Source organism: Ovis canadensis, chromosome 7, assembly GCF_042477335.2.
Source record: "Ovis canadensis isolate MfBH-ARS-UI-01 breed Bighorn chromosome 7, ARS-UI_OviCan_v2, whole genome shotgun sequence".
NCBI lineage: Eukaryota > Metazoa > Chordata > Mammalia > Artiodactyla > Bovidae > Ovis > Ovis canadensis.
The window spans coordinates 78,857,604-79,145,961 of NC_091251.1; the positions used below are offsets into that span (position 1 = coordinate 78,857,604).

Here is a 288,358-nt window from a genome sequence, read left to right on the forward strand (position 1 = left end):
ATGTAAGGTTGAAAACTTACAAACTGTATTGAAAACTAAAGCAGAGCTGTCTCGGCACTGGGGACATTTCAGTGAAGGGAAGAGGAGGGCAAACTCACACTCGTGGTGCTGGTGATAGGAGCAGGGACAGCCTCTCCTGGCTTTGAGGGAGGAGGCTTAGTGGGAGCAAAGCGGATGGGACTTAAAGACAAATGTCACCCTCCTTATGTTCTTTCCGAGGGCCTGGTGGTTGCTTCTGTGCTACATTCAGACAGCTGCATACTTGAGTCTTAGGTCTGGCCTGTTACGTAAATGTGACATGAGCTACACTGGTCTCCTTAGAGAACAAGCATGACTTTGAATCAGGTAGCCAACCCCTGCGGCCAACCCCTGTGGAATGATTATGAACGTATATCATTAAATTCTCAGGGGGCTTCCTCATTGTGATGAACCGATGAACAGGCGGATATGGATTCTCCAGGCTGTTGGGTAGATGCTCTCTATTAGCACTTCATTCTCACTACCTAATCCTGCTGAGAGCTGCAGCAAACATGTAGCATCTCTTAAACCAATAGTTCCCTTTTAAAAAATGTTATTGAAGTATAGTTGATTTACAATGCTGTGTTCATTTCTGCTGCACAGCAGAGTGATTCAGTTATACTTACATATCCATTCTTTTTCATATTCTGTTCCATTATGCTTTATCACAGGATAACCTGTGCTCTACAGTAGGACCTTATTATTCATCCATCCTATGTATTATAGTTTGTATCTGCTAATCCCAAACTCCCAATCCTCCCCTCCCTTTACTTCCCCTCTCCCTTGGCAACCGCAAATCTGTTCTCCATGTCTGTGAGTCTGTTTCTGTTTCACAGATATATGCCCTTGTGCCATATTTTAGATTCCACATCTAAGTGATATCATATGGTATTTGTCTTTTTCTGTCTGACTTACTTCACTTAGTATGATCATCTCTAGGCCCATCCTTGTTGTTGCAAATGACATTATTTTATTCTTTTTTATCACTGAGGAGTATTCTACTGTGTATGGTATATATATCAGCTCAGTTCAGTTGCACAGTCGTGTCTGACTCTTTGTGACCCATGGACTGCAGCACACCAGGCCTCCCTGTCCATCACCGACTCCCGGAGTCACTCATGTCCATTGAGTCGGTGATACCATCCAACCACCTCATCCTCTGTTGTCCCCTTCTCCTCCTGCCTTCAATCTTTCCCAGCATCAGGGTCTTTTCAAATGAGTCAGCTCTTTGCAGCAGGTGGCCAAAGTATTGAGTTTCAGCTTCAAGTCCTTGCAATGAACATTCAGGACTGATTTCCTTTAGGGTGGACTGGTTGGATCTCCTTGCAGTCCAAGGAACTCTCAAGAGTCTTCTCCAACACCACATATCACCTCCTCTTTGTCCATTTATGTGTTGATGGACATTTAGGTTGTTTTGATGCCCTGGCTATTATAAACAGTGCTTCTATGAATATAGAGGTACATGTATGTTTTTAATTTTAGTTTTGTCTTAAACCAGTAATTCTTGACCCCATTAGGGACCTTACCTTGGCAAAGTAAGGTAAGTCCTTACTTAATTGTCTCTAAGTCCCATTTCTACCTCTCTGCCAGCAGAGCCTTAGGTGATCTCAGGGTATTTTTATTGACTTCAACAATCTGCCTCTTCCTAGCACTCCTGGAATAACTGAATTCCAGAGGGCAGTTTAGGAAGAGCAATCTGGACTCTATAGCTCTTCCTTGTTCTAAAACCTGTGATATACACTCATTTATTCTAAATCACAGCTAAGATGCAATGAACATGCAGTTCCATCATAAACACTCTTTCACATGTTTATGTTGCATTATTTTCCTTTACTTCTTTAAAGAATCGTGCAAGATGGGTATATTATTGTCTCCACTTTCAAGGTCAAGAAACTGACAACCGGAGAATTTAATTAACTTGCCCAGCGTCATATAGGTGGTAGATGGAAGCTCCAGAAATCGAATTCAGATGCCTCTAACAGCAAACTATAACCCACAGCTCTGGGGGGTTCCTTTGGCAGCAATTTGCACAGTAGAAGGAACCAGGGAGGTGTCCAGACAAAAAGAAGTATCTCACAAGGAAGGAGAGCTCAAAGACCTAAGAAATGAAGCCGCATTTTCAGACGACGTGGCAGGTTCAGTTCCGTCACGGCTCAGCACCCTGGCCTTGTGTGTCCCCCGCTGTCGGCGTACAGCCTCCCACAGACACCGATGAGACAGAGCGGAGCTGCCTGCAAGAAGGCGGTGCAAGCTGACAGTATGGAAATATTTCAGGTCAGCTCTTACTAGACTTTCTGCTTTGAAATCAGGATAGCCTGGAAAAAAAAAAAGCAGGACAGAGGACAGATGGTTGTTCTCAGGAAAGCTTCCTTTAAGAAATGGGATTCCATGTCCTTATTTAACACAGAGCATACCCTGTCTTCGGGTGTCTTGGGTCTCTCCCTGGCCACAGTATTACAACTTTGGAATTGTAAGGCTGGAATCTTCATAGTGATGCTGGGAAGGGAGCAGCATAGCTGGCTAAGAACAATTCAAATACATGATAAATGTGAGTTGATCGAGACCCTTTCAAAAGTCACTGTGAATAATTCTGAATCTGAGACCGCTTGCTATTTAAAATGCGCAGTGATAATTGAATACAGCTGTTTGAACATTTCTAAATGATTTTTATTTCAGAGTTAGGAAACACCAGAGAGACTTTTGCTGCTCCAATTAAAAAAAAAAAAATTTCTTCTTGGAAACTCCAGTTCTAGAAAAATAATTTTATATGTATTGGAGAGGAAAACCATGTGAACTTTTTTGGCATGTAATTCATAAAAATGAGTCCCATGGCCTGCCCATCAACTCATAAAAGAAAAATATAATTTTCAACGTATATTCTATGTTACTCCCATGGCTTATTATAAAGAGGGCCATATTTTCTGTTAACCAAACAATTTTTTTTCACATGTTAACTCCGGAAAAGTTTAAAATAATGGAAATTTCTCCTTGAAAGAAAGTGTTCCAGTTACTACTGCTGCTGCATAATAAATTGCATCAAAATATAGCAGCTTAAAATAACAGCCATTTTTAATATGTTTATGGGTTTTGCTGGTCAGGAGTTTGTATAGGGCATAAAAGGAATGTGTTGATTCTGGTCTACAATGTCAGAGGTCTCAGCTAGGAAGTTTTAAAAGTTGGGGATGATTCAGAATTCTGGAGGCTGCTTTACTCCTGTATCTGGAGGCTGCTTTACTCCCGTATCTGGCACCTGGACTAAGATGACTTGAAGAGCAGGACTGCTGACCGGAGCACCTACAAGTGCTTGGCTTCCTCCCAGTCCACACGGTTTGACTTCCTCACAGCTTGGCGCCTCCAGGGCGCTATATGCAAGCATTCCACTAGACAAGGCAGACACTAAATCACTTGTTCTAACCCATAGCATCACACTCCACTGGCTAAAGCAATCCAAAGCCCAGATTCGAGGAGCAGTGGATGCCACCTGTTGATGGAGAAGGACAGGTCACTTTGTACAGGAGCATGTGAGATGGCAGCTGTTGTTGTAGTTGTCTTTGGAAAAATAGCATCTTCCACAAGAAGAAAAAAATTGCCAAAGTGATTCAAAATGTGCATTATTCAAAACATGAGTTGACAACTGGCAGGAAAAAACTTAGTTGAAATAAGCTCCTTATTTTAAGGAGGGATAAATATTTTATTCAGGTTACAGATAACAACAGTAGTAATAATGATAGTAATTAAATTTTATCATGTTCACTATGTGCCAGACACTGTTCCAAGTGTCTGTATTAATTCAGTTCATCCTCCGTGGAAACTGGGTTACAAAGAGGTTAAGTAATGAGTCCAAAGTTATAGAGCTAGCAATCAATAAAATCAGGCTTTGAGCCCTGGCTATTTAGCTTCACTTGCTGTGTGCTTTAACCACTACTCTGGATTACCTGTCCATTCCAATGGGAAAAATAGGTAAAGTACAATGAAAAGCATCATTCCTTCCAAAGAACACCCAGGACTGATGTCCTTTAGAATGGAATGATGCTAAAGCTGAAACTCCAGTACTTTGGCCACCTCATGCAAAGAGCTGACTCATTTGAAAAGACCCTGATGCTGGGAAAGATTGAAGGCAGGAGGAGAAGGGGATGACATAAGATGAGATGGTTGGATGGCATCACCAACTCAATGGACATGAGTTTGGGTAAGCCCTGGGATTGGTGATAGACAGGGAGGCCTGGCGTACTGCGGTTCATGGGATCGCAAAGGGTCAGACACGACTGAGCAACTGAAATGAACTGCACTGAACAATGAAAAGCAAACTGCAAATGGACGTTCATTTCTAGGCTGTACTAGAGAATAGGGACTGATTTTTATTGATTACCCACACTACATGCTAGCTATAATGCTCTGCATGTTACCTCTCTTAATTCTTACACTGACCCTATGAGGTAAGTGTTATTACTGCCATCTCTCAAAAGAGAAAACTGAGGTTCAGAGGTGTTCAATAACTTTCCCAAAGTCATAGAGCTGCCAAATAGTGGCCCTGGGATTCAAAACCAGATTAATCAATTTATTTGTTCAACTTTACCTGGTCTTTTCATTTTTCCATAGCTACAGTCTACCTACTCTTAGGGTTTTTGTGTAAGGACCCATTCAAAATAATTCACTATGGAGTCTTTTGCTTCTCAGTAGCATGGCATTTGGGGAACATAACTGAGTGATGCAGAGCAGCTAAAATGCTTTGGTTTGACTAAGGAGCTTTGGGGACTAATATTGCAACATTTGAGCTTGACTTTGCAAATTCCTTCTGGACATGCCCCATGATTTTATCTGGGTAATAAGCCTGAATTCTAGAAGGACTTTCCTCTCTCTCTAAGAAAATGACTTATTGAATACCTGACATTCTCAAGAATTTATCCTTTGTCCCATCAGACCATTAAGTGAGCAGTAACTGCTCTAAAAAAGTCTGCGCTTTCCTTGGTCCTCAGCTATAATTTGATAGGCACTCACCTGTAACATTATGATTATGAAGCACTAAGGGATGATGCTATCTGTAAGATGCTTTCTAAATGTTTTCTCATCTTGTGCTTCTCCCTTTTAGTCTCCAATTCCAACTCTGTTCAGGCTCTCAGTTGATTCTAAGTGAGTTCCATGAGCTGTCATGGGAGAAAGGGGTTATTTGATTTTAGGATCCAGAGATATTTATACACTCCTCTTTATTCCATTAATGCGACCGACGGCTTCAGCCCTTGTGCCAGATTGCTTTTTTGACTTGTTTCCTGTGCCAACAACTGGTGTTTTAGCTCACTTGTGATGTGTGGATTTAGAGGGTTATGTTGTCAGCCTTTTCCTTCCACAACAAAAATGGCCCCAAATATATCATTGCTTAAAGACTAACACCATGCTTAGTGGACTTTGCTAGACTTAATTCACAAGGTGAGTTGAGGGCTTTCAGCTATTAATGCTCTTATCAAGTTGTGATGACATTATTTGGAATCATATCTGTTTTTAATGGGATAGAATATAAACTAATGATAGGAGAAGAAGTCACAGAGGTCTTAGACAGTTACACAACCCACCAACACAACATCCAGGCATCAGTACAAAGAGGAATCTAGTGTATGGATGATATTTCTTATCAGGATATAAAAGCCATTTGGACCTGTTTAGCTTAGATCACTTTCTAGTACAAGGAGCTAAGCTCTTTTCATCTTAGTGTATGTTTAGTGCCCAGGACATAGTGCATTTTAAATAGAGGTCTACTGACTTGTTCTGGATTATCTCAGAAACCTGCTCACAGGACTTTGTTTAAATTTGTAATCCCTTGTCACAAAAACTCAAGCAAGAAAGGGCTGAATTTTTTTTTTTTTTAATGTGCGGTTCAAACCCCTCAAGTCTCCAGGCCAGTGCTCTCCATTCGAAATCATCCTCAGCTTTCAGTGGACTAAGGCATATTATATAATAACTGTGACTTACTCATGGTCCCACTGGAAACTTTATTTATAGCTCACCTAATCTCCTTGAGGGCTCCAGGACTGTTCATAGTACTTAGCAGATAGAGTGGACACTGAATATAATATGTTGAATGATTGCAATGCCTGAAGCATCCATTTTATTAGGAAAAGCTTTTCTATTAAGTTCCATTTCGGTCATAGAAGTTACTTATCAAGGTCCATCCTGGGTGAAACAACTGGTCTTTGCAAATACTTAAGATAAGTACACTTTGGTGTTTGCCTTCCGCTTTCTTTAGGGAGCACCAGTAGTGGAGACCATCCCTTCTGTCCCTTCTGTCATTCAAGGCATAGTAAATGCAGTTCATTCAGTTTTAAAATATACATACAAGAAACAGAATTATCTTAATCTCATCACAAAGAAAAGAAATACTCAAGCTAGTTGAAATAAAGAGGAATTTATTGTAAGAATCCTATGACTCTAATGATACAACTGGTGACTTATGAGAACTCTAACACCTTAAGGCAGATCATTTCTCATTTGTCTCAGAACATTGTCTTCTCTTCTCTTTGCATGTCAACTTCATCTTTCCTGTGGAAACCGACTTCTATAGACACTTTAGGGTCCACTTCCCCATAACTCTGCCTGTATCTAACTTTGCATTTAGCTATGTTTTAATTTTGGCCATAAAATCAATTCTATTACTAGTTCAGTATGACCTTGTGGCTCTGGGGGGCTTCCCTGGTGGTTCAGCAGGAAAATATCCGCCTGCTGATGCAAGAGACTTGGGTTTGATCCCTGGGTCAGGAGTATCCTCTAGAGTTCAGTTCAGTTCAGTCGCTCAGTTGTGTCTGACTCTTAGTGACCACATGAATCAGCATGCCAGGCCTCCCTGTCTATCCCCAACTCCCAGAGTTTACCCAAACTCATGTCCATTGAGTCCGTGATGCCATTCAACCATCTCATCCTCTGTCATCCCCTTCTTCTCCTGCCCTCAATCTTTCCCAGCATCAGGGTCTTTTCAAATGAGTCAGGTCTTCTCATCAGGTGGCCAAAGTATTGGAGTTTCAGCTTCAACATCAGTCCTTCCAATGTACACCCAGGACTGATCTCCTTTAGGATGGAGTGGTTGGATCTCCTTGTAGTCCAAGGGACTCTCAAGAGTCTTCTCCAACATCACAGTTCAAAAGCATTAATTATTCGATGCTCAGCTTTCTTAACAGTCCAACTCTCACATCCATACATGACCACTGGAAAAACCATAGCCTTGACTAGACGGACCTTTGTTGGCAAAGTAATGTCTCTGCTTTTGAATATGCTATCTAGGTTGGTTATAACTTTCCTTCCAAGCAGTAAACATCTTTTAATTTCATGGCTGCAGTCACCATCTGCAGTGATTTTGGAGCCCCCCAAAATGAAATCTGACACTGTTTCCACTGTTTCCCCATCTGTTTGCCATGAAGTGATGGGACCAGATGCCATGATCTTCGTTTTCTGGATGCTGAGCTTTAAGCCAACTTTTCCACTCTCCTCTTTCACTTTCATCAAGAGGCTTTTTAGTTCCTCTTCACTTTCTGCCATAGGGTAGTGTCATCTACATATCTGAGGTTATTGATATTTCTCCCACCAATCTTGATTCCAGCTTGTGTTTCTTCCAGCCCAGCGTTTCTCATGATGTACTCTGCATATAAGTTAAATAAAGTAGGGTGACAATATACAGCCTTGGCATACTCATTTTCCTATTTGGAACCAGTCTGTTGTTCCATGTCCAGTTCTAACTATTGCTTCCTGACCTGCATATAGGTTTCTCAAGGGGCACATCAGGTGCTCTGATATTCCCATTTCTTTCAGAATTTTCCACAGTTTATTGTGATCCACACAGTCAAAGGCTTTGACATAGTCAATAAAACAGAAATAGATGTTTTTCTGAAACTTTCTTGCTTTTTCAATGATCCAGCGGATGTTGGCAATTTGATCTCTGGTTCCTCTGCCTTTCTAAAACCAATTGAACATCTGGAAGTTCTCAGTGCACGTATTGCTGAAGCCTGGCTTGGAGAATTTTGAGCATTACTTTGCTAGCGTGTGAGATGAGTGCAACTGTGCAGTAATTTGAGCACTCTTTGACATTGTCTTTCTTGGGCATTGAAATGAAAACGGACCTTTTCTAGTCCTGTGGCCACTGCTGAGTTTTCCAAATTTGCTGGCATAGTGAATGCAGTACTTTCACAGCATCATCTTTCAGGATTTGAAATAGCTCAACTGGAATTCCATCACCTCCACTAGCTTTGTTTGTAGTGATGCTTTCTAAGGCCCATTTGACTTCACATTCCAGTATGTCTGGCTCTAGATGAGTGATCACATCATCATGATTATCTGCGTCTGTGTATTCTTACCACCTCTTCTTAATATCTTCTGCTTCTGTTAGGTCCATAACATTTCTGTCCTTTATTGAGCCCATCTTTACACAAAATGTTCCCTTGGTATCTCTAATTTTCTTGAAGAGATCTCTAGTCTTTCCTATTCTGTTGTTTTCCTCTATTTCTTTGCATTGATCACTGAGGAAGGCTTTCTTATCTCTCCTTGCTATTCTTTGGAACTCAGCATTCAGATGCTTATATCTTTCCTTTTCTCCTTTGCTTTTTGCTTATCTTTTTTTCACAGCTATTTGTAAGGCCTCCTCAGACAGCCAAGGTCAGGGGCAGCAAATGAGAGGAGCAACCCCACATCCAAGGAGTGGCAGCTTCGCAGGTGCAGGATGGCTGAGAGGAGCTACTCCTCATTCAAGGTCAGGAGGGGTGACTTGTCCAAAGTAAGGAGCTGCGGCTGTGCTTTGCTGGAGCAGCCGTGAAGAGATACCCCACGTCCAAGGTAAGAGAAACCCAAGTAAGACGGTAGGTGTTGCGAGAGGGCATCCAAGGGCAGACACGCTGAAACCATAATCACAGAAAACTAGCCAATCTGATCACACGGACCACAGCCTTGTCTAACTCAATGAAACTAAGCCATGCTGTGTGGGGCCACCTAAGACAGATGGGTCTGACAGAATGTGGTCCACTGGAGAAGGGAATGGCAAACCACTTCAGTATTCTTCTTGCCTTTAGAACCCCATGAACAGTATGAAAAGGCAAAATGATAGGATACTGAAAGAGAAACTCCCCAGGTCAGTAAGTGCCCAATGCTACTGGAGATCAATGGAGAAACAACTCCAGAAAGAATGAAGGGATGAAGACAAAGCAAAAACAATTCCCATTTATGGATGTGACTGGTGATAGAAGCAAGGTCCGATGCTATAAAGAGCAATATTACCTAGGAACCTGCAATGTTAGGTCCATGAATCAAGGCAAATTGGAAGTGGTCAAACAGGAGATGGCAAGAGTGAACGTCGACATTCTAGGAATCAGCGGACTAAAATGGACTGGAATGGGTGATTTTAACTCAGATGACCATTCTATCTACTACTGTGGGCAGGAATCCCTTAGAAGAAATGGAGTAGCCATCATGGTCAACAAAAGAGTCCAAAATGCAGTACTTGGATGCAATCTCAAAAACAACAGAATGATCTCTGTTCGTTTCCAAGGCATACCATTCAATATCACGGTGATCCAAGCCTATGCCCCAACCAGTGACGCTAAAGAAGCTGAAGTTGAATGGTTCTATGAAGACCTACAAGACCTTTTAGACTAACACCCCAAAAAGATGTCCTTTTCATTCTAGGGGACTGGAATGCAAAAGTAGGAAGTCAAGAAACACCTGGAGCAACAGGCCAATTTGGCCTTGGAGTATGGAATGAAGCAGGGCAAAGGCTAATAGAGGTTTGCCAAGAGAACGCACTGGTCATAGCAAACACCCTCTTCCAACAACACAAGAGAAGACTCTACACATGGACATCACCAGATGGTCAACACCAAAATCAGATTGATTATATTCTTTGCAGCCAAAGATGGAGAAGCTCTATACAGTCAGCAAAAGCAAGACCAGGAGCTGACTCTGGCTCAGATCATGAACTCCTTATTGCCAAATTCAAACTTAAATTGAAGAAAGTAGGAAAACCCCCTAGACCATTCAGGTATGACCTAAATCAAATCCCTTATGATTATACAGTGGAAGTGAGAAATAGATTTAAGGGACTAGATCTGATAGCCAGAGTGCTGATGAATTATGGACGGAGGTTCGTGACATTGTACAGGAGACAGGGATCAAGATCATCCCCTAGAGAAGGAAATGGTAATCTGCTCCAGCATTCCTGCCTGGAAAATCCCATGCTAGAAGAGCCTGGCAGGGTATAATGTGTGGGGTCACAAAGAGAGACACCACTGAGCTACTATACAAAGATGGCTCTGGAGCCTAAAGTGTCATTTAATTTAGTCCCTGTCTTTCAAATTCCAAAGTTCTTAGAAGAATTTGAGTGGCCTTGCCTGAGTCAATTGCCCACTCTTGGTTTAGTTACCATGGGGGCGGATCTTATGCTTTTAGGGCTGCTTAGCAAATATGTTCTCCAAAAGTGTGGTGTGGGCAAGAGAGAATGATGGATATACCGAGAATGTGAAGTTTCTAAAAATCTGATTTTGAAAGGAGAGACTTCTGTTTCAGTTAACTGTCATAAGAACATATAAAATAAAAATGATAAAAATTCATTCTCATCCTTTGTACCTAATACTACTTCATTTTTTTACTACTAAAACACATCTTTATCTCTGAATGTGCTATTTCTCCACCACAAATTATCTTTAGAGGATAATTTTGTGAACGCTGACCTTGTAGGTCCTAAGTTGGAAGCCAAATAACAAAGATAAATTCTTCAAACATTTCTCGTTGCTTCTGGTAGTTTCATTTGTAATGATCATTTGGCCTAAATTAAAGCGAAGTTAAAGATAGTGGAAATCAAACTCCAGGGAAAAGATCGAAAAAGCTAAGGATACTTTTTGAAGCTTAAGAAGATGAAAGAGATCGTAAGCAGTCTTGAACCTTTCTTTGATAATTTACTCATTTAAAAATCTGCTTTTTTCAAAAATAACACATGACTTTATTGAAGAATTAACTTTGAAAGTTGTGGATAATCTTACGTCTTAAAGATTAAAATAAAGACTGTCTAAAAATGACTGTAAATTTGAACAATAAAAAAAATCTTTAAATGGTGTTATTTTAATTTAATTGTATAAAATGTATAATGTTAATAGCCTCTTACCAAGAGCTTGGTTCAATTCAGCCTCAGAAAACCCATCTACGGGCTTCCCTAGTAGCTCAGCTGGTAAAAAATCTACCTGCAATGCAGGAGACCCTGGTTCAATTCCTGGGTCAGGAAGATCTGCTGGTGAAGAGATAAGCTACCTACTCCAGTATTCTTGGGTTTCCCTTGTGGCTCAGCTGGTAAAGAATCTGCCTGCAATGAGGGAGACTTGGGTTCAATCCGTGGGTCTGGAAAATCCCCTGGAGAAGGGATAGGCTACCCACTCCAGTATTCTTGGGCTTCCCTGGTGGCTCAGACACTAAAGAATCCACCTGCAATGCAGGAGACTTGGGTTCGATCCCTGGGACGAGAAGATCCCCTGGAGGAGGGCATGGCAACCTGGTCCAGTGTTCTTGCCTGGAGAATCCCCATGGATGGGGGATCCTGGTGAACTACAGTCCATGGGGTCACAAAGTATTGGATGAGATTGAGCAACTAAGCACACAGTACAGCCCATCTACACTAGACATATTTACAGTGGTTGCCAGCCCACAATAGCTTCTGGTGAAGCAACGTCTACTTAAAGGAGAGAAAGAAAGAGCCATTGGCTCTTTTTCCTACCATATGATTCGTCCTCATCATCACAACTTACTGGACCAGGGGAAAAGACCCAGCCTGAAACTGATCTGTGACTGAAGAGCCAATATTCAAAACATGTGTTGAGCTAATTGCATTCCTTCTCTTAGGAATGTGGACTAAAACATGCCAAGTGAAAGAATTCAGGAAGTATTAGAAGCAGAGGTTGAATCATTATAACATAGAGAGACTTCATTTCCAACGTGCTCTGCAAAAGTCATAGGAAAGAAAACATGACTCAGCAGAGAAAAACCACCTAGAGATAGAGAAAGAGGAAAACAGCAATACATCAGGCATCTTCTGGGGGATGGACAGCCCCTGGCCCCTAGACCTGCCCTACAGCCATTAAAAAAAAAAAAACAAAAAAACAAACAACTTTTAATTTTGTATTGGGGTATGGTCAGTTAACAGTGTTGTAATAGTTCCAGGTGAACAGTGAAGGGACTCAGCCATATGTATACATGTATCCATTCTCCCCAAACTCCTCTCCATCCAGGCTGCCACATAACATTGAGCAGAGTTCCCCCATGCTATATAGTAGGTCCTTTGTGGTTATTCATTTTAAATACAGCAGTGCGTACATTCCCATTGCCATTTTTAATCCATGTGGAGACTTGCAAAAAAACCTCCCTTTCCTAAAGTATCATGAGTGGCTTTCTATTCCTTGTAACTCAAAAGATCTCACGTCAACACTATCTTATCCTGGGTTCATATAAAATGGCCAAGGACTGCCAACTTACCTTAGACAATGAAACTTGATAATGATGTTCATGATGCTGACATTGATCCTTTTAATAATAAAATTTGAGAAAATTTGGGGTTGGCAGCAAAGCATCTGCAAGTTGGCCTGCTTTCCCAGAGCAGCGAGTTTGGAATCCCCCGTCCCCATCACAGGTTGATGTAGGCAAACTCAGCAGCTGGCTTAGGACTTAGGGACAGGTAACACATCCACAACAGAGAGATGACATGCTTGTGTTGCTCAGAGCTGTCTGGGCCCTTCCAGTCCAGGGTCTTTTAAGTGTAGATTGGGGGATGGACGGGATGCCTTTCCAGTCCCTGATCAAGCAGGGGGTCCCTCAGCAGAGCCATGAACACCTGTCCTCGGTGTGGGGCGTCAGGAGGGCACTGAAGCGAAGCAGGCCGTACTGTCCTCTGTCCCCTTGCGTGCAGTAGTCACTCTGCTAGCTTGAGCAGAAGTGATCAAGCAAAGGTAAATGTGCCAGTCCCTCTTTAAACATGAGACCCCGAGTGACCTGTGTGCCTGTGTGTGGTGCCGAGGCAGTAGAGGTGTAAGGAAGAATGAGGTTTTAATCACTGGCATCTCTCAGGAGAGAAATGACTTGGGGAGCATTCGAAGGGCCTCAGATGGTCTCAAGACCTTCGGCCAGGAGAGGTGATGGTTCCTCCACACAGTATATTGTGAAGAGGCCTCTCTGGTCCTGTGGTTTTAGTCATGGTGGGACAAGGAAATACGTCTGGTTAGTTAAATTGTCTTAAATGCTGGATATGTATATACGACAAAAACTGCTATTGTGAATAGATGTGTTAAAGGACATTCAGCCAAAATTGCCATAGGTATAAATTTTAATTTAAAAATGTAAAAGATTAAGAGACACCATAGCATGTGTATGGACTCTGGACCCAGATATTTTGGATCTAAAGTCCAGTTTCACTACTTTTTTTTTTAGAAGTTGCTCAGTCGTGTCCAACTCTTTGCGACCCCATGGACTATATAGTCCATGGAATTCTCTAGGCCAGAATACTGGAGTGGGTACCTTTCCTTTCTCCAGGGGATCTTCCCAACCCAGGGATCGAAACCAGGTCTCCCGCGTTGCAGGCTTACTAGCTGTTTAACCTTGGTCAAAGGACTTAAATTCCCTTTATGTCAATTTACTTATCTATGTAGTGGGGATGACAATCATAGTATCTATCTCATTTGGTTATCATGAAGATTAAATGCTTACTTGTGTAAAGCCTATACAACAGTGCCTGGCCCATAGTAAACGTATTAAGCCATAGAGAGAGACTTATTGAAAGCCATAATGAGCAAAACAAAGTTCCTGTTTGACACTGGTTCTTTAACACTAACATAAAACCAAACTTTGCATTTCTCATGCCTCTGAAAAGGAGATATAGGGGTATCCATACTTTAACCTCAATTATAGGTAAAGAAAACTAAAGAATAGTTTTAAAGGATGAAAAATGAAATTTTATTCTAAAGGTGATTCCCTCTCTAATTTGCTGTTTAAAAAAATTGTTCTGTGACTGAGCAGTTCGACTTCGCTGTCATTCTCTCTGTAATAACACACAGGAGTAGCTGCACAGGCAGCCCTCCAGCAGTGTGAACACTTCAGATGCTCTAGAACCGTATCATTAAAACAATCCCAGGATTCAGTGCAGAGGCTGGCACATAGCAGACGTTCACTTTCTATTTACTTTCTTTGCATGATTGAATGTCTATTTCAGTTCAGTTCAGTCGCTCAGTCATGTCCGACTCTTTGTGACCCCATGAATCGCAGCACACCAGGCCTCCCTGTCCATCACCAATTCCCGGAGTCCACCCAAACCCATGTGCATCGAGTCGGTGATGTCATTCAACCATCCCATCCTCTGTCGTCCCCTTCTCTTCCTGCCCCCAATCCCTCCCAGCATCAGAGTCTTTCAAATGAGTCAGCTCTTCTCATCAGGTGGCCAAAGTATTGGGGTTTCGGCTTCAACATCAGTCCCTCCAATGAACACCCAGGACTGATCTCCTTTAGGATGGACTGGTTGGATCTCCTTGCAGTCCAAGGAACCCTCAAGAGTCTTCTCCAACACCACAGTTCAAAAGCATCAATTCTTCAGTGCTCAGTTTTCTTTATAGTCTAACACTCACATCCATACATGACCACTGGAAAAACCATAGCCTTGACTAGATGGACCTTTGTTCGCAAAGTAATGTCTCTGCTTTATAATATGCTGTCTAGGTTGGTCATAACTTTCCTTCCAAGGAGCAAGCATCTTTTAATTCCATGGCTGCACTCACCATCTGCAGTGATTTTGGAGCCCAGAAAAATAAAGTCAATTTCCCTCCTGACATTTTTGACCTGATCACCAGCTGTCTCAAAATCTTCAGTAGGACTTCTCTTCAGGTTTAAATTATGCATCCTATATTTCAAATCTTTCAGGGATCTCACCTCTTCCTTATCTCCTGTTATTTATTTACTCTTCCCTGCTTGCTTCAGTTAATGTATCTTCTTTGGCTCTGTTCTACTTAATCATTCTTATCCCACACATAGTCTTAAGGATAATTTCTTCTACACTTTAACATTTTGTTTACACTCAAAGTTTGATGCTTTGTGGCCACCAGAATTATGATCGTAGACAATTTAGAGGTGTTTTCCCAGCCCATCTTCTGTCTTCTCTAAAATTTGCTCCCATAGCAGCTATGCTTGAACATCATGACGCTAACCCTTAACTGCCCAAGAGCGGTTTTTTGTTTTTAGCCACTAAATTTTGGGGTATTTTGTTTTACAGTAAAAGAGCTGATACATTATTCTTCTCAAAAGTTGCTTCATAAAATCTCTAATTGTGAGGTAAAAAAAATATGCTTTAGGGCCATAGTCCTTTGAACTTAATAGTCATATGCTTTTATTATAAAAAGATTATAGAGTGCAAGAAACTTCTCTGTTGAATATGATGTATCGTATAAAACATATGGTAAGTCTGTGATAAAAGCCAGAAAGATTATGATTTTTAAAATGCCTAGAGGAGGAGGGAGATGGCAAGGGATTTGATTTTTTAAGAATTTTCTTTTCTTGCTTTCAGCATCTGTTGTCCTGGTCGTGGAAGAGTATATAGATAACAAAACATTTAACATTTAATAAAATGTTTATAACTTCACGGAAGAAATTAATTTGGCTTGTTCAGTGAAGATTCTTTACATTCCTTGTGTTTGATCAACTGTTCATCTTTCTGTCATACTGACTTTAGCCAATAATGACACAGGGACTGAGCTAAAGAGGGGAAAGACCGCTCATATAATTGGCCAGTGAACAAGCAAAGAGAAAGGTTAACAGGAACTTCAATCGACCAGGCAGGAGAATGTTTTACAAATCAACAGTCTTTATTTTTGTGGATCTTAAAGTGTTTAATTCCCTCATTACTCTGATTAAGTTGCCACCATGTTTTAAAATCTTGCAAAAAGGAATGGAAAATGCTTTGCCTTATTATTTAGCTTAGTGGAGCAGTGATAACTTCTATTTGTTATCAGGTGCCCATTCCCCACTTCAGTGGTTGACTGTGGGAGTCAGTTCCATCTGTGCTGAGCTTGTCTATCAGCATGCCTTTGGAGTTTTTTGTGTGAACTGGCATGTGGTAATGGAGACTAGGTCGCTCTGCTTCATGTGCTGATTTTGCTGCTAAACGCGCCCAGTCACTGCACATGTGTGATTGTAATGACTGAAATTTAAAGATTTTGAAGAGGTAAGGAGAAAACAAATGCATTCAGAATAACTTACATTCAAATGGACATTCATAAGCAAGTTGGAGATGGATGAAACATCAGTTCAAAATGTTAGATTGAACTTCCTGATATCAGCTGATCTTTTAGCACCCCCTCTAATCATGGAGAAGGCAATGGCACCCCACTCCAGTACTCTTGCCTGGAAAATCCCATGGATGGAGGAGCCTGGTATGCTGCAGTCCATGGGGCTGCTAAGAGTCAGACACGACTGAGCGACTTCACTTTGACTTTTCACTTTCATGCATTGGAGAAGAAAATGGCAACCCACTCCAGTGTTCTTGCCTGGAGAATCCTAGGGACGAGGGAGCCTGGTGGGCTGCCATCTATGGGGTCACATAGAGTCGGACACAACTGAAGCGACTTAGCAGCAGCAGCAGTAACTAATTATGCTATTATATAGCACCTTACAGTTTGGAAAGCATTCTCATTTCGGTTCACTTCTTTATGTATTCCAATTTTCTAGCTGCTGCAACTGGAAAATTTCACAACCAGCAGAAAAGCTACAGATTGTGGAGACTCTGCCAACTGGAGTCCCACACCCTCCCTCACTGTCCCTCATCTGAGATAAGGATTTTACCTCCAAAGTATGAGCTCTTGGGACTCCCAGCTATATCTATTACAGTGCCTTAACATAATAGATCCTAAGTAAATATTTATCAAATTAACTTACTTACAGAGCTGCATAAAGCCAGTGCAGGAAGCTTTCAACACATATTTATTGATTCATTGTTATTTAATATTTCCATACCCCCATCCCACAATATTCTTCCTGCAGTTTTATTTAAAAATGACAATGCTAAATGTGTCCTCATACTTTGCGGTACATTAGTTACTGTCATCTACTTTATCTTATTGGATTTTCTCAAAAACCTTATGAGCTATATAGGCAGGAAATTATTTTTCCTGGTTCACAGATGGGCTAACTGGAAAGTGAAAGTGTTAGTCGCTCATCGTGTCCAACTCTTTGCTACCCCATGGACTGTACCCTGCCAGGCTCCTCTGTCCTTGGGATTCTCCAGGGAAGAACACTGGAGTGGGTTGTCATTCCCTTCTCCAAGGGATCTTCCCAATCCAGGGATTAAATCCAGGTCTTCTGCATTGTAGGTGGAATTTTTTGCCATATGAGCCGCTGCTGCTGCTTGCTGCTAAGTCGCTTCAGTCATGCCCAACTCTGTGCGACCCCATAGACGGCAGCCCACCAGGCTCCCCCGTCCCTGGGATTCTCCAGGCAAGAACACTGGAGTGGGTAGGGAAGCCCAAACTAAAGACATTAAGTGATGTAGAACTGAGGTCCCTGTCTTGTAAACTAGCCTGTTTTACTTTTTCCTGCCTCTGTTCAATCTGTTTCTTGGAGTCCCTGTCTCAGTGGTGAATGAGGGTAGGGAGACCTTTTTCCAGCACAATCTCATTGTTACAAGTGCCTTTCATTGTTTGCAATAACTCTGGTCCTAGGCTAAGAACATAAAACTGAATTCTTTATTCCAAAGTCATTTATCTGTATCTTCCAAAATGTGTATATTGATTTTGCATTTTTATGGTCTCGTGATGTCTATGTAGGTAAAATTGTTACAAGATTTTATTATTTATTGTTTCAACAATCCTGCTCAACTCTCCAGTGATTTCCAGTGTCAAAGAGAAGCAGTCATGATCCCGATGTCCTGTATGATCTGGCTCCTACCTACCTCTCCAGCTTTATCTTTTCTTTATTTATCTATCTATCTGTTTATTTTGGGCTACACTGGGTCTTTGTTATTGTGTGTAGGCTTTCTCTAGTTGAAGAGAGTAGGGGATTGGAGAAGGCAATGGTACCCCATTCCAGTAATCTTGCCTGGAAAATCCCATGGTCGGAGGAGCCTGGTAGGCTGCAGCCCATGGGGTCACGAAGAGCTGGACACGACTGAGAGACTTCACTTTGACTTTTCACTTTCATGCATTGGAGAAGGAAATGGCAACCCACTCCAGTGTTCTTGCCTGGAGAATCCCAGGGACGGGGGAGCCTGGTGGGCTTCCGTCTCTGGGGTCGCACGGAGTCGGACACGACTGAAGTGACTTGGCAGCAGCAGGGGTATTCTCTAGTTGTGGTGTGTGGACTTCTCATTGAGCTGCCTTCTCTTGTGGCACACAGGCTCTAGGTGCAAGGGCTCAGGAGGTGCAGCTCATGAGCCTAGTTGTCCCACGGCATGTGGAATCCTCCAGGACCAGAGACTGAACCCATGTCCCCTGCCTTGGCAGGTGGATTCTTATCCACTGTACTTCCATGGAAGTCCCCAGCTTTATCTGACACTCCTCTCCAGCTCACACAGTAAGCTCTGGCAACATGAAGTTCTTTCTCTTCCTAATATATGCTGAGCACAGTCCTACCTTAGGGCATTTGCACTTGCTGCACTTTGTGGATGGAATATTGTTTCCTCAAATCTTGCACAGGTGACTCTGTTCTACCATTCAGTCAACTGCTCAAAGCCTCCTGAAAGAGGACTTTACTGGTCTCCCTGTTAAGTGAAAAAAGTTAGGTATATAATAGTACATATAGTGCACTGCCATTTCTGTGTTTTTTTTAAAGATTATACAAACATACACAGAGCATAGTGCTGGGAAGATACACACACAAAAAAATGTGAACTGGTTTCCACTAGGGAGGAGAACCGCTGGATAAAAGTAAGATTAAAACATTTTTTACTCTTTTCTATTATTTGAATTATTTACTATCTGTATCTGTTACTTTTTGAAATAATTAAAGCCTCTTTAAAAGAATGAGAAAAAAAGAGCCCAGTTGATTGTCTAAACCTAACGAATTGGAAATAAAACAGGAATGAATATTTAATATTTTACTTAATAATTCAAGTGTACAGATCCTGGTGAGTTGGATTCTGCTTAAAAGCAGTTTGCCTGACAAAGACCTAAGATTTTGTTGATCACAAGCTCAACAGGACCCAACCACACGGCTGTTAAAGGATTGAATGCCACCACCCAACAGCGGCACAATACAGATTCTTCTCAAGTGCACATGGAACATTCTCCAGTATAGATTACATATTAGAGCACCAAACAAGTCTTAATGAATTAAAAGTGATTGAATTTATATCTAGTATCTTTTCTGATCACAATGGGCTAAAACTAGAAATCGATAGCAAATAAAGTCAGAAAGTTCACAAATATCTGGAAATTAAACAACACACTCTTGACCATCCAAGGAACAAAGAAGAAATCAAAAAGGAAATTAGAAAATATCTTGAAACAAATGAAAACAAATATACAAATACTGGGACCTCCCTGGTGGTTCAGTGGTTAAGAATCTACCTGCCATTGAAACATGTGTATTACCACATGTGAAATAGATCACCAGTCCAGCTTCATTGTGTGAGACACGGTGCTCAGGGCTGGTGCACTGGGACGACCCTGAGGGATGGGATGGGGAGGGATGTGGGAGGAGGTTTAGGATGGGGGACACATATACACCCATGGCTGATTCATGTCAATGTATGGCAAAAACCACTACAATATTGTAAAGTAATTAGCCTCCAAGTAAAATAAATTAATTAATTAAAAAATTAATTAACTGGGGAAAATTGACATCTTTATGATACTCAATGTTCTAATCCAGGTTTGTCATCTACTTCTTCCTTGATCTGCATTTTAACATTTTTCTCAGTTTTGTTTCACAATTTGCAGTGTAGCAATCTTCAAACATTTTCTCAAACTCATTTCTTAATAAAGTTTTCAAAGTATTTATTAAAAAATAGAAAGAATCTACTAGCCAATGTAGGGGACACAGGTTCAATTCCTGGTCAGGGAGGATCCCACATGTCAAGGGATAGCTAAGCCTGTGTGCCACGATTACTGAGCACACATGCCTAGAGCTCATACTCTGCAACGAGAGAAGCCACTGCAATGAGAAACCTGTGTACCACAATGAAGAGTATCCCCTGCTCGCCACACCTAGAGAAAGCCTGTGTGCAGCAACAAAGACCCAGTGTAGCCAAAAGTAAATAAACACATTTATTTTTAAAAATACAAATACCAAAACTTATGAGATGCAGCAAAAGCAGTACTAAGGGGCAACTTTATAGTGATAAATGCCTATATTAAAAATGAAGTAGGATCTCAAATATGAAACCTATTGCTATATATCAAGGAATTAGATAAAGAAGAGCATAAGGCTGAAGTTAGCAGAGGGAAAGCAATAAACATTAGAAAAGAAACAAAATAGAAAAACAGTAGAAAAAAATAATGAAACTAAGAGTTGGCTTTTTGAAAAGATTGGCAAAATCAACAAGTCTTTAACAAGACTAAGAAAAAAGAGAAAGACTCAAATAAAAAAATCAGAAATGAAAGAGGACCTTATTACCACTTCCATAGAAATAAAAAAATTACAAGAGTACTGTGAATAATTGTACACCAACAAATTGGATAACCTAAAAGCAATGGATAAATCTCTAGAAACATATAACATACCAAGACTGAATCATGGGAAAATAGAAAATCTGAAAAGGCCAATTACTTAGTAAGAATATTGAATCAGTAATTAACCTCCCAACTAAGGAAATTCCAGGATCGGATGTCTTCACTGGTGAATTCTACTCAACATTTAAAGAAGAATTAATACCAATCCTTTTCAAACTCTTCCACAGAATTAAAGAAGATGAGGTCAGTATCACCCTGATTTCACAGCCAGAAGATATTGCAAGAAAATAAAAGAAGATTACAAGTCATTGTTACTGATGAATATGGATGAAAAAGTCCTCAACAAAATACTAGAAAACTGAATCCAGCAGCACATAAAAAGTTTCATATTCTATGAACAAGTGAAATTTATCCCTGTGATGCAAGGATGGTTGAACATATGAAAATCAACCAATGTAAGACAGCATAACAGATGCAGAAGAAGCAATAGATAAAACCCAGTACCCTTTCTTGACCAAAAAAAAAAAAAAACAACAAGACTTAACAAACTAGGAATAAAAGGAAATTATCTCAAAATAATAATGGCCTTATACAAAAATATCAAAGCTAACACATACTCAATGAAAAACTGAAACATTTCTGCAAATACACAATGGGAAAGGAGGGTTTCTTCAGTACATGGTGTGGGGAAAATTGGATAACCACATGCAAAGGAATGAAATTGGACCCTTACCTACACCATGCACAAACATCAACTCACAATGGATTAAAGACTTAAGCAGAAAACGTGAAACTGTAAACTCTTGGAAGAAAGCTAAGACGGAAATCTTTGTGATATCAATTTTGGAAATGATTTCTTGGATATGATGCCAAAAAAGCATCAGCAACAAAAGCAAAAGTAGACAAGTGGAACTATATTAAGTAAAAGTAGGCACAGCACAGCAAAGGAAACAGGCAGGCTACAGAAAGGGAAAAAATATTTGCAAACCATATATCTGATAAAGGGTTAATATTCAAAACATGTAGAAGACTCATATAACTCAATAGAAAAACAATAAATAACCCAATTTCAAAATGGGCAGAGGTAATGAACAGACAGTACAGATGTCTTCCTTGACCTTGCAGTTGCCCTCCCAGTGCAGGGAGCACGCCAGCCTCCTTGCTTCCAAAGAAGATAAGCAAATACAACAGATATCTGAAAAGATATTGAACATCATTTTCATCAGGGAAATGTGAATCAAAATCACAATATGATACTACTTCACACTTGTTAAGATGTTCATTATCAAAAAAACAAAATAGCAAATGTTGACAAGGATGTAGAGACACTGGAACCCTTGTGTCCTGTTGATGTGAAATGGTGTTACCGAAGTAGAATGGCACTTCCTCAAAAAATTAAAACAGAACTACCATACAGTCCAGCAATCCTACTTCTGGATACTTATTCAAATAGTTAGAATCAGGATCTCAAAGACAGTTGCATTCTCATTTTCATCGCAACATTATTCACAATAGCCAAGAGGTTAAAGAACCTGAATATCCACTAAAGAATGACTTGATAAAAAATAAAAAAGTTATATATACATACAATGGAATATTATTCAGCCATAAAAAGGAATACCGTTATATGCCATGTGTGAAACCTGAGGACAATTTGCTAAAAAAATAAGCCAGTCACATAAGGATAAATACTGAATGATTAAACATGTATCTAAAATTGTTAAACTTCTGCAAGTAAAAAGTGCAATTTCTAGGAGAGGCAGGGAGGGAGAAATGGGATTTGCTGTTCAATGGGTATGAAGTTTCAGTCAGGCCAGGTGAAAAAGCTCTAGATATCTGTTGTACAGTATTGTGCTTATGGTTAACAGTACTATCAGTTCAGTTCAGTTTAGTCCCTCAGTTGTGTTGGACAATTCGTGACCCCATGGACTGCAGCACAAAAGGCCTCCCTGTCCATAACCAACTCTGGGAGCTTACTCAAACTCGTGTCCATTGAGTCAGTTATGCCATGCAACCATCTCATCCTCTGTTGTCCCCTTCTCCTACTTTCAATCTTTCCCAGCATCAGGGTCTTTTCTAATGAGTCAGCTCTTCGCATCAGGTGGCCAAAGTATTGGAGCTTCAACTTCAGCATCAGTCCTTCCAATGAATATTCAGGACTGATTTCCCTTAGGATGGACTGATTGGATCTCCTCGCTGTCCAAGGGACTCTCAAGAGTCTTCTCCAACACCACAGTTCAAAAGCATCAATTCTTTGGTGCTCAGCTTTCTTTACAGTCCAACTCTCAACATCCATACATGACTACTGGAAAAACCATAGCTTTGACTAGACAGACCTTTGTTGGTAAAGTTATGTCTCTGCTTTTTAATATGTTGTCTAGGTTGGTCATAACTTTTTCCCAGGGAGCAAATGTCTTAATTTCATGGCTGCAGTCACTGTCTGCAGTGATTTTGGAGCCCCTCAAAATAAAGTCTGTCACTGTTTCCTTTGTTTCCCCATCTATTTGCCATGAAGTGATGGGACTAGTTGCCATGATCTTAGTTTTCTGAATCTTGAGTTTTAAGCCAAACTTTTCACTCTCCTCTTTCATTTTCATTAAGAGGTTCCTTAGTTCTTCACTTTCTGCCATAAGTATGGTATCATCTGCATACCTGAGCTTATTGATATTTCTCCCAGCAATTTTGATTCCAACTTATGCTTCATCCAGTCTAGCATTTCTAGTGATGTATTCTGCATGTAAGTTAAATAAGGAGGGTGACAATATACAGCCAGCCTTGACATACTCCTTTCCCAATTTGGAACCAGTCTGTGGTTCCATGTCCAGTTCTAACTGTTGCTTCTTGACCTGCATGCAGATTTCTCAGGAGGCAGGTCAGGTGGTCTGGTATTCCCATCTCTTTAAGAATTTTCCAGTTTGTTGTGATCCACATAGTCAAGGGCTTTGGCATAGTCAATAAAGCAGAAATAGATGTTTTTTCTGGAACTCCTGTGCTTTTTTGATGATCCAACGGATGTTTGGATCTCTGTTTGCTCTGCCTTTTCTAAATCCAGTTTGAACATCTGGAAGTTCATGGTTCACGTACAACTGAAGCCTGACTTGAACAATTTTGAGCATTACTTTACTAGCGTGTAAGATGAGTGCAATTGTGCAGTAGTTTGAGCATTCTTTGGCATTGCCTTTCTTTGGGATTGGAAGGAAAACAGACTTTTTCTAGTCCTGTGGCCACTGCTGAGTTTTCCAAATTTGCTGGCATATTGAGTGCTACACTTTCACAGCATCATCTTGTAGGATTTGAAATAGCTCAACTGGAATTCCATCACCTCCACTAGCTTTGTTCGTCGTGTTGCTTCCTAAGGCCCACTTGACTTCACATTTCAGGATGTCTGTCTCTAGTGATCACACCATCGTGATTATCTGGGCTGTGAAGATCTTTTTAATATAGTTCTTCTGTGTATTCTTGCCACCTCTTTTTAATAACTTCTGCTTCTGTTAGGTCCACACCATTTCTGTCCTTCATTGTATCCATCTTTGCACAAAAATTTCCCTTGGTACCTCTAATTTTCTCAAAGAGATCTCTAGTCTTTTCCATTCTATTGTTTTCCTCTATTTCTTTGCACTGATCACTGAGGAAGGCTTTCCTATCTCTCCTTGCTATTCTTTGGAACTCTGCATTCAAATGGGTATATCTTTCCTTTTCTCCTTTACCTTTCACTTCTCTTGTTTTCATAGCTATTTATAAGGCCTCCTCAGACAGCCATTTTGCCTGTTTGCATTTCTTTTTCTTGGGGATGGTCTGATCACTGCCTCCTGTGGACTCTAAAAGTTTTGTTGAGGGTAGATCTCATTTAAAAATTGGTAGATCCCAATTTTTTAAAAAAGTGAGTGTACCTCACACTAGCAATCAAAGAAAGGCAAATAAAAATTATCACCTGTCATATTAGTGAGGGTTTAAAAATGCTAGTGAGAGTTCCCTGAGGCAGGCTCTCTCATTTACTGCTGGCTGCAGTATAACTTGGCAGGCATAATCATTTTGAAAAACGGTTTGGAAATATGCATCAAAGGGTCTTAAAAATGTTCATGTCCTTTGATGTAATAATTTTACTTGTAGGAAACTGTTCTCTTGCAGTAATAACTAATATAAATATGTTTATTATTTAGAAGACCAAAAGTTAGAAATCTTCCCAATGTTTCATAAGAGGAAGGGAGGGTAATAGATGTTGATACACATGAGAAAACAACAAAAATGAAGTTTTAGTGACAAGAAAAAAGCTGCTCACAATGTAATAATAAGTGGAAAAAAGGGGGTAAACTGTGTGAGAGGTGACTAGACACAGTATTATCACACCACAGAAAAACTTTAAAAAGGTGAAGGAAATACATAAAAATGTTACCCAGGGTTGTTTCTGGGTAATTAGCCTATGGATAGTTTAAATAAAATAAGATACAAACATATCCCCTTTTTAATGCTTTCCAAATTTCTGACAAGGAGCTCAAGTTACTTTCCCAATCAGGAAAAAAAATATATATGTATATATAAAATTTAATAACAAAAATGTGATCTAAGTTTTCATGAAATAATGATGTTTATCATAAAATATATTTTTGAATGTATCTTCTTACTCAGTCTTTGCAAACATAAACATCTAAGGTAGAATGGAGAATGACTAAAAATTAGACTATTCTAGAAATACTGGAAGTTATTGGATTGATTTTATTTATGGTATGGCTAAGGCAAACATAAACTTCTTCAGCAAACCTTTCATTCTAACTTAAAAGAGATAGGTATAACTGAGGCAGGGGTAATGTAAGAGGAAGTGTAACATTTTTTATTTTGAGGTTAACATATGGCCTTAGGTAGCCCAAGAAGCAGAATCAGCCCCCTGTAGGACACTGTGGGTGGGTCATTCTCTTCAGGAGAGTGGTTTAGGAGAGACACAAATGGAATGGCAAGCAGGGAGGGAAGGGGTGGGGGTCTGCCCTGGCAGCCAGGTCAGTCAAGCCCACCCTGGCTTTCAGTGGGTTGGCAGATGGCACAGCCAGATTGTCCCACCAGCCTAGAGCTACTAACTAAAACAATTACATTCAGAAAGAGAAAAATTTATGCTACAATCAGATTCCTAATGTTAGCAGGGAATGGTGAGGGTAATGCTCTAATTGGTTTAAGTTGTGAACAGAAAACTGTAATGAGGAATAGACAGGGAAAGGTGCAAACTGGTTTTTATGGGGACACAGCCACGGACGCTGAAAAAGATCAAGTTTGTGCCCCACCACTCTTTTCCCCTTGCAGCCTTGCCATTTGATTCCCCTTGAGAGGTGTTTTTGTTTTGTTTTTCTGTTTTTTTGTTTTATTTTTTTAAAACTTTCACTTATATATTTTCTTTAAACCAGACAAAAGCAAATTTGGGGAACTTGGGCCCAATCTAGAAAACAGACATGGTCTTGGTGGGTCTATGCTGTATTTAAAACCTAACAACAGAACTTGTATGAGTTGCCCACAAAAGTTAAAAGTTAGGAGATTTGGCATAAAACACAGGATTTGCACTTTAAAAGAAAGTCAAATATAGCAACTTTAATAAGTAAGCTATTATTGTCACATGGCAACAAGTAACTGGAGAAGAATGACTGATGCCCCTCTGAGATGGCACCAATTTGCCACAGTCCTCACTCGGCCCTTTCGCTCATTTGGATTTCCTTTCCTGGTCCCTGTATGCATTCCTGAGGTTTTCCAGTGTATGATTCCCCGAACTGGTTTGCCAGCCCTGAGTTGCCTAGGATAAAAAGCTTTCACTGCTACAAAAACTAGATTCAAAGCAACATTTCCTTTAAGTAACTCTGATAAGACCTGATGAAGAACTTTTAAACAAGCTCAAAGAAATGCAGGGAGAGCAAAAAGAGAGAGATGGCCTTCTGGAAGTCAGAGACGCTCTATAGGAAACTCTCCATTCTGGCAGACAGCTAGAAGGGAGGTCCTGCAAAGACTGGGCACTTTATGGGAAACTCTCAGCCTAGTGTTTGAAGCTTAGTAGGAGGTTAATAAATATTTGTTTCCATCTTCCTAAGAGCAGATGCAGAGCACAGCAAGGAGGAAATGGAGCCAGAACAGTGTAATGCAACACACAAAAGCACAGCATGCCAAGAGAGAAGGAGAGAGGGGGTAATTGTAGCCTAGAGAGCAGTAGCAGCAACAGAACAAGCCTAGAGAAGTTAGGATGACAAAGCCAGGTGCTATAATAACCGGAGACTTCATAACCACAGCATGATTCTGATAGATCTTTGCTAGTCACACATCTAAATGGTAAGTAGGAGCATAGAGTAGATAGATGAAGACTACATTAATTAGGCAGAGAAATTCAGACAGAAATTCACACCAAGACTCTAGTGATGAGAAAGCATTCAACCCTTTAGTGAAGGATTGTTGGTTAAAACTAATAATACACACACAGATGTGTTACAGAGGATATGTAAAATATGCAGGATAGCTGTGTGCAGTTGAAGTAAAGAAATTTTATACTTAGGTGAAGTTGTTTAAAATTTGTGTATGTGTGTGTGTGTTTTTACCAATGGTGTAGCTTTAGTTACTTTGAAACAATTTAATTCCAAAGCCCCAATTAAAAAAAAATTAGTCACTAACTGAAGTAAAATTTCCTGCAGATCATGTCACTGTAGCAATAACCTATCAGAGAATGTTAGACAAAGGCTACTGAACAGCACAATGAAAGGTTATCGCAATTGTGATGAAATTTTTTTTCCCTAGTCCTTTACTTAGGGTGATAGCCAACCAGTCAGTGTTTATACATAGGGTTTGCAATATGTATTTAAATATTTAACAATCTTGAGAGGCAGTGACTGACAATAACATGCAGTGTCCAGTATGAGTGCTTAATAAGTGGTAAAACAAAATACTGCATGATGAGAAACAGCAGTCAGTAAATCTATTATACTCTAAAATATTTCAAAGCCTAGTAACTATTTAGAAACGCATAAAAAAGCAAACATAATGTGTTGGCTAAATTAGGATAATAAAGGAAACTTTATATTCACTAAAAAGTTTACTCAGATAATTTTCTTTTAAATTGCTTAGGGGATTGAGAGAAGGTATGGGAAAGGGGAGAGCGTATGGATTAAAATCACACACACACACAACTTTTTTTTGAACCACGTGGAAGTCTGCTGACGACAGACCGGGATGTTACATCCTGTACAATGGAGGGGTGCTCCAAGCGCCTTCAAAACTCCCTCTAATTCAGTGCCAACTGGCAAAGCCCTCCAAATTTCTAGACTTCTTCAAGCTTTAAAGGACTGGGTTTCGGAAGAGGAGGCTCCTGGTGCGCGTGTGGAACACCTCCGAAAGTGTGCCGCGACACGGTGACACCGGGAAAGCTAATGCTCCCATATCCGGAGAGCAGGTTCTTTATTTACAGCTAGTTAACCCGAGGAAACTAAGTTAGGCTTGGGAACCTAAACCGCCGTGCTTCCGGGGACCCTGCGCAGCCTTCCGCCGCTGGAGAACTCGGCGACCAGGCTGAGGTGCCCGCGCCGTTAAGTTTGGGGAAGGAAGCGAGAGAGGAAAAAAAAAATAGAGCTGCTCCTTTAAGAACTTCCTTTCCCTTTTACTCTATGTTTACATAACACGGGGGCGAGCCGCCGCTGGGCCCGAGGGGGGCGGGGAGTGGACCCGGGCGGCCCCACGCGCCGGGGGAGGGGGCGCCGGGTGGGCGGAGGGCTGCGGGCGTCTCGCGGAGGGCGGGGCGGCTCCCACCTGCCCGCGCGCGGGCGGGGCGCCTCTGCGGCCGGCCCCCGCCCCTCCCCCGCCCGCTGCCCCCGCCCCTCCCGGGCTCGCTCGCTCCCTCCTTTCCTCCCTCCCGCGGGGCTTCGGCGGCGGCGGCGGCGGCTGCGGCGCTTCGCGCGGTGGGTCTCCCTGCTGCCCGGTCCCATTTGTTGCCGAGTCCAGCTCGGGGCAGCCGCGGCGCGCGGAGCTCTTAGAGAGCCCGGCAGGGCAGCCACGCAGCCACGACGGAGCAGCCGCGGGACTGGCCGCCCCGCGCCCCCTTCGCCGCCGTGCCCTTCCCCGGCGCGCTCACTCCCTTCTCGGGATGGGATTGTAGCGGCGGCGCGGACTCGGCGGGGATCGCGGCGGAGGCGGCGGCGGCGGCGGCGGCCGAGCAGGGCTCCATGTTTTCCCCCAGCCAGGAGGAGCACTGCGCCCCCAATAAGGAGCCCGTGAAATACGGGGAGCTGGTGGTACTGGGGTGAGTCCGGGGATCCCCGACCAGGGGAGCTTGGGGGCGGGCAGCAAGCGCTCCGGGTTGGGTGGCCGCCGCGCACCCACATCCCGGAGCAGGGCCATCGGGGTGGTTTGGGGGTTCTCTGGCCATCGGTAGGGCGCTTGGGCCGGTAGAGCGTCTCGGAGGGCTGGGACCGCGGGAGTGGGGGTGGGATGCCCCGATCCGCGCGCGCGGGTCGCTGCGGGCACAGGGATGCGCTATCCGCGCCGAGGACGGTGGCGAGGGAAGTGGCGGAGCGCGGTCAGCCCGGGGCGAAGGCAGCGGCGGGGACTGGGGCGACCTCGGAGCCCCGCGGGGCGTAGCGTTCGGGGGCTAAGTCCTTGGCATTACCGCGGGGGCAGAGGCTCGACTTCCCCGCGTGCCCCGGGCCGGGTGTCGGGGATAGGGACCAGGGTTGAAGCACAGCCGTCGTGGGCACCTCGCGGTGTCCGAGGACTACTCCTCCACCTTGGCGAAACTGAGAGGCCCCCAGGGTCCCTCTGCTCCCTCTTATTGTGAGCCCCGGGCCCGGAACTCCAGGCGCGGCACCGGCGGCTCTGCGCTGCGGGCAGTGGGATCCGAGCGAGGGGCGTCCGCGGGCAGCGCCTTGCATATTGTTATGGTGACCGCCGCAGCAGCCGCAGCCCCAGGGCAGTGAACTGTCTGCGACCCGGGCGGCCGGGCCGGCCCTCGGCTCTCTCCGCCGGGAGTGTCGTGGAGCCGGCAGGAAAGCCGCTGCACCCGCCCGGGCTCCGGGGCGCGCGGGGCTGCATCCTCTCTGTCCCTCGGTCCTGGGATTTGGCCTCGCAGATGTCCTCCCAGCGGCGGGGAGCTCGCCATCCTCGCTTGCCTCTGCTCCCTCTCGGCTTGTGAAAACCACATTCTGAAGATAGTAATTATCTACAATCTTTAAACGGCAGCAATTAGAGACTTCATCTACTTCCTGAGTTTCCTTGTGACATTTCTATTGTTTACCCTTAATAAGCCTGGAGAGAGGCTTCGCTGGGATTAAAGCAGGATAAAGTGGGCAGTGAAAGGGGAGCGGAATGGGGTGGGGAAGTGCGGTAAATTCGGGAAAAGGAGCAACTTGGGTTTAGCCTTGAAGGAGAAAAGAGAAAGGATTATTTTTCCCTTTGGATCTGTCACTCTCGGAAACCCGCGCTTTTGTCCTCCTCTCTTGAAAGACTTGTGTTCTGAACATTAGGGGTGCTGAAAGGTAGGCTTAGTACACGTGTGAAGAGTCATGGGTATGGAAGAACTCAGGGCACTCTGAAAAATGTGTTTTAATAACTGAATACCTTGAAGTAAGTGCCGGCTTAAAGATAATTTTAAAGCGAGGAATTTTTAAGAGAAGCTTCCAGACACAGCCCAGCTCAAAGTTGTCCAGTTTGGCGTACTTTGTAGCTACAGTGTTAGGTGGAGTATCATTGGAAAGCTCATTTACCTATTTGGAAGCTGTTTCAGATAAGCATTTTTCTCACCTGCATCTAATTGAACGTAAAAGACAAACATCAAGATTCAGTGGAAGGAGAGAGGACTGGCAGGCAAAAAGCTAGAGTTTAGCTTGTATTATGTAACCTCAGCCCAGCCTAATTTTGTGCAGTTTGGTTTTGTTTGTGTGGCTGGCTTCAAAGTATGTTTAACATTGTGAACCTGACACGAAAGATTAACTTAGGCCAGGACTTTATTTCATTATTTCCTTTTGAGGAAATAGTCCTTGAGATGTTTCATGAAAGCAGGGTGTGAGTGGGTCTGGAGAGGGTTTGTGTTCATAGCTGGAAGTGCAGGACATTCCAAAGCCCCGAAAAGGATTTTTACCCTGAATTGTCCTCCGATCAGGCTTATACTAAAGCAGGCTATGTAAATACTTTGCCAGTTGCATGTGCTCTGTTATTTACAGATGTTTTCCCAGGAGACACTTAGTATGATGGAATTGTTAGTTGCTCAGTCGTGCCGGACTCTTCGCAACCCCATGGACTGCAGCCCACCAGGCTCCTGTGTCCATGAGATTTTCCAGGCAAGGATACTGGAGTGGGTTGCCATTTCCTTCTCCAGGCGATCTTCCCAACCTAGGGATCAAACCCGGGTCTCCTGCACTGCAGGCAGATTCTTTAGAAACTGAGCTATAAGGGAAGTCCATGATGGAATTAGCACTTATATTAATATTTTAGGCCACTCAGCAGTTTGTGGGCACCTACTATGTGCCAGCACTGTTTAGGCATGGAAGATCCAGAAGTGCACAGGGAGCTATTTCATTGTAGTGTGGAGTGGCAGATATAAACAGAAGGAAACATGTAAACAAGTGAATAATAAATGGCAGTTTTGGGCACTGCCAAATTTTCAACAGAAATGGGTTAGCTTAGGAGACGTTTGCAATAGGCAGGTCTTGCCTTCTGTAGCTGGGAAGGCAGGGAAGGTTTCTCTGAGGAGGTGAAAGGTGAGTTGAGACCAGGCTCTGAGAAGATGCTAAGTTTGGTTTTTCAATACTTGAGAAGAATTGGGGCCATTTTCCGTTTTTGAGAGTAGTTCTCTGACTCTCTAACAATATTAACCACACTGAAGAACGTGGGGAAATAGTGAAAAGGTAGGTAGACTCTAAGACAACCCTTATTAATCATTATCCTTTGGACTTGAGGTAGCGTACCCTTTGGACTTGAGGTAGCGCCCTCCCTCTTAAATCACCAGTGATGATCAAATAAAAATTATTATCAGTGTTACACGTCTGATCATCTATAACATAATGTAAAAATTTCTATTAGATTTTTTATTGATGAAATTAATCTTGAAATCTAAAAATGCCCCATATTAGTATTCATAAAAAGCTTTTTGCTTATAAAATACAGTGCATTTTTTCATTAAAAACAAAACTGTTGTGTGATTGCCCTTTTTCTCTCTTCTAAATTTTGTAGCAAAATGTTGCTAAGAAATCCTGGAGTGCAGATTGAGGAGCTATATACCTACATGTATATATTCATACCCAAATACTTCTGCGTCTTTTCATGCATTACACAATGTTAAGAGAATCCCAGTTAGGATTTTAGTAGGGTCATCATTTTCTTAGCAGCTTGGTAGAATTTAATTTTTTCATGATTCCAGCCAGTGAATGCCTCAGAGCCACTACTTTTTGCTGCGTCCATTACATAATGAAAGATAGAGAAATGACTATCTACCTGTCAGGTCTTTTTTGCTGTTCATTTTAAACCTGACTAAAATGTTAAACTCAGGGAAGTGTGTCTGGATTTGAGAGGTAGTTCGATGTAGTTTGTTGGTAACAGTATGAATCAGCATTCAGAAGACCTGGACTGAATTTCTCCTTTCTTGCCCGCTGGCTTTGTGGTAGTGGCTTAGTCCTTCACTCTCTGGCTTCCCAGGTGTCCCAGTGGTAAAGAATCCGCCTGCCAATACAGGAGATGCTGCAGAGGCTGTTTGGGTCAGGAGGCTCCCCTGGAGTAGGAAACCTGCTCCAGTATTCTTGCCTGGAAAGTTCCACGGACAGAGGAGCCTGGTGGGCTACAGTCCATGGGATCACAAAGAATCGGACATGACTGAGTACATGCACCCAGCCCTCACTTTCTTCCTGTTTCTTTAGCAATAATGAAATATGATTGGATTGTGTAGTTGTCAAGAACCTTTCTGGTTTATACCTTGTAATGTTGGTCAGTGGCTCAAATGTGGAAAATGTAGTTAACATAATCTCAGTAATTCTGCATGTATTGATTTTGTGTATTCCTTGCTGGGAGAAACATTAATAACCTCAGATATGCAGATGACACCACCCTTATGGCAGAAAGTGAAGAGGAACTAAAAAGCCTCTTGATGAAAGTGGAAGAGGGGAGTGAAAAAGTTGGCTTAAAGCTCAACATTCAGAAAACGAAGATCATGGCATCTGGTCCCATCACTTCATGGGAAATAGATGGGGAAACAGTGGAAACAGTGTCAGACTTTATTTTTGGGGGCTCCAAAATCACTGCAGATGGTGATTGCAGCCATGAAATTAAAAGACCCTTACTCCTTGGAAGGAAAGTTATAACCAACCTAGATAGCATATTCAAAAGCAGAGACATTACTTTACCAACAAAGGTCCATCTAGTCAAGGCTATGGTTTTTCCAGTGGTCATGTATGGATGTGAGAGTTGGACTGTGAAGAAAGCTGAGCACTGAAGAATTGATGCTTTTGAACTGTGGTGTTGGAGAAGACTCTTGGGAGTCCCTTGGACTGCAAGGAGATCCAATCAGTCCATGCTAAAGGAGATCTGTTCTGTGTGTTCATTGGAAGGACTGATGCTGAAGCTGAAACTCCAGCACTTTGGCCACCTCATGCAAAGAGCTGACTCATTGGAAAAGACTCTGATGCTGGGAGAGATTAGGGCCAGGAGGAGAAGGGGATGACAGAGGATGAGATGGCTGGATGGCATCACCGACTCGATGGACGTGAGTTTGAGTGAACTCCGGGAGTTGGTGATGGACAGGGAGGCCTGGCGTGCTGCGATTCGTGGGGTCACAAAGAGTCAGACACGACTGAGCGACTGAACTGAACTGAAGGTGGTGGTGTTAGAATTTGAATGGGAACTGTGGTTTAATAGTGGAAAAGATTGATGCTGTGATAACTTTTTTGGAAGTTGGTGTGTGCAAAATAGGCATTTTTAAAAGTTGTAATGGTATACATATATCTGACACATTGGTGTTAGATTGTACATGAGGGTGTTCAAAATTTGATAAAACTTTCTGTTCCAGGTTTTAGGAGGGCAGTGATGTTTCAAAATTAAGCTCAGTAGGCTAAAATAACCAGCACAAGGAAGAGATAATCTGATGATGAAATTTTAGAACTGAAAGGGCCCTAAGAGGGCATGGTACATACTTCACTCTTTAATTTTACTGATGAGGAACGTGAGACTCCCAGAAAGAAGGAGGTTTGTCCAAGTTCATAGTTGAGCTGGATCACTGCACTGCCAGGTCACAGGTTCCCCACTTCAGGGCAGATTCCAGCAGTGCTGTCAGTTCCCCAAAGCTGCAGGTTTTTTGTAACCTGCATGAGGGAAGCTGAATCTCTTTCTGGATTCAATTTGAAGTATGCAGCTTTCTCTCTGACTAATGGCCCGTCATGATTTTTGGAAACATATTGCTTTACTCTTGGTTCCCCTCACCTCACTGCTGAATGGATAATGCCTTTTGCAAAGCTTTCTTTTTCATTTGATGCTTCACAAAAGGTATTTTTATTGGATCTCTCAACCAAAGGTTTTTAACCTCGAGTTCACAGATGGAATCCAGGGCGCCCTTGAACTGGGATGGCGGGAAAATATATCTTTGCTTTTACTGGATTCAAACTGAGATTTAATATTTTACTCCATTATGTGTATAGGCAAAAAATAGACCTGCTGCTGGATTTGTTATTTAATGCATTAATCCAGAAATGCATATATTATTGTATCACAACTTATCTTTGATAACCAAATGATTGACTTCATTTTTAAGCCTTTGTATTGTATTTTATACATGTAAAATTATTTTTCTTCAAAGGGCTCAGTATACTTTAAAGACTGCCAGAAGGATCCTTTGCACAAAAAAAAGGTTAAGAATTTCTGCAGATATGCCTCAAAAATAACATGTTGTAGTTGAAACTGCTCAAGATCTACAAAAGGGGGAAATCAGGGGGTACGTGTGATTTTTCCCTTTAGACTGTGCAGCATTTTATCAGGTAAGACAAAGAGGGCTGTTGCTAGGAGAGTTTATGGTCTTTATTTTTTGAAACAAGCAGCTCCAATTTCTAGATGCCAGTTTTGTCTTAACCTTGGCACTGTGCCTTGACCCCTCCCCTTGGTAGCAATAAGAAGCCTTAAAATATATCCTAACACTTTTCCTTTTCTTGTCCTCCTCTTTAATTTGGGCCCAAACATCAAATGCTAGTATCCTTTATAGACTGAAAGGTCTTTGAACTTAAAGCAAAACAAAAAAAATCTTTGCTATCTCTCAGCGTTTGTGGTGATCTGAAGAGCACAGATCTGTTTGTGTGGATGGAGTGTCTACTTATGTAGGCTATAAAGGGTTGTGATGCGACTGGCTTTGGGTTGCTATATTTTCCTTTACTAACTTTAGCCTTGTTTGGAGTATGTGGCTGTCTGTGTGGTTTCTTGTCTGGGTCTCTCAGATTTATTTGTTTCTCTCTTTAACACACCAAGCCTGAAACCTTCATTAGGACTTTTCATTTTCAGTTGTATTTCATCAGGTGATCCATATGGATGCTTTAGGTAAACAAAAGCAAAACCAGCTTGCTTCAGATTTTAGTAACTTTGCATGTGTGCATGCTAAGTCGCTTCAGTCCTGTCTGATTCTGTGTGACCTAATGGACTGTAGCCCTCCAGACTCCTCTATGAGATTCTCCAGGCAAGAATACTGAAGTGGGTTGCCATGCCCTTTTCCAGGGAATCTTTCCGACCCAGGGATCAAACCCACGTCTCTTAAGTCTCCTGCATTGGCAGTTGGATTCTTTACCACCTGGGAAGCCCTCCAGCAGCTTTACCAAAACATATCAGTAAAATTGGCAAAAGGATGAAACATATATACAGAAAAGACCAAAAACCCGAAAGCATGCCAGTTGCCGTATTTGAAGGAGACCACCCTTGTCATGTTGAGGCAATGGTTTTGTGTCTGCTATGCAGGAATCAGCAACATGGAGACATGGATTGGCTTTGAAACAGAGGCAGTGTAGCCCTTGATGGAGCTTCTTGGCGTGGGAGTAAAATAACTGAACAGGAATTTCTAACATCATCTGATTTAACTAAGGGTTTCTCCTAGGATGAGCAGAATCTATTTCATAAGAAGAAAATGGAAGGTAAGAATGATTCTGTTAATGGTTCTTATTGGGCTTACTGTTACCTTCATCTTCTGGAGAATAAAAATAAGGAGAGCAAAAAGTGCTTCATAGTGCTTAGCTTTGTCTAAATCAGCTGTTCTCAGCCACTGTCTCAGCCACCTTACATGTGATGATCAGTTTTGAGGTATGTGGCCAGTAATTTATGACATGTAATAAAGTATGGATCTTTCAAATGATTCCAAGATGTCTCGGTAATAATATGACTTTACCCACTTGCATTCTGCTGTGTTCTCCCAAGTGGGAGAGAAAGGGGTGGGGTTACATCAGGCAAGCCAGGAATTTATTCATTCAACAAATATTTAATGGGATTGTACTCTTCCAGGCATGGGGGATATAGCTAGGCAAGGCGGACATGTGAATTACTGTCTTATTCTTGTCACAACCCTTTAGGGAATGGCTATTACAAATATTCAGTTCATTTATTTATTCCACCAATATTTGAGCATCTGCTACACGTCAGATGCTGTCCTTGGCACTAAGGGATGCAGTGAACAAGACAGGTATCATCTCTGCTGCCGTGGAGCCTACAGAGAAAGCAGTTTAGAGCATAGGCTGTGATGGGGGAGCAATGGGTCACCTAGCCCTGTGCCGGGACAAGAAGAGGCTAGCCAGGCGGAGGTTAGAGGGAACAATTGCTCTAGGGGGACAGCCCACAGTATTCTAAGATCCAAAGATGAGTGCACATGCTCCTTTGAGGAATGGAGAAAAGTCCCAAATGGCTGGAGGGTTGAAATGCATCCTGAGCCAGGAGGGTGGGAGGGCAAGCCCCGCAGGACTGGGGACTTTATCCTACAGGCCTGGGAGACTGTAGCTGAGCTGTCAGCTCAGAAACTGGTAGCAGAGAAAGCACTTCTGCAGAGCAGGCTGCAGCAGCGGCGGGTGCAAGGAGATGCTCAGGCCGAGGCGTGTGGGAGCCAGGATCTGATTCCTGTCCCTCAAGACGTCCAGTCACACCACTGTCCCAGGTTGTGAGTGGGCTGCCGCTCGTTCACTGACTCAGAAATACTGACCGAGGAGCAGCGCTGCCCTGGGCACTGGGCTGCATACAGTAGGAGTGAGGTAGACAGCCCAGCAGAGAGCTCACCTTCCAGTGCAAGAGGTGGACGGTGCAGACAAGCCAGCACCTTGGTAGATACAGCTTTAATTCAGAGGGCCCCGGGAAATCTCACGCAGGACATGGGGCAAGAGAGTGCTTGGGTGGCAGGGCAGGGGGGACTAGTTGGGTCAAGTGCAAGGGATAAGGTAGTGGGGCCCTGGGAGATACAAAAATCAGGGGCACCATTTCTCAGAAATTAACTCTGTATCCTCTGAGAGCTCCCACCTTTTTCCAGTTTTTTCTTTACTTTCAATCCTGTCTAAGCCACACTGGGTGGGTTCCACTCTTATGGGCCAAAGGATTCTGAGTAGTCTATCAGTGTCACATGCTCAGGGTGGTAATTGCATTCTCTAGGGCTCCTTGATGGAGAAGGCAATGGCACCCCACTCTAGTACTCTTGCCTGGAAAATCCCATGGGCGGAGGAGCCTGGTCAGCTGCAGTCCATGGGGTTGCTAAGAGTCGGACATGACTGAGTGGCTTCACTTTCACTTTTCACTTTCATGCATTGGAGAAGAAAATGGCAAGCCGCTCCAGTGTTCTTGCCTGGAGAATCCCAGGGACGGGGGAGCCTGGTGGACTGCCGTCTATGGGGTCGCACAGAGTCGGACACGACTGAAGTGACTTAGCAGTAGCAGCAGCATCAGGGCTCCTTGAGACGATTTGCTCTTCCCTCCTAGAGGATAGGGTTCCTCCCTTAGGGTATGGGGTACACCTTTTCAGGTGCACAGGAGGTGGCATTTCTCTGGCACACTGCAGCACCCTGCTCAACTCAGCCTCATCTCTGGGGCTCAGGGACTGTTTCCTCGCTTGGGAAGGAACGCGGATTCCCGAACACAGCTGCAGTTTTGTAAACAGCCTTCCGCACCTGAAGAGCCCAAGTTAAAGGCTTCCTGCGATACTAAACATGTACTTCACTGACATCAGATACTCTTGTTTCAACTTTTGTTTGTTTTTCTTTTTGTCAGTCACCTAACAGTCATTTTGTCACCTGCAGAACGTTCTGCCTTGAAGGGAAGAAGGCCATCTGTTCCCGTTCCACCAGCTGCCGGAGCTGCACTGCGGTGCACAGGGGTGGTGCCCAAAGGCTGCGGTCATTAGTGCTGGCTAACGATGGCTGGGGTGCAAGCCTCCTCCTGGATGATAGACCTAATAAGTATGCATTGGGGGTATTTTCAGCAGCAGATTTAAGACTCCTGCAAGTCATTCTTGATTGAGGTTTTATGTCCAGCCATCTGCATAATGCTTCTCACTTGCAAACACTTAACTCCATTCATACCCTGCTTTTTCGCTCTGTGTTTAGGATAGGAATCTCTAGCCTTATGCTCCCATTCTAATTAGTACTGGTTTAGCAGAATCCAACCCAAGTGAGCAGTTGTGTGTTTGGCTTCCAGGCTGTTGGTATGGAACGGCTGTTTACTATTTCCAAGCACCTTCCAGGCGCCTTCAAAGCCTGCCTCCCCCCACCTCCTTCAGTTTGTACCTGGCCTTCTTGTGCCTTCTGCTGCAGGGTTGTGGGGCCTCTATCTATCTTCAGAACTTGTGATGGGTGAGCAAGGAGGGGTTTCTGGAGCGCTTGATTGATGAACTGATTACCTTGAGGAAATCCGGCCCTTTTTGCGCAAGGACCGCAAACACAAAGAAGTGTGCTTCTTGCCAGATCCCCAGAAACGTACAGACTGGGTCCTTGCTGTGGTACATGAGACTGCATTAGAGTTTGGGTGCTTTTATTATAACGTGCTCTCAGATAGAATGCAGAATGGAATCTGTCATTTTGCTGCATAGCTGTTTGTCTAAGGTATGCAGGATAGCTACTGGAGAGAACAGAGGACTGTACTGTGTATGCTTCTCAACAGGGTTTTTGCATTCTTGAACTATTTCCACATAATAAGCATTCAGTTGTTTGACTCTGTAAACCATTCAGTGAAAGAACTGTATTTAAAGGCCGTGTGTTGAGGTGGACATTACCCGACTTTCCCAGTAGGACTTGCAAGCAGTTGGAGATCAGATAAGAGAATTTGGGGCTTTAACTTAGACCCATGTATTTCCCCAAGTGTCTTCAAATCAGGCCTGCGTGCTGGACCTCTCTGAGGCGGCGACTCCCCTCCCCCTGCATGTTGGCTGGTTTTGTAATTTGCTCTGAACCATCTTTGTGACGGAGGTCTGTGACTTTTGGATGCTGCCTTAAGGGGTGTTCTAGCTTCCGTTTTTGTTCTCTATACTAATCTGCCAGGCTGCTCTATAACAAAACACCATAGGCTGGGTGGCTTAAACAGCAGAAACTTGCTCATAGTTTTGCAAGCTGGAAGCCCGAGATAAGGTGTCAGCAAGTCGGGTTTCTCCCGAGGCCTCCCTCCTTGGCTTGCAGGTGGCTGTCTCTTGCTGTGTCCTCATGTGACTTTTTCTTGTGTAGGTGCCCATCCTTGGTGGCCCTGTCCCTCATATGAGGACACCAGTCATGTTGGATTAGGGCCCACTTATGTGACCTAACTTAACCTTGATTTTAAACTCTTTAAAGGGGCTTCCCCAGTGCCTCAGTGGTAAAAAAAAAAGCCTGCAATGCAGGAGACATGGGTTCGATCCCTGGGTTGGGAATATCCCCTGGAAAAGGGCATGGCAACCCATTCCAATATTCTTGCCCAGAGAATCCCATGGACAGCAGAGCCTGGTGGACTCCAGTCCAGGGTCACAAAAAGTTGGACATGACTGAAGCAACTTAGCACACATGCACACACCTCTTTAAAGACCTTGTCTCCTAATACATTCACATTCTGAAGTGTACTGAGGCTGAGGACTTCAACATATAAATTCAGTCTACAGCGCCTTCTTAGAAGGCAGTCACCACGGAAAGAAGTCTTGACTGCCCTGCTGGAGAGGGTGGCCCTGGCAGGATTACAAAAGGAGAGAGGCCTGGCCAGCCCCCAGCCACTGCAACCACTCTGCTGAGGCAACTGACCTTGAGTAAAGCCATCTTGGCTCCTTGGGCCCATCACGCTGCCCAGGCCACACCACGTGGAGCAAAGATGAGCAATTTCCTTCTCATTCTGCCAAATCAATGAGTTCTGAGTGCTGGTTGTCCTTAAAGCTGTTGTGTTTGGGGGTGGTTTGTTACACAGCAGTAGACAACTGAAACACTGGTATTACACTGGCATGTGATTCCACTGTCACATCTGACGGACTAATGGGAATTAATTCACTGAGTTTTTGTTTCTTTCAGGTTACTGATTATTTTAACAAGCACAATTTCAGCCTTTTAGATGAGTTATTCCAAACATTAAGTACTGTATGGCCTGAAAAGCTTAGCTAACAAAAGCATTTGTGGAATAAGTTTATTATGTGTAAGTCATCTGTGAGTCTCTCTGCGTTCATTAATCTCCGTAATCAATATTATCTCCTGATATTCTTTGAGAGCAGGCAGTTGAAGAATGACCCAGCAGAGCTGAAAGCCATGCTTCTGGAAGATTGGGGCGTAAGCAGCTTTAACCCCAGGACAGCTAGTGGATGATGGACTTTCAGGCTTTTAAAGGCCACCCAAATGAAATAGCAGAACTAACAGAGATTTGAGGAGGTGGGGAGGTCATCTATACTAGCATCCTACAGGTACAGGGCAATGAAGAGCTCATTTGTATGAGTTGTACCTGTGACTGTCAGTGATACGAAGGAAGTACAGTTCCTGGGTCTCATTTTTCCCATGGGCTGTGTGCTGGCTTGGGGGCAAGCAACGTCAGAAGGTGGCCTGGCATGGTGCGGGGTGGGCTGGGCTAGTGTTCTCCCTTCAGAAGCGGACAGTGTGACAGCCGAGCTGTCAGCCGTGAACATAGTCCTCAGGATGGAGAGAAAGAGCTACAGGCACAGACTCTGCAAGTGACTGCCTTCCAAGTGAGCAAGCAGCTTGACATAAAAAGAGGAAAAAGGATTCGTGTAGTAGCTGAAATGAATGGAATATCTTAAAATTCCCCCAAATTCTGTTTAAAAAGTTTTAACATTTGTCATTTGTAATCAGAAGTACTGATACATATAAAATGAAAACTTTTGTGTTTAAAATTTATCAGCTAAGTGTAAAAGAAGTTTAAATAAATGCCCAAATGGTGTACTTTGTGGCTTTTATAATTTTGTAGATTGTAAAGCTTAAAACTACACTAAAGCGACTTCCCTAATGGTCCAGTGGTCAAGGATATGCCCCATGTAGGGGACATGGGTTCAATCCCTGGTAGGGGAACTAAGATCCCACATACGGCTGGGCAGCTAAGCCCAAGCACCGCAACTAGAGAATCTGTGGACTGCAGTGAAAGAGTCCGCACGAAGCAAGGAAGACCCCTAATGCCACAGCTCGGACCTGACGTGGCCAAATGAATACTAAAAAAAGAAGGAAAAAAACTATACTAAAACTACACTAAAACCTATACAAATGTATAGGTAGATATATTTTATATTTTATTGCACATGTATGGATTTATTGAATTAAATGTGGAATTCACTGAACATACTAGAAATTGGGCAGTATCTAAGCGTATGCAGTAAACATTACCCACTCTGTCTGTGTGAGGTGATGCTGTTATGGTTGCTGTTTTGGTGATGCTGATGATCTAACGTCTAGGAACCCACATAAGGAAATGCCCTCCAGGGGCCTACAATCTAAGGGCAAGACAAATAACTAAGCAATGAACTATACGTGGTGTCGAGGAGAGATGGATGGCGGGAGCCGTTATTTCAGGTGTGCTGTGTGCCAGATTCTTTTGTGTTTTTCTTAATCAGTCCCAGGAGTTAGATTGCATTATTTGGAACGTGAGGCTTCTGTTCAGGTAACTCACCTTATCAGTGGCAGGGCATGACTGGAAGGTAGGTTTGGATTACTGTGAGGCCTGATTCTCTCTACAGAGTGAAGGTTAAAGGCATGTGAATTGCTGGGAACTGGGGAAAAAATCCTGGAAAAGGCAGCCTTTGAGCAGAGTTTTGAAAATTGGCCTGGATTTTTATAAAGCAGTAATAGTAATGGTGTGGGGTTTAGGAACCTTGAAGGATTTGGCTGGAGATTGAAGTCCTTGGGGAAGGAAATAAGAGTTGGAGCATCATCAGTTGGTTGGCATCTTCTCACGCTGGGGATACAGGGGGTGATAACAGAGTGGTCCCTGCCTTCTTGGAGCTTATCGTCCATCAGGAAAGTGGGTCTTTAAGCAGATTAAGCCTGGGCTGGTGAAATCTTTCTTCTTTTTCCGTTGTTTGTGATGACTTAGGCTCACATGCGTATTTTGTTTACAGCTTGGAAAGGGAGCTTCAAGCCCTTCTCCTCTCTGCATTTGCCTGGATTCTCACGTCCCTGTGTATTGATATTTTTTTCCTTTTCTGTCTCTTGATCTTCCTGTTAGTATTGATTAAGGGGAAGAACCTCCCCACTCCCTCCATTGCCTCCCTGACGGTCCTCAGTACAACTTGTTATAGCAGCAGCACTGGTTTGCTGCTAAGTTGCTTGAGTCGTGTCCGACTCTGTGCGACCCCATGGACTGCAGCCTACCAGGCTCCTCCGTCCATGGGATTTTCCAGGCAAGAGTACTGGAGTGGGTTGCCATTGCCTTCTCCTAGCACTGGTTTAGCTAATCTGAAAAGCACAGGGCCAACAGTAGGCCAGGAAAGGGGTGGTGCCTTTTAATTGCTTATTCTAAGTGTGTTAACTTAGACCAGATGCCAGTGAAGACTTTGATGAAACTATTGACTTAGACCCTTCTGGAAGCTGGTGTGGCTTTATGCTGTTCAGTTTCAACCTTCCTGTGAGGGCAGTTAAGCCTTTTCCGTTACAGATGTGAGGTGCACATGACCCAGGATTTCTAAAAAAATACCCTTAACAAATAGACATCCTAAGATATCAGATGGTAAAATACTGAAGGACAAATATAGCCTGTTGATAAGCAATGTTAGATGTTGTATGGGTGAAAAGCAGAGACTTGGACGCTCTGCAGGGAAGTAATTAAATCAGGAGGTTCTGATAATGTAATAAAGGACACAAGGGCGAAACTTGAGTGGTTTACACACTAGAATGCCCTTCGATTGAATTATTGTCTTACAATAGTTGTCTGCCCAGGTACTACTGTTTTAAATATTAAACAATAGCACAACTCATGTTTTCCCCAGAGGGGAGAGAAAAGACACAAATCTTCATTACCTTAATAATTTGTGTGCCCTCCTTCTACCCACCACCTTCACCTCCCATGACTGTCAAAGCTCCTGTTTTGGGTTTACTAGTTGAGAAATGCTGTCCCTGATGATTAAGCATACAGCCTCCATGTTGGATAAGAAATAGCACTGCTCCTCTGAGTATGCTGGGAAAGTGCAGCCAGGGTGGTGAGCCTGCTGGCTTCTTGAGCTCCGACGGGATCCTCTGGAGGAGGAGTAGTTCTCCCCTTCACCCTATCTTCAGGGGCGGCTGCGTGGAGTGGCTTTTCTTTCTGTAGGGGGCATGGGGGTCCCAGCGGGGCTTTCCCTTTCCTGCCGTCTCTCAGCTGCTGTACCATCTACTGACTGCAGGGGGCAGCACTCCAGGTCCCTTGCACAGTGTGAGATGCCTGTTAGGGAGCCCCAGGCCCTGCTGCCAGCCAGGTGGTGCTGAGTTTCCTGGGCCCTCAGAGGAGGTGATGTCACCACCTCTATTGGAGAAATGGGGAAGCAGAGATGCCTGGAGATTGAGCTTCACCTAGGATCCTGCACAGTTATTAACAGTAAAGAATTGGAAGCTCAGGAAGTTGAATCTGGGTCTCAGATTCTCAGGCTTGCCCATATTGGGCTTCTCAAAACCTGTACATCTTATGTCATTATTGGTAATACCTTTTGTTTACGATCTGAAGGGTGAATGCTTCATGTTTGGCATTAGATTCTGAAGTTGTGATTATGACAGTAGAAAGGCAGGCGATTCCCCTCTGGACCAGCCAGGCTGGGGTACACAATGGTATGGGCGACAGCTCTGCGGGGAGCCGGCCCCTCCTCACAGTGTGACGGCTTGTCCTCTTACACTCCCTTTGTGTTCCTCTCCTTCAGGGCCATGAAAGGGTCAGAGGATGCCTGCCCCTGTTTTTCCTGTTGCCTCTGTTCAGATTAGATTCAGACAATAGAGCTTGCCCTCCCTCAGCAGATAGGTTCTCCTGTGGCCCTTTACTCTCAGCTGAAATGCATCTTTCTCTGATCTAATTGTGGTTTTTAAAAATCCACTTGACCACTCACCATGTTAGTTTACCATAAATTTTACCGTAAATCATATACTGTTCGATTTTGCCTGTGTACTTATTTCACCCCAGTTTCTCCCGGGGTTAAGCCAGTTTTAAGTTTGTGTCCAGTTCTTGTAACTTTTAGAGGTTAACACTAATCATTAATACTAATCATGTAGCTTTTCTCCACTGATAAATTCGTAAATGGATTTTTTTTTTGAGGCAGACCATTTATATTCAGATAATATGGAATTAGTTTTAGAAAGCTGTATGTTAAAAATATTGTATAGAGAATATTAATGACAGTTTTGGAAGAAGGAAGACAAATCATCCATGATGCTAATGTTATTTTCACTTTTTGCACATTCACTTGTAAAATTGTCTCTGCACAAAAATCTTTTATGTACTTCATTTTATACATGGTTTATGGGCTGTTTTTTGAAGTGTTAGTTAACTGACCCTGATTTTAAGAGAATTTGATTAATGTTAGAAAGACATTTAAAGTAAGCCAAATGTATATACATTTTTAAAGATGATCTAACACAAATTCTGCTTTTTTGTGGGGGAGCGGTTTGCAGAATCAGAATTGCCATGTGATTTCTAAGGTCTCTGTTCTAACAGAATATGTGGGAGGAGGAGAATTATTCAGGGTTATTCTAGCCACTGTTTGAAGACTTTAAAAGATCTCTGAAAGGTTACTGTGTATGCTAAAGGCATGATTTCGGAAAATACGTTTTTTAGGTACTTAGAGAAAAGGACTCTTTGAAGAATACTGAATTCTACACGAGAAACATCCAGTCAAGCGCAAGATAACATACTTCTTTGCCTTGGGGCCTACTCTCTGAGCCCCATTTTGCCCCCCATTATGTGTTCATGGAGAAGGAAATGGCAACCCACTCCAGTGTTCTTGCCTGGAGAAATTCATGGACAGAGGAGCCTGGCGGGCTGCAGTCCCTCGGATTGCAAAGTCAGACACGACTGAGTGACTAACACTAACTTCTAACTAACTATATGTTCATAGACTTTCTCCTCTTTTCTCAATTGCTTTCACACACACAGTTCTCTCTGCTTGCTACATCCTGCTCACCTGCTAAGATTGAACTCAGCTGTTATCTCCAGCAAGAGGCCCTTCCTGACTCCTCTTCCCTTTTCCTCCAGGCTAGAGCAGTTATTTCTCAAGAGCTCTCTGTGCCTTGTAAACGTCCTTCCTATGGATCCTGGACAGGGTAGGGCTGGAGGCTCCCTTTTCTGCACTCAGTTCCAGCGTTGTGCTACAACCTGGCACTTGGTGGATCAGTCAAGCATATGGGTGAGAAAGTGTGGTTCTGGAAATGTGAGCTTTAACGTGGATGGTCTCCTTTCCCATTTCTTCGCTCCCTGATCCAGCTTTTAAGGATGATTATTTACTATTCAGTAGGTATTTCATGCATTTATGTTTCTTTAATTAGCTTCCTAATTCTCCTGTTTGCATCTTCTAAGGTAAATTGAAGAGTTCTTCAGTACATGAACATGGTGAGCACTCGTTAGCAATTGTTTAGCCCTGAAATGATGGTGGGTTTAAAATTTTCCTTTTAAACGTAAAGATAAGGGGTTAAAGTCACTGAGTGCACAGATGTGGTCTGAAGCTGACAGGAATTTCAGCTTTCAGTTTTAAATGTAGTATTAAAAATCTCCCGAGAAAAGTCAACAGATCCAACCAAACACATTTCGATGGTGATAAATCTTTTTTTTTTACTTAAAATTAGTTGCTCTGGTTTCTTATCTTTCCACTCTGAAGTCACAGATAAATATTCTTTCCATTATTTCTTTACTGATATTTATCACAGCTGGTTTTTGTGTTTGCATGCTGGTTGGGTTGGTGTGTTTTCTCACTCTTTATCTCCTCCATTCCAACTCCTTTCTTTTGATTTTTAGAGAGCTTTATACTTATATGTATAGTGTTTGCTGTCCAGCCAGTTGCCCAGTGTATTCTTTTTTCATGTGCCTGCAAACATCCTTGCTGTTTGTTGACTTTTCCTCCATTCTGCCACGTTGGTTACAGCTCGTTATATATTTGAAGCAAGACAGCTGGGGTGCTCTGGAAATCAACTTGAGTTTATTTTTTCATTCCTTTCCTTTGTTTATTAAAAAAAAAAATCATTATCACGAGGAACCAGCAATCTTGTCATTAAACTCCGTTTCTTTTGCTGGGAGAGTTGTGTATAGCAGGGGGTACAAGCCATCTTTCTTCCCTGGTTTTCTTTTATTCTGCCCCTGTCCCACTCCAGTTTCCCATCCTGCCTGCTGTTTAGAAGTTAGAATTCTCCAATGAATATTTGTCTCCTTTCTCCATTCCAACTCCAGTTCTTAGCAGGACCATAATAGATAATGAAACGTCTAAAATTCAGGTTATTCATGAGATTTATAACAAATAAAAAGGGAAATGCAGTGATATTTTTTAAAAATTACCTACCCATTGGAGAGCAGCTTGGCGGTATACATTATTATTATTATCTGTATTAAGAACTTTTTTTGTGGTACCTCTGCAACCCCTGAGCTATATTCTAAGTATCAAACGTACACAAGCCTGGCTCTGTGAGCAGTGTGCTGACTCATGACTTCCTAGCAAGGAGAAAGGAAATGGTCTGCTGCTCAGCGTGTGCACACATCTTTGGCAGTAAGCTGCAGTCCGTATGATTTGTGAATTGTGGTTCTATAAAGTGGCTTAATGAATGTGTTCATTTAGTTTTGTTTGGGTTAGAACAAGAGACTGTTTTATGGTATTTGGCTTATTATTTTTGCCTTGTTGATTTTCTTTCTGCTCTATTATTTGGCACCTGCTCTCAATAAAACTATGATCTAAAAATTGCACGTGTTTTCTCAGAATGAGAAATGATGTTTACAGACAGTAGCTCAGTGGTTTTTGGTGAAATGCTGGTTGATGAGTCAGTTTATTACTGAAGGTCTGTTTCAAGTGCAGTTTCTCCAAGAGTTGACATTTTTGGCTTTGTGTTATAAATATATTAGCTATACATGGTCACTATTATTAAGTTGAAAACAGCCTTTATTTTTCCGATAGGATATATTTCAAAGGCTGGAACTCTTGTCACTTCTGTACCAGAAGTAACTGGCTTAAAAAACGACTAACAATATGCTGCATTTTCTGCTTATTAAGTAATTTTAACCGTGTAACCTCAGTCTTATACGGTACAGAGCTCAGTGAAATAGAATGCTTCAGGAGTGGCATACTTAAGGACCATTGAAGTTTTACATTAACTGATGATTAAGCAGAAGTCCCTGTAGAGGAAATTTTTAAAAAGTGATATCTAACTGACATGTATAACATAGTCGTTTCTGTCGTGCAACAGGATGATTTGATATTTGTATATACTGTGAAATGATCACTGTGGTAAATCTAGTTCACGTTCATCACTATACATAGTTACATTTTTTTCCTTGTGATGAGGACATTTAAGATTTGTAGAAGATGAAAAAAAAAAAAAACCAGTTCATGATGATGCTATTCCAAATCCAATATGAGTCTGCTTGAGTCTGTCTTTGATGAGTTAGGCTTGCCTTCTTAACATTAGCAATCACTGAATACACTGTAAATTTAAAAGGCAGAAAACTGTAACTCAGGGGAGTCCTCTGCAGTGCTTCTCAAACATTTTGTAAGTTAGATTTTTGAAATAAAAAAATGTTAAAGGTAACTGAGCTCTCTATAAAGACCTGACTGTAGGGACGGCATTTCTGTTGGCCAAGGGCTTCATGGTTGCTCTTACATTCTGCATATTTGGGTTTTCCAGCATCTCCCAGGAGGTGGGGTGGAGTGTTGAGGTCCTCAGCTTCTTTGATCAGAACCCTTAGGTTCTGGATTTAGATCTTGTGGCAACCAAATAAACACATTTGCTTCTGTAGAGCATATAATTTAGAAGCATCACTACTAACTGCCGGATTATATTTTTTACCTTTTAAACTGGTGGTTTCACTTAATCTGTTGGGTTGTTGAAGATGAGATTAAATCTGGGTTTCAACTGAGAAGGACTGGGACCAGCAAGGAAAGCTCGAGATATCATATGTGATAGATCATTCTCCAGGGCTGTTCAGTTAGAGGGATGCCTTTTGTTGAAACAAGAATAAAAATAATAATTGAGTACTCCAGCTCACTGACCTTGGTGATTGTGACATCCTCTGATGTAACTTATTGAGTGCCAAGTGTTTTTAATTGATGGATAAAGCGTGGCATTTGTATGGGATGCCTGCCAGTGGTCTCACTCTGAAGTTGAATGCCTGTCTTTCTTCTGCTCTTTCTTTATCTCTTCCCTTTCCTCCCCTCCTCCCCCTCTTTTCTTAGGTGTGCGCTCTGAGATCATTCTTTTCCAGGGAGACCTTGGCAGTTTGCCTTTGGCAACTTCCTCTGGGAGTCTCCTGTGAAGAGCCCTCCAGGGTAGTTAGTCTGTGTTCCAGCTCCCCCTTGAAAAGCCGATTTGCGCTTCCCTACCCTGTGAATAAAGGTGACGATGGTTTTGTGGGGCTGGTCCTACATCTGCTGGGAAGGTTTGGTTGGGTGATAACAAAGAGAATTTCCCCCACCCAGTGAAAACTAATTTTCATCTACTACTTACTGCAGGGGAGATGCAGGCATCAAGTTTATAGCCGGGAGCCTAAGATGGGGGCTATAACCTCTTCCAGAAGGTGATTTATGGCTTTCATTAGCCTAAGAATCCTACCGTAACTTTTCTTTCCTTGGGAGAGGCTGTTGACTGTGCATAATAAGATGGTTTTCTAGATGAAATTTGAGAAATTTCTTTTCAGTCATTGGACTTAGTAATAAGAGAAAAAAGAGCAGTTTGAGCTGTGTAACAAGTAATTGCTTTGTATCTGGATTAACATGGAGAAAATGAAAACCTAAGCTGCCTGAAACTTAGGGAACCATTGGATCTTGTTCTGTGGCCAAGATAGCACACTTTTCCCCAGGTCCGCCGTCTCCTTGTCACCTCCAGAATACTGTGATCTTGGCATGTTAGGATTGATTCTTCCACTGAAGATGATGTACACATGTAGAAAAGATGGTTTTGTGCTTGTTTACCTTCCCGGGGTGTGTATTTAGCAGGATTGTGTGAGTGTGAAAAACCGCTACTCACCTTCCTTTAACTTTTCCATCAGTTGTTTAAAAATCACAGTTGTCCATGTGATCAGATTTGAGGCTAGTGGTTTGGATTTAAGATCTTAAACTGTTCCGAGTTTAAGTTGCCAAGATGCTTTATTTAGGGAAGTAAACACAGATTCATTTTTGCAGAAGAGTTCAGAAACCTGTTAGAGGGATGATTGGATTATTCTTATAGCAATGTTACCCGATTACAGACATCTCAATTTGAAGTGAGGGCCAGCTGATCTGCTCTGGGCCGCAGTTCCTCTCTGACCATCACTTCCTTACCTCTCTGGATTCTAGGGGGCCCCAGGATGTTTGCTTCCCTTGGGCAGTGTCTGCTGGGAGAGGGTGCTCCCTGAGCTCTGCTCTCTGCTCTCAAGGCTTCCAAAGGATACGGCCTGCCCCTCTGACCCAGCAGCCTGTGTCTGTTCTGTGCTCATCAGAGCATCACAATGCTCAGAAAATTACTTTCTCCATGAACTGGCTGTTTTTGTTTAGAGTAGTCATTTTTCATGAGTAGGTAAAAGTAAGTTCAGGAGCGTTCTTTGGAAATTGTACACATAGTTAGCGGAAAGTGCTGAAAGCCCAAACAAACTGTGTATTTTACACAAAGCATCTTCTGTTCAGAGTTTTAGTTCTACCGTGGAATTAGCAAAGCAACTTTCAGAATTTGAGCTTATCTTCTCTTTGAAATTCCCTATAACTTTAAAATCAAATCAAAGTACAGGTGGTTCTGAGGGTTTTTTTTTTTTTTTGGTCTTTCAAAGACTGAAAAATATTCATGAATTATTGTCTACAGAAAAAGACGGAAATGGCAACTATTTTACAGAAATATTGTATAATAGGGTATTTACAAATTTGAATTTGTAAAGTTCTGACTTTGGAAACTTCATAAAATTATCTATTTGGCACATTTTAAAAAAAGTGGAGTCATTGTCAGAGATGTGTGAACAATGATGAAGTATTAAAGTTGTAAAGATTTGATCCATCAAGTTAAAACAGTATTCATTTTGTTCCCAACTGTACTTGATTTGTGGCGTAACGAAAAGATACGGGGAGTGAATTGTTTTCAATAGCTTGTCAATCTAGTTATGTCTGTTGTACATGCACACAACTTGTTTGAAGTCTCGATAGCGTGATTATGGAAATACTCAGTTCATGTTGAAACAATTATTTCTCCTGTGTTGTTGCTGTGTTTGTTTTCTCAGGTGCCTTTTCCCAGCCTGGCTTTCTCTTCTTTCCTGCTGACAAAATTGATAAACATGTAGGGAGGCTGTGGGAAAGGATGGGGGTTACAAGGGATTCAAGCTGGTCCGGCCGCCGGGAGCTGAAGGGATTTTCAGGATGTAGGCAACACAGTTGCAGGGACAGCTGGGTGGCGGTGGACTCATTGGATAAACCACAGAATCCTTAATTACCTAACTATAGGCCTGGCTTCTCAGATACCCTGCATCATGGGGCATAACCTACCCAGTCCTTGGCCGTGGTGTGGTGCTGGCCGGGGGAGGGGCAGAGAGCGAGGCAGGGCTTGTGAGGTTGAACAGAGTGGGACTGAAGAATGCTGGGTTTCCTCTGTGTTTGGTGGTTTCAAGATTTAATTGTCTTAGACTGGTTATGAAACTGTAATGAAAACTAGTCGTCTGTGTTTTGTGTATGCAGTTGAGTTTATCGTTTCTTGAACCAATTCCTTTTTCCTGCTCTGTTCCTCCTCTTCCCATTGTTTATTTTCCTGCTTTTCCTTTCCTTGGAGTTCCTTTGTATTTTGGTCTGTGTTTTAAATCTTAGATTGACTTCTGGGTCAAGTGCCCAAGGGCCTTTTTCACTAATGTCTGTTTTTGGGTTTCTGCTTGCCTTGTTGTTGTGGTTCTTCGATGTTGCAAGTTTTTTTTTTTTTTTTTTAATTTAAAGTTAAGTTTCTAAAAATATAATTCTGGTAACCAGGGAGACTCCCCTAGCACAGATGAAAAACAGAAAAGCTGGAGCCAGGAGAAGCCCTGACAATAATCACATCACGCACTCCTCCCATTTGATTAGCCAGCTTTCTAGTTGGTAAATCAAGCTCCTGTCTTTGGAGAGGGTGGTGCCCACCAGCTTCCCTATTAAAAAGGAGAGGTGGGATTTCAGTATTTGAAGCTTGTTATTGGTGAGGCATGTCACTGCTGCTTAAATTTGCTTTCATCAGAAATGAGTAATTGTCTGAAAAAGAATCTTTTCTTCCTTCCCCCTTCTCTCATTTCTTCCTTGTTGAAATCTTAGTGCACATCTGTGAAACAAAGATGCAGCCCTGTTGGTTATGACTGAGTCGCGCGTCAAGCGTGTCGTTCAGAGCAGATGTCTCTTCCACCTACAGATCTAAGTTGATTGTACTTATATCTGAAAAGTTTGTAATTTTACAGAACCGATGCATCTTTCCCATTAATATCTTTAGGATTTGTAAAGAATAGGTAATAACAACCTCTTCCCCCCAAATGAAAACAAACTCTTTCCAATCCCAGGTACCTGTTTGAAATGATTTTAAATGGTACTGCTGCTGCTGCTAAGTCGCTTTCAGTTGTGTCCGACTCTGTGCGACCCCATAGATGGCAGCCCACCAAGGCTCTGCCATCCCTGGGATTCTCCAGGCAAGAACACTGGAGTGGGTTGCCATTTCCTTCTGCAGTGCATGAAAGTGAAAAGTGAAAGTGAAGTCCCTCAGTTGTGTCTGACTCTTCACGACCCCATGGTACTAGTGGTTGCTTAAAATGAATTATTTGAATATATTCTTGTTAGGTGCAAATTATTCGAACTTTTTTAAAGTAGCAAAAGCTAGAGTCAGTACAACAGTAATGGATCCTTAATTTGTATTTAACTTTTACCGTGAAGTCTAAAAAGAAAAGGACATTAATTTTAAGCAAATCTTTAAAAATGACTCTTTCTTTGGGAAGAAGCTACTTTTGAGTTTCTGGGTAAAATGTTACTTTAAAGGGTTATGTGCAGAGGCCACACAGCCCTCAGCGAGATCCCAACCTTCTTTGTTTTTGTTCAGTCGCTAAATCGTGTCTGACTCTGTGACCCCATGAACTGCAGGACACCAGGCTTCCCTGTCCTTCACCATCTCCTGGAGTCTGCTCAAACCCATGTCCATTGAGTCAGTGATGTTATCCAACCATCTCATCCTCTGTTGTCCCCTTCTCCTCCCGTCTTCAATCTTTCCCAGCATCAGGATCTTTTCCATTGAGTCTGCTCTTTGCATCAGGTGGCCAAAGTATTGGAGCTTCAGCATCAGTCCTTCCAATGAATATTCAGGGTTGATTTCCTTTAGGATTGACTGGTTTGATCTTCTTGCCGTCCAAGGGACTCTCAAGCATCTTCTCCAGCACAACAGTTCAAAAGCATCAATTCTTTGGTGCTCAGCCTCCATAGTCCAACTCTCACATCTGTACATGACTGCTGGAAAAACCAGTATAGCTTTGGCTATACGGACCTTTGTCAGCAAAGTGATGTCTCTGCTTTTTAATATGCTATCTAATTGGTAATAACTTTTTTTCCAAGAAGCAAATGTCGTTTAATTTCATGTCTGCAGTCACTGTCTGCAGTGATTTTGGATTCCAAGAAAATAAAGTCTGTCATTGTTTTCATTTTTTCCCCCATCTATTTGCCATGAAGTGATGGGACTGGATGCCATGATCTTAGTTTTTTGAATGTTGAGTTTTAAGCCAGCTTTTTCACTCTCCTCTTTCACTTTGATCAAGAGGCTTTTTAATTCCTCTTTGCTTTCTGCGGTAAGGGTGGTGTCATCTGCATATCTGAGGTTGTTGGTATTTCTCCCAGCAGTCTTGATTCCAGTTTGGAATTCATTCAGCCCAGCATTTCGCATGATGTACTCTGCATATAACTTAAATAAGTAGGGTGACAATAAACAGCCTTGACATACTCCTTACCCATTTGGAACCAGTCTGTTGTTCCGTGTCCGGTTCTGACTGTAGCTTCTTGACCTGCATACAGATTTCTCAGGAGGCAGGCCAGGTGATCTGGTATTTCCCTCTCTTTAAATATTTTCCACAGTTTGTTGTGACCCACACAGTAAAAGACTTTTAGCGTAGTCAGTGAAGCAGATTTTTTTTCCTGGAACTCTCTTGCTTTTTTTATGTTCCAACAAATGTTGAGAATTTGATCTCTGGTTCCTTTGCCTTTTCTAAATCTAGCTTGTACATCTGGAAGTTCTCAGTTCGCATACTTCAAAAAGCCTAGCTTGAAGGGTTTTGAGCATTACCTTGTTAGCATGTGAAATGAGCACACAATTGTGTGGTAGTTTGAACATTCTTTGGCTTTGCCCTTCTTCGATATTGAAATGAAAACTGATCTTTTCCAGTCTTGTGGCCACTGCTGAGTTTTCCATATTTACTGGCATATTGAGTGCAGCACTTTAACGGCATCATCTTTTAGGATTTGAAATAGCTCATCTGGAATTCCATCACCTTTACTAGCTTTGTTCGTAGTGATGCTAGGTTCCTAAGGCCCACTTCACACTCCCGGATGCCAACGACAAAGGAGAAGCCAACCCTCTTTACTCTTTAGGAGGGTCTTTGTCAAGCCCATCCCATGGAGTAAGCAGGAAAAGAGAATGTTGAAGGCTTAACATTATTTTTAGTTTTTAACTTTATGCCGAGGACTCAGCGTTTTCAGTTTGAAATTTTGGTTCAACCGTAAGACAGGGAAAAATTGATGATAGACATGCGCTAGAACTGATAGGGTCTGTGGACGAGTTAGGGGCTGACTTTTCAGGAGATGCTGGTTTTTCCGTGGGCGAAGGAGGAAGGCCAGTAAAATATGCAGATGCAGGGAGCTTGGAAGATTGCTGGCCAGAGCTTGTGGAAGTTGACAAAGCAGCTGAGTGTTTATTTCTATCCTCATTACTCTCGTAGTTTGTCTAGTTGTCCTGTCACCCAAAGAGAGTGTTCATTCAGTAATAAAAGAACAGTAGTCTTGTCTGGTTGGTTGGAACCCAAGAGGCTGGCGGCAAAGCTTGGACTGTTAGGCTGTGATGGCTGGTGCCTAGTTCTGAATTGTTTCCTTGTAAACCTGGGGTTCCCATGGATGAGATAAAAGTGTAATTATTTTTTTGTTTATTTTGTTTTCTTTTAGTTTTGAGATAGAGTTGGTGTACAGCACTGTGTATGCTTAAGGTGTATAGCATAGTCCCTTGACTTATATTCCTTGCAAAATGATTACTACAGTGAGTTTAGTTACCATCCATTGTTTGTATAAAAGTGTAACTTGTTTTAGTCGATTTAAGACAAAGTGATATGATTCAAAAACTAAAATGTTTAAGACTCTTCAAGTGTTGTTATGTCTTCTGTGTGTCTAGCTCTGGAAAATTAAATGCAGCATAGATGTTGTTAGACCAGAATCTCGCATGAACCTTCAGGACCCTTGCCTCGGGAGCTTCTATGGAGGACGGGCTGGCAAATACATACCTACTCCTCTTTTGTCTGCTAAGATTGTTCTGAGGTGGAATTTGTCTCCCAGCTCTTAGGAGGTGATTTGTTTCATGGGCCATATTCATGGATTTGAGGTATTTTATTACAAGGAAAGTGCCTTGTAGCATTGTACAAAGGCACGGGCTTAAGCAAATGAGCAATGCATTGTTTGCAGCCATTCAGTGCGGTATCAGCGTGTTCTGATCTTTTCCAGTTCTAGAGAGTTCTTTCATGAACAGTGATCTCTAATTTACTGTGACTTGAACCCACCCATCCCTCTTTAGTGACCTTTGAAATAAAACGTAGCTGTGAGCCCATGAGCAGAATTTCACATACTGACTGTGTTCAGCCTTTTACATTGTTGCTCATCCTCGTAAACTGAAGTTTTCTTGAAGTAAATAAACAATAAATATATTATCCATTAAAAAATCTGTGGTATAAATTTGGGACATGCCACATCTTGAATGTGATAAGCTCTGATGGGTCTTTGTGTCCCTACTGAGCTGAGACCCTGTGGGGCTCACGCTCGGAATCTGTTCCACTGATCAGTGACTGTCCTTCAGTGCTCACAGCCCAGTGTCAGAGTTAGGGACTTTGTGCTTAGAAGTGAGAGGTTTTCCACTAACTCTTGGAGTCTGTTTCATTTAGAGCCATTTCTTCCCAAATGCGAAAAGGAAATCATTTCCTGTCCTGTCATTTCCCTGAACGCTAGTCTTGGAAGAAAGGGTTACTAGAGGAAATCTCAAGGTTACTAGAAATCTGCAGTCTCAGCAGTGGCAAATTGACATAGCTTCTCATTTCTTTTTTCTTTTTAACAAATAATTGCCTTTTCTTAAGGAAGCTGTCACGTGTTTGTCATTGAAGATAGGGAAAATACAGAAACATGTGAAGGGGGACATCAAATGCTCACAGGTCCCAGCACTGGAGGAGACAGCTGTTGCCGTGTCCCCTGGCCATCTGCAGGTCCCACCTGCTCCTCTGCCTGGCACACTCACCCAGCATGTGCAGAACCAGCTAGAACTGGATCTTGTCCTGGGTCTGCCTACACTTCTCAGTGGCTCCCAAGGCCCTGGTGGTCTGGCTTATGCTTCTGTCTTCTCCTTTCCTCCCCCTCAGTCTCTGTCACAGCATTTGTGTCCTTTATAGACCATCTTTATGGACCACTTCCTATTTTGTATTTTATATTTGTTTATTTGGCTTTGGTCTGTCTCTCACAGTGGAACGTGAGCTCTGCGAAGCACGAGGGCCATGTCACTGTAGTATCCCTAGGGCCGGCAAGTGCCTGGAATATTGTGGGGGCTTAGAAGTTTACGATGCAGTGAGTGAATGAATGAATATACACAATTATATATACACATGCGTCCTTTACAAAATTCTGTTTGCTTCCCCCCCCATATTAGTAGTTTCTTTTCATTTTAAGTGATGAACATGAGATTACAATGGCATACTTTTTTTTTAAAGACGCTAAAGATTAGTATTTTTAGTAAAAAAAAAAAAAAGGAGTATATAGTCTTTCTATTTAAAATTAAAAAGATCCAGACTACTGCACTATATTTAAAACTTAAAAAAAAATTTTAGGCTGGATTTAGATCTCTTTTTTTAACCTGTACTTCTTTTTTTTTCTTTTGAATAATTTTAATCTTACTTAAAAATCACAAAAATGGCACAGAGTTCATGAATACTCTTTGCCCCTCCTCTAATGTTTATAAACTTTTATAACCATGGAGCAACAATTAAGATCAGGAAATTGACACTGGTACAGTCCTGGAAGCTAAACTACCAGCGTTACGGACGTGCATTTTGCTAGATGGTCCCCCGCTGCCCATCTCCCGTTCTGGGACCCAGTCCAGGATCTCACATTGCATTCGCTGTCCTGTCTCCTTAGTCTCCTCCAATGTGTGACAGTTCGTCAGTGTTTATGACCATGACTCTTCTGATGAGTACTGGTCAGCTGTTTGTGGACTGTCTCTCAGTGGGCTGGTCTAATGTGTTCTCATGAGTAGATGGAGGCTAGGCAGTTATCTCGAGAGGTAACATGCTCTACTCAGGATAGCCTCTCAGGAGTATGTGAAGGTGAAATGTCTCACCTTGAGCATTTGGCTAAGGTGATAGCTGCATAATTTTTCCTCTGTACTAATACTGTTATTCCTTTGGATCAGTATCTTGTGGGGGGAGACACTTTGAAACTGATTTTCGTGTTTTCTGTAAACATCCCGCATCCGTCTTGCCTGTAGCAACTGGCACTGTGATGTCTGCCTGGTAGTGATTTTGTGTTTTCTTCATTCTGCTTACATTTATTAATCGGAATCCTTCTGTGAAGAAAGGTTGTCCCTTCTTCTTTTATGTATTTATTATTCATAGCGAGATGAAGTTATGGATATTGCATTTTGTGGGTTATCTCTGAAAGTATCACTGTTCATTTTATTGCTCCAGTTGTTCCGTCTCCACTGGCAGCTCCTTCGGGTTGTCTTCCTTGTCCTTTTGTCATATACCCCAGCCTTTGTCAAATGCTTCTTTGTTTTCTGACACCACAAGATGTTTCAGGCTTATCTTGTATTTTTTCCTGCCCCAGCGCTGGAATCAACCATTTTTCCAAGGAGCCTTGGTTCCTTCTATTGGAGAATGATATTTCGAAACCAAGGCCTTAGTGTTGAGTGAGCTCATTGCTACTGGGGTATTATTGGTTTTTTGCTCTCTCAGTGGACAGAGCTAGGAAAACATATACACACACATATACACATTTATGTATGTGCTGTGTCGCACGTCTGACTCCGTGCGACCCTGTGGACTGTAGCCCACCAGGCTCCTCTGTCCATGGGACTCTCCAGGCAAGAATACTGGAGTGGGTTGCCATGCCCCCTTCCAAGGGATCTTCCTGACCCACGGATCGAACTTGGGTCTCCTACATCGGCAGACGGTTTCTTTGCCAATAGTGCTACTTGGGAAGCCCGTATATACATGTGTCTGTGTATACACACTAACCTGTGCTTCCATGTACATCTATATTTTTTCTGAATCTTTGTATCTGTAAAAATATGTTTATTAAGAGCCATTGGTCTATACTGATCCCTCTCATTCCAGTCCAACATCACATTCTAGCCTTCTCTCTTATTTCTAACTTATTTCTTAGGCAGGGAGAAATCTGATTCTCATGATCTATAGTGTATTTCGTTTTCAGTTCAATCCTACTGTATCATTGAGGTTTCAGCTATAGAAATAGAACTATTAGAAGATATATTAAAAGACTTATTGCAAGGAATTGTCTTACATGATTGTGTGGGCTGGCTCAGCAAGGCTGAAATCATAGAGCAGGCCATCAGAAAGGGCAGAATAGGACTCTTGGGGGGTGAGCTGACGCTGCGTCCACAGGTGGGATTTTTTAAATTAATTAATTTTAGTTGGAAGGTAATTACTTTACAATATTGTGATGGTTTTTGCCATACACCAACATGAATTGGCCATAGGTATCCATGTGTCCCTCCCATCCTGAACCCCGCTCCCACCTCTCTCCCCACCCTGTCCCTCTATGTTGTCAGAGTACCAGCTTGCATGCCCTGCCTCATGCATTGAACTTGCACTGGTCATCTGTTTTACAGATGATAATGTATATGTTTCAATGCTATTTTCTCAAATCATCCCACCCTCTCCTTTTCCCACTGAGTCCAAAAGTCTGTTCTTTATGTCACAAGCAGGATTTCTAAGGAAGCCTTGGCTTTGCCGTTAAGGCCTTTCAACTCATTGAGTCAGTCCCATGCAGATTAGCTGGGATAACCATAATCACCTGGTTATGGGCTTTAATTACATTTACAAGATACCTTCACAGCAACCCCTAGGTTAGTATTTTATTGAACAGGTGGAAACTATAGTCTAACCACATTGGCTTATGATACTGACCATCACACCTTGCATGTGAACGAAATGGTGACAGAATTGCTAACCCATAGCTCTATGAGAAGCAGATAGAGTAGTGCAGCTTGGCTTTTAAGCACTCTGTTTTCTGTGTAAAATTTATAGACACAGTGGCGAATATAGAATGACATTTGTCATAATCTCCAATTACCCCTGCTGTTTGTAATCTTGTTTATTGTTTGTCTTCTTCACTGAACCCCTATTAATTTTTGCCCTGTATCCCCAAGACTGGGTCTGGTGCCCCGCACAGTGACTTGAGTGTTGAATGAGCAAAATGAGTAAGACCACCCGTATCCTAGTCTTTCTTTTCTGCCGACTTTCTCCTTTCCCAGTGTTCGAGAGAGAATAGTGAAATAGAGGACGCAGCTTGGAAGGGGATTAAAAAGAGACTAAAAGATGGGTGTTAGGTTAATAAATACTGGTTTCCAGGGAAATGTTTTACAGGTGTTCTCTACATTGGGTTAAGAGCAGAATAGTCACTAGAAGGCGGAGGTCCATCCTGTCCCTCCCTGCTCCTCCCACTCCTACCCCCACTCCTATAACTGTGAGTTTTTTGTCTTTGAGAAAAGAATAACTTCCCTGGTTTAAAGCTTCAGAATAGATTAGTTGCAGGCATTACCAGACAGTAGCAATTCCCATTTTTGCGGTTTAGGAGTAGTAGCATGATGTAGACTGTCATTTATTGAACCATATTTTATGAGTATTTCTCCTATGCTGTGCATTTGGGCTACAGAGAGGAAAAGATGCGGACTCTGCTATTAACGTATATATATTTTAGTGCACTGTTTCTAACTTTAGTAATATATAGTTCTATTTCAAAGGGAAAAACGTATCTTGCATCCTGTGTTGACTTACATTACTTTTGTAATGATGTTACTTACGTTACTAGGAATGAAGACATGATCCTTATATCTCTTTTACCACTAGAAACCAAAGCCAATTTGCAAGTCATGTAAATCCAAATTAACCAAAATTAATGTGACAGATGATGTTGTTTTGCTAAATCAAAGGCAAAAATGTTTGTGTCAAACATTTTTGATACAGAATTTTGCATTGACTCATAAGGGTTGAAGTTTTTTTTAATATAAATTTATTTATTTTAATTAGAGGCTAATTACTTTACAATACTGTATTGGTTTTGCGATCCATCAACATGAATCCGCCACAGGTGTACACGTGTTCCCCATCCTGAACCCCCCTCCCACCTCCCTCCCCATACCATCCCTCTGGGTTGAAGTTTTAATGCTTCTGTTTCTCACTGTCAGTTCCCTTCGGGGACTGAAGTCTTTGTTCTCGTTCGGTGCAGTGTAATTTCACTGGGCCTTCTCTTGACCCAGGTGCTTCATCGGCATAGTAGGTCTGCCCCCACTGGTTTCTTGTTAGAGCTAGACGATGAACATGGGAATAGTTTGCATCGTCTCGATTCTAAATGCAGGACAAACTGGGCTGCTGAAAAAGAAGACAGAAAATATGCTTCTTGATGTATTATAGAGCACCCAAGAGTACGTCCATGAATCCCTCCTGGAGAAACATTTGTTCAGGATAGAGATGTGCAGACAGTTCCCACATGAACCCTGTGCTGTGCTGGAGTTATATGTAAGGTGCATTGGGATGGTAGGTGAAAATGTTAGTGTTTGCAGGGGAAGCTTGAAGGATGAGAAGGAGGCGTTGGAGAACTAACAGCATGTAGAAGGTTGTGGGGCCTTGTAACATGGGGAGTTCAGTAGTGTTGTTGGAGTATACATACTACAAAGGAGAACTTTTGAAGTTGATGGTAGTATTCTAACATATTCTCATTGTGAAATTCTGGTGTTTACCTGCTGACATAAATTTTGCTTGTGCTAGAACATTCATCTTAAGAGTCTTCATATTTTTTTTTTCTGTTGACAAGCAGTCTGTTTTTATTTTTTACAGCCTTATTGATATACAATTTATATACCATTCCATTTACCTGTTTCAGCATGTATTTCATTGGTTCAGTAATTTATATACTCATTTATGCGTTCATCACCCCAGTGCAGTTTTAGAACACTTTCATTAGCCCATAGTGTTCCCTCATGCCAGTCTGTAGTGAATTCCTGTTCTCTCCCTTGGCTCTAAACAACCACTGATCTGCTTTCTGTCCCTATAATTTTGCCGTTTCTAGTGATATCATTGGAGAAGGCAGTGGCACCCCACTCCAGTACTCTTGCCTGGAAAATCCCATGGATGGAGGAGCCTGGTGGACTGTGGTCCGTGGGGTTGCGAAGAGTCGGATATGACTGAGTGACTTCACTTTCACTTTTCACTTTCATGCATTGGAGAAGGAAATGGCAACGCACTCCAGTGTTCTTACCTGGAGAATCCCAGGGACGGGGGAGCCTGGTGGGCTGCCGTCTGTCTATGAGGTCACACAGAGTCGGACACGACTGAAGTGACTTAGCAGCAGCAGCAGTGATATCATCGGATCACACTATAGTCTTCGTGTCTGGCTTACTTCATTCAGCATAATGCTTTTGAGCTTCATCCATGTTGTAGCATGTATCAGTATATCATTCCTTTTGATGACCACATGCTATCCCATTATGTGGATGCACCACATTGTGCTCATTCACCAGCTGATGGACAGACCCCTTGGACTGTTTCCAGTTTTTGGCCATTGTGAATAATGCTGTTGTAGTCACTTGCTGTTGGCAAGTCTGTGTGTGGACATATGTTTCAGTTTTTTGGGGGTTGTAGAATTTCTGGGTCTCATGATAAGTATCTGTTTAACTTTTTAAGAAACTGCCAAACTTTTCTAAAGACAGTGTACCATCTCACTGAGTGTATAGTCTTATTGGCAACACATCATTTTGTATCTGGGGCAGAGGGAAGGAGAAGAGATCAAAGTCACTGTCGTGGGCCGGCTTACTTCTTTGACTCCCACTCGATGTCCTGGATTCCTACACCAGCACCAAATTGCACAGGATGGCATGCTGACGGTGTTGCTTTCTTTTTTTCTTTTATTGGAGGATAATTGCTTTACCGTGTTGTATTAGTTTCTGCTGTACAGCAAAGTGAATCAGCTGTGTGTATGCGTATGGTGTCTCCCTCTTAGGCCTCCCTCCCTCCCCCATCCCACCCTCCTAGGTCATCACAGAGCATTGAGCCGAGCTTCCCATGCTATACAGCAGCCTCCCACTAGTATCTGCTTTACTCGTGGTATTGTATATATCTCAGGGCTACTCTCCCAATTCATCTCTCCCACTCTTTCCATGCCATGTCCACTTTCTGTTTGATGTTAATTACTTTTTCTCTTTATGAACTCTGGTTTTATGTGAACTATTTAGAATCAGCAAAAATACCCCAGTAGTAATCTCCAACTGGATTAAAACAGTACCCTCATAGCTATTTTATCCTTTAATAAACTACTCTGGCCCAGCTTTTAGGAAGTAAGGGAAAAGCCAGCAATGTTGTAGGAGGATGAGCAAGTATTTTTAAGTGTATGGTTTGGGTGTGTGTTGAGAAGGAACGCTGGAGTATCTTTAATATCATTACCCATACGGTATGTTGACCACAGCATCATTCTTCTGGCATTGTCTCTGAATCAGATTTGGTACAAGACTGAATATTCTGTTTGTAACTAGCCCAGGGACAGACTGGCTGAGGTTTAAAGTGTTAAGAGCATCAGGTGGGACGTACAGATGATGTGCTACCTTTTGGTCATGATGTGGAGTCCAGCACCCAGATCACTGTCTCTTCAACCTGCCTCCTTTCCTGAAGTCCCTGTGTAATTGGCCCTGCGGGCTATGCAGACCTTACCTGGAAGTCAGCCTAGATCCTTCCTTCACGTCTCACATCAGGGTGTTTTAAAACATTTTCTTCCTTACATCCCACCTGCCTCCTCTTTCCCATCCCCGTCATATCTGTTGCCTCCTGATTCTTTTTCGTCTTCTCCCCCATTCTAGTTCACCCTTCACTGATCTACTGGAGAGGTCTGTTCTCAATGGAAAGCAATTTGTGTGACCCTGTTAGGATTTGTGTAAAACCGTGTGTGTGCATGTGTGATTGACTGTAGGATAAAGTGTAAACTCTGCGTGGGGTAGAGACCTTCACACGGGCAGCCTGCCCTCCTAGGCTACCTCCAGTCTGAGTGCACCGCTCTCAGCCTCCTGCCCCTCTCTGGGGCTTCCAACCTCTTCAGGTCCTGCTCTGGTGTCTGGGAGACCCTGTCCTTCCCCACCCGTGTCCATTCTTAACACATAACTTCAGCCTTCTGCGAGTTAGCATGGGTGCCCAGGCTGCCTGAAACCTTCCCAGATGCCATACTGTGCCCTCTGGTTCTCTTGCCTTGCAGGGCTTTTCACAGACCCCTCTGTTTATTTGATCTTGTCCCAGAGTACTGTCACGCTGGGCTGCTCTGTCCCTCTCTGGGCTGTGTACCCCCTGGTGGAAATGCTTTTCTTATACGTTTGTGACCTTGGCATCTAGTGCAGCACGTGGTACCAAGTGTGCACTCAGTAAGGATTTGCAGGTGAGAGAGCCGAGGGGTCTGGGCTGAAGGTGGTGGGAACAGCAACTGCTCGGTCACTGCATCTTCATGCAGCTTTAGATCCAAACCCACCCGCTGTTGAAAGGACTTCATGAGAAGTGCCTCCTCTTCATACTGTTCCAGTAATGAACACCTTCACACTCAGAAAATGGAAACTTGTATTTTACCCAGATCCTTTATGCTAGGGCTTACGCCTTCTTTTCTAGCCTAAGTATATCCAGATCCTTCTGTGAAAGTAAACAAAACATATAAGCCAGAATTGTAATAATTCATAGCACTGAAACAAGAGTTGGGAAGTTAGATGCCAAGATGTGTGAACTTATTAGATAGGCTTTAAACCGTATATATCCCCAAGTATTGAAAAGTGAGGGCTTTGTATACAATGCGCCTTTTCCTGTTTAACTTTCTCTTTATGCACAGTTCTGCGTTGCTTTGGGTATATATTCTGGATGTAGCAATTCATTCTTTATCCCTTTTTATTTCTACAACTTGCCCAGTGTAATGCCACATGGGATTATGCTTTATAAAATAGCGCCTGCCTGCAGGAGCTTGAGCCATCTGTGAGGACACTGCTGTGAGGAAGGAAATGGAAAGAGAATCTATCCCATCATCAAGTATTTGGTTTCAGTGGTTCCAGTTTCCTTGGAGGTGGGAGCCTACCTTTTACATTTTTAAAAAACTATAATACAGTTGTGAAGGATCTTTTAAAGTCATTCTACTACATTACTTTTTACCTGATCATCAGGAGTTGTATTCTTAATTCATTTCCAGATTTTATCACTTCTCATACTTTGCAGCATGTGTGGCTAAGGTGTTCAGATCTCTATTTGAAATATTGGATGCTTTATTATTTTTGTTCTTGGTTTAAGAGCAGGTATCTTTTGGTGGTGGTGGCGGGGGAGGGGGCGTTGCTTCCCAAGTGGCACTAGTGGTAAAGAATCTGCCTGCCAGTGCAGGAGGCACAGGAGACACGGTTCAGTCCCTGGGTCGGGAAGATCCCCTGGAGGAGGGAATGGCAATCCACTCCAGTATTCTTGCCTGGAGAATCGCATGGACAGAGGAACCTGGTGGGCTACAGTCCATGGGGTTGCAAAGAGTTGGATGCAACTGAACACACACACACACACATCTTTCAGAGGATAATGCAGATATTTTGTGTTTTACTTTTATAATTTTTAAGGGAGATTTAATGTCCTTTATGTTCAAACCATACTTTCTTTTTCCTGCCTTCTTCCTTTTTTGGTGATGAGTTGGGGAGAGACTTAACAGCTCCTGCTTTCCTATAACTTTCTGTGCTGGCCCCAGTGACATTGTGGATAAGATTGATGGCTTTTTCTAGAAATCCGTGGCATAGACATTACCAATATTGTTGAGAAGAAATTTTAATAACTTAGATGTCTATAGTTATGCTTGTTACTTTCCCTCTCAAGGCAGGTGTAAGAATAAATAAGGTAAAGTGCTTTGATCTCCTCAAAAGCAAAACAGTTTGAGAAGGAATTATAATGGGGATTATGTCCCTGGCGAAAAAAGCACTGTGTAACTGTCAAGGGCGTCTGGTAGTTAGCATTAGGATTCAGTGTTGACTGCCAAAATGCCAACTTGAGGGAAACCATTTCTCCACAGGTAGCCAAAGTAAAGAAACTCATTTGAACAGAGTTTAAGAATCAAGATGTATTTTAATAAATGCCGTGTGTGTTGATTGATCCAATATAACCTTGTCATTGATTCCATTTTCTATTTCTTTTATGTTTAGTTTTTTTTTTTTTTTCTTTTACCATTTTGGTAAATACTTTGAGTAGTCGCAGAATAATTTTTTCAGGTTAGCCTGTAGATTTGTCATAGTACTTGGTGGTGCAATATTTATTCATGAATTTTGGGAGTAGATACTTTACATAAATAAGTGTTTAAATATCTGTTTACATGTGTTTTGAACTGTTTATAATACTTGGAAAATACCTTAGAATCTTTTATTTCTACAATTATAAATATTTGAAAGCCTAGCTGGTAGAAAAGGGACAGGTTTAGTTGTGTTGCTTAAGAAGACCTGACATGGAGAGCTTGATAAAGAAACTAAATGTAATGTAATGTAGAGAAGACCTGAATGGGCCCCAGCACAAGCTGGCTGCCCCATGGCTGTGTCCCGGTAGTGGGCGGCTGGGTGGGAGTCTGTCTCAGACACAGAAGAGTTGGCTGTTGGTGGCAGTGGGAAGGCTAGACCAAGTGACCCCATGGACTGCAGCACGCCAGGCTTCCCTGTCCATCACCAACTCCTGAGCTTACTCAAACTCATGTCCATCAAGTCGGTGATGCCATCCAACCGTCTTATCTTCTGTCGTCCCCTTCTCCTCCCACCTTCAACCTTTCCCAGCATCAGGGTCTTTTCCAGTGAATCAGTTCCTCACGTCAGGTGGCCAGCATATTGGAGTTTCAGCTTCAGCATCAGTCCTTCTAATGAATATTCACGACTGATTTCCTTTAGGGTGGACTGGTTTGATCTCCTTGCAGTCCAAGGGACTCTCAAGAGTCTTCTCCAACACCATAGTTGGAAAATCATCAATTCTTCAACCCTAGATCCTGAGAAATCTGATAGAACTTTACAGATAAGACTGAAGTCTTGGGGAGATTAAGTGATTTTGCCTTTTAGAGTTTAAGAACTTAAGGAAACAAGACCTTCAAGCACCTTTGTCATGTTTACAGCCAGAGCTTATGAAAAAAAGAAAAAAGTGAAAATGAGATTGAGGATAAATTGAGTGTGTTACTGACCAGTATCTGGCAGTGACATCTGCCCGCATCCACCCAGTACCCTGTGTTACTCTGAAGCATTGCTGTTCACTCTAGGAGCAATTTTAGGGGTTTAATGCCGCATAGCTGTTGCATATAGAGTCCCTTCTGTTTCTCCCTGTCCCCTGCCCACTTCTCCCATCCATCTGGTGAATTTTTTAAATCATTCTTTTTGTTTTTACTTATTTTTCTGAATTTTTTTAAATTAATTTTTATTGCAGTATAGTTGCTTTACATTGTTGTTAGAGAAGAAAGTTGTGGACTGATGCACAGGTGGGAAGTAAAAATTCATCTGATTAATCAGCTATAAGTATGCATAGTATGTATAATATTCCGGTATCTTATGTTTCTCCCCTGTGACCTCTCTCTCGACCCCTGTGTCTCTTTAGCCCATACTTGACTGACCCAGGCTTCCCTGGTAGCTCAGCTGGTAAAGAATCTGCCTGCAATGCAGGAGACCCCGGTTCAATTCCTGGATCAGAAAGTGATAGGCTACCCATTCCAGTATTCTTGGACCTCCCTGGTGGCTTAGATGGTAAAGAATCCACCCACAATGCAGGAGACGTGGGTTCAATCCCTGGGTCGGGAAGATCCCCTGGAGAAGGGAACGGCTACCCACTGCCCTAACCCTAACCCTGCAGTGTTCTGGCCTGGAGAATTCCATGGACAGAGGGGCCTGGCAGGCTACAGGCATGACTCAGTGGCTTTCACCCACTTCACTGACTGGCCCAGGTGCGCCATTCTTGGTGCTCCCTTTGGACTTTAACCAGATCCACTTTAAAACAACTGTGTTGTGGTGGTGTATGTTTCTCAGGGGACTGAACTTGCTAACCATGAACTTGATAATGCTTCAACCATTGGAACATACCTGTTCTGCTGGGACTTAATCAGAGTGTTTGGGTTTTCACTCCAGCTCTGTAATTGTCAACTGATTGCTTCATGGTGCCTCAATTTATCATCTATTGGTTGAGGATGTTAATAGCAACCCCCTCCACCCACTGCCATATAGGTTTGTTAAAAAAATAAAGGAGTTAATATGTGTGTTTAGAATAGTGTCAAGTAAGCATTTAATAAGTTGTAGTTATTATCTGGACCAAAACTGAGAACCAGGTTATTAAGAAATGCATTACTAAGTTTTTTTTTTTTTTTTTTAAAAAAAACAAAGCATGTTCTGAGCTAAAACAAAAATGAGGCTAAGTTTCTCTTAATAAAGATACTCCCAAAATACACCTAAATAATAGAGCTGAATTATAGAAGATGTTCCCACTCTCATGAAAAAGCCTAGCATGGAGCAGTCCATCGTTGCTACAGTCCACAGGGTCCTTCGAAAACCCATCGCCATTCATGTTATTACTCTCAGGGAGCTGGTCTCACAGAGTACAAGGGTCCTGTCTCCCATCTGTATTGCAGACCTCAGGGAAGAGAAAAGTCAGGAGAAGTGCTCTTAGCCTGAAGGAGAGGAGCCAGAAGTTGCCTATATCATTTATGGTCCTATTCCTGTGTCCCAGACAGTCACATGACCACAGTTACCTGCAGGGGAAACTGAGAGGGTTTCCCCCAGTTGGACTGGTTAGAATGCCAGCTCTGCCACTGAATGGCTGTGAGACTTTGGGGAAGTTGCTTCACCTCTCTGTGCCTATTTTCTTGTTTTCAAAGTGGAGGTAAGTGAAGCACCTGAAAAGTGAAATTTAGTCACTCAGTCATGTCCGACTCTTTGCGACCCTGTGGACTGCAGCCCACCAAGCTCCTCTGTTCACGGAATTCATCAGGCAAGAATACTGGAGTGGATTGCCATTTCCTTCTCCAAAGTGAAGCACCTACCATTGCTTCAGTTAACTTAAAGCATGGAGTTACCATGAGGATTCCATTAAGTTAATTAAGACATAGGAATCATTCAGGATAGCGCCTAGCACAAAGGAAGCATTATGTATGTGTCAGTGACCATGATTATTTTACCAAAAGATAGAAAGGAATATGATTATTGGGGAACAGTGAACAGTCTCTTCCATGAGAGGACACCCAGAGACTGGGCTCCCAGCCTGCCTCATTAGCTGAGGTTTCTGGGTGGCTGCAACTTTGTTATAATCACTGCGGGTCCCAGGAACTTTTACACTCCTGTCTTGCACAGGTCTTGTTTAGGCCTCCCTTGGGTCAGTACAAGAAAGGTTTATGAGCTGTGTTTACAGCTTTGACCTCTTAGTTTCTCATTTCTAGCTCCTCCTTCACTGTGGCTTGTCATTAGTATACCAAGGAAGTAAATTAAAGGAAACATTCTATTTACAACTATATTAGTTTATAACATTCATTCTTCATTATAGTAGTTATAGTAGTAAAAAGATGACTGTAAAGTGAAGTCCATTTCCAGTTGGTGTTAATCAGAAAATGTGTATAAATGGAAAATAGAATTGTAATATGCAATCCAGCTGTTTCTAACTTCTGCTTTTCCCCCCAAGACATTATCCCCTGCGTTTGTAGTAACAATGGGCTGCATGGTGTAAGTGCATACTTCCCTTCGCAGTTCCCAAACTTGACTGCTTGGTCCAGGAAATTGCTGACTCTGCATGTGCCATGAGAGTGGGATGTTAGACCAAGTCAGTGGGAAATACTGTCTGCCATGTCTTCCGCTTGGTGATTCACGGGACATAGTAGCATATTATGAATGTGAGCAGGTAAACCTGCTTAATTTTCTTTAATTCACTTGACAGACTGACTTCAAAATGAATTTTTTGGTTTATTGATTTGAGTAGTAAGGCAATGGCACCCCACTCCAGTATTCTTGCCTGGAAACTCCCATGGACGGAGGAGCCTGGTAGGCTGCAGTCCATGGGGTCGCTGGGGGTTGGACACGACTGAGCGACTTCACTTTCACGCATTGGAGAAGGAAAGGGCAACCCACTCCAGTGTTCTTGCCTGGAGAATCCCAGGGATAGGGGAGCCTGGTAGGCTGCCGTCTATGGGGTCGCACAGAGTCGGATACGACTGAAGTGACTTAGCAGTAGCAGCAGCAGTGATGCTATAACTATTTCTGGTGAACAGGATTCTATATGTACTGGCTTGGACAGTATGAAAAATCCCAGTCTGCCTCCCAAGTTTAATGCAGATCAGGCTGCTAATTGTATGAGTTGCCTGCAGTTCCTGATCTTAACTGCATTCAAGTCAAAGTGTGAACATAAGGCCTAATACCCTATTCATCTGGAGGGAAACCACCATGGAAGTTTGACATTGCCTGATTAGTGGTGCTGAGAATTCTCTTTTTTAAGGAATTAATCTCTTCTTTTAGGTAACAGGAATTTCAGACTTAAAATTTTCAACAGTCTCTGTCTTTAGACCCTAGAAATCATTTTCCTACTCTAATGATAAATTACAGGGGTTAGAAGTTTGACTAGGATTGTACATAAAATAAATAAGTATATCTGTGTCAAGAATATCTATAGTAGAAATGGAAAACTTGGGAATCTTTACAAGTTTTAAAAGTTCAAGAATGATAGGTGCGAAGAGGTTTTTGTAGAGTAACAGCTTTCACAGCTGTGAAAAACCAAGTTCTCCTTGTGTGCCTGAGAAAATCGATGCATGAATGGTCTTTTCAATGTGGCCATTTAACAATTTAGACACATTGTGGCCTTCTTTGGAGTATAAATTTAAATCTTCTTCCAGTCCTCAGCGTTGATTTTGTTTCTAGGTCTTGTTTCAGATCTAAATTGATTAATACTGTACTCTTGGAGGTCCACCTTTATTTAATGAAATATATACTTTTAAAACATTTAATTCGTTGGAAAAATACACTCAACATAGATTTTTTAAAAGATACTGAAAATATAAGAACTAAATCATATAGTAGTTTCTAACAATAATCACTTAATATTTTAGTGTGCTTATTTCAGTCTTCCCTTTTAAGTATTTTGAATATGTTAGAGGTGATACCATATGCATATTTTTTTATTCTCTGGTTTTCAAAATCCTTTTTCATTGCTATTAAAAATTTGCAGTAAATATAATTTCATCATGTAGAATTATAATTATCAACTTAATCCATTATTATTGAACATTTAGGTTATTTACAGTCTTTTGCCATTATAATTAATGACGTAGTTAACATTTTTGTGCATAAAACTCTACTTGTATTTCAAAACTATGTTGTGAGGATAGATTCCTTCAAATCAGAATTACCAACTCAAAGAACATAAGTACATTTATTAAGGCTGTTGATACATGTTACTAATTATTTTACAATGAGGTTGTGCCAATTCAGAGTCTTACCAGTGATATACTTGAGTTCTGAATCATTTCAACAGTTTCATAATTTTATTGGCAAATAACGATCTTGCTTTAATTTCATTTTCTGATTACTGATGAGATTGAACATTAAAAAGAAATGTCTATTAGCCATTGTTTCTTCTCTGTGAATTTTGTATTCATGTTCTTTGCTTATTTTTCTGTAGTATATCTGTGAGGATGTCTGTTTTTCCTTTTACTTGTAGCAGCATTTACCTATTAATGTTATTAAGCTTTTTGATATTATTACCAGTGGTTTTTCTAGTTTTGTTGGACATATAATTTTAGAATTCTTGATATGCAAAAGTTTCACATTTTTACATATATAAATGTACCAATATTTATGTTTGTAGGTTTTTTTTTTTTTAACTGTGTTTATGTTTAGAACATTATTATTGACTTAAGTATGGCTTTCCATGGAGAAGGCAATGGCAACCCACCCCAGTACTCTTGCCTGGCAAAACCCATGGACGGAGGAGCCTGGTGGGCTGCAGTCCATGGGGTCGCTAGGAATTGGACACGACTGAGTGACTTCACTTTCACTTTTCACTTTCATGCATTGGAGAAGGAAATGGCAACCCACTCCAGGGTTCTTGCCTGGAGAATCCTAGGGACGGGGGAAGCCTGGTGTGCTGCCATCTATGGGGTTGCACAGAATCGGACACGACTGAAGCGACGCAGCAGCAGCAGCAGCAGCAGCAGCAGGGCTTTCCCGGTGGCTCAGTGGTAGAGAATCTACCTACCAGTGCAGGAGACGCAAGAGATGCCGGTTTGATCCCTGGATCTGGAATATCCCCTGGAGTAGGAAATGGTGCCGCATTCCAGTATTCTTACCTGGAGAATCCCATGGGCAGAGGAGCCCATGGAGCCAAAAAGAGTTGGACATGACTGAGTACTTATAAATAGTCAACTTTGGAATTTTTGTATAGAATGTAACATGCAGCTCTAAGAAATTTTTTTCTTTCGAAGTAGGTGGTTGGTTTCTGTACACGATTGAATAATCCAGTTTCTTTTGCATTGTCTAGTGGCCCTTACATCATCTTATATTACTTTATGTAGCCAAGAGTCTGTTTCTGGGGTGTTTCTTCTCCGTTGGCATGTGGTTTTTGTTCTCAAGTAATACATTGTTTTAATTCTTACAGCAGTAATACTAGTTTTATATCTTCTTTCCCTCCAGTTAATACCCCTTATTTCTAATTTAATGTTCTTGGTTAGACTAGGATTTATTTTAGAATGGTGTTTAATAAAAATGGTAATGGTAAGCATTCTTGTTTTGTTCCTGATTTTTAATATAAATGCTTTTTATTTTACTCTTTTACCTTTAAATAATTATGAGAAGAAAATATTGTTTTATTCTCAGCTCTTAATGACATTAATCTGAAACAGATGAAGACTTCTATCAAATGCATTTTCAGTGTCTGTATTAAGTATGCATTTTTTAAAAATCCCATTTAATACAGTCTTAGAAAGTTACACATTTGGAATTATTTTGAATTATCTCTAATTTTAGACTTTTTTCTTCATAGTGAAAGAGAATTCTTTATATAAAACTTTCATTTGGTATATATTTTATATTTTTGCTTTTTTAGCCCAAAGTTTTTAGATACTGAAGAAACTATTTATGTTAATTGCTTTTGAAATTCATTTACTTTTTGCTGTATAATGCTGTGTAACAAATCGTACCCAAACTCAGTGACTTGAAAAAACCAGTCATTCGTTCTCAGGAGTGTGGGCTGGCTGAGATGGCTCTGCTCTGAGGTGTGACGGAGTGGCTCTGCTTACGCCATGTGTGTGGGGTCTGGCTCTCCTCCAGGTGCCACTTGTCCTCTTTGGCAGGCTGGCTGGGACATACTCTTCTATGGCCATGACGGAGGATGATCCCAGCTGCCAAGCACAACTCAGGCCCCTGCTTGTATCATATGTTCACATCCAGTTGGCTAAAGCAGCTCACTTGGTCCAACCCAAAATCCAGGGCAAGGAGGTTAACTGGAAGTATAAAGTCATGTCAAAGGGCATGTTTTCAGGGAGGAGTGAAGAACTGGGACCAGTATTTCAGTCTACCACATACAGTTTATGCTCCTGTCTTTATTGAGGTGATGAGATTAAAATTAAGAAATATTGGAGTGATAAAAAATGAATGTGTGGGCTTTAATTTGGTTTTCAAGATTATTAATTGGTGACCAGTGTGGAGTGTAAGATGGTAATAATTCTAGAGATTTCCATATTAAATGAAGTAAATCAGACAGATAAGTATCATATGATATCATGATATCATAAGTATCATGATATCATAATATATGTGTATTTATATATATAACTGAATCACTTTGCTGTACACTTGAAACTAACACAACATTGTAAATCAACTATACTTCAAGTTTTAAAAATGGTTAAAAAGAGCACATGACTACTAATGGCAGAGCTGTGACTCAAACTGCCCTCTCTCCCAGAAAAGACGGTGCTAATTCAAGAATAAGATAAAGTGATAAGTCTTTACCTGGTCTTGAATTGTACAGATCTTTTACTGTATTAAATTCATTTCTTATTATACTTTAGTTTTTTCCCTTTGTGTCATATTTTCTCTCTTTGTTGTTGCTTTAGTCACTAAGTTGTGTCCAACTCTGGCAACCCCATGTACTGTAGCCCAGCAGGTTCCTCTGTCCATGGGATTTCCCAGGCAAGCATACTGAAGTGGGGTGCCATTTCCTTCTCTAGGGGATCTTCCCAGACCAGGGAGCAAAGCTCTGCATCTCCTGCATTGCAGGCGGGTTCTTTACCACTGATCCAAGTGGCTCATTTTCTCTTCTAAGAATAAAAAATTATTGCAGGGTAATACTTAAACAATAATTTTCACCCCTAGGGTAAAAAAAAAATAGGTTCTTTGATATAAAACACTAATATTAATGTTTTTAATCAGAGCTATTTTGGACTGTTGAAGCCAGTGGCAGAATAAAAGATGTAGTCATCAGTGTTTTAAAAACAATATAAACAGCCTTCTCTATGCCTCATGCTTTGTGTACTGGCCGATATTCAGTAAAAAAAAAAACTCTATTGTTGACCCTCCAGTGATGCTAAAAAATCAAAGATTCAGTACAGTTTAAAAACAAAGACAAAACCTTTATCTGGTGTTTTTTTAGCGGCAGTACCAGTTTAAAGTGAAAAAGGGAGGAGAAAGACTTCAGATAATATGCACATGGCTGAGTATTAGATAATAAATATTTTTCTTTTCGCGAATAGTTCTGTGGACTGGATTTGCTTTGCATGCTCTTTTCTTTCCTGTGACCTGGTTGAAAGAAGCAGCAGGTAGGGGCGTGCAGCCTTCTTTAGTTGCAGGAGTTGAATGAGTGTGGAGAGAACAGAGAGAACAGGGGTCAGTGAGGGGTGTGCTGCTGATGAGGCTGGAGTTAGGGCCTCTCGGGACAGCTTTACCCTCATCTCCTACCCCTAAATGGCTCCCAAATCCAAGCTGTAGGATGTTAGACCTTCTTCCTACTTTATGGGAAGGGAAAGTGAGGTTCTGAGATGTTCAGGGACTTGTGTGAATGTGGACCTCCTTGCAGGGCCAGAGTGGGGCCTCTTTCTTGCCTTCCTGCTGTACCTTTTGCTGCAGAGAGGCTGAGTGAGGATGTGTGGGTGTATACATCCCGGAAGAAGGGCTGAAAATCTACTGTGTGTGGGAGCAGGTCTGTGTTCCCGATAACACAGACTGTTTTAATGTTTCGCCTTGGGAAATACTGTGGTACAGGGACGCTGGAAAACCTCAAGATAAAAAGCAACGTGCAAGTGTATGAACAGCTGCCCCTCAACTGCCGTAAAGACTTGAGGGGTCTTTGGATAGCCACAGCCTCACCCTTCTGAGACAGGATCCTGGTATTTGAATTGGAGGAAATGCCTTCTCCATATTGAATTGAAATGTTTGAAAGAGGTTTGGGAATCTCTTTTTAATATTGAAATTGTAACTCTGTGTTGCTATCTTTGTAGCTGAGAAAACAGTCTCATCTTAGGTAAGCTCACAGCGTGAGCTTGGAAAAGAATTGGAGCTAGAAATCCTCTCTTGATCCCTTAAACAGCTGTCATTATTTCCATACCAACATGGTGACTGTTTCACTGAGACTTTCCTTGGTTTTAAGATACCATGTAGAGGTGAAGGTGAGGTACACAAAGACACAGGAACTCCTCAAAGAGCGTCCAATCCAAATGTGTGTGTGCATAGCCTCTGTACTTGTGTCTGACTCTTTGTGACCCCATGGACTGTAGCCCACCAGGCTCCTCTGTCCATGGGATTCTCCAGGCAAGAATACTGCAGTGGGTTGCCATGCCCTCCTCCAGGGGATCTTCCCAAGCCAGGGATCAAACCTGGATCTCTTATGTCTCCCGCATTGGTGGCAGATTCTTTACCACTAGTGCCACCTGGGAAGCCAACAGATACATATGATAGCTCAAATAGTGAGGCTGTAATGATGCTTTATTGACTGCCAAAGCCTTTGACTGTGTGGATCACAATAAACTGTGGAAAATTCTGAAAGAGATGGGAATACCAGACCACTTGACCTGCCCCTTGAGAAATCTCTATGTAGATCAGAAGCAACAATTAGAACTGGACATGGAACAACAACTGGTTTCAAATAGGAAAAGGAGTATGTCAAGGGTGTATATTGTCACTCTGCTTATTTAACGTATATGCAGAGTACATCATGAGAAACGCTGAGCTGGAAGAAGCACAAGCTGGAATCAAGATTGCCGGGAGATATATCAATAACCTCAGATATGCAGATGATACCACCTTTATGGCAGAAAGTGAAGAGGAACTAAAAAGCCTCTTGATGACAGTGAAAGAGGAGAGAGAAAAAGTTGGCTTAAAGCTCAGCATTCAGAAAACGAAGATCATGGCACCTGGTCCCATCACTTCATGGGAAATAGATGGGGAAACAGTGGAAACAGTGGCTGACTTATTTTTCTGGGCTCCAAAATCACTGCAGATGGTGACTGCAGCCGCGAAAATAAAAAACATTTACTCCTTGGAAAGAAAGTTATGACCAACCTAGACCACACATTAAAAAGCAGAGACGTTACTTTGCCAACAAAGGTCTGTCTAGGCAAGACTATGGTTTTTCCAGTAGTCGTATATGGATGTGAGAGTTGGACTATAAAGAAAGCTGAGCACCAAAAAATTGATGCTTTTGAACTGTGGTGTTGGAGGAGACTCTTAAGAGTCCCTTGGTCTGCAAGGAGATCCGGCCAGTCCATCCTAAAGGAGATCAGTCCTGGGTGTTCACTGGAAGGACTGATGAAGCTGAAACTCCAGTACTTTGGCCACCTGATGTGCAGAGCTGACTCATTTGAAAAGACCCTGATGCTGGGAAAGATTGAAGGCAGGAGGAGAAGGGGATGATAGAAGATGAGATGGTTGGATGGCATTACCGACTCACTGGACATGAGTTTGGGTAAGCCCTGGGATTGGTGATGGACAGGGAGACCTGGCGTACTGTGGTTCATGGGGTTGCAAAGAGTCGGACATGACTGAGCGATGGACTGAACTGAACTGAATGATGTAAAGCCAGTATCAGGCACTTACTTACTGGTTTACGTGTACCTTCTAATGCACAGTTGCAGCAGCGTGTTAGTGTGTTCACTGTTGTGGTGAATTGACATGCACGCCTGGAGACAGGGATCAAGGTATGGGGTTTATGAGACTCTACGCTTCATTTTCACATCTGTTGTGTCTAGTGTCCCTGGCCTGTTCATCCGCAGCGTCTCAGTTACAGTAGTTGCTTGTGGTTTATCTGTGCTCGTGACAGAGATGTTGCTTTCGAGGGAGGGCAGCGCCTTCAGTCTGTAACAGGAAGCGAGGCTGCCTCTGGAATGTGGCCATTTGGTGCTGACGTTGCCTCCTCTCCTGCAGCATACATTCTCATTCCCGTCCTCACAAGTAGTGCTCTGTGAGTTCAGGCTGGTTAAGATCCAATGTGATGCCTCTGCCGTGTTCTGGAAGCCCTTGGCATGCCCTCTCTTGCTGTTATTTCCTATAGAAAAGTCTTTTTGACAAATGCATTTTTTTAGGTGGCAGGTGTCTTCTCAAGAATGTATCTTGGTGTTATTTGCCAGGAGATGACTTGAATTTAAAAGTTGTCAGTATTGGCTACTGGAAACTGCACAGTTTGGAGTCAGGCAAAACTGGCTATAGATTTGCGTGCTGCCTGCCGCTTCACGACTTCTCAGGTAACGCAATGGTAAAGATGCTGCCTGCCAATGCAGGAGACTCAAGAGATAGGGATTCGATGCCTGGGTCAGAAAGATCCCCAGGAGTAGACAATGGCTACCCACTCCAGTATTCTTACCAGGAAAATCCCATGGACAGAGGAGCCTGGTGGGCTACAGTCCATAGGGGCACAGAGTCAGACATGGCTGAGCACATATTCATGTACTGCCCGTTTCCAGCCATGTGATTCACGTGTGGTCCAGTCATTCGAGCCTCTAGGAGCCTCCCTCACAAGGCTTCTTGGCACATAGGAAGTGTACAGCAAATGCCATTAAAAAGAATTAATGTGTGAACTCTGGATTTTAAACCAAAAGAAGCCATACATTACTTTGCGAGGTTTCTTACAAGTGTTTTTCATTGTCCCCTGCAGCTTCTAAATAAATACTAATTATTTGCCCTGCATATATGATGAGCTGCATTTTCATCACATGTTTATTCAATAAGTGGAATTTTTTTTAAGTCTCCAGATTTTTTTTTTTTTTTTAATGTAAAGCTTGAAAGGCAACTTGTGGGTTTGAAGAAGAATAGCCCTGCTTAGCAGCTGAAACAGATGTGCCCGCAGCGCTTGGAAGTCTTGTTTTTACAAAGTCGCTGGTTGGAAACCTTGCTAGGCCAGAGAGCATTCTAACTTTCTTTCATAGACTAGTCATTTTTTTGCCTTTATGAGCAGGACCTCATCTGTCTGTCTGGGCTCTGCTCTGCTGCACAAAAGACAGACTGTCTGTCATGCAGTTGGCTTGGCAGGTGTTAGCGCCTGTTGCGTGCCCAGGATGTTGCGTGCCCAGGATGTTGCGTGCCCAGGATGGATTCACATTCCGGGGGCGGGAGGGTGGCGTGGGGAAGGGACCAGGCAGGGAGGTGAGAAGGGCATGGGGAAGATCTGGTGACAGTGCTTGCCTTGCACTAGATCAGAGGTCAGAGGGGAGGCTGTGAAAGCACGAGAGGGAGCCCATGCCGAAGGGTGGGGCTTGTCCCAGGCGTCGGTTACAGGTCGTCGTCTATGCCAGACCTAGGGGATGGACACATCCACCATCGTACTTACCACGTGATTCTCTTAGGCGAGGCAAGCTGACTGAAACCGCCCACCTGGCCAGGCACCGTAGTAACCATTTGCATGAGCTGTTTTATGTCAAGAGGTCCTGGTAAGGAACACAGAACTAATAAGCTACCACCAACCAGAAGAACTCGGGAAAGGTCAAAAGGAGACACCATGTGTCCGACCACCTCCCAGAATCCTTCTTGGCTAAGCAGTGGACGCACCACCAGGAAGAACTTTGAGTCAGAATGAATGGTCAGAGACAACCGGGAAACGAATTCCATCACCACAAAGCCTGAGACTGCAAGCCAGGTGGCAGAGCAGTTCTCCTGTTCTGGAGAGGTGAGCTTCCCTCACCCTGCTGCTCTTCTCCTGGGTGCCCCTTGCCCATAAAAATCTCTTACTTTGTCAGCACGCGTGTCTCCTCGGACAATTCATTTCCGAGTGTTAGACAAGAGCCCACTCTCAGACCCTGGAAGGGGTCCCCCTTCCTGCAGCATTTCTGTGAGTACTCAACCAGGCAATTCTTCTGTCCCGTGTGGGATCAACCTAGGTCACCTGGTGTAGTCAGCTGATGGATGGGCTGGCCTGGAGGGTCCACAGCAGCTTCAATCACACGTGTGGTAACCTAGCAGGCTGTTGGAAGGCTGGGCTCAGCTGGGACTGCTGACTGGAGCCACCTCCATGTAGCCTCCTTGGCGTGGCTGGTGGGGGAGTGGGAGGGTGGTCCCAGCTACCTTACAATTCAGCTCTGAGCTCCCAAGAGACAGAAGTTCTAAGGCTTTTACAAGACTTGGCTTTGCAAGTTTCAGCATGTCACTTCCTTCCCATCCTGTTGGCAAATAAGCCACTAAGGCCAGCCCAGGTGTGGGGAGATGGAGTTAGACTCATGGTCCCTGGGAGAAGTAATGGGAACTTCTGGCAATTTTTAATTGACCATGTTGTGTACCTTGATAGGAGAGCCATTGAGAGACGTAAGGCGGCAAGTTGAATGATGGGTAGATGACATCATCAAATGTACTTTTAGATTTGGAGGCAGATGATGTGTGCTCAAGGTTGGAATTGGGGTGGTGCGGGTGGAGTCCTGATTCAAGGTTCTTGGCTGTGAGGAGATTAGAAAGAGAGAGGAGGCGCTGAGTGAGGCTCTGTGTTGGAGAGGCTGGCTTGTTTTTACTTGGCGGTTCTCGCTGAAGATGGGTGAGGTCATCAAAGACCCATTCTTTTCCAAATCACACTGGCCTCTTAACTGATGACAAGTCATTGAAAGTCTCTCTTCTATCTTTGGTGATACAACTTTCTCCTGGTCCTGATTCTTTGGCCTGTGACTAAGAAGGGTTTACTTATTTATTTGAAAATATAAAAGGTGTTTCTTGCCATATCTGTGCATCTTTGCTCCGCCTATTGAAATTAAAATGTTTCCGTATATGTTAAGTTGACATTGCTGGTTTTTGTGTTTTCATTTTTATATTAGATATGGCTTTGGGGTTGCGAGTAGAAGAAAGCAATCTGAGTTAGCTAAAACCAGAAAGGATTTCATGAACAGGGGTCAGAGTATATCTGGGCCAAGAGATGCCCTTAAGGATCCTCTTTCCATCTCTTTTCATTGCTTGTCCTTGTTCACCTGCTTTGCTCCTCACTTCTCTGCTGCTTCATCACAGAACAGACTCTGACATCCCCACAGCTCCCATGCCTACAGTTTGCATCTCTGGCCATCCACACAGACTGGTGGGTTGTCTCTGGGTCCCGGCTTTGTGTTTTCTGAGATGAGACTGTCATTGGCCAATTTGGACCAAACGTCTGCCACCAGCCACTCAGTGGGGAGGGTGCTGGCCTGGCCATGTCATTCAGATGTAGTACTGCGCTTACCTTAGGGTGTTCAGAGCTGGATTCCCTAGAAGGGATGTCATAGTGAGCAGATCTCTTAAAAACACCTGCCACAGTCTTTGACTAGTTTCATTGACTAGCAGTGTGTAGTTGAGAGAAAGGTGCAGTAGAGAGCTGGGCAAATGTGAGGGGCACAGGACCCCTTGCCAGATCTTGTACCAGTTGTTCTAGGCCACAGTGATGAAAACGTCCCTTTAAATTGTTTAGGCCCTGCCTTTGATTCACATATGTTTCTCTTAATACAGGGTGCTCATCCTGGTGTAAGTGATGTGCAAATATTTTAAGACACAGTTGATTTATAATGGTTGTTTAATCGGGGATATGTTCATTAGAGTAGCCATCACAGGTATGTTTAAGAAAATCATGCCCATTATTCTGATCTTGCCTCCAAAAAAGGAGAGAGGAGTAAGACTTGAAACAAATGATTTCTGTACTCTGGAGACGTTTTCTGTAGCTGATGTTCCTTTATGATGGAGATGGAAACAGATTAAAAACACCTCAGGAGTAACTTCTGGTAATTTAAATCCATTATCATACTGCAGCTACAGAATAGTAAAACAAACACCACAAACCCTTGTTCCGACTTTTGCTGTTCCCCTTGGGCCTCGTGTCCCCTTTGCCATACGGCCCACTGTGCTCTCTGGGTGAGACGGGCGAATGGCAAAGGCAGGACTTCCAGGAGCCACCACCCACGTCACCCCTGACTTTGGTGCTTGGAGGGAGCCTCAGAGTTGTCGTGTTTATCCACACAAATTTGAAACAATTCCTCTTTTGGTTCTCTTCAAAAGAACTTCTGCCAAGAGGGAGCTGGAGAGTAAACATGGCATGAGACAGAAGTCAGAATGTACAGCGACCTGTAATCTAGATTAGAAAATACAGGTGAAAACGGAAACGCTCTTGCAAGCCTGCATTCTTTTTAAACACTGGTATTGGCTTTCAGGCAGGGATCCCCAGTGACCCCCCTCCACCCAAAAAAAAAAAAAAACCGGGGGACTGCACAGCAGGAGGTGAGCAGGTGAAGCTCCCCATTGCTCATATTACAGCCTGAGCTCCACCTCCCGTCAGATTTGAGATGGCATTAGATTCTTCCCTTGTGGCTCAGACGGTAGAGCATCTGCCTACAATGCGGGAAACCCGGGTTTAATCCCTGGGTCAGGAAGATCTCCTGGAGAAGGAGTATTCTCCAGTATTCTTGCCTGGAAAATCCCATGGACAGAGGAACCTGGTAAGCTACAGTCCATGGGGTTGCAAAGAGTCGGATACGACGGAGCAACTTCACTTTCTTTCTTAGATTCTCATGAGTGAACCCTACTGTGAGCTGCTCATGCCAGGGGTCTAGGTTGTCTGCTCCTGATGACAATCATCCCCAAACCATCCCCCCAACCTACTCCCCGGTCTGTGGAGAAATTCTTTTCTACAAAATCTATCCCTGGTGCCAAAAAGGTTGGGGACCACTGGCTTAAGGTATTAATTTAGGGGAATCTGCTTAAGGACAAGTACTATTTCCCAGGTGACTTTTTAAGATATTTCATAGTTTGTGGACTAAAACTCTTCTTTTATACCTTCGGGCTTTTTAATGGGCAACCTTATAGAGGCATACTTTGTTTAATTTTTGAAGGCTAGCTTTCACTAACCTGACAGTATAGGGTTCAAATAGCAATTAGAATGGAGGTAGAGAATTCAGAACTTTTAAGAATGCAAGCAACTAAATATGATCTTCTTACAAATAAAGATCCTGCAGACATTAAGATGATTTGAGAGTGAGAGATGAGGTTTAATTAGTATGCTCTTTTCTAACCAATTCATTTAAAAATATTTCTTGAGTGTTTCTGCAGGGTCCATTAGGATGACGTTTGTTGAATTGAGCTGGCGCTAATAGAGCCTCTGCAGAATTCTCATTTGCTTATTTATACTTGGTCTCTTCTGAAAAGATTTGAAGAGTCTGACTTTATAGAATAAGGAACCTATAATTACTTTGTATATCACTCTTAAATTAAGTTTCTGGAAGTGATTTGAATTTCATTACAGCCAAAGTCTCTAAGTCTGTTTTGTATCCCTTTTGTAGGGTGGTTAGTGGACAAGTCTTTATGAGCATTCCTGTCTTTTCCCTTAATTCCATCAGACTTTTATTCTGAATGCCTTTAAAAATCTACAAATAAATGAACTCTTTCATCTCTGTTTATAGGTACAATGGTGCTTTACCTAATGGAGACAGAGGCCGGAGGAAAAGCAGATTTGCTCTCTACAAGCGGCCAAAGGCTAATGGAGTCAAACCCAGCACAGTCCATGTGATATCCACTCCACAGGCGTCCAAGGTAGGGGACTCCTTGGCATGGGGAGGGCCGACAGTGAGTCATGGGTGTCCTTGCCTGCGGCTCTTTCCTTTCAGCCTCATTTCTCTGTGGGCCGGGGTCTCAGCCATTTAAGCTGGGTAATCTTGGCTGCGAAAGGCTGTTGTATACACAGCCCATTGTGTGTTTCATAGCATCCCTGACCTCTACCCACTAGAGGCCAGGAGCACATCCATCCCCATGCCCCCAACCACTTTTGGGGCAACCAAAACTGTCTCCCAAACTTGGAACGTGTCCTCTGGGGACTAGGAGGGTGGGCACACCTTCCCCTCTGTCCCCTACCCCCATCCCATAATGAACCACTGCTTTGGGATGTCGTGGCGTCAGCATATATCAATTGAGGATAGTTGTGGTTGAGAGAGAAACGATGTTCCTTTTCCTGAAGAGTGTTCTGTATTAAATTTTGGTGTAAACCTCATTAAGATTTGCTGTTTTCCTCTGTTACTTGAGTAGTGGGTGTTTTCACATAATTTGCATGTACATGGAATTGAATTTGTGTAATTATTAGATTGGAAGTAAACAGAGCTAAGTGCAATAAGAAGTCTATGATACTTCTTCTTGGAAGTGTGACGTATATAAAATGTTCATTTTTTATGAATATTTCATTTGTTTTCTGATCTGTAAGTGTAGAGGAAACCTGAATTTCCATTCTGGTTTATATAGTCTACCTATTAGATTTTATAACAATTTTTCTTTTAATTAAACATGTTATTTAATGTGTATAGTTTACTTTTTAGAAAATAATTATATCTACATGAAGTTATTTTATATGGGGGCACTGGCTGTATATATTTATCATAATGGGTTTGAACCATCTGGAATAAATAAGACTTTGTTTCGATTTTTTTTTTTTTTTTTTTGCTGAAAACCAGTGGTTCAAAGAGAAATGAACAGCTTCATGGAAGCATATGTGGCGTTTATACTCAGAAACAGGTCACCTCTGTTAACCTTTTTATTTAAAAGTTCTTGTTGTTTCTGAAGCAGTGCTATGGAAGAAGTTTGCAAGATTGTGCCAATTAAGAATCTCTTGTATTAGGGAGGGAATGGTTAGATCAGAATATATCAAATACCAAGGAAACAGGAAAGAATAACACACAGTGGCCATATTTTTGGCTAGAGAAAGGGAAATAAGGTGCAAGTTTTAGGAAGGGAAGGACACTCACTAGGGTAAACAGAGGAAATCAGCCTTACTGATTCCAAGAAAAGGAGGAAGTAAAATGGAAACAGAATCTTGGAAAGTCAAAAAATTATGAGAAATATTTTATAGTCCAGAAATATTTGGAGGGGAAGGATACCAAGACAAATGTTTTTAAGCATGTGATGAGTGCCAAAAATACTGTGATATTATAGACATGGTCTTTATAATTTTGTCTGTGTGTCGATATTTATCTTTTCTTCTTTTGGTTCTGTACCTTTTTATGTCTCCTTTTTTTACTCTCGGATTTTACATTGATACAATGGCTTCAGATATTTTAAAAAATTATAGAAATCTTTGGTTACTTAGGCTTCCTGTTATGGTAGGATATGAAATATACCTTCCAATAGCTGCTCTTAGAATATCATGGGTCTTCCTTACCCCTTACCCACCTCCATCTGCTCCAGTTTTAGCTTTTTCTATTTTACCTTTGTATCTAGATTTTATCTGATGATATTTAGATTATAAATCTTTTGGAAGCTGCCTAAATCTGTTTAAAAATATAATTGAGAATACTAATAGTAGGGGAAATTGTGTTTTGGTGTTACAACCTGGAAAAAAATGCATTCTCAGAGCCTCAGTTTCTTATTTATAAAATGAGTTTGTGATGGTCAGGAGCCATGTGGATTCAGGGAAGGTACTTTGGTTACAAGCAGCAGAAATGATTCTGGCTATATCATGCCAAAAAAAGCAAATGTGGAGATATTATTGAAGGTTAGGATACAGATAGCTCTCTGAATTGGGGGAAATTTGAGTAACCAGGTTTTGTGAGAGAAGCGAAGCCGAGTGTCCACAGGAGTTAACATAGATATTCTTTCCAGGGTGTTATAAAGTGGCTCCACTTTTTTAAATTTTCAGGAAAGAGAATCCGATAGGTGTGCACAGGGTCAGTCAAGCATGACCAAGGGAGATGAGTGGACCCGACATATTTATCATGAGCTGATCATCTGCCCATATTGCCTTTCCCTTATTCATCTTGGGACCTGTATGTCCAGGACCTCATGCACAGTACTTCATCCTGGTAACTGACGAAGGTACCTGAACTGGTACCTTCCTGAGTCACAGATCCCTCTGTCTTTCTGTTCCCTTTTGAACTCCCACCCCCAGTTGGCATTGCCCGGCTGCTTCTGTTGCCACCTGCTCTGTTGGCCCTAGACAAAGTCTCTTACATGTTAAACCTTGTCCTCAAATGCTGCTCCTCTACCTCACCTTAACTGAGTCCCTCTTTTTCCATCTCTTTAGTTCATGACACTAGAAATGATTTCATTTTGCTTTCATTTCAGTCTCTTCTTTTGTAACCCTATGTTTTTCCTCTAAGTTCCCTCTTCCCCTTCTCCTTTGGACCTCACTGATCTATAGACCACTCTTCTGCATGTTTCCATGACCCGGGCCCAAGCTCAGTCTCCCTGACTCTCCAGGCCCCATTCAGCCATATAGGAGCATCCATGGTGTAACTTTTAAAAAAAAAAAAAAAACAAAAACACATCCATGGTATAAATTGAAAAATTGTAACTTTTCAGTTTTAGAGACTCACTTCTGTTCCACTTTCCCGACTGACATGATGGACTTGAGAGCCCACCATCGCTTAACCTCTACTGTTACCATCACCCCGAGTTCATTCTGCTCGTGCCTGCGTGTACTTTGCTTATCTGCTTTCATCCGGGCTTACAGTCCTTTAGCCTGTCCTTACTTGCCATGATCGTTAGTGTGTTTCTAGTCTGCCTTCCCACTCATCCTGTTTCCCATCAGAAGGCATGGGTATGTGGTGGTCTTGGCAAAAGCCATTTGACCTGAACCAGCACATGCTTTGCTGTGAAATTTCCAATGCTGCAATATTGGTAATGAAAGGATCATCTTTGAGTGGAATTGCACAACTGAGGTCTATTAGGGCGGGGGTGGTTACTGTTCTTAGAACGTGAGGGCTTGGCCTCTTGACTAGGTTGTTTCTTCCCTCTTCCACAACCGTTCCTTCTGCCCCACAGTTTGGGGAGAGACCAGGGAGACCCCTTTGCTGATGGTGGTGGCAGCTGGAAAATGGGCCCTCTTAATCTTCTATGCATCCCAGTATCCAAGCTAAGTCAGGTGAGGGTGGCAAGTGTGTGCCACTGTTGTGTAATTGCTACTTGTATAATCACTATTTTTATAATCTTCATTTGTGTACACATTTGCTGTTGAAATAGTAATACTCAAAGATATTTCTCCTGTTACATAATGTTTTAAAAAAATGAAACAAAACCTGAAGCCCTGTTTTACTTTTAGCAGGTCTGTTACATAGATACAGGGCATTTCGCAATTTATTTCCATTTGTGTTCAACGGATATTTATCTAGCCCTTTTCTGTGGCCAGGCATCATGCTAGGTATTAGATGTACTAGAGGGACCAAAACATGTCTGCATGGAGCTATTTGTCTTGTGAGTAGGCAAACAGTAAGTTATCATGTGGATACATATTTAACTGCACATTTTGAAGAGCATGGTGCAGAAAAAGAATAAGGGGCTGTGAGAAGAGGAGGTGCAGAGTTTAGTCTGGGTGGATGGGGAAGGATCTCTAAGGAAGTGTCCTGTGAGCCTCGAGCTGAAGAATAAAGAGGAGTTAGTCAGGCGAGCAGAGAGGTCTGGAACTCTTAGGGTTCTGGTTGGAAAATTGTTTTTTTCCCCAAGGAGAAACATTGAAGGGTGTTCAGCAAAGAGCGTGGCATAATATGACTTAGAATTTAGGTCGATTTATGTTTGTTTGTTCATTTACTTTTCAGTGATGGGGGTGGGCAATGATTTTACTTTTACTTAACCTGTAAGTAGTAGATGGTTGTGGTGGGGTTGGTGATGATGCCTGATGGGTAAATATTTTGCTGGCAATGTGGTTTAAATTTAACAGCATTACTATGGAAAACTCTTCATCATGGTTTCCCCTTCTTAGACTGTGTTTTATTGAAATCTCCTTTTTTGGAAATTTTTACTTTAAAAAAGAAGTTGAGTAGCACTGTGTTCCAGTTGGCATTATTTCAGAATGGAAAGTATCAGTGGTCCTAAGAGTGACAGTTCAGAGAAAAATTAGGGCTATTTAGTGTGACTGTCACAACCAGGACTGCTTTTAAGCTATTTACATTGGGATGGCTCTACTGGTTGCTAAGATAGTTAAACTCCTTATCAGTCAGTGAATGATGTAATAGTAAATGTGAGAAGTGGTAAAAGCCAATAATACACATTTGAATGGGAACTCATTAGTTCATCTGATTTTCTGGGCTTTAGTGGGGTCTGTTTTTGCAGCACTCACGGTCTCCCCACCCTGGGTCTTAGTGGCAGTAGTGGCATATCTCCACTGCACATGCCTTGTGAAGCTGGAGCCTTCTGCGCTTTCAAAGAATCATCTGTTTATCATTATCCTCAGATTTTTTAAATTGCTACAGCTTTTTAAATAGTTGAGTTTTAAATAGTTTTTATTTTGGTGCCTTTCATTGTTACTGCACTATAATTCTTGAGTTAGTAGTGTCTGTTGTTTTGATATTTATAAGTGTAAGAACTAATTTTATTATATTATTATAAATGAAGAGGCAGCAAAATTTTATTGTCTTAGACATCATAAACATGAATATTCTGAATCTGTCAGAGGCAATAAAAAAGAAATATTAGTAGTAAGCTGAAATCCAGAATATCTCTTGATACTCCACAGGAATACAAACCTAAAACAAATGATTTGTATGTCTAGGATGAAACACAGTTTGATTATTTTAACAAAAAACATAAACATGAACAGCCTATCTTTTTGAAAATTTATTTTTATTGAAGTATAGTTGAAATACAGTGTTGTGTTAATCACTGCTGTACAGCAAATGAACAACCTATCTTTATACCTCAAGGGACTAGCAAAAGAACAAACTTAAGCCCAAAATTAGTAGAAAGAAGGAAATAATAATAATAAAGGTAAGAGCAGAAATAAATGAATGAGCCCAAAGAGATTATAGAAAAGATTAGTGAAACTAAGAGCTGGGTTTTTATAAAACATGAGAGATAAGTCTTTAGCTGGATTCAGCAAGAATAAAAGAGGACTCAAAATTCGAAATGAAATAGATGTTATAACTATATTGTAGAAGTCAAAAGATCACAGGAGACTGATATGAACAACTATGTACCAATAAATTGGTTAACCTAGAAGAAATAAATTCCTAAAAACATAAACTCTACCAAGACTGAATCATGGAGAAACAGAAAATCTGAACAGATCAATTACTAGTAAGGAGACTGGATCAATAATCAAAAACCTCCCTACAGACAAAAGTCCAGGCCCAGACTTTGGTGAATTCTACCAAGTGTTTAATGAAGAATTAATACCAATACTAATCCTTTTCAAATTCTTCCAAAAAGTTGAAGATGAGGAAACAGTTTTAAACTAATTTTTATAAGGCCAGTGTTACCCTAATACCAAAACCAGACAAGGACACTACAAGAAAAGAGAAAGTACATGCCAGTATTCCTGATGAACATAGAAGCAAAAATCCTGAGTAAAATTTTAACAAAACAAATTTAATAGTACATTAAAAGTGTACATCATACGCTTTGATCAAGAGGGATTTATTCCAGGAAAGCAAGAGTGATTCAACAACTGCAGATCAATCAGTGTGATATGCACATAAACAATATGAAGGATAAAAACCATGTGTTCATCTCAATAAGTGCAAAAAAGCATTTGACAAAAAAATCCATTTATGATTAAAAAAAGACCTCAGCACACTGAGCACAGAGGGAATGTACCTCAACGTAATGAAGACCATATATGATAGCCCGCAGCTAACATCGTAATCAGCAGTGAAAAACCAAAAGCTTTTTCTTTAAGATCAGGAATAAGACAAGGATGCCCATTATGGCCACTTGTATTCAACATAGTACTGAAGCCCTAGCCAAAGCAATTAGGCAAGGAAAGAATGAAAAAGTATCTAAATTGTAAGGGAAGAAGTAGGATTGTCTGTTTGCTGATTACTTGAAATTGCATATCGGAAACCCTAGAGATTCCACCAAAAAAACTTTTAGAACTAATAAATTCATTAGTGCTGTAGAGTACAGAATTCAGTAATGAATTATAAGAGTAACAACAATAATTCCACTTACAGTTGTATCAAAAAGAATAAAATTGCTCAGAATAAATTTAATCAAGGAGGTGAAAGATCTGTACACTGAAAACAAAAGTCATTGATGAAAGGAATTGAAAAAGACACAAATAAATGGAAGGCTATCCTGTGTTCATGGATTAGAAGAATTAATACTGTTAAAATGTCCATAGTACTCAAAGCAATCTACAGATTCAGTGTAATTTCTATCAAAATTCCAGTAGCATTTTTCACAGAAATAGAACAGATCATCCTGAAATCCTCATGGAACCACACAAGACTCTAAATAGCCCATGCAACCATAAGGATGAAGAACAAAGCTGGAGATGTCATACTCCTGCCTTCATTCTATATTTCAAAGTAATTGCATCATAATCAGAGCAATATGGTATTGGCACAAAAACAGATATATAGAGCAATGTAACAGAATAGAGAACCCAGAAATAAACCCGCACATATATGGTCAGTTTATGATGGAGCCAAGAATACTCAATGGGGAAAAGATAAATGCTGTTGGAAAAATCGGACATCCACATACAAAAGAATGAAACTGGACCACTTACACAAAAATCAACTCAAAATGGATTAAGGATTTGAATGTAAGGTTTGAAACCATACAGTTCCTAGAAGAAAATATAGCTTTTTGACATTGGTCTTACTGATGATTTCTTGGGTTTGACACCAAAAGTAAAGGCAACAAAAGCAAAAATAAACAAGTGTGTCTATACTAAACTAAAAGACTTCGGCACAGCAAAGGAAACTATCCACAAAATGAAGAGGCAACCTACTGAATGGGAGAAAATATTTGTAAATCTGTGTCTGATAGGGGTTAATATCCAAAATATATAAATAACTCATATAACTCAATAGCAAAGTAAAGAAACCGTAACGATATGATTTAAAAATGGGCAAAAGATCTTAAAAGACATTTTTTCCAAAGAAGGCATCCAGACGACCAACAGATACATGAAAAAGTGTTCAATGTTGCTAATCATCAGGGAAATGCAAATTAGAACCAGACTGGTATCACCTCATGCCTATTAGGATGGGGGCAATCATAAAGACAAGAAATAACGAGCATTGGAGGGAACACTTGTGTACTGTTGGTGGGATCGCAAGTTGGTGTAGCCACTGTGAAAAAGAGTGGAGATTTTTTCAAATAACTGAAATGACAGTGACCATGTGATCCAGCAATGTAACTCCTACACGTGGAAAGGAAATGAAAAATAAATCTTGATGAAGTATCTGCTTGAATGAATATCCCATGTTCATTGCTGTGTTATTTGCATTAGCCAAGATATGGGAACAACCTGTGTTCATCAACAGTTGAATGCATAAAGGTGTGACATATATGTATATACAGTGGAATATCATTTAGCCATGAGAAAGGAGGACATCTTGCCATTTGCAACAGCATGGATGGACCTTAGGGGCATTGTATAAGTGAGTTAAGTCAGGGAGACACAGATGCTGTATATCACATATACATGGAATCTAAAGAGCTGAACTTACTAGAAACAGACTAGAATGATGGCTACCAAGGGGTGGGGGAAATGTGGAGATGTTAGTCAGTGTATAACCCCCCAGTTACAATTTGAATAAGTTCTGGAGATCTAATATATAGCGTGCTGGTTATAGTTAATTATACTGTTTTATATATTTGAGAACTGCTAAGAGTAAATCTCGAATGTTCTCACCTTACGAAAGAAATAGTAATTTTGTGACATGATGGAAGTGTCATGAAATATTTCATGAAAATATCAAATCAATCTTGACAACATACCTTGACAACAAGGTATATGTTGTGTACTTCGACAGCATATCTCATTATAGCTGGAAAAAATAAACAGAAGTCAGTTTTCAAAAAAATGAGAAAATAACTTCCCAAAATATTTTATCAAAGGGTATTGCTAAAGCAAAGGAAAAAGTATTTATGAAATACTGACACAATATACTATAAAAAGTAACCTTCTGACTTGAAGTATTTATCAACACTTCAAAAAATAGTTCTTATATGAGTATATCATGGCAGAGTTATCGTCCTGATTGTTGTAAAACACATCTATTGAGGTAAGGAAACAACTTTTTGGAAAACAAGAATTAGGCAGTAAAATTTTAGTTATAGACAAAGCTCCTTACCATTTCACATAGAAGTGGTTTAATAATTTACTTAAAATGCAATATTCAGGATTTTGTTGATCTCACAGAGCTAAAAGGAACAACATCTGAAATGTATTAAACTTTATGTCATACTCAAGAAAAATGGTCTTAATGAGAAATATTTACATGAAAGCTTTATGAATTTTGTTCAGGTGGTTCAAGTATAGTGCTAGGGAGAAAAAAATCAGAAATTATAGGAAAACTTCTGGATATTTTTATTTGATGTTTACTTATTTCTGGATCATGGCATAAAAAGATAGAAGTCAAATAAACTTATGATTTATTTGGTCTTGTGTTATTTAACTTTCTGCTATTTGGTATACGTCAGAACTTAGAATTGAAATAAGTACAGTTGACCTGAACAACACAGCCTTGAACTGTATGGGTCCACTTCTACATTCTTTTTTCAGTAGTAAATGCTGCAGTACTGCCTGGTCTGCAGTTGATTGAATCAACTAGATGCAGAGGAACCATGGGTATGGAGGGCTGACTATAAGTTATACTAAGATTTTTGACTGCATGGAGGGTGTTTGCCCAAAGCCCCCATGATATGAACTTCAAGGGTCAGTTGTAGTTGCCTTTGGATAGACTCTGTTTGGAAAACATATAAAGACAACTGCTTACTTTAGTAGATAGCATTTGAATAATTAGTTTGTTTTTTTTTTTACAGATTTAACTTTATTATATGCTATTCTAACTATTCTTATTTCTTAATTTTAGAAAGAAAATTTCTAACTATTAAAATGGATAAATTTCTTTGACAAATAATAGGTAATAGAACATATAAAACAAAATACAGGAAACTGATAGAGAAGCAGAGAATATTAGAGAAACATTTCAAATGAAGTATCCCAAGAGAAAAAATTATTAAATTATCCAGCAAGTTACATGAAAATACACTTATTTGATGATAAATCTGAGGAATTGTTCAAAGAAGTTATATGTATTTAATATATTGGTTCTTTTTAGTACATTGGTTCTTAGAATTTAGCTAGTTGACTGTTATCAAAGTACCATAAATTGAAGGTAAACAATATTTTGTAAAAATAAGATAGATAATTGAATATGACAGTTCAGTAAATGATTTTCATAGTGGTGATAGAAATAGTGAATAATATTAAGGTTAGAAAAAAGTTGAATTTAATTGACATTAGTTCACCATAAGATAGTACAGTATTTACCAAGAACAGTACTGTGTTACGGAGAAAACCTGTATTATCAAGACTCAATTCACCTGTTGTCTTTCAGTAACTAGGGGGTGTTCCTGAAGGAGCTTGGTTTATTGTACTGAATCATATCTCAGACATTGCTTACTTGTGAAGATGCCCATCAAATAAAGGATTACACCAGTATTTTTAACAATTAACAGATGACTTGGAAATTATTAACACTATTTGATGAATGTTTGGTGTTCTAACTTGCAGTTTTAAACTGTGTGTAGTTCATTCTTAAAGAATAAATGGACGGCTAAAACTTTTTTGCTTTATATGCTTATTCATTTTCATTATAATTCTGATTGTTAAATATTGTCACTCCTGCCATGAATAATTTTAATATATCTGAGATTAGGTGATCATCTCATTTTTTGTTTTATGTAGCGTGAGTTTTAACATCAATAATTGGTTATTATTAACTAGTACATTTCAGTAAATTGTAACTCAGTACATTTATTGATGTTTTTCTGAAGTTTTTGACAGTTGCTACAAATAGCGTTACATGTAGCGATTTGCAAGTTCTCTCCCCCCCCTACTGTTTTGGTTTAGCTTTGACTTCTGTTATTCACAGAGTAAGCAACAGTAGGCTTTCTTGTTAAAGTGAATTTTCTTTGAAATCACCAAAGCAGTGTTGAGAATTTTTACTGCTGTGTTCAAGTGAGGCAGCTTGACTTGTTTTGGTACTTGTATTTGACTTGTACTGGTACAGCATAATGAGCACTGTTTCCCCATTCAGATTTGTGTGAGAGCCTTTATGGTAGATTTCAAGATGTTGTATAGCACTTTTAAAATTAAAGTTTGAAATGTGATTCACTGCTTACTGAGAATTCCACAAAGTTGAGGACTATTCCATTTTCCTTAGTCTCTACAATTAATACAGTTTGGCACTAACATTTTTGTTTGCTCTAGCCCTTCTTCCAGCATACACAGTTTCATCGTTTCAAGCACTAACGTCTAATTGTGAGGGGTTTTGTGTGTGTGTATGTAGAATAAAAATTGCTGCCTTCCTTTCTGTTCATTGATATTTAATCTAAACTTATGCTTTGCTGTGTGGTGTGGGCAAAATTATTCATTGGTTCCTAGCAAAAGAGATATTTTTGTTTTTTGTATTCAACATGTGGTTGGCAGACTAGTGCCCGCCCGCCCCCCTCTCCCCACCCCCCACCCCCGTCCCAATCAAGATGCTCATGCCTGGTCCGTGAAACCTTGTATCTTGCACGGCAGAGAAGACTTTGCCAATGAAGGTCATGGAGTTTAAAATAGGGATTTTACCTTGGATTGTTGGGGTGGCCCAATGTAATTGCCGAGGTCCTTACAAGTGGAAGAGGGATGTGGAAGACTCAGATGTGAGGGAAGGAGCAGCAGGAGCGTTTGAAGCATGAGCAGGACTCAACTTGCTGCTCCTGGATTTGAAGACAGAGGAAGGGGGCTATGGGCCTAGAAATGTGGGCAGCCTCTGGGAGCTGAGAACAACTGTGGCAGACAGCAGCAAGGTAACAGGGACCTCAGCCCTGCCGTCGCAGGGAACTCAGTTCTGCCAACAACCTCAGTGTCCCTGGAAACAGATTCCTCCTAGAACCTCATAAAGGCTCACAGCCCTCCTGACCCCTGGATTTCTGCCATATGAGACTTGGGTAGAGAAACCAGTTAAGCCTACCAACACCAGACCTGTGCGATAATAGAGGTGTGGTGTTTGTAGCTGCTAAGCTTGGTGGTAACTTTTTATAGCAGCAAGAGAAAACTTATATGTAGTATTTCATGGGACATGAAGTACAAAGTTCCTTGAATTCTGAGTAGTTCTTAAGTTTGAAAAAGATAGGGAAGCCATCAAATAATTGGCAGGCAGGGAGGGTGGTTTTCGGTTCTTTTCTCTCAGATCCAGAGTATTGGAGCTGGAGAGCTTGACTCTAGCACGTAGTAAATCATCAGTGTAATTATCTGCATTACTGATAGGTAATAATTATATAATTGACTTGATTCATGTATTAGTTGGAAAAATCATATTTAATTTGTGTTGTCCTGAAAGCACCATTTTATTAAAAAGTTGCTTTTAACATGTCAGTGTGGGTTAATATTTGTATTTATATTTATAATTAAGCCTTTGCCCAAACCTATTTGAATTATAACTGATTCAGTCACTTCAACCCATCCTGTCTTTTCACGGAGGAAGAGAATCTATTGCTATAACTTTCTTTAATAAAAACATGGAACATGAAAGTTGGAAGGATCTGTATTCAGACTTACTTTTCATTTTACACATGAGGGACCTTAAGTGCAAAGAAGCCCAATAAGCAGTCTCAGGTCACTGGGCCAAGTGTGTTGCCCAGGACCTAGGAGTATCAGTCTTTAGGTGTAAGTAGCAAGTGAAAGATAATGGCAACCCACTCCAGTACTCTTGCCTGGAAAATCCCACGGATGGAGGAGCCTGGTGGGCTGTAATCCATGGGGTCGCGAAGAGTCAGACATGACTGAGCAACTTCACTTTCACTTTTCACTTTCATGCATTGGAGAAGGAAATGGCAACCCACTCCAGTGTTCTTGCCTGGAGAATCCCAGGGACGGGGGAGCCTGGTGGGCTGCCATCTATGGGGTCGCACAGAGTCAGACACGACTGAAGCGACTTAGCAGCAGCAGCAAGTGGAAAGTGCCGTGCAGGACAGGAACCAAGCTGGATTCTGCTCTTAGATTCTTACCTCCCAGGAGTGTGACTTGGAAAATCCATTCCTTTCCAAACTGGGACTCCTGTGATGATGAAAGAGATGAATGTGGTATTAGTTAGTAGAAATGGAAGTTACTTTGTGAACTTAAGGATCATTAGCATCCTTAAGATAAGTTGTCCAGTTGGAAATCAGGTGCTTGGCAGAGAGAGCCTTTGCTACAAAAGGAACAATTATGGAGACTTGGATTGAAGCAGCTGGGTTGTTTATGGTGGTAGTTACAAATGGCAACAAGTGGTAACAGGTTCAGTTCAGTTCAGTTCAGTTCAGTTGCTCACCATGTCCAACTCTTTGTGACCCCATGGTCTGCAGCACACCAGGCTTCCCTGTCCTTCACCACCTCCTGGAGCTTGCTCAGACTCATGTCCATGGAGTCAGTGATGCCATCCAACCATCTCATCCTCTGTCATCCCCTTCTCCTGCCTTCAATCTTTCCCAGCATCAGGGTCTTTTCTAATGAGTCAGTTCTTTGCATCAGGTGACCAAAGCATTGAAACTTCAGCATCGATCCTTCCAATGAATATTCAGGACTGATTTCCTTTAGAAGTGACTGGTTTGATCCCCTTGCAGACTCTCAAGAGTCTTCTCCAACACCACAGTTCAAATGCATCAATTCATCAGTGCTCTGCTTTCTTTATGGTCCAACTCTCACATCCATACATGAATACTGGAAAAACCATAGCCTTGACTATGGGGACCTTTGTCAGTAAAGTGATGTCTCTGCTTTTTAACATGCTGTCTAGGTTGGTCATAGTTTTTCTTCCAAGGAGTAAGTGTCTTAATTTCATGGCTGCAGTCACCATCTGCAGTGATACTGGAGCCTAAGAAAATGAAGTCTGTCACTGTTTCCACTGTTTCCCCATCTGTTTGCCATGAAGTGATGGGACCGGATGCCATGATGTGATGGGACCAGATGCCATGATCTTCATTTTTTGAATGTTGAGTCTTAAGCCAGCTATTTCACTCTCCTCTTTCACTTTCATCAAGAAGCTCTTTAGTTCCTCTTCGCTTTCTGCCATAAGGGTTGGTGTCATCTGCATATCTGAGGTTATTGATATTTCTCCTGGCAATCTTGATTCTAGCTTGTGCTTCTTCCAGCCTGGCATTTCTTATGATGTACTCTGCATATAAGTTAAATAAGCAAGGTGACCATATACAGCCTTGACATATTCCCTTCCCAGTTTTGAACCAGTCCATTGTTCCATGTCTGGTTCAAGGTACCTCAAAGTGAATTTTGTGCAGCTGAACAGAAGTCACAGCCCCTGAGGGACCATTCATCGACTGACTTGAAATTGCTGTGGCCTGTTCTGTTGCACCTCTGTCTTTCTCATTGTAGTGCATGGTTGAACTTATCTTTTGTGAGAAAGTGCTTCAGCCTGTTTGAAGTCCTGTGTTGCTGACAGTTTCACAGGGATACCTGCTTACAAGCTCTTTGTTGATCACACTCTTGTCACGGGTGAGTGTGAAAGAGTGGCTTTGGGAACCTCTGGCTTTGTGCTACCAGATTAGAGTTAATGGGAGCTTGGAGGAGCCTGGGCACAGGAGCTGTCAGGGGCATGATGGCTCCTGCTCGTCCCTTATTCTGCCAGCAGGTGAGCCCTGCAGGATCAGCCCTCTCACCTTTGTGTTTCAGCCTGAGGTTCAACTTAAATTCCCGAGGTGGCCATGTTTTCTCTTGCCTTCACACCTTCCACGTTCTCATTTTTTAGGATGTCTTCCAGCCCTGTGCACTAACCCGTGTTCTCCCATCCTCTAAAACCCAGCCTAGATGTCATACCCCCCAGGAGCTCTGACGCTCCTCACTCCCTGCCTTAGAGAAGTCCTTCTGTGGACTCCTGAAGTTCAGAATACATGTGTAAGTCTCTCTCAGTGCCCTGATGCTGTGTTAGAGTTATTGGTTTGCTGTCTCATCATATCGGGCAGCAAGCTCCTTGAAGGCAGGAGCAGTCTTTCCTGTCTGTGTTCCTACTGCCCAGCATAGTTTGTGGGGTTAGTAACCAGATGGCATGACCTGCCTTGGGCATGTGCTGGGACAGCTGGTTGTTCTCATGGGTCAGTGACTGATGTCTTTGGATTCTGCAGACCCATAGGCACATGCACAGGTCAGCTGATATTTCAGGCATATTTGGTAAATTAAAATTGAAATAATCCTTTTCCTATTGTTTCCCAGTTTCCTCCTCCTCCTAAGCTGCTGCTTAGTCGCTTCAGTCGTGTCTGACTCTCTGTGACCCCAGAGCAGCCCACCAGGCTCCCCCGTCCCTGGGATTCTCCAGGCAAGAACACTGGAGTGGGTTGCCATTTCCTTCGCGAATGCATGAAAGTAAAAAGTGAAAGTGAAGTCATTCAGTCGTGTCCAACTCTTGGCGAGCCCATGGACTGCAGCCTACCAGGCTCCTCCGTCCATGGGATTTTCCAGGCAAGAGTATTGGAGTGGGGTGCAATTGCCTTCTCCAGTGTCCTGGCTAACTGAGTTCAAAAGTTAGGGACACATATCCTTTTGTGGGAAAACATCAGATATTTGCAAATATTAGTGCAGTCTGCCTCCAGGTAGTGACTTATGAAGGAAAACACTTGGAACATATCATGTGACTAGTACGTGATAGTGATTAATGGAAGCTAATATTATTAGTGATTGGTTTCTCTGCGAAGTATTATATAAAAAGTTATAAATGGGCTCAGGATACAAAGAAACCTAGTATCCATAATGAATTATTGGCAGTTTGGTTGTATTGGGTTAAAAAGTTGTGTTTAAAATACACTGATAGATTTAAAATTAAAACTGCAGCCTCATGGTTTGAAGATATGTTTCCTCTAGACGTTAGAATGTAAATATATCATTTTCTTTCACAGCAATTACTGTTTAATAATGAATAGTTTCTGAATTATTGAACCTGCTAACATAGAAATTCAGAGTATTGCCTCATTAGAAAAGCTACTTACCAATTATAACATTTTAGAGAGATATTCTTATGTGAAAATGCTTCTGGCCTAAGTCATTTGGTTCTTCAGGTATTCCACAGACTGCTAACATTAGCTTCATTCCTTGCCTTTTGAACAAAGAAGTAGTTCTGTATTTTTTCAGTGTAGAATTAAACCTTTGTTTCACATAAATAGTTAAGTCATAACAGTTTGTCTTTCCATAGTGCCTAGTTGAAATAAATATGAATTTTAGTGATTTCCACCACCCCCAACCTGCATTTTAGGAAGTCATGTTTATTATTTTATTCTGCAACTTAGTATCATAGATCCAAGAATATAATTTTTTAAATTTCTGAATCCCATTGATAGACATTTTATGAGCAAGCTAGAATGAATGTTATGAAACTTAGTCCTTATATATGGCTGTGTCCCTTTGCTGGCCACCTTAAACTACCACAACATTGTCAGTCAGCTATACTCTGGTACAAAATAAAAAGTTAAAAATAAATTAGGATCCAAACAAGGTTAAAAAAATGCTTAAAAATGGGAAATTGGGTCAAGAGATCTCACCTAGCATTTAAAAAATGTTAAGATATTCAGTGAATTTTCAGAAGGTGAACAGACCATTTAAGAAGTATCCAGGGCAAGAAACCACACTGCCGGCACCCTAGAAGACTCCCGGGCTCATCCTTCCACTCATTGCCCCCAGCCCTAAGAAGGAACCAGGTAACCGTCGTCATGACCTAACACCATAGACTAGTTGTCTTGTTTTTGTACTTTATATACATTGGGTCTAGTAAGTACATTTTTAGGGCCTCCCTGGTGGCTTTGGCATAAGACAGTAGAGAATCTGCCTGCAATGCAGGAGACCTGGGTTTAATCCATGGGTCAGGAAGATCCCCTCGAGAAGGGAATGGCTACCCATTACAGTATTCTTGCCTGAAAAATCCCATGGACAGAGGAGCCTGGTGGGCTACAGTCCATGGGGTCGCAAAGAGTCAGACACAATTGAGCAGCTAACAGTTTCACTTCATTTTTCAAGCACATTAAAAAAAATTTTGTTGGCGGTTATTTGCTTTACAGTATTGTGCTGGTTTCTACCATACTCAACATGAATCAGCTACAAGTCTCATATGTCACCTCCCGAATCTGCCTCCCATCTCCCACCCCAGCCCACCCCTCTAGGTTGCCACAAAGCACTAGATTGAGCTCCCTGTGCCACACAGCTACCTATTTTATCTATTTTCCCACTGGCTATCTATTTTACCTATGGTAATTTATGTTTCCATGCTACTACTCTCTCAATTTGTCCCATCCTCTCCTTCCCCCACTTTGTCTACAAGTCTGTTCTCTGTGAACACGTACATTTTTATTTCTGATCAAAATAAACAGAAGTCAGTCATAGCCAACGGCATTCACACGTATAGCCTGCAGCAGTTTAAAACCTTGCTATTTGTTGAACAAGTGAAAATGTTTCCTCGCTTAGAAAACTGGTGATTTTGCTAAAATAGCTATGATTTTACAGAATTGAATATCTGGGAGAAGAACTCTAAGTTTATACAGAACCTTGAATTTTATGGTGTCTTGTTTTCCTCTCCTTAAGAAACTATCTGTGTGACAGCTCAGGGCCTGCATACCAAGTTTTTCTCACTTTTCACCTTTGTGAAGTAGGGATCCACCCTGACATAGGAGGCAGAAAGCACACAGATTTCGATGCAAAATGAACCTAACTGAGTCTTGGCTCTTCTCTTTGCAAGTCATACAGCCAGGGCATGGCTGCATGCACAGAGCCCCTCCAGGTGTAATAGCTGCTTTTAAAGTTGCTACTAAGTTTTGTAAAATATGAAGAAGAGCCTTGAATGCCAAGTGTGTGCTTTGGAGTTTTGACTTCTTGAATTCTTAATTTTCTCCACTTAGAGAATGGCAGTGCACACACCTACTGGCTAGGGTAGGCTCTTGGGAGTTAGTAGCTGTTCTTTTAGTAACTTAGCATGGAAGTTGTAAACACGTGATGGAATCATATGATCCTTTGAAAGCCACTCTATGCGCCTCCAGTATAGGCTTCCCAGGTGGCTCAGGGATGAAGAATCTGCCTGCCAATGCAGGAGATTCGGGTTCAGTCCCTGGGGCAGGAAGATCCCCTGGAGAAGGAAATGACAGCCTACTCCAGTATTCTTGTCTGGGAAATCCCATGGACAGGGGAGCCTAGTGGGCTATAGTCCATGGGGTTATGAAAGAGTCAGACATGACACGACTTAGCAGCTAAACATCAACAACGCAACAACCCCTCCAGTGTGGTGGTTTTTGTTCAGCCTGAGCTGAGGCAATTTTCTTAACATAATCAGTGACTTGAAAAGACTTTAGAGTGACTCCCTCCTCAAATGCCATAGCTGCTCATTCTCATTGTGTGGTTGGAGTTCGAGTTTATGAATGTAAACAAATCTTTCAAACTTAATTATTCACTTGACACCAAAAATAGCATCTTTAAAACTTTATTTTTAAAATTAATTAATATTTAATCAAAGGATAATTGCTTTATACAATTTTGTTGTTTTCTGTCAAACCTCAACATGAATCAGTCATAGGTATACATAAATCCCCTCCCTTTTGCATCTCCCTCCCCATCCCACCCATCTAGGTTAATATAGAGCCCCTGTTTGAGTTTCCTGAGCCATACAGCAAATTCCCAGTTGGCTCTCCATTTTACATATGGTAATATAAGATAAAACTTTATGTTAAAGAAAGTTAGAAGTTTGACCATCCCCGAATGCTCCCTCCCTGTGAAACCTTGACAGTGCAAACCCTGCCTTGCATTAGCCCTGCCCCAGCAAGTCTCCCTCCACTCCGCTCCCGCAGACTATAAGCTCCAGGGATCAGGCCCTACCTACCTTTACAGACAGGGCCCCCAAGGAGAGTGTACAGTTGCTGATGAAATGCACAGGAGGCATCCATTATTTTTAGAATCCATTGCTTCTCAGTTAATGTATGTAGTTTCATGAAAGTGCCAAGAAGTTTGGTAATTTTGCCCAGAGACAGATGAAAGCTTTTTTCAGACAATACATGTTTTTAGCTTTACAGATAGTTGAACTGGTTGAAGCATTTTCTTATTGGTGAGAATTAATCTTTACCTGACACCCAAATGGAATCCTCAAGGGGGAAAATGAAGTATGGCTGATTGGTAGCTGATGAGTCATGTGGGAGAATCTTCCAGCAACAAAGGCCAAACTCTGGTAGAAGTGTTGACTGGGGTGGGCGTACAGTGATGAAAGCCTCAGACATCCTGAAATGCTACCGTCCAGATAGGTGGATGCAGTCCTCGGTGGAAGACCCTTACCTGCAGGGTGTTGCTGGTACCCAGGAGGAGCCCCTGTCTGCTTTGTCCCCCTTCTGGGCCTGAGAGATTAGACAGAGACAACATGAGTTTCTCTAGTGGAGTCACTGCTCCACTATAATCTTTAAAATTTGGCTACTAAAACTATAATTTTGGGAACTTTTTATTTCACTTGAGCTGTGATATAGAATCAATTTGTCCAAGAAGTTTGGACTCTGATTGCCACTTTTGTTTTGTTCTGCGGAACAGAACGCTTTCAATTTTTTAAATAGGAAGCTTTTGGGGGGTTTTGTGTTTTACTTGAATAAAGTGTTTAGCACCAATTTACTAACTTTTCTTCCACTTAGTGTTTTAAATCACTGATGTGTTTCTAGTGTTGTGTGATTCTTGTTTCTTATTCCCTGCACTGAGTCATATTGAACATGGTAGAAGAGGGAAGGATGATTAAGAAGTTTAGGAGTATTTAGATCAGAGTTTCTGAGCCTTGGCACTATGGACAGTTTGTCTGGATCAGTTTGAGGCAGTGCTGTACATTGTTGGATGTTTAGAAGCATCCCTGGCCTCTAGCTACTCAGTGCCAGTAGTTGCCTCGAGTTGTGACAACTCATACTATCTCCAGACATTGCTGAATGTCCCCTCTGGGGGCAGAATGACCCTAGTTGAGGACCACTGATTAGACTCTTGTCAGTATGGAATGTGATTCAAAGTGTACGCTTTGTAGACTCTGGTCAGTATGGAATGTGATTCAAAGTGTACGCTTCGGAGTCACATTCCCCATGTTTAAGCCCCAACTGTTCTTTGGCCAAGTGATAACCACGTGGAACCTCAGTTTACTCATCTCTCAAGTGACAAAAAATACTAATACTTTTCAGCCCTTAGGTTGAAATACGTGAGTCAATACATGTAAAGTTGTTAGCTTTTAGAGTGGCATCTGGGACATTATAAATGCTAGATAAATGTTAACTATGATTATTATTTCTGCTTATAAGAATATTGGGTATCATAGTACTTCTTTCCTTCCTTCCATAGCTATTTATTTTTGCACCATGTCACAGAATGGAGACCTAAAGGGAAAGCATAATTGAGAAAGTTTTTCCGCACATTAATCTTCATTTTTAAAAGCTGTATCACCTAGTATTTTGGCAGGCGGTGTGGCAAAGTGAATTGATATCAGACTCTTCAGCGATTTGTGGGCTGTGTAGCAGAAACCATTGCTCAAAATCAGGCTTTGTGGAGATAGAGAGGGGATGTTTTACAAGTTGACTTTGCCTCTGGGGTTAGTCTGGCTTTGGCCTGGATTGAGAAGGGATTTTGAAAGGGAGTATAGGCTGGAAGGAACACTATCTTCCCCTATTACCCCAGTCAGTCAAAGCTCCCTCTTTCTTAAATTTCATCCATTATCTAATTTGACAAACACAAATACATTTTGCCAGAGCTTTGATTATGGCTGTGGTTGCTGATTTCATAGAATAAAACAAGCAGTATTGGGGAAGGGGTGGGGTGGGTCAGGAGCTTGAATGGGGGACATGGAGAAGGGACAGCAGAGATTTTTGTGAAAGGAAAAAAGTTCTCTAAAATCTGAGCAGGGAAACGGAAGAGGAGGAGTTAAGACAAGCGTGTAGTCATGCATATGAAAAGAGCCTTGAAATCACTTGTCAGAACAGTGTCTCCTCTGATGACTTGTGTAATTGAATTGCACACATTTTATGGGTTAAAAACAATCCATATGAGTTAACCCCAGATATGTTCATGACAAATATGTTTAACATTTTATTGGGTTTCTGACTCTTCAAACACACTTGATAAAGAATAGAAATTTTCAGTTTGGAAAAATATTTAAGTAAACATGAGATTTTAAGAGGTAAGTCAGCTTCCTTTTTTGACAAAATAAAGGAATATATAATTTGTCCCTGGTTATGATACCATTTTTCTATAGTATTGCACTGGGAAGATTCTGGTTCCTTCTGGGCACTTTTTCCAGGATGAAAACTGAAACCTAGAGTTACAGGACCTTTCTGGTACTGCTTCACGAGTTGAGCTAAAGGCTTTACATTCGATTAGGTGTTTTGTTGTTAGATTTGGTTTTTGAGAAGTTGATAAAAGTCTTTTTACCACTTTGTTCTTTTTTATTAAAGTCGTCATTGTTGCTGAACTCCATAGATTCTTATGTAGTAAAAGCACTTTGGAAAACACAGCTGGGTGTAAGACCTCTCTTATTGCAGGATGTGGAGCACAGACCAAGAGCTCCCAGCATCTCTTCCCGCCATTCCTGTCCTGGCATCTGCTCCTAAACCCACTTCTCTCCTCTGACTCATCTGAACGTCCTGGTTTTGGTTCTGGTCCCGTCACCACCTACCGCGTAGTTTAAGGTTAACACGGTCTCATGCTTGACCTTTCCTTTCCCTGAATAACCCCGCTACCACCCCTACCAGTGAGCCTGCGGATCCTGAAGAGCTGATGTCTACGCTGACCATGAACTACCTCTCCCCATCTTCACTGGCAACCCCTGCTTTGCCATTTGCAGTGTTTCTTGAACGGAAAGACGGATGAAGTCCTGATCGTTTTCCTTTCTCCCCAGGGTGTAGTTGCTTCAGCATGCTAGGTGCCACTGAGGTGCTAAAATGCTTTTAAGGTCATGGGAAGCTCTCTCTCCACTTCAGATCTCTGGGTCTGCTGAGCGACATCTCTTCACCCAGTTGAAGCATTGAATCCTTCTCGGTCACATACAAGATAAGTTCCCCCATGCAGAGAATGGCACTGGAGGTCTTTCAGAGAGTGGCTCCCATGCCTTTCTGATCTCCTCTACTCTCTTCCATAATTCAGTTAGAGATTGTAAGGGGTTAGTACTTTTAAGATCTTGTTCTTTACCTGTGTGAAAATAGGGACTGAGTGTGGTCCTGTTTGTTAGAGTTAAGGGCCAGCCATGTGGAATCCAAGTGTTCCTGTGCTCCCCGTGTATGGTGAGGGCCCTAATGAACCCTGGAGCATTCATGTCCCACTGATGAGAATTAAATATAAAGCTCTAAACTGGGTGCTGATTAATTTAATGTTTTTTCTTGACACATGTTTCTACATTTTTCCATAAAACCATTTTCAGGCTTTTATGCACATGGAAGAATACATGCAAGTCAGAGGTAAATAGTCTAGAAATGAATGTAATTGCTGTTTGGCATTCCTTATAATCAGCCCTGTAAAAACCACCCCCCACCACCATAAAAAAGCTTTATTTCTAAATATCTCTTGTGGCTCAGCATTCACACTGTTTACTTACAGTGTTGTGTCTTTATGTCTGCTTCATACCATTTCACCATTGCCTGGTTTTCTTAGTAGGGTGCAGAGAGACAGACCCTGCCCATCCCAGGACAGCAGAGCTGGGCTACACCCTCCCACACACAGATCCACTCTTGAGATGCCCTTGCTCTTTTTTTAGATGGTGCTCCAGTGGCATCAGCCATTCTCACCTCGCAGCTGGTTTGAGGCTGAAGCCATTTTCAACAGCATCTGTTCACTAAGGCAGTTCTGAAGCTGGTAGGGCATTTTAATGGCCATAAAACAGAATTACTGTGTGAGAGACCTTTCAGCAATTTAGCTAAAGGCTTTAGAGGCAGTGGAGATATTTTCACTTATGAAAATTGGCACTAATGAAACGTGGGGATACCTTTCCTCTAAATGCCAGCACGTTCTTTGTGAAAATCATGCACACCACCCATCAGAAGCAACTTCCCCGCCTTTGCTGTTGTAGATTTTATGATTAAACCATTTCTTAGATTTTGGAGTGGTGCCATGGAGATCTTTTGGTTATTTAAGTATTTGTTTCTCTTTTTTTGGCTGCACAGCGTATGGGATCTTAGTTCCTTGACCAGGGGTCAGACCCGTGTGGAAACAATGGAAGTGTTTGTCAGTAGATGAGTCAGTAAAGAGGAGGTTGAGGGAGTGGTGTGTGTGTGAATATTATTCAGCCAGAAGGAAGAAGGATATCCTGCCATTTGCAACAACATGGATGGACCTCGAAAGCATTATTCTGATTGAAATAAGTCAGATGCAGAAAGACAAATGCTGCATATCACTTAGATGTGGAATCTAAAAAAGCGGAACTCATAGAAAAGAATACAGGCATATCTTGTTTTACTGCACCTTGCTTTATTGTGCTTTGCAGATACTGTGTTTTATTAACGAATTGCAGGTTTACAGCGACTCAGCAGCCAGAAGTTGTGTTGGTTTCGTTTTCCCAACAGCACCTGCTTGCTTCACGTCTCTGTCACACTTTTATCATTCTTGCAACATTTAAGAAATTTTCATTGTTACGTTTGTTATGGTGATCTGTAATTGGTGGTCTTTGATGTTACTACTGTGACTCCCTGAAGGCTTAGATAGTGGTTAGCATTTTTTTAGCAGTAAAGTATTTTTGTATGTATGAAAGTGAAAGTTGCTCAGTTGTATCCGACTCTTTGTGACCCCATGGACTATAATAGTCCGTGGAATTCTCCAGGCCAGAATACTGGAGTGGGTAGCCTTTCCCATCTCCAGAGGATCTTCAGAACCCAGGGATCGAATCCAGGTCTTCTGCATTGCGGGTGGATTCTTTACCAGCTGAGCCACAAGGGAAACCCAAGGCATGTATATTGTTTATTTAAAATATCGTACTATTACACTTGATAGACTACAGTGTAGTATATGCACTAGGAAACCAAAAAATCTGTGTGACTTATCCTGTTGTGATACTCTCTTAATTGTGGAGGTCTGGAATGAACGTATAGTACCTCACAGGTATGTCTGTGCTAGAATGGTAGTCACCAAGGGCTGGAGGGTGGAGGAAATGGGGAGATGTTGGTCAGAGGTACAGATTTTCAGTTATAAGTTCTGGGGATCCAGTGTGATTATAGGAAATAATACTGTATTATATACTTGAAAGTTGCTAAGAGAGTAAATCTTAAATATTCTCACCACACACACACACACACACACACACACACACACACACACAGTGATTTGAACATGATGGAGGAGTTGGTGAAAACTGTGGTAATAAGCATTTTATAATATCAAATATACACATATATCAACAAATCAACAGGTTGCATACCTTTAACTTACACAATGCCAGTCATCTCTCAGTAAAGCTGGGGAAAATGTGGATTGGCTGTCAAAAAGCTTAGTGGGTTCAGCTGGCAGTTTTGGACACCGTTCCTAGAGGCTGAAGGCTGTCGCAAGCTGCTGTTTGCACGTGTAGTTGTCAGGCAGAAGGTGAATGGTGCTCCGACAGCAGAGCGCTGTTTCTAAGAGTGTATTCCCGGGTGGCAGGTTGTATTTTTCATTCAGTTACAAGATGTTAATTTAGGAATACCACGGTAGGGATACGGGGAGATTCTGATAGAATTAGACATTTACTCATCTTAAGAGATGAGTGAAATAGAGTACAGAAATGCTTAAAATAGCAGCTGTGATTTTTAAATGCAATTTCCCAGATTGTGAGAGTTGTATTAAATGAACAGAACTGATACCAAGTGAATCTGAAAGCTAGAGAGACACAAGAGATTCCTGAGGAGTAATTTCCCTCCTTAAAAATAACTGTATCTGTTTCTAAAGCTTTTTTTTTTTTTTTTTTTTTGGTGAGGGGATGCATGTTGTGAATTTTGAAACTAATGTGTTTGGCATTCATTTTTGAGGAAGGTACTTCTGAGTCTGTGTTTACTGAGGAATTCAAATCACTGAAAAAAAATTTAATCCTTGCGGTTTTGCTATTTGGTGAGACTGTAATTATGCCCCTGTTTCATGGTTGGTGATCTTTGTTTTGCAAAATGAGTAATCCTCTACTTCAAACAAAGTCTGTGCGGATTCATCGCAGATGTAGCTGTAAGGAAGAAATCTCCAGCCCCTCCTTTCCCACATTCCTTTCTCTCTCTCAAGCTGTCTGGCTCACTGCACGGAGACTACGCAGCTGCCCACTTGAAAAGTGACCAAGAGAACCATTTTTAAAATCATTATCTTCTGTCTTTAACAAATGTTTTGTATTTTTATTTTTTAAATGTCAGTTAATTTTTGCCAATCTGACGGGCTAAGACTGGAATTTCTGCTAAATTCCTGACATTTATTACATATCTAATGTTCAAATTCCTTCCCTGTTTTTGAATTGTATCGTTTGACTTTTTTAAATGTGTAAGACCTGTGTGTTACGTATATATACATATTGCATATACTTTAGTTGTCTTTTAACTTTGTACATAGCATCTAATCACATATTTGAGATTTTTAAACTTGGTGTAACCATATGTGGATTTTTTTTTTCCAGTTAAAATTTGTAAGTTTCTTGTTTTGCTTAAGAAATAGTCTATCTCAAAGCTTACATATCTTTTTTCCCCCAATTACTGTTTTGATTTTGTTTTTTATATTTAGGTTTTTCTTCTGTTTAAAATTTTTGCTGTTTTAAAACTGTCTTGATATTAATATTTATTAATATTAATTTAACTATTGCCAGTTAATTATTGATTGAACATCTCTGTGCCAGGCCTGGGGCTCTGGCAGTGATGAGTTACACAAACATGGTCCCTATACTAGTGGAGGCTGAAGTGGCAGAGACAGGCAGTAAATAAAGTAATCAGCAGATAGGCAATTTTCATCCTGCTTGGTGCCATCAAGGAAACAGTGATAGAGAATACTGTGTGGTCCAGGGACACAACCTAAGTGATGCTGAGGAATACAACATGTCTATGGACGAATCCATAGACGTTAGCTTTGCAAAGAGAGAGGGAGGTGGACTATAACCAGCAGCAGATTCCAAGACCTTGAGGCAGATGTGAGGGTTGGTTAGTGGAGAGTTGAAGCTGGGGATGAGATGAAGGTCCAGAGGTGATGGATCCTTTGGGTCTTGGTAAGGGGCCTTGGTTTTAATCTAGGCGTAGTAAGAAGCTCTTGGTGGGTTTAAAGAGAGATCCATGAAGGAAGAGAGGTTTTTGGCTTTAATATGGAGGGTGAAGATGGAAGCAAAGAGAACTTATGAGGCTACTGTAATAGGTTAGACCAGAGCTGCAGTGGCTTAGATTCAAGTGACGGTTAATTTTACGTGTTAAGTTGACTGAGCTGCTGGGCCTAGATATGTGGTCAAACATTATTCTTGATGTTTATTTGAGGGTGTTTTTGGATGAGATTAAAATCTGATCAGTGGAGTATGAAGAACAGATTGTCCTTCATAATGCTAGTGGACCTCATCTAAATAGATTGAAAGCCTTAATAGAGCAAAGACTGACCTCCCCAAGCAAGAGGGAATTCTGCAGCAGCCTTCAGACTTGAACTGTAGCATCAGCCTACCTTGCAGACTTTGGACTTGGCAGCCTCTATAATCACATGAGTTAGTTCTTTCAAATAAACAAAAACACTCTGTACACACACAGACACACACACACACCCCACCCCACCCCACCCCCACCCCCACCACAGAGATTCTGTTTTTCTGGACAATTCTAACTAATACAACAGGTAGTCACAGTGAAAATACAGAGAAGTGAACATACATTGGAGGAAGAAACAGCAGGACTCACTAAAAAGAATAAATTGTAATTGAACAGAGAGTGATGCCAGTCACTGAAGTGAAGGCAGTAGAGAGAAGCCAGTGTAGGGAAAAACTTGAGAGTTGTGTTTGGGACCTGCTTAGTTTGAGGTGCCAGTGAGGTATGAGTGGAAGGGCTGGGGGTACGAGTTGGTGATGTGATGCTGAAAGTCAGCAGTGTAGAGAGGGCGGAAGATTTAGGACTGAACACTGGAGAACCCAGCCTTTAGAAAAAGACAAGGAGGAGAAACCAAGAGGGCTTCTTATGCTGGAAGATGAGAGCAAGTGTCTCTCGAGCAGAAGGGGGGCTCTGACAACATCTGATGTTACTGAGTGGTATAGAAGAGGAAGGCCAAAGAAAAACAACTGTTAGATTTGACAGCTTGCAGGTTGGTGGTTATACTGGCTAAAACACAGTTGATGGAGCAGTGGGAGCAAAGCGGAGGATGGAGTGGTCTGTGGAGTGAACGGGAGAGGAGGAGTGATGAGCACAGCTGTGGCAGCTCTTAGGAGAAGTGTGGTGATGGGAAATAGCAAACCCAAGAGCCCAGTAACTGAGGGTCTGGAGGGGTCAAGAAAGGTACCCCTTTTTTTACTTTTTATTGATGGGTGATTGGAGAGCATGTTCACTTGCTGATGGAGATGATTTAGTAAAGTGGAAGTTTGATGAGGAGGAGAGAAGAGAGTGTGTAACTGAAGGAACAATTCTTGGGTCAAGGAAAGATGCGTCTCAGAGCGCGTGTAACTAACTGCCTGTGAACAGGAGTCTGGAGACAGAAGGGGAGGGAAGAACCTGGCTGCAGGCAGATGTGCGTGGGGAGGGTGGGAGAGGGGTCGGGATGAGGGACTCCCATGGGTTTTCAAAGAGAATGGGATAGTAGGAAGGAAGTTTGAAGAAAGAGATGAAGAGGTGGATTGGGGAAGAAAGTTAATTCAAGAAACAGAATTGCTGGTTAGTGTTGAGAGCCTGCTTGAGGGGTTGAGACTGATTTAAAGTGACACTAATCTATCTGAGTTTTTCCAGTGTAAATATTTTGCTGCTTGGCTGTGGCTATGGAAAAAGAAGAAAATTGGGTTAGAGTCTGACAGGCAGGACAGAGAGAAAAGTTCTTACAGGAGAGATTAAAGTGATGGATGGAATTTCAGTGTGATGAAAAGAGTACTCATGGGTAATTAGAAACATCTAGCAACTGTGGTGAAGGAATTTGATGAGAGGTCTTATGTATATGGTGTGAGGTAAGAGGTCCAATAGTATTTTCAGGAGAAGCAGTTGTGTCCCACTCCTTTACTGAACAGTGCATCCTTTCTTCACTGACTTTACTTGCTACTATTGCTATGTATTAACTGTCCATATCATGCATGGAGCCCTCTTGGCCTCCCCCCAATCTGCTCCTGGATCTCTTCGCCTCTTGCTCTGTGGGCACATACTCTTTTACTCTGGGGCAAAGTGGTTTCCTTCAGGCACATGTGAAATAGTTTTCCAGACCCACCGCCTGGAATGGAGTTGCTTGGTAAGAGGTAAGTTCATCTTTTGCCATTGTGTGCTCTGTTGGTCAATGGTGTCTGACTCTGCCCCCCCCCCCCCCCCCCATGGACTATAGCATGCCAGGCTCCTCTGTCCATGGGGTTTCCCAAGCAAGAATGCTGGAGTGGGTTGCCATTCCTTCTCCATGGGATTGTCCCAACCCAGGGATTGAACCTGAGTCTCCTGCATTGCAGGCAGATTCTTTACTGCTGAGCTATGGCTAATTTGGCTACAAGATGTTTGTAGAATTTGGCACCCCTACCAGCAATAGGCAAGTTTCTGTTTCTCCACATTTATAGAAATATGTGATATTATCCGACTTGCATTTTGGGGAGCAGATTTTGCTGACCATCTCACTCCATCATGCTGGAAGTCAGAAGATTTCATATTTTAATGTAGTCAGATGAATCTGTTTCTTCTCCACTTTTTCTGGCTTTTGCTTTTGTGTCTCTTATTTAAGTAATCTTTCCCAGTGCTGATGCCATAGGCATTGTTTCTGATACTGTCTTTTAATATGTTTTAAGGTTTTGCTTTCCATAGTTAGGACTTTAAGCCATCTGGAATTTATTTTTGTGTAAGTTGTGAGCTAAGTAAAGATTGAATTTTGTTTTTCCATGTTGACAACTAGTTTTCTCTGCACTTTCATGTGGACCCACATATATAGCTCTCTATTCTCTTCCATTGGTCTGTTTATCCCTGTACAAACATACCCCAGAGATATTGTGGATTTGGTTCCAAACCACCAAAGTAAAGCAAGTATTGAAATAAAGCAAGCCATACAGATTCATTGGTTTCCTAGTGCATGTAAAAGATATACTTACATTATACTGTAGTCTGTTAAGTTGAAGTAGCATTATATCTTTAAAAAAAAAAAAAAAGAAAACCCAATACTTTAAAAATACTTCATTGCTAAAAAAAGAAATGCTTGTCATCATCTAAGCCTTCAGGGAACTGTAATCTTTGCAGTAGTAACATCAAAGATCATTCATCACAGATCGCCATAACAGATACAATAATTTGAAAAAGCTTGAAATAGTGCAGAAATTACCAAAATGTAACACAGAGACATGAAGTGAGCAAATGTTGTTGGAAAAATGGCACCAATTGACTTGTTTAATGTAAGGCTGCCAAAAACTTTCAATTTGTAAAAAATGAACAAAAAATGCAGTTATCTGCAAAGCGAAATAAAACAGATATGTACCAACATGATATGATTTTAATTACTGGACCTTTATGATAAATCCAAATGTTGATAAGTCCCACAAACCTTGTTCTTTAGGAATGTCTTGACTATTCTTGGCTTTTTCCTCTTCCAAATGAGTTCTAGGATCAGATTGCCAGGTCCTACCAAAAGAAATTTTGTTAGGATTTTGATGGGATGTGCATGTAATTTATGGGCTTCCCTGGTAGCTCAGCTGGTAAAGAATCGCCTGCAATGCAGAGACCCCAGTTCAATTCCTGGGTCAGGATGATCACCTGGAGAAGGGATAGGCTACCCATTCCAGTATTCAGGGGCTTCCCTAGTGGCTCAGACTGTAAAGAATCTTCCTGCAACGCAGGATACCTGGGTTTGATCCCTGGGTTAGGAAGATTCCCTGGAGAAGGGCATGGCAACCCACTCCAGTATTCTTGCCTGGAGAATCTCCGTGGACAGAGCCTGGTGGGCTACAGTCCATGGGGCTGCAAAGAGTCAGGCATGAGTCACTAAGCACAGCATACAGCATGTAATTTATCGATCAGTTTGGGGTAAAAGCTTTACAGTATTGAGCATTCCTATCCATTAATATGATTTCCCTTTATTTAGGTTACTTTTTTTATGACTTTTAATGAAGTTTGTTTCCACGGGGATTTTTTCTTTTTAAAAATTTGGTCCTATATAACTTTTAGTTATAATTGTTATCATAAATAAATCTAGTTTTTAAATTATGTTCATTTGTAAAATGGAGTGCTATTGATTTTTTATATATCCAGGCATATAGTTTTTTGGGTCCTGTTTTCTGCCTATTTTTGGATCAATTTTATATTTTCTTTAAATATTACTCCTTTGCTCTGGATTTACAGACAAAGTTATCCATAATGTACACTTTATATTTCTTTTAATCATTCACATCTGTAATAATATCCTTTTCTCTTGCTAATGTTATAGATTTTTGTTTCTTTTTTCCTCTTTTTTGCTGAAGTATTTTTTACTTAGATTTTTCAAAGAGCCATATTTTTACTTCACTTATTTTTCTGCTGCTTTTTTCTTAAATTTCACTAGTTTTAGCTCATATCTTTCCCTTCTTACAGTGTAATTCTTTAAACAAAAACACTTTCTTTACTGTCATGTATGAGCCAGAAGTTGCTGTCTTACTGCTCAAGGCCTGTCTCACGAGAATGGTCACATGACATTTCTGAATCATCTTTAGTGACTGTTCTGAATGTCCCCGCTTATCCATGTTTGGAAACTGAATGTCTTAGTTCTGTGTGGGCTCAGAAGCCATTTCCTTCTGTTCCATTTGTGTGTTTATACTGTGTTTAGTCTGGGTCGTTTCTTCTCATAGGTCGCTGCTGAGAATCTAGTTAAAGAAATAAGGCCTTTGAGAATGACAGGTCCAGCTAATCATCGAAGATGGCAGATTCCCAAATTTAACTTAAAACCATTTTTTTATTATCAAGAATTAATATCCTTGATAATAGAATGGAAAAATTAATTAATCTACCCAATGCTTCACGGTTCTACTGATTTTTCAGAGTGTGGTTAGCAATGACCCTAGGTTTATAACTGGCAGGTATGAGTGAAAAAGCCCTGTTATAACTAGTTAGGTTTAATGAACATTTTCATTGTATTTATTCTGATTAACCTCAAAGCCTACTAGTCACATAGACAGAAAAAGTTATTTTGATAAAATATGTGAATATACATGATAAACCAGTCTCTCAGCTTTTTGTCCAAACTATATTTATGTATAATTTGCACTCAGTTTCCTGGGACGCAGGATTGCATTCTGCTCCACTGCAGGTCTTGTATATGGTCATGCCATGTATACAGGTGGTACTCCATAAAGGTTATGCTGACGGATTGTACCTGCAGTTTACCTTCCCTGTAGAATCCACCTTACAGGCATGGCAACACTCGGTGTATTCACCTGGTAGATAGTAAGTCTGTATCAAGTCTGGATGTCTTAGCAGTCAGCAGTTTTAAGTGTTTAATGAAGAATTTATATAAAACAGGGAGCAATGATTTAAAGCCAGAATTCAAGGCCTTAAAATGAATGTTTATACTCTTTGCAGTCTAGTTTATAATTCATTTTTCAAATATTTGTTGTTGTTATATTTGTTACTGGAGGAAAACAGAATGTACTTCTAGCTACTTTGCTTTGCTTCTGCCTTAATCATAATCACACCATAAGCGCAGTGAGAACTCAAGGCTGCTTGCTGTATGCCAGATACTGTGCTGAGAACTTTTCCTGTCTTTCCCTTTTTCCCCCTCTCAGTGGTCATATGAGGTCAGACTTTATCATCTCCGTTTTCAGATTGAGGAATCTGAGGCACCGAGGAATCAAGTAACCTCCCCACTACAGCTTACTCTTACAGCAGCACGTCTGCCTGATGCCCAAGCCTGCGTTCATTAACGACCACACTGTTAGCTTACAGCTTAGGGTACAATCTGGAACTTGAAGTGATGCCTAAGAAGGAAAGAAATCTTATTAAAAGATGGAGAAAGAACCAATGTAACTACCATTCAGCCAAAAATATAATCCTGTGTGTTGAAATCTTGGATATTAGGTTTTTGGAATGTTGATGTAAGTGAGCATCCTCCAGTCCTGCTAGACTAGTTTTGAATATTGAAGCAGGCTTCAGCAGAAGAACTATTGGCATTTTTATTATCTTACAGTTACATTTCAAACATTCTGATTGTTTGACTCACAGATTTAGCCCTGTCTAGAGGCCAGTGTGTGATCAGTTGCTCAATTGTGTCCAACTCTTTGCAACACTGTGGGCTGCAGCCTACCAGGCTCCTCTATCTGTGGGATTTCCCAGGCAGGAATACTGGAGTGGGTTGCCGTATCCTACTCCAGGGGATCTTCCCAACCCAGGGAGGATCAAACTCCCGTCTCTTGTGTCTCCGGCCTTGGTAGTCAGATTCTTTACCACTGAACCACCTGAGAAGCCCATAGAGGCCATTAGTGATCGTTATTAAAGGAAACTGTCACAGGATCTCACAAGTATGTTTGGATTTCACAGGCCACCATTTTTGCATCAGAAAGGCACACAGAGTCATCTTTAATGTTAAAATACATGGGATCTGGACATAAAACACTACATAAAAGAATATCAAGCTTTGGCCTTAAATGTATACCCAAGGCAGAGTACTGGCCTGTGAATTTGGAGCTCAAGAGCTTTCTCTCTGCTAGGAACTCCAAAGAAATGATTTACTGTCTGAGCCTCAGTGAGGAAGCTGTAAAGTGACACTGTAAATATGTCCTGTTTCCTGCAGTTCTTCATGATTCATTATTCCATCAAGGTATGATTCTGGATTGGCTGGCTGTTTTTCCATAAGGATGTTACTTAGGAGAAATGTAGAAAATATAGAGAAAGATAAGCTGGAACCTACAACGGAGTTTTCTTGTTTTTCTTTAAGTAGGCTTGCAAGGTGCCTTCTACTTAGTGTAAGATAGCTTTTCATCCTGGGGTTTTAGACAATAATGTATCCAATGGTGACAGTTATCCAGGAATGGTTTAAGGATTTTAAAAAGTGCAATGGGGTACTCTGCTTCTAAGTTCATGTTCCTGTGTACAGTGAATTTTGTATGTATTCACTCAGCATTTACTAAGGGCCTACCATATAGATGTTATTTTTCAAGAAAACTGTATTTCTCCCTGTATACTTTAGTTGAATTGTATTGTCAGACTCCATCTGAAACCATTTTGTTCTCATAGGTGCTAATCCATGTAAACTGCAGAGTAATATGAAGGGAAGTGATTCTTTTGAGCTGCTGAACATCTTTTTTGCTCTTTTTAGTGGGCTGTTCAGTTGCACTGTGGTTTACCAAGATGCAGTAAGGAATGTTTACCAAGAATTTGACTAGCTAATTACTGACAGTAATTTCATGAACCCATGGTCAATCAGCACATATTCTTTTTCTATAAAAGCCAAATTCTTATTGCTGAGTCATTTTAAAGTTAAAACAGGCTTCTTGACGTTACAATATAATATTCACTATGATTGCAAAAGTGTGTTGAACATTCATTATGTACCAAGTTATTCTGTGCCCTTGATGCATTAACTCCTCTTATTTTCACAACCCAGTGAAGTAAGTTCTGTTACCCCATTTCACAGATGAGGAAAGTGAAGCATGGAGACGCACGTGGGGTGTCTTGCCAGTGCCACACAGCTGGTAGGTGACAGTGCCAGGTCGCCAAAGCCCACACTCCTGACCATCTGAAAATTGCCCAACTGCAACCGTGTAAGGGATTTTTATAAAGAAAGGCTCTCTTGTCACCGAATAACAAGGAGGATGACAGTAAAAATGGAAGAGTGTGTGTGTGCGTGTGCGCTCAATCACTGAGTCGTTTTCAACTCTTTGCAGTCCCCTGCACTGTAGCCTGCCAAGCTCCTCTGTAAAGTAGATAGAAGATCATCCCTTTAGCAAAAGAATTATTTTAAGAAAGTTTGCCTGAAATGTAAAAACAGTCCTCCAGTTAGGAATTGCTTTTTGTCGTCATTGTTGCTTAGCTTTTGGTTTTTCTAGAATAGCTTCCTATTGCCTCTCTCCCCTAGAAGTGTCAGTCTCCCCTTAGAGCATCTGTCTCATCTGTTACCTGTCAGCTGTCTTTCTTAGTGGAGATGTTCCTCCCGGACCCTCCACTCATTGACTTCACTCAAACTTGTTGCTCTCCAGGCCTGCTTACTCCCTGCCAGCAGCCTGCTTGCTGTCTCTGAAGGTTTCCCTAAAACCTAATGGTACCCAATTGTCTGTTCTCATGTGAGGCTGGGGTCTGGGTGTGGAGAGGGGGCAGGCTCCTGTGGGAGTGGACTGCACGGCAGAAGATGGAGTTGGGGCAGGGCCATATCTTCTAGGGGTTGCGTCTCCAGATGTGATGCGACAAGGAGACTGCAGGGACCTGGGACGTACTCTTGACATCTTTGACCTGCATCTGATCCTTGAGAAACAGCCAGACAAATCCAGATCAGGGGGCATTTTACAAGATACCTGGATTCTTCAAAAACATGTTGTGGAAGACCAAAAACTTTTTAAAACAGACAGTGGAGCTGTTCCTTATTAGAGGAGTTTACATAGGCAGGAAGCCACACACAGTGTGTGATCATTCTTCCGATCCTGGACTTGTAAAAAAAATGCTACTAAAGTGCAATTTTTAACTACTTGGGGGACTTTGAATATGAGATGAAATAGATAATCATATGAAGGTTAATTGTTTGGATGTGGTAATGGTGTGATGAATATGTAGGAAATTGCTGAAATATCTAGGAGTGAGGTATGATGTCTGCAACTTATTCTGAAGTAGTTCAGCCAGAAAAAAAAGTTTATTTGTGCATACATGCCTCTTTTTCTCACCACACAAAACATACACACTGTATCTATAGCTCACTTTCTCTGTAAACATAGATACCACACCACCTACCTACCTACCTGTTGGTTGAGAGAATGGGTGCACATGAGCAAATGTGGCAAAAATGTTAACAATTTTGAATCCAGATGAAGAATATCTGAAGTTTTCTGTCGATTAGGGTATGTCCGAATGAAGCTGGGGTGGAGACTTGACCTAGCATTTTTGTTATGGTGAGTCATATGGCCCTTCCCCTCAAGATCAATTCTGAGATTAAAACTGTTTCTAACTTGCGGTAAAACACATTTATGAAGGAAATCAAAGCACAGCTTGTTCTTTAAAGTGTAGAAGAGTTAAGTTAGTGCTCGCTTTGGCAACAGATACACTAAAATGTAAGAGTTAAAAGATGAGATACTGATTCAAAAAAATACATTTTCACATTTTAATAACTGAAATCAGAATATGATTTTACAAAATTTCACACCTTAGTACTGTGTTGTAGTTTAATTAACATTTCTTTTTTACTTGTGTTTTAGTGGCACATTGAATTGTGATGTGATGTCTTATAATCAACAGTGTTCTTGGAATATAGTATTTAGCAGAAAACCTGATATCTGGACATAACAGAACTTAAAGATGGGAACATTGTATTTTTGGCTCTTCTTTTAATGCTGAATCCTGATAGCAGAGGCTGGTACCCAAAAGATGCTTGTGTGTGAAAGTGTTAGTCACTCAGTCATGTCCGACTCTTTGCGACCCCATGGACTGTAGCCCTCCAGGCTCCTCTGTCTGTGGAATTTTCCAGGCAAGAATACTGGAGTGGGTTGCCATTCCCTTTGCCAGGGATTGAACCTGGGTCTCCTGTATTGCAGACAGATTATTTACTATCTGAGCCAAAAGTAAGTGAATGGGGTGTGATTTCAAATGTGTTATTTGATTTTTGCAACTTTTTACCATAAAATAATGAGTGACATTGTTGATTAATGATGATTTCATGAGTATTGGACTTAGTCCAAATTTGTTGTGAAACTTATTAAGCTAAAATTGTTGGTTAAACTTCATTTTTTATATCCATTTGTAACTGATGGAGTCTTGTCATTAAATTGAAACCTCTGGTATCAGTTTTTGATGTACCTTTCAGTAGTTCTGGCTTTCCTGAGTTTTGGGTCATTCCAGTGAACAAATAATTTGATTTTCTAGATAATGAAATGGGTACTAAAGGGAGTTCTGGCATCAAACTGAAGATCAAGGAAAAGATGAATGTATTTTTTTTCTCTAATTGAGAGAAAATGGGCATGCTGAGAGGATGTCAGATTGCTGATCATTAACACTTTGATGTGTGTGTGTATGAATGCCTGTCTGTATGCTTACATGTATTTGTATAGTGTGCGTGTGAGATGTATATATGTTGACATCATCTATATCTGTAAACTTCTTGGGATTATTTTATTTACTCGAAAACATTAGTGTTTACTTGTCAGAGTTGGACAATGAAGGAAAAAATGATTCAGAATTCAGTGAATCAGTTGAAACATGATGGTTATAGGGTCACTTTCTTTATAACCCCTATCTCATATATATATATACAACAGGAGCTCCCACCTACCCTGAAGGGTAAAGAGAATCAGCTTCTACAGAAGGCAACTTTTCTGCTGAGTTTTCTGAAGAAAGATGAAGAGTTAACTGTGGTAAATGGGGAACTGGATAGAAGGATGGTGAGAAAGTATAGGACAAAGGAAAAGCCAGAACAAAGGCCTTGTGGCTGGAAAAGATGATGAGGCTTCCTGCTTTTGCTTGGGGGCGGTGGTGGGGGGCGGGGTAGGTACAGAGACCCAAGTTGTAAGCAGGGCTCAGCTCCCCAAAGGCTTGTCAGCCCCAATATCAGGCAGGCATCACCGATTTGATGGACAAGAGTTTGGGTGAACTCCAGGAGTTGGTGATGGACGGGGAGGCCTGGCATGCTGCAGTTCACGAGGTTGCAAAATGAACTGAACTGATGAGGGCTTTCAGCAGGGAACCAAGGCATGAAAGTCCCATTCTGGAACAGCCACAGTGGTGATCTCCTTAGCATTGTAGACACGGGCAGGGATTTCAGAGGCTGGTGAATACCTGGAGGTCAGTTAGGAGCGGTTGCAGCAGCCCCGGTAGGAGGTTGTGATGTCGTAGACTGGGTCAGAAGCAATGGGAATAGAGAGAAGTAGGCGCATTAGAGTGACTGATGCACAGAGTGAATGACCTGGATGCTTGAATCCGTCCTTAGACTTGTTGCATGTGGCAGGTGAAAGAGAGAAAGACTAGAATGACACCTGAGCTTCTGGCTTGAGGACACGGAAGGATGGTGTGAATCCTGGAGAAGGGCTGAGGGCCTAAGAAGAGATGATTTCTGTTTTGGATGTGCTGAATTTGAGAAGTTTGTGAGACTTACAAGTGCTGGTTTTCTAAAGGCTCTAAGATGAATGGGTCGGGGGCTCAGAAGTGAGATTGGGATATGGTGAGAGAGTTAGAAAGATGGCTTTAGAGAAAACGTGCCCCTGGAGGGAGCTGGAGGAAGAAGGAAAGCTTGGGAGCATAGATCTAGATAATGACTCAATGAAAGATTAAAATGAATATGTAAAAAGTAAAGCCATTCATTGGTTTGGGAAGTAAACACGGTTTTGTACCTTCAAATAGTATTCCTGTGGGGCCAAAGATACAGCAGATGCCCCTGTCGAGTACAGCAAGGACCTCTGATGGCTGTTGGGGACACGTGCCCTGGGACACCCTCCCTGTGCAGGGTGCTGGATCTTGTGGTTAGGAAGGAGCTGGGGAAGGAAAGGGAGTGGTTAATTAAATGCAGTTGAAATAAAAGGCTATTCCAGGCTGCTTCCATGGCCTGGGTATTGTAAACAGTGCTGCAGTGAACAGTGGGATGCATATGTCTCTTCAAATTATAGTTTTCTCTGTTATATGGAATTGCTGGATCACATGGTAGTTATATTTTTGGTTTTTCAAGGAAACTTCATACTGTTTGCCATTGTGGTTGTGCCAATTTACATTTCTACCAGTAATGTAGGAGGGTTCCTTTTTCTCCACATCCTCTCCAGCATTTATTATTTGTAGACTTTGATGATGACCATTTTGACCAGAGTGAAGTAATACCTCATTGTGGTTTTTATTTGCATTTCTCTCATACTTAGCAATGTCGAGCATTAGGAAGCAGCTTAAATGTCCATTGACAGAGGGATGGATAAAGAAAATGTGAGATAGATATGTAATGGAACATTCAGTTCAGTTCAGTCGCTCAGTCGTGTCTGACTCTTTGCGACCCCATGAATCGCAGCACGCTAGGCCTCCCTGTCCATCACCAACTCCCGGAGTTCACTCAGACTCACGTCCATCAAGTCAGTGATGCCATCCAGCCATCTCATCCTCTGTCGTCCCCTTCTCCTCCTGCCCCCAATCTCTCCCAGCATCAGAGTCTTTTCCAATGAGTCAACTCTTCGCATGAGGTGGCCAAAGTACTGGAGTTTCAGCTTCAGCATCATTCCTTCCAAAGAAATCCCAGGGCTGATCTCCTTCAGAATGGACTGGTTGGATCTCCTTGCAGTCCAAGGGACTCTCAAGAGTCTTCTCCAACACCACAGTTCAAAAGCATCAATTCTTCGGTGCTCAGCTTTCTTCACAGTCCAACTCTCACATCCATACATGACCACTGGAAAAACCATAGCCTTGACTAGACGGACCTTTGTTGGCAAAGTAATGTCTCTGAACATTACTCAACCATAAAAAGGAATGGAATAATGCTGTTTGCAGCGAATGGATGGACCTGGAGATTATTAAGTAAAGTTAGAGAAAGACAAATACCATATGATATTGCTTATATGTTGAATTAAAAAAAAGGATACATATGAACTTTTTTATAAAACAGAAATAGACCCACAGACATAACAGTTGTTACCAAAGGGGCAAGGGAGGGGAGAGGGATAAATTAGGAGATCCAGATTAATATATACACACTACTATGTATAAAGTAGGTAAAAAACAAGGAACTACTGTACAGCACAGGGAACTCTACTTAATATCTTGTAATAACCTGTAAGGGAGGGGGTCTGCAAAAGAGTATATATGTGTGTATACACACTCATGCACACATATGTATGTATAACTGAGTCACTGTGTTGTATATCTGTAACTAACATGACATTGTAAATCAACTATGCTTCAATTTTTTCTTTTAAAAGCTATTCTGAGGGGACTTCCCTGGTGGTCCAGTGGCTAAGGCTCCATGCTCCCAACGCAGGGGGCCAGGGGTTTGACCCCCGGTCAAGGAAGTAGATCCCACATGCTGCAACTAAGACCCAACACAGTCAAAGAAATAAATAAAAACAAACATAAAAAGAAAAAAAAAAAGCTATTCTGAGTATCACAGGTGTTTAAGGAGGTAACTGGAGATTCAGACTTTTTTTTTTTTTTTCTTGTGAAATAGTCAGTAACCATTATTTTGATGCAAGAGAAGACCACAGATAACCCAGCAAGGCACAGTTAACCTGTATGCAAGAGTTCCCCAGCAGGGAGCTTCACAGGCATTCAGAGGGCTTACTCTCTCTGGCAGAAGCTGAGGACTGACATGGCGCACCTCATTTACCAGGGTGTTTGCGCTAGGAAGGTGACCTAATTAGAACAAATGGAAATGCCAGGAACTTTCTAGTCTTCTGGTTACAGGGTCGGTGCCTCAAATTACTTCTCTTTACTTGACTTGAAAGGGATTTGTTGTGACTTGTGACTAGAGTTTAATCAGGGAAAAAAAACAATGTTTATATTAAAATGCGGGTTTGCATATCACCCTTCCATTTCCTTTCTAAGGAAAAAAAATTTTTAAGTTATTCTTGGTTGAAAAAAATCTCTCCTGCTTTGTCCTCATCTTACAACACTCTCCTCCACGAAGTGGATTATACTTGGTAAACCTTTTAAGAGCTTCCTTCCAGCTGACGTCACTGTTCTGCTCGCAGCAGGTCCGCCAGTAAGTTGTCATCTCAGAGTTCAGTAAATGCCTTTCTTCATGTGCAAGCCTGGATGTGCTATTTCTATTTCCAGAATTCCATTAAAGGCTACTTGTTTTTCTGACGGCTCTACATTCCTAGAATACACAGAGTGGTTTTCCTCCAGATGTTTTAAAATAACATAAAAATCATGGAATTCACCATCAGCCACGTCAGATTCTGTGACTTTTCCCGTTCCTCCTTGAGCATTTTCTTCATTTCCTGCTGTTCAGTGTTTTATCAGTCTAATAGCAATTTCCCTCTCGGTGTACGGCTCTCAGACACTGGCTGGTAGCCTTTGATGTGGGACTCTGTCAAGTGTGTTCTGAATTCCGAGATCACTGCTGCTCCTTTTATTGAAGTTGTCGGCCCTGTCCTCAGCAGGGTTCACCACGTGCTCTGTGAGAATGGCTGGCCGTGCCCGAAAGCGGGTTGCCTGTGTAGAATCAAGATGCATTCGACCAGTTATCAAATAAGGGCCCTTGGTTTTCAGTGATTACATGACTATTGGATTGTGAGTCTGCAGTGAAATCCTGGGAAGACGGCAGAAATTAATAACGGGAATTACGTACCACTCAAGAGCAGAGCGAACATGGGGTTTTAAGATTCCAGAAGTGCTTCGTTTCTCATGGCATTTAGACACATGCTAAGATGATGAGATCCTAATAAATAATATTCTTTGCACATTGCCAGCGAGGCCAGTAGAGCAAAAAATTACTGAATGGTATGTATAAACCCTAATATTGTTGTCACTGTTAACATGTCACACAGAACAGCTTTGCCCTGTTGGCTCCTGACTGTGTCCCGTCACTGCATTAAGAACTTTGCACACGTTATCTCATATAATTTCCTCAGCAGACACATTTTGAGCATCTGCTGTATTCCAGGTACTATGGTAAGTCCTGGGGTATTATAGGGCTTCCCTGGTGGCTCAGATGGTAATGAATCTGCCTGGGGATATAATGCTCCATGACCTCTAGGAATTTATAGTTTAGTTAGGAGGTCTGTGCAAGAAAATTAGAAGACCCACTAGAGCAGGATATGGCTGAGGTGCATTAGGCACAAGGACTGATTCCTCTAGCAGGTTCATTTTCCTCCACGAGACTGTATTTCCATAGAAACATAGTATCACACAGTGGATAAAGCACAATGAGGCTTTATTGTCACTTTGACCCAGTGGGAGGAAAGGGATGGGGGACTGGTAGCCAAAGACGGCTGACAAAGGCGTGCATGGCATCACTTCCGTGAGCTTTCACAGCAGCTGATGGCTGAAAGGGGCACAGCTGCCAGGACAGTTGAGGCCTGCCTTACCTGGTCACAGGTCAGAGGGCACCTGCAGTGGCAGAGTCCACTGGCACAGAGCAGAATCCTGCCCCGGTGTGGCCCCCGTTGGCTTTGCTGTCCTGGGGAGATGGCCATCATGCTTGTTCTCCAGAAGGAGCCTGGATCCTTACCTAGATGACAGACACATTGGATCTTCAGGGATTCAGGACTGGGGCTAACCGGGCAGGCCTGAAACTCCCATCTTTTTCAGACTTGGAGGCGGTAGAAACCAGACTCTCTTGCGTGTCAGGCCTGGCCTTGGTGCCTACATTCAAAGTGCTGTCTGTGTTTTCAGGTTGCGTCAGCCAGCTTTATAGAGATAGCTTTAATTTGGGTGCAAGAGTCAGCCTGATGAGCAAAGAAAAAAATCACTCCTTGTGTGCCTGCCAGGATGAAGGAGGGCGCCAGTGGGGAGGGGGTTCTCAGGAGCACCTTCCCAAACTCCCTGACCGTAGCAGACAGGCACCGTGGGAGTGCCAAGCAGGTAACCTGACCTGTTCTAAGCGACATGGCTCCAGACCTGAAAAATAAACTAGGGCAGAGACGGGGACGTGACAGCTGAGGTAGGCACAGCACAGCCTGCTCCAAGACTCAGCAGTATTTCCATTTGCCTAGAAGGAGTGGAGAGAGAGGAGACTGTTAGGAAACTGTTGTATGTGTCTTTGTATTTGTCTTTCTCTGTGTTGACATGTGCACTTAGAGGACAGAAGCAATGATGGGTTGGGACTTTCCTGGTGGTCCAGTGGCTAAGACCTCACCTTCCAGTGCAGAGGATGTGGGAACCATCCCTGGTCTGAGAGCTAAGATCCCACATGCCTCTTGGCCAAAAAACCAAAACATAAAGCTGAGTCAATATTGTAACGAGTTCAATAAAAGGACTAAAAATAGTCCAAAAAAAAAAAAAGCAGTGATGGGTAAAACTACTGGCACCTTAGCCTGAATCAAGAGACTGGCTCCAAAATAGTTATTTTATTCACAGCCATAAAAGCACCTGCAGTTTTGTTTTGTTTTGTTTTGTTTTAAATGTGCTTTCACTAGTTGAAGCAGTGAACATGATTTTGATTAAATCTTGGCCCTTCAGTATCGACTTTGTCTCATGCGTGAGGAAATGGGAAGTGCAGATGAAGAACTTGCTTCACCTACTGCAGGATGAAAGTCATCTTGAGAAGAAGCACTGGTGCAGTGTGGGTTTGCATGCTGGCCTTGCCACTCTAAGGGAACAGCATTTGCACTTAAGAGAATAACATATACATGTGGTTACTCAGATTTGAGTATTTGCCACCTATATCCTAAACAAAAGCCACAGAGAGCTTTTGTTGCCTATGTTAAAAATCAAGCTTTCAAGTAAAAATTAGGATTCGAGAAAACTCGTATCTGCTATCAAGTCTTGATAGTTCCTAATACTTAAGACTTTTCTGATGCGTAGGGGTGATATTAATAAATACGGATTTTGATACATAACAATGAGATGTGGAAGAACACATTTGGAAGAGCTGCATAACTCAGTCTTCTCAGGTGGCACTAGTAATCAAGAACCCACCTGCCAATGCAGGAGACATAAGAGATGTAGGTTTAATCCCTGGATTGGGAAGAACCCATAAAGGAGGGCATGGCAATCCACTCCAGTATCCTTGCTTGGAGAATCCCATGGCGGGCTACAGTCCATATGGTTGCAAAGAGTTGGACACAACTGAAGCCGCTTAGCACACACACATATGTATGTACATGGTTAAAAGATCCATTCAAAGTATAGTTAAATCAATGAATTTTTATATGGTAATTCTGTTTTTAATTTTTTGAGGAATCAATACATATACATACACAATGCCAACCATGATGGTTGTACCATTTTATATCCCCACCAACAGTGCATAGATGTTCCAATTTCTTTACATCCTTGACAAAATATATATATATGTATTTTTTGGTAATAAACATCCTACTGGTTGTGAGGTAGTATCTCACTGTCTTTTCGGTTTGCGTTTCTCTAATGATTTTTTATGTTGAGCATCTTTTCACATGCTTATCGGTCATTTGTCTTCCTTGAAGAAATGTCTGTTCAAGTCTTTTGCTCATTTTTTTTCACCAGGTTGTCTGATTTTTATTGTTGCATAACAGGAATTTTTAATTATTCTGGACTTTAACCACTTATCAGATATATGATATGCTAGTATTTTCTCCCATTACCTAGGCTGCCTTTTTACTCTGTTGATTGTGTACTTGGATGCACAGAAGTTTTAAGTTTCGATATGATCCAACTTCTGTTTTTTTCTTTTGCTTCCTGTGCTTTTGTTGTCATGTCCAAAAAAGTATTGCCAAATCCAGTGTCATGAAACTTCCCCCCTCTGTTTTCTTCTAAAATTTTGTAGTTTTTACTCTTACATTTAGGTCTTTAATCCATTTTGACTGATTTTTTTGTGTGTGGTATAACATAAGGATTCAGCTGTACTCTTTGCATATAGATAGCCAGTTGTTCAAACCATTGGTTGAAAAGACTGGTTTTTTCCTCTTAAATAGGCCAAAAGATTTTAATATGCCACAGTAAGAAAGGCTCAATGATGTGACTTCAGATTCCTCGTTGCAACAAATCTTTAAGAAATGATGAGTTGTCCAGTTTGGGTATTGTATCACAAGAGTGTGATAATAGTATTGCAGTTACGTAGAGTAAATGTCCCTCTTCATAAAAGGATTCTGAAGTAGACGGGGTGAAATGTCACATTTCAGATGGTTTAGCAGAAGAGAAATATGTATGTGTAAAATGAGAGGGCACATGTGATGTATTATTCAGTTCAGTTCAGTCGCTCAGTCGTGTCCGACTCTTTGCAACCCCATGAATCACAGCACGCTAGGCCTCCCTATCCATCACCAACTCCCGGAGTCCACCCAAACAATCATTGGTAAATTTAGGTAAAGTGTATACATATAGAGATATTCACTGTACTATTTTTTAAAAACCTTGTTTTAAACATTTACTTTTTTGAAGTTTTTTTTTTCCAAAATAAAATGTTGATGAGAAATATAATAACCAGGATAAAAATAAATCTATCAGAGGCTTGGAAAAATATCTCCTACAATGTAAAACAAAGATAAAAATGATGGAAACTAAAAATAAAGTGAGGGAGGAAAAAAAGGCTCAGTCTAGGAAGTCTAACATTGAGTAATGGTAGATCTTAGAAAGCAAACTGGAAGGAATCAAAGGAATAATGGAATAAAATGGGATAAAGTAACCCAGAACTAACGAATCTCCAGACTGAAAATGCATACTAAGTGTACAACACAGTGATGGAAGGAGAAAGCCACATCAAGGCACAGCATTGTGAAATTCACAATAGTTGACTGGTTTTCTCCAGGATGGAAAGTCAATATTGAAGGAACTACAGGGCCGAGGATTCTGTTTCATTTTAAACCTTACAGAAGGACTTGAGTTGTTTTTTTTAACTTTAGACTATGTATACATGTGTTTTTTAAACAAAAGCAGGAGTTTGTGGTAAAATTAGTTCAAATTTAGGATTTCCAGGCACAAAGAAACGGTGAGACCCAGAGAATGGCCTTCGGAGTGGTGAATGGTGAATGACCCCAATTAATGAGGTCAGAGAGTTGAAAGACTAAGGTTCCTCCTGACCCCCTGCTGCTGCTGCTGCTAGGTTGCTTCAGTCGTTTCCGACTCGCTGCAGCCCCACAGATGGCAGCCCACCAGGCTCCCCCGTCCCTGGGATTCTCCAGGCAAGAATACTGGAGTGGGCTGCCATTTCCTTTCCAATGCATAAAAGTGAAAAGTGAAAGTGAAGTCGCTCAGTTGTGTCTGACTCCTAGCGACCCCACAGAGTGCAGCCTACCAGGCTCCTCCAACCATGGGATTGTCAAGGCAAAAGTACTGGAGTGGGGTGCCATTGCCTTCTCCATTCTGACCCCTAGGTGTGTTGAAATTGCCCACAAAAATGACAGGATTTGCGGTGCCAGACAAATAGTGCCTGGGGTCACAGTCTTCAGTGTGGAGCCTCATGGTCAGTGAGTAGAGATGCTGGGACTCAGCTACTTCTGTCTGACCTGCAGCTGGATGTCTTGAATTTTCCTTCACATAAATTAAAAATGAGTGTTTCTCTTTAAATAATTAAAAATAACTTGAATAGACTGTTGTTACTTTTGGTGGTACCTATTGCTCATTTCCTTGGTCTTAACCACTAAGAGTGTTTGGTGTGGCTCATACAGTCTGAGCATATCATGTGTGCAAGACTTCTAAGCAGCTAGAATAATGCTTTTAAGCCTGTCTGTGGTTCTTTATCCTGCAGCACAACTGAGAAGCCATCATAAGGGAAGATAAAAGTCTCAGGTCTTTGGGCATTTGCTCCCTCACCTTCTCATCTCCTTCCTAGCGATGGTGGAGGTGGCTCCCAGCCCTGAAGGAAATCCTGCTGGTCACTGTGAGTGCTGCTGATTCCACAGTTCCTGGCTGACTCACTCTGGCCACCAGAAAGGTCATCACAGAGTCATAAGGTGGTTTTTTTTTTTTTTTTTTTTGGTTGGTAGGTGGGCTTTTGAGTTGAAATGTCACAGCTTTGTTGTGGTCACCTCCTGTGAAGTCTGTCTTCCAGTCGCCACCCCTCCCCTGGAATCCACAGGGTTAAATGCTCCAGTAGTATGCATGCCTTCTTTGTTCAGTCGCTCAGTCGTGTCTGACTCTGCAACCCAATGGACTGCAGCACGCTAGGCTTCCCTATCCTTCACTGTCTCTTGGAGTTTTCTCAAATTCATGTCTATGGTATCAGTGATGCCATCCAACCATCTCATCCTCTGTCAGCCCCTTCTCCTCCTGCCCTCAATCTTGACTAGTGTTGGGGTCGGAAGAGCCGACTCACTGGAAAAGACCCTGAAGCTGTGTATTCATGTGAACGTCTTATAGAGTAGTGAAAAATGCACATTTTTGGTTAGATGGATGGGTGAATATAAATAAGAGGCATTTAACTTATATCAATGTTTTAGAGAAATTTTCCTGTAGAAGTATTAAATATTCTATTTGTTATTCCCAGCTGGGAAGTTTGCCAGACGGTTGAATTCCAAGTCAGAAGTGGTGTGGGGGATACTAGTTAAATACTCGAGGTTGACTTTTTTCGTACATATAGCTAAGTCACTTCTTTTCCTTTTCTTTAAGAGGGAAAAAGGATCCCTGGTTTCAAAACTCAAAATTGATATGAATGCCTCCATGTTGGCTTTCCCATGGTGGTACAAGTAAAATTCTGTGGAACACTGAAATCAAAAACCCAAAGTCAAATAGCTGACTAGAACCTTCATTCAGTCAGGGAGCAGTGTATTTAGAAGAGCTTGTTACGCTCAGAACAGCTATGGTGGTCATTGTTTGAGGCAAAAAAAAAAAGAAAAGAAAAAACTAACACTCTGAGAACTAGTTGTAGATGTCACCAAAAAAGAGCAAGGCGCTAAAACCAGCCAGAGGATGGAAACAGTTTCCTTGGACATTGTGTCCAGAACCAACTAGGGGCCCATATCTGAAGTCCCTGAAACAGTCCATTTTTTCACTTTGTCAGGGCCTGGGCAGAGCTTCCTTTTTCAAATTCTACATAGCTCTGCCTTTCAGAGGTATTACCGTGCTGTATTTTTTTCCCCCCACTGAGAAACTTTCACTCTTTCCCCCTGAACTCCAGCCAAGACTGACTTTCCATAAGTCACAGACGCTGAGTCCCTGCTCCTGAAGAATCCTGGCTCTGGACAACTGCTATCCCTGGCAGACTGGTCCTGGCTCCCTGGGTGAGGCTCTCTCCTGGGACCCTGAGCCCCACAGGTTAGCTGAGCTCCTGCCAGGGAATTGGAAGACATGATATATGGGGTGAGGAAGGAAGGAGTGTGGGGCTGGACTTCCTGAGGACGTCTGAAGTTCCTCTCTGCTGCCTTACAGATGCTTTTGGAGGAAGAAGATTGTGACTTGGGGTTCTGTCACAGTCATGCAGGTGAGAGCTCCAAGGCCAGGGATACACACACACTTCCAGGGGTCAGCCTGGGTGTGTACCCTCCAGGAGAAGGGGAGGCATAAGCCATGGCTAAGAAATCAAACTGAGGCCGGTGGTCAGAGGCACCAGAGGTGCTAGGTGTGAAAGACAGTGGTCTAGAGGAGGGGGCTTGGCTGCACAGGCCACTTGTGCCCCTTTGGGAGCCCTGGCTCTGAAGGGAGTGGCCAGGGTCTCTTTCTAGACCTGCAGCCTGCCAGCCATTGCTCTTCACAAATCTTATGGCCTCTAAAATTACCAAGTGACTGCACAGGCAGACTGCCTAGCCTATCAGATGAGAAAGAACACAAACTCTGGCCTTGGGAGACATCATTATCACTTCCTCAGGAATTAGAGACACTGCCTGGATAATGTTATCTATTCTCCTCCAACATGTGGGGATGAAGTTACAGTTTGTATCATTATGAGTTTGCTTTTTATCTGCTTTGCATCCTGCCTTTTGGGCTCAAGCAGAAGTTTTATACTACAGAGGCAGAAGGAGATCAGAAAAGAATTAACCCTTTAGAAGTCCAGGGAGCAGTGTCCTTCAAGGGCATAGAAGGCATGGTCAGAGTTAGCAGGGGAGGGCAGGGGCAGACCCACTGTGCAGTTGAGTGCAGTTTCCAAAGTGCGAGAGGCATAAGTGGAAGATAATCTGGGATCGAAGCCGTGGGTGGACTCTTGTCCCTCAGAGTTTGGTGGTTTGATGATGAAGGAAAGACTGGTGGTGGTTTTCGGACAGAGGGGGCAAAAAATGAGTTTGTTAGTGAGGTTAATAAGCCAGTTGTTGGGGATTATCAACGTAGCATGAATGAGGCTCGGGGTGAACATTATTGATAATGGGTAGGAAGATGCCCGCAAAAAGCTTAGCTTTATTTATTGTGGTGGTTTTCTCCTGAGGGTTATATCAGTCTTCTGTAAGGCTTGCTTTAATGTCATTATGATTAAAACTCATAGATTCCAAACTGAGATCCACAGGGATGTCTGTAGTCTTAAATTAATTGGGATGCAGAACCAGAAAATCTGTCTTGCACTCTCATCCAGGCTCCGGAACCAGGGAAGCCAGCAGAACTGGGAGTCTGCTGCTGTGAGGCTTGGAACTTGGGTGGGGTGGGGCTGGGGCAGGGATTGGGAGGACAGTGGCTAGGGGGCTGTGAGCCCTGTGCTGTGACTTTGCCAGGTGCCAGGTGAGTTTGGGTTAGAAAATGATGCTAGTTTTTCCTTGAATTCATTTTTGAATGTTAATGACACTCACTTGTTGGACTGGCTGGGCTTGGAAAGTATTTGGAATATCCATAGATGATAACATGCCCATGGTCATTGCTCTTGTAGAATATCCTCATTCATAGTCTTTCTTCCTCTTCCCAGTCTTCCTCCTGAGTATGTCCAGTGAGGTGAATTTTGTCAAACAGTCCTTCTTGGTTTGTTCTCTTGGTAGGTGGAGGGTTCAGACCTATATGTCCCAGAGGGAACTGAACTTAGAGCCCAGCTGCGTCAAGGGCAGCCTTGGAGGGGGCCACCTTTGGAGTTTGGAGGATGGATATTCACCTTTTTAAAAAAGTGCAACACTTAATACATATTTTGCATCTGTAAGATATTTAGATATTGAAGGACCCCAAAACAGCATTTTGAGGTACTATGCTTGGTCAGCAGGAGAGAAGGTTATTTGGACGGGAATACTTTGAAAGGAGACCTTGAGAATGTGTTGAATGTCACACAGAGAGTGTCCTTTCAGACACTGGCTCCCACCTGGGAGTATCAGGGAGCTCAGCACGATGCTGGGATGGATGGGCTAACAAGACAGGTCTTACCTTCAGGGATTTCCCAGCCTGGGGAGAAATGGCCAAGGAGATAAACAGTGAAGCTCTGAGTTTGTTTCTTTTTTTACTTTATTTATTTTAATTGGAAGCTAATTACTTTACAATATTGTATTGGTTTTGCCATACATCAACATGAATCTGCCACGGGTGTACACATGTTCCCCAGCCTGAACCCCCCTCCCACCTACCTCCCTGTACCATCCCTCTGGGTCATCCCAGTGCACCAGCCCCAAGCATCCTGTATCATGTATCAAACCTGGGCTGGCGATTTGTTTCGTATATTATACATGTTTCAATGCCATTCTTCCAAATCATCCTACCCTCTCCCTCTCCCACAGAGTCCAAAAGACTGTTCTATACATCTTTTGAGGTCTATACCCCTTTTGAGGTCTCACATACAAGGTTATCATTACCATCTTTCTAAATTCCATATATATGCGTTAGTATACTGTATTGGTGTTTTTCTTTCTGGCTTACTTCGCTCTGTATAATAGGCTCCAGTTTCATCCACCTCATTAAAACTGATTCAAATGTATTCTTTCTAATGGCTGAGTAATACTCCATTGTATATATGTACCACAGCTTTCTTATCCATTCATCTGCTGATGGACATCTAGGTTGAAGCTCTGAGTTTATCTCCTCACTTTGAGAGGGGAGCTCATGGATGGAGTTGACTGCATGGGGTCAGTAGTCTACCTAATTTTTTTTTTTTTTTACTTAGAGATGTTGGAGGTTTTATTAACTTCTTTCACTTGAAGTCATATCTTGAAAATTTTGAAGTAACGGTCACACACACAGTTGATCAGTAACCTGAGAAAAGGAGCTATCAGTAATTAATGTCTGCCTTTTGCTTAGCTTTAAAATGCTGACACATCTCATTCATGAATCTCACGCTGTGACCATCTATGGAATAGTCTCACGTGGTATTATATGTGACATCAAGACAGCACTGTATCAGTTTGATTTATGAAAACTCAGTGCTTGAAATTGTTCTCTTTCTCATCCTTAGAAGTTGCTGAATAGGAAATAATTCTGTAGACTATTAATAATGTGTCTTGCAGGCTAAACCCTTTTCATGGAGCACCGAGGGCTTCGTGAGAGGGCATTCAGGGGTAGATATGCTCCCATACTGATGCTGAAGCAAAGCAGCACACAGAATAGCCAAATGAAGGGAAATGCTGATTGGCTCGTGAGTGAATTTACTCTGGTGCTCTTTTCACACAGCTTTGGGTTCAAATAGCTGGGCAGAAGGAAGCAATACTTGTTTTCTAGATTTAAGACTCATTTAGAGCATTTAAAGCTTTTTAAAAGCATCATTAGTGGGCTTCCCTGATGGTACAGTACTCAACGATCCACCTGCCAGTACAGGGGATACAGGTTTAATCCTTGGTCTGGGAAGATCCCACATGCTGCAGAGCAGCTAAGCCCATGCAAGGCAACTACTGAAGCCTGTGTGAACGGAGCCCGTGCTCCACAGCAGGAGACGCCCAAGCGCCATGGGAAGAGCAGCCGCTGCTCACCAGAACCAGGGAAAGCCTGCGTGCAGCGATGAAGACCCAGCGTAGCCAGAGATGGAGGATGGATGGATGGATGGATGGATGGATAGATAATTAAAAAAAAAAAGCATTATTAGTTCATGAATCAAGACTAAAGGGTTTGATCAGGAAAAAAATAGATCAATTGTTGAAAGTTCACATTAGGTGTTAACTATACTATTATTTGAAATGAAGTCTACATTTTGGTAGTAGAACACATGAATTAAGGAGCACTTTATTTTCAAAATTAACTGGATCTTAAAGAATCAGTCTTGAAATGTAGCCCAGTTTTACAAATGCAATTTGTAATTGAATTCATGGCTCCTCTTTAATTATACCTGTCAGGTCTGGTCACTGTCACTCGTGGTGTGGAGTTTAGGTACCCAATGTTACCGAGCTTCAGCAAGTAACTTAAAGCCTGCATAGTGTGACTGCAAAGTAATAGCATTGCAGTGGCTTATGGAAATCATGCAGTTTTATTTTGTAGTCACATTTCATGTTGTTATGATGCTGTGGAATACATGTCATATTTGTCCTAATGTTAAATTTTATTTTTTTCATTTATTCTTAATTGAAGGACAGTTGCTTTACAGTATTGTGTTGGTTCCTGATAATTTTGTTTTTACATGGGAAATACATGTCAACACTACTCAGGAACTTGCTTCATGTGGCTTATGTTTTACAGAGGTGTCGCCTCTCAACTTCCAAAGTAGCAATGAATTTTATACTTCCTGCTTAACAGCATTGTAGAAAAATTAAAACCAACCAAACAGAAACCTAGTATACAGGGGCTAGTGCATTTGTGTTTTATGTAGCCATGAAATCATTCATCTTTTATTTGGTTCAGACTATGTGTGTGGGTGTAGATGGGTCGGTTCTTGACTGGTGGTGGGGTGCTGTGTACTGGGCTTAGTTGCTCAGTCATGTTCAGCTCTTTGTGACCTCATGGACTGTAGCCCGCCAGGCTCCTCTGTATGTGGAGATTCTCAAGCCAGGAATACTGGAATGGGTTGCCATGCCCTCCTCCAGGGCATCTTCCCAACCCAGGGATCGAACCCAGGTCTCCTGCATTGCAGGCGGATTCTTTACCATTTGAGCCACCAGGGAAGACCCTGAGTACTGGAATGGGTAGCCTATCCCTTCTCCAAGGAATCTCCCCAACCCAGGAATCGAACCGGGGTCTCCTGCATTGCCAGCGGATTCTTACCAGCTGGGCCACCAGGGAAGCCGTGGCGGTACAGTGGGGCTGTTCAAAGTCTTCGAGTCACACTGGATTGCCTTTGTTTGGTTGTGGTGTTACTGGCTGAGGTTCTTTTCTGTTTCGTTTCCTGCTTTATAAGGCAGTTATGGAGTTACCCTGTGCTCAATCTTCTTCTCTCGATGCATTCCCAAGTTTGTTTTAACAGTATATTAAACTACTTGTTCAGCAGAGGATGAACTCGCATAGTTGAATATTCAGGACTGTTATTTGTAAAATACACATAATCATACCCAACAAGGCATAGGCTGTTCCATGCCGCAAAGCATAGTAGCTTCTAAGTGTGGATATTTCATGTAATTTGTAAAATTTTTGTCAAATGTTTAATTCCCTGTCTTAGCTGCAGTGCCTGAGTCTGCATACATTTGATGATAGTTTTTCAATGAATACAGTTAGGCAGTTATAAACCAATTGTAAATTGCATTCATTTTCATCTAATTTAGAGGGAAGAAAGGAATAAAACTCTGCAGGGAGGGGCCATGTTCAGACTCCACTGCTATCAGAATTCATGACATTGAGGCTCAGTGTTGTGGCTCCTCTGAAAAGCTAATTCAGTTTCTTTAGGCATCGACTTACCCAGCAGACAGTTGGCTCCCTGCCATGAGCTGTTGACAGTTATTGCTTCTTCCGAGGCTGATTAGCATGCAGTGTTACAATGTCCTGAAGAATCATGTTGCTTACCTATATAATAATTTAAGGGTTTAATCATTTCCAAACATGTCCTAAGTTATTCAGTCCTTTGTCAGCATCTCATTTCAGCTCGGTTTTTTTCTTCTTTTTTTTTTTTTTTTAAAGCATCTTCTGTAGGTGTAATAGCATGTTAATACATTAAGAAAAGTGTTCCAAATAGGTGGTTATTTCTAGTAATAGAATTCTTTCCATTCTTTTGCTGCTTTATAGTTTCGCATACACCTCACTCGATGGCGATAAAGAAATATAAGCAGTGTATCTTCCCTTTTTGCAGATGAGGCAGATGAGGCCTGGAGAGCACGTGTGTGCTGTAGGTCAGCCTGCAACCCAGCAAGTCCTTCTATACCAGTAAGCTGACCAGACTAGATTCGTGCTGTGTCGTTACGGGAAGAGGAGGATATTCCTGGCTTTGGAGAGAATGTGTCTAGCCTGGCCAGGGCTCCACTGGCGGCTACCACTTTGAGTGACAGCTGAGGCCTGGACCATGCCTCCTTGCCCCACCCCCCAGCCCTGCTGCCTCAGGAAAGCCTTTCACACATGCCATTTCTGACATTTGTATTAAAGAAAACACTTGATACTCTTTGATTCTGCTCCACGCTGAAAGCTAGACGTATATTTCACTACAGGAAAAACAAAACGAAAAGCATGTAATAGAAAAAGGGCAATTTATACATTTTATCATCGCCTAACCTTTGAGGCTTGAACATTCTGGCAGCCATCTCTCTGTTCTCTTTTATTGTGCTCTTTTGGTCTAATGTGGAGGCATTTCCTCTTGGTAGGCTTCCCTCTCCTCTTGGCATGCCCTTTACATCCCCGTCTTGCATGTCTTTCAGGGAACACGATTGGTGTTCTCAAGCCCTTGCTCAGTTAGCTAATAAAGAGCTCCTGCTTATTAAGGGTCATTTGTCCAGCAAGCACTTGGCTGAGCAGGTCTCAGAGGGCATCTCATATAATTCGTTCTAGCCACCCCATCACTTGGTGTTCTAACACATCCCCATTTTATATCCCCAACCCCGTCTCCCTCCCCCCCAAAAAAGTGTGTTGTCAAGAAACCTGCTCAGTATCACACAGCTAGTAAGTGACAAAGCTGGGATTCACCTGTTCTGTCTGCCACCAGAGCCGGTGGTCTGATAACACAGACAGACTGATGGTGTCCCTGCCTGTGGCCGGTTCAGCAGCTGTGTGCTCTTATTATTTTGCGGGACATCTCCTTTCACAGAATGTAATCTGGGCTGTCTGTTTTAATAGCTAGCTGATTTTGCATTTGAGTTTTTTGTTGTTGCTGGCTTAATAGCTGCCTGATTTTGCACTTAAAGATTTTCCCCTATTCGGATTCTCAAAATTAGTCTAGTGTTTAAAACATAAGCCAAGAATCTCATTTTCTTCTTATTTATATCTTTATGGTTGCAGAGCAGAGAAGTTTGCTTAGGTGGATCTTGTGTAACAAAAATAATTGGTTGTTGGAATCCACATTGCTGCTTTCTTAATTGTTGCCCATTTGGACGTATTTGAGGACTGCATAGAAACCTTCTGTTGTATAGAAGTTTGTGTTTTGTGACAAATTTTAAGGCTAATTTACTGCTGCCTACTCTTGTACCTCCTAGAAGTTTTCCTTTATTTTTTTCCCCAGAGATGGAAATGTTATTCTGCTTTGTGGGTAATACATTCAGAAAATCAGATCCGTTTGTGTATGTGAGAGAGAGAGAGAGAGGGAAGAGAGGGCAGGGAGAGAAAAGAAGAAAGAGGAGGAGGAAGAAGAAGGAGAAGAGAAAGAGGAAGAAGAGTTAGGGAGAGAGGGAAGCAGACAGGATTTGATTTGCAAGATTATACACTCAGCTACCAAAAGCTGTTGGTCTGAAGCCGTATCTGTAGTGTTCAGTATGATTCACACACAGAAAATGTGGTCACAATTAAATGTGATGAGAGTTTAGTTCTCAAGGATGACGTATATGAAGAGGGTGGTTATGTCATGCTGTGAGCGTATTAAAGCAGCTGACAACATTCTTGTGCTGCTTTTGCCTGGACTTACAGGATGCCTGGTTCTTAACACTTTCTTGAGCATAACCAGGTTGACGGTCCTCTTTTCCCTTTACCTTCTTTACTAATAGTAAGCAGATTCCTAAGAAGTGAAGGTGTATTCAGACACAAGCTATTTGGCATATCCTTGTCTCTTAATTCTTCGTAGATTTTTTTCATGAATGTTAACTTTGCCCAAAGTTGGAAACTGTGTTCAACTCTAGTTCAACATTTTAGCTGTTTCCAGTGTCCAGGCCCCTTTTATCATCCTTTTCCTCCTCCAGTAGCTACTAGATGATCTGTTTTGCCCCTTAGCGCTCAGCTCCCACAGCTGCCTCTCACCTTCTGCAGCCACCTCTCCATCAGCTGGAAGCAGCCTGCAGCAGTCAGGATCAGCAAGGAAGCCACCCAGGGGTCTGGGAGCTGCCAGATGCTACACGGGGATCCTCAGCCCTACTCCCAGGGCTCATTTGTTGTTTTTAGACTCTTCTTAGCTGACTGATTATTCCAGTAGATGGGGAAAATTATACTGCAATTGGCAAACTAAAGAGTGACCCAGCTCACCTTTGTTTAATCCAGCTGCATTTATTTGTCTGTTTCTGTGTCCTAGTGCCCTGCCCTCTTCCTCTTCAGGTGTGAGACCACTGACATCCTCACAGAAAGTGCCCCTTGTTGTGTCTTTAAGGGACACAGGCTCTTTAAAAAAGCTTGGGTTGAAAAACCTGCTGCATAAAATATTACTTAAGGGTTCTGCTAATGCTTTTCATTGCTCTATCAATTGGGAATCCAGTTGTAAGCAGTCCAGGTAAACGGTGAACCAATGCAGAGATGGAGAACTTGTCTGTTTCACCAAGCGTGTTTCTGACCTGCAGGCTGCAGACACTCAACAGCAGCCTGTTCCTTGCATCTGATCTCTTCACAAGGCAGTGGATGAGGGGTACCTGCAGATGTGTTCCTGATGCTGGCCGCCTGTGATGGAGCAGCGTCACCAGCGCTGGGGCAATGGCAGTGGGCCGCGTGCCTGCAATGATGGTTTCATTCTCTGCAGCTCGGAAGGCAGATTAATTTCATTTGTGCACAGGCACACAGGCAGGGAAGTGTTCTACGGTTTGACACAGATGACAGTCTGGCTGGAAGCTAGCAATTGGGGGGAAAATAGCTGAAAACAAAATGATAGTTTTGAAGGCAACATAGTTACAAGACCCAGTATGTATTTATCATTTTCTTCGGAAAATCAAAATTGTCACCATGGAAAAAGCACCTAGAAACCAAGCAGTGCCCTTGCCCTCCCTGTGTTTGAGCATTTATGTAGCAGTTTGTATAGAAGGACACTGTTGTATAAAGTGATTCTAGTATGGTTGGTTAATTTTGCCAAAACCATGAGATGAAACAATTAGTATGTTTGCTCTTTTTGATTTGAAAATGTTAAGAGTATCTCAGTGTAAAGTAGGGGTGGGGGAGGGTGAAACCTGCCCTGTGACTGAAGGAGGCAGTCACAGCTTGGTGGGAGCATCACTTGAAAATCCAGCTCTGTGCATGAATAATTGGTAGAGAGCCACCACCAAGCGCTAACGGAGGGGCGAGAAGTAGGAGCTAGGAAGGAGACATCCCCAAGTAGTGCCAACCTCAGTGACCGAAACCCAGAACCCTATAAGGACAAACAGCTGCGCAGTTGAACTTAACGCAGATATTACCCTTACCCACAGTTTTCAGAAACACGTGAGTGCTGTGAAGGTGATGAGAGACACGTCACCTGGTTGATGAGATGCACCAACAGCTAAGCCCCGTGCGGCTCTGTGCGATCAGGGCAGATCAGACCCAGCCACCCTCACTCTGGGAACTGAGCTGTGTTTGGCAGAGCACACCTGAGACTGATTGTCTGCCCCTAAAGCAAACACACAGCGTGCGGGAGCCTTCATTTAGGCAGCTGAGGAGGAAAGCTATTTAAGGAGCTCAGCCCCTCTCAGATTCTGAAAGGAATAGCTCAGGTGACTAGCTGAAGGAGTGACGAGCAGGTGGAGGTGAAGTGACCAGAGAGGGTCACATGAAGAATATGGAGAGGTGGGTTCCTGGCCCTAACCCTGAGGTGTTGGCAGCAGATGCTAAAGGTTTGCCTGGTAACTGTTGAAGCAAAAATCAGAAATAAGCACATTTTTCCTCAGTGTCCCAGCCTCCACTTACCCACGATGCTCAGGAATAATCATTTAATCGTGTAAAACAAACGATAGAAGCCTCCTGTGTGCCTAACCTGGGGTCTAAAAGTGTCTCCAGCTGCCAGGATAGCAGGGTCTTACACGTTCAGTGACGCTGAACTGCAAACCCAGGGACGAGACACTGGCGTTGCGAAGTCTCCCGCCTTTTTCTTTCCTGTAGATGAGCACAGGAAAATGTTACGCAAGGACACCTTCAGCTGTTCAAACATCAGTGATGAGTGATTCTGTACAGATGCGTTTTATAAGTTGGTGGTGTAAGATTCCCATTTTATTTTAATCTTCTTTTGGGTTGGTATGTTCTCTCTCAACACATTGTTCATATTTGTTGTTCTTACTTCCCTTTTATGAAAGAGGGGTGACCGTGCCCAGTGAATACAATTGTGACAAGCTCAACGTACACATCCCAATAGTGCGTGGCTGCCAGAGGAAGAGCACGGTGAAGTTTACCTCTGCCTCATCCGTCCCGCAAAGAGAGCACAGAGCACTCGGGGCTGACTGCAGTAACAGTTATTTGTGTGAGGGTATATTCCCTCTAGGCATAATGGCCGTAGGCCAGTGTCCTTTTTTTAGTTTAGGACTGCTTTTGAATTTTTCTGCCTCCTTTCCTTAAGTTTTTTAAAAAATGAAAGTTAACTGAGCTCCTGCTGTGTTATGCTAGGAGCTTTTATCTGTGTCAACTCATTTAATTTTCATGTAAAGATATCCCCCTCATTGGTTTTCATATATATGGCTTATAATTAAATACATTTTGTAGATGCAGTACATTTTTCCAGTTCCAGCAGTCGTTTTGCCTGATAAAGATTGGAAACAGCAAAGACTTAGTTCTCTTAATTCCTCTAAGGTAGATCTCTCTCACATCATTGTTGAAAGTATTGGACATGCTAGGTAACACCAGCATTGAATGGCACTTTAGAAGGTAAGAGTAACAACATCTCATATATTTAGTAGGTGGCTACCACATGCCAGGCGCTGTTCAAAACTCATTATTTTTTTGTTTATTTCAATTAAAACAGCTCTATTTGACTTAAAGATGAACTCGGTCCACAGGAAAAGATGTGCTAATGTCATACTATGCCTTAAAATGAAAAATGTTTTTATCAAAGAGAACGTAAAAAGATTTTGTTTTGAGGGAAGACCATTCTTTTTAGTTCATAATGCTGACATAAAGGGGCAGGGAACAGAGCTAGCCTTAGTCCTATAGAGGAGAAAGTGGGGTGCTCTCTGGGCAGATGCTGCCCCTGGGCTGCCAGGCGTGGTTACAGGATGGTGCTTTGGTGCAAAGTAGGAAAAGGCCTCCTTTTCTCCGGCAGACACAGTCCATCACCAGGGTGTGCGACCAGAGAACCAAGTGCAGGCTGGCTTTCGACCCCTTGTGTGTGAGACACAGCTTGGCTTTACAGGGCAGCTCTGGGGGATGGATGTGTGTATAGAGAGTGGATGGTGTGGGGGGGCTGGTTGGCATGCAGGGAGAAGGCTGCAAAGTTGTCCATGGAGAAGGGGCAGGGAGTGAATCTAGGACAAAATGGGCAAAATGATACATTGTTTGCTGGTTCCAGGTCTAAGGACTTTCAGAATGGGAGCAGGGAAGAATGGCTGCGCCCACTTCTGCTCAAGGCACGTAAGGCAGTTTTGTCCCTGAAGTGACGCTTGCTGCCGTGACCTCATTCATCTCCAGAGGCTATGGGCAGAACCCACCAGGGGGGCTCTGCAAACCCCAGGAAAGTTAGGCCGCTCTTAACCACCTCCTGCCTCCAGAACAGTTTTTCTTTCTTTAGCTTAACTTCCTTTCCTGGTCATTTCTCTTAACTGCAGCATTTAAACACAGAGTTTAGTCCGAGGGGGCAGAGCTTATTCCTCAACTCCCAAGGCTTTCAGGCAGCATGGAAATAAGAGACATTGGAGGGCTGGGATGAAATGTGGTGGCTGTTTGACATTCTCTCCCTTCGTCATAGGTAGGTTCTCTTGTACAAACTGATTCCTTGCTACTGAATTTTCCTCAGCCCAGAGGTCGTGAGAGCTGTCCTTGGTCTTTGAAAAACAGCCCGGTCTATCCCTGCAAGACCCCCGCATATTATTCTCTTCCCCCTGTGGATTGCAGATGTTGTTCGGAGAAAGGCCACAGTTGTGGGTTGGATGCAGTCCTAATAATAGAAAAGCAAAATACGGAAGCAAATATGGGTTGAATGTGGAGAAAGGAAAATCGAGTTGTAAGAGAGCCTATGTGTAAAAGGATACACATCTTGATTATTTCTTTTCATACTAGAAAATATTCGATCATTTATTCTTAGCTTCACTGAGAGCCAGATGCAGATTTTAATACCACATGTAGTAACTTTCTAAAATTGCAGAAGGGTGCCAGAAATCACAGGGTTTTTTTTTTCTTTTTTCATTTTTCATGTTCAGAAATAAACTCAAATTTCACACAAATCAGTGATGTCTGCTGCAGTTCTAGAAGATTAATTTGTATGTGTATCATATAATACCTGTTTTCCTCCTCCCAACCCCCATTTTGGCAAATGGAGATGTGTAAGGATGCTGAGATCAACATACTTTACAGCGCATTTCTGAAGGAAAATAAATGACTTCGTGGTCTGAAAAGTAATGGGGCAATACAAATTGGTCTTATGTGGAAATATGGATGAACATGGCTTTTAAAAGGAGAGAAGAAGTCTGAGGAAGTTCTGGTTTAGAACGCATGCCAAGTTCAGAAGTATCTGAAATAATACCTGGATGGTTTGGATATCCATTTGAATGGGCTGGTTTCACGCAGAGAGCTCCATGTTCGGTTGTAGGAATGAATAGTAGTTGGCTTTGGTAAAGTGATTTAATATTGCTCTCAGACATGGAGACTTGTGAGTTAGACTCAGGGAAAAACACGGTCTTTGCTTGGGCACCTATTTACTTACTCTATCCCAAATCTCATATCCCAGCAAGGGGTGGCCGTGGCTGGTGTGCTCTGTAGTATTTAAGCTTGGGTTTCCTTATTAGGCAAGTCCACTGCTATCTTGCCCTCTAGTGGCTTTTTAAAGGCTCCTTAATAGTTCACTCTGAAACTTAGCTGGTAAAATTGTGGCTCTTGAGAAAAGGGTCATCTGTTCAAAGTTCATTAAGGACAGAATTCCTACAACGGAATATGATATGTTTTCTGTCTTTCCTTTCAGAAACTGAGCTCATGGATGAGTTCCACTCACTCTAGTTTGTCAGAATTTTGTTTTCATTATTAACCCTTGAACACAAGTCAAAACCTTCATGGTATATTTTATGTGTAACAGAAGGTTTTGCTACCTTTGTGCAGGGTTTCTCATCTTCTGTTTTAAGAAGGTTAGCTTTTCCTCACTGTACTTGGGAGACTTGGAAAAGATCAAATGTAAAGCTATAGTTGGATCAGAAGGTAAAGACCTGGTTCTGTGTCTTTTCCTCTGCTCCTCTGGGTCCCCTCATGTTCTGTACACAGTCCTGTTGCAGAGGAGCCGTGCTGCCCATCTGTTGATTGTTTCTCCTTGGTGCTCTGCATAATTTGGAGGTCTCAGGGCATGAGATGCCTGTGTGTCTTCGGTGTATGTGTCCCCAGAGCCTACCATAATGCAGGGTGCTTTGTACGCAGAAAGTGGGTAAGAACACGGACCCACGTGTGTGTGATCAGTCCTTGGTAAAGATGATCAAAGAGAACAGAGTCTGACCTGGGAAATGGGGGAAGAGTTCCAAGCAGCTATATGAAGTTGGGCTCTGGAGAGCCAGGCTGAGTTGGGCATCAGGCCAGTGTTAGGAGAGCAGTTTTGAAGCAAGGCAGAGGGGCTGGTTTCTCCAGAAATCCGGGTATCTGAGAATTCCAACTGAGCACTGAGTGAGAAAGGAAGGTAAAAGAAAAAAAGAAAAAAAGTGATAGTGACCCAAGGCTCTTAAGAGCTAGAGGAGCAAGTGGAGATTAGAAAGAAGCCCCGCAGGAGGCCTCTTGGGCTGAGCCCTTCCTGGAATTCCATGGGTGATGGGGGAGGGTGCCACCGTTGACCTGGACTGGACGTGCTTTCAGGCGGGGGCCTGTGCTGCTGTGTAAGGCATCGTGTCCTGGGCTGTGCTCCTGAGGACGTGCAGGGGAGCTGCAGTGAGTATTCCCTCTGCAGGGGAGCCCTAGTCTGCTGTGGGTCTTCTCCGTTCTATTTTTCTTGTCCTAGAGGAGCAGAAGCTAGCAGAGGAGCATGGGGGGAGGCCTGGCCAGAGAAGCCTTCTGACTCGGGGCAGCCCCCAAATCTGCTTCCCCACAACCGCCCTTCCATGGTTGCCCACTTCCCCAGGGTGAGGAGGGGGTACTCCTTACTCTACTGATCCCCATTCCGGTGTTTAGGATCCACGTGTCATGTGGAAATGCAGCCCAGGATTGCTGCTCTCCATCTGTGTGACGGGTCCCCTCTGTCCACAAGACTCTTTGGATTCCAGTTATCAGGGGTAAAGAGGTGCCCTGTTAATTCCTCATTGTACTTTTTTTCCTAAGCCGCTTGGATGGATTTCGAGGCTTTCCTAGTGGCTCAGATGGTAAAGAATCTGCCTGCAGTGCTGGAGACCTAAGTTCAATCCCTGGGTCGGGAAGACCCCCTGGAGAAGGGAATGGCAACCCACTTCAGTATTCTTGCCTGGAGAATTCATGGACAGAGGAGCCTGGCAGGCTACAAAGAGGTCGCAAAGAGGCAGACATAACTGAAGTGACTAACACTGGATGGATTTCAGACCAAATTTCTAAATAAATATACAGATAATTAAATATCCCTACAATTCTGTTGATTTCACATGCTTATATTGAAATTACTTGAATTCCTGGCTTACTCCCCCTTCCAGACATAGATGTATTGACACTTGGGTTAAGGTGACAGTTATTTGTGAGCTATTAAAACTTCCTGAATGGACCTTTTCATTCATTTATTGGAGAAAAAAATCATGGTTTGGGGCTTCTATGTTACAATGGAGTGGTGTTCTGTTTTGTTTGCTTAGGCATAAGTTGTAAAATTCTAGGGTGCATTGACTAGTGTTTAGTGACCTTTTTATCTTTAACCAGCACTTAAATGACCATGTTTTGTGAAAATCAACTTTTGCAGAACAGACACTTGAGGAGGGATTATTCACACTACAAAACAACTTTTTGCTGCTAGTTATTATGAAATAACTTGCCGTAATGTTATTTTAAGTAGAAGGCCCCCAGGACTCTAAAATGAATTTTCTGTACAAAAACTTAAATGTCTGTGGAAATTGTCAGGACTGTGACTGTTATATAAAATGAAAATGTACCACTTGCCATTAGTTATATTTTATTTTTTTAATTTGTCTTGCAGAGATTTCAGAGATGTACCAGTCTGGCATTTTTCTCACACCTTTCTTCTTCTATATTAAAATTGTTACCAAATTCTTCTCCTTCTCCTTCCTCAGCAGTTCAGCCCGGAAGCCACTAGGTGGGACCAGGCAAGGTAGCGGTTTGTGTGGGAAAGAAGTGGGTGTGGACCATGGTGATACAGCTGGGGTGAAGAGCGTGTCATCTGAGCGGGGCAGCCCAGCACCGCTGTCAGAACCTGAGGACGGCAGCCCCGTGGGGGGAGGGGCACGGCTGCGACCTAGTTTGGGGTGAGGAGGGCAGCCTGGTGTGGGGTGTTCCATCCTGAGGGGTGAGATGGGACCTGGGTGGTGTGGCATATAGCAGTATTAACCTGTTTGATGCCCAGATAGAATGAGGAGTGTTCCCCACCGGGATCAGTGTCAGCAGTGAGATGAAATACGTGTAAGAAGTTGGACCAAATACGTTAAGTACATCAAGGAAAATGGAAGCCAGATTTCTTACTTCTGAGAAGGGAATTACAATTACGGGAAGGGAGAAAACTAGAATAAATGTGAGGTGCCAGGTTGAAGTTGGATGGATTTCTATAAACTCGGACAGACAGAAACGCAGAGGAACTGCCCCTCTCCCTAGTGCAGTCCCTAGGTATGTTCACTGGCAGCCCGAGGGAAGCAGCATTCCGGTGGAAATGAGCGCTCCTAGGATAGAGATCTTAGTTGCTAAATACCTTTCTTCTCTGAAAGGAGCCAGGACTTGGGGAAATGGTCCAAGTCCAGGGCCTGAGGAGGGAGGTACAAGGTGAGCCCCAACGTTATGTTGTGTGAAAAAGTAAGGAAGGGCTCAGAACATAATGAAGACATGTCAGAGGGACTTAGGAGTTACTGCTTTCATATCACCTCTTGACAGAAAGTTGATGCTGTAGCAAATGAGTTGTTAACTGCTCCAGAAATAGTTAATAAGACCACAACATTAAGAAAAAAGAGTAACCGTGACAAATATAGTGTCAGAACATCTCTCTCCACATTCGGATACTTTTCACTGAAATCTTTAAAAACGCACATTTTTCTTAGAGGAAGACCGAAATCTTATTGTGGTTGCTCAGTGTATGTGGTCCAGTCTCCTCGGCAGTGCTTTGGTAACTTTGATAGGACCTTACTGCTTTAGGATTTTTTACACAGTCATATTCTGTTCTAAGGGGACTTTTCCCAAAATAAACCATCCTATATGAGCTGAGAGATAACGTGGCTGTTTGCTTTTGTTTCCCAGCCATGGATCATTTCCTGTGTTCACTGAATGAAATACTAGAGAGTTCCTAAATGTTTGTTCTGACCTTTCTCTCTCCTTTCTTGTACAGAATCCTCTGTACAGCATCAGTACATCCGTTGACGATGATCTTGGCCTTTGTAGTGGCCAAAAACAGGTCAAGATTCCAGGGATGGTTGCTGTGTTGTGGTTGGGACTTTTTTGATGCCAGAAGAAACATCCCAGGGCTTCCCAGGTGGCTCAGTGATGTGGATTTGATCCCCAGGTCAGGAAGATCCCCTGGAGAAGGGAAGGGCAACCCACTACAGTATTCTTGCCTGGAGAATCCCACGGACAGAGGAGCCTGGCGGGCTACAGTCCACAGGGTCACAAAGAGTCGGACATGAGTGAAGTGACTGAGCTCGCAAGAAACATCCTAAAGCTAGGTCAGGTGGGGTTGACTGGGAACAAGGAGCTATAAAGTCAGCACTGAGAGTTCTTGGGGGAGTTTAGGGCAGCTAGGCCTCTCCTGTTCTTGCTTATTGTCTTTGTGAATCTGTTCTGGTCTCCTTTCTCCCTCCATCTCTCTGCTATGTAGGTTCTCCACTCTTGTGCCTTCAGCCTGGAGGTGGTCCCTGTTGTCTTCTGAAACCCCGGTTCACCTTGCCAGCTCTCATCTTCTCTCTGTGCTGAGGGGTGGTATGTCTGTCTGTCACTTCGATGCCTTTTCAGAGCCAGGCCTAGAGCCACTGGGCAACCTATGAACTGACTGCCCCAGACTCAGACTGCCGGCCCTGCCATAGTCACTTGTGTACAGGGCCTGGCCATGTCAGAGTTATGCAGCCTGAGCCTCACCACTCAGGATGCAGTGAGAGAAGCAGGACCTATTCATGGAGAGTCACGGCAGATCTAGCAGTTTTATGAAAGGTTGGAGGATGAATGTTTCCATTTCTAATGCATGAGCATCTCCCCTGCAGAAGAGAGCTACCTGCACAGTTTTCTAGTTGGCCTATCCCATCCTGCTTTTAAACCACAGAGGAGATGCTGAAGGGAGACACATTCATGCATACTTCCAGGTGCAGAGGCATATCCTGTTTCTGGATGCTGGGGTTAGGTCTCTGTGTGTGCGTGCATGCACGTGTGTGTACGCACTGCTTTTAGGAATCAAATTCTGAAGTAGTTTAACTTTTGGAATTTGCTTTTGCATTTGTTTTGGTGCTAGTGGGAGTCCACTCCCTCATGCCTCTTTGTCTGCATTTTCCTAGATATTTGGTGGGATATTGGAAGAGGTTGCATTAGGAGCTTCTAGCTGCATAACCTTGTTTTAACTTGACTGCACATTTGACAGGTTCAAAGCTCCAGTTTAACATCTGTTCCCAGGTGTATTGCATCAGTCTAATAAACCTGTTCATCCCTCTGACTCATCACCATCCACTTGTGAGGGTTAGTAGTGTTTGGACCGTGGCAGACCTTCCCAGAGAAGGAACCATATGAGGCACCGCCAGGGTCCTGAACTTCTAGCAGCACCAGGTATCTTTTTATGGGGTCATTGAAACTGGTGGAACAAGAATGCTGCTGTCCTTGGATGACTGTGCCTGACACACGTTCTATAGATACACATTAGCATTAAAGTCAAGAGCTAAGGAAAGAGCATTGGGTAATGGAGAGTCCACTTTAAATTTGAGTTAACCTCTCTGTCTTGTAGTGAAATTTCCCAGTGTTTGGTTTTGTTTTAGTTCCACACTCCATTAGCTGAAGACTCTGACTTGGAACCCATACCAGTGACCATTTCCCACTTTTTCCTCGATTGCCTTTGACAGTAAAAGTGGCAAATGAGTTTAGCGTGAGGATGAGAATTTCCAAGTGGCAACAGCTGCTGCAGAATTCAGGTATCACTCTAACATGTTTTGTATTTGTTGTAATTTTTTCGTAAACAACTCTTTTGTGCGTTTGATAGAATCAATTTGTATGTTTGACCACGTCTACCTATGCTAGGATGTTTAAAAATAAGCATACTTGTTGATTTAAAATACATGTCCAGGACTTCACTGGTGGTCCAGTGACTGAGACCTTGCCTTCCAATGCAGGGGGTGTGGGTTCGATCCATGGTCAGGGAGCTAAGAGCCTACGTGCCTTGTGGCCGAAAAAAACCAAACCATAAAACAGACGCAATATTGTAGCAAATTCAATAAAGACTAAAACTGGTCCACTTAAAAAAGGTAAAACACGTATATACAGGCATGTATAGACAAGAACTTACATAGCCTTGTTCTAGCTACAACTCTTTGTACAGAAATAAGCTAGTCTAATGATTACTAGGAAGAGACTTTGATGCTCAGGTTTTGATAATGCTGTAAGTATTAACTTTTACAGTGGTTCTAATTGTAAGATGCTTTTGAATAATGAATGAGACTTAGCTTATGCAGAATCCTGGCCAACTTAGAGTATCGTGTGTATGGTACATGTTTATATACGTCTTCTGCCTCAATTCTGTTTTTGACAAATGCAGTAGCTAAAGCTTTTGTAATTCTGACTCTCTGTTGTCTTTGCTAGCTCTTAATTCATGGTGTCTTACGTTTCTGTGTTGGAGTTTTTTTTGTTTTGTTTTTTGAGTTTTTACTGTGAGTTCATAATCCTTAGATTCTATCTGTGGGAATTTTCTGCCATCAGAGTTGAGGGTGGATTTCCCAAGAGAGGAATTGCCTTTGCTTCTCTCAGATGAATGGAGTCCTCTCCAACCCTCAGAATCCCTGGAAACTCAGCTCTCAACTTGAGGTGTTTTAGAGCTCGAGTTATTTCTGCCACAAATTTGTATAAAGCCTGATTTGTGGTTCTGAATCCTTGGAGGTACAGGAATCTCCTCTCTTCACCTAGCACCAAGATTTGAGGCAGGCAATTGTCTTTGTAGTTCTGAAGTATCAGTTTACTTCTGTCAGACACTGAGGGTGTGGTCCTCTGGTTTGTCCCCAAAGATGTTCCTTTTGGGAGGTTTTTGTTTTGTTTTTCCCTGCCTCTAGCACCACTGTGAGACTGTGAAAACAAAAGCGGAAGTCCACCCAGACCAGCAATTGTGCCCGAGATAGAAACCACTTCGAGTCTCTTCCTTGTGTTTGTGTGTGTGCTCAGTTGCTTAGTCGAGTCCAAATCTTTGCAGCCCGTGGAATTTTCCAGGCAAGAACACTGGAGTGGAGTGTCATTTCCTCTTCCAGGAGATCTTTCTGACTCAGGGACTGAACCGGCGGCCCTTGAGTTTTCTGCTGTCACTAACTCTTTGGCTTCCAATGTGCCTTCCTAACCAGTCGGGTCATATCTAGCTGTCTATGTTTTAATGCTTTCCCCAGTATTTTTAGGTTTCAGTGTGAAAATCACTCAGAGCAATGACTTGGACAAACCACTGGAAATTGATAAAGTTCTCAGTTATTTCTTAATACTGCTTTGAACGTTTCTCAGTTTCACCAGTGTATTTGCCACTGCAGGACCTGACATCCGTGTTATAGAATCTTGTGAGACAGGCATCCAGACCCCACTTTAACATTCATTGCTCATTCGTTGCTCACCGCTTGTTTAGGATCCCATTCTGTTCAGACAAGTCTGATTCCGCGAAACTAAATTCTAGCTCTCTTTATTTCTCCCGTTGCTTAATATTCTGCTCCTTGAAGCAGGACAAGGTAAATCTCCCTTTTGCATGTGGCATGATCTGAGATCTCCATCCGCAAACATAGGGATTGTGGATATCTCTACCTGGTATCTAGTTTGTCAGCTCCTCAGGCATTGCGTATTCAGAACTGTATCAGATAGCAGTCTCAGCATGGCCTGATCATGTCATAGTGTGTGGACTCCCCAGCCACTCTCTGTGGCTTTCTGTAGTAGCTCTATCACCAGGTTCATTCCGATTCACTGAGCTGATGATCAGTTCTTCCCTCCCCACTCTCTCTTCCTCCTGCTCCTCACCCTGATCTTTTTCACACAAACTGTTTTCAGCCAGATCTTATTTATCCTGAAAGATCGAATAATGTGCACTTTTAAAAGGTAATTCCTTTTGGAATGGGCATATTAAATAAACCCTGATATTATTGTATTTATCTTAAGAATAATTTCCTTGAATGGAAAATAATCTAGGAAACAAAAATTCCTCAGTTGTTGGTTTAAAACCCTAGCACATTGACTTAATAGGTTGCCAGTCAATTCTGTCTGTAGAAGTTATTCACTTAAAATTAATAACTAAATCTATTGAATTAATAATATGCCTCTTGCAGTTACAGTGACTCTTAAAAGATACAGAGGAGTTTCATTTACTATCTTTAATTTAAAGGAAGAGATTAAAGTTCTTAAAATTTCATTTTATCCAACGTTTGATATCAATTACTATTTTATAGTGACTGCATTAGTTAATTAGATTTCCTGCTGATTTTGGCCTTCTAGTACATAATATAACAAAAAATCTATTAGTTATAATTTAGGTTCTCGTCATAAATATTTTTAGAACACTGTTCCAGCAGGGGTGGTAGCCGTTAAAGATGTTCCAGTTTTTAATCCATCTCTACAGTTATTTTGCTCTTCTCAAAATAAAACCTTGATCCATCTTTTTCCTGTTGTGATTTCCCGACTTTTGACTGTGAGGCTTGTTAGTTTTGTGTAGATTGACCGTGGTTAAATGTCTGACAAGATACGTTCTAAATTTCAGACAATCAATTTGGTGTCTAATTAATCAGTTATTAAGATGATTCATGAAACTAATTATACAGGAACATGCAGCCTGTGTCTGAAAGCCAGCCATGGCAGTTTCAGTGCCTATGAACATGTTTGACAAAGATGTTAACCAGGAGGATTTGTGGGTTAAAGTTATTTTAAGGAAATAACTTTGTGAGGAAAGGATTTGTTCAGTGAACTAGGAAGAGAAAATCCTTGCCTAGAGATGAGAGATTAGAAAGGTAACTATTTAGGAAGGTAGCTGAACGCTTCCTTCCAAGTGATTAAAGCAACTCAAGCAATAAATTAAGCTTGCTTCATTGTTAATGGTGAAAAATGTTTTTTCGTTGATTTTGGTTGGAAGCATGAATTAACTCTAAATCCTATCACCTATTTTTTGAAGAGGACTTTTTATCCTATCATGTGTTAGTGACCTGGGGATTTTATCTTAAAGTAGAAAATCCTCTTAATAAAAGGGCTAAAATAATGAAAACTTGGAAACATTATTAAACCACAAGTGATAGTTACTGCTCACCTTGGTCTGTGTAGTTTCAGAATTGTACAACAGTTGCCTTAATCAGTTTTAGATAATCTAGAAAAGAAGCAATATTCATATGTTCTTTCTTTGGAATCGAGAATAGGAAAATAGTTTTCAAGAAGAGAGTATCTTAGAATATCTGCCATTTTAGAATTCTTGATCACCTTACAGGAGAAAGCCTGACTTGGGTCTCACTCCTACGTGACAGGTGAGAACTGACTTTTTAAAGAGCAAACAGGAATGTAGTAATGCCTTCTTTGGTTAAGCGTGCTCTAGACTTTTACTTTTAAACCTGCCTTTGTTATACTAATAGCATATTTGTAGAGTCCTTTCCTGTTTCTCTTCTCACTTGATTTCCACAAGAGCTCTGAGAGGCAGAATAAGCATTGCATTTACCCTGTGTGTACATACACACCCATGCTCACGTGCCTGTGTTGCAGCTCCTTTTAACAAATGAAGAAACCAAGATTCAGCCAAGTGAAAGGCTTAAATAGTCCTACAGAGTTTGTAGACTGGAGCCCAGGTCTTCTGAGTTCAGTGCTCTGTAGATGCTGCTCCCGTGCCCCCGCTGTGCCCCCCCCAACTCTGCATGTACCCCCCAACTCTATACGTACCTGTGGAGAGAAACTACAGGTGCTGGTTAGCACCTGTAATTTGGGAAGCCCAATAGAAGAGCATGGATGGAGGAGCCTGGTAGGCTGCAGTCCATGGAGTCACTAAGTCGGACACAACTGAGCAACTTCACTTTCATGCATTGGAGAAGGAAATGGCAACCCACTTCAGTGGTCTTGCCTGGAGAATCCCAGGGATGAGGCAGCCTGGTGGGCTGCCGTCTATGGGGTCGCACAGAGTCGGACACGACTGAAGCGACTTAGCAGCGGCAGCAGCATAGAAGAGCAGATGGAGCACAGAGCTCAGGCTGAGTCATGCTGGGCCCCTGAGGAAATGGGTGACATTGAGCAAGTCCCCAACTCCACGTTTCTTTATCTGTCATCAACTCTTGGTCCCATTTCTTAATAGAAATGACAAGGAGGATGGATCATGTGGAATAAACAATGTAAGAGCTAATCCACCAGGAGCAGAACAAGGTGTGGTTTAGAGATGAAGACCTAGATTCAGACTCTAGTCCCAGGGCTGGGAACTGGCAGTGGCAGCAAGTCTCCTGACTCCTCTGAATGACCAATTTCTTATCCTTACTTTTGGACCAGATTGTGAAGGCTTTTTATAAGCTATGATAATGATTTGGAAAATTATTTCAAGGGTAGTGAGATGCCACAAAAGTAGTTTAAGCAGGGATTTGATGTGATCAAATTTGCATTTTAGGAATGTCATTCTAAGTGCTGTGTAGAGGGCAAGACTCAAACTGGGGAGATCTGTTAAGAGTAATCCAGTGGTGAAATAATGGAGAGAAGTGGATGGGTCACAGAAATGTAACGGAGGTGAAATTGACCAGCTCAGCAATTTTGCAGATATGTTCGGGTAAGGGGGAGATTGGAGGCAAGGATGGTGCTGAAAAGGTGGACAAGGTTGTTACTGGTATTGGCAAGAAGAGTTTCCTTGGCATTATGGGAGTGGCTGCCACATTTTAGAGAACTGATGAGTGAGCGGTTAATGCAGTCTTAGAGAGAATGCAAGAAGATTACTCTTTATGGTTGGCCTTCAAGATGTTAATATAGAGTGATAAGCAGATGGAGATGAGGGTCAAGATAAAGTTTTTAAGCCAGGCAAGTCCTAAGCGTGTGTTTGAATGCCAACTTAAGAAGGCAGTCAAGGAGAAAGGGAGAAGCTACAGATTGGGGCATGCCGGGCAAATTTTCGTTATTGACCTTTGTGGTTGGGCTTCCTATGGATGATCTCTGAACATGTGTAGTAGCATCGTTTATACTATGCATCTGTCCTGTGAAATTCTTCTCTAGATCATAACATATCCTTGATGGTAGATGGTTTTGTAGTTCTTTTCTCTTTTTTAAGCTCTCTTTATTTTTTGGTCATGCCATGCAGCTTGTGGGATCTTAGTTCCCCAACCAGGGATCAAACCTGAGTCCCTGACAGTGAAAGTGTGGAGTCCTAACTGCTGGACTACAAGAAGACTGTGGAAGTCCCTGTAGTTATTTTTCTTAAAACCATGTATTTACAGTTTAAATTTTTTTTAAGTAATGTAAAACATGTGCCTATTCTGTACCAGCAGGAAAAATCTCTTTATTCCAGGACAGAGCAGGGCACAAGGACAGGGTGGTAAGAAGTCTTCCATCCCACAGCACGGTGAGCCATTTCTGGGCACAAGATTTGGGTTGTGGGATGTGTACAGTCAGGGGTATCTCAGAGTGTCTGGTGAAGCTGAGTAGTCAACCTTTTTTTTTAGGGAGGAAATACTGATATTTGGAGTTAAAGGGTTGCTGGAGAAGGATTGCTTGTAGAGAGTCTAGAGGCCTCTTTGGAGAAGAGGGACTAAGTCCATCCTTTGCCCCCTGACACTCAAAGTCACAGAAGTATGTCAGGATGTGATGGTGACCACGGCCTGTCGTCAGGGTCCGCTTGGGTAGTGATCATGGCCCCTAATCATTATGGGGAGGAGTGTATCTGGCTAGAGGAAAGGCCCCTGGTCTTTTGGAAGTGTTTACTAAGAGCAGGAAAATGGTACCTTATTGAAAATTGGGGATCAGGTGAATGCCCACATGCTGAATAGTAAGCTCTTCTGTTGTCTTCCTTCTCTTAGTTCCTAAAACAGTGGAAGTGAGACCAGTAACATCGGCCAGGAAATCTGAGGATTCTTCTCTGAGGAAACCCACCAGACCTAGAGAAAAAGACCTACCAGCTGCCAAGTTTCAGAATTCTGTCCCCTTCAGCAAAACAGATGAGACTCTTGATTACTCAGAGCTGGGCCTATAAGAAGGAAAGAACTAATAACTAAGTATTTGGTAACCAGAGGCTAAAGCAGCTTTCAGTGATAGGAAGATCAAGGTGAAGGTAGGACAGTGAGGAGGAAAAGAAAAAAAACACTTGGGAATCAGTCAGCTCAGGAGTCCAACCCCTAACTAATGTGAGTTCCAGAAAGCAGTCGTGGGGAGAAAACTACAAAGAAATGATTCAGGAAAAAGCGTGTGCCTCCAGATTAAACGGGCCCAGCAGGCACAGACAAACCTCGTTCTTCTGTCCCACTTGGATTTGTTGAGCAACCGCTCTATGACAGAAGTATGGAAGAAAAGAAATATACTCATTTTGTGTGTGTATATATATATATATATGAAGTCTATAAATATTTATAGTCATATACTATAGACCCAGCTGTGGATATTAGGTAGATAGTCGTAACCATGACAACAGGGAATGTTTAATAAAAAATTATATTAGCAAGATGAATGAGGGAAATCTGGCTGAGAAAGTTAAAGGCTCATCTTGCAAAATAGGAAGTCAAAACTAACATGTAACTGAAAACCGAGAGAGAGAGTACCTCAGTAGGTCATGTCACACTGAACCAACTTGTCAAGAACGTCTGTGGAATTTCCACCCTGGTGTGACTTGAGACAGGATGGAAAAGTAATCTTTCAGCCCTTTGCTGATGACTTTGATGACCGGATTTTGTCTCTGGGGTAGGTGGGGCGGCTTTATCGCAGTGAGATTCCTCAAGGAGCTATGCAAGCTTCTTAGGGCAGGCTTGTTTAACATACCCTTTCTAAGGAATACTCTTGGGTTACAAGGACTGCATCAGTGCATTCATCTTATTCTGATAAGCCCTGATCTCTGCGAGTTTCTTTTCTCCTATGTGAAAAGGAACATATGGGAAAAATACAGGCTCTGGAGTTGGACTGCCTGGTCCCACATCCTGGTTCTTTGTGACCTTGGGCAAGTGAAGTCACACCTAAGTTTCCCCATCTATAAAACAGTGATAATAATACTGCCTCCTTCCTAAAGTGATTGTGAAGAGTAAATCAGTTAATATATTAAACAGGTAAAATCTTTCAACTAATGTATGGCACATAGCATACAGTTGTACGTTATTTTATATTAATAGTTTTTTATTTAGTTAACTTTTTTATTTTCTGCTATTACACTGTTGTCTTCTTTATTCAGTTCACAAAAATGGATCAGTAATTTAGAAGCAATTCATTGAAAAATGAAAGGAGTGACAGAAATAGGAATGAAATACCACAGCTCAGAATAACATCATAAGCATCAATAGCGACCAGAAACCCAGTGTAATTATAGAATGCGAGTCTTGATGGGCAGAGACCAGTGAATCTGCCAGGCTGATTGTTTTACTCAAGTGACAGAAAAAGAAAAATTGTGAACAGAAAGGAGCACAATGACTGTCTGAAAATTGAATTTTGCTTGGCAGGCCATTTTTTTGGTCCACGGTCTCCAGTGCTTTCTCTGTTATGAAACTTTGTCAAATAGTGACATGAAACCCTCAACACTTTGAGTCATTTTCAGGCAAAGTACAGTGGCCTTTCCTCGTAAGCCAGTTGTGTCTTCCCAGATCAAGTATACAATAATGTTTTCCAGGGTGAAATTGATGAATGTTGTCGCTAAGGGTCCAGAATAGAATACCTCGGAGGCATTGTTCAGAATTCCATTCGTCATAGCCAAGGCAGATTTGCCGAGAAGCCTGCAACGTCAGCCTCAAAGCTCATGGCAAATATACTTGAGAAAGAGGGACAAGCTTTTGGCGAAATCACTGTATCAACTGCTGCTGTTGCCTGTCACATAACGTCAGTGGTACGGGAAAGTCATCTTGTGTGTGTGGGTGAATATTTTACTTTATAGTTTGTTGAAATCATTGATATGCAGGGTACAAGTCAGTCCTTAGCATGTATCTGATAACACGTATCAGGGAGAATGGTTCAGGACTTTTCAGACAGAGTTTTTTGGATGCTTATTTTGTGAGCTCTGATGTCAGTCAGGGGGTCCCTTAACATTCCTAATGGCAGAGCACCAGCTGAGTAAGCAACTGGGAAGATGTGGCTATGTGGATGCTGGCCCTCATTTCCCTTTTCCACCAAAAGAGTGATGAAAGCTTTGTCATTGAATGTGTCTTTCCCATTGGGCTCTACAAAGAAACATTCAGCAATATCTCAGCTTTTTTATGTTGAATTTTGCTAGCTGTTGCTAGCTTATCTTTTATGAGATAAGATATGAAAAAAAAGTCTTTGTTCGTAATCCTATTGTGAGCAAACACCGTTTCTATGACTTCATTTGGATGCGGTGGCATATCATACAAGTATTTTTTCTTTTCTAATTTAGTCAGTCTCTTCCTGATCAATGACAGAAATAAGATACTGACGATTTTAGAAACTGGATGATGGCCTTGACAATTTGATCAGCAGGAATTTGACTCTTTACTAGCATATGCTGATTTTCATCAAAAAGGCAAGGAAAATTTGTGGTTCAGTCACTAAGTCATGTCCGACTCTTTGCGACCGTCTTGGACTGCAGCACTCCTGTTTTCCCTGTCCTCCGTTATCTCTCAGAATTTGCTCAAATTCATGTCCTTTGAGTCAGTGATGTTATCTAACTTCTCATCCTCTGCTGTCCCCTTCTCTGATCAGTCTTTCCAGCATCAAGGTCTTTTCCAGTGAGTTGACTGTCTGCATCAGGTGGCCAAAGTATTGGAGCTTCATCATCAGTCCTTCCAGTGAATATTCAGGGTTGATTTCCTTTAGGATTGAACGGTTTGATTTCCTTAGGGTCCAAGAGACTCTCAATTTGAAAGCATCAATTCTTTGGTGGTCAGCCTACTTTATGGTCCAACTCTCATACCTGTACATGAATACTAGAAAAACCATAGCTTTGACTATATAGATCTTTTCCTTTCAAAGAGCAAGCGTCTTTTAATTTCATAGCTGCAGTTACCATCTGCAGTGGTTTTGGAGACCAAGAAAATAAAGTCTGTCACTGTTTCCACTTTTTCCCCTTCTATTTGCCATGAAATGATAGGACTGGATGCCATGATTTAGTTTTTTGAATGTGGAGTTTTAAGCCAGCTTTTTTCACTCTCCTCTTTCACGCTCATGAACAGGCTCTTTAGTTCCTCTTCACTTTCTGCCATTAGGGTGGTGTCATCTGCATGTATGAGATTGTTGATATGTGTAGCCCATTAATTATTTAAAGTCAACTACTACTCTTCCACTAAGACATCACTTCTAGGGCTGGTTGCGCCAGTCCTTGGAATTCTTTCTGTCTGCTTCCCATTGCCTTCTGTGTTTTAGCCCTTCTGTGTCTTTGCATTTGGATGTTCTTCAGGACAGTTGTGGTCCACCTGCATTGTTTAGACTCATTTCTGTGTTATGTAAGAAGCAGTGTTTACTGAGGGAGGTCAACTGCATACCAGGAAATATGGGCCTGGCATGGTCCTGTTATTTAACCCATAGAACTTTGCAAGTAGGCTTGATTATCAACAGCAGACTGATAAGAAACAGACCAGATGTTAAGTAAGTTACTCAAGGTAACCCCCAGGAAGTAGCAGAGATGCATGTCCTGTTTCTTTTTATTATTTCATTGCACCATTAACTTACATTACACAGCCTCTCTCATGCTTACTGCCTCAGCCACATGCCACCTTGTGAATTAAAGAAGTACTACTTCCTTTCTGAAAACATTTAAGCTATATATAAATGTTTGAATCTTTCCCCACCCCAGGAATTCTGCTGGTAGTGTGAAATCTGATTGCCTTTTTACATTGTTGATCTACTGCTTAACTTTAGTACCTAAATATGACTATGTACCTGTTCCATTATAAGGATTGAACAAGACAATGTATATAAAGGACATATAGAATAGCGTCTGGAATATAGTAAGAGCTCAAGTGTTAGTTGCTCTTATTTAGACAAAGACACAAATACAAGCAAATTCTTATCTATGAAAATAAACATATATAACATATGTACAGTCAACTAATGTTTGACAAGAAAGTCAAGAGTACTTAACTGAGAAAAGATAAATGGTTTGGGAAAAATGGATAGCCACATGCAGGAAGAAAAGAGAAAAACTAGACTCAATCATAACCCATAAAACTTATCTCAAAATAGATTAAAGACTTAAACATAAGACCTGAAATCATAAAACTCTTAGGAGAAGACATAAGGGAAAATCTCCTTACCTTGTCTTGGCAGCAATTTTTGAAAATGATACCGAAAGCATAAGCAACAAGAGTAAATGCATGGGACTGTATCAGACTAAAAAGTTTGTGCAAGGCAAGAGAAACAGTCAACAGAATGAAGAGGCAGTCTGCAAAATGGGGGAGAATATTTGCAAACCATATATCAGAGAAGGGGTTAATCTCAAAAATATATAAGGAATTCATACAACTCAAAAGCAGGAAGACTAATACCCCAATTAACAGATAGGCAGAGGACCTGAATGGACATTTTTCCAAAGATGTACACTTGGCCAATGGGTACATGAAAAGATGCTCAACATCACTAATCATCAGGGAAATGCAAGTCAAAACCACAATGAGATATCACTTCACACCTGTTTTAATGACTGTCATCAAAAAAAAACAAGAGGTAACAAGTGTGGGCAAGGCTGAAGAGAAAGGACCCCTTGTGTACTGTTGGTGGAAATGTGAACTGGTGCAGCCCCTATGGGAAACAGTATGGAAGATCCTCAAAAAATTAAAAGTTTAAGTAACATATGACTTAACAATCCTAGCTTCTGGATATTTATCGTAAGGTAAAGAAATCACTTTTCTGAAGAGAAATCTACACCCCTATGTTCACTCAGCATAATTTCCAATAACCAAGACATGGAAACAGCGTTGCTGTCCATTGATAGAAGAATGGGTAAAGAAAGTATGAGGTGTGTGTGTGAATATGCAAGGAAATACTCAACTATCAAAAAAGAAATATGAACCAACAATCTGTGTATAATATCCTCAACCTGTTTTTTTCACACCCAGATTTATCCAGACATTCTTCCATAGGCTTCCTATAGTTTTTTCTTTTTAGAGCTGCACAGTATACTATATTCAGTTAATATATTTAACTATTCCCTTGTTGATGAATATTTATGTTGTCTTCTTGCTATTACAAGTAACAGTGTAGAGGGTAGTGGTATACATATCCTTATTCATGAGACTTGATTGTCCGAACGTACACATAGAAATTTACATTTGTCTTTTTCAGAATATTTTATCTTGTTAGATTTGACCTGTTTTTATAATGTCTTGTTATTGGATAGATTTTGACACTTTCGGTGGCTTCACTGACTTTCGCTTTGGTTCATTTTCATTTTTGTGGTCAACCACTTCTGAAAATTTTGGATTAAAAAAAAAAGATTGAATTCAGCAAAGATTAGGACAGAATTGTATAGTTGCCACCAGAGGGCTTCTGTTAGGTTGAAACGGATCTTCTAAGCATAGTCACTCACCCAGTTATATTTTCTAACTTATTTCTCCACTGTATGCATAAAAATGTCATTACAGACCTTATCAGATGCCTTTACGAAATCTTGTTAAGAAAGTAGTCATTTAGTGAGTCGTCTTTGCTACCCAGTCTGGAAGGATGCTACTTTACTCTCTATTTGGGGAAACTTGAAATATAAACAACAGATGTCTGTAATTTGGGAAATGTCTGAAAAACGTCTAAAAATGCCCGCAGTTTCATTGCGCACACACACAGCAAGTATGAATGCTATTTTGATTCACTTAGGCTAGCTGCCACAGAACTGACATCAGTGTTGATGCTCCATTTGGAAACTTTGCAAGATCAAATTTAATATAATCGGTTAAGATGTATTTTCAGAATATTGGGTTGATTTAGACCATTAAAAGCAGTTCTATGAATGTGAAATGGAGTACAAAAATAATTTTGAGTCTCTTCTACGCTAACTATTAGTATGCAGCAAACATGTCATATGAGCCAACTAAAAATGAGGCTGCATTGAACATAGTAAACAATGAGAACATGAAGTTCTGTGCACATTTTTATTCATCCTTCAGCTCTTTAAGATTTTAGAGGTTAGAACCACATGCAGAACCTCATTTGAACCTTTCAAAAGCTCTGAAGTGACAGAATACAGATCATTCTTCCCATTTTCTTTAGTCGAAGGAAGTGAAGCACAGAGAAATAAAATAACTGCCCAGCAGAAGGAGCAGTTTATTCTGATCATCAAGAGAGACTTGGAAAGCTTCACACAAGAGATGGCCTTTAACCAGGGCTTATTCTGTTAACGGGTGATTTGTGCAAAGGGGTGTCCAGGCCGAGCAGCCAAGGTGAGGAGGTGTGGAAGAAGCAGAAGGGTCTGGAAAATAGAGGGAGGGCCAGTGACTGGCACATACCAGGAGGTTGGCCCGAAAGGGTGATGCAAGGTCAAACCCTGGACCATCCTGAATGCCTGGCTCAGGAATTTGGACCTGCATCCATCACAGTGGAAGCTGGCTGAAAGGATGAGAGGATTAGGAACAGAGTGAAGACCCGAGAGAGCTGTTGCTGCCACCTACTATTCTGAGGCTTAGTTGTTTGAAACTCACAACAGTTGGTTAGGTGTCCACAGGAGGGCTGGTCACTGCTAGTGGTCTGTGATCACAGGACCCCTTTGTAAGAGAGTCTTCCTCTAAGCAAATACCTCCTAAGCATGGCTAATTGCCAATTCAAAAATGAAATGCTCACTTTTCTCTCCCAGCTGTTGCCTTGAGTTCCGTGTCCGTGCTTTATGGGGCCATTCACGGGAAGGCTTGAGTACTTTTATCAGTTTATCCCTCTGGTTGTTCTGTGACGTGGCCATGAGAGATGGATTGCTTGATGCTCAAAAGTGTTTCCTGGTTTCAGAAGATGGATATGGGCATCTTTGACTTTCCAGAAATTCCTATATGAGAAGTCTAAGCTTAAGAAATCAACATCTACTAGAATCCAAACAATAGGGAGCATTTACTCTGTCCCAGGCCCCTGGGGGTGTGGGGAGAAAGAAAAGTCCACAACCCTGGCCAGTTCACTGTCCCCAGTTGTTGATATCATTTACTTAGGTTATTATACATTTGTCTATGGCACTGCTTGGTTTTTCTTGTTTGCAAGTCTTGTCTCTATCACTTTGTGCGCCTTCCCCTCCCCCAACATACCTTTTTCCCTCGTTCTGTCTACATCCTGCCATTTCAGCATCCCACTCAGAGACCACTTCCTCCCAGAATCCTCATCCAGCTCTTTCCAGCCCACAGTGAATTTAATTCAACAAATTCTTTCGGAGCAATCTATTAGGTGCATAGTCCTATGTGATTAACACGGGGACAAGAACTGTGTCTAACTCAGTTTTTATAACCTCAGCACTAATTTTGGTGCTAGACATATAATCAGGGCTCCAGGGTTGTCTTGCAAGGAAGTAAGGGGCCCCTGTTCCCTTGAGGAGGCAATCTGTAGACACACGCCCAAAACCACACAGGGGCATTTGCGGCATGCGCATGGCCTGTGTTCAGTTCTGTGGGAATTCAGAGGGTCGAGACTGGAAAGAGGGCAGAGAGCGTGTCCCCACTGCTCTGTCCATTAGCGTGTGTGTAAGTGACTCATTCAGTCACAGGTCGCTGAGTGCCTGCTGTGGTCCCCAGCTGTTCTGGGCCATGTAGATATGTGAACCTTGATGTCATTCAGATGCTTTTAGGGTGGGTGAAGCATTTCTGGGAGATTTGTTTGACTCCTGTGAACAGACTTGATTAGAGGGATGTTTTACACAGGGCCGTGGGGTAGGTCTCATGTTCTCCAGGGGACACAAGGCCCCTTCACTTGCAGGACTTGGAGCAGCCTGTCTTCCTTTCCAAGGATGCTCTAAGTAGGGTTTATCCCACCCCAGCTATAGTACCATGTGCTCTGCCCAGACCTCGGCTTCTGACTTGTTTCCAATAGCCACCATCCTTGTTTCCAGTAGTCCAGCCACTGCGCTGGACTTGGGGAGTGCTGTCTGTTGTGCCGTGGGCCTTAAGGAAAGCCTGGGCCATCCTGATAACATTGCAAGCACACTGCCAGACAAGTCAATCCTGGAAGTTATTAGTGGTCTCTAGATTAGGTTCTTTAAATGCAAAGCCTGGATAATGGTTTTTCAAGGAATTGCTGTCAGAAGAAAATATAAGGAAGCGAGGGGAGCAAGAGAGCCAGAGAAGAACCTGAGAAAAGGTGCGGTTATCCAAGGTCTAGCCTCAGCCTGGTCCCTGGAGAGCCCTGAAGGATGGGTCCACAGTCACCAACTTTTTTGTTAGTCATAGGCTGCAGGCTGCTCTTGGAGAAAGAGCATCCTCTTCCAGGCATTTCTGAACTAGTGCTCAAAGAGGGACCTTCCCCAGAAAAGGGTTCAGTTGGGAACCTTCAGTGGCCCACACTCAGCTACCCACAGTCCCCACGGGGGGAGAGGGAGGTAGTGTGCTGGCCCTGTGAAGTCACTGACAGGCCTGCTTCTTAGGCAGAAGTTGACACGTGTACTTCTTAACCTTTCTGTGCCTATTTCTATCACACTTGGAATTACCCTCCTAGCAAGATAGTGGCATAATCTTTGTACAGAGCTTTGAAATAAAAAAATCAAGTTTATTTTCTTACTTTGCATTACCCTGGTAAGTAGGATAGTTATTGATGCTTTACAGTTGAGAGCATTATAATTTGGTAGTGACTTAAGGTCAAGTAGCAGTATTTTCATAGGGTACTGTTTCAGCCTTGCAGGAGTTCTCTAAGGTGGCTGTTGTTATCCCCAGGAGTTACGACACAGGGAGGTTGTGTGACGTGTTCTCAGCTGCTGTGCAGTGGACTGTCCTGTGTGAGTGAGTTGAGCTCAGTTGCTCATTCGTGTCCTGCTCTTTACAACCAGATGGACTACAGCACATCAGGCCTCCCTGTCCATCACCAGTTCCCAGAGTTTACTTAAACTCAAGTCCATTGAGTTGGGGATGCCATCCAACCATTTCATCCTCTGTCATCGCCTTCTCCTCCTACCTTCAATCTTTCCCAGCATCAGGGTCTTTTCCAACAAGTCAGTTCTTCACATCAGGTGGCCACAGTATTGGAGTTTCAGCTTCAGCATCAGTCCTTCCAGTGAATAGTTAGGACTGATTTCCTTCAGGATGGACTGGTTGGATCTCCTTGCTGTCAAAGGAACTCTCAAGAGTCTTCTCCAACCCTACAGTTCAAAAGCATTAGTTCTTCGGCACTCAGCTTTCTTTATAGTCCAACTCTCACATCCATACCTGACTATTGGAAAAATCATAGCTTTGACTAGACAAACCTTTGTTGGCAAAACAGTGTCTCTGCTTTTTAATATGCTGTCTGGGTTGGTCATAGGTTTTCTTCCAAGGAGCAAGAGTCTTTTAATTTCAGGGCTGCAGTCACCATCTGCAGTGATTTTGAAGCCCCCCAAAATAAAGTCTGACACTGTTTCCATTGTTTCCCCATCTATTTGCCATGAAGTGATGGGACCAGATGCCATGATCTTCGTTTTCTGAATGTTGAGCTTTAAGCCAACTTTTTCGCTCTCCTCTTTCACTTTTATCAAGAGGCTTTTTAGTTCCTCTTCACTTTCTGCCATAAGGGTGGTGTCATCTGCATATGTGAGATTATTGATATTTCTCCTGGCAGTTCCAGCTTGTGATTCTTCCAGCCCAGTGTTTCTCATGATATTCTCTGCGTATAAGTTAAATAAACAGGGTGACAATATACAACCTTAATGTACTCCTTTCCCGATTTGGAACCAGTCTGTTGTTCCATGTCCAGTTGTAACTGTTGCTTCTTGACCTGCATACAGATTTCTCAGGAGGCAGGTCAGGTGGTTTGGTAGTCCCATCTCTTTAAGAATTTTCCACAGTTTGTTGTGATCTGTCTTGTGTAGACCACCTGTTTTAACTCCACATCCTGCTTCAGTCCCACCATACCCTGCAGCCTCTGCTATTTAGGCAAAACCAAGTCCAAGACCTAAGTTTTTGACACCTACATTTCCTGAAAAGAGGTCTCTAAGCGTAAATGATGGGAACTATTGGATGTGGCGTTCTAAGTGTTAATTGTTTAAAGCTAGCATGGAGTATCAGGATAGGCTGACAAAGGTCTGGAGTTGCCACATCAAGAGTACCTGCGGACATGATACTTCAGCTGTTTGGCTTATATTCCTCTTGTGCTCCTGCCTAGATGGACATGACGGCCTGGGCTTCCACACACTGTGTACCATAATTCTCCTGGTTTTGTTCATAGTGAGGCATACACGGGTGAGGAGGTAGAACTTCCAGAATTTTTAATTAAATTTAAGAATAACACAGGGAAATAATGTCTCAGGCTTCTAGAATGCTTGAGAGGATTGGGTATTCTGGTTCAAGAATTGACTCATTTGGCAAAGACTGAGTACCCTCTGTGCCAGACATCATGTAGCTAAACAGTAAGGAGCTGACACTTTATAGACAAGTAAATCATCACCCTAGCACAGGGCGGGTCAAGTAGCCAGACTTGAAAAAATGATGGTTTGGCCTTTAAAATTAGTTTCATAGTGAATGGGTTGCATACCACTGTTTTAAAGTAAGATTTCCCAGAGCAAAAATGTTCCTACCCCATGTTCATTAACACAGCCAAGTCTTTACTGGAACATCTGTTGGACCTAAATTTCTATAATGCAGTCCCTTCACTTGCCAAGTCAACAGGCTTTGAAAGAGGTCTTAGAAAACAGGATGGTAGTGTTATTCATGTGACAACACATCTAGCTTGTAACATATTATGTGTATTGGTGTCATGATGAAGTCACCTGGGGCTACACAAGACAGAAGGCACCACCACTTCAGAATAAAACTAATCAGAAATTCAGAAGCAGGCTGATTCTGGAGAAAGGGGGTATCCAGAAAACATTGATTGAGATCCAATTGAAAATACATGTAAACTTCAAGTTGTCCCTGTATCTTTTAGCAAAGACTTTATTTTGAGGCTGACTCCTTTTTTTGTTTTAATTGAACACAAATTGTAGTTAGAAAGCAAAAACTTTAAAACATCTTGGGCAGTAACTAATATATAGACTGAATGAAATCACTCTTTAACATAATCTGTAAATTCTTAAATAACAAAAAGATTTTGTCACAGGTGGGTTTTAGATAGGTCTCACCTCCTTAATCTCATATGCTCTCATTAATATAGGTCATGCCTTTTAAAGTACAGGTTTCAAGTGTATGTAGCTTTCATCCTTATGTTCATAATAGTGCATTCTGCTAGAAGGTGCCAGGTGCCTGAATATTTCTATAGGATGCTCTGTGTTCTTAAATACTGTTTACTTTGGCAAGCATTAGAATATATAGTGTTGTTTTTTCTTTCAGAATATGAATTTGAGCATTTCTTTTTTAATAATTGCTTGGATATACATAGCTGCTGCTGCTGCTAAGTCACTTCGGTTGTGTCCGACTCTGAGTGACCCCAGAGACAGCAGCCCACCAGCCTCCCCCATCCCGGGGATTTTCCAGGCAAGAACACTGGAGTGGGTTGCCATTTCCTTCTCCAATGAATGAAAGTGAAAAGTGAGAGTGAAGTTGCTCAGTCGTGTCTGACTCCTAGCGACCCTATGGACTGCAGCCTACCAGGCTCTTCTGTCCATGGGATTTTCCAGGCAAGAGTACTCGAGTGGGGTTCCAGTGCCTTCTCTGGGATATACATAGAGCCCTATTTTAATATTATCTGGTGAACATCAAGGGCAAATAGGATATGATTTAACCCAAATCAACTATAGAACAAATATGCGTGTTTTCTTCTTTATAGGAGAGATACCTACCAAATTAATGACTAGATGTATACATTGTCTTATAAAGTAGCTGTGTTCTTTGTGTCCCAGAAATACACACAATTCACAGCTACTTTATAAGATGATGTGCACTTATAAGTTATTTGTGTACTCTAGGTACTAGAGATAAATCAATGAACAGCATAGAAAAAGTTCTTACCTTTTAGAAATTACTTTGTGATATGAGATAGGAGGAAGACAGTATACAAATAAAATAAAATTCAACTATTGAGTGTTCAAGAAAAATAAATAAGATTTTCAGGAACTGAATTGGAGTACAACTCATATTTAATGTTACTAGGAGTAATGCTCAAAATTCTCCAAGCCAGGCTTCAGCAATGCGTGAACCGTGAACTTCTTGATGTTCAAGCTGGTTTTAGAAAAGGCAGAGGAACCAGAGATCAAATTGCCAACATCTGCTGGATCATGGAAAAAGCAAGAGAGTTCCAGAAAAACATCTATTTCTGCTTTATTGACTATGCCAAAGCATTTGACTGTGTGGATCACAATAAACTGTGGAAAATTCTGAAAGAGATGGGAATACCAGACCACCTGACCTGCCTCTTGAGAAATCTGTATGCAGGTCAGGAAGCAACAGTTAGAACTGGACATGGAACAACAGACTGGTTTCAAATAGGAAAAGGAGCACGTCAAGGCTGTATATTGTCACCCTGGTTATTTAACTTATATGCAGAGTACATCATGAGAAACGCTGGACTGGAAGAAACACAAGCTGGAATCAAGATTGCCAGGAGAAATATCAATAACCTCAGATGCAGAGGACACCCACCCTTATGGCAGAAAGTGAAGAGAAACTAAAAAGCCTCTTGATGAAAGTGAAGGTGGAGAGTGAAAAAGTTGGCCTAAAGCTCAACATTCAGAAAACAAAGATCATGGCATCCTTCCCATCATTTCATGGGAAATAGATGGGGAAACAGTAAAAACAGTGTCAGACTTTATTTTGGGGGGCTCCAAAATCACTGCAGATGGTGAGTGCAGCCATGAAATTAAAAGACGCTTACTCCTTGGAAGAAAAGTTATGACCAACCTAGATAGTATATTGAAAAGCAGAGACGTTACTTTGCCGACTAAGGTCCCTCTAGTCAATCAAGGCTATGGTTTTTCCTGTGGTCATGTATGGATGTGAGAGTTGGACTGTGAAGAAGGCTGAGCGCCGAAGAATTGATACTTTTGAACTGTGGTGTTGGAGAAGACTCTTGAGAGTCCCTTGAACTGCAAGGAGATCCAACCAGTCCATTCTGAAGGAGATCAACCCTAGGATTTCTTTGGAAGGAATGATGCTAAAGGTGAAACTCCAGCACTTTGGCCACCTCATGCAAAGAGTTGACTCATTGGAAAAGACTCTGATGCTGGGAGGGATTGGGGTAGGAGGAGAAGGGGGCGACTGAGGAAGAGATGGCTGGATGGCATCATGGACTCGATAGACATGAGTCTGAGTGAACTCCAGGAGATGGTGATGGACAGGGGGGCCTGGTGTGCTGCAATTCATGGGGTCGCAAAGAGTCAGACACGACTGAGCAACTGAACTGACTGACTGAGGAGTATTATAATTCAAGAAAATGAATTGCTTAAGTTTAAAATTGTCATCATTTCAAGTGTACCAGATTCTACCCCTGGCCCCCAGATGTCTAACTGTATATAAAAAGAGTTTTGTTTCTGCCCATCAAGATTTATCTCCTACAGAAACTTTCTCTCTCCCCTTGTTGTACACAATGAAACATAGGGCAGAATATATTAAATAACTGTTTGCAAACATTGGACCATAGGCAGCTCAGTGCTGTGATCTCCAAAAGAAGGGAAATGAATGAGATAACTCCCACTCCCATCCTGATGGCCCAAAGGCAGTTTCCAAGCCCAACCGCAGAGATGAAGAACCACACAGTTCTGTGAGCTCACTGAGTTGAAGAACCGGGTATTACAGGTGAGGCAGCTAGATTTGGAGAAAGAGAATCCAGAGATGGGGGGCTTCATAGGGAGGAAGAGCTCCTGATAGCTGCAGACGATGATGCCCATGAGCCCCTGGGGAAGCACTGCTTTGCTCACCTGTGGGGTAAAAGTCCACAGTGTGGGAAAAGAGCCATTGGAAATCAAACCACTTGTGTAGCTCACAAAGGACTGGAGATCAGTTCATGTTCCCACTTACAGAGTAGAAAGTTTTCATAATACAGGGGAAATAGGATAGAGTCTATAGAAGAGTAGGAGATAATGAGGCTAAAGGATTCCTAGGTCAAAGTCTTCCCCTGAACTTGCCCTAACAAAGCTTACAAGCAAGCCCTGGGAGAGAAAACTGATCCAAAGTTAGCATGACTGCTTGCCAGAACAAGTTCAACACTTTTTAACAAAATTCAGTACCCCAGAACATGAAAATAACAGTGTCTGGCATCCAATCCAAAATGATCAGAAAGGCAGAAAAGTAGCAAAATTATGACCTTTACTGAGACAAGAGTGGTGAGAATCAACCAATAGAAACAAATCCAGAAATGATAGAATTAACAGATAAGAATGGTAAAACAACTGCAACAGTTCTATTCCCTGTGATCAAGAGTGTAGAGGAAAACAAAGACACCTTGAGAAGAGGAATGGAAGTACAAAAAGGGACCCAACTGAAACTTACAAAGTAGAGAATGAAGTGTTTAAAGTGAAATACACACTGGTTGAGGTTAACAGCATTTTAGAAACTGAAGAAAAGGTCACTGAGCTGGAAAACAGCAATATAAAATATTCAGTATAAGGAAAACAGCTGAAAAAAAATGAGAGCCACAGTTAAAATGTAGAAAAATATCAAGTGGACTTAAATATGCTTAATTGTTATTTTAGAAATATGAGAGTAGAGAAAGAAAGAAAAGAGTGATCAGACACACTACTATATATACTAATAGATTAAGGAGCTACTGTATAGCATAGGGAACTCTGCTCCATACTCTGTAATAGCATATATGGGAAAATAATCTGAAAAAGAGTGGATATATGTATATATATTCACTGTGCTGTATATTTGAAACTAACATAATGTCATAAATCACTGCAATAAATTTTTTGTATGGTCATTTTTCCCCCAAATTTAATGAAAATGAAAAACCCAAGATCCAAAGTGCTCAGTGAACCCCGAAGAGAAGAAACACAAGGAATACTACAGTAAGACTTATCACAGTCAAATTGCTAAAGACTGATATAATAAAGGCTATGGTTTTTCCAGTGGTCATGTATGGATGTGAGAGTTGGACTGTGAAGAAAGCTGAGTGCCAGAGAATTGATGCTTTTGTACTGTGGTGTTGGAGAAGACTCTTGAGAATCCCATGGACTGCAAGGAGATCCAACCAGTCCATTCTAAAGGAGATCAGTCCTGGGTGTTCTTTGGAAGAAATGATGCTAAAGCTAAAGCTCTAGTACTTTGGCTACCTCATGCGAAGAATTGACTCATTGGAAAAGACTCTGATGCTGGGAGGGATTGGGGGCAGGAGGAAAAGGGGATGACAGAGGATGAGATGGCTGGATGGCATCACAGACACAATGGATGTGAATTTGAGTGAACTCTGGGAGTTGGTGATGGACAGAGAGGCCTGGTGTGCTGCGATTCACGGGGTCGCAAAGAGTCGGACATGACCAAGCAACTGAACTGAACTGATATAATAAAATCTTGAAGGCACCCAAAGGAAGAAGAGGTAATATGTTCAGGGGAACAAAAATAAGAATGGAAAAACTAAACAAAAAAATTTACCAGAAATGTTGCAAAACCAAAAGACAGTGGGTTGACATCTTCAAAGTATTGGAAAGGAAAAAGGAGGAGGGAAAGAAAAGAGGAGACTCTCAACCTAGAATTCTATACCTAGCACAAATATCTTTCAAAAATGAAAAGAAAGACCTGTTTCAAACAAACAGAACTAAAATAGCTATCAATAGCACAACAATAAATGTTAGATTTTTAGGCCGCAGTAAAGTTACCAGAGGGAAATTTGGATTTACACAGAGTACTCTGAACACAGTAAAAAGGGGGTAAATATAAAAGACATTTTTACAATCTCTTCAGAAAATAATTAACAGGTTAAAGCAAAATTAATGATAATACCCAGGGTTTATAAGGCTTCCCTGGTGGCTCAGTGATAAAGAATTCATCTGCCAGTGCAGAAGATATGGGTTTAATCCCTGAGTCAGGAAGATCCCCTGAAGAAGGAAATGGCAATCTACTCCTTGTGGCTCAGCTGGTAAAGAATCCACCAGCAATGCGGAAGACCTGGGTTCCATCCCTGGGTTGGGAAGATCCCCTGGAGAAGGGAAAGGTTATGCACTCCAGTATTCTGACCTGGAGAATTCCACGGACTGTATAGTCCATGGGGTCGCAAAGAGTCAGACACAACTGAGCAACTCTCACTTTCCTCCCCAAACACTATTATTCTTGCCTGAGAAGTCCCATGAACAGAGGAGCCTGTCATACTACAGTCCATGGGGTTGCAAAAGAGTCAGACACAGCTTAGTAACTACAAAACAACAATAACAGGGCATATAATATATGGAGAAGTCAAATATACGACAGTGACATCAAGGGCAGGAGGGAGGAATTGTAAGATTTCTGAATTGTTTATCCCAGGAGTTCAGGGTTGGTTTGTTATTCAAAAATCAATGTATTTCTTTATGTCTCCTGCCATATTCATGAATTGGAAGGTGTTATTGACATATCAATTTTCTCCCCCAAAAATTGATCTATAAATTCAACACAATTTCATTCAAAATTTCAGATTGCTTTTTTTGTGTAAAAAAATTAAAATGCACACTTACCTTATGTAAAATAAGGAATACATGTCATTCTCTGCCCCCCAGTTCCTGCTAATTATTTTATCTTGACCTCATTTTCTGGTATAGTGCTCCTGAGCAATAGTGTTTGCTGCAGAGTTTGAATTGTAAATCCCTTGGAAAGTCCTGGGTGATAAGAGTATCTTTTGTTCTAGCAAAGCAAAGGCAACTCTTGGTGGGCTCCTAGATGGAGGATGGTTACCAGAGTGACCAAGCCATGATTAGAAATTTGGAACTTTCAACCCCAAATCCCCATTCTCTAGAGAAGTGAGAGGAGCTGGAAACTGGGTTAATAATCAATCACGCCTACCTAATGAAGCCGTCATAAAAAAATGTGAGGTTTGGAGAGTTTCTGGGTTGGTGAACACATCTATGTATTGGGAGGATGGCACACCCTAGCTCCGTGGGGACAGACCCTCCTGGGTATGTAACCCGTCCAGACCTCTCCTTGTGTATTTTCATCTGGCTGTTCATTTGTATCCTTTAAAACACCCTTTGTATAAATCAGTAGTAGTGAGTAAATTCTTCATGGGTTCCATGAGCCACTCCAACAAATTATCAAATCCAAGATAGAGGTCATGCAAACCTCAATTTATAGCCAAATTGGACAGAACTTGTGAGGAACCTGGAGGCTTACTATTTGTAATATCTAAAGTGGGGAGCACTCTTATGGAACTGAGCCCTTAACCTCTGGGGTCTGTGCTAACTCCAGACAGTTAGTGTCAAAAAAAATTGCATGGTGTAGAAAATTCACACTTTTGGTATCGGGTATGTTGTGAGAATGAATTAGAAAAATAGCAGAAAAGAGTTTTTTCCCCTGCTCGTCTTCTGATCCAGCAGTCCTTTCCTAGGTATTTACCCAGGAGAAATGAAAACAATATCCACAGCCTTGTTTGTGATGGCCAAAAACTGTAAATAGTGTGAATACCCACTAACTGATGCATGGATAAGCAAATCATTGTCTACCCATACTGTGGAATATCACTAATGAAAATGAACAGGCTACTTGTACACACAATGTAGATAAATACCAAAAAGGCTTTGGTAATTTAAAGAAGTGGGCTGTTGGTCTAGGGGTGTGATTCTCACTTTGGGTGCGACAGGTCCCGGGTTCAGATCCCAGCCCAACCCAGCCCAGCCCAGAGATTTGGGCTTCCCAGGCAGCACTAGTGGCAAGGAACCCGCCTGCCAGTGCAGGAGGTGGAAGAGATGCAGTTTCTATCCCTGGAATTAAGCCAGATACAAAGGACTACAGATTAAGTGAAAACACATTGTTTTCATTTATATGATACTTTAGAAAAGACATAACTATCATGACAGAAAGCAGATCAGCGCTTACTGGGGCAGGGGGAAAGAGAATTGGCTGCAAAGAGTAATGAGGGAACTATTTGGCGTGCTAGAACTGTTATGTATCTTGATTGAAGAGATGGTTACATGACTGTATTTATTTGTCAAAACGCATCAAATCGTGCACTTAAAATTGGTAAACTTTTTAAAATGTAAATTATACTCAGAGCTGATTTTTTAAGGTATGTGAAACAGATTTTCATAAACGAAATTTGAGGGTTTGATGATACCCTAGTGTGAGTAAATAGTATGATGAGTACCTCAAGAAGCCAACACAGTCGTATGCTGAAGCTATACAAGCAGGGTTGCCTGCTTGTTCTCATCAGCCCATATGTAGATTGTTATGTTCTGTTATGGATATTTCAAAATGAATGTAAAGAGACAGGTCTGTGTTCAAATTAGGATAGCCAGGAGAGGAAAGGGATTTGAAGTCATGTGTTTTGAAGGAAAAACAGAAGTAATGAAAGATGTTTCACCAAGTGAAGGAATACGGAAGGTGAGGTGCAAATTGCCTGTCTACATATTTGAGGGTCTTTTGTATGGGGATTGGATATTTTTGGTTTTTACCTGAATGTTCTGACTACAGCAAAATAGATTTCTATACACCACAAAGCTTTCCAGGCTATTCAGGTTCAACACTTATTTGGACTAGATGGTATTGATAAGAGTGGTATGCTGTCAAGGAGATTCTAGAAACTTCTGAACAATATGCCTTTCTTTCAACTTGTGTTAATAATTTTAACCTATAACACTGTGATTGCACAAATGATTTATATGCATTGTCCTCCCTGATTTCTGCTTCTTAATCTCTCTGCCCCAGTTTCAATCATCTCTTGTCTTTGTAACTCATTCTTAACATTTTATTTGCATGATGCCATACTTTTCTGGTTCTCATCTCATTGTCACTTATGGTTCTTCATTCCTAATAATGGAAAGAAGATTTGATAGGTCACGGAACTGCATTGCTTTCGAAGTGATTTGCCAGACTATGACCTCATAAATCATATATGATTATCAAAGTTGATATAAATGCCCTCCCCCAAAGTTGGAAATTGTTTTTCTATAAAGCAATAAAGTATAATGAAGGGAGTTTGCAATACAGTGTAGGCTCACTCATTCACTAAGGAAATAACTTACTCTTCCCAAGTCAGTTTTCTTATTTCACAAAATGGGGATAGTTATGTTTACATTATAGTGGTTGTGTGTGCCAGATGATCAAGTAAAATAATATGCACGAGAATGCTCTACCTTGAAAAAGCACTGTATATGCAGAAATCATTACTAGGTTGGTTACTAAGGTGCAGATGTTTCTTATTTTACAAATCTATTTTGAATTTCTTTTTTTAGAGTTGTACTCAAGCAAGAATTTTATGCATGTTGATTGCTAACCTAATTAAATTTAACATGTAAATATATGGCTGAAGGGTGTTGACTTTCCTAGTACCATAAATGAGACTTGCTCTGGTCACATAGGTTATTCTTGAAAAGTTGCTTTGATAGGTAGCATCTGTAGGGTTGGGTTTCCCAGGTGGCTCAGTGGTAGACTCTCTTGGCTCAGAATCTGTCTGCCTAGCAGGAGACTTGGGTTTGATCTCTGTCGGGAAGATCCCCTGGAGAAGGAAATGGCAACCCACTCCCATATTCTTGCCTGGGAAATCCCATGGACAGAGGAGTCTGGCAGGCTTCAGTCCATGGAGTCACAAAGAGTCAGGTACAACTTAGTGACTAAACAACAACAATCTGTAGGATTTCCCACTCAGCACAGGCTTCATCCACTAGATAGCAATGCATTTGTTTGTTGAATATATTTATATCCTCTCTCTTCCCCAAAAGTATTAGAGACAGGGCTGTGTTTTGTTTTGTTTTTTAATTAAAGTGTAGTTGTTTTACAATGTTGTGTTAATTTCTGCTATACAGCAAGGTGAATCAGTTATACATATATCTACTCTTTTTTAGATTTCTTTCCCATTTATGTCACCACAGATCATTGAGTAAAAGCTGGTTTATTTTAAGCAGACGTCTGCAGGCAAAGTCCTTAGGCAGATTTGTCCCTTCATCTGTCTTCCTTTAGCTGGACAGCAAGTATAATAACACAGCATTGACCCTGCTCATTTTTAGCTGCAGTTCTCAGAGTTTCCTTCCACAGCATTACCCAAGGAATACACATTGTATTATCTGCTGCATGGATAGATCTTTTCATCAGTGGTAGTAATCTTATTGACTTCATAATCAAATCAGATCTGATTTCCCAGTGCATTCAATACCAAGCCATTTTACTTTCCCATTGATTTCTTATGTATAAATGGAGTATCTACAGATTTTTCACATCAAACTGTTTCCTCTGTGATGTCCCTTACCCCCTATTCTTGTCCTTTAGCCCTTAATTTCTGAAGGAATGTAAACAATTTTAATAATAGCTGAGGTTGAGTAGAGGATGATAATGATACTTCTCCCTGTTGTTATTGTTTTCTAGTCACTGAGTCATCTGACTCTTTGCCAGCACTCCAGGCTCCCCCTCCACTGTCTCCTGGAGTTTGCTGAAATTCATATTCATTGACTCGATGATGCCATCCAACTATCTCATCCTCTGTTGTCCTCTTCTCCTCTTGCCCTCAAATCTTTCCCAGCATCGGGGTCTTTTCCAGTACATCAGCTCTTTGCATCAGATGGCCAAAGTATTGGAGATTCACCATCAGTCATTCTGATGAATATTCAGGGTTAATTTCCTTTAGGACTGACTCCTTTGATCTCCTTGCTGTCCAAGGGACTCTGAAGAGTCTTCTCCAGAACTATAATTCAAAAGCATCAGTTTTTCAGCACTCAGCCTTCTTTATGATCCAACTCTCATGTCCGTACATGACTACATGGAATGTGTCCTTAGAATGGAAAGCGGCATTCTGTGCTGCTGCTTTTCCTCTTTTACCAAATTTGTAAGGTTTTTGTAATATGCAGAAGGACTCCATTAGTTGGTGTTGGGACTGACTGTCAAACTGACTTGCTCCTGACCTGACATTCTTTCTGCTGTCACATTATGTCCCGGTGCTGTTGTCCCCACTTGATTCTTGTGTTATATAATATCCCTGATTTCTTTGGATGATATTCTTACCAAATATAGCCAGATTGTAAAAGTCTTAAGATAGAATATGCACAGAGGAAAACATTTTCGTATACAAGATCTTTCATCCATTTTTATCAATGACACATTTCATCTGGGGGTTGTCTGAAAGGTTATTGCACTATGCTAGATGTTTAGAGTTTTTTGCCCAAGGGCTTCATAATCTAGTGACCCAAAATTTCTTTACTTCCTCCAAATTTATTTTATACAAATATTGTTAAACATGCTTGAACTCAAGATGTAGAACTTTTATAACCCCTCACTGAAGAAATTACTAGAAGACAAATTTCAGCCAAATAGGAAGTGAGTGGAGAATTGTTGGCAAAGAGACTAGCACCTAAATGTTGAATTAAACACTCTCTGTAGGACTCAGTTCAGTTCAGTCGCTCAGTCGTGTCCGACTCTTTGCGACCCCATGAATTGCAGCACGCCAGGCCTCTCTGTCCATCACCAACTCGCGGAGTTCACTCAAACTCACATCCATCCAGAATAAAGTAAAAGTGACTTGTCGCAGAACAGAATGTAAATGTTATAAATTCTACAGTGTAGAAATAACAAATAATAAAAGATGAGAGAGGCAGAGGAGAAAAGGTGGAAAGTGTATTATGCATGCTAATATCCTCAGATTTTATAGCTGGGAGATAAAAACTATCATTTAAAACATAAAAATATAAATATATTCAATGGTTTTTTCAAAAGCAAACAGCAGTAGACATTGTAAAATCAATTAAAAGTGTGTGGGGGCGGATGGTAGAGAGGAAATGAAAATATTCTCATTTATCATTGCCCTTATTAGAGAGTTAATGAGTGCAACCATATTTATATAGTTGTATACATAAAAGTGGAGAAGGCAATGGCAACCCACTCCAGTACTATTGCGTGGAAAATCCCATGGACGGAGGAGCCTGGGAGGCTGCAGTCCATGAGGTCGCTAAGAGTCAGACATGACTGAGCAACTTCACTTTCACTTTTCACTTTCATGCATTGGAGAAGGCAATGGCAACCCACTCCAGTGTTCTTGCCTGGAGAATCCCAGGGACGGAGGAGCCTGGTGGGCTGCCATCTATGGGGTCACAAGGAGTCGGACACGACTGAAGCGACTTAGCAGCAGCAGCATACATAAAAGTAACACAGGAAAGAAATATAACCCTTTCTGAGCAATCATATAAAATATAGAACGTAAGGCAAAGAAAGCATAGACCATAATGTGCAAGATTTAAGACACTACAGAAGCTCAGAAGTTGAATTTTTTTAAAAAAAATACCACTTAAAATAGCATCAAAAATGTAAAATACAGTTGACCTTCATTATTTGCAGGTGCCATATTTGCACATTCACTTCCTAGAATTTATTGGTAATCCCAAACCAATACTTAATGGCACATTCACAGCCCTTTGTAGGCATGCACAGCATATGGTGAAAAATTTGAGTTGCCACTTGAGGTTGAACAAGGTGACACTCTGCCTGTTGGACAATTAATTATTTGTGAGAAGTATATATTAAACCAGGCATCTTTAAACAGAAACCCAAATAAAACAAGGTTATATGTTAATCAACTGACAAAATGTTGTGACCCAAGACTCACGGGAGCCTTGTTTCTCCTAGATATTCACAAATTCCATGTTTGTAACAACTTTATAGAATATAACTCTGGTGAAAACAGGAATTAACTGTCCTTAAGGATGAAGCTAACAAAAGATATGCAAGGCTTACACACTAAAAACTACAAAACATTGCTATACACCACATCTCCAAATATATGAAGGGAAAGTCTGCGTTCATAGATCAGAAAATCCAGTATTGATTTCAGTTCTTCCCAACTTGATTTGTAAATTCAACACAAAATTATCAAAATTCCAGCAGACTTTTAAAAAAAGAAACTAATATTTACTTGAAAATGCAAAAACCTAAAAACACCAAAACAGTTTTGAATAAGAACAGAATTGGAATACTCACACTAAGTGACTTCAAGACTATTTTTTGGCCATGCCACATGGCATGTGGAATCTTAGTTCCCCAACCAGGGACCGTATCTGCTCTTAACCACTGGACTGCCAGGGGAGTCCCTTGCAAGACTTTCTTTAAGCTATAATAATTAAGATAGTGTGGTATTAATATAAAGATATATAAATAGATCAACAGAATAGGGTCCAAAAATAGGCCTGCACATATATGGGCAACTGATTCTCAATACAGGTGCAAAGGCAACTTAATTGAAAAAGATACCCTTTTATACAGGTGATTCTGGACCATATGCAGAAATACAAACTTCGATCCATTCCTTTTATCATGTAAAAAAATTAGCTTAGGATGAATCATAGACCTAAATATAAAACTTCTAAAAGGTGAACCGTGAACTTCCAGATGTTCAAGCTGGTTTTAGAAAAGGCAGAGGAACCAGAGATCAAATTGCCAACATCTGCTGGATCCTGGAAAAAGCAAGAGAGTTCCAGAAAAACATCTGCTTTTTTATTATGCCAAAACCTTTGTCTGTGTGGATCACAATAAACTGGAAAATTCCGAAAGAGATAGGAATACCAGACCACCTGACCTGCCTCTTGAGAAACCTATATGCAGGTCAGGAAGCAACAGTTAGAACCGGACATGGAACAACAGACTGGTTCCAAATTGGGAAAGGAGTATGTCAAGCCTGTATATTGTCACCCTGCTTATTTAACTTATACGCAGAGTACATCATGAGAAACGATGGGCTGGATGAAGCAAGATTGCTGGGAGAAATATCAGTAACCTCAGATATGCAGATGACACCACCCTTATGGCAGAAAGTGAAGAGGAGCTAAAAAGCCTCTTGATGAAAGTGAAAAAGGAGAGTGAAAAAGTTGGCTTAAAGCTCAACATTCAGAAAACGAAGATCATGGCATCCTGTCCCATCACTTTATGGCCAATAGATGGGGAAACAGTGGAAACAGTGTCAGACTTTATTTTTTGGGGCTCCAAAATCACTGCAGATGGTGATTGCAGCCGTGAAATTAAAAGACGCTTACTCCTTAGAAGAAAAGTTATGGCCAACCTAGAGAGCATATTAAAAAACAGAGACATTACTTTGCCAACAAAGGTCCATCTAGTCAAGGCTATGGTTTTTCCAGTAGTCATGTATGGATGTGAGAGTTGGGCTGTAAAGAAAGCTGAGTGCCAAAGAATCGATACTTTTGAACTGTGGTATTGGCAAAGACTCTTGAGAGTCCCTTGGACTACAAGGAGATCCAACCAGTCCATCCTAAAGGAGATCAGTCCTGTGTGTTCATTGGAAGGACTGATGTTGAAGCTGAAACTCCAATAACTTAGTCTACCTGATGCGAAGAACAGACTCATTTTAAAAGACCCTGATGCTGGGAAAGATTGAGGGCAGGAGGAGAAGGGGACAACAGAAGATGAAATGGTTGGATGGTATCACTGACTCAATGGACATGAGTTTGAGTGACCTCTGGGAGTTGGTGATGGACAGGGAGGCCTGGCATGCTGTGGTTCATGGGGTTGCAGAGTCAGACACGACTGAGCAACTGAACTGAAAAGGACGCATAGAGAAAAAACTTTGTAATTTTGGATTAGGCAAAGATTTCTTAGACCAAACTAGATTTGTAAAAGAACAAATTGATAAAAATTGAGAACTTCTGCTCTTTGAAAGAAATTGTTCATAAAATGAAAAGGATACACCAGACAGAAAAATTTGCAAATCATACTTATGATAAAGGATTTGTATTCAGAATATATAGAGTTACAGAATTCAATATTAAGAAAATAACCTAATTTTTTAATAGGCAAAAGATTGAACATTTTACCAAAAAAGATAAAATATAGATGGCAAATTAGCACATGAAAAGATTCTCAGTGTCATTACTCATTAGAGAAATGCAAATTAAAACCACAATGAGATACCACTTTGCACTCATAAGGACGAATGAAATGAAAAGATGACAATACCAAGGGTTGGCAGAATGTGGAACAATTCCTTGCTGATGGGAACACAAAATGGACAACCAATCTGGAAAACAGTTTGGCAGATTATTTAAAAGTTTAACAACACCTACCATATGTCCAGCTATTTCACTTCTAGCTATTTGACCAAGAGAAGTGAAAGGATATGTTTATACAAACACTTGGACATAAATATTCATAACACCTTTATTTGCAATAGCCAGAAACTAGTAACCTGATATCCATCAACAGATGAATGGATGAACAAAATCATAGTATATTCCTATAAGAGAATACTGTTCAGCAAAGAAGTAATGAACTGTTGATACATGCAACAACACGGATCAATCTAAAAAGAATAATGCTAAATAAAAGAAGGCAGATTTAAAAAATAGTACATAATGTAAGATTTCAGTTCTATAAAATGATAGAAAATCCAATCTAATGTCTATAGTGGTAGAAAACCAATCCTTGGCTGCCTGGGCGTGAGGAAGTGGCTGGAAGGGAAAGATGGATTGCAGAGGTGCATGGTGAGGAAGTTTCGGTAGGTTGTTGATAGGTGCATAATTTTGATGATGATGATGGTTTTATGATGTGGAGAAATGACTCATTGGAAAAGACCCTGAGGCTGGGAAAGACTGAAAACAGTAGGATAAGGGGGACAACAGATGACAAGATGGTTGAATGGCATCACTGACTCAGTGGATGTAAGTTTGAGCAAGCTCTGGGAGATGGTGAAGGACAGGGAAGGCTGGTGTGCTGCAGTCCATGGAGTCGCAAAGAGTTGGACACGATTGAGCAACTGAACAACAAAACGTGTCAAAACATCGATTTGTGCGTTTATTTATCATGGCTGAGCTGGATCTCTGTTGTGGCACCTGAGCTCCTCACTGGGATGGGTGGGCTTTCTATAGTTGCAGCATGGGGGCTTCTCTAGTTGTGGAGCCCAGGCTCTAGAATGTGCGGGCTCAGTCATTGCAGTGTGCCAAGTTCTCTGGGTGTGGCACACAGGCTCTCTAGCAGTGGCGAATGGGCATTCCCCACAGCATGTGGAATCTTAGTTTCTTGACCAGGGATCAAACTTGGATCCCCTGCATTGGAAGGCAGATTCTCCACCACTGGACCACCAGGGAAGTCCCTGTACATTTTAAATAGATGGAATTTACTGTCTTAATTAGACCTTAGTAAAGAGTCAGACACGACTGAGCGACTGAACTGAACTGAAAGCTGTTTCTGTAATAAAAGGCAACAACAGTAATAAAGCAGAGTATAGATATATCTTGTATCTATCAATAAATGTAAATATTCTAAACTTACATATTAACAGAATTGGATCACATAGAAAAATGTGATCCAGTTATAGGCTGTATATAAAACACATCTAAAACAAAATTATTTAGATTAGAGGTAAGATTATGGAGCATATCAAAGAAGTGCAAACAGAATTGAAGTTGTCATCTTAATATTAAAAAGGATTGAATTTAGAGTTAAAAAATGTATTAATAATGAAAAGGGGTGCAACCCAATGAAAGCCTAAGAGTTATGATCATTATGTATCAAATAACAGAATCACTTTCTCTAAACAAAATGTGCAGAAAATACAAGGAAAAAAACATTTTGCATGGTATGCATGTATTGTGACTTATATGTGCTAAAAATGGAAAACTTATCTTTACAACCACTTACTACTGTTCAAATAAGTGTTCAAGTAATATTTTCAATCATTAGTACAATCATAAATGTACTAAAAAATGGAAAATTGTTCACTTTATTTGGGATTGAGGAAAGCCTTACTAATTATGAGGTGAAAGTCTGGAAACCATTAAAAAATTATTGATGTATCACTTGATAAACTTCTATAAAGCATGTTGTTCAGTTAGTCACTTAGATGTGTCTGACTCTTTGTGACCCCATGGGGTGTGGCCTGCTAGGCTCCTCTGTCCATGGAATTATACAGGCAAGAATACTGAAATGGGTTGCCATTTCCTTCTCCAGAGATCTTCCCAGCCCAGGGATTGAACCCGGGTCTCCTGCATTGCAGGTAGATTCTTTACAGTCTGAGCCCCTAGGGAAGTTCATTAAAGTCAGAATCCAATTGAGTGGGGTAACTGGCAACTCTTATCACAGACAGTGGGGGTAATAATGTAAAGAGTACCTATAAATCAAAAAGAAAAAGACCAATAACCCAAAATAATGGACAGAAGATATAAACAGTTCATAGTAAAGAAAAAGAGATGACTTTTAAGCACTTTAAAACATGTTTAGCTTCAGTAATGATAATAGAAATGCTTAAAGGCCACTTTTCACATATCATATAATACAGACCATGACACTTAAACTCTCTGTGTTGGTGAAGGTGGGGAAAATATGCTCCCAAATACATCTGATGAGAATTTAAATTGGTATAACTTCTAGGCAAAGTAGTTTGACAGTAACTGTCAATATTAAAAGTGCACATTTGATCCAGCAATTTTCTCTAGGAATTTATCTTTTAGATATATTTCCCTGTATGCAAATTGAATGCATGGATCTTCATTGCAACATTGCTTGCAAAATAGAAAAATGTTTCAATGAACTTTAAAAATTGATAAATCGGGCTACATCTGCACATCAAAAAGAATGATGTAGCACTAATAGCCAGGTGATACAGATCATTGTACGAGTTGTATTGTTAGGTGAGAGAAGCAGGGTACAGAACACTGTGGACAGTGTGCTGTCATTTCTGACATCTATGCTGTGTTAGCATAGACATAGATTTTCCCTAGAAGGATACACAGGAAACTAGTACTAGAGGTGCTCTCTCTGGAGGGCTGCATCGGAAGGAGCATATTGTTCCCTGGTAACATTTGGTACTCTGCATACATATTAGCTTTGGGGCTTCCCAGGTAGCGCTAGTGGTAAAGAAACCAGCTGCCAGTGCAGGAGCCATAAGAGATATGGGTTCGATCTCTGGGTTGGGAAGATCCGCTGGAGGGAGAGCACGGCAACTCACTCCAGTATTCTTGCCTGGAGAATCCCATGGACAGAGGAGCCTGGTAGGCTATAGTCCATGGGGTCACAAAGAGTCGAACACGACTGAAGCAGCTTAACACACACACACACATATTAGGCAACGATATGTAACAAGATTCTTTGCCTTCCAAAACAATCAGGAATCTGGAGGACCCTATATAATTAAGTATTAAATGACCTGATAGAGATTATGAATGTTTTAGTCATAAAAATAGCTGACTAGAATAATAATTATTATTTATTGGGAACTAGATTCTGTGCCCTTTAAAAACATCATTCGAGGTTTTCCAACAACTCTTCAATGCAGATATTGTACTTTACAGGTTAAGAAATAGATTCAGAATATGGCCCAAGGACACATAGATAACAGAGGCTCTTCTAAGAAATTCAGTTGATTGAGGCTTGAGGAGGAACATCCAAAGCATGTATGAATGGCTTGCGTGGGGGCAGGTATACATGTTAGATACATATATGTTTCCTTGTACTTCAGTCATTGTCTTACTCAAAGTTTTGTGTAATAGGATCGCAACCTACATCATTCCAGCAGGCTGAACATCTTGAAAATACCAGCTGCCAAGATAAATGTTGTCTTTTGAGAGTAAATATTTTCATATTTCTACATAACTGTGATGTGGCCTTATTCAACTGGTTTTATTCTGTGAAGAAAATGAGATTCTTCAGCAGATGGACAAATTTTAAGGCCAAATTTTCAAGGCCAGGCCTTAAAAATAAAATCCCAAGTAAAATGAAGGAAAAAATTGAACTCCCCCCCCAACTTTTCATTTTTTTTAATGTCTTTTAAATGAGAGCTTTTGCTTTTTTCACTATAGATAATCAATAGAGTTTTTATTTTGAGGCAAGGATAAATTTTAGTCTTTTTATTCTTCAGTACTCAAGGGATCATTTTGACAACTGATAAACTGGCCTACATATTAAAATAATTTTATGGTAGGTCTTTGGATATCTTAGTATAAAATCAATTTATGTCATATTCAATTTATAGCACTGAGAAGTTTGCCTGCTTATGGCAACAAATTAGACCTTGCATTTACTGGTGGCTCCCTGTAACACATAGTTTATGGTAGATACCTGTGTATCTTTGGAAACAAGATATACTTTGTTTTACCCAGTAAATGCATCATTTATGAAAAGTATATAAATGGAATTATTGGACAATGAATTTCACTTTTTCAGCCTAGTCGTTTTACAGTTATTTATAATTCATATTTATTAGAGTTCATTCTTTCAATTAGCTTTGTCTCCTGTGACAGGTAGCTCTTATGTATGCAGATACTTAAATATTCAGATAAGTAAATTAGGTGTTGCAATAGACAAATTCACACCCATCTTTTAACGCATTGTCCATTGACTGACTAAATATGTCTCCATAAAGTTTACCACCTCCTGTTATGAGAGACGGCGGTTAGATTTCTCTCTTCTAGTTTTAAGGTGTACAACAAAGAGGTATCTCATTGGTGTTTTCATTTTCACTGAAATACATGGCATTTAAAATACATTGTATCTTCATCTTCCTATATCCCTTCTTGCTCACATGTAACGTTCCAGAGAAAACAAACTGCTGTTCTGGTGAATGTATTTGTTAGAAGTCAGTTTCTCTGTCTCCTACCAGATGGGTGCGACCCCCACCCCCTCCATCCTTCTCCAGGGACCACAGTAGTCGTCACTACCTAGGTAGTCAGCGGCTCTGACATCTGCTGTGTGGGCCTTGAGATGGGGGAAGCTCCAGAGTTCTGCCTTGCGCTATCAGGACTGTACCCCTCCCTCGTCCTCTCCTGCTTCGCGGCCGCTGCCATACAGCCAGTGTGGGGTGATGTCTTTGAAAAGTCTGCCTTTTCAAAGTCACCGTTAGAAACAGACCGTCACTGATGGTGACTAGTGCACACCTGTGATTGGTAATGTAACCTGTTCATGTGTCTAGATGTGTGTCCTCTGTGGGAAAATGGCACATCATCACTATTTTCCAAAAGACAGGAGAAAGAATAATGGAAACAGGGGACTGCACATTAGGATAGCCTTATAGGTTTATACAGGCTCGGATCTGAACCTGTCCCTCGTTCAGCACTTGGTGGTAAACCAGGAAGATATAAAAGTCGCTAAAGCATCTTTGCCCTGAGATAGCTCTAACCTTCCTGGACCCAGGGCCAGCACTTGTAAGATGACAAAACTGAGGCACAGAGCATTTAAGTAACCTGCCTAGGGTCCCACAGCCGGTCATCAGTGAAGTAGGAAAGCCTCCTGATCTGTACTTTTAGCCATGCAGTATTCTGCCTGAATCGAAGACTGATTCAAAAAGACAGGAGTTCCTGCCCTCAAGGAGGTTTTCTTTCCATCAGTGTAAGCGGTGTACAAGTTCCTGGGAACAGATCGCTACAAGGCACATCAACGTGTTCCTGCCCAGCTCTCCAACAGGTCATCTCCTGTGATTGGTCCCGTGACCAAATCCAGCTTCAGTGTAATTAGGAGTGACTCCAAGTTAGAAACACGTTTCCGCTCAGACATCCTCTCTGGCATCTGTGTTTGCTGGATTGATTTGACCGCGTCTGCCCCAGCCCTGTGCATGCACTAGGTTCTCTGCCAGGGTTTGTGGAATAGCTCAGTGAGCCAATCCCAGCCAATGGGCGTGGGTGTGGCCCACTGCCAAGTTCAACGCCATTGCCTCTAACAACTAGGCTTATCATTTTGATTGATTGATTTTATGAAACACTGTTGATTTTGATGAAATCCAAGTAGGCATTTTGTGACTTTCTAATTGTAGCCGTGGTTTGGGCACTCATTTGAAATATGGCTCCTTGAAAAGATAGAACATTTTAAAGAGTGTATTTATGCAGAAATAAATTATGAATTCCCTTTAGCCACCTCCTCTCTTTAGAAATAGTACTCATGCATATTTTATACGTAAATTGACAAGGATGGCAGAGATCTCATCTTCCCCGCAGCAATCTGAACCAGACTGATTGACGATTTATTGCCTAATTATACTTGTCAGCTTGACATAAAAGTCATTAGTTCTGGAAAAACATGTTTTTCAAACCAGGATTATCTCTAATTAATACAGTCAATAGCTAGCACTTATTTAAAGCTAAGCTAAACAGAACAGTAATCTCTAAAGCTTGTGTTACGGACCACAGGAAAGTGATGGCTCCGAGTACAGGTTTGTATTTGAGGAGACAGTGCCATGCTGTTCATCATTCCCTCTGCTTTGAATACAGTGCTGTGAATGCTGCTGACATTGACCCATTCTGTTGATAAATTATAAAGGTAATAACAGATGGCTTCTGTGAAATGGTTACAGTGGGTGAGTGACAAAAGTAGGATCTAGATCTGGGGCCCAGAGATCTGGGGCTTTTTCCTCAACATCCGAATCCACTGGCCACTGATCTCTGCAGTGTCCACAGATGGTCTTATTGTCCTTTCCTAAAGATTCCCTAGAGAAGGGAATGGCTACCCACTCCACTGTTCTTGCCTGGAAAATCCCATGGACAGAGGAGCCTGATGGGCTACGGTCCATGGGGTTGGGTTGCAAAGAGTCGGACATGACTAAGCGACTAACGCGCTCACTTTTCAAAGTACATGTAAACTTGGAAGCTCAGCAGGATAAACCAAGTAGTCATATTGAGACAGCCATCTGGCGTAAATATTCCCTTTTGCCCCATGTTCAGGCATGTGCTGGATTATCAGTGGATGTTGCAATGAGGCAAAGCAATGCCAGAGACCTATAGGGCAGCTACACTGTGCCATATGTGCTGGTACCCTCTAGTACCCACCCCCCGCCTATACTGCCCCAGCATTGCACAGTGGACACGATGCTCTGGGTAGTAAAGTCATTCATCAGTTATTTCCAATATGCTACAGAGCTCACAGCAGACTCATTCATCTGCTCATAAATGTGAGCTTTTCTGCTCTAAATATCAGAAGGTGTTTTTGAACAAAGAAGGTTACATTCATTGGCCCAGTTCAGCGCTACCCCATAACAGATTCCATTATTAAGTTTTTCCATGTCAATTAAAATGTTGTTTCTATAGCAGTCCACCCTATCACAGAAGGTTTGTGTTTATAACCAGAATGGCTGAGAAAGGTCAATGTAGTCATTTCCCATTTTATCAGCTCCTTTCTGCAATATTAGTTTTGCATAGTTATGTATTTGAATTGTACAATGGGCTGAAATATTAATGTACAAATTAGAATGAACAGTTAAAGTAGCTTAAAATAAACTTGCCTAAAACATGGCTCAATCTACTGTGCCTTATTAAAGAGTGCTGAGTCGTGGACATCGTCTAGAAGGCTGCAGAGAACACAAGCTCTTGTTACGTTTCTTGGTGGGACCCAAAAGACGAACGGGTCTCTGGCTCCATGAGTAGACTGTTCAGGACATTTTTAGGCTCGTCCCCATCTGATGGGTTGTTAGAGCATCTCTAACTTCTTTGCGAGATGTTTCCCTAGAAACTGAAAGACAGGGTGTGGTGAACAGCATCACAGAATGTCACCAAGTTCGGACACATGGTGCAGACCTCTTCAGAGCAGCTCTATGAAAACTTGAGATTTATCTGGAAAAGGTTCCTTTAATGCCTAAGCCACACCTGGTGTCTGGTCCTCTACTTTGGCAGGCAAAAACAACACTAATTCTATCTGTTCACAAGAAGAGAAACTATAGAGGCTGCTGCTGCTTTTGAAAACACACTCATTGGATTTAGTCTGATGCTGTGTGGCAAAAGAGCAGTAATCAGTTCTGTAGTAGTCGGCATCCTGGACGTCTCGACAAGGGGGATTGTCGAACCCTTGGGTCGTTTGGTTCTGAGATACAGCAATAGAAGTATGCTGTGGATTTGAAGAAAGAGAATTTCATTTCACTGGAAACCCAGATTCACACACACACATACACACAAATCACATCACATCCCCTTGAATAAGGCTGACTCTGGTTGAGTAAAACATGCCCCATTGTGTACATAATACGTGTGATTTGCCAGAGTTGGACATCATAACTTCCACAGTGACACCCGCAGATGTCTGGGTGATGGTGTTGTGTGCAGTGTGACTCTCACTTTCTTTTAACCTGATAACTGAAGATTATCACAGTAAAAATATATATTTGTTATAGCCACAAACAACCTCTTAATACGCATTCAGGAGCCTTTGAAGGTGCCATCAGAAACACAACCCCTGTTCTCTGTAAAGGCACTGTGCTTATCTATACCTGCCCCATGCCCTGGGACACAAAAATCACCTTGATGCCTTATGTGATAAGTCACGTAAGACGGAAAAGATGCTCTTGTCCCAGCAGGCCATGAAAACGGATTGGCTCAGCTGTCATTAGTTGTATAGCTAACTACCGCAACGCTTGGTGGCTTAGCGAAAACCATTTGATTTTGTTCCTAATTTTGTGGGTCAGGAATTTAGGAAGGGCTCCTGTGAGCAGTGTCTGATCGAGGCAAGTGCTGGGACAACTGGTACTAGAGGGTCCATTTCTAGGGTGGTTCCTTCACTCACATGTCTGGGTCTTGCTTCTCCATGGCCTCTCTCCCATCATGTGGCGTTTCAGTCTCCAGGACTCTCCTTGTAGCTTGGACTTCCTCTAGTGTGGTGCCCTCCGGGGAGTTAGGTGTCTTCTATGGTGGCTTAGAATGCCAAGAGCAAGTGTTAGAGGGCAGCAAGGGGAAGCTACCAGCCTCCAGGTGTCATCTGTCATTTCTGCTGCTTTTCATTGGTCAAGTAAGTTACTACGGGCGGCCCAGATTCAAGGGAAAATGGATTAGATTATACCACCAATCTCCAAAGCAGAAAGTTGTGGGCTATAAAGGAGCTGGTTGTGAAACTCCTTTGGGGAATAAATCAGTTTTGTAATTACTGGTTGCCCAACAGCTACTTTGTATTTGAGGAGAAAAAGTGAAATGCTGCACACTGTTTGTTCTGCTTTGTATGTGATCTGTGCCTTCATGCAGTAGAATCAGTGAGCTTGCCTTTGACTCAGGGTTACATTTTAAGTATGAGGGCAATTTGTTATTGTTTAGTCGCTAAGCCATGTCCGACTCTTTGTGACCCTGTGGACTATAGCCTGCCAGGCTCCTCTGTCCATGGGATTTCCCAGGCAAGAGCACTGAAGTGGGTTGCCGTTTCCTTCTCCAGTGACAGTAATAATATGGACAGCGGTGGCAAGAGAGGGCTGAGAGGTGACATAAAAGACTTTTATTTTTTTATTATTTATTAGTTGCGTCGAGTCTTAGGTGCAATGCACAGGATCTTTCATTGTGGTACAGGGACTCTTGTGGCACGTGGGCTTAGTTGTTCCACAGCACATGGGATCTTAGTTCCCTAGCCAGAGATCAAAACTGCATTCCCTACATTGGCAAGGCAGATTCTTAACCACTGAACCACTAGGGAAGTCCCAACATGAAGGTTTTAAGCATGATTGGTTGGAATATGGTTACTCTATTGACTGAATTAGGAAACCCAGGAGGAGACAAAGTTTGGGCTAAACAATATAATGATGCTTTACACTACAAGTAACAAAATACCCAACCAAAAGCACCCTAAAGCCCTTCATTTTTCTCACAGCGGTAGTCTGGGGCAGATACGTTTCAGATTTGGCTCAGCTCAAAGATATCAAGGCTCAGCTTGCTTCTCTGAGTCTTTTGGACTTCCTTTCATGTTGAGTAATGGCCATCTCAGCTCCAGCCATCCCTTAATCATTGTTCATTTCTTCTATTATCAGAAAAAGGAAAGAATTCTCTCCTGATGTCTCCCAACCCAGGAACTCCACACCAAATTTCTCATAAGTCCCATTGGTCAGGATTGGGTCACCTTTCCATGTGCTAGCTTTAGAGGAGACTGGAAGAGCTGGTCTTTTCATTTTCAGGCTTTTTTGTGAGCAGCCAGCTCAGCTAGCAGGGTGAAAGGCATTAGGTAGGTAACCAACAATGTCTGCCTCCATGATGAATATCATTTTCTCTCCCTACACAGTTGATAAAGTCTCACTTGGAAGCTTTATAAGGCTTGAATTAAATGGGCTAAATTGTAATTCTAATAAATTAGTATTTTCTAGAAACCAGTTAGTTTCTCTTTGGGCTTTCTCCCTTTTACTTTGTGATTGAACACCAGTCCCACTGCTTCTTATTAAAGATTAGATTATTTCCCTTATACTTTAAAAAATTTGAAGCTTTTTAGCTTTCATGAATACATGAGTCCATCTCGTCAGGCATCTTGTAGAACTGCCTTTCTGATATTATTACATATTACAGTTGTGTCCGACTCTTCGTGACCCCATGGACTGCAACACACCAGGCCTCCCTGTCCATCACCAACTCCCGGAGTCTACTCAAACTCATCTCCATTGAATTGGTGATACCATGCAACCATCTCATCCTCTGTCGTCCCCTTCTCCTCCTGCCCTCAATCCTTCCCAGCATCAGGGTCTTTTCCAATGAGTCAGCTCTTCACATCAGGTGGCCAAAGTATTGGAGTTTCGGTTTCAACATCAGTCCTTCCAGTGAACACCCAGGACTGATCTCCTTTAGGATGGACTGGTTGGATCTCCTTGCAGTCCACGGACTCTCAAGAGTCTTCTCCAACACCACTTATCTTTATAAGTGCCTTATAAAGGCTTGTATATGGGGCTTCCCTGGTAGCTCAGTCAGTAAAGAAACTGCCTGCAGTGCAGGAGACCTGGCTTCAATCCCCGGGTCAGGAAGATCCCCAGGAGAAGGAAATGGCAACCCACTCCAGTATTCTTGCCTGGAGAACCCCATGGACGGAGGAGCCTGGCGGGCTACAGTCTTTGGGGTTGCAAGAGTCAGACATGACTTAGTGACTAAACCCCCATATATGTGTATAGCGGCTTATAAGAGGAAGACAGTCCTGTAGACATTGTGAACCTTGGTATTTTTTTGTTTTTGTTTTTTTTTAACTTTTTTGTAAAGTCTGGAGGCTTGGAGGACTCTGTCATTTAGTTGGGGTTGAACCAGGAAAACCAACTGTAGCTGTTGCCTGGAAGTCAGTGGATAACTCAGCTGAGCCAAGCCTGAGACACTAGTAGAGCAAACCCAAGAAGTAAAGGTCTTCAGCTGGGAAGAGAGTTCTGACTCAGGAAGGACCATGGTTTGGGCATCTGAGCAGTGTATAGCTTCCTAAGCTGGATAAAGTTGGAATCCTTTATTCTCTGAATCTGTAATTGTCTAATCTTTAATTGTCAAATTGTGGTATTTTTTAACCTGAAAAAATTCTCACATAATAAATTTGAGCTAAGAATGTCAGTGTTAATACTTTTGCTGAAAACTGAAGTCGCTCAGTCGTGTCCGACTCTTTGCGATCCCATGGACTGTAGCCTACCAGGCTCCTCAGTCCATGGAATTTTCCAGGCAAGAGTACTGGAGTGGGTTGTCATTTCCTTCTCCAGGGGATCCTCCCAACCCAGGGATCGAACCCAGGTCTCCTGCACTGCAGGCAGACGCTTTACCGTCAGTGAAAGGTAAAGGAGAGGTGAAGACCCGAGGAAAGACACTGCAAGTGCCATCTTGAATCTGTAGCAGTTCGTTCACTCATCTGGCCTTCCTTGAATGCCTCCCATGCTCACAGTGCTGGGGGTGGAGACCACAGGCCACCAGACCTGTCTTTGAGGCACTGATAGTAACCTGACACAGTGCCAGCCACCTTGCTTCCCCATCACAATAGAAAAGTGAATATGGCAGATCAGTATTGTCTGCCAGGCAGGTTGGTTAGGCTGGTTCCCCTTACCATTTTAAAGATCTTGGTCTCTGTATTTGAATGAGTGTAGTGAAATCACTTTATATTACAGTAACTGTGTTTGTACTGAATTCTGTTGAGTGCCAAGAGAAGGCCAGCCTTACCTACTCTCCTTTCTGATATTTCAAAAATAGATCTCAAAGCAATTCGGTGTCTTGGGGAAATGTTTATTTCCAAATTACCTAAAATGATTGATTCAAGTCAGTGAATCTGTAACTTTCTAGAAACTGTCTTTCTGAGAGCCATGTCTTAAAATTACTGCTGAGAAAATGATACTTTTCTAACCCCAGAAAAGTTTAATGCCTCATATGCAGAGAGAAAGCAAAAACTAATGCCAGGTTTATTAAACTCCTCTCTTGCCTTCCCTTAAACCCCCAAGTCTGGCCCAACTCTAGACTTAAATACACAGACCAAATCATGTGAGCCCTGATTCACGACATCAAAGGCAAGTGGACGCTCTCCATTATTTCTGGGGGGCCCACTGGTGGCCAGAGGTGGCCTGGGTTTTGACTGCCCCCTTTTGCTCCAAACCTCAGTCCTGGCTTAAATCTCCAACTTATTTCTCCAGGACTTAAGTCCTGGCTAACATCTCCATGCTGCTCCCCACTATAGGTGCAGCCTATTGGGTGGGACTCTTTGCAGGAAAGGCCTCCCCTCCCCACTTATCACTCACAGAAGGAGACCCCTGCCAGACAGGAAGTGATTTAGGTAGGTCACAGGGATCTGAAGTTCCTCAGCCATCTCCTCCACAGTGGGGAGTTCATCACCTTCTGGGACTTGTTCTCCTTGTAGGATCCCTTTTCCCACTTCTCCATCTTCCCTAAATCCAGAGACTTCCAAAACGTAGCTCTTGTTTAAAACTTTCTTAATTAAATAGTCTCAGAAAATGTGTTTTCCTATGCTCAAAGCATTCACCTTTCCTAAGACTGGTGATCCACATTGATGGCCACATTTGGAAAACTGGAGGAAGTCTGAAATTGTAGTTTGTCTTTAAATGGACTCATCATTCAAGGTGTCCTGTTTCAGCATTTAAAGCCTCGGGATCCCCTCGGGCAGGGGCTGGTCCAAATCTTTGGTTCCCCTGGTTTTGGTCTGTTTCCAGGAGTGGCACTGGGCTCAAGCTCCCTATAAATAGCCTTATTCTCTCTTATGATAGTCTGGGTCGCAAGAGTAGTTTCAGAATAAAACACTCTAGAAGAACTGGGCCCAGAAGCAACTTAGGGCCTGTAAAATGCCTATTTCCAGGACTTCCCAGAATAGCCCAGAAGCTGCACTAAGTCATGGGGTGAGCACAGCAGGTCTTTCTGGGCATTGATTTCCCAGCAAACCTGTAAGAAATGTTTAAATGTTAAAACTATAGCATGTTAAGGAATAGAATACAAACTTCAGACCGATTTCAAGGTAAGATGTTTCAAGCATGAGACGCTTCACTTCCAGGCTACTCGTACAAAAACGTCCAACTTTTTAAAAGGCGTTCTGTTCCGGCATTTGTAAACTCCTTCTTTTGCAGATAATTTGCAAACTACAGTTATTTTGTGTAGCATATGTGCCAAAAAAGTTGAGTTGATGTACTTATAAATGGAAAACTTAAATGTAATAGATACTTTTTAAGGAATCCTAAAATAAGTTATAATAAGTGTATAAATAATCACTCCCTGGTTATCAGTTTTGTAACTCTAAGCTTAGTAAAATATTTTAAGTGGGTTTTTTCAATTAACTATAAACATCCACTTATCTTAATTGGAAATAGTTCTTTATTAATTTGATTTTGAAAAAATGTCACATATCAATAACCACTGATTTCATGTGACTTTGAGCAATGAAAATTTAGGATTTATTACTGGAGTTGAGTAATCTAAAAAGTATTTTTTTAGATCCCTAATAATATTAAATGTATAAATTATTATTTCTAATACTTGCATTATCTTCATGACGCATGTACAACAAAACATCAATGATGACGTTCTTGAGGGCAGCTGATTAAATAACCATGAGGTTAACCAGGCTAACTTCAAAGCTGATTTGTAATCTTATACTATGTATTACTATAAGCAATTGTATTAGTTAAATGTAAATGTTCAGAGTATATTTTCATTAATGTGCTCTATATATGTCTAGCTACTTCCAAATGTTTAGTCTTTCTTGGCCTTCATACAGTGATCATTCAATAAATGTTTATTAGATAGGCTTATTAAAGTTTTATTTATTATATTTAATGTAAAACATTAGAAATGAAGATAAATTAGGTTAAAGTGGAATGGACAGTGTAATTGAAATAATCTGGAGTAGAATTTAAATAAACTTCTTTTGTTAATTTGGAAATTTAAAACTATGTGACCACAGCTTAAGATATAGTAAAATATATCATTATGGAGGAAAAAAGAACAATATTGTATTATTGGTTTCTAGATTCACTAAACCAAAGACTATTATGTTTAGTCTAGTCTAAAAATAGAGGTGATGAAACTTAGATGAAACTAAGCTAAGTTAGATGAAACTAACAGCTACGTTTTTTATTAACTCAAAAACTATCTGGATTAAGCAACTGCTTATACAAGATTTAGGTAAGATGTAGATCAGAGTATAATTATCATTGGCTAAAATAGTACATTATTATATGGAAGTTTTAATAGAATATTTACTTTTTTCCAGCAATTGTTTTACTCTCATTATAATCCCTATCATGTAGGAAAAATACCATTACAAAATGTTATTGAGTTACCTGTTTCATTGTGAAATAAATTAAGAAATTTTAAATCATGTTAGTCTGAAAAATTCTATTACTGAGTTAAGGTGACATGGAGAAAGTGTGTGTTTTTCTAGGGCTATGATTAAATCAGGGCTTGGAAACTAGTAAATTTACTTTGACTTAAGTAAAATATTGTTCCTATTAGGGATGAATATTTGGTAAATCCAGTCTTGTCAATGTGGACTCTTCTGTAATTCAGGGCATAGCAGGATCAGGCTCTGGTCTTTAGGAAACCACTAGCTTGTGCTGGGTTTTGCTGATAGAGTGATGTCTCTTAAACTCTAAGCAGAATTGTGATAAGTTGTTGAAATTTTAATGAATTTTTATATATTTTTCTTTCACTATCAGGCTATCAGCTGCAAAGGTCAACACAGTATATCGTACACTCTGTCAAGAAATCAGACTGTGGTGGTTGAGTACACACATGATAAAGATACGGATATGTTTCAGGTAACATCTTTCTTTTTTCACGGAAATTTTTACCACATTTTTCCTTCGATCCTTCATTTTGAAACATAGAACTCCTGGCACAGTAGTGTTTGGTGATGTCCAAGGGGAAAAGGTGAAGATAATATTAAAATTATTCCTGTTTGGTTTTCAAAAGACTAAGAAAACAGTTCTAAAATTGCAAAAAGAAATTATAAAGACTACATTCTCAGATCTCAGTGCAATAAAGAGAGACTCTAAAAACAAGAACAGAGACTTTTAGAACCAGCTGTATTGAATTATAGCCAATTAACAATGTTGTGATAGTTTCATGTGAACAGCAAAGGGACTCATTCATACATATACATATACATATACATGGGCTTCCCTGGTGGCTCAGATGGTAAAGAATCCACCTGCAATGCAGGAAACCTGGGTTTGATTCCTGGGTTGGGAAGATCCCCTGGAGGAGGGCATGGCAACCCACTCCAGTATTCTTTCCTGGAGAATCCCCATGGACAGAGGAGCCTGGCGGGCTACAGTCCATGGGGTTGCAAAGAGTCAGACACAGTTGAGCAACTAAGCACATTTGTATATATATACATCTTTTCTCCCCCAAATTCCCCTCCCATCCAGGCTGCCTCATAACATTGAAGACAGTTCCCTGTGCTATACAGTGGGTCCTTGTTGGTTATCCATTTTAAATAGAGCAGTGTGTACATGTTGATCCCAAACTCTGTTAACTATCCATTCCCCTCCCGTCCTTCCCCCTAAGTAACCATAAGTTTGTTCTTTAAGTCTTATTTGTAAACAAGTTCATTTGTATCTTTTTTTTAGATTCCACATATAACCAATATCATATGGTATTTTTATTTCTCTGCCTGGCTTACTTCACTCAGTATGACAATCTCTAGGTCCATCCATGTTGCTGCAAATGGCATTATTTCATTCTTCTTAATGGCTGAGCAATATTCCATTATATATATGTACTACATCTTCTTTATCTAATTCTTTGTTGCTAGACATTTAAGTTCCTTCCATATCTGTTGTAATCAGTGCTGCAGTGAACATTGGGGTGCATGTATCCTTTCAGACCATGCTTTCCTCTAGATATACACCCAGGAGTGGGACTGCAGGGTCATATAGTAGCTCTGTTTTCAGTTTTTTAAGGAACTCCCATACTCTTCTCCATAGTGGTGGTATAATTTGCATTCCCACCAACAATATTGGCGGTTTCCCTTTTCTCCTTGCCCTCTCCAGCATTTATTGTTCATGGATTTTTTGATGATAGCTATTTTGACTGGCATGAGATATCTCAGGGTAGATAAATGATTTATATTTACCTAATAATTAGCAATGTTGAACATCTTTTCATGTGCCTCTTGGCCATCTGTATGACTTCTTTGGAGACATGTCTATTTAGGTCCTCTGCCTGCTTTTTGAGTGGATTGTTTGTTGATTCCTACTAAAGCACATCATTGCTTTGTCACCAAAAGAGCAAATGTCAGCATCTTCATATTATTATAAAACCAATTTTGGCTTCAAGGACCTGCGCCATTGAAAAGGTCTTGAAGACCCTCAGAGGTTCATGGACCAACTGAGAAATACCGAATTTTACTATACTAACCTTTTAATTTCATAACTGAGAAATTTGTGTCTTTGAAAAGAAAGAACTTAACCTTAATTGGGCAAAAATGGCATTGGTGGCAGAACCCAGATTTAAGTCTTCTCAGTTCTCCAGTCTCTACGTAATACCTACTCAACTGCTTTAAACAAGGCATGGTAATTCAGCAAAAAATTATAGATTTATTAAGAAAACATAACTCGTTTCTTTTTACTGAAATTATCTCATACCTTTTGCAGACTAACTGGACATACTGGAGATTAATGTCAGATTAACCTGAGTAGAATTAAGCAGCTCTTAGAAGGCCCTAAAAAAATCAAGCTTATTTTTAATTTTTTCCTCCTTTTATGTGTCTAAATTCTACCATTGAAAGAAATCACTGAGCAAAAGCACTGCAGCATTCATATTTCTCGAGTATGGACCTTGTTGCTGAGGGCTGTTGATTTTAGCCACTACCCATTGAAATGATTTGTAGGTTAACTGAGCATTTAAAAGCAGAACATCAGAATGAATCAAGAAAGGGCCTTTTGCTGCATTTCCAATAGTGGAATCAGATAATAGGCTTAGAAGTCAGAAATATTATTGCCTGAAAAAGTCAAACCTAGATCTAAATTTAAGAAATTAGTTAAGACTGATAAAATATGTTATACAGAATAAGATCTTAGTCATTATTTTCTAGAATAAGGGTAAGGGTAAGTCAAGGGAACAAGAAATGAGCATAGGTATTGAGAAAGTAGAATATTAAGAAGAATACAGTTTAGAAAAGGAATCAAAGGCAGTGATGAAGTGTCTCACAGAGCCCCTGAAAGGGAAAGCAGTGATGCCATATTCATTCTGATCATGGCGATAAGGAAACTGACCAGGTCCTGAAACCAGTGTTAACGGTCATTTCCCACTCTGGTTTCTAAGTTTCATATGCTTCACACCTAAGTGCTGCAAGGCCTTGTGTTTTGATGGGGTTTTTTGTTTTTTAGTTGGTTTATAGTGGTTCTAGATGGTCATATTTCATTAGCATCTATGTAGTTGAAAAAAATGTTGGACTGTTTTAAAATTATTTCCTAAAACGTTGTACATGTGTGTGCATGTTTGTGTATGTGGCTCACCAGGTTCAAGCTGTCATAACCTTCCATTGATGAGTTTTATTTCTTGAGCACCTACTGTGTGTCAGATCCTCATCTAGTCACTGGAGGTAGACAGCTAAGGCTCCCCTCTCCTGGAACCTACATTCTGGAGTAGAAAAACAGACACAGAGAAGCAAGCAGTACAGCGGAGCCAAGGCCCCACAGCAGAGTGGAGGAGGAGGAAAGTGGTGTGAGATGAACTCAGAGAGGTAGGCAGAGGCCAAGAAGGTAAGGGGCTTTTAGGCCAAGTAAAGAGTTTGGGTTTTATTTTAGAAGTTTTGGGGAAACTGTTGGAGGATTTTTTAACAAGGAAGAGATAAAATTCTACTTCCATTTGGTTAAGATATCTCCAAGGACTGTCCAGAGAAGAATGTAGGAGGCAAGTGTGAAAACAGGGAGAAAGATTGGAGGCTGAGGTGATGCAAACCAACAACGAGCTGATGGCAGCTAGAGCTAGGGTGGGGAAATGTGGGAGGACTGGTGATGTGTTTGGAGGAAGAGTTGATAGAATTTACACGAGGTTAAACGTGAGTGTGGAGAAATTGAAGAATCAAGGGTGGCTCATGGGTATTGATTTTTAGCTTGAGCAAACTGGGTGCCAGTCACTGACATGGGGAATCTGGGCTTGAAGAGGATCCAGGTTCTGCTGGAAACATGTCATATTTGAGATGCTTATTAGACATCCACATGGAGATCATATGTGCTAGTCTGAAGCAAAGAGAGATACCAGGACTTTGGGGCTAGTAAATGGAATTTGATGAGATAACCTGGGGAGAGAACAGAAAGAGAAAGGGGCTCTTTACCAGCTAGCCTGGAAGGGTTTCATCAACTTAATACTAGGTACAGATGTACCAGGACATGCTGAGTGTAAGTCCTGGAAACGTCAGCAAGCAGGGTTTCAGTGGAGCCAGGCTTGCTGAGAGCATGATGATGGAGAGGCTCAGGAGTGGGTTACAGGATGAGGAAGGAAACAGAGGTAGTAACTAGTGACAAGTTTTTCAGGAAGTATTACCAGTAGAATGAATCAGAAATGGAGCTCTAGTTTGAGAACTGCTTTCCAACGAAGGAAAGCATTTTTAAAGATGAGAGACTAGTCTAGAACAGTGATATTCAGGCTGCTTAGCCAAGCAGCAAAACGTCCAGGATGAGGTGAGTGAGGAAGTTGAGAAGGAATGCATTTGGGAACTTGTAATAGCGGTTTGACATTCCTGAGACATCGAAGCAGATGATCATTTTTCTAATACTGATTTTTGTTATATTTTGAAAAGATATTAAGCGACAGCTTGAAATTTTAAAAGCAAACCAAAAAAACTAGTCCTTTGCCTCACAGTCCCTATAATTTGAGAAGCTCCAGAATGTTTGATGGCTGACTGGATAGGAGCAGCAATAGCTCATCCTAGTAATAGAAGGGAAGTGACAAAATAAGGTTAACAGATGCAGGGGCACAGGTAGGACTGATTTGTTTAGAGAAGATGAAGGAGGCCCTTTCAGGTGTTTCTATACCATTCTACCCATACTGACTTTGACAACCAGGCAAACGCAAACTTTTCTCATATGCATACACAATTGAAAGTGCCATATGATTCTGTGTGTGTCTGGCAGTCAGCAGCAGGGAGAAAAATTCTCCCTGTGCCTACTATATGAATATCAGATGGAATTCAAATACATCATGGCTGGTCCACATGACTAACCTTAAAATAATGTAGAATTGATCCAACAGTCAGAGAAAGGACAGGCTCCAAGTCTTCCACATTGGGTGAGTTTTCATTAGGAAAGTGGCCTCGTCCCCCCACCTCTGGCAACATGAGGTTTGTGTCCTAAAGTAGAGAAACATACTAACACTCTATAAGTTAGATTTAAGTGGAAGGAAACTGATAAACAAATATTAAATGACCACTTAGGTAAGTATCCCGACTTGCAATAATTGATCCTAGCAGTATGTTCCAGTTGGAATAAAATGTCATGTTTTACAGGCAATTTCAGTTAATTCATCAAGACATTAATTTAATACATGGGGGGTGGCCTTTCTTGAAGAGAGTAATCTCTGTAGACAAGGAACAGTTGTGTGACATTTGCTGGAGTGTGGTTTTAGCTTTGAGCTTTTAACAGAGCGTGAGAAATCTTTGCCCTCTTCCACGGAGGTGACAGAAATTAGGTCATGGCCTGTGTCTTTGTGAGAGCTCAGGGGTTTGTGTGATGGCAGTTTTAGAACTTTTCACATTTTACTCCTGAGCTTCAGTGGAATAGAGGTTCAGGACCGATGTGTTCCTGAATTTGGCATAGTCTCCTGTGTACTTTCCCTATATTTGTTAAATATTTTGCAGTGTATCTGTTACTTTTCTAATTAAAAAAACTAAAGTGAAATTAAACAGCAAGACAAATGTTGTATAATATCACTTATATGTAAAATACAAAAAAAATTCAGAATTATAAAAACGGAAATTAGAATGGTAGTTACAGGGGGTGCAGAATTGGGAGATGCTGGTCAAATACTGCAGGCTTCCAGCTGTGAGATGGGTAAGTTCTGGGTATATAATATACAGCATGGTAATCATAGTTAATAATACTGTATTATATACTTGAAAGTAGCTAAGGAGGGTAGTTTAAAAAAAAAAGCCTGAAAAAATCAGAGCAGTCTGAATCAATAGAGCTTCTGAGTTACATATCCAGCTTTTCAGTGAACCTAGTAGAGGGAAGATTCTGCAGCTTTAGAAAGATGAATTGTAAAGTTTATAATCTAAATTTTATGTTGCACTTTGTAAAAAGGTGTATGTTTTCTAAACCTGAAATCCATATGTTTAGGATACATGCATCTATTTAAGTTTCAGTGAACCTGGTGGTTTAGTTTATTCCAGGAACATTTTAATAGGACAAGAAATTAAGCATGTTTAAAAAAATAATAAGAGAAAATAGATGTCTGTTGCCTCTTCTTCACAATGCTTATGCTTTAGGTAGAATTTTGAGATCAGGATAAAGATACCTAGGAAATTTAATTTGGGGGCCTTATATACATATGTACCTTGGAGCTCTGTGTGTTCCTTCCACTGACAGCTTCAGAATCAGCGGAGAGAACATTAATATCATGTTTAACAAGATATTGTTTACATATAAATTATTTTAAGACATATCTTTGGCATATATAACATTTATTACTGTTTCCTAGTTAGATAGTCATAGAACATCATTACACAGACAATTTAGTATTTTGTCATGAGGACTTCCTTACCTGTAACAAATATTTCCCAGGACACAGCAGTACCTGTCTTATTTGGATTTAGTGAATATGAAAAAGCTTTGTTGGAACTCTTAAGATCATGCTAATGAAATATATTCTTTCTGGCAGCATTTAAACTTACCAAGGAAGTAAGCCAATAAAATATTATTGTCATCTTTTTACACTTTGCCAGGATAATTCTTTAAAAATTCAAAATTGAACTGTTATGACCGGCGTTTTTAAACCTTTCATATGACTGTATCTCAAGCTTTGGGCTGACTTGTATAGCGTTTCACACCATTCTTACTCACACTGAGGGAGGGAAATAGGCGCTGGGTCTCTTAAGTCTGGGGTAGGGCTCTGCACTGTGCCATGAGTCACAGGTGGATTCACTTAGCGTAAAAAACCAGGCCCTGGAGTCTGGAGCCTGGCAAGAATAGGGCAAATAGGGCTTTAGTTTCCTGGCTGCCTTTAAAATCTTGGGTTTTTTTTTTTTTTTCACTTGGAAATACAAGAGGGGAAAAAGGAATGATTTTCTATGACAGTAATAGATTATGTTTCTACCTGATCATACACCTGTTTGGGGTGAGATGTATTTTCTTCCAGAATAGAAAATGGAGCTTTTTTCTTAACATTTAAAATCTGGTGGTTGGTTACCATAACATCTCCCTTAAACAAGAGAAGGAACAGACTTGAGATTTTTTATTCTAACCTTCCTAGTAGAGATAATGAATATTAAAGGATCCTGAACACTTATTTCATGTAATGAATATGGTGACATAGTTTTGGATATGAGTGGATCATGAGTATAATTTGATTTATTTAGGTGGGCAGATCAACAGAAAGCCCTATCGACTTCGTCGTTACAGACACAATTTCTGGCAGTCAGAACAATGATGAAGCGCAGATTACACAGAGCACCATATCTAGGTTTGCCTGCAGGATAGTCTGTGACAGGAACGAACCTTACACAGCACGAATATTTGCAGCTGGATTCGACTCTTCCAAAAACATATTTCTTGGAGTAAGTACTATTAATCAGTACATTGTTTCTAGAAAAACACCCATTATCATCACATATGTAACATTTAATTGTGGCCAGAATATTTGCCTTACAAAATGCTTCTGGTTTTAGATTTTGAAATTTTTGTTTTTGTGAAAAACTTACTAAAAATCTGAAAATATGGCAAATATAACAAGTAATGACCATTAACTATAAAATGTAGAGTGACTTCTTAAAAGTATGTATATTACCACATATAATGTATTTATGGTAGATTTAAGGGGATTTATTTCAGAAAGAAAAACAAATGATCAGATCTAGATAATTGGGGTTCAAAAAAAATGTTCGTTTATTCATTCAAAAATTTGTTAGTGTTTACTTTGTTCCATATTGGGAGTTACAGACGTGATATCACAAAGAACAAAACTAAAACAAGACTAAAAATATCTCTCTTCATAGACTGTCCATGTAAATAAAAAACCCACAGTTGTAGTGAATATCTAGGTTTAATATAGTCCCTTTTTGAATCAAGGTATTTTTTCAGGGGAGAAAAAGCTCTTTTAAATGGTAATAAAAAAGGGTCATCCCATATTACAAGAAATGCCCAGGAAGGCCAGCTGCAAGATTGGTTGATCCAGTGTAATGTCAGGGGAGCCAGATTTATTCCATCTTGCCCTCTGGTCACACCGCTTTCCTCAGACGAGGTCCTGGTGTGGGTGAGATGGCTCCTGTACTTCCACACCCTCCCCGCAGCATGACAACTTGCTGAAGAAGGGCCGTATTTCTTCCTGGTCTCTTTAAAGAGCAAAGAAATCTTTACAGGAAGCTTCCCAGAAGACTCGCTCAGGTCTCATTGGTCAGAACTCAGTCACATGCCCACCCCTAAACCAGTCATAAGTGGCTTACCTTAATCAGATTTACCCGAGTCCTGTGAACAGTAGCTGGCTCTGTCCCCAAGAAAGAATGGCCGGGTGTCCAGTCTTCCATTATTTCCAGTTGCTTGCACCTTCCACCTTTGATGATGTAAACACTGATCCTTATGAAAACAAAACATAGTGGCCACAGCCTGTTGGCCTGATGTATTTTGAAATTTTGTTGAATGAAAAATTTTCACTTCCTTCTAGTACTTACATGATAATGAGTTCATACAAAACATTATTAGATAGTAGGATGAAAGCACTGCACAAATAGAATTGAAGAATACGTACTGGATTCCTGAAATCACCTGGGGTTGGTGGGGTTGTGGGGGTGGGAGGAATGTGGTTTGAAAAAGAATCTCTGAGGTAGAGGCCCAGACATCAGATTTTCTTTTGTAAAAGCCCAAGATAAATATCTGTCTCCAGTGATAAATCATTCATCCATTCTTACACTTCTTTCATTTTCTCAGACTAATTGCGTATTTTATCCTTCTGATTATTAGCTTTAAACAGAGAATGAAAATTGCTCACTTTCCTCCTCTCTGCCCTTACCCAATATTTTGGAGAGATTCTATAACCTTTTTGTGTTGAACATCATCTTTTCTGTGGGATGCTTTCCAGGAAAAGGCAGCGAAGTGGAAAAACCCCGACGGCCACATGGATGGGCTCACGACCAATGGTGTCCTGGTGATGCATCCGAGAGGTGGCTTCACTGAGGAGTCCCAGCCCGGGGTCTGGCGTGAGATCTCCGTCTGTGGAGACGTGTATACCTTGAGGGAGACCAGGTCTGCTCAGCAAAGGGGAAAGCTGGTAAGTGGACTTCACACAAAAAAAATGCATGAAACTACAAACACATAAGTTGAACACTGTCATTTTTCTCCCCTGAAATTCAAAATCTTTGTCTAGGTCTTAGGGTTATGTTCCATTGACCCAGGAGAATCGGAATTTTCTCTGAAAATAAGAAGGAAATGGCCTTATTCACTGTCATGATTAAGCTTTTCCAATAGTGGAAGAAAATTACCTTTTGTTCCTAACAACATTAAAAGCATAATTCTATCTCTATACTTCACCATAGACTTCACCATAGAATTCTGTTTAAATTCACTTTAAGAAAAATGAACTTATTTTTAGTGTAAAACTTCACTAATTTGGAAAAATCCTGAGCAGTCTAAAACTAATTAGTGAAAATTATGAATTACAGAATTATTTACTAGGCTTTCTGCAGACAAAAAAGATAATTAAGTTAGCTTTTTTTTTCTTGTTCATAAGAAATTATAGTTCCTTATATAGTTCAAAGTCATAGTTACTGTTTCAATTGAAATAGTTCATATAGTACATTGACTTGGCATGTTAATATTTTTTCTCTAAATATTACTGCTTATCCTAAAGCTGTTGTTGGGTTTTTAACCCTTTCTTCTATGGAGAATCATTTTAATACCTTAAATAGTAAGTTTGGGGTTTCTCATACTGCCATGGCTGTGTGGCACAGCACTAAAAGTTTCTTAGTAAATTTTCTACTCCAGTACTTTTAATTAATTGTTGGGTAGAAACTAGAGCAAGAGAGAACAAGTGTTTTCTTTCAAACTACCTGGGAAATAATAATATAAATAATAGAGGATGTGATCTAGTTCACAGAGAAAGATGATATTTTTTAGATAGAAAAAAAGAAGATGGGGGATTTTACAAAGCTGGTTTGCTATTCTCTACTGGATGTGTGTTTTTAGGGGATAGTTATTTTTATTACTTGCTTACACCATTATTCAGCTGCAGGTATGGCTTCTGCCTTTTGTGATAAAATCCCAATCTTGGAGCATTATGACTAAAAATGAATAACACTTTCTATGAAAGCTAAACAAATTCAATAAACTTTGCTGAAATATGTTTCAAGAGACTGTAAATAGGAAAGAGGATGTAAAATCTGTTTTTCAAAAAAAGTTTTGATCATAGGATAATTCTACACAAAACTGGGTTAGGATGGTCAAATGAGTTATTGATCATTATAACAGCAACAGTAAGCAGTGTATGTTTGCTGAGTGCAGACACTGCATTAAATGAGCTAATGTCTCAGAAATGTTAATCTGCACACCAGCCTTGTCAGGGAAGTGGAATTATCCCCGTTTTATGGATGAGGAAGGTGTAGCGTACAGAGGTTGAATATTGCCCAGTCACAGAGTTAGAAGGTGGCAGCAAATGGGATTTTAAATCAAGGAGGGCCTGAGTTTAAGTTTGAACTCCTGGCTTCTACTCAGTACCATCTTGTAGAGAATCACACTTGGTTGGCACCACCCTGGGCAGATAGAAAGCATACACTGGTGTCCAGGAGGGCACATCACAGGATAAGTTTCTTGCCAATTCTCATTCATGTATTTTGTTCAAAGATAGAAAGAGCATGTAAAAATAATGACTAAGAGGGAAAGCATGCTGCTGTTTGAGCAGTTACTGCATATTAATAGTTCTGAAGTCAAGCCATAGTTCCAGGTCCTGATCTACCACTTAGCTCTACAGTTGTGAAGTGGTGACTTGACCTCTTTATACTTGGCCTCATATCCATGTAACTGGAATAATACCGGTACATACCCTTTAGAATCACTATGAGAACTGAGTAAGAATGGAGCAGTGCTGTTTATACCCAGTCCTTAATTGGTTGCCATGACTAAGCAGGAGCTAAGAGCTGGGAATCTGATAATGACCAGGATGCCCCGGGCTCTGCCCTCAAATTGTGGAGTCTGGAAAATATTACAGGTGAGGCCACAAATCATTAGCATATTTTGTGATCAGCACAGTCATAAGAAAGTACTGGAAGGCACAGGAGTCTCTCAGAGGGACACCTATCCTAGACATAGGAGTCAAGAATATGTGGAAAATAAGAGACCATAGACTCAAAAGTTACATTATTTACCAAGAACTGCCGTGCAGGAAGAAAAAAGGTTGTTCAACCTGGCTGAGGGGGTTGAGACAAGATGATAGAGTAGAAGAATATGAGCTCACCTCTTTGTATGAAAAGTGAAAATCACAATGAACTGTTAAACAGTCATCAACAACAAAAACAACCCACCAGAACCTACCACAAAAGATATCCTACATCCAGTAAAAAGGGAAGAAGCCCCAGTGGAGTGGTAGTGGTAGAAGGGGCACAGTAGTAATAAAATCAAATCCAATACCCACTGGGTAGATGTCCCACAAACTAGAAAATAATTATATTGCACAGGTTCTCCCATAAGAGTGAGACTTCTGAGCCACACATTAGGCTCCCCAGCCTGGGGTTCTGGCAACAGGAGGAGGTGTCCCCAGAGCATCTGGCTTTGAACGCCAGTGGGCTTTGATCACAGGACTGGGGGAAACAGAATGTCCATTCTTGGAGGGCATACACAAGGTCTTGTGCATGTCAGGCCCCTGAGAGCAGTGGGGCGGGCGGGGGGGGGGCGGGGGGGGCGGGGGGGCGGGGGTGGGGAATGGGGAACAATGACCACTTAGGGGCCTGACTAGACCTACCTGCTGGTATCAAAAGATTTCCTGTGTAGGGAGCAGCTGTGGCTCACTGTGGGGACAAAGACACTGGCAGTGGTATTCTGAGGAGTACTCATTGGCATGAGCCCTCCTGGAGGCCACCATTTTTTCATGAAAACCTAGCCCCACCCAACAGCCTGTAGTCTCCATTGCTGGGATGCCAAACAACCAACAGGGTGGGATCACAGCCCTCCTCAGTAGGAGACAGGCTGCTTAAAGTCTCCTGAACACATAGCTGCCTGCTCAACATATCCCTTGACATGACCCTGTCTACCAGAGGGATAAAATCCAGCTCCACCCAGCAGTGGCCAGGAAGCATTCCCTCTCACTAGGAAGCCTGCATAAGCCTCTAAGACCAGCCTTATTCACCAGGGGGTAGATAGCAGAAACAAGAACTACAGCCTTGCATCTTTCAGAATAGACACTGCAAACACAGGAAGCTACACAAAATGAGATGCCAGAGGGAGGAATATACCCCAGACAAAGGAACAGATAAAACCCCAGAAGAACAACTAAGTGAAGTGGAGATCTACCCAGAAACAATTCAGAGTACTGATAGTAAAGATGATCCAGGGATCTCAGAAAAAGAATGGAAGCACACACTAAGAAGATAAAAGAAATGTTTAACAAAGAAGAAATGTTTGTTCTTCTGCCTAAAACAGAAGAACAATACAATAGTTGAACAATACAATACAATAGAAGGAATCAGTAGAATAACTGAAGCAGAAAAATGAATGAGCAGGAAGACAGAATGGTAGAAATCACTGCTGTGGGACAGAATAAAAGAATAAAAAGAAATGAGGACAGTCTAAGAGACCTCCAGGACAAAATTAAATGCACCAACATTCACATTATAGGGGTCCCAGATGGAGAAGAGAAAGGACTTGAGAAAATATTTGAAGAGATAGTAGCTGAAAACTTCCCCATCATGGGAAAGGAAACAGTCACCTAAGTCCAGGAAGCACAGGAGTCCCAGGTAGAATAATCCCAGAGCGACATGCCAAGATACACAGTAATCAAATTGACAAAAATTAAAGACAAAATATTGATATTTACCTTGAATGTAAATGGATTTAAATGTATCTAACCAAAAGACACAGATTGGCTGAATGGGTACAAAAACAAGACCTCTATATAATGTTATCTACAAGAAACCCACCTCAGACCTAGGACACATGCAGACTTAAAGTGAAGAGATAGAAAAAGAAAGCTGGAGCAATACTCAACAGATAAAATAGACTTTAAAATAATGACTTTATAAGAGACAAGGAAGATCACTACATAATAATCAAGGGATCGATCTAAGAAGATATAACAATTATAAATATTTATATTCCCAATATAGAAGCACCACAATACATAAAGCAAATGCTAACAGCCATAAAAGGGTAAATCAACAGTAACACAATAATAGTAGGGGACATCAACACCATATTTATACCAATGGACAGATCCAGACAGAAAATAAAGAAATAAAAACTTTAAATGACACAGTAATCCACACTAGATTGATATTTATAGGAAATTCCACCTAAAAGCAGAATAGACTTTCTTAAGTAATAGAATGAACATGGAACATTCTCCAAGAGAGATCCCACCCTTGATCACAAATCAAGCCTTGGTAAATGTAAGAAAATTGAAATCATATCAAGCATCTTTTCCAGTCACAATGCTATGAGATTAGAAATCAATGCTATGAGATTAGAAATCAATCACAAGAAAAAGAAAACTGTAAAAAACACAAACACACGGAGGTTAAACAGTACTAAATAACTAAGGAGATCAAACCAATCAGTCCTAAAGGAAATCAACCCTGAGTATTCATTGCAAGGACTGATGCTAAAACTCCAATATTTTGGCCACCTGACATGAGAAGCCAGCTCATTGGAAGAGACTAATGCTGGGAAAGATTGAAGGCAAAAGAAAAAGAGGGCAGCAGAGGATGAGATGTAGACAGCATCACTGATTCAGTGGAGCATACTACAGTCCATGGGGTCATAAAGAGTTGGACATGACTTAGCGGCTGAACAACAACAAACCTCAACATAATAAACCCCATATACAACAAACCCACAGCAAACATCATTCTCAATGGTGAAAAATGAAACCATTTCCTCTTAAGTTCTGGAACTAGACAAGGCGTCCACTCTCACCACTGTTATTCCACATAGTTTTGAAAGTCCTAGCGACAGCAATCAGAGAAGAAATAGAAATAAAAGGAATACAAATTGGGAAAGAAGTAAAACTGTCACTGTTTGCAAATGACATGATAACTGTACACAGAAAATCCTAACGATGCATCTGAAAACTGCTTGAGCTCATCAGTGAATTTGGTAAAGTTGCAGGGCCCAAAATTAATACATAGAAACTTACTGTATTCCTATACACTTAACAATGAAAGATCACAACAAGAATTTAAGGAAACAATGCCATAACCACTGCAACAAAAAGAATAAAATACCTAGAAATAAACCTACCTAAGAAGGCAAAAGACTGTACTCGAAAACAATAAAGCACTGATGAAAGAAACCAAAGATGACACAAACTGATGGAGGGATACACCATGTTCTTGGATTAAAAGAATCAATATTGTGAAAATGACTATACCACCCAAAGCAATCTACAGATTCAGTGCAATCCCTATTAAGTTACCAATGGCATTTTTAACAGAATTAGAACCTCCAAAATTTACAGTTTGTATAGAAACTCAAAAGACCCTGAATAGCCAAAGTAATCTTGAGAAAGAAAAGTTGAACTGGGAAAATCAAGCTCCCTGACTTCAGACTATCCTATAAAACTACAATAATCAAGACAATATGATACTGGCACAAAAACAGAAATATAGATCAATGGTAAAAGATAGAAACCCAAAGATAAACTCACAAACTTGTGTCACGCAATCTATGACAAAGGAGGTAAGAATATACAATGGAAAATAATCTCTTCAATAAATTAGTCCTGGGAAAACCAGACAGCTACATGTAAAATAATGAAATTAGAACATTCTTTAACACCATATTCAAAAATAAAGTGAATTAAAGACCTAAATGTTAGATCAGACACTATAAAACACACAGAGGAAAATATAGGAAAAACACTCTTTGATATAAATCACAGAAAGATCTTTTTTGACCTACCTCCTATAATAAAAATTTAAAATAAATAAGACCTAATTAAACTTTAAAGCTTGTGGATAGCAAAGGAAAGGATAAACAAGATGAAAAGATAACCCTCAGAATGGGAGAAAATATTTGGAAATGGAGCAACTGACAAAGACAGTTGCTTTGGAGGATTAGTCTCCAAAATAAACAGCTCATGCCGCTTAATATCAAAACAAAAACAACCCAATCAAAAAATGGGAAGACCTAGATAGACATTTCCTCAAAGATGACATACAAATGGCCAGGAGGCTCATGGGAAGATGCTCAGCATCACTAATTATTAGAGAAATGCAAATCAAAACTACAATGAGGTATCACCTCACACTGGTCAGAATAGCCATCATCAAAAAAAAAAAAATCTACAAATAATAAATGCTAGAGAGGGTTTGGAGAAAAGAGAACCCTCTTGCAGTGTTGGTAGGAATATAAATTGATACAGCCATTATGGAGAACAATATGGAGGTTCCTTAAACTAAAAATAGTTTGTCATATGATCCAGCAATCCCACCACTGGGCATTCACCCTGATAAAACCATAATTCAAAAAGATACAAGTACCCTAGTGTTCATTGCAGCACTGCTTACAACAGCCAGGACATGGAAGCAACCCAAATGTCCATCAACAGATGAATGGATAAAGAAGACATGGTACATGTATGCAATGGATTATTACTCAGCCATAAAAAGGAACAAAGTTGGGTCATTCGTAGAGATGTGGATGGACCTAGAGTCTGTCATACAGAGTGAAGTCAGAAAAACAAATATTGTATATTAATGCATATGTGTGGAATTTAGAAAAATGGTACAGGTTAACCCATTAGCAGGGCAGGAATAGAGGCACAGACGTAGAGAACACACATGCGGATGCAGGAGGGTGAAGGGGAGGGTTTGACAAATTCAGAGATTAGTAATGACATGTATACACTACCGTGTGTAGAACAGATAGCTAATGGGAAGCTGCTGTATAGCACAGGAAGCTCAGCTTGTTGCTCTGTGATGACATAGGTGGGTGAAATAAGAGGGAGTGGGAGGAAGGTCCAAGAGAGATGGGATATATATATATCACATATAAATGATTCATGTCCTTGTACAACAGAAACTTAACACAATATTGTAAAGCAATTGTAGACAATTTAAAAAAAAGAGAGAGAGAAAGGGGAGAGGGCCCAAATTATTAAAATTACAAATGAAAATGGAGAAATTACAACCACATTACAGAAATACAAAGGATCATAAGAGATTACTGCATGCAACTATATGCCAACAAAATGGATAACCTAGAAGAAATGGACAAGTTCTTTAAAAGGTACACTCTCCCAAAACTAAGCCAGGGAAAAATAGAAAAAAATGAACAGACCAATTACCAGTGCAGAAATTGAGTCAGTAATTTTAAAACTTCCAAGAAGCAAAAGTCCAGGACCAGATGGCTTCACAGGTGAATTCTACCAAACATTTAGAGATGAATTAATACTTACCTTTTGAAACTACTCCAAAAAATTGCAGAGGAAGGAACACTTCTGAATTCATCCTCTGAGGCCACTATTACCCTGATTCCAAAACCAGATAGATATCATACATGCAAAAAGAAAACCACAGGCAAATATAATCAATACAGAGGCAAAAATCCTGAATAAAACACTAGCAAACCTACTCCAACAATACAGTAAAAGGAGCACACAGTATGATCAAGTGGGATTTATATCAGGGATGCAAGAATTTTTCAATATCAGCAAATCAGTCAGTGTGATATACCACATCAACAAACTGAAGAATATAAATCATATAATCATCTCAAAAGATGCAGAAAAAGCTTTTCATAATAGTCAACATCCATTTTGGATAAAAATGCTTCAGAGTGACCACAGAAGGAACATATCTCAACACCATAAAGGTGATATATGACAAACCCACAGCTAACATCACACTCAACAATGAAAAGCTGAAAGTATTTCCTCTAAGATCAGGAATAAGACAAGGAGGTCCACTCTCACTACTTCTATTCAGCATAATTTTGGAAATCCTAGCCACAGCAATCAAAGAATAAATAAATAAATGGAATCCAAACTGTAAAAAAAGTAAAACTGTCACTGTTTGAAGAGGACATGATTCTGTACATAGCAAATCCTTAGCATCCTAAGATGCTACCAGAAAACTACTAGAGCTCATCAGTGAATTTGTATAGTTGTAGGATACAAAATTGATGCATAGAAAGCTGTTGCATTTCTATACACTAACAACAAAAGATTAGAAATAGAAATTGAAAAAAACAATTCCATTTATCATCACATCAAAAAGAATAAAATACCTAAGAATAAATCTACCTAAGGAAGCAAAAACCTATATTCTGAAAACCATAAGACACTGATGAAAGAAAACAAAGATGATGCAGACAGATGGAAAAATATATCATGTTCTTGGATTAAAATAATCAATATTATGAAAATGGCCATACTAGCCAAGGCAATCTACAGATTTAATGCAATCTCTGTCAAATTACCTATGGCATTTGCCATAGAACTAGAAATCTTTATGGAAACACAAAAGACCCTAAATAGTCAAAGCAGTCTTGAGAAAGAAGTACAGAGCTGGAGGAATCAGTTTCCCCATCTTCAGACTATACTGCAAAAGTACAGTCATCAGAACAGTATGGTACTCGTGCAAAAACAGAAATAGACATCAATGAAACAAGATAGAAGGTCCAGAAATCATCTTAGGCACCTATGGTCAATTAATCTATATCAAAGGAGACAAAACTATATGATGGAGGAAAAACATTCTCTTTTATAAATTGTTTTGGGAGAATTGAACAGTTACATGTAAAATAATGAAATTAGAACATTCTTTAATACCATACACAAATTCAAAATGGGTTAAAGACCTAAAAGTACAAAACCCTTGCAGGAAGACATAGGCAGAACATGGACAAAAATCATAGCAATATTTTTTTTGGCCCTGTCTTCTAGAATAATGAAAATAAAAACAAAAATAAATAAATGGTATCTAACTAAACTCAAAAGCTTTTACCCAGCAAAGAAAACCATAAACAAATGAAGACACAATCCATAGAATGGGAGAAAATATTTGTAAATGATGCACCCCACAAGGAATTAATCTTCAAAATTTACAAACGGCTCATGCAACTCAATATCAAAAAAATAAAAAATAAAAAACAGACATTTCTCCAAAGAAGGCACAGGAAAAGATATTTACCATCACTAATTATTAGAGAAATGAAAATCAAAACCAAAATGAGATGTCACCTGAGACCAGTCAGAATGGCCATCAAAAAATCTACAAACAGTACATGCTGGAGAGGATGTAGAGAAAAGGGAAGGAACTCTCCTACAATGTTGATAATGTAAAAATGAAAGTGTTAGTCCCTTAGTCATGTCTGACTCTTTGCGACCATGAACTGTAGCCCGCCAGGCTCTTCCATCCATGGGATTCTCCAGGTGAAAATCTAAAAGAGTTACCATGTGATTCAACAATTCTACTTCTGGGCATACATCTAGAGAAATTCATGATTTGGAAGGATACATATACCCCAGTGTTCACTGCAGCACTGTTTACAATAGCCAAGACATGGAAACAATCTAAATGTCAACAGATGAATGGATAAAGAAGCTGTGGTTTGAGATGGTGTCACCTGGAACTTGAGCCAACTGCACAAGGGTATTGGAGGTCTGGTGAGAGACCATGGCCAAGAACAAACTAATAGGGCAGAAGTCTAGGAATGTATTCCACATAGCCAGCCAAAAAAGCTTTAAGGTTAAATATAAAGCAAAACCAGTTGCCACTAATCATAAGAAGATAAACATTGTGAATGATGAAAAAGTTAACAGAGTGAATAAAGCTTTTGTAGATATACAAAAGAAACTTGCAAACTTCTCAAAAGGCCTTTCCCTTGAACCTCTGCAGAAACAGCTGATTTGTCAGCAGTGTCATGAAATATTACTTAGTTCTTAAAAAGAATGAAATAACCTCATTTCATTGCAAGATGTATAGACCTGGAGATTATTGTACTAACTGAAGTAAGAACAGAAAGACAAATATCATGATATTCTATTACATGAGGAATCTTTTAAAAAGTGATACAAATGCCCTTACTTACAAAACAAACTCACAGAAGTGGAAAACAAGCCTGTGGTTACCAAATGGGAAAGTTAGGGAGAGGGGCAAATTGGGAATTTGGGATTAACATAAACACACTACTATATTTAAAATAGATTAACCAACAAGGTGATGGACAGGGAGGCCCGGCATGCTGCGATTCATGGGGTCACAAAGAGTCGGACACGACTGAGCGACTGAACTGAACTGAACCAAGAAGGACCTACTGTATAGCACAGGGAACTCTGCTCAATATTCCGTAATAACCTAAATGGGAAAAGAATTTTGGGAGGGATGCTCAAGAGGGAGGGGACATAGATATACCTATGGCTGATTAATGTTGATGTTTGGCAGAAACCAATACAAACTGTAAATCAATTATCCTTCAATTTAAAATAATTTTAAAAAGAATAGATATATATGTATGTATCACTGATAAAAACACAAAGCAATGAATAAAAAATAATCATAAGGGGGGAAAAAAATGTGCCAAACTCCAATTTATTACCACAGCAGTGTTCTTCTTACCCAGTTTGATGCAGAGATTAAACCTCCCCTGAGAATTATTTGTTGTCAAGAGAGAAGGGAGACTCCTGACATCTAGCAAGAAGAGAGGAGATCAGGAGGTGTTCAGGGGGGCAGTGGAGTGAGAAGAGAGATTCAGCAAGTTAAAGGCTACTGAAAACCTGTCTCTGTGTTTTTCCTGTAAAATATTAAGATCTATCATTTTGTTGGGATTTTACCTTTTCCTAACTACTAGTGTTTGATACTTTATTAGAGAAGGACTGCTTTCATTATTAAAGGACAACTCCTAGGCAAAGTGCCATCCAAGTAAGCCTTGAATGTTGAGTGGGAGTTTGCCAGGCCCTGAGGTAGACTAGCCGGACGCAGAATTCTAGGCAGAGGGGACTCATGCACGTGCCAGAGGGCAGTTCACCTGAGTGCATCCATAGAGCGCAGGTGGCACACGGAGGCAGGGATGAGGTTTCTGTGGCCCATGTCTAACTGTTAATCAGTCTTGTGAGCACTTGGTGTGTAGCACTGCCAATCTTTTAAATGATGTTCTCAAGTTCACAGTAAATGTCTCTGCTTCAAACCTTAGAAATGCAGGAAAAATGATAGATCGCGTGAAGCTAAAGGTCACCAGGAACCACTGGCAGCAGTGCAGTATTTATTGCAAGGCCCACCAAGGGTCTTCTGAATTGACTATGGTCGAAATCAGCATAAGTCTTCACCAGATGAACTGGTTGGACATCTCCTATGCCTTATGAGACCAAGGAGGTGTTGTGCTGTTGAGGAGGAAAAATAAAAATCTAAGGAGATTTGTGAAGTTTGTTAAAATAACCACTACAATTACAACCACAGTAATTATCCTCCAATTAAAATAATTTTTTTCGAAAAAGAAAAATAAACCACTCCATTAATTGAACGTGTGAAAGTAAGTGTATTCAACCCCAGGCCTTTATGTGTATCACATATATGATTTATATCCAGTGTTCAGATGAGGAAAGGGAGACTCAGAGGGGCTAGTTACCCCCCTAGTTTTCAAGGAGGCCGTGGGATAACTGCCCCGTTTTTATTTCATAGCTGATCTTTAAGAGGAAAGAACACTAGTGAGATCTGCCAATTTTTTGCTTTAAAAAGACATGTCTGTCAAACTTGTAGGTGGAAACTGAGACCAACGTCCTGCAGGATGGCTCCCTCATCGACCTGTGCGGGGCCACCCTGCTCTGGAGGACGGCAGATGGCCTCTTTCACACCCCAACCCAGAAGCACATCGAAGCCCTGCGGCAGGAGATCAATGCGGCGCGGCCGCAGTGTCCAGTGGGGCTCAACACCTTAGCCTTCCCCAGCATCAACAGAAAAGAGGTGGTGGAGGAAAAGCAGCCCTGGGCGTATCTCAGCTGCGGCCACGTGCACGGCTATCACAACTGGGGCCATCGCAGCGACACGGAGGCCAACGAGAGGGAGTGTCCCATGTGCAGGACAGTGGGCCCCTATGTGCCGCTCTGGCTCGGCTGCGAGGCAGGCTTTTACGTAGACGCGGGACCGCCCACTCACGCTTTCACCCCTTGTGGACACGTGTGCTCAGAGAAGTCTGCGAAATATTGGTCTCAGATCCCGCTGCCTCACGGAACTCACGCCTTTCATGCCGCCTGCCCTTTCTGTGCCACACAGCTGCTTGGGGAACAGAACTGCATCAAATTGATTTTCCAAGGTCCAGTTGATTGATGCCCTCAAGAGCCATCAACGACTTTATTAACAAGTTACTGTGAAGATTTTGCCACTAACTCTAGATTTTACCTTTTTATAATGCCGTTTATTAGGGGGAGGGGGGTCCTGAAGCTGGGAAGAAAGAGGGGCACGGTGATGAAACATGCAAGGCATTGACCGTAACAGTGGTGTGTTGCATGCTCACAACAGCGGCATCATCATTGAAGTGTGCTTGATTAAACCGTAATACCTTTGTAACAATTGGATTTAAAATGCCATGCTTTCATTTCAACCTTGGGGTTTCTTTGGTAAACTGGGACAGGAATGTAAATCCTGTTTTAAAACTCCAGAAGAAATGTATTCAAAAGTTGTTGGCTCTTAATTGCAACCTTCGGTGCTGCGTGGTGTAGATTTTAGTCATGCCATGTCTGGAAATACTTAATACAGATTAGAATCTGACTAGATGCCAAACGGGTGGCTCTGTAAGATGATGTTGGGGACAGGAGACCTTAAGTACAGGTGGTTGTTTTGAAATCTGGGGCTTTTTAAATTTTTCTTTTGAGGGGAGGGAATATGTTGTCATTATTATTATTATTATTATTTTTAACTTCAGTGGAATTTAATTACTTTATACACACATCCATCAAATCCCTTGGCATTTCAAACAAAGAATTTTCTATAACTTTTTGGTCTGCCTTTTGTTATTTTTGATCTGCCGTGGTCTGTGTCCCTGACACTCATCTTGCATGGGTAGAACTATTTGGTTGATTAAAATGTAACAGCTCTTATTAAACATTCATTAAATGAGGGTGATTACTGCAGCAGGAAACATGGCCCAGGTTATATAATACCAAGTTCATTTGCTTACTGAATAATTGAAGAGTGATTAGAAATAAGGTTTTACTCTTTAAAACCACTTGTTGGGGTTTCCTAAGTTTTTCTTAAGAAAGCCAAAATTCTGTGAACTTAAAAGCAACGTATTACAATGATGCAGTCAGTTTTGTTCGCTCCCCTTCTGCCATCTGTCGCCTTCCACTGCAGCTTACAGAGCCCTGTAAATTTTGAAAATGTTTGCAAATCAAACTAAATTTAAATGTAATCATTAGATACACAACACCAAGTGGTACATCTGCAGAGAGCATTTGAAATTCCTGATTTCAAGAGAGCAAATGAGTGTTTACTGAGGAATAATTAAATCAGAATTTCATATGAGCTCCACCAGCCCTCTCTGTTAGTTTCATTTCATTTTTGAATAATAATTCTTGGATGTTCGTTCTCTGTGCTCCGTACCAGTGTATCACCATTCCCATGAAGCAAAGATCCTTCAGGACATGCCCCTGCCAGAGCTGGCTGGGATGAAAGATTCCTGCCACATGGAGCAACTATGTTTAAATTAACATCTTAAATTGACCATTGCAGATTCGTGCCGCAATTTTTTAACCTTTGTAAAGATATATAATTTATATGATTCTAATATACTGTATTCCTGTTCTAATTGGATTTTTCCATGGTTTGCCTGCTAGCAAATATTTTGCCTATTTTCATTTCTTCTAACCCATTTTGAAAGCCCTTTTCCTTAACATGATAAGATCTATTCATCTTGATTGCTGCTGCTTAAGTTGATTTAATATATAAAAAGTTCAGCCTCTAAGTTTTCAAATAGCTTTACTTCTTAGTGGAGATTATTGTTTGATGAGGTGGTTTTGTTTTGGTAATTTTTAAGTGCTGTGAAAATCCAACAACAGTCCTCTTATTGATAGCTTCCTGTATTCTGTATAGCTTGCTCAACCTGCAGACAGAGAATGAAAGAAAAAAATGAAATTGCCCAGAATATCGAATGCCTTTTGACATACCCAGAGTCTCCCATGGTTAGCTTTTACAAGTGCAGTGTGTGCCACTTTAGGCTCCACAAAATGATGCAGGGAGCACACAGTCCCTTTTCTTGCCATATGAAGAAGGTGATTTGAGGAGTCTTGATACCCTAAAAAGCATCTTGTAAGATAAATAGGTAATATCTAGCCTTTCTAGATGCAAGACTATCAAAAACTTTTTTTTTTTCCAAAAAGTTACCATCGGATATAATTTTCTGTTTCAAGGACTGTAGTAGTTAAAGTGTAGTACTTCTACATGCAGCCATAGTTATGTTCCAACTTGAAAGCTTTGACTTTTAGTAAGCTTGGGTAAGAAATTCCAAGCTCTTGGAAGGGGTAACAGTGACCCACCCTATTAGTGCCACATTTTTTCTTCTGACTTCCAAGTGAGATTCCCTTTCCCCTGCCTGGGGAACCACATCCAGGTCGCACCTCTGTAGAAGGAAGCCAGGCTCATCTTGGCCACTTCCAGTAAGATCTTCTAATGTTGATTAATGAGACTCCCCCTACCCCCTATATTTGAGAGCAATTTCATTTGTGAGAATAAAGAACTCTAACTCAGAGTCGAGTCATATAGTTCAGAAAAGGTAACTTCTCAGAGGTCATGCCTGTTATTATGTCTTGCTTGACATCACATTCAAGGACAAATCCCACTTCCCAGGTGTATACATAGGAAATTGCAGACCAGTTATCTTGATCTCAGCCTGACCAAAATGCCTTTTGTGACTACATTTCCAGAAAAACCCCAGTGATGTATTCCCATAGTTTTCCACCCCCCAATTGTTTATGCCAGTTTATTACCAAAAAAGAAGAAAAAGAAAAAAGAGTTCAGAGTTAATGGGATACAACCCTGAATATTTTTCTAGCCTGGAATTTTTTTTTTTATTATCACTAATTGGTGCTGCCAGGTCATGCATGCTGCAACTCTACATTTTCCTTATTTGGTTTCGCTTTTTGCAAGAAGGGCTACAGTTCACATGGCAGAATAAGTATTATGCTTTCTGTGTTTTTTTTTTTCTAACTGTAGCCCGAAAGAATGAAAATCTTTTAATATAAATAGCATATTTATCATTCCTCGATAGTTAATTATAGAGTTTGGTACCTTTGTGCCTCAGGGAAGCCACGTGACATAACTGGTTATAGAATTTCAGGGTTAGGGTTTAAAGAAAGGAGAAAGCCATTGGAAAAATGATGGGCTCCATTAAGGAGACTAATGAATCTGGATGCAGAAATATGCCAGGAACTGGCATACACATGATTGTAGTAGATTTTATTTCCAGGATCAGTAGGGAAATTATTTTTAAATTATTACATCTACTATATTAGCAAAGTTGAGGAGAACTCTTTTCTTCATAAAGCTTCAGTGCTTTGTTTTTGCTTACATTAAAAAAAAATTTTTTTTCAACCCCTGCTGTTTGGGAGCTCAGTATTGTTATTTGGGCACTTTTTGAGAATTTAAAAAGGAGCATGTTTTCTCCTTCTTAATTTAAGTGTAACATAGGTTACAGAGTTGTTACTTGCAGTTCTATGATTTTGATCAATGTTCCTTTTTAAATCCATTCTGTTCTTTGGATTGAAAGGATATGTGATCACAACTTTGTTAATGCTGGCTAAAAAACGCTTGTCAGCTTCATGCAGTCCTGCCTTGTAACAGTGGAATTTCTGATAGACAAACGACAGAATCTTGATTTTAAGCCGGATCCAGCTCTGTTCCTTTGGCTGTAGCTCTTACATCCCCACGGTTTAGCCTTCATGGGCAGAGGGTATGAAGTTCCTCCTTGAGTGCTAGAAGGACAGCATGGCTCTTTTATCATTTCTTTATGACCCAGTCAAAGACCAGTAAGACAACTCCAGAACCTTTTTAAAAGAATGTAAGCATTATTGAAGCAGTAAAACAGAAGGTTCAGTATTTCCTTTTAGTAGAACTAATATCCTCTCAAGTTTTCACCCTTATGCAGAATCCCTAGAGGAAGATAGGGAAAAGCAAATATTTTTCCAGTTCTACTTAACTGTTTCTAAACAAACAAAAGCTCAATGAAAGGGAAGTTGTTTCTTTTTAGCTGAGATGACAGATTGTTTCTCTGTATTAAATAGTCTAGAAGCTAAGAGGGTGGTCATATTTACCATGTATAGTGTTATGAGCAGTTAAATTTTATGGATATATTTGTAAAACTGTTCTTTTATATTTCATGTCAAATTGAAAAGTTTATTTCTTCACTATTGTATCTGTGGAAATACAAGCCATTTTACAGGAAAAAATCTTCAAAAACTATTAAATGGATCTCGGTATCTTTGTGAGTCATTGTCTTCATCAGACCGTTCAGTAGGAAGTAAATAGAAAAGTAGACTTGACTTCTGCATTTTTCAGACTTTCAGGTTGATCCCAAACAGTTGAGCTGATCATTGTTTTATATTCTGCACAATACCTATTTAAATCTAGATTCTGAAAATCTCAATTTTATTATTTGAAAAATTCCATTGGTGTTTATATTTGTGGTATTACCTCACAGTCAAATCTAACTTTCAGGAGAATTTAACTTGGCTTGTAGAATTAATGGATTTTCTGCATGGCCACTAGAGTCACATTGGTACCTTTTTGATAATCTTCATTTACTTTTTAACAGCATAGCATTATGTGTAAGCCTCCAAGAAACTAGTATGTCTTTTCATAACAAAAGGTCTTTATGACAGTTTTTTTTCCTCACCACATTGATATTTAAGGAGTCTTCGTATTGTTGAAGGAAATAGATTTTTCATCCCCTCCCCAAAATACACATTTATATAGGCATTTATTTCAGGATTAAGTATTCTAACACTTTAGTAAATCTAAAATGCCATGTGTTATAGAAAAACATAGCCAGTTACAGTTGGGAGATGCATTCCATTTTACAAGAGTACGAGAACAATTCAGTGGGGAAAGAAAAGTGTTTAACAGATGGAGCTGGGATAACTAGATATTCACATGCAAAAGAATGAAGTTGGACCCCTTCCTCACACAGTATACAAAAATTAACTCAAAATGGACAGAGGAAAAACTGTAGAAGAGTAAACCTTTGTGACCTTAGTCAATGAGTTCTTAAACATCAAAACCCAAGCAACAAAAGAAAATAAATTGGACTTCAAAACTATTTTGTGTTTCAAAGGACACTGTCCTTTATACTTTGTCAAAAGTAAAAAGACAACCCATACAATGGAAGAAAATATTTGGAAATCATATCTAATAAGGAAATAGTATCCAGAATACTTGGAGATCTCATAACTCATCAAGAAAAGGACAGATGGCCCAGTTTAAAAATGGTCAAAAGATCTGAATAGGTATTTTTCCAAAAAAGATACACAAATGACCAATAAGCATGTACAGATTACCAAGAACATTAGGTATCAGAGAAACGCAAGTGAAAAACCAGAAAAATACCACTTCAAACCCACTGTGAGAGTAGCAAGGGAAGAACAGAATCTGACTCCTTGTTAGATCCGCTTTACTTTAACCTTTGCTCTCCATTGTTTTTGTTACTATAACCACTGAAAGGATGCTGTCTATAAGCTGTAAGCATACATAATGACCTGCCTCTCAGCCTGAAAGTTTAACTAAAATGCTTTGTTCAGCTCACCGGGAGACATTCTGACCCTGCCCACTTGTGAAAGGTTGCAGAAAAGTTATCCCAGCCCCTCCTCGCTGCTGGCTAATCCAGGAGATATTCTGCAAGGCTTATGGCATTTTTTACTTCCTCACCTTGTCCCTCTCTCTGTTCTACAAAAGATACTAGCATCCAGACCCGGATAAGACTAGAAACACTTGTCTGTCATCTTCTCAGATGCCCAGCTTTTCAAATAAAGTCATTGTTCTTTCTGTTCATTGCCTCAATACCTCATCTCCTGATTATTTGCCTGTCATGCGGCAAACAGACCAAGCTTGGATTTGGTAACAATAGCTAAAATCAGAAAGACAGTAACAAGTGTTCAGAATGTGTTGAAAAATTGGAATTTTCATGCACTGTTGGTAGAGTTATAAAATGGTACCTGGTGGCTCAGATGGTAAAGAATCTGCCTGCAATGCAGGAGACTAGGGTTCGATCCCTGGGTTGGAAAGATCTCCTGGGGAAGGGAATGGCTACCCACTCCAGTATTCTGGCCTAGAGAATCCCATGAACAAAGGAGTCTGGCGGGCTATAGTCCATGGTTTTGCAAAGAGCTGAACATGAATGAGCGACTTAAGCACTCACACAGCAGCCACTTTGGAGCTAATAGTATATAGCTCCTCAAAATGTAAAATAGACAGTTACCCTGTGACCCAGCATTTTCACTCCAGAAAAGTGAAAGTGACTCAGTCGTGTCCAGCTCTTGGTGACCCCTATGGAATCCCCCTATATAGTCCATGGAATACTCCAGGCCAGAATACTGGAGTGGGTAGCCTTTCCCTTCTCCAGGGGATCTTCCCAACCCAGGGATCAAACCCAAGTTTCCTGCATTGCAGGTGGATTCTTTACCAGCTGAACCACAAGGGAAGCCCAAGAATACTGGAGTGGGTAGCCTATCCCTTCTCCAGCGGATCTTCCCAACCCAGGAATCGAACTGGGGTCTCCTGTATTGCAGGAGGATTCTTTCCCAACTGAGCTATCAGGGAAGCCCTATTTTCATTCCTAGTGTGTACCAAAGAGAATTGTGAAACCAAGCCAGGACCCTGTGGGCTATCCGGGGTATAGATCCTTTCTTTTCATGTCCCAGTTAATAGTTTGTAGGAAAGAGGCTTTGTTCAGCCTGCCCTGAGTTCCAAAGGGTGAATTCGAACTGTTGCTAATCAGAAAAGGGAGGGGATGCAGAAACAAAGAGCAGTCAAGAATCAGTAGTGCAGTAACATGGCAGGGTCCTGGTTCCTTCTCAAGGAATAGACACAACAACATATCTTTGAGTTCTTCTGCAGGAACTAAGGCCCCCACTACTTAGCTGGGGACTAAGGGAACTGTCCTCTATCCCCCACCTGGATAGAGGATGGTAACTTATGGCTGAGCCAAGATTACTGGAGCACCACCTTATTCCCTCTCTACCAACTAATCACACCCTGCAGCACTCACCTGAAATTATGCCTGTAAAATCTTGTCCCCAGAAACCACCAGAGAACTCAGGAGTTTAGTTTTCTTTTATCATGAGCCACCCTGTCCTTGCATGGTCCTGCAGCAGAACTGTCTCTGCTCTGGATTCTGATGTTTTGGTTTGTTTGGCTCACTGTGCATCAGGCACACGAACTTGTGTGTGGTAACAGTAGTGACCACAGTTGCACAACTCTGAATATACAAAAAGCAACTGAATTTTATACTTTTAAGGGATGACTTATGATATGTGAATTATATGTCAAAGCTAATTTTTAAAAGATAAATACTGAATTCAGAGATGTTAGAAAAATGTGATTCCTAGAATTGACTATAGTCGCCATATAGCAAAGGAAACCATAAATAAAAGGTAAAAACAACCTGAAGACTGGGAGAAAACATTTGTAAATAATGCAATGACAAGGAGTTCATTTCCAAAATATACAAATAGCTCCTACAACTCAACAACAACAACAACAAAAAAACAATCAAAAAATGGGCAGAAGACCTAAATAGACATTTCTCCAAAGACATGCAGATGTCCAAAAGGCATCTGTTCAGAATTACTAATTATTAGAGAAATGGAAGTCATTGAGATACCACCTCACATCAGTCAAAATAACCATAATTTTAAAATGTACAAATAAGTGCTGGGGAGGCTGTGGAGGAAAGGGAACCCTCCTGCACTACTGGTAGGAGTGTACATTGGTGCAGCCACTATGGAAAACAGTATAGAGGTTTCTTATAGAGTTGCCATATAATCCAATAATCCCACTCCTGGATATATATCCAGACCAAACTCTAATTCAAAAAGATACATGCACCCCAATGTCCCTAGAAGCACAATAACCACAACAGCCAAGACATGAAAGCAAACTAAATGTTCATCAACAGATGAATGGATAAAGAAGATATGCTATATATATGCGTATATATACACACAATGGAATGCCACTTGGCCATAAAAAAATGAAATAATGCCATTTGTAGCAACAAGGATGAACCTAGATATTATCATACTAAGTGAGGTAAGTCAGAAAGACAAATATCATGATATTACTCATATGGGAATCTAAAATATGACACAGATGAACTTATCTATGAAACAAAAACAGACTCACAGACATAGAGAACAGACTTATGGTCGCCAAGGGGGAGGGATGGATTGGGAGTTTGTGATTAGCAGATGGACACCATTATATATAGAATGGATAAACAACAAAGTCCTACTCTGTATGTGTGTGTGTAACAACTGTTTTGCTGTACAGCAGTAATTAACACTATAAGTCAACTATATGTCAATAAAATTAAAATATAGTACCACATACTTTCTTAGTCATTGAGATAAAAATATTCAAGATCCTCAAATTTTTGCCTATCTTGAGATGTTTTCCAAAGTCTTACAACATAGATCATTTCTTTCTATCTTGCTTCCACTGGTCATTAGCTAAAGAGAATATACACATAAGCCTACTTAAAAGATTACAAGAGAGCATCATATTCTTAAGGACTGTCTGTTTTTGCTCTCAGGATGAAAAAATAGAACACTATTTCTGAATGAATAGAATGCTGTTTTAAAGAATAGAATGCTATTCTGAGACCTCAAAATTGACTTTCTTTCAAAGCAAAAACTTTTATAACCAAAATAAAAGCCAACAGAGTCCACTGTAAAAACAAGCAAACAAAAAAAAAAACCCTACTAAGTATGAACTTCATAATCCCACCACCCAGAGAAAAACACTTAATATTTAGAGGCTTATCTTTTCTAAACTTAGATAAATTTTAATTGTGACTTCAATTTCAGTCTTACTCTTAGTTATTTGATTACAAGAACTTTTTAATGTCAATTAGGAAATAGGTTTTGGGAACAGAGGGAAACATGATGACTTATATGTTCTGTAGTGGGTTTCTCGGTAAACAGCTCCAGAAGAAAGTTCTCCTTCCCAGAGACACAAAATGTGCCCAAGACTGGCAAAATAAGACCACAATGGTTATGGCTGCCAAAGTTGTAAGTCTGAGAAAGCCATGTTCAAACTGTTGTGGTCCCCTGAACACCCATTGCCAATTGTGGGACTTGCACTGGAATGCCCGAAGAGACTAGTCTTAAGCATTGCTTACTTCTTTTATCTTTTAAACACGTTCTAGTTGAATATCAAGGCTATTCTTATTAAAAAGCTATCATGGACTTTCTTTTTTGCCTAATTCCATGTTTAAACTTAAGCTTACATCAGCGTGCCACGAAATGTTGCTTATAATGCAGATTCCTTAGTCCCATCAACAGAGGCTGATATTCCAGTTCTCAATCTCTCCAGGAATTTACATTTGACAACCTAGGTGACTGAGAAGACTGCAAGTAATCCACGTTCCATGCTTTGAGAAATTCTTCAGCTAAATGACTGTGTTGATTGTATGCCTCTGTGGTTGAAATAACTAATTCCACTCTGTGGATTTGGTTCTCTGCCGGGGTCCAGCCCTGGTGGATCCAGGGAATTCGAAGGTGGGGACGGCATCGGCGTCCTTGGAAAAATACATATTTAATTACAGATATATAGAGAGATTAGAAACGGATAGTGTAGTAGGAAGATTAGTGGAGAAAAAGAGGCTGAATAACTTGGATTACGTGGAATAGCATCCACGCTCCAGATGGGAATTCAGCCAGAAAAACGAGGAGCAAGAAAGAACGACATGGGGGTATCAGTCTTTCCGGAAACTGATCCGATTTCTTTAGTTTTGGGTTTGCTTATATACCTTTTGTTACACATAGGGATGAATACAGAGTCACACGGGAATCAGCAGTCCTGACCATTATCAAAATCAGGTGCTTCACATAAATGTATAAAAAAAAGGTCTTAGGGATATTACATCATCTTCTGGCCATGAGTGAGACCTGCTGACATTTTATGATCCTTTCTTTCAGATAACCAAAAAACTTATTTCTTAAAGGGTGTGTTTTCTTAAAGCAGGCACCACCCTCCAAATAAAGTTACATTCCTATAGGGTGAGGGTGTAGTGAGTTACAATAAAGAAAGGAACTTATTTAACCCAAGGTTAACATGATTAATCTTAAAGGTTAATACTTATTTCTCCTATATGCTTAAAGGTTAATACTTATTTCTCCTATATGTTAGTTATATTCATTATAAGGGCAGGGAATATGGAGATTTAGCAGCAAACATCAGCCCAACAAATGAAAATCCTTTCACCAATGTTCCCCTTAAGATCTATTTAGTCTTAAGATAGTAATAAAGTTACATTTTTACATAGCAAGGACACAGTGATTTATAACAAAGCACAGTGATCTATTACAAAAGAGAAAATCCATTAACTCAAAAAGTCTAGTATTGCTAACCTTAAAAACTACTGTATTTCCTTTTCTATATTCCAAATACATTGATTAATATATTCCCAGGTGCCTAAGGATATGGAGGCCTGGCAGCAATCATTGACTCAACAAGAAGAAAAAGCCCTATGCTAATTAAGACTCTCAAAATACTCCAAAACTCTCTGTGCTGTTTATGGTTGAGAGGTAGTAAACAATCATGTGCGTAGTGGCAGCAGTATGGATAATCCTGTCACACAAGCTAGTCTATCAGCAGAGAGGTTTGACCTGAGACATCCTTGTCCTACCCAAAGCAGGGAATTAGCAGCAATTATTGACACAACAAATGAAAAACCCTTCACCAATATAATTCCTAACCAACCCACTATACTAATAATTTCCAACTCCCCAAGAGAATTTGCCTTTAGTAAGTCTAAAACATCTCGTGCCTCTCAGGTTGGGAGGCTGTAAACAATCACATGTGGCCGGACGAACCTATACAGGCGGGCTAGATAACCTTCAGAGGAGTCCGTAAGCTGAAACACTCTTGTCACGCCCAGGAGTTTTTATTGCCTTGGAGCTGCATGTTTACTCCTCCGAGAGAAATGGTTATGGGGGAGAGCCCCCCATAAAGTCAGAGGTGTAGGTGAGAGCATAAAACAGACTCTGGTTTTAGGGTTAGATGCTCAGGAACAAGAGGTTTCCTGAGGCTTGATCACGCCTTTGCGTATGCCAAGCCTCCTTCCTCATGACCTTTGCCATGGGCGGAGTTCCTCACGCTGGCCCCTGGCAGTTCTCCCAACCAAGTTTCGTAGGAACTTGAGGTGTATGGACCCACATAGAGATGGGAATGAATGGCCTCACCAGTCAAGTGTTCTTCCTACCCTGTGATTCTAACTTCCACTTTCTATCACATGACTGGACCTTACTCAACTTCACTGCTTCTTTTCTAAACTTTTGTTCCTTCTCCTTTAGGACTGATTTAATACATACTTTAACCATTTCTATGTTACAAGGAAAAAAAGCTCCCAAAATTCTCAAATTAGTTTCAGGGAGTTAAGAGTTAAAAACAATTTTGGGAACTTGCTGAGTTTTCACAATTGTTATTTAACGTGATGAAACTTGCCTGGATCAGTAAACTGGATATCATCACAGCGCATTTCACAGATTTATGGTTCCTATCACTTAGTGATATATTTCTAGTAAAACTTGGAAGGGAGCCTTTTTTAATCCCAGAGTTTGACTTCTGCATATATTCTGTAAATGTTCTGCTGTTTAGATCCATTGCATTAAACAGACAAGTACTTCCTCATCTATTAAACAGAAGTGGTAATAGGCTTCAACTCCGTGGAGATGTAAAGGTAACATAGTATAGGCACTATGGTACGTAATTGCTCAATAAACAATAGTGGTTTACAATATATTGCTCCCTTGCCAGTGAAACCTGACAGGACCCTATGGTACCCTCCCAGATATGGATACTTTTCATGTTCCCAGTTTATTTTTTGTAGGAAACAGGCTTCATTCCTTTCACTGACTTTCCCTGAGTTCCAAAGGGCAGGTTCACACTGTTGCTAATCAGGGAAGCAAGAGAATGCAGAAACAAAGGAGTAAAAATCAAGAAACAGTAATGCAGGGATGGGCCTGAAGATTATCCATAAATATCACTTATATGTGGAATCTAAAATATGATACAAATGAACTTATTTATGAAACAGATACCAACTCACAGACATAGAAAGCAGGCTTGTGGTTGCCCAGGGGGTAGGGGTGGGAAGACTGGGAATTTGTGATTAGCAGATGAAGATGCAAGCTATTGCATTTCTAAGAACATGGAAAAATAACAAGATACTACTGTATTGTAGAGTTCAGTTCAGTTTAATCGCTCAGTCGTGTCTGACTCTTTAAGACCCCATGGACTGCAGCACACCAGGCCTCCCTGTCCATCGCCAATTCCCAAAGTTTACTCAAACTTATGTCCATTGAGTCAGTGATGCCATCCAACCATCTCATCCTCTGTCATCCCCTTGTCCTGCCTTCAATCTTTCTCAGCATCAGGGTCTATACATAATAATATCTTTGAGTTCTCCTGTAGGAACTAAGTGTCCTGTAGGAACTGAGCATCCCCACCTCCCCCCTCCACCCCCCCCCCAACCCCCCTCCCCACCCTGCAACCAGGTGGAGGTTGATAACTTCAGGCTGAGCACAAAATTCTTTGAACACTGCTCTGTTATGTCACCACCAGTTGGTTAATAAGAAGAAAATCTGCACAAGGTGGGAGATGATGAGGACTGATGCCTTCCCTGAAACAGTTAACGGAAATTAACTTTCCCTTTCTTCTAAGACTGCCATGGTCAAGCAGAATCTTTGGAACTGGTTTTTGGCCACAAGCCCACTTTCTTCACAAGCTGCCAACCTCCTAAATAAAGCAGCCTTTCCTTTCCAACCAACACTGGTTTCTCAAGCACTGGCTTTCAAGCAGTGAGCAGCTAAACCTCATTTGTTTATATTTCTCAGTGTGTCATCTTTAGAACTTAAAAGTCTTAGAAATTGTTCTCCAAAGAAGGCTCTATAACCTTGACAAACAGTCTAGTACAGTCCATATTTAACAGACCTCCATTTTTTCCTCATATAATGTATTTTAAATTCTTGAGGAAAGCTTTAATTGTTAGGCTTTAGCCATTATGGACCCATTATCACACATTCTCAAGATAACTTATTTTAAATGAAACAAGTGAGCATGAGCCCAATACTGGCCATTATTATTCATGTGGTTCTAAACCCTAATCTTTAAATAAATACACTATTGTTGCTTATGCACTGCTCTGACTTAAATATTTTAATAGTTTTTATGCTGGTGACCACACAATGATATTACTTTATGAAAAGAATTAGTTAGCAAATATACTTGTGACTACATATTTACTTGTGTGTATTTACTATATATATACTTGTGACTATTGACAATTATGTAGCACTCTTTGGTAGATGTTTCCTAACTTTAAATGCATTTATATTTGATAGTCTCAGAGTCTCAGTCTGTTTATTAGAATTAGTTATTCACTTGGAATAGTGCACCTCATGGATTGAATGGACAGCAAGATGGATTACCACTCTGTGTTATCTTAGGATCTTTGATTTGCTCTCCTGTTAGTTTCTTGTAGAGTAAGAACACTTAAAACACTACTAACTATACTACTAAATCCAATAAACTAGCAAAATTTCAAGTCCCTCCAGCCCACCAACATTTCCACTGAATGAGAACTCATTTATCTGAACCAACTGATAGCAGTTAGGTTCTTAAAATGTATTTCACAGTCTGGTTAGATTTCTAAATTTGTAGGTTGAAGTTTGCTTTAGAAAATGAAGGATTCAGTGATTAATTGAGTCTAATCAACACAACTAAAAAAAAAAAAAAGCCAATGTGGTCAGTGGGAAGAGCATTGAGTTAGGTATTACTTCCTAGTAATTGTGTGACCTCTAATTAATTGTGTAATCTCAGGCAACTGACTTAATCTCTGCCTGTTTTTCACATAAGAGATGATGAAATTAGAATAAAAATTGATCACATATCAGATCACAAAACAAGTCTCAACAAATTTAAGAGACTGATAATTAAACTAAGTATCTTTTCCTGCTATAATGGAATAAAACTAGGAAATAACAATGTATGGGAAACAGTAAACTTCACAAAAAAAAAAAAGTGGAAATGCAACAGCACACATTTGAGCAACCAGTGTGTCAAAGGGAAAATAAAAAAATAAATTAGAAAATATCTTGGGGCAAATGAAAATGAAATGTCAACATATCGACATTTACATATTATGAAATTCTTAACAGTAAGTGCATACATTAAAAGAAAGATTTCAAATAAACAACCTAATTTTATACCTCAAAGAACCAGAGAACAAATTGAGCTCAAAATTAGGAAGAGCAGAAATGAAATTTTAAAAAATTTTAAATAGGAAACAAGTTGGCTTTTTGAAACGACAAAACAATTTACAAACTCTTAAGCTGGACTAAAAAAAATAAAAAATAAAATCAGAAATGAAAGAAGAGATATATGATAACAGAAATAAAAAGGACAATAGACTACTATGAATAATTATCCACTAACAAACTGGATAAATTAGAAGAAATGAATAAATTCATAGTATACAGGACCTTACCTGTCTCCTGAGAAACCTGTATGTGGGTCAAGGAGCAACAATTAGAACCAGACATGGAACAACTGACTGGTTCAAAACTGGGAAAGGGGTATGACAAGGCTGTATATTGTTGCCCTGTTTAACATATGCAGAGTACACCATGTGAAATGCCATTCTGGATGAATCACAAGCTGGAATCAAGATTGCCAGGAGAAATACCAACAAACCTCTGATATGGAGAGAATACCACTCTAATGGCAGGAAGTGGAGAGGAACTCAAGAGCCTCTTGATGAAGGTGAAAGAGGAGAGTAGAAAAAGCTGGCTTGAAACTCAACACTCAAAAAACTAAGATCATGGTATCCAGTCCCATCAATCACTTCATGGTAAATAGAAGGGGAAAATGGAAACAATGACAGATTTATTTTCTTGGGTTCCAAAATCATTGTAGATGATGACAGAAGCCATGAAATTAAAAGAGGCTTGCTCCTTGGAGGAAAAGCTATGACAAGCCTAGACAGCGTATTAAAAAGCAGAGATATCACTTTGCCCACAAATGTTCATTTAGCCAAAGCTGTGGTTTTTCCAGTAGTCATGTACAGATATAAGAGCTGGATCATAAAGAAGACTGAGCACTAAAAAAAGTGATGCTTTTGAATGTAGTGCTGGAGAAGACTCTTGAGAGTCCCCTGGACTGCAAGGAGATTAAACCAGTCAATCCTAAAGGAAACCAACCCTGAATATTCATTGGAAGCACTGATGCTGAAGCTGAAGCTCCAATACTTTGGCCACCTGACGCAGAGAACCTACTTATTGGGAAAAACTCTGATGCTGGGAAAAACTGAAGGCAAAAGAAGAAGAGGAGGCAGAGGATGAGATGGTTAGACAGCATTCCCAACTCAATGGACATGAATTTGAAAAAACTCTAGGAGATACTGGGGGACAGAGGAGCTAGTGTGCTGCAGTCGATGGGGTTGTAGAGTCAGACACGACTCAGCAACTGAACAACAACAATATGGGACCTAGCAAAAGCAAATCATGAAGAAACAGAAACCAAGAGACCCATAACCACTATGGAGATTTACTCAATAATAGAAAATCTCCCAAAGAAAATTCAGGATCAAATAGCTTCCCTGGTAAATTCTACCAAACATGTGAAGAAAAAATAGTGCCAGTCATCTCAAACTCCGCTCAAGGTTGGAAAGGAGGAAGGAACCCTTTCAAACTCCTTTTATGAAGTTAGCATTACTTTAACAACAAAGTTAGATGAAGACTTTACAAGAAAAACTATAAGCCAATATCTCTAAGGAATATAGATACAAAAATTCTCAATACTAGCAAAGGATCTTATGCCATAACCAAGTGAGATTTATCCCTGAGTTACAAGGATGACTCAAAATATGAAAATTGATTAATGTGATATATCACAATGAGAATAAAGGATAAAAATTGCATGATTGGAAATGGCCAAGATGGCAGAGTAGAACCCTAAGCTTAACTCCTCTAATGAGCACATCAAAATAATAATCTGCAGAACAACAATCATTGAAAAAGACTGAAACCTACCAGAAAATATCATCTACAACTAGACAAAGAAAGAAAGAACCACAAGACTGGTAGGAGAGGCAGACTTGTGATATAATCAAATCCCATACCCTCAGGGTGTGCAACCACCAACTAGAGGATAATTGTATTACAGAGATTCTCCCACAGTGGTGAGAGTACTGAACCCCACGTTAGGCTCCTGGGCCTACAGGCCTGGCACCTGGAAAAGGAGATCCCAGAGCATTTGGCTTCAAAAGCCAGTGGGCTTCATTAAAAGAGGCCATAGGAGTGGGGGAAATAAAGGCTCTATTCTTAAATGGTGCACACAGAATCTCATGCACCCTGATGAAAAACAAAAGCAAAAATTTGATAGGGAGCTGGGTTAGACATATCTGCTGGTCTTGGACGGTCTCCTGGGGAGGTGAGAAACAGGTGTCACACTGGGGATATAGACACTGGTGGCAGATATATCATTAAGCATTGATCTATATGAGCTTTCATGGAGGTTGACAATTTGACACTAAGACCTTGCTGCACCTAATGGCTTATGGACTGCACTACTGGGATGCCTTGGGACAAAAAGCAAAGTAGGCATGGACAGAGGCCCATCCATCATCAGACAGGCTGTCTAAAGATTTCCTGAGCCCACAGCCACCTCTAGACATGACCCTGCTAACCAAAGACCCAACAGCCAGCTCTAACCTCCAACAGGCAGGCACTGACACCTCCCATCAGGAAGCCAGCACAAACCTCTAGACCAGCCTCACCCACCAGGGGGCAGGTACCAACAACAAGACAACTACAGAAAACTAACCAAAATGATAACATGGATCACAGCCCTGTGTAACTCAAACTATGAGCTATGCCGTGCAGTGCCACCCAAGATGGACAGGTCACAGTGGAGAGTTCTGACAGAATGTGGTCTACTGGAGTAGGGAATGGCAAACCACTTCAGCATTATTGCCTTGAGAACCCCATGAACAGTATGAAAAGGCAAAAAGATTTGACACAAAACATGAGCCCCCTAGGTCAGTAGGTGTCCAATATGCTATTGGTGAAGAGTGGAGAAACAGCTCCAGAAAGAATGAAGAGGCTAAGCCAAAGCAGAAACAATGCCCAGTTGAGGATATGTCTGGTGGTGAAATTAAAGTCCAGTGCTGTAAAGAACAATATTACATGGGAACCTGGAATGTTAGGTCCATGAATCAGGCTAAATTGGATGTGGGCAAACAGGAGATGGCAAGAGTGAACACCGACATTTTAGAAATCAGTGAACTAAAATGGACCAAAATGGGCAAATTTAATTCAGAAGACCGTTATATTTACTACTGTGGGCAAGAATCCCTTCGAAGAAATGAAGTAGCCCTCATAGTCAACAAAAGAGTCTGAAATACAGTACCTAGGTACAATATCAAAAATGACAGAATGGTCTCTGTTCATTTCCAAGGCAAACCATTCAACATGACAGTAACCCAAGTCTGTGCCCCAACCACTAATGCTGAAGAAGCTGAAGTTGAATATCTATGAAGACCTGCAAGACCTCTAGAACTAACACTCCAAAAGATACACTTTTCATCATAGGGAACTGAAATGCAAAAGTAGGAAGTCAAGAAATACCTGGAATGACAGGCAAGTTTAGCCCTGGAGTACAAAATGAAGTGGGGCAAAGGCTAACAGTTTTGCCAAGACAATCCATTGGTCATAGCAAACACCCTCTTCCAAGAACACAAGAGACAACTCCACACATGGACATCACCAGACAGTCAAATGCAAAAAGGTAAAATGGTTGTCCAAGGAGCCCTTACAAAAGCTGAGAAAAGAAGAGAAGCAAAAGGCAAATGAGAAAAGGAAAGATATACCCATTTGAATGCAGAGTTCCAAAGAGAGATAAGGAGAGAGCTGCAAGGAGAGATAAGAAAGCCTTCCTCAGTGATCAGTGCAAAGAAATAGAGGAAAACAATAGAATGGAAAAGACTAGAGATCTCTTCAAGAAAATTAGTGCTATCAAGGGAACAATTCATGCAAAGATGGGCACAATAAAGACAGAAACTGTATGGACCTAACAGAAGCAGAAGATATTAAGAAGAGTGGCAAGAATACACAGAAGAACTATACAAAAATGATCTTAATAACCTGGATAATCATAATGGTATGATCACTCACCTAGAGCCAGACATCCTGGAATGTAAAGTCAAGTCGGCCTTAGGAAGCATCACTATGAACAAAGCTAGGGGAGATGATGGAATTCCAGCTGAGGTATTTCAAATCCTAAAAGATGATGCTGTTAAAGTGCTACACTCAATATGCCAGCAAATTTGGAAAATTCAGCAGTAGCCACAGGAATGGAAAAGGTCAGTTTTCATTTCAGTGCCAAAGAAGGGAAATACCAAAGAATGTTCAAACTACCACACTATTCCATGCGTTTCACATGCTAGTAAAGTCATGCTCAAAATCCTCTAAGCTAGGCTACAATAGTATGTGAACTGAGAACTTCCAGATGTACAAGCTGGTTTTAGAAAAGGCAGAGGAACCAGAGGTCAAATTACCAACATCTATTGGATCATCAAAAAAGAAAGAGAATTCCAGAACAATATCTACTTCTACTTCATTAACTATACTAAACCCTTTGACTGTGTGGATCACAACAAACTGTGGAAAATTCTTCAAGAGATGGTAATACCAGACCACCTGACCTGCCTCCAATGAAAACTGTATGCAGGTCAAGAAGCAACAGTTAGAACTGAAGATGGAAGAACAGACTGGTTCCAAATAGCAAAAGGAGTACGTCAAGGGTGTATATTGTCACCTTGCTTATTTAACTTATATGCAGAGTACATCATGCAAAATGCCAGGCTAGATGAAGCACAAGCTGGAATCAAGAGAAATCTCAATAACCTCAGATATGCAGATGACACCATCCTAATTGCAGAAAGCAAAGAGGAAACTAAGAGCCTCTTGATGAAGTTGAAAGAGGATAGCGAAAAGCTTGGCTTAAAACTTCACTAGCATGTGAAATGTGTGGAATTGTGTGGTAGTTTGAACATTCTTTGGCATTTCCCTTCTTTGGCATTGAAATGAAAACTGACCTTTTCCAGTCCTGTGGCTACTGCTGAATTTTCCAAATTTGCTGGCATATTGAGTGTAGCACTTTAACAGGATCATCTTTTAAGATTTGAAATACCTCAGCTGGAATTCCATCATTTCCCCTAGCTTTGTTCATAGTGATGCTCAGCATTCCAAAAGCTAAGATCATGGCATCTGGTCCCATCACTTAATGGAAAATAGATGGGGAAACAATGGAAACAGTGACAGACTTTATTTATGGGGGCTCCAAAATCACTGCAGATGGTGACTGTAGCCATGAAATTAAAAGACACTTGCTGCTTGCAAGAAAAGCTATGACCAACTTAAACAATGTATTAAACAGTAGACATCACTTTGCTGACAAAGGTCTGTATAGTGAAAGCTACAGTTTTTCCAGTAGTCATGTACGGATTGACAGTTTGACCATAAACAAAGCTGAGCACCAAATATTTGATGCTTTTGAACTGTGTTGCTGGAGAGACTCTTGAGAATTCCTTGGACTGCAAGAAGATCAAACCAGTCAGTCCCAAAGGAAATCAACCCTGAATATTCATTGGAAGGACTGATTCTGAAGTTCCAATATTTTGGCCACCTGATGCAAAAAGCCAACTCATTGGTGAAGACCCTGATGCTGGGAAAGATTAAGGGCAGGAGGAGAAGGGGGAGACAGAGAATGAGATGTTTGGATGGTATTACTGACTCAATGGACATGAGTTTGAGCAAACTCATGTCCACTGAGATAGTGAAGGACAGGGAATACTTGTGTGCTGCTGTCCATGGGTTGCAAAGAGTTGTACATGACCGAACAACTGGAAAAGAAGAGCAGTTCCTCAGCCTACAGATCAAGTCTGCAAATACAGGCCAGACACCACCCTGGGACCAGCTGGCCCCTAACCTTGGGTGACAAGTGGGGAGTACACTGCTGGGATGCATGGGATAGCTCCTATTGAGGGCCACTGCTCCTAAGTTGAGAAACATAACCAACCTACCACATACATAAAAAGACAAATAGCAATTTAGACAAAATGAGGTGACAGAGGAGTATGTCTCAGGTGAAGGAACAAGATAAAACCCCAGAGGAAGAACTAAGTGATGTGGAGACAGGCAATCTACCCTAAAAAGAATTTAGGGTAATGATCTTAAAGATGATCAAAGAATAAAGGAGGAAAATAGGTGACAGAGTTAGAAATGAGAACTTTTAATCAAAGAAATAGAAAATATAAAGAAAAACCATACAAAGAATACAATAACTGAAAAGAAAAATACATTAGAAAGAATAGTGGAATAAATGAGGCAGAAGAAAGGATCATGAGCTGGAAGATACAGTAATGGACATCACGCTGTGAAACAGAAAAAAAAAAAAAACCAGGATGAAAGAATGAAAATAAATGAGGGGAGTTTAAGAAACTACTGAGACATTGAGTATGCTAATACAATTGAGTATTGCATTAAAGGAATCCCAAAAGGAGAAGAGACAGAAAGAATGGGCCTGAGAAAATATTTGAAGAGATAATAGCTGAAAACTTCCCTAACGTGGGGAAGGAAATAGTCACCCACGTCCAGGAAGCACAGACAGTCCTACACAGGAATACACTACAACACATTGTAATCACAATGACAAAAGTTGTGGGGCAAAAGAAACCCTCCTACATTGCTGGTGGGAATAATAAATTAATAAAACTATTGTACTATGGAGAACAGTATGAAGGTTCCAGAAAAACTAAAAATAGAGTTACCATGTGATCCAACAATCCCACTCCTGGCCATATGTCCAGAAAAGATGAAAACTCTAATTAGAAAAGACACACGAGATCCAGTGTTCATTGGAGCACCATTTACAATAGCCAAGACACGGAAGCAACCTAAATGTCCATCAACAGATGAATGAATGGAGAAGATGTGGAATACCACTCAGTCATTAAAAAGAACAAAATAAAGCCATTTGCAGCAACATGGATGGACATGGAGTTTATCACAGTAAATGAAATAAATCTGAGAAAGACAAATATCATATGATATCACTTGTATGTAGAAACTAATAAAAATGATACAGATGAACTTATTTACAAACCAGAAACAGACTCACAGATCTCAAAATCAAACTTACAGTTACCAAAGGAGAAACATGGGGTGAAGTGGTAAATTAGGAGTTTGGGATTAACATATACACACTACAGAATAGGGAACTTTCCTCAGTATTCTGTAATAATTGATATGGGAAGAGAATCTGAAAAAGAATTAGAGGCTACATATATTACATATGTATAATCTGATTCACTTTGCTGTAAACCTGAAAGCCAACATTGTAAGTCAAATATATGCCAATAAAAATTTTTTTAAAGATAAAGAGAATATTAAATACAACAAGGGGAATGCAACAAATAGCCTACAAAGGAATTCCCATAAGTCCATCAGCCGAGTTTTCAGCAGAAACTCTGCAGACCAAAAGGGAATGGCATGATATACTTAAAATGATGAAAGAGAAAAACCTACAACCAAGAATACTCTACCCAGAAGGCTCTCATTTAGATTTTATGGAGAAATCAAAAGCTTTACAGACAAGTAAAAGCTAAAAGATTTCAGGACCACCAAACCAGCTTTACAACAAAGGCTAAGATAACCTCTTTAGGTGAAAAAGGAAAAACCACAACTGGAAACAAGAAAATAACAAAATGGAAAAGCTCATTGGTAAAGGCAAACATACAGTAAAGGTGGGAAATCATCCAGGCACAGCAAGTAGGGAGTTAAAAGACAAAAAGTAGTAAAATCATTTGTAGTCACAATAAGCAGTTAAGAGATACATAAAACAATTAGATGTAAAACATAGTATCAAAAACTGTAATGGTGGGGGGAGATACAAATGCAGCATATCTAAAATGTATCTGAAATTAAGAGATAAGCAACAGAAGGGCTTCCCTGGTGGCACAGTAGATGAGAATCCTTCCAGTGCAGGGGACACTGGTTTGATCTTTGATCTGGGAAGATTCCACATGCTGTGGAGCAACTAAGCTTGTGCGCCCATAACTACTGAGCCTAAGCTCTAGAGCCTGTGAGCAGCAACTGCAGAGTCCATGTGCTATAAACTGCTAAAACTCTCATGCTCGAGGGCCCGTGAGCTGCAACTACTAAGCCTGTGTGTTGCAATGACTGAAGCCCACGTGCCCTAGAGCTGTGTTCTGCAACGAGAAGCCACCACAATAAGAAGCCTGTGCATTGCAATATAGAGCAGCCCCTGCTCACCACAGCTAGAGAAAGCCTGCTCAAAGCAACAAAGACCCAAAACAGCCAAAAGAGAGAGAAGCAACTGAAACCAAGCACAAATAAATGGTGACTCCTATACAAAAATATCATAGTAACCATAAAACAAAAATCTCTAATAGATAAACTAAAAAGAAAAAAGAATCCAAATATAACACTAAAGATAGTCACCAGATTTCAAGAGAAGAGGATAAAGGAAGAAAAGGGAAAGAGACATCTATAAAAACAAATTCAAAATGGAGAGAGTGGAGACAAGATGAAGGAGTATAAGGACAGCCACCTCTTCTCATGAAAACTACAAAATCACAACTAACTGCTGAACAACCATGGACCCAAAAAAATACTAGAACTGAAGCAGGAAAGAAGGGAGAAGGGCACAACTTTTGAAAGAATGACATAGTCTAAGGATACAACATAAACCAATTAGAATCAGATGGGTCCAAGATGGCAGACAAGTCAACTTTGACTAGACCTTGATCCTCAATCAGTAAGCTAAATGACACACCCAGAGGGGCCATGACAGTCCCTAGGTGCCATCAAAAAGTGTTTGGTGACCCAACTCCTGGAAATCTCCACCCTTTCCCCAAAATAGTTGGAATAATCTTCCCATTCATTAGCCTATGAATTACCCAGCCCATAAAAGCTAACCACGTCACATTTTCAAGGTCCCTGAACTCACAGTCTGTGATGGCCCACACTCTGTCTGTGGAGTGTGTTTCTCTCCGAGTCTGAATACATCTACTTCTTACCGATCACTTTGTCTCTCACTGAATTCTTTCTACAATGAGACATCAAGAGCCTGAGCTTAATTAGACCCTGAAACCAGGTATTGTAGGTTTTAGCTTGGTTCAAGTCCCAGCCATGTGGGTTAGAGGCCCAAACTGGATTTTGGCTGGGTTTGAGTCCCAACCATGTGGGTTTAGAATCATAAACTGGCTTTTGGTTGGGTTCGAGTCCTGGACACATGGGTTTGAGTTCCAAACTGGGTTTTGAGTCCAAGCCACGTAGGTTCAAGTCCTAAGTAGGGTTTTGGCTAGGTTCAAGTTCTGGTTATGTGGGTTAGAGGCCCAAACAGGATTTTGGCTGGGTTTGAGTCCCAACCATGTGGGTTTAGAATCATAAACTGGATTTTGGTTGGGTTCGAGTCCTGGACACGTGGGTTTGAGTTCCAAACTGGGTTTTGAGTCCAAGCCACGTAGGTTCAAGTCCTAAGTAGGGTTTTGGCTAGGTTCAAGTTCTGGTTATGTGGGTTTGAGTCCCAAACAGGATTTTGGCTGGGTTTGAGTCCCAATCTGAGGTAAACAATTTCAGAACCTACCAAAAAAGATATCCTACATCCAAAGACAAAGAAAAAGAAGCCACAGAGATATGGTAGGAGGGTTGTAATAGCAATAAAATCAAATCCCATACTTGCCAGATGGGCAACTCACAAACTGAAAATATTTATACCACAGAAGTTCTCCCACAGGAGCCTAAGCCCCACATCAGGCTCCCCAGCCTAGGGGTGTGGCAATGGGAGGGGCACCCAGAACACCTGGTTTTGAAGGTTTGATCTCAGGAATTCCACAGCACTGCGGGAAACAGAAACTCCACTGTCAGAGGATGCATACAAGGTCTTGTGCACTTCAGGACTCAGGGGAGGAAGCAGTGACCTCATAGGAGACTGCACCAGACTAAACTGTTGGTATTAGAGAGTCTCCTGCAGATGTGGAGGGTGATGTGGCTCACTGCATGGACAAAGACAGTGGGGGTGGTAGTTCTGGGGAGTACTCATTGGTGTGAGTCCTCCTAGAAGCCACCAAGACCTAGCCCCACCCAACAGCCTGTAGGCTCCAGTGCTGGGATGCCTCAGGCCAAACAACCAACAAGGAGGGAACACAACCCCACCCAGCAGCAGCTAGGAAGCCTGAAGTCTTTCTGAGCCCACAGTTTCCTACTAAACACACCCTTTGACACAGTCCTACCCACCAGAGGTACAAGACCCATCTCGACACATGAGTGGGCAGGAACAAGTCTTTCCCACCAGGAAGTCTGTGCAAGCTTCTTAGATTAGCCTCATTCACCAGGGGGCAGAGAACAGAAGCAAGAAAAACTACAACCTTGCAGCCTGCAGAATGGAAACTGCAATCACAAAAAAATTACACAAAATGAGATGCCTAAAGAATATGTCCCAGACAAAGGAACAAGATAAAACCCCAGAAGAACAACTAAGTAAAGTGGAGATAGGCAAGCTACCCAAAAAAAGTATTCAGAGTAATAGCAAAGATGATCCAAGATCTCAGAAAAAGAATGGAGGCACACACTGAAAAGATTCAAGAAATGTTTAACCCAGAAGAACTGAAGAGCAACAAAAAGAGGTGAATGATATAATGTCTGGAATGAAAAATATACTAGAATGAATCAGTAGCAGAATAAATGAGGCAGAAGAATGTATAAGCTACCTGGAAGACACAATGGTGGAAATAACTGTCATGGAACAGAATATTTTAAAAAAGAGAACAGTCTAAGAGACATCTGGGACAAAAGTAAATACACCAACATTCTCATTATAGGGGTCTCAGATGGAGAAGAGTTATGACCAACCTAGACAGCATATTAAAAAGCAGAGACATTACTTTGCTGACAAAGGTCTGTCTAGTCAAAGCTATGGTTTTTCCAGTAGTCATGTATGGATGTGAGAGTTGCACTATAAAGAAAGCTGAGCGCCAAAGAATTGATGATTTGAATGGTGGTGTTGGAGAAGACTCTTGAGAATCCCTTGGACAGCAAGGAGATCCAACCAGTCCATCCTAAAGGAAATCAGTCTTGAATATTCATTGGAAGGACTGATGCTGAAGCTGAAACTCCAATAGTTTGGCCACCTGATGCAAAGAACTGACTCATTTGAAAAGACCCTGATGCTGGGAAAGATTGAAGGTGGGAAGAGAAGGGGACAACAGAGGATGAGATGGTTGGATGGCATCACTGACTCAATGGACATGAGTTTGAGTAAACTCTGGGAGTTGATGATGAACAGGGAGGCCTGGCATGCTGCAGTCCATGGGGTCGCAAAGAGTCAGACATGATTGAGCAACTAAACTGACTGACTGATGGAAAAGAGAGAAAAGACTCGAGAAAACATTTGAAGAAATAGCACTGAAAACTTCTCTAACAATGGAAAGGAAACAGTCACCTGTTAAGGAGGAACAGAGAGTCCCAGGCATGATAAACCTAAGGAGGAAAGTGCCTAGACACATAGTAGTCAAACTGACAAAATTTTTTTAAAAAGAGAAAATATTAAAAGCAACAGGCAAAGACAACAAATAACACACAAGGAGTCTTCCGTAAGGTTATATTTGATTTTCCGGCAGAAACTCTGCAGAGTATAATGGTCTGCATGATATATTTAAACTGATGAAAGGGAGAAACCTAAAACAGAGAATAGCCTACCCAGCAAGGCTCTCATTCAGATTCAATGGAGAAACCAAAAGCTTTACAGACAAGCAAAAGCTCAGCAAATTCACCATCACCAGACCAGTTTGCAACAAATATTAAAGGTGGAAGAAAAAAGACCACAACTATACAAGAAAATTATGAAAGTAAAAGCTCACTGTTAGAGGCAAACAAAGTAAAGGTAGGAAATCGTCCACATACAAATATGATATCAAAATCAGCAGCTGTGATGTGAATACAGGAGAGTGCAAATGTGGGGCACTAGAAGTGCATTTTAAATTAAAAGACCAGCAACAAGTAGTCTTGTTGATATACAGACTGCAATATCAAAACCTCATGGTAGCCACAAAGTGAAAATTCACACACATTAAAAAGAAAAAGGACACCAAACACAAAAGTAAAATTAGTTATCAAATCACAAAAGAGAACAAGAGTGGAAGGGAAGGGAAAAAAAAAATCCTACAAAAATAAATCCAAAACAATTAACAAAATGACAATAAGAACATAGATATTGAGAATTACCTTAAACATAAATGGAATAAATGCTTCAACCTAAACACACAGATTGCCTGAATGGATACAAGAAACAAGATCCATATATATAGATCTACCTCAGATCTAGGGACATATACAGACTGAAACTGAAGTGATGGAAAAAGGTATTCCATGCAAATGGAAATCAAAAGAAAACTGGAGCACCAACACTTACATAAGACAAAACAGACTTTAAAGCAAAGACTGTTAAAGGAGACAAAGAAGCACAGTACATAATGATCAAGGGTTCAATCCAAGAAGATATAACAATTGTAAATACATATGTACCCAACATAGGAGCACCTCAATATAGCAATATAAGGCAAATACTAACAACCATAAAAAGAAGTTGAGAGTAACAACATTAATACTGAAGAGATTTAACACCCTACTTTCACCAAGATCATCCAGAGAGAAAATCAGTCAGGAAACACTGGCTTTAAATAATAGATTAAACTAGATGGACTAAGTGAACATTAATAGAGTATTCTATCCAACAGCAGCAAGATGCACGTTCTTTCTAAGTACACGTGAAACACTGTCCAGGATGGGTCACATGCTGGGTCAAAGAGGGAACATCAATCAACAAAATCAAAATTATATCAGGCAACTTTTCTGACCACAACATCAACAAGATTCAAAATCAACTACAAGGAAAAAAAGGCTGTAAAAACACACACATGTGGAGGTTAAACAATATGCTACTAAACAGCCTAAGAATCGCTGAAGTAATCAAAGAGGAAATTAAAAAAATACCTAGACACAAATGACAACAAAAGCATGATGATCCAAAAACTATGGGATACAGCAAAAGCAGTTCTAAGAAGGAAGTTTATAGCAATAAAATCTTACCTCAGGAAAAAATTAAAAAGCTCAAATAACCAACTTAACTTTACATCTAAAGCAAGTGGAGAAAAAACAAATAAAATCCAAAGTCACTAGAAGGAAAGTTCTCTTGTAGCTCAGTCAGTAAAGAATCTGCCTGCAATGCAGAAGACTCGGGTTTGACTCCTGGGTCAGGAAGATCCCCTGGAGAAGGAAATGGCAACCCACTCCAGTATTCCCACCTGGAGAATCACGTGGACAGAGGAGCCTGGCAGGCTACAGTCCACAGGGTCGCAAGTGCCAGACATGACTTAGTGACAAAACCACTACAATTATAAAGATCAGAGCAGAAATAAATAGAGACAAAGAAAATAATAGAAAATATCAATAAAACTAAAAACTGGTCCTTTGAAAAGATAAACAAAATTGATACACCTTTAGCCAGACTCATCAAAAAGGAAAAAGGGAGAGGGCCCAGGTCAACACAATTAGAAATGAAAAAGGAGATGCTACAACTGACACCACAGAAATAAAAAGGATCATAAGAGACTACTACAAGTAGCTATACGCCAACAAAATGGACAACTTATGAGAAATGGACATATTCTTAGAAATGTAAACTCTCCCAAGACTGAACAAGGAAGAAATAGAAAAAATGAACAGACCAATTTCTAGTGCAGAAAACAAGTCAGTAATTAAAAAACTTCCAACAAGCAAAAATCCAGGAACAGGTGGCTTCACTGGTGAATTCTACCAAACAATTAAGAGCTAATACCTATCCATCTAAAACTATTCCAAAAATTGCAGAGGAAAAAACACTTTTGAACTCATTCTCTGAGGCCACCATCACCCTGATACAAAACCAAAGATATCACACACAGAAAAAGAAAATTACAAGCCAATATCATTCATGAATATAGATGGAAAAATTCAGAACAAAACACTAGCAAATCTACTCCAACAACAAATTAAAAGGATCATTGACTATGATCAAGTGGAATTTATCCCAGAGATGCAAGGATTTTTCAATATTTTCAAGTCAGGCAGTGTGATGTATCACATCAACAAATTGAAGAATAAAAAAGCCTTATGATCATCACAGAAGATATAGAAAAATCTTTGATAAAATTCAACATCCATTTTTGCTAAAAATTCTTCAGAGAGTGAGCATAGAAGGAACATACCTCAACATAATAAAGATGATATATAATAAATAAAAGCTAACATCACACTCAACAGTGAAAAGCGGAAAGCATAAAGCATTCCCTCTTAGATCAGGAAGAGGACAGGGATGTCTACTTTGGCCACTTCTATTCAACATAGTTTTGGCAGTACTAGCCATGGTAATCAGAGAAGAAAAAGAAGAAATTCAAATTGGGAAGAAGTAAAACCATCATTGTTGATGACATGATTCTCTACATAGAAAATCCTAAAGATGTTAACCAGAAAACTACTAGAGCTCATTGATTAATTTGGCCAAACTGTTGGATATAAAATTAGAATACAGAAATCTGTTGTATTTCCATACACTAACAATGAAAGATCAGAAAGATAAATTTAAGGTACAATCCCATTTACCATTATCAAAAGGAATAAAATACCTAGCAATGAATATACCCAAGGTGGCGAAAGACCTGTACTCCAAAAATTGCAAGACACTGGTGAAAGAAATGGAAGATGATACAAACAGATGGAATGATATACCACATACTTGGACTGGAAGACTCAATATTGTTAAAATGATCACACTACCCAAAACCATCTTCAGATTCAGTGCGATCCCTATCAGATTAGCAATGGCATTTTTCACAGAAGTGACACAAAATTTTTAATACTTGCATTAAAACACACCAAAAAAACGTGAACAAGTAAAACAATCTTGAGAAAGATGATTGAAGCTGCAGGAACCATGCTCCCTGACTTTGGATCATATTACAAATAGAGTAATCAAAACAGGATGGTACTGGCACAAAAGCACACAAATAGATCAATGGAGTAGGATGGAAAACCCAGAAATAAACTCACCCACTCATGGTCAGTTAATCTATGACAAGGAGTTAAGAATATACAGTGGAGAAAAGACAGTTTCTTCAATAAGTGGTGCCGAGAAAACTGGACAGCTAAATGTAAAGAAGGAAATAAAGACATTCTCTACCACCACACACATACACACAAACGACCTCAAAATGGATTAAAGACCTAAAAATAAGACGGGATACTATAAAACTCCTAGAAGAAAACAGGCAGAAAACTTTTGACATAAATTGTAGCAGTACTCTTTTGGGATCTGTTCCTAGAATAATGGATATTAAAAAAATAAACAAATGGGACTTCACTACGCTCAAAAGCTTTGGCACAGCAAAAGAAATCATAAACAAAATGAAAAGACAATGCAGAGTGGGTGAAAATAATTGCAAACAATGCAAACAATTGTAAACAAAACACACCAACAAGTGATTAATGTTCAAAATAAACAACTCACACAGCTTTAATATCAAAACAAACAAACATGACTAGAGAAATGAAAATCAATACTACAATGAGGTTTCTCCTCAGAACGGCAATCATTTAAAAGGCTACAAGCAATAAATGCTGGAGAGGGTGTGAAGAAAAAGGAAACCTCCTATACTGTTGGTAGCAATGTAAATTGATGCAGCCATGATGGAAAACAGTGTGGAGGCACCTTAAAAAACTCAAAGTAGAGTTTTTCATATAGTGCAACAATCCCACTCTTGGGCATATATACAAAACTGTAGTTCAAAAAGATACATGCAGCCCAATGTTCATAGCAGGACTATTTACAATAGTAAAGACATAGAAGCAACCTAAATGCCCATTGACAGATGAGTGAATAAAGACGTGATATATATATATATACACAATACAACCAACCATTAAAAAGTATGAAATAATGCTATTTACAGCAACATGAATAAACCTAGAGATTACCATATTAAGTGAAGTAAGAGAGAAAGACAAATATATGATATCACTTATTGTGGAATCTAAAAAATAATACAAATCAAATTACAGAATAGAAATGGACTCATAAATATAGAAAACAAACTTATGGCTACCCAAGTGGATGAGGGGTAGATAAATTAGGAGTTTAAGATTAACATACACATTCTACTATAATAAAATAGGTAAGCCACAATGGCCTACTGTATAGCAGAGGGAATTCAATATCTTGTAATAACTTATCATGGAAAAGAATCTGAAAAATACATGTATGTATACATGTCATATATAACAGAATCACTTGCTATACCCTTATTTGAAAGACAGCATTGTAAATTATACTTCAATTAAAAAATTTTAAATTGCATGATTGTCTCAATAGATGCAAAAAAAACTGATGTGATCAAATTTAACATTCATTCACAATAAAAACTCTCAATAAATTAGGAATGAAAGGTAAATATCTCAACATTATAAAGGCTGCAAATGAAAAGCACACAGCTAACATTCCATGGTGTATAACTGCAAGTTTCCTCCAACAGTCAGAACAAGTCAAGGGTGTCCACGCACCATTTCTATTTAACAAGGTACTGGAAGTTCCACCCAGAGTAATTAGACAAGAAATAAAAAGCATCCAAATTGGAAACAAAGAAGTAAAATCATCCCTGTTCATACACAATGTGGTCTTATATGTAGAAAACACCAAGATTCCATTGAAAATAATTATAATCAATGAAATCAGTAAATTTGCAGGATACAAAAGTCAACATACAAAAAGCAGTTGCACTTCTATACACCAACAGTGAATTATCTGAAAAGGAAATTAGGAAAACAGTGCCATTCACAGTAGCACTAAAACAAAGAAGATACTTAGGGATAAACTAAGGCAAAATATTTATATACTGAAAATTAAAATACTGATAACAGAAATTTAGAAACAAACAAATGGAAAAACTTCCCATTTTCATCAATTGGAAGACTTAATATTGTTAAAATGTTCATTCCATCCAAAGCAATAGGCAGATTCAACATAACCCCTATCAAAATTCTAAAGATTTTTTTTAACAGAATAGAAAAAGCAATTCTACAATTCATTTTAAATCACAAAGAATCACAAATATCCAAATCAATTCTAAAAAGAACAAAACTAGAAAGTATCACAGTTTGATTTCAAGACATATTACAAAGATAACAGTAATCAAAACAATACAGCACAGTCAACAATACTGCAATTTTTAAAAAGTGTGGTACTGGCATAAACAGACATAGAAACCAAATAGAACAGAATAGAGAGCCCACAAATAAATCTGTGCTTGTATGATCAACCAATTTCACCAAGAGTGCCAAGAATACACAATAGGGAAAGAAGAGTCTCTCCCACTATTTGGTATTGGGAAAATGGGATATCCACATGTTACAGAATGAAGTTGGATCTGTATTTTACACCGTCTGTAAAAATCAACTCTAAATGAGTTAAAGATAAGAAATCTGAAAATGTGATAGTCCTAGAAGAACACATAGGGGAATATCTTTATGACATTGGTATTGGTAATGATTTCATAGATATGACAGATACCAAAAGCACATGGAACAAAAACAAAAATAAACAAGTGAGACTACATCAAACTAAAAAGCTTCTTGCCTTCTTGACAAAGGAGGCAAGAATATACAATGGAGTAAAGACAATCTCTTTAACAAGTGGTGCTGGGAAAACTGGTCAACCACTTGAAATTATATCACTTTCTAACTCCGCACACGAAAATAAACTCAAAATGGATTAAAGATCTAAATGTAAGACCAGAAACTATAAAACTCCTAGAGGAGAACATAGGCAAAACACTCTCCGACATAAATCACAGCAGGATCCTCTATGATCCACCTCCAAGAATACAGGAAATAAAAGCAAAAATAAACAAATGGGATCTAATTAAAATTAAAAGTTTCTGCACAACAAAGGAAAATATAAGCAAGGTGAAAAGACAGCCTTCTGAATGGGAGAAAATAATAGCAAATGAAACAACTGACAAACAACTAATCTCAAAAATATACAAGCAACTTATGAAACTCAATTCCAGAAAAATAAATGACCCAATCAGAAAATAGGCCAAAGAACTAAATAGACATTTCTCCAAAGAAGACATACGGATGGCTAACAAACACATGAAAAGATGCTCAACATCACTCATTATTAGAGAAATGCAAATCAAAACCACAATGAGGTACCACTTCACACCAGTCAGAATGGCTGCGATCCAAAAATCTGCAAGCAATAAATGCTGGAGAGGGTGTGGAGAAAAGGGATCCCTCCTACACTGTTGGTGGGAATGCAGACTAGTACAACCACTATGGAGAACAGTGTGGAGATTCCTTAAAAAATTGCAAATAGAACTGCCATATGACCCAGCAATCCCACTGCTGGGCATACACACCGAGGAAACCAGAATTGAAAGAGACACATGTACCCCAATGTTCATCGCAGCACTGTTTATAATAGCCAGGACATGGAAACAACCTAGATGTCCATCAGCAGATGAATGGATAAGAAAGCTGTGGTACATATACACAATGGAGTACTACTCAGCTGTTAAAAAGAATACATTTGAATCAGTTCTAATGAGATGGATGAAACTGGAGCCAATTATACAGAGTGAAGTAAGCCAGAAAGAAAAACACCAATACAGTATACTAACACATATATATGGAATTTAGAAAGATGGCAATGATGACCCTGTATGTGAGACAGCAAAAAAAACCACAGATGTGTATAGCGGACTTTGGGACTCAGAGGGAGAGGGAGAGGATGGGATGATTTGGGAGAATGACATTGAAACATGTATACTATCATGTAAGAATCGAATCACCAGTCTATGTCTGATGCAGATACAGCATGCTTGGGGCTGGTGCATGGGGATGACCCAGAGGGACGTGGTGGGGAGGGAGGTGAGAGGGAGGTTCATGTTTGGGATCACATGTACACCCGTGGTGGATTCATGTCAATGTATGGCGAAACCAATACAGTATTGTAAAGTAAAATAAAGTAAAAATAAAAATTAAAAAAAATTAATTAAAAAAAAGTTTCTACATAGCAAAAGAAACTATTAACAGTGGGAAAAGGCAACGTATGGAATGAGAGAAAATATTTGTAAACCATATATCTGATGAGGTGTTAATCTCCAAAGTATATAAATACCTCATACAATTCAACAAACAAAAAACCCTAATAACCCAATCTTTTAAAATAGAATGAAGCCTTAAATAGATACATCTTCAAAGAAGATACCCAAATGACCAAGAAGTATGTGAAAAAAATGCTCTTTATCACTTTTCATCAGGGAAATTCAAATAAAAACCACAATGAGATATTATCTCATACTTGTTAGAATGGCTTTAAAAATAAAAACCACAAAGACAAGTGTTAGCATGGATGTGTAGATGTAGGAGCCCTGCACACTGTTAGTGGGAATGCAAAATGGTATAGCCTCCATGGAAAGCAGCAGGAAAGCTGCTCAAAAAAAAAAGTTAAAAATAGAACTTCTTTATTATTCAGCAACCCCACTTCTCAATATATATCCAAAGAATTGAAATCAGGATCTTGAAGAGATATTAGCCCTTCCATCTTCATTGCCGCACTGTTCACAACAGCTAAGTGAGGAAACAACCCAAATGTCTGTTGACAGATGATTGGATAAAGAAAATGTGGTATATTCATACAACGAAATATTATTCAGCCTTAAAATAGAAGGAAATTCTGAAAATTGAAACAGAAGGAAATTCTACTATTTATCCTACCAAATTTTTATGACTAAGTAGTATCCATCGTGTATATATACCATGTCATTTTTATTCATTCATCTGTCGATGGGCATTTAGTTTACTTCGGTGCTTGGCTATTGAACATCAGGATGCATGTATCTTTTCAAAATGGAGTTTCTTTTTTCAAATATATGCCCAGGAATGGGATTGGGGGATCATATGATAACTCTTTTAGTTTAGGAACCCTCCACAATGTTTTCCATAGTGCCTGCACCAATTTATATTGCCACCAATCATGTAGGAGGGTTCCTTTTTCTCCACACCCTTTTCAGCATTTGGTATTGGAGACTTTTTAATGTTGGCCATTCTGACCAGTGTGGGGTGATATCTCATTGATTTGCATTTCTCTAATTAAAGAATCCACCTGCCAGTGCAAGAATGTGAGTTGGGAAGATCACCTGGAGAAGGAAATGGCAACTCACTCCAGTATTCTTGCCTGGGAAATCCCATGGACAGAGGAGCCTGGTGGGCTACAGTCCATGGGGTTGCAAAAAAGTCAATCATGACTCATCGACTAAATAACAATAATTAGAGATGTTGAGCGTTTTTAATATGCCTGTTGGCCATCTGTGTGTCTTCTTTGGAGACATGTCTATTTAGGTCTTCTGCCCATTTTTTTATTACATTCTTTGTTCATGGTGTTATTGAGTTGTATGAGTTGTTTGTATATTTTGGAAATTAAGCCCTGTCAGTCACATTATTTGCAAATATTTCCTCCCAGTCTGTACGCTATCTTTTCATTCTGTGTATGGCTTCCTTTGCTGTGCAAAAACTTGTAAGCTTGATGAGATCCCATTTGCTTATTTTTCCTTTTATTTCTATTGCCTTGGGAGACTGACCTAAGAAAACATTGGCATGATTTATGTTGGAGAGTTATGTCTTGCCTATGTTCTCTTCTAGAAGTTTTACAGTGTCCTGTCTTATATTTAAGACTTTAAGCCATTTTCAGGATGGGTGTGTGCAAGGAGTGAGAGTGTGTTCTAACTTCACTGAATTTCACGAGGCTGTCCAACTTCTTCCAACACTACTTGCTGAAGAGTCTCCAGACAAAAGCAATATTTTAGTGGTATACATTTTGTTAGCTTAAATTGACAATATTACACAAATAAGAAAAAATCTGAAATCTAGGATTATCAAGAGTGGTTATAATCTTATATCAGCCTTATCAGTTACTCTGTGTTGGGCTGGGGAAAAAAGAGTCACAACACACCTTCAATCTTAATACTAATCAATACAAAGCAGGAGCTTGAAACAGAAATAGAAAATCTTTTCAAAGTTAAATCACTAACAACGATATCTATTCTTATAAATATTCATGTCAGACAAAAATTACCTTTTAGATTAATACAGAAACATTTATAGTATGGTACCTTGCACGATGGGGCTTCCCAGGTGGCTCAGTGGTAAAGAATCCTCCTGCCAATGCAGCACACACGGGTTCAGTCCCTGGGCTGGGAAGATCCCCTGAAGAAGGAAATGGCAACCCACTTCAGTATTCTTGCCTGGAAAATCCCATGAACAGAAGAACCTGGTGGGCTACAGTCCATGAGGTCACAAAGAGTCAGCCACGACTTAACAACAAAACAGCCTTGCACAATATCCAAGTATAGGCAGACACCAAGTGGACAGGCCTGAGCTGCATGCTTGTCACAGGTCTGAATTTAAAAGAATTCCACTCCCATATTCATGAGAATATTGGTGGCATTCTGTGCATATCATATGCACATTAACTCCATTCTTCATAAATCTGAGTCTGAAAGTGGTCTAACATGCCACATAGTACAGTACAACTTGCAATGCATTAATTTGGAGCTTCCAATAATCTAAACAGGATCAGATTTTACCTATCAAGCCATTTCTTTTCTTCCTAAACTCGTAAATGAGGACAGTAGAGGAAAACTTTAAACTTCAGAAAGCCTGTTTTGAGCATAGCAGAAATATCTTTTATGTTAAATATATTAAAAGAAATTATGACCATGAATATATTACATGTATCCTATATAACTATCCTATGTTACTATGGATATATTACATGTATATACTATAGTACATGTACTGGTGATACCTATATATATTTCATTTTCATTCTTTGGGAAAAAAGTTTAATCAATACCTGAAGGTAATGGATTCGTTCTGCCTGATGCCCGAAGTCAAAATGCTGAGAAGCTGAGGTTTGCAGCAAAAAGGTTTTAATTTGCAAGGCAACCAAGCATGAAGACAGAACAAGCTTCTGGCTCACCTTCCTGAAGGCCGGGGTTCTGAGAATTTGGGGGAAAGAGCAACAGAATATTCTGAGTCCTGTGAGTATGAGCGGTGAGAGGGACTGTCGGGGGCGTGAGTGGTATGGGGAAAGAGTTGGAAGGTTTGTAATTGTGGTTCTGCGCAGGCGTAACTACCTACACGCCTATGTAGCTTCAAATGTGGAGGCACTTGGCATGATCTGGGGGTGGAGGTTTTTGGCCCTCTGAACTCAAAAGGTCACCAAGTGGACGCTCACGCATGTCCAGTTGGAGGGTTGGTGGTCCTATCCAGTCTTAACCAGCTGAATCCAAACTAGATACAGCTGAGGCCAAGTTCCTGGAAAACTCGTGCAACTATCTTATTGTTTAGGCTACAAGCAGCTTGGAAGACATCCAAGTCTTAAAACTTTGATTAGTGAAATCAGGTGAGATGGATTTGACTAATGATCAGCCATAGTTTCACAAGTTTAACTTGTCTAATTGTTGAAATATCACTTATTTTAATTCTCTGGAATACTCCCCCTTTAGCTAAGAAAAGCTGTTCCTTATCCTGAACAACTCTTTCTTAAAAAGCTCTTTTCTAACCTTCTTACAGGATTGACCACTATTCTCCATTCCTTCTATGAAACACAATGAAAGGTGCCCATAGCATGCTAACGCTCGTACCTACTTCCTACCCTGTTAATATTCTTCCCAACCCTGCAAGACTGTTAAGAGCTCAGCTGTTTTCTCCACCTCCAGTAGCAGTTCTCTGCCCAAAGATCAGATTCTCAGGCTTTTACCCTATATCCGAAATCTGAGAGGTCCCAGATTAACAGAAGCTGCCAATCAATAGCTCTCCTATCTGTGATTCTACCCTCCTCAAAATGTTATTGTTGCTTAGTTGCTAGGTCATGTCTGACTCTTTTGTTCTCCATGAACTGTAGCCTGCCAGGCGCCTCTGTCCATGGGATTTTCCAGGCAGGAATACTGGAGTGGGTTGCCATTCCCTTCTCCAGGGGATCTTCCCAACCCAGGGATCTGATCTGCATCTCCTGCATAGGCAGGCGGATTCTTATAACACTGAGCCACCAGGGAGAGAGAGAGTTAGTTGCTCAGTTGTGTCTGACTGTTTGCGACTCTATGGACTGTAGCCTGCCAGGCTCCTCCATCCATGGGATTCTCCAGGCAAGAATACTGGAGTGGGTTGCCATTCCCTTCTCCAAGGGAAGCCCCACCAAAATACAGACCCATCTAATTGTGATGCATGGGCATCAGCAGTCCTATTAGGTATTTTAAGACAAATTTTAAATCAATTCTATTTTGTGTGGCGTTTCTAGTCCTCCTCAGTTAGAGCACAGCAGCTTACATAGGGGAAGTTCCACACTTGGATGTGAAACCGCAGGGCAGGAACCGAGGTCAACCATGTAGCTTTTGTGTATCCAGTTTCTGTTTCAGGGCTCTGAAAGTTCTTCTCTGCTCAGAAAGTTAGTGCTCCTCAAGATTTGACCAACACTACCCAGATAAACCATTTTTTTCCCTCCTTTTACCGTTTCTTACAAAAATGTTAACACATAACTTTTGATGATTCTGCTTTAAATATGCCATTCAGCAATGATTTGTTAAATCAGCTTTTTTTAATAGAGTGTGTCGACTCACTTGAAGTTGACCAGAATTCATTTGGTGGAGAGAACCATCCTCTCCCTGTCTTCTGAGGAGCCATTATGCATAGAAACAGAGAGATGGTCTGGTCTTGGATGCTCAGAGCAGGAGAGATGCAGTTTCACTGTAGGTGCTTCAGCTGGTTTCTTCTGAATAAAGAGCCAGTGAGCTCAGCTGTGGGCCATGTCAAGATCCCAAACATCTGTCTCTGCAGAAGCCATCTTATTGTACTTAGTGAACCTTCTCAGCAGTTGGCCTTCCTCTAAGCCCATGGCAGCACAAGGTTAGACAAAACCAGGCAAACATGGAGATTGTGTGTGTGTGTGTATGCTCAGTTGCTCAGTAATGTCTGACTCTGTGTGGTCCATGGCCCGCCAGGCTCCTCTGTCCATGGAGACTAGCTTTCCCCGAATCAAAGCCCACATTGAATTGAGGACTTGTAAAGATGTCGATGGGCTTGCTCCTTGACTAAAGTCAATTGGATCTAGACCTTAAGGACACCAGAGTGGATGCTGATTTCCATTAAGAAAAGTGAGGAGAAATGCTTACAGAAATGGTACCACCTCCCTCCAAATCCATATCCTCCTCCCTCCCTGCCCTCCAGCTCCTCTATTCACCTAGCAATCACCTGAAAGGAAGAGCTTCCTGAACTGCCAGGGTCCTTTAGAGAGAAGGTAATTGTCCTCTCTCCAAAGATTACCCCTCTATTTGAAAAGCAAATCCCACTGTCACCCGCTCTGCAGAGTCATGCCACTATTTTTAGTGTATGTCCTTGTGCTTTTGGGTGATGAGTCAGGACTCTTTTTAAAAATATTAAATACTTGGCATTCCTCAGGAAAAGATAGACACATTTAATGTTGCTACTGTTCCAATCACCAAGTAAAGATTTGCTCCTTTTCTTAGCTGCCTTGAGCCCCACAGAGCTGTTTGGGCTGCATCCCCCACCACCCCCATGCTACTGCTCATTTCAAAAGCAACAGCCAAAGCAGATGCGAGGGAGACGCACTGGTGCTCAAAAATTCAAGGAGCTAAAATAGCAACAGCTGTGGCAATTGCAGGATTTCAGCAGGTAATCAACTAACTAAGAGCCAAAAGAGGGATTTGACAATTCTACCGGGGACTGGGACAGAGGGCAGCGAGAATTTGAGCTTCAAGGAGAATCTTCCCTACTTATCAACGAAAATGAAAACTTCGTGACTTTACCCACTGAAGCACAGCAGACTTTCCTGCTTTTGATTCCAATCCCTGAGCAGTAGGATTAACTTTTCTCATCTCACAATATTTGGCTTTCTTAGATATATTTATCCTATAGTGTATACTGTGGTTCACCTGTGTATTTTGAGTTTTATCCATCATTGGTTTAAAGATGGTATATCTTTCAATAGACTTATATACTTATGATAAGATGGGCATTTTTTAAGGAGAAGTATTGTGTCAATTTAGACTGAAGCTCATGAGTAGCATTTCTTCTGAAGTGTTCTTTTCAAGTCTAAAGGGCAGTGATTCTCAGATTCTCATATAAAGAATAACTAGGGTTTCTTGTTCACCTTTGAAGGTTAGAACAGCACTCAGGGACCAGAGAAGCATATGAGGCGTAGAAAGGAGGTAAGAACTGTGCCTTGTTTTCTTCTGTTATGAAAAAACTTTCCCAGTGAGGAGACAGATCCAGGCTCTAAGTATCAGTGCAGTGGCTAAAAAACACAGACTAGAACCAGTCTGCCTGGTTCAAATCCCAGCGCTTCCACTTCTAGGCTCACTAATTTTCAACAAGTTTCTGGACTATTCAGTGCCCCAGTTTCTGTCTCTGTGTAATAATGCTAGCAATACCCACCTCAAATGATTTTATGAGAATTAAATGATTCACTAAGTGGAAAGTGCACATCTCACACATAGTAAGCTCAGTAAAAGTTATACAAATCATATATCTCTTCACTATTAAGCAATTGTTCAACAGTTGGAACACTAGAAAATAGCACTATCAAGTAAAAATATCTCTTTGACATTTTAAAGACATTTTTTGTATTAGTTAGAGTTTTGTTGATTGCAAGTTCAAACTAGCCTAAGGGGACAAAAAATTAATTTATTGGCTCTTACCTTGGAAGTTTAAACAGTATACCTGGCATCCCAACGGTGACCTCAGAAACAGCTAGATTCAAGGCCTCTGTCTCTCTCCACCTCTAGGTTGACCTTACAAGGTGTCTTCCAGATGACGGGAAGTTGACCACCACCAGCCCCTTACTTATACCCTCCTGGCCTATCAACTCCAGCAGACAGTCTCCCTGATGCTAAAGCATCAGAGTCTCAAGAAGGACTGTGATTGGTTCAGCCTACAACCAGTCACTATAGATGCCAGGATGGTGGTGTCCAGCCAGAATCAAGTGCCTTCCCCTATAAAGCTAGGGGAGAAACATAGGGAGGTTGAGGTTGAAGAACAACAGAGGGTAAAACTGGCTGCTGCAGTGCCAGCCAAACCTTACCACATCCAGGGAATCAACCGATTCCCTGTGGGAGAGAGTTGTCCTGATATCAAAGCCAAGTAATAGATGCCCACCTAAAGCCACCTGGGAAATGGGCTAAGTTAACAGGAGCCAACATTGCACATTTCCTAAGATAAAGACCCATTATAAATACATAAAGATCAAATTACATCTTTAACTTTTAAATCCATAAACAATGTTATTATCTTTCAATCAACAATTCTAAGATTTAATTGTAACTGTAGATAGAGACAAGATCCTCATTCTTTCATATAGAGATGGCAAATACATTAGATATGCCTTATATCTCATGTAACCTAGGAAAATAGGTTATGAATTCCTAGAATGCTATCTTGAGAGATTCCAAGGTTGCATTCTTGTTCAGACAAAACACCGAGAAGGCACTGGTGACCCACTCCAGTACTCTTGCCTGGAAAATCCCATGGACGGAGGAGCCTGGTAGGCTGCAGTCCATGGGATCACTAAGAGTTGGACATGACTGAGAGACTTCACTTTCACTTTTCACTTTCATGCTTTGGAGAAGGAAATGGCAACCCACTTCAGTGTTCTTGCCAGGAGAATCCCAGGGACGGGGGAGTCTGGTGGGCTGCTGTCTATGGGGTCGCACAGAGTAGGGCATGACTGACGTGACTTAGCAGCAGCAGCAGCAGACAAAACAATACCACTCATGGGTATGGTCTAGAGAATAGTGGCCCATACGCCAGGTGATAACTGCCTCTATGATGCCACTCTAAGAACACTTATCCACAAATCGAGGACATTATAGATGGAGAGATTTTCAATTAGAGCCATGTGTCAGAACTGAGCTCCCAAACAATGCTAGAATTAATTCAAATGACCAACATGGCAGGTTAGGCACTTAGTGAGCAGCTTTACAACACCACAGATGAGTGCTGAGAGGCTGACTCATCTGTTGTAAGAAGGAAGAAAATGCTGATTTGCCTCTTTCAAATCCCTCCCTGGAGCAGCCTCTCACAAACCTGGCACTGAGATACTTCACTGCAGTACAACAAATAAATAAGAGGAGGAAGGTAACTTAATCTTTTCTTCCTCATTTTAGCATTCTTAGTTGAATACTTCAAACGACAGTGTATGTAGTATTTCACTAATTGCTAGACATAGTAAGCTTTCATCAGTGATAGCTATTTTCATGATTATTTTCACAAATTTTCTTCTTTATAATGTGTGTGTTTTATCACTAAGTAAATAGTGAGAGATCTGTGTGGCCAAACTTACTTATTTTGAAGATTTTCTTGGAGGATTTCAGAGAAGATCCCCCTGTGTTACCAAGTTTTTCATTGTCTATATTTTATGATGTTGTGACATCTTGGGGGCCTTGAGAACCCGGAGAGAGACCACCCTTCCAGAGCTAGCTAATTCTTTGAGATAACAAACACCTTGTCTGTGAGCACAACTCTCATATACAAATCAACCAATCCAAAGGGCACGTCCCCAACCACCTCCTTTATCAAATGCTCACACAGCAAGCCAATATTTTCCCTGCCTCATATCACCCTGGGGCCTGGGAATGGACAACTAAAGAGCATCCTCATAGCCCAGAGCCTGTCCAGTCCTAACCCGCTCAACCTTGCCAACCCTGCCTCGCCCATCCCTTGCTGCAGAGACCACAGTAGAGGCCCAGGCTGTGCTTTTCTGTTACTCCTGCTGCCCGAATGACTCGGGTGCTTCCCCTGGTGGTCACAGCGTTCCCTTTCCTCTTGGGAACTGTAATAAACTCTTCTTTCAAGTCAATTGCCTCTGTGTCTGTCATCTTTTTATACCTGATTAAAACAAATCCCAGAGACACTTTAGGACATTCCCATAACCACAAACAACAGGACTGAGGAATAGCATGTGAAAAAGGAAAAAATACTCTCAAAATTGAAGTAAAAATGTGGGAAGAGGAAAACCTTTGAATACAGTAGGTTGATATAATTTATTACTCATTTTATCTCTAGTTGCATTTGAAAAGAAGTTACCTAAATCTAAGTATAGGCTTCCCAGGTGGCTCAGTGGTAAAGAATCTGACTTCCACGCAGGAGACGTGGGTTCAATCCCTGGGTCTGGTAAGATCCCCTGGGAATGGCAACCCATTCCAGTATTTTTGCCTCAGAAATCCCATGGACAGAGGAGCCTGGTGGGCTACAGTCTATGGGGTTGCAAAAGAGTCAGACATGACTTAGTGACTAAACAACAACAAAATCTAAGTGTATATATATATAAGAACTATGGAATTCTATGGAAATAAATATCCATTTGCTGTAGGATACTTGGCAGAGTTTTAAAATTATGGACAGAATTCATTTTAGCAGAAATAATCTCCAATGTAATCTTTCACAATTCAACATTTAATCTCACCAAAACATGTTCAAACTTGGACCAATCTTTTTTTGTATTTTCTTTTATTTTTGAGAGCTTTTAAGTAGTTTTTCTTGATTTTACTGCCAAATTTTCAAACACCAGCCCTTGGGTTAGAGGTTACATGCCCATGTGTAAAATTAAGCATCAAAATAAAAGCCTAATTATAATGGCTCTTTGGAATAAAGAATGAAGAGGGCAGCCATGGTGAGGAAAAGCTGGACCTGTGAGAAACTGCAGGGCACACACACACACACACACAAGGAAGCAGCATCAGCAGTGAACATTCCAAGGACAGGATGGAAAATGCAGCCACCAGAGTGTATCCTGCACAGAGATGCTGTCTGTGTACTGAAAGGAGGAGGGAACAATTTATAGACCAAGAAAGACCTGGACAGAATTATCCATTTTAGGAGGAATCATTTTTGCTGAAGCAATGAAGACTTTCTAGAGAGCTATCTGAGGAGGCAGATGTTTAGATAATATATTGCTGCTTTGCATTTCTATAACACCTTTCATCTAAGAGCTGCAGAGTGTAACACAAACATTAACTAATAAATTAAGCCTCGTGGCACCTCTGCATGATCCACAGACATAACAGCCATTTTCACAGCATCCAGAAAGGCAGTGCCCTGCTCAAAGGTGCTGAAGTCATTTGCCAAGGTCACGAAGGGGAGAAAACAGCAAACTCCTTCACAGTGAGTGTCAGTTTATCTGCACCCTCCCCACAGGGAGCTTTTTCTCACTTGGCAGGTTAGCAACTTCAAGAGCATGTTTTCTTCTCTGGGACACTTAGTGGTAATGGACGGAGCACAAGGTCTACCCTGGTTTCCAGTGATTCCCTTCAGGAGATAGCTCTTTAATTGAACTGGGAGATGATTTGAAAATCTTACGTCTTGGATCAAGGCCTTAACTCCTTTCTCTCCGGTTTACCCAGGAATTAATTTGTGTGCTTATGCTGGTCTCTTTCCTGGAATGACACTAGCTTTTAGCTCTGGAGTTACTTTTCATGTGATTTAATCCGATTACCCAAAGGACTTAAACTATTACAAGAATATCAAACAACCCTAACATCTATTTTGGCATTCATATAATTATTGACATTTTTCTGTTATTTTAATTTCTGAAAGCCCATAAAATTGTCACTGAAAACCAAAATGTGACATTGTGACAGAAGACAGTTTCAACTCTTACCAGAATCTAACTGGCTTGTCAGTAAAATTTGTTTTACTTTGGTCAGGCATCACTGTATCTTCCTAAATGCTAGTCCTCTGCTTTGGCTTATCAACAACCTGCTCCACAGTGGTATGACATTTTTCCTCTTTCTCTCTGATAGCCCACAAAATTTCTTCAGTAGAATAATCAGGTAGAGAGAAAATAAAGCAAGGAAACCAGTTATAACACCCTGATGTTCAGAATCTTTCCAAAAGGAAAGAAAACCACCACCCCTGTTACACACAGACATGATTATTTCTACCTTGGTACATGTTTTTAAACTTCTCAGAGAGTAACAGGCTCACCTTCGAGTCATTCACATTCCTAATTTCCATTTGTTTTCTTTCCTATTCCCTGGTGGCTCAGCTAGTTAAGAGTCTCCCTGTAATGCAGGAGATTATCTGCAATGCAGGAGACCTGGGTTTGATCCCTGGGTCAGGAAGATCCTCTGGAGAAGGAAGTGGCAACCCACTCCAGTATTCTTGCCTAGGAAATCCCACGGACAGAGGAGCCTGGCAGGCTGCAGCCCATAGGACCACAAAGAGATGGACACAGCTGAACACACGTGCACAACGGCAACCTTAGAGGCAGCTAACAAAAACCCAGAGCACATGAAATCAATCCTACTGGTCTTCCAGGGAATTTGTGCTTTGTGACAGAATAGAAAAACTATTTCTTAATCATCTGAACCCCTGCTTGACTGAAAATTGGCTGGGTGGAATGGTTTTGTGACAACAGAAGAAGACTTGTGGCCATAGGTTTAGCTAAAATTCTCACCTGAAACCATCAACAAAATGAAAAGGCAACTTACAGAATTGGAAAATTTATTTGAAAATTATATATCTGATAAGGAGTTAATATCCAAAATTTAGAGAGAATAAATACAACTCAAAAGTCAAAACCCAAACAATCTAATTTGAAACTGGGCTGAGGACCTGAATAGACTTTTTCCCAAGAAGACTTACAGATAGCCAATAGACACATAAAAAGATGCTCAACATCATTAATCATAGAGAAATGCAAATCAAAACCACAGTGAGATACCACCTTATACCTGTTAAAAATGGCTGTTATGAAAAAGACAATAAATACCATGTGTTAATGAGAATGTGGAGAAAAGGAAATCCTTATGCACTATTGTTGGGAATGTAAATTGATGTAGCCACTGTGGAAAACAGTATGAAAATTCCTAAAAAAGTTAAAATAGAACAATTATATGACCCAGCAATTTCATTTCTTGGCATATATCTGAAACAACTGAAGTCAGGATCTAGAAGAGATATCTGCATTTCCATATTCACTGCAGCATTATTCACAGAGTCAAGACATGGAAGTAACAGAAGTGTTGTATCAACAGATGCGTGGATAAAGATGTGATATACCTATGTCTCTCTCTCTCTCTCTCTCTGTGTATATATATATATATATATGCATTATATTTATGTATGCGTCATGTATGGATGTGAGAGTTGGACTGTGAAGAAAGCTGAGCACTGAAGAATTGGTGCTTTTGAACTGTGGTGTTGGAGAAGACTCTTGAGAGTCCCTGGGACTGCAAGGAGATCCAACCAGTCCATCCTAAAGGAGATCAGTCCTGGGTGTTCTTTGAAAGGAATGATGCTAAAGCTGAAACTCCAGTACTTTGGCCACCTCATGCGAAGAGTTGACATTGGAAAAGACTCTGATGCTGGGAGGGATTTGGGGGCAGGAGGAAAAGGGGATGACAGAGGATGAGATGGCTGGATGGCATCACGGACTCGATGGATGTGAGTTTGAGTGAACTCCGGGAGTTGGCGATGGACAGGGAGGCCTGGCATGCTGCAATTCATGGAGTCACAAAGGGTTGGACACGACTGAGTGACTGAACTGAACTGAACTGAACATGCGTGCTAAGTTGCTATAGTTGTGTCTGACTGTTTGTGACCCTATGGACTATAGCCCACTAGGCTCTTCTATCCATGGGATTCTCCAGGCAAAAATACTGGAATGGGTTGCCGTGCCCTGCTCTAGATGATCTTCCCTACCCAGTGATTGAACACGTGTCCCTTATGTCTCCTGCACTGGCAGACTGGTTCTTTAGTACTAGTGCCACCTGGGAAGCCCATATTTATGTGTAGGTACATCTATATCTATCTGTCCACACTGGAAAAGGTCATTTTTCATTCTAATCCCAAAGAAGAACAATGCTGAAGAATGCTCAAACTACTGTACATTTATGCTCATTTCACATTCTAGTAAGGTTATGCTCAAAATCCTTCAAGCTAGCCTTCAGCACTAAGTGAACCAAGAACTTCCAGATGTACAAACTGGGTTTAGAAAAAGTAGAGGAACCAGAGATCAAATTGCTGATATTCATTGGCTCATAGAGAAAGCAAGAGAATTCCAGAAAAACATCTACTTCTGCTTCACTGACTACACTAAAGTCTTTGATTGTGTGGATCACAACAAACTGTGAAAAATTCTTCAAGAGATGGGAATACCAGACCACCTTGTATGCAAGTCAAGAAGCAACACTTAAAACCAGACATGTAACAACTGACTGGTTCAAAATTGGGAAAAGACTACAACAAGGCTCATTATTGTCACCCTGCTTAACTTCTGTGCAGAATATATCATGCAAAATGCTGTGCTGGATGAATCACAAGCTGGAATCAAGATTTCTAGGAGAAATATCAACAACCTCAGATGTGCAGATGATACCACTCTAATAGCAGAAAGTGAAGAGGAACTAGAGAGTCTCTTGATGAGGGTGAAAGAGGAGAGTGAAAAAGCTTCTTGAAACTCAACATTCAAAAAACAAAGATCATGGCATCCAGTCCCATCACTTCATGGCAAATAGAAGGGGGGAAAGTGGAAGCAGTGACAGATTTTCTTTTCTTGGGATCCAGAATCACTGTGGACAGTGACTGCAGCCATGAAATCAAAAGACACTTGCTCCTTGGAAGAAAAGCTATGACAAGCCTAAACAGCATAATTAAAAGCAGAGACATCACTTTGCTGACAAAGGTCCATATAGTCAAAGCTCTCTTTTTCCAGTAGTCATGTACAGATGCAAGAGCTGGATGATAAAGAAGGCTGAGCACCAAAGAATTGACATTTTTGAATTATGGTGCTGGAGAAGACTCTAGAGAGTCCACTGGACTGCAAAGAGATTAAACCAGTCAATCCCAAAGGAAATCAACTCTGAATATTCATTGGAAGGATTGATGCTGAAGCTGAAGTTCCAATACTTTGGCCACCTGATGCGAAGAGATGACTCATTAGAAAAGACCCTGATGCTGAGAAAGATTGAGGGAAGGAGGAGAAGGAGGTGCCAGATGATGAGATGGTTAGATAGTATCAATGACTTAATGGACATGAATTTGAGCAAACTCTGGGAGATAGTGAAGGACTGGGAAGCCTTGTGTGCTGCAGTCCATCAGATCACAAAGAGTCAGACACAAGGACACAACCTAGGGACTGAACAAATCCCTAACACCCCCCCCCCATATATATAATGGAATATTACTCAGCCCTGACAAAAATGAATCCTGCCACTTGTGACAACATCTATGAACTTTCATGCTGCTGCTGCTGCTGCTAAGTCACTTCAGTCGTGTCCGACTCTGTGTGACCCCAGAGACGGCAGCCCACCAGGCTCTGCCATCCCTGGGATTCTCCAGGCAAGAACACTGGAGTGGGTTGCCATTTCCTTCTCCAATGCATGAAAGTGAAAAGTGAAAGTGAAGTCACTGAGTTGTGTCCAACTCTCAGTGACCCCATGGACTGCAGCCTACCAGGCTCCTCCGTCTACGGGATTTTCCAGGCAAGAGTACTGGAGTGGGGTGCCATTGCCTTCTCCGGCTTGTGTGTGCAATCTGAAAAATAAAAGTCCAACTTATAAAAACAGAGTACAAGAGTGGTTGTCACAGGCTGGGAATGGGGGAATAGGGAGAGATACAAGGGTACAGACTTTCAGCTATAAGATGAATAAGGTCTGAGGATCTAATGTAAAATATAGTGACTATAGTTGATAAATACTATTGTGCCACTGAAACTTGCTAACAGATGAGCACTTTCTCACCAAAAAATAGAAAAATACAAAGATAAATATTTGAAGTATGGATGTGTTGATTAACCTTATGAGGGGAATCCTTTCAACAATAGAATATGTGTATCAAATGACTCTGATAGATATACACTTTAAATATCTCACAATTTTTATATCAATTATACTTCAATAGCCAAAATAAAATTAAATTTAAAAAAGATTCTCAGTTAAAAAAATTTGACTTCAACTATTACTTTAGAATATGAAAGAAATGGAATTTTTCTTCTTGTCTTATCACTAAAAATTGCAAACTACAGAAATTAACACAGGGTAACTTGAGCAGAAAAGGAATTTACTAGAAGGATTTTAGTGCAGAATTAACAGGAGGGCTGGAGAAACCAGGAAAAGGGGCAGGAACCAAAAGAGACAAGAGACAATCGAGCAGTCCTCAGTTGGTTTAGGATGCAGCACTGGCAGTGCCACCCTGTCGCTCACCAGCCCTCCACTCAACTCCATGGCAGATCTGGCAGAACCAGGTCTGGAGAATCCTATGGACAGGGGAGCCTGGCAGGCGGCAGTCTGTAGGGTTGCAAGGAGTCAGACACAACTGAAGTAACTTAGCATGCACACATATATATACACACATAAATATTTACACATATATATGTAGGGACCATCGTTAGGGCCCTCCCTCAAGACTTAAAGTTCTGGGTGTGAACATTCTACTGGATAGTTTAACACTTGTTCTATTCCTTGACCACTAGCGAGCAGGTGGGGAGAACCCTTGCCAGCCTTCATCTTCCATCTTGAGATCCCTCCAGAGCAGAGGAGATTTCAGATGCTGAAGCCAAACACCGCAAATGCTACCCACATTCATGTCTGCTTAGGAAATTCTACCACCATACTACATAACTCATTCTCTCTCTCATACACACTCATACATACATATATCTTATGCAGTATACACACACACACACACATATATACATACACATATATATATCCACACACACACACACACACACACACATATATATATATATGTGTGTGTGTGCTTAGTCGCTTCAGTTGTGTCTGACTCTTTGCAACCCTATGGACTGTAGCCCACCAGGCTCCTCTGTCCATAGGATTCTCCAGACAGGAATACTGGAGTGGGTTACCATGCCCTCCTCCAGAGGATCTTTCCAGCCCAGGGATCAAACCCGCATCTCTTATGTCTCCTGCACTGGCAAACTAGTTCCTTACTACTTTAAAAAGCCGCTTTTAAGTGTGAAATTTAGTGGCATAAAGCACATTCAGAAAGCTGTGTAGCCATCACACATTATCAGGCTAAATTCAGTCAAGTGTTTTCCCCTGGTGAATGCGGTCGAGAGGGGGCTAGAGGTAGCTCTGTGGAAACCAGGATGCAAAGGGGTCCCTTACAAGCAAAGAAGCCTGGATGTCCTCTCCATGCAACATTATAGCAGCTGACAAACGCCATTTATACGACAGCACAGCTTTTCATTACCCTGTGGCTTATTAGCACATGGCAGCTGGTTTGTGTTGATAAGTAGACTGTCCCAAACCCCTGGACTCAAGTGTGGCCGCCTAACTTAGCAGTGAGGCCCCTCCCCAGTCCCTATTGGTTGTTTCATAAACAACGTCCCAGTACAGAGTTAGGATGTGAACGAATTCTTCTTGTGATTCAGCTCCTAATAAGTGAAATTACCTCCAGTGTAACTCCAGTGAAAACTGGAATTGTCTTGGTAACTAAGAAACCATTTACTTTATTCACCAATATGTGATCTGTAACTGCGTTCTAGACACACACATCACACTTAGCATCATCTAAGAAGAGAATGCTTCTTTGGCCCCTACTCTTGTCCCAATCCTAAAGTCACTGACTTTGGGAAACAGCCCCTTCCCCAATGTCCCCAGAGAGGGGAGGAGTTGCCTCTACTGCAAATGACATAACACAGGACCAGCACTATTGACTACAGTCATGCAATTGATTCCACTGTTGCTAACCTTTTGGAGTTTTAAAAGCGAAGTACTTTACATCCCCTGCCATTGGTAATGTCCTCGAGGTTATTGTGGTTATTGTTTACATTTCCTGTCCACATCAGGCAAGTTATTTGCCCAGTAACTAGATTTTTAAATCCATCAGTTTTCATTTTAAACAGAGAAAGTGGGACTGATGTGGTGGTGGGGCTGGGGAGAGACTGTCTCAGAGAAGCTGATTCAGTGGAGTTTGAATAAGGCAAGAGAGATAGTGAAGAATTATACAAAAAGACTAAAAAGTTTTCATTAATTATGCCCTGCTTCACAAAAGCCAGGAGGATGAGAGTCAATGGTCAGCCCTATGACCTCCAATATATGATCAGCTACCCTGGAGGATTGTAAGAACTAAGTGCCTGATAAATTCCAGTCCTCCATGATCAGGAAGGGAGGTATACATGCAGATTGTGGGTTTGGTGCCTGTGACTTCTGCATTGTTCTAGCTTGATAATTGGCCCTTTACACTGAGTGGAGGGTGGGTTCTAATGCCCGGATTAGATAGAATCCTTCCCCTGAGGGAAGCACCTGCTTCCTGCCATTCAGAAGCAGTTATTCCACTTTCTCCTTCAAGCTCATCATTTTATGACACCATTATCTCCCTGCGTTCTCTTCCCCCTTCCTACTCTGCCCAGAATAGGAAATGGCAATTTTAAAGAGTGGAATAGAGTGAAATTGGCAATTATAGGGAGCTTTGAAATATGATCTTTATGTCTTCTTACTATCCATTTTCCCCCCACATGGTGAATTGCTGGCAAACACAATTACAGAGGGTTTAAGTCACAGATTAACTTGATTTTTGGTGCTAGTATCTCCCACAAATTGTTTGTCTTCTCCTTTCTAGGTCTTTGCCCTGGAAGGTACATAATTACAACTTCCTGCATTACCATGCCAACCCCTATACATTATGTTAAAGTTTCCAGACTCACAGAGGCTAATTTGATTATAGGGATTTTAATTAATGACTTGTATGTTTTGTATAATAACACATTTTAAAAATTAATGAATTATAAACAGAAAATGGTAGTTAAATTAATTTTGATTAAAAGATAGTTTACTTATTTAGCTAATGCTGCTTCAATTTATGTTGCTCAGAAGACTGGGTCTTATTTCAACCAGAATCTTTACAACAAAAAAACTGGTACCCACTTCTGTAACAGTCTGAAATACCAGGTACCTCTGATGGGAAACTCATCATTAGGAAAATCTAGTAAAGTTGGTCTTGTCATATTGGTGTCTGCTTGCTTGTCATCTAAGGATGCTATCAATACTTAATGAATAATGAACTGTATCAGGAAGAAGACCTGGGATAAGGTCTTTAAGAAGACCTTAAACTTGAGTATGTTTTTTGAGGGAAACATTAGGAATTTTCTTCTTCTGTTTGGACTTGATCGGCAAACGTTTGCTCGTTAAATGAGTTATTACACAGAAAGCACTTAGGATAGTGCCTGGTACTTTGTAAGCACTCAATGAATTTTCATCCTCATTGTTTACATCTTTACGATGATTCCAGTATAAAAGAACTGAGCATCCTGGCCTCCTTACCGTGCTGGGCTTGTGTGTTCTCATCACACTCTTACGTCTTACTTTGAACTTTCTCTGCTGTGAGCTCTTTTTTAAAAAACATTATTTATTTAACTGTGGCTGTTCCGGGTCTTCACTGCTGCATGCAGGCTTTCTCTAGTTGCAGTGTATCGGCTTCTCATTGCAGTGGCTTCTCTTATTGCAGAGCATGGGCTCTACAGCTTGAAGGCTTTAGTAGTTGCAGCATGTGGGCTCAGTAGTTGGGGTGCACAGGCAGTTGCCCCTCAATATGTGGGATCCTCCCAGACCAGGGATCGAACCCATGTCTCCTGCATTGGCAGGCAGATTCTTAACCGCTGGACTACCAGGGAAGTCCTCTTCTGTGAGCTCTTGATTCAAGTTTTCCACATGCCTTCACACCTTTCAGTTTGGATGGTTTTATAAGATTTTTATTTCAAAGAAATTCAAGAAGAAGAATTTCATAACATCTTGGGTTTCCCTGTTATTTGCTGGTTAAGGTGAATACATTTTTGGTCACATAAGTCACTATTAAAAGAATCTTCACTAATCTGCAGAAACAATAAAGAAGTGGCATCATCATGTCTCTACTTTCTGGACATTTTATCCCAGGGACCTCTAGGATGCTGGTATATGTTTCACTGTCTCCATCCAAAAATAGGTTGGGGTGGTAATAACTGGGAGGTAGAGATGCTTTGGTGGAAGGAGGCACAACCAACAATGGCAACTCACTTAGCTGTCCTCTTGTGGCACAAATGAGAAGAACCACCTAAACAAAGACCCTCATGACTCTTGTTTCTCTAGGTAGAGTCCCTCACTCCTCTCTGCTCTTTGGTCCTAACACCTCCTCCAACCCTGACATCACCCCTCCAAGCAGCCTATTCTCTTCTCTGAGAAATCTATACCCCTCCTCTGAAAGAGGAGTAGGCTTTCAACACCTTCCTCTGACTTGCAGCTTGAGTCAATGCCTTGGCATCTCAACAGTCTTTGTTGGTGCTTCCTCTTCTTGGGTTTTGCAAGCTCTGAAGGAAAACGGCGATGAGTCCAAAACATCAATGCAATGGGACACTCCAATCCTAGACCAGCTTTCCACCTAAGGGAGTTGCAGCTAAGGAAAACAGATGAACATTACTTTTTTTTTTTTTAAGTGAGCAGCCTAATTTCATCTCAAAGACAGTTTCCTCCATGGCCATGAATGCGGTCTTTCCCTTCTGATAGACTAGGCCCCACCACATGACTCTATTTTGACTCTGAGCTCTGATGTCTTTCAGTTCATGAAACCGTGAATTGTGAACTTCCAGATGTCCAAGCTGGACTTAGAAAAGGCAGAGGAACCAGAGATCAAGTTGCCAACATCTGCTGGACTATCAAAAAAGCAACAGAGTTCCAGAAAAACATCTATTTCTGCTTTATTGACTATGCCAAAGCCTTTGACTGTATGGACCACAACAAACTGGAAAATTCTTCAAGAGATGGGAATACCAGACCATCTGACCTACCTCTTGAGAAATCTGTATGCAGGTAAGGAAGCAACAGTTAGAACTGGACATGGAACAACAGACTGCTTCCACATCATGAAAGGACTACATCAAGGCTGTATGTTGTCACCCTGCTTATTTAACTTATATGCAGAGAACATCATGAGAAACTCTGGACTGGATGAAGCACAAGCTGGAATAAAGATTGCTGGGAGAAATATCAATAACCTCAGATATGCAGATGACACCACCTTTATGGCAGAAAGTAAAGAAGAACTAAAGAGCCTCTTTAGTTGGCTGGTTCAGCCTCAGCAAGGGGATCCAACCAGTCCATTCTAAAGGAAATCAGTCCTGAATATTCATTGGAAGGACTGATGTTGAAGCTGAAACTCCAATACTTTGGCTACCTGATGTGAAGAACTGACTCATTTGAAAAGACCCTGATGCTGGGGAGAGATTGAAGGCGGGAGGAGAAGGGGACAACAGAGGATGAGATGGTTGGATGGCATCACTGACTCAATGGACATGAGTTTGAGTTATCTCCAGGAGTTGGTGATGAACAGAGAGGCCTGGCATGCTGTAGTCCATGGGGTCGCAAAGAGTTGGACATGACTGAGTGACTGAACTGAACTGAACTGCTCTCTTTAGAGAAATCATTTAGTTGTCCATGGTTGTTTTTCTATCTATCCATTCCTGGGTGAGTGGAGCTTCCTCTATGTACCTCTTGAGAAGAAACTGTTGTATCCCTTTGGAGTAGTCTTGGTGGAGGGGGCAGTGGAAGGATGCAAGAAGGTGATTGTCAATTCATCCCATCATCAGGGCTAGAAGGAAAAATAACTCTATTGGCCTCCAGTGTCAGGAGGCAATGTTTGTGACCAAGAGGCACTATGGTTAGAGAACTATGGCCACAACACAACAGGTGCTTGATGAATCTTCCCTCTTTAAGTTTAACTCTCTTCCTAGCAATTGATTGCTTTTAGCACATCCAGAAAGTGGAACAGGAAAAACAAAAAGAAGGATAACATGGTTTTCACTGACTTTGAAACACAATGGGATATTTACTTTATCAAAGACTTTTGATACACATTAATGGTTTAATCACGGAAACAAACATAATGCATTTAGAATTTTTTTCTATTCTTGTGTTCATCTTCCTCCTTGAGTTGCATCAGTTGACAGAATGATTGTCACCACCATTAGGGAATATAAGCCCATAGGAAAGTGACAAAGGTGTCACTTTCTCAGAAGTAAAGACTGGATGCATGAGAAGCATCACTTTTTGTAACGTTATGTTCAATCTATGTTATGATCTATGTCTCAGAAATTATCAGAAAGGGTTTATACATCATGTCTGATTTTTGGCCCTCAGAAATGTACCAAACAGATACTTAGCCCAAACTCCACTCAAATCTTGCAAGCAAAGCTGACAGTATTGGTGGCTATGCTGCATCTTATATGGAGTTAATGCTACAGCAAATTACGCAGAACGAAGCGAGACAACAGCAATGGGAGTTCAAAATGCCCCCTCCTCCCCAGCTCTGCCTCCCTGCTCAGCCCTGTTCACACTTGTTAACAGACTGCCTCTACAGACTCCAGTCCAGCCTGGTCCTGACCCCCAACCTTTCCCACGTCTATGTGGGAGAAGGCAATCCCGTGTATCCCCATCCAAACCTACACGTGGTGGAGAATCAGCCAGATGAGAAGCTGCAATTCAGCCTGCCAGAACTTCCTCTTCAAGATCTGCTCTACATGGAAACTGACTGGAGCCAGAGACCAGGCATCAGCTTTCTAACTCCACATCAACTCAGAGCCAAGCAGAAAAAGGCCTGGTAGCCTGACAGAGATGCTGTGGTAGATGAGTCATTTTGCCCTTTAATTAACATAACAGCTGCAAGCAATCTCTCCCCATCCCCATAATCTTACCAAAAACATTGGCAGGTTCTGTGTGTTTGTTGGCTATGTGTACTGTGTGCTTCAAATAATTGATAACATACAGGATTTTTGTGCCCAGACATAGAGCATGATTAATTTTGCATATTCATTAAAAAAGAATTTTGAAAACTATGTATATGTTAGATTCAAAATCATCTTTTGGTATTGAACTATATCCATGAATTTTTATTTGTTTTTATCATCATGTCATGATAAAAAAGATTCATGGAAAATTTGGAACATAGTGGCGTTGAATTTTTCTGATTTTGCCTGATTTGTTTACTTTTAGAAAGCAAGCTGTAAATATTAGTAGTAATGATGTGTTGAGTGCAACTACATTCCTACATCAACCTCAGAAGGATTATAGTAATCCAGAGGCCAGAAATCAGCTGAATTTCTAACAGGCCTATCCTAGGCTGAAGTTTTGAAGGAATATTTTTAAGGGTAGTTTGTGGCTTAAATTGCATATTTCCTCTTAAGTTTTATTCTAAGTATTTGAAAATACAAAAGAATATATATGATTCAGGTAACATCATCAGTTATATCATACATAATATATAGAGTGAAGATAACTATAAAGCAGTTCGCCAATTGTACCTGGCATGTAATTCATATTAAATAAATATCTGATAAATGAATAAACTAAAGAAAATATGCAGTACCTAATAGGGTCATGTCTGATTCCTGTAACCAAGTGAAAAAAAAAAACACACACACACACAAAATGTGGCCAGATACACTCTGGGAAACCAGATAACCAAATTGGGCAGCATTCCACAAAATAGTGTGAAAGAGGAGAGCGAAAGAGCTGGTTTAAAGGAGGTGGGAGGGGGGTTCAGAATTGGGAACTCATGTACACCCGTGGCGAATTCATGTTGATGTATGGCAAAACCAATACAGTATTGTAAAGTAAAATAAAGTAAAATTTAAAAAAAAAACTCAACATTCAAAAAACAAAGATCATGGCATCCAGTCCCATCAATTCATGGCAAATAGATGGGGAAAAAGTGGAAGCAGTGACAGATTTTATTTCCTTGGGCTCCAAAATAACTGCAGATGGTGACTACAGCCATGAAATGAAAAGATGCTTGCTCCTTGGAAGAAAAGCAATGACAAACCCAGACAGTGTATTAAAAAGCAGAGATACCATTTTGCCAACAAACGTCCATATGGTCAAAGCTATGGTTTTTCCAGTAGACATGTACAGATAGATGTGAGAGTTGGATCATAGATAAGACTGAGAACTGAAGAAATGATGCTTTAGAATTGTGGTACTGGAAAAGACTCTTGAGACTCTCTTAGACTGCAAGGAGATCTAACCAGTCAATCCTAAAGGAAATCAACCTTGAATATTCACTGGAAGGACTGATGCTCAAGCTGAAGATCCAAGACTTTAGGCACCTGATGCAAAGAGCTGACTCACTGGAAAAGACCCTGATGCTGGGAAAAATTAAGGGCTAGAGGCTAATGGGGTGGCAGAGGATGAGATGGTTAGCATCATTGACTCAATGGACATGAGTCTGAATAAACTCTGGCAGACAGTGAAGGACAGGGAAGCCTGATGTGCTGCAGCTCATGGGGCAGCAGAGTCAGACACAACTCAGCAACAGAGCAACAACTACCGCATGGGGGAAATATGTTTTATTCATTTGAGAAAGTCTTATAAATCAAGCAAAGTCAGTCAGATAGGCATTTCTTGTGTAAATTTTTGCTTTTCTTCTCTAAATTCAAAGTGGGCCAGGACTCAGGTCACTCAGGACATTCCCTTGACGACTGGGTATAGCCAGAGAGGTTGCCTGGCTGTTGTTGAACTTGGTCCAAAGAGCCTCTCAAGCATCCTTCTCCAACCTAAATGTCAGGGAGGCAGAAACAGACACACTGAGTCCAGTGCCCAGAAGGCATTGTAGAAGGTGCCAGGAAGGTGGAAGAAGAGTTTTCAATCACTGATGGCAGGCTCCAAACATTTAAAGATGAGAGAGAGGAGAGGAGCCTGTGGGGTGGTGGGACCCCAAGGTTATATCCCTTGCAAGGAGCCATGTAGGGCAATTGTTGTTGTTCAGTCACTAAGTCATGTTGAACTCTTTTGCAACCCCATGGACTATAGCCTGCCAAGCTCCTCTATCCATGGGATTTCCCAGGCAACAATACTGGAGTAAGTTGCCATTTCCTTCTCCAGGCGATCTTCCCCATCCAGGGACTGAACCCATGTCTCCTGCATTGCAGGCAGATTCTTTACCACTGAGCCACCAGGAAAGACCATAAGGCAATTAAAGGAGTATTAATAATAATGATGATCATCCAAGGAACTCTTGCCAAGTGCCAAACACTGGATGACCTCATAATCCTCATAAAAAAGGGAGAGGTAGATACTACCGATACCTTCATTCTGCCTTCATTTCACACAGAATGATAGAATAACCTGTCCAGGAGATACTGTTAGTAGGGTTTCAAGTCCAGATGGTTGGATACCAAAACTGAGCTATTAATGCTTTGGTCAAGTGCCTTTGCTTGACCAAATGAGGTGATAGGAAAGTAGTGCTGAAGATTTTACCATGATTGCATGACCACAGACTGCACAGACCACCCAGGCAGTTATGAACTATTCTCTACCACAAGGTCTGCAGCACCTCAAGAAAACCCTGGACCCTCAAAAATCCAGAGCAGCTACTCCATGGTACACACTGTCCCTGTATGAATCGTTGCGACTGAGGGAACTGTGTCCCTCTCAGTTCCCTTGTGTTTGCCTCATGCCCTTGGGTATACCCTGGTGCCCCTTCCTTCCAGGATGGCCTCTTCCCTGCTCTTCACCCATCAGATCACCCCCTCCCTTAAGACCTGTGAGGTTTTCGTCAGCCGGTCCAATGCCAGGGGTGACTTCTGCTTTTTCACTGCTGTACATGTGTCCACTCAGTCAGAAGATAACTCTTGGTATGCTTCCAGAATCCAGTTACAGGAAATCCATCTGAAACTGGATTTAGCAACAATAGACTGGTTGGTTCACATTCCTGGAAGTCCACAGGGACAGCCAATATGCGGTTGCTTAGCCCAGAAGATCTAGCTCTGTTTTTATGTGATTCCCTTAATGCTGCCCTGCTTTGCACATGGGCTTCATCCTTATTCTTGCAGAAAGATGGAACAGAGAGAGGCAGTTCTGGAAGCAGGAGACAGAACTTTTCCCGAAGCCCCTAGAAACCTTCTCATTGATCTGATTTGAGTGGCATACCTAGCCTGAACCATTCACCACCAAGGAGTACATAATTACCCTTAATCACAGAAGTTGTGAATAGGGTAGCGTATAATGTTGCATCTCCGCTGCTCACATGCGCGCTCCACTTCCCACTGTCCCATCAGACTTCACTTACAAGTCACAAATTCAAAATACAACTACTAAGAATGTAAAGACGGTGATAGCAGAGCATGTAACCAAGCATGGGAGCCTTCTGAGCATGAAGCCCTGTGTGACTGCACAGGTCACATCCATGAAGCTGGCCCTGGATAGGAAGCTACCTAAACAAAATCGAGGAGGGGGTGGAAATTGAATTCGCAGTCGGCACTAATCCCCATTGGCATTATCTCCATTTTGTAGATAAGGAATTGGGTACTCCAAGGTGTCAGCATGTAGTTGTTGCAAAGCTGATGTTCAAACCCAGATCAGCCTGCAACACCGCAGCACTTCCACTCTGGCCCTCCCATTCTCATACTGATAACCTGTGTCTGGGGATTGCTTTCTGCCTCCTGATACTTATGTTCCAGTGGATCATCACTGCCTAGAAGCCAGTGCCCCTGGGTCCTCCACAGAGACTAATTGGAATTCTGCATAAACACAGACATTCCCTAATGGTCTCCAGGAAGAACTATTTAGTGTGGGTTTTTCAGTTTGTTATCACTGCTCCTATTGCTAGGAGGTATGCATTAAAGAAAGATAGATTCAGATATTACATTAAGAGAAGTCAGTAAAAGCCCCACTGAAGGGGAGTCAGATACCAACTGTTCCAATTGCTCAGTCTCATTTTTGAAACATGCTCACTTTTAAAATGCTTGGGTCTTCACTCTGGAGATCTGCCTCCCCTTCTCTGTGATCACAGATTTCATGGGGCTCTGCTGTAGGGATGAATTCCCAGAATGACACTCAGGTATTAGGAAGGAAATGATGAATGGGCAGACATTATTTGGGCAATGCGGTTTTCAGACAGGGGCTGCAGGAGAATATATTTTCAGGTGCTTCTGTTGGTGTTTAACTTGGAGACTGTATGTACAGTAAATCAGGAAGGCCAATAAAACAGTGCAGAGGGCATGTTTTATGTATGGTTCTGACAGCCTACAATGGCTGCCTCGGTGGAGGGGGGCTGTGGATTTATGGTCCCACACTTGCAGGTGGTGGCAGCTAATATGTAGCGTAGCTCTCTGTCTATACCTGGGAGTATTTATTTTTTGGTTCATCTGGAGGTAAAGAAAAAGTATAAGACAAACTGTGGACTTATTGACACAGAAATGCAGCCTGGGCAGCGACTGCATAACTTTTAAAGAATGGAGAAATTGCTTAGACATAACACACTTGTCCACAGATCTCTCCAAGGTCATTTCTTGATGGCAGCATCTTCCAATGAAAGGAGGTTTTGATTTCCCAATGGCTCATTCATTTTATCCATGGAGAAGAACTGAGTTATCCAACAGGGACTAAGTGTTGGGGGCTCCTAATAGTTTTAGGCCAAGATAAATGTTTCAATTATAATTTCTTTTAAAATATGAAGCAAATGAATATAGTTGGAAGGAATAAAGAATGATGGATCCAGCATAGATTATAATTGTCTTTACACCACTGAAGTTGTCAAAAATTTTTTTAAAGATTTTTTGGTGTGGATTTTTTTTTAAGTCTTTATTGAATTTGTTACAACACTGCTTCTGTGTTATGTTTTAATTTTTTTGGCCATGATGCATGTGGTATCTTAACTCCTTGGCCAGGGACTGAACCTACATCCCTTGTGTTGGAGAGTGAAGTCTTAACCACTGGACTGCCAGGGAAGTCCCTACGCTGACAAATATTTTATCTTTTTTTTTTTTTAATGGAGGAAGGAGCTCACGCTAACCAAAGTGCCAAAGGCCCATGAAACTCATAAAGTATCCCTACAGTGGCGATAATACTGTGCTTAATTAAAATCTAACATCTTCCATCCCCACAGGCAGGTACCAGAGAGGGCCTGTGGCATCTGGCGAGGGTGAGTTAGTCTTAGCCTAGAACTGTCTCCAGAGAGCCTCAGGGAAGGGCTGGGGCTGTCTGTGAACCACACCTGTAGCCTGATCAGGCAGTGCTCCCACAACCTTGACTCCAAGAGCACCCACCTGAGCCATTAATGGGATTTGCATAGCTTTCAGATGACTCCTTCAGTCTCTAGCTTAGTAGGTTCCTAGGGCTGCCATAACAAGTCCTACAAACCGGGGGACTCATATGACTGAAATTTGTTTCCGCACAGTCCTGGAGGCTAGAAGTCCAAATCCAGCTGTCGGCACAGTTGGCTCCTTCTCAGGGCCATGCGGACAGCTCCGTGCCAGGCCACTCTCCTAGTTTCTTGTGGTTTGCTGGCGACCTTTGGTCCCTGACTTGTAGCAGCCTCATCCTGATCTCTACTGTCATTGTCACGTGGTGATCAAAGCACATCTGGGTCCGAATTCCCCCTTTTCAGAGGTCGTGCTGCATGTTGCCGCCTGCTCAGTCACTCAGTCCGACTCTTTGCGATCCTATGGACTGTAGCCCACCAGGCTCCTCTGTCCATTGGATTTCCCAGGCAAGAATACTGGAGTGGGTTGCCATTTCCTTCTCCAGGGGATCTTTCTGACCCAGGAATTGAACCTGTGTGTCCTATATTAGCAGGCAGAGTCTTTACCCCTGAACCACCTGGGACTAGTCATCAAATTAGGCTACTCCTGTATGATCTCCTCTTAACTAGTTACGTCTGTGATGACCCTGTATCCAAATAAGGTCACATTCTGAGGTCCTGGGGGTTAGGACTTCATGAATTTAGAGAGGACACAATTCAGCCCCTAATCGCAGTTCACACTGAGCCTGTGACCTTAGCATGGGCATTGAGGGAGAGCCTCTTATGCCTGAAGTTCCAGAAAGCAACTCAGTATGAATCATCTGCCTATCTCTCATTTCACCTTCTCCTATCTTTCATCCCACGATTGGTCTGTGTATTCTCACTTCAGTGAGTGTAATCAGGGATCTGTGTGCCCAATGCCAGCTAGGGATTAAGGAGAAATGAGAGGAGGGGCTCTCTATCATGCTCCTTTGCTACCACAAAGCCTGCTCTTCAACAAGAAGAGAGAAAAGAGTGGGCTGCCGAGATACAGGTGAGACAGAAGGTCACCAGACGTGAGAACAGGGTGGGGGTGGGGGGTGATAGACAGGTAGGACCAGAGCCAGTAGGCTTGATCTGATTATCTCTATGTCAACTACACAGAACTCTTCTCATTAGCAGGATGGAGGATCCCTTGCAGGCCAGGGTCAGGAGCAGAGATGCTGAGTCTGAAATGCAAGTGTGGGTGTGGGGAGATGGAGGGAGATTTTTAGGGCTGGCATTGAGCCTAGGATGTGTGGGAAGATTGAAAGTTCAGCAGAGCAACTGTGGGCATTAACCAGTTTACTTACTCAGCAACACCAGCACCCCCCTGGACTCGCCAGCCTTGTGTACATATCACAATGCACAGGATTGGGTGCAGTGAAAAAAGAATAAATGGAATTATACAGAACTGAATTTAAATTCCAAATTCTGAGTCCACTGAAGAGAAGTGAGGTCGCTCAGTCATGTCCGACTCTTTGCGACCCCATGGACTGTAGCCTACCAGGCTCCTCTGTCCATGGGATTTTCCAGGCAAGAGTACTGGAGTGGGTTGCCATTTCCTTCTCCAGAGGATCTTCCCGGCCCAGGGATCAAACCTGGGTCTCCCACATTGTAGGCAGACGTTTACCGTCTGAGCCACCAGGGAAGCCGGAGTCCACTGGCTTTAGGCAAATCACTTTATATTTCTGGCCACAAGTTCCAACATCTGTAAAATGGGACAACAACACTATCCCGTAAGATTGTTGGGAATACTAGATATGTGAAGTGCTGATAGAATCTTGGCACGTAGTAGGTAATGAATAAATGGCAGCTAGTAAAGGTGATGTGAGAGTCTTGAACCAACTAAATGCTGTCTTTGTTCAGACAAAGTGTGTGAAGTTGAAACTAAGGCTAAATTTCCAGGATTTTTCTTTAATTCTGAGTTTAAAATGTACACACAAAGTCTTAGCTATTACCTCTGGGTTAAAATTCTTGTAAAACAACTTGATTCAAGAAAAAGGTGCCAGAGTTGCCCTGGACAGTTTGCCCTTTACTATTATTGATGTGGCGGCTGCCCAGTTAGTGACCTGGCACTTTGATCTCTGCTCTGCTCTCCTTCAAAAGTGAGTGGAAAAGTAATGATAATAATGAACACTGACATGATGTTTACCATGTGCCCAGCCCTGTTCTTTATATAATCCCCACAACAATTCTAGGGAGTTAAGCGCTAGTAATATGTCCTCATTTTTATGGATGAAAATGTTTCACGTCCACAAACACAAGGACAAAGTCTGGCTGCAGCGGACTCACTCATAATCACGACACTCTGCTGCCTTGCATGCTGTGCTCTCTACACTGTGGCTTCCCTGAAGTGGGGTGTGTCTGTGTTAGGGTGTCAGAGGGCACCAAACCCTCACCTCCCAGCCACTGTGCAGAAGGCAGGGGTGAGTTGCTTCATTTCCGCTGTTCTCTCTACTTTTTGCAGAACTTGTCTGTTGAAGGATCTTAATACAGGAAATGAATAAAGAAGGGTTTCGAAACAAAATTGAGACCAAGACAGCTCTCGTCTTCTGCATGTCTGATAAATAAACCCTCCCAGTAAATAAGCTCTTTGATATGAAACTTCTGTCCCTGGAATATTAATGCTGTAGGACGCTATAAATAACAGTGGTGTAGTTCATTTCCCGAACTATGTCATGGCCATCTGCTCAAACATCTCCCTTCTTTTTCCTGTGTTGTAAGGAAAGAACAACTCTCTGGACTATTATGTCAGCATTAAAAATGGTAACTTTTAAAGTTAAAATATGTAACAATGAAAAAATATTTATAATATGAGTGAAACAGTTGCATAGGTACATGTAAAACCTGTGTGCAAGGAGATGAGACCTGAAGGACTTGGAAAAGAAAAATCATTTCCCACAATTGTGGGCTTGTTTTTAAAAGTTTTGCAGTTAATTTTTTAAAAATGGGAATAAAGCAAGGCATTTACCGTGTGCCATCAATTACAAACATAATATATACTCAAAGACTCAGAGTTTTGGGGAGCTGGGGAAGGCCTCTAAGATGAACAAAAATTAGCTATTAAAATGACAGAGATTATACTAGATGTTGGAAAACTTATTACTGGATAAGTAATGTGCTTTCCTTATCCTGTCTGAAATTCCTAAGTGATTGAACAACTTAAGAAGAGGGAGAAGATGAAGACGATCATGTCAGCTTTTCCTTTACAATGTTATCTTACACCAGGTCAGGAGGGGGGAGAAAGGCAGACCAAATCCTTTGGGGAAGGAAGCAGGACATTGGTAACAGATAAAATATGAGCTAAATGAAATATTACTTCAGAAATCTCCCTAGATACATTTCAATGAACCTGAAACCTATTAGATATTTTTCAGTTCTTCATTTTCTTCACTTGCTTAAAGTCTTATTTGCCCTTGCTGCTTTGGTCTACCTTTAGTTTACTCACTGAATCATTTGTTCTCAGCTTTGGGCACCTGAAGTTTGCTAGAGTGAAATGAATGTTTTATACTTCAGCTCTGCTTCTGAACAGATATTTTTAAAGGTAGATTTGCACATAAAAAGAGTATTTTTTAAGTGCAGTGCCATGCCATCTGTGCTTCATTTGCTCTGTTGGTCTGGGTCAGCTAAGAAGCCAATACATCTTTAGTATTGATGCATCAAAGGACTTAGAGAAATTAATCAACTGCATTCCAGAACGGAGCCTTCATTCCAGAGGAAGTGTGGGTCATTAATAAAAGCTAATTTTTCCCATTTCAAAATTCTATAACATAGAAATGAAAATGAAATGACTTGGAGTAAGTCCAGCCCAAGACTAATTTCCATTCAAGGTAAACTCTTAGGTTAGGTTGAAAAAAAATGTTGAAAGTGTCAGTAGCTCAGTCATGTCCAACTCTTTGCGACCCCATGAACCATAGCCTGCTAGGCTCCTCTGTCCTTGGGATTCCCCAGACAAGAATACTGGAGTCCGTAGTCCCTTCTCCAGGGTATCTTCCTGATCTAGAGATCAAACCTGGGTCTCTCGCATTGCGGGAAGATTCTTTACTGTCTGAGCCACCAGGGAAGCCCCTAGGTTAGGTTGGAACTAGACAAAATCAATTTGTCTTCTGACCCTAGGAGGTCAAATCAGACATATCTGTGATCATTCCTGTTACCAAAGTCCCTGGAACAATCGTGTTTCCTGATTCTGCTTAAAGATGTTGATTCTAAGGAGATGCCTTGAGAAATCAGTGCAAATGATGTGTGATACTAAGTTCTAAGCAACAAACTTATAACTCACAAGCTTGCTGAGAATGTCCAAAAGGGCCTACTGTTCCTAAATAAAAAGATCCTAGAAGATTATGATCAAGGAGTAGGTACCAGTGGAGAAAAAGAATCAGAGTTTGGAAATGTGTTAAATTTCGATCAGTAGGGCAGAAACGAGACTTGTCTCCAGTTGAGATGTGCTGCTGCTCAAGGTGTGGCCTTTGGGAGACTGTCAATCTCAGCATCATCTGGAGGCCTGTCACAAATGCAGATCCGCCAAGAGCAGGTTTCTGTCTGTCTGTTCCTTCGCTCCCCTTGTGTGTTTAACAGTATCTAGCACACATAATTTCTGGATGAATTAATCCCATGGACGGAGGAGCCTGGAAGGCTGCAGTCCATCGGGTCGCTGAGGGTCGGATATGACTGAGCGACTTCACTTTCACTTTCATGCATTGGAGACGGAAATGGCAACCCACTCCAGTGTTCTTGCCTGGAGAATCCCAGGGACGGGGGAGCCTGGTGGGCTGCCGTCTGTGGGGTTGCACAGAGTCGGACACGACTGAAGTGACTTAGCAGCAGCAGCAGCACACATAATTTCTGGATGAATTCATTTCTTCAGCCCAATCCAAAACCATTAAATACAAATCTCTGAAGGCAGGTCCCTAGCATCTGCATTTTAAACAGGATCTCTAGGTGGTTCTTCAGTTCAGTAAGTCAGTTCAGTCGCTCATTCATGTCTGACTCTTTGCAACCCCATGAATTGCAGCATGCCAGGCCTCCCTGTCCATCACCAACTCCTGGAGCTCACCCAAACTCACATCCATCAAGTCCATGATGCCATCCAGCCATCTCATCCTCTGTCGTCCCCTTCTCCTCCTGCCTCCAGTCCCTCCCAGCATCAGAGTCTTTTCCAATGAGTCAACTCTTCACATGAGGTGGCCAAAGTACTGGAGTTTTTCAGCTTTAGCATCATTCCTTCCAAAGAAATACCAGGGCTGATCTCCTTCAGAATGGACTGGTTGGATCTCCTTGCAGTCCAAGGGACTCTCAAGAGTCTTCTCCAACACCACAGTTCAAAAGCATCAATTCTTCAGCACTCAGCTTTCTTCACAGCCCAACTCTCACATCCATACATGACTACTGGAAAAACTATAGCCTTGACTAGATGGACCTTTGTTGGCAAAGTAATGCTTAGACACAGTTAAATGTGAGGACTATTGCCCTGCTGGGCACAAATGCTGACCAATACCTTATTAGGCCTAAATGGTTCCCCTGAATGCACTACAAGATCTAGGTGCTTAAAGATAAAGGAACAGTCATACCTTGGTTTCTACTGGGGCAACAATGACTGTCCCCTGACACTATATAAAATATTTACTCCGTTATCTCTGGGTGTTGGGGTAGGCAGTTTTCCTTACCCACATTTTACAAGTAGAGAAACTTAGACATAAGCAAGGTCAGCTAATGAACAAAATAGGAATCAAAACCTACCCCACTAGACAGAGGTTAGGAAATTCTTTTAGTTCTTTGGACAAAAGGCACTGCATAAATCCCCAGCATTAGTATTCCTGACACTTGGCACAGTGTTAGATCACTTTCCTCTAATCACTCCATTCTCTTTTATGAGACTTGAGGTTTAATTGGAGGTTCCAATAAGAGATTTTATGTGCTTAATGGATTTTGGTGTAATAATCAGAGTCTGAAATGCTAGTCAGAAGGCCAGCTGACTTCTAACGAAGCTGCGCTTGAGGGAATAGGTTTTTAAAAAGACATTACATGTCTACACTATAGAAGTAGAAATGCAAATATTTAGGGGAAACAATATATATAAGGTGTATGGTTACTTCTGAAACCTTGGATATGGACAGACAATATATTAGAACACCCACTGTTACGATAGTGTCAATCATGATAGAAATTTAAACTGTGGAATGCCCAGCACAATTGGACCCTGAGGGAATAACATGGAAATGCTTTGTCAGTTTCTCCCATTCGCCACTCCTGGAGCCTCCCTGGGACAGGTTCACCTTCCTGACTCCTCTTCCTCTCACACCCTCTGCAGAATGGAAGGCGGATCTCGCAGCTTCCCTAATTCTACCCCTTCCTTGCTGTTCCCAAAATATGCAATTGTTGACCTCTTTTTAATTATGCAAGAGGTTTTTCAACTAGACATCACAAGAAAAATGGAATTAACAAAAAGAATGAGAAATGAGGAAATTAATCTTATGGGAAACCTTATATTTAGAGCTATATCAGAGCAAATTCCCCAGGAAATTTTATGGTATATTGCTGGCTAGACAATTTCTTCCATTCTCAGCACTGTTGGCAATATTTTAAATACCAGACAAGCACTCTTACCACAAAGCTATATTAAGTTGAATATACTTAAGAGTACTGTATAGTACATATCTCAAACTTTAAGTGCATGGCCTACACATGGAAACCAACAATTCATAAGTGACCTCACCTGCAGCCAGTGACCCTTTGTGCTTCCCAAGGTGGGAACGTGAAACAAGGATCCACTTTGCTATTCCACCCAGGTCACACAACCTTAGATCCTAGAACTTTACTGATTTCTCCATGCCTTTTACTAAAATGTAATTGATGCTAACCAGACTTTTTATACTAATTTTTCTAGACTAGGGGATCGGTGGTTCTTAAACTTGAATGTGCACAAGAGACACCCAAAATACTTATTAAGAATTTAAATTCTTGGTCCCCAATTCCACAAATCAATTCAGCAGACTGGGTGGGTCCCAGGAATGGGAAACTGCACTGGTTTAATGAAAGCTCCAAGGTGATTCTGAGGACTCCTCTTTGAGCAATTGATTTCTGGATCCTGTGTGGAGAAACACAGTGTCTGGCCCTATCTGGATGGGACAACTTGGAGCATAGCTCTTGGCTGAGAAACACGAGTGAGTCTCTGGGTCACTCATGGGGCCCTCCCTCATCCCAAAGCTTCTCAAGCTTTCTTGGGTGGAGCTTTGGGTTGGTGGATGAAGAATTCTTCCCTGTGTGTGATTTCCAAAGTTTCCACCTTCCATGGGCTGTGGGGCATCCTATATTAATAAAAAAACATTAACTAAGCTCCTGCGCCTAACCTGGAGGGCCTTGATTGTTTCCTAGTAACTTATCAGTTGTTTGATCTGACAGCAACATTGGCTTGTGATTTCAGACTGTAGGGCTCAATTCCTTCTTAGCCCATTGTGCTGCTCAGCCTCTCAGTCGTGTCCAACTCTGTGCGACCCCATGGACTGTAGCCCGCCAGGCTCCTCTGTCCATGGAATTTCCCAGGCAAGAATACTGGTGTGGATTGCCATTTTCTCCTCCGGGAGCCCATTGTGCTAGTGGTTCTCAGACTTGGGTAGGCATCCAAACCATCTGTACAGCTTGTTAAACCTAGGGTGCCAGGCTCTCCTCAGACCTACAGTCACATCCCTGGTGTCTGTGCCATCAACTCTTTGATTCTGTACTTGACGAGCTCCACTGGGGGTCCAGGTGCCACCAAACATTGAGAATCTTTGTATAAGGAGTGCTCACTTGTCAGGGGTACTGGAATCACCCAGAGAACCCGCTTAACCAAGTCACTGGGACCTACCACCCAAGTGTCTAATCAGTAGATCTGAGTGAGGCCTGAGAATTGGAACTTCTGTCAAGTTCCCTAGTGATTCTGATGTTATGATATAAGGTCCACACTTAGAGAGCCCCTAAGCAAATATCTGAGTTGAGTCACACTTAGAGCTATTAATAATTTTTGTTGTTTAGTTGCTAAGTTATGTCTGACTCCTAGCAACCCCATGTACTATAGCCTGCCAGGCTCCTCTGTCCATGGGATTTTCCAGGCAAGAATACTGGAGTGGTTTGCCATTTCCTTCTCCAGGGGACCTTCCCACCTCAGGGATCGAACCCATGCCTCCTGCATTGCACGTGGATTCTTTCCCACTGAGCCACCAGAGAAGCTCTTAGAGCTAATAAACTGTCTTGATAAAGACAAACACTTTCTGTGAAACGTTTCTTTAAGCTTGAGAGCGTCTTCTGCTCTCAGATCACTGGCAGAGTAGCAGAGGTGGTTGAGAGAGGTCATTTCTCCAGGAGCTTTGTGGTGTCTCTCATCTGACAGTGTCCCTGTCGCCTGAAAATTACTTTGGCCATTGGCCACTGCAACAAGGGACACAAGTGGCATCCCTCACCCTTTGTTAATTGTACTATTCTGTCCAGCTCAGGCTTAGCCTGTTTGGTTGTCCTGGATTACTCATAGGCACTTTCTCAAAGACAGAGCCCTTCTGCAGATTCCACTCCTCCATCTTCAATAAAACTGCAAAGGCAGTATTTGGTAATGTTGATTTTACAGGCGTTTCATGTCAAGATGGAAGAGAGATTACCTCACATACAGCACAGCAAAACTTCATCAAAATCTCCACCTTAGTCATCTTCTCTGCCCTATTCTCCCACCCCTCCACCAGTTTTTGTTAGTCTCTTCCTTCCTATTATTGGGTAGAATAATTTAGGGGCCCTCCCCTACCAAGTAGCATTCTCCCACCTGAATCAACCCAATGCCCCATCTTAGCAACAAGAAGTTCTCTTTAGGATAATTCCTCTTTAGCAGGAGGGAAGTGTAAAAATGTATTGCTTTTTCAACCACTACCTCACCCTGACATAGACTGCAGTAGAGGTTCTCTTTAGAAGAGGATGCTTGCCTTTGGGGAGAGTGTGGTCCATTCTTTTGGGAGTTGCTTCCTCTCCACATCATTAGTCTGGGCACAGGTGTGAGATGGAGAGTTACCTTCTTCTCTTTCTGAGCTCTAACAGGTAAATCACAGAAGGGTGCCACCACTCACTCTGAAGCAACGTGGACACCTGGAGCTTTGGGGAGGGAGGGGAGGAGATGCAATATAAACATGTGGAGGCTTTTCTTGGGGAGTGTGGGGAGGTGCACTTGAAGATACAGTATGCAGACCTGGAGTCTTTGCTGGGGAGGAGGATGCACTCGGAGATGGAATATGGACATCTGGAGTCTTTCTCGACCAGGAGAAAGCAGGGGCTGCAGTTCATGGCCCTCAAACACTTTGAGAGGCTGAAGTCTACTCTTAACTACATCACCCTCAGATCTGGACAAGCCCCGTGAACAGACAATGGATTCCCCCACCACCACCACCACTCCTACTGTGGTTTGGGGTATGACAGCCTGCCCTAGATGAAGTAACCTGCCAGCCTGCCACAAAGGACTTAGGGCTACATTTTAGTCTCCTGCTGCAGCACAGAGTTCCATGACACAGCAGGGAATGACTCAGCAAAGTCAAAGGAGGACAGTGAAGACAAAGGGAACGATAATCCTTTTGGTTAGAGCAATGAACAAAGGTCAGCATTAGAGAATACCCGCGAAGCACAAATTGCCAAGGACTGCAGTTCCACCTGCCGGCCGGGGGCCATTTAGTATTATTCTTGCATTGGCTCCATTCTAGAAGCTATTTTCTGGGCCAAGATTTCAAACAAAGGAGGCTGTTCAGGTAAGCTGTCTCCCTGAACTAGACTTCAGAAGAGTTTTGTGAGTCTCTCTCATGCCCTTATGGAACTTCTCTTTATCCTTGAGGAACGTCAATGATTTAAAACTCAGAAAGGTCTAAAACTGTTCAGAGATGTTGAAGGTGTTGGAAAAAAAGGAAGAATATATATGAAACCTAGCTGCTAGAATATGTCTCGATGTTTTTCCTGTGCTTAAACATCTTCAAGGCACAGTAAAATGATCACCAATCCAACTGTTCATGTGACTGTGTAAATGGCCACTGTCCTTCCCTAATTGTTAAAGGCATCCAGCTGCAGTCCAGCTCCTCAGTGGACAAGTAAAGCTGTGCAAATGGAATTACATCTCCTTTATCTGCTCTGCCCCACAGTTATAGATACAAATAGTCTTTAAGTTTGTTAATGAAGATGGATCCATATTTCAGTGATATCACTATTGTTGGCTGATTATTTATCAGTGTGTTTCCAGCAGGGATTGATTCCAGGATGATAAAAGAAGCAGAAATACAGACATATGTTTGAGATTTGTCTTTAAATTCTAATACCTGTGACTAAAGATTTTACTGCCATATCCATTTCTCTGCCAGGTTATGAAAGAAGATTAACTTTCTTCTTTCTCATCTCCTGGAAGTGTTAGCCAGCTGGACCTCTGTTTAACAACCTCTGTGAAGCATTGTGCTCTGACAACTTGCTTGATGGATGGAGCTGTCAGCACATCTTCAGTCCAGAGATGAGGAGGGCATTGGCTTACCTATCCACTCCACAAATCAGACGAATAAAAATTAGCAACAAAACAAACCTAGGGATCCATTCTCATTTTGGTGTTCTTCATAGATCATAATCTTTGGAATGTGTTCCAGGAAAAATAATGACTTTAATGTTGCTTAGCTTTAAAGAATTAGGAATGATTTACTCTATGAAAGCACTGCTTATAAGCAAGATATCTGGAAAAATCTGTATTATATGCACAAACCTGTATTCTGTGCCTGGAGTAGTATCTTAAGGGATATTGGAGGGTTTGATCTGAAGTGCAACGAGAAAATGTTAAAAGAAATACCAGTATCAAAGGGGACCTGGGCAGAGAGGGCAGGACAGAGAGGAGAGGGCAAAATGAAACAACTCAGGGTGCCCAAGAGAGAGGAAAGCCTTTCCTGGCCCACAACTCCCAGGATATTTCTTTACAAATCTGCCTACTTGTTTTCATGTCTGTTTCCCCTTACAGACTCTGAATCCCTTGATGGCAGGAACTAAGATTCATTTCTCTGTGTCCCCACATTCCCAGGCCTGTGCCTTATAGCAGGATCTTGGTATAAGATCAATGAATTAATGAGGTTCTGGTATTTTAGCAAAATAATTATAGTAATTCTAGATGGGAAAAAAAAAAAAAACACAAACCCTTCCATATCCTGGCAGAAATGTGTAGAAAATATTACCCAGATTATTAATATGTAAAAAAGGAATTACGGGCAGTGTGTGTATGTTAGTCGCTCAGTCGTGTCTGACTCTTTGTGACGCTATGGACTGTAGCCTGCCAGGCTTTTCTGTACATAGGATTCTCCAGGCAAGAATAGTAGAGTGGTTCACTGTCCCCTCTCCAGAGGATCTTCCAGACCCAGGGATTGAACCCAGGTCTCCTGCATTGCAGGCAGATTCTTTACCATCTGAGCCACCAGGGAAACCCTTATGGGGAGTAACCTGCACCAATAAACATAGGCTCTCATGCTTTATTTTTAGCTGAGAAAACACAATTTGTACAGATCATGCTATGAGCATTATATGTCAAGTTTTTCCACTGGGGAAGAAAGCATCCATTAAGCTCTATATTTTTCTAGGTCACCACATATACGACTTTGTCCTGCCCCAAGTTGGCATTCACTGAATTGATGTGCTTTCCTGTTTCCCTGTTGGCCACTGTCTCTCCCTTGGGACTTGGGGTGGTTATAAGTCACCTGTGATGCAGCTTCTGGCTCTGCCTAGCCCCACTCTGTTCACCTGACTTGAGCTTTAGGGTCTCAGCATCTCTGTCTATAAAATGTAAATGACAAGACTTGTGCCTTGGCTGCAAAGCAAGACTTGGCTAAAAAATAAGATGTTGTCTGGGAAGTCTGGAAGGCATGTGCCTGGCACAGGGTAAAAACAGCCAAAAGGCAGACAAATGCAGCAAATATTTTGTCATTTGCTTTGCCTTAAAATTTTTCATTACTCTTCATGAAAATGGAAAGATGTCCTTTTGCAGGGTGGCAGATGCTGTTGGTTGCTAGAAGCTGCTGTTTGCTACTGATAAACAAATGACAACTTCCCCTGAATGGGTCCATGTATTGCCTGAAGCAGATTTGTGATTAAATTTTTTGCTGGTTTTTTTTTTTTTTTTTTTTTGACCACTGTAAAAGATTTGGCTGGAGTGGGTATATTTCCCTCTTGACCTAATCCTTTTGGTGTTTTGAAAACTTTCCAAGTGAGAAAATGAACACTTTTACCCAGCTTGAGTCAGATGCTCAAAACACAAAATAAAAATAGCTGCTTGGGGAGCTGCTGTGCTGTTTGCTCTGCCCCCAGGGTGGCTAACCCCTGAGAGGGCGTTCAGTGCGATGAGTTATCTCCCCTGGCTTTTGCTAGACTTGGTATTTCTCAATTTTGATTTGGCTTGTCCTTGTTACGACCCATGCAAAGTCACTGTGATTATGGAAAGGAAAGTTGGGTGTGATCCAAATGACAAAGTGCTCTTTCCAAACCATCTGCATTGAGGTGCTTTCCTCCTTGAAGGGATCAATTTTTGGATTTAACTCTCCCTCTTTCTAATAGGAGCTTATGCATTCACTTCTCTCTCCTGGGTGATTTAGTCAATCTGATTAATCAGTATGTCGCTTGTAATAACAACAAAAATAACATTTTGATATTGAGAGCTGACATTCAGTTTGAATATATGCCGGCTACTTTATATGCATACAAAAACATCATTCCATTTAATCCTCATTTTAAAAATTTATGAAATAGATGCTATTACTAACCTCTATTTTACAGATGGGGAAAAGGAGGCTCATGGAAGCTAGGTGATTCACCCCAAATCTTACAGCTTAAAAATAGGAGGCAAAATTTTAACTCAAGGCTGCCTGCCCAGAGTCTAAGCCCTTAGCCAGGACGCCCTGCTGAGCAAAGGGCATTGGGTATAGCATCCTCCCAGCCATCAGTATTGTAGCTCTGGATCTCAGGCTCTTCCAACGTAACCCTTTACATTTTGATTTAAAAAAAGATTATTGGGGGCTTCTCTGGTGGTCCAGTGGTTAAGAATCCGCCTGCCCATGCAGGGGACACAAGTTCAGTCCTTGGTCCAGGAAGATTCCACATGCTGTGGAGCAACTAAGCCAGTGCACACCTACTGAGCCCACATAGAGTCCACAAATTACAACAGCTGAACCCTGAGCACCTGGAGCCTGTGCATCACAAGAGAAGCCGCCACGAGAGGGTCCAGCACTGCGGTGAAGACTCAGCATAGCCAAATATATTAAATTAAAAAAAAAAAAAAAGATTATTCAAGGCTGAGACCTGAAAGAACCTGATGCATTAACTGCAGGCATCAGTAAGTATGAGGTTCAGATGGCTGAAAAGCCAGCACGTTGGCTCCTGAAGTGCCAAAAGTCTTTACTGGCCTTGTGACGTGACAGCCGTTAAGAAGAATGTGGGCCTGGGAGTCAGCATCGCTGGACTGGCTTTATTTTTATGTTTGGAAATTTGTTGCACATTTTGGATACTCATTCAGCATCTCTGGGGCTTAATTTATTTTTGTAGTTGGGGGTTGAGAGTAGGTAAGGATTAATTAAGCAACCTAGTTGGCAGGAAATTTACAACTCAGTAGAGAGATTAGAATGCCTGAATCCTGTGATGGAACGGAGGTTCAGAATCAGCTGGGATGCAGGGTGTTTTTTCTCAGCTATCTCTCAGTCTAAACCCTGAAATACTTCTCTGAAGGGACACAGGGAAGCCAAAAGATAAAGTGAGATTTGGAAGATCTAGAGAGATTTGGAATTGGTTACAGGTCAGGTCAACCAACGTTGAAGGCAAGAGCTGGTTTCACTTAGATTTAGGTAAATAGGTACAGATCTGAGGGGAACCCTTCCTCCAAAAGAAGTAAACCATGGGGCAGGCACAGATGATTGGTGTGTAAACTGTGGAGATGACATCAGCCTTTGGAAAGCATTGTTTAAGTCAATAGTATCCCTGAGAAAGGCAGGTGATTTTTAGGGTCCCAGGAATAAAACTCACAGCATTGGGTGTATCTAAACTGTCTTATTTGAGTTTAAAAGGCAAAATATAAAACCAGTATTTAAGGTGATCACAGAAATAACAGCATTGTAAAATCACAAGATCCTGAAGGTTACAATATGGGTGTCTGATAACATTCATGTCATCCTCTCTCTGTCTCAGTTGGTCCAAGCGGCAGTGTTTCTGATGGAATAAAATTCTCCAAAACCTTCAGCTCTGGAAAATTTTCTTGTATTATTTTCAAAAATAATTATCCCCCTAATTTTCTGTCATATATTTCTTAAAACTCTTATGAATAGAAAGTTGGAGCTCCTAGATTAATCTGCCATGTTTATTATTTTCTCTCATATTTTACATTTCTTTGTGTATTTGGAAGGTGATATCCTTCCACACTTTCTAATAAATCATTTTATTTTAGTAATAATGTTTCATTTCTAAAAATGTCTTTGTTCTATCATTGCTCCTTTTTCATAGCAGCATATTCTTGTTTAGTGTCTGTGTCTGTTTTCTCCAGAATAGGTCTTTGTTTCCCCTTCCCCTTCCTCTCCTTCCCTATTTCCTTTTCAACTTCCTTCTTTTTATTTTTTTAACTTTAATATTTCCTCTTAATCCATGCTGTTGGTTTTCCTCTAATGTCTGATGACCTTTGAAGGGCCATGTTAGTATACAGGGACCCTTTGTATGACTGTCTGCTCTCTGGCTTCCCACGCTGTGTTTGGGCTGATTATGGATTCCATGAAAATGGAGAGGTCATGTGAACAAATCACCTCCATTTAGGAAGCATGGATAGAGAACATCTCCACAATCACCAAGACAAAGCAGACTTTATACTT

At 41.1% G+C, this 288,358-nt stretch overlaps 1 protein-coding gene across 3 annotated transcripts; it reads left to right on the forward strand.

The window, feature by feature from the left end:
• The first annotated feature begins 28,369 nt into the window (after nucleotides 1-28,369).
• Nucleotides 28,370-217,481, forward strand: PELI2 (pellino E3 ubiquitin protein ligase family member 2). Of its 3 annotated transcripts, XM_069596692.1 has the most exons (6): nucleotides 28,370-28,917; nucleotides 81,517-81,646; nucleotides 192,374-192,475; nucleotides 199,237-199,434; nucleotides 200,952-201,140; nucleotides 212,773-217,481. In XM_069596692.1, exons 1-6 carry the CDS (start codon nucleotides 28,841-28,843, stop codon nucleotides 213,337-213,339), a joined length of 1,263 nt encoding a protein of 420 aa, XP_069452793.1. In that variant the 5' UTR covers nucleotides 28,370-28,840; the 3' UTR covers nucleotides 213,340-217,481. The 3 variants fall into 3 exon arrangements, with proteins under 3 accessions (XP_069452793.1, XP_069452795.1, XP_069452794.1); XM_069596694.1 differs by lacking the exon at nucleotides 199,237-199,434 and having other exon boundaries at nucleotides 28,430-28,917; XM_069596693.1 differs by lacking the exon at nucleotides 192,374-192,475 and having other exon boundaries at nucleotides 28,526-28,917.
• Nucleotides 217,482-288,358: the final 70,877 nt, after the last annotated feature.

Excerpts from the sequence above, each read along its gene's own strand:
- PELI2 (XM_069596692.1), top strand. The coding sequence starts at position 28,841 with ATGTTTTCCCCCAGCCAGGAGGAGCACTGCGCCCCCAATAAGGAGCCC. Across the intron at positions 81,647-192,373 it reads CCACTCCACAGGCGTCCAAG|GCTATCAGCTGCAAAGGTCA; the intron begins GTAGGGGACTCC and ends TTTCACTATCAG. Across the intron at positions 192,476-199,236 it reads AAGATACGGATATGTTTCAG|GTGGGCAGATCAACAGAAAG; the intron begins GTAACATCTTTC and ends TGATTTATTTAG.